At 40.7% G+C, this 283,002-nt stretch overlaps 3 protein-coding genes, 2 non-coding genes and 2 pseudogenes across 22 annotated transcripts; 3 read left to right on the forward strand and 4 right to left on the reverse strand.

Annotated features, from left to right (window-relative positions):
- Positions 1–3,531: 3,531 nt before the first annotated feature.
- On the reverse strand, positions 3,532–46,379 carry FHDC1 (FH2 domain containing 1). 3 transcript variants are annotated; one of them, XM_043567293.1, is made up of 12 exons: positions 46,251–46,379; positions 38,959–39,581; positions 29,037–29,098; positions 28,280–28,382; positions 22,679–22,764; positions 22,491–22,591; positions 18,540–18,610; positions 18,332–18,439; positions 16,248–16,318; positions 14,066–14,183; positions 10,081–10,245; positions 3,532–7,849 (listed from the first exon to the last, which is right to left on the reverse strand). In XM_043567293.1, the coding sequence occupies exons 2-12, from the start codon at positions 39,442–39,444 to the stop codon at positions 5,828–5,830; spliced, it is 3,393 nt and encodes a 1,130-aa protein (XP_043423228.1). In that variant the 5' UTR covers positions 39,445–39,581; positions 46,251–46,379; the 3' UTR covers positions 3,532–5,827. The 3 variants fall into 3 exon arrangements, with proteins under 3 accessions (XP_043423228.1, XP_043423220.1, XP_043423211.1); XM_043567285.1 differs by lacking the exon at positions 46,251–46,379 and adding an exon at positions 45,519–45,725; XM_043567276.1 differs by lacking the exon at positions 46,251–46,379 and adding an exon at positions 44,021–44,622.
- Positions 46,380–62,083: 15,704 nt separating this feature from the next.
- ARFIP1 (ADP ribosylation factor interacting protein 1) lies at positions 62,084–196,786 on the reverse strand. 15 transcript variants are annotated; one of them, XM_043567337.1, is made up of 10 exons: positions 196,441–196,702; positions 181,905–181,984; positions 140,645–140,746; positions 122,704–122,812; positions 116,588–116,683; positions 114,900–115,012; positions 105,736–105,957; positions 97,604–97,761; positions 91,452–91,626; positions 62,084–63,988 (listed from the first exon to the last, which is right to left on the reverse strand). In XM_043567337.1, the coding sequence occupies exons 2-10, from the start codon at positions 181,980–181,982 to the stop codon at positions 63,833–63,835; spliced, it is 1,209 nt and encodes a 402-aa protein (XP_043423272.1). In that variant the 5' UTR covers positions 181,983–181,984; positions 196,441–196,702; the 3' UTR covers positions 62,084–63,832. The 15 variants fall into 15 exon arrangements, with proteins under 15 accessions (XP_043423272.1, XP_043423280.1, XP_043423330.1 ...); XM_043567345.1 differs by having other exon boundaries at positions 196,576–196,699; XM_043567404.1 differs by lacking the exon at positions 62,084–63,988 and adding an exon at positions 78,913–79,052 and having other exon boundaries at positions 196,441–196,680.
- On the forward strand, positions 99,383–99,529 carry LOC122479178. Its single transcript, XR_006296247.1, has one exon. It is a non-coding gene; the product is annotated as a U4 spliceosomal RNA (small nuclear RNA).
- On the reverse strand, positions 109,750–109,855 carry LOC122479218. The gene has a single exon (XR_006296284.1). It is a non-coding gene; the product is annotated as a U6 spliceosomal RNA (small nuclear RNA).
- On the reverse strand, positions 151,780–152,765 carry LOC122467331 (annotated as a pseudogene).
- On the forward strand, positions 152,977–154,287 carry LOC122467338 (annotated as a pseudogene).
- Positions 196,766–207,479, forward strand: TIGD4 (tigger transposable element derived 4). 2 transcript variants are annotated; one of them, XM_043567313.1, is made up of 2 exons: positions 196,766–197,200; positions 204,330–207,479. In XM_043567313.1, the coding sequence occupies exon 2, from the start codon at positions 204,870–204,872 to the stop codon at positions 206,403–206,405; it is 1,536 nt and encodes a 511-aa protein (XP_043423248.1). In that variant the 5' UTR covers positions 196,766–197,200; positions 204,330–204,869; the 3' UTR covers positions 206,406–207,479. The 2 variants fall into 2 exon arrangements, with proteins under 2 accessions (XP_043423248.1, XP_043423239.1); XM_043567304.1 differs by lacking the exon at positions 196,766–197,200 and adding an exon at positions 198,501–199,385 and having other exon boundaries at positions 204,330–207,139.
- Positions 207,480–283,002: the final 75,523 nt, after the last annotated feature.

Genomic DNA, 283,002 nt, shown 5'->3' on the forward strand with positions numbered 1-283,002 from the left:
AGCAAATTGCTTTACAGACACTGAATTATAATCTTCCTAAAGAGCAGCCATTGCAAGACTTGAGTGAGGTATCACTTCCCATGTTCCTCTGGAGCCACAGTTCCAGAAGCTCTGACGTTGCGTCACTGAGAGCTCCAGACTCAAAGGAGTGGCCGAGCGTATGCTCGAAGGTGCCTCTGTCTTAAGATCCAAATTAGAACAAACCCTCAGGATCCTATGACAAGGCAGCTCTCCTCCTAACCGGGCGCTGAGCTCAGAATACATTTTCTGCATCACTTGCCCAGGAGAAAAGCACCTGCCCTGCCTGACAGAGTCCGGGAGAGGGGCCCGGCCCAGAGAACAACTCATCAGCCTCTAACCAGGACCCCCAGTCTCTGGCCTCTGTCCAGCCCACTGGTTCTCAACAGCAGGGTGAAACATGGATCGCTGGGGAGTTAAAATGCAACTTTGGGGGCCCCACCAGAGAGATTCTGACTTGGTATAGGTCTGGGGTGGGACCGGGAATCACCCACCAGCCCCAGGTGATTCTGTTGCACCTGGGACTCCATACTGTGGAACAGCGTGTGTCAGTGGCCACTCTGATATTGTCAGCGGGGCTCACCACCTGCAGCAGACATCCGGCCCTCACTGAAATGATTCACTTGCCCAGTTGACCCACTGTCCTTGGCCACACAGGCAGCCTCCCCACAACCTCTGCCATCTTCTCATTGGTTACCAGGAGGCAAGGGAGCAGGACTGAACTCAGCCTCCCTTCCGGGAAACTGAAAAAGCAGAAGGTGAACACGTTTCTGATGGGCCGGTGCTCTCGGAAGAACAAACGAAAGGTAGTCTCTGACACAGAAATGGCACATATTTACCGGAGTTGGCCTGGGGGATGGGAGCCTCTGTGTCTGACCTCCAGAGCGGAGAGGACTTTTTTTCTGCAACAGTGGAGAGTGAACGTTACTGGTGCCCTCACGTTCCTGTGCCTTAACCTCTGCTTGCTGCCATGAAGTTGGAGAGGGATGTTTCTGGCACCCTGGCATTTTCCTGTAGGAACTCTGCGACAAGTGAGGTCTCCTGTATAGAGATGTCAATGCCCTGGTCCACCCATGGATGAGTTCAGTAGGTTTTTCATGGGCTGGCCTAGAAACCTGCCTATAATGCATGACACAGCTGCTCTGGGAAAGTGCATTCTCAACTCCTCATCTAATTGCAAGCAGACGCGGGGAACAACATTGGCCTATGACTCAGCCCTTGAATGTTTCCAGGGAGGCTGGGGGCAAACTCCAGGCGTGATTCCAAAGGCCTGGCATGAATGCATCAATAGGGACCTCAAGCAGATCTTCTTTGAAGGACCAGGCACCTTTGTCCCACAGGCCGACGGTCAGGCTGTGCCAGGCTCCTGGTGGGCCCTGGGTCAAGGGCCAATGAATGACTAGACTTTGAGGGCTGCCCATGGCTTTGATCTCTCCTGTAGTGGGGTCCTACCTACCAACCAGGAAGCCAAAAGCTTCACTGCAGAGCTGTGGCCCGGAAGACAGAAAAGCCATTTTCTTCACCTACAAGAATGTTACTTTTGTCTTCACCGAGGTGATCCAATGAGCCCTAGGACACTTTACTGGAAGATATTTGCAGATGAAAAGATTCCCAGGTAGAGCCTGCTCTGGGTTATTTTCAACCCTGCCACAGATTCAGTCCAAGCTATGCATGGTTACCCCATAGATGCTGAGTAGAAAGTGACTCTGCTGACCCACCGTCCTCCGTGTTTTTGTGTGTTTGTGACCCAAATAAATTTTTTTAAGAAATTCACTATTTTATTTTATATTTTTAGACAGAGAGAGACAGAGAGCGAGCAGGGGTGGAACAGGGACAGAAAGGGAGAGAAAGAATCCCAAGCAGGCTCTGTCAGCACAGAGTCCGATGAGGGGCTTGACCCTACAAACCTTGAGGTCATGACCTGAGCCAAAATCAAAAGTCAGACGTCGGTGCCTGGGTGGCTCAGTGGATTAAGCTTCTGATTTCGGCTTAGGTCATAATCTCATGGTTCGTGAGTTCGCACCCTGCATCCGGTTCTCTGCGGTCAGCAGAGCCTACTTCAGATTCTCTCTCTCCCTCTCTCTTTGCTCCCCACCTGTGTTTTTCTCTCAGAAATAAATAAACATAAAAACATAAAAAGAGTCAGACACTCGACCGACTGAGTCAGCCATGTGCCCCATGGCCCAAATAATTTTCGAGAGCACTTAATGAGTTATGAGATGCAATGTTTCTTAATCTAATTTGGTTTATACATTGATGCTTATTTGTGTTTGAGGACACATACCAAAAAACCCAACCAACCAAACAAAAAACTGCTTTTTTGTTGTTGTTGGGGGGCAGGACTGGAGCATGAATCAAAAGTATAAGAATTGAGGGCTGTCTAGCTGGCTCAGTCAGTAGAGCATGTGACTCTTGATCTAGAGGTTGCAAGTTTGAGTCCCATGTTGGGCGTAAAGCTTACATCATTGCCAGATGGGAGCAGGTAGGCTATTCCACCCTTAGAGGCAGAAGTTGGTGAATTTGTTCACCTTGCAGGGATGAATTAATAGTTCCACCAAACTATTCTGGAGTGCCCCACCATAATACACAAATAAGCAGAATCTTGAATGAACAATTAGGAACTGTGGCCCCATTAAACTCAACATGTATCTTCAGGAGGCCTGGAACACAGGTTCCTTTTGAAAGTCATAAAATAAAAGGGTTAAAACTACTTGAGACCCACTGTGCAAATGAAGTCTTTTTTGATGTCAGTAACCCCTGGTACAATAGGTTGAAGGTACAGGAAGGGGTCCAGTGGCCCAACCAGCTTGTAACAGGCAGAACCAGGCTCTCAGAGTTCATGGGGCAGACAGCAACTCACAAGGACATCGTCTACTCATCCATCTCTCAGTGCCTGACCCAGGGATCATCCTGTAAACCGTTTCAGATAAAGCGCAAGAGTAGCCAGGACTAAAACTTGACATGGACCTCTGAGGTATGAGGTGCACCTTCTGAACAATTCCCCTCTTCTCAAAGCACCAGCACTGCATTTCAAATAAAGCCATACCTCCCTCCCTCTCTGCTCATTCCTAAGGCAGCCGCAGAAGTGAGCTGTGATTTCCCAATAGTGTCCTGAGCCAAAATGCATGAGGACACATAGGAGCAGATCCAGACTTGCTGGCCCCACAGAGATTACACAAAGCTTGGCCCAAAACATGGAACAATGTGAGCATGTATGAGGTGCTGAACATTCCATCGACGGCCTGCGTGTCAGATGCAATGCTTGCATTCCCACGGGTCTGGCACAAGGCCTGCTTTCTAGGCCTTCAGGTAAACACAGACTCTGCTCCCGAGAAGACACACACTAACAGCCTAATTTGGCTTTGGAGCCTTTTGAGGACAAGACTGCTGTATCTCAAAGCTGTTGCACCTCCTATATCGGGGCTTTTCTGTGTGCAGGAAATTATATACTCTTCCCCCAGGATCACACACATACATACCCATCAGCAGAGCAAGTTGAGGATAAAACACAACTCCCATAAACAGGAACTTTATTAAACTACATGTTACATAAAAGAACATATAAATGAGCCTTTAAATACATTCAGTTCATCTTAAACAAATTTATATAGAAATTTATTTACATTTCTGCATTAGATACTTAAATTATTTTTCAAAGCTTACTACCAATAAAAGGTAATAGAATGATCACCTGCTCACACAGATGCATACACATAGGGTCCACAGGGCTAACTAAAATGCCGCTTCTCAAGGAACTCAGCTTATTAGATTTCAAAGCAACAACACATTCTGAAGGTGCTTTATTTTAAGCAGGCCTTTGACGTTGAGGCCTCTGCTATGGAGGTGCTGGGGGTTGGTTTGGAGAAGCTGGTCCTGGGGCAGGTGGGTCCTTGGTTGATAACAATAGCTCCCTCTGAGCTAAGGGACCTTTAGAAGCCATCACTGAAGCCGTCCCCCGACTTCCGTAGACTGGGAAACAGAGGCTTAGGGAGAGGGAGTGATTTGCCAAAGTCACATAGCATCAGTGACCAAGCAGGGACTGGGACCCTGGTTCCCAGGATCCTACCTGGAGGTCCTGACCCCATCGCTATCCACAAACTTTTGAGCTCTTTCGTCCTTTTCCACCCAACCATGGGCCCTGTGCCTTGAATGTTGTTATCTGCACGGTTAAATATATGATTTCTTAGGCTTTTTGAGATGGTGAAAAACACTATAGGATTCCCATAACCATTTTGTGGGGCCCGTGAAATACGTATTCAAGGCTATTTTTATAAGAGATTTTGCGGTCAGGTGCCTTACTTCTTCAATCGTAAAATTTACCTTTTCAATTTGGCTGACTTAGGGAAGCTCAGTTTCCAATTAATTTGGATGAAAGGCAACATTCTACAGGAGGAAGATTGTAACATCAACCATGTGGATTTGCTGAAATCCATTTACCACTGTTGGATCTACACCAAGGTGTCACTACAATTTCAATAAATGACCAAAAGTGAAAAAGAGTGGGGGGTGACTTTAAAATAACAAGAAAGTTTCCAGAATTGCTTCATTTCCTAATTAGCCTCAAAAGGAAGTAGTGAAATGGGCAGTGAGTAGAAACAGTACACGTTTTCTCCCTTTTGAACAAAGCCTTTTTTTCCCAAAAATTTCCTGATGATATAAATTCTCCTGAAAGTAGTTTCTTTTTTTTTCTTTTTTGTTTTTAGTTTTTTTTTTTGTTTTGTTTTTTGTTTTTGGTTTAAAAAAATTTTGTTTTTTCTCAGGACTTAAAAACCATTGTACCACAAAGAACAGACATCGACATTAAGAAGCATCATCAGTGGCATAAATAACACGCACAGACCCTCCCGGCTTTGTGTTGCATTCGCAAGAGAAGGAAGGGCTGGCTGCAGGCAGAGAGAAAAGGGAGGGACAAGACTGGGAGACAGAAGGGTTTGTTTTTCCCTGTAACTAGAGCGATCCCAGGTCATAGCAGCCTTCACTCAGTTTTATAACAGATACACAAATGGGAAAACACAGAAGGGGCAGGTGTGCTCAGCCAAACAGCCCCTCAATGCCTTTCCATTAAAATATGGCACTTCTAAGTTCCGGAAGATCCAGCATTTCTCCCAGGGGCTGCTCCCCATCTGCAGGGAAGGCGCTGCCCATGGTGCCTGTCCTGAGCACATGGGAGCATCTGATTTCCACGCACCAGTCTCACTTTCCCTCCTGCTCACAAGCAAACCCTCACCCGAAGTCACACACAGAAAGATGAGCAACACAGAGAGCCTTCGAGGAGACGGTGCCAATCACAGAGCACCCAGGGCCTGCAGAGAAGTCCAGTTGCCAGCAATGGACGGTGTGTGGGCAGGTGGAACCCTGAGGCCAGGGAACACAGGAAAATGAAAATGTCTTCATATTAAGGGTTTTGTCTTTTTTCCTAGGAGGCATTTCATTCTGCAAAAGGAACTAAAATATGCAGTTTTTGTAATATTCAAAAATAAGTTTGGAATAGAAAAACTGGCCAAAATTCTTTTACTCCGTACAGAAGAATGTCATCTCAGACATCTATGTTTTTCATGCGGTGTCTGCTTGGGGAGGAGTATGTGAGGTGCCGGCCGTCATGGTGCACATCCAGACGGGGGACTTTACAGCAGGAGGGGTCACAGTGGGTGGCAGTCCACCAGCCTCCCGGACCACACCTTCGGTGACATGAGCGTTAGTGGCTGGCACCAGGGGGTGACTTTATGTGAACAGAGACATCCGGTGCTGGACTGTCACAGGAGTCAGTCCTCACCACCTGAGCCCCCAGCAACGAGAGGACAGACACCTATCACTTCCGTAAGGGATCGAGGATTTTCCCCAGTGTGGTCGGATCTGAGTTTTTCAGTCTGAGGGAGGCCCTTTCCCCAGCTCCTCGGCCCTTTGGAGGCGTCTCTGTGTTGGCACTGGGACCCCCAGCAGACTCCGGACACTTTTTGGGGGCCCGGGCGCTACTGGCCCGCCGCAGGGTGCTGCTGTCCTTGGGGATGGCATCCTCGGGGCTACCCTTCGGCCTCGGCTGACGCTGGGAAACAGTCCGAGTGATGCCAGGAGCCTTGGCCACGGGAGGAGAATCTGTTCTCATGGACCGAGATGAGGACGCAACTGTGTTCCGGGCAAAGCTCGGCACGGGAGGTGGGACACGGGGGACGCTGGGGGGCGGCGGGGCCTTGGGCTCCTCTTCGGGGCTCTCAGAGTTGGAGCGGCAGATCTTATTTTCCTCGGGCTTCTGTCTGGGGACGTTCCTGAGGGGCTTGGCGCTGGGCTTCTTGAACGAGCCCCTGGGCTGCAGGGGGTGCTCCTTCCCGGGCCGGACGCTGCCAGAGCTGCTGCTCCCCCTCGCCAGCTTCGGCTCCTCCAGCACGGTCACAGCCCCTGTAGAGGGCCTCCTGGGCGACACGTCCGAGGTCCCCCGCACGGAGCTCCGGCGCGACCACTGCTGCTGTGCTGGGCTGCTGGGGGTGTCCCCAGGAGGCCGCTTCCAGCCCACCGAGCTGCGGCTTGACCTGGAGATGGGCACGACTTTACGCATGCTCTCGTTCTCGGAGGCTGTCAAGGTCCGCACAGGCTTGGGCGCCGCCCCTTGGCTCCGCCTGGCACTCACTGCCTTGGAGGTCCCTTGGGACGCCTCTCTGAGGGAGCTTCTCTTTGGTGTTGTCGCATCCTTCCCTTTGGCAGGTCTGTCCCTGGGAAGGGCGTCCTTGCAGCTGGGCTCACTCTTCCCGGAGAGGGGAGCAGAAGCCTCCCCGGGGGGGCTGGAAGGAGGGTGAGAGGAGACCTGGCTGCCTGTCTCTCCAGCCCCAGAGGACAGGGAGCCATCCCCACCGCCCCCCTCCCCTGGCTCCGAGCAGTCCAGGGTCAGCGAGCAGTCGGTGGCATCCGAGATGTAGAACAAAGGGCCGGGGTCTTTGCTCTCAGGGTCGCTGCTGCCTACAGATACCAGAGCCTCACCACTAGGTTGGTCGGGGGCAGATCCGTCATCCCCCTGCAGGGCTGGGCTGAGACCCCCTGGGGCACTTGAGCTCACAGGCAGCAGGCCACTGTGGCTGGCAGCGAGGGACTGCATGCTCCCATCCCCCAGAGACACGGGCTCCATGGAGCTGAGGTCATTCAGGGTCAGCCGGGGCACCTCCTCTGGGCCCTTGGGTCCCTGGAGGTCGAACTGAGCCAGTCCTGTCACCAGCTCATGCTCCTTAATCCCCAGAGCCAATGGTGAGAGCGGAGGGGACCGGGCGGGAGCCAGGCCCATGGGCTCGCTGTTCCTCTTTTGGAGGATGCCCACCCCACTGCGCCGAGCTCGAGGGAAGAGGGGCGCAGGGTCCTCGGGTCGGGGGACTGGGAGCTGGCTCTGCCAAGATGAGGGTGGCTCAGGGGCCTCCTCCTGGCTCTGTGAGGCCTGAGGTCTGCGTGCGTGGCTGGGGTCCTGGGCCCTCGGGCCCCCAGGCTCCATCCAGGCCAGTGTGGGCCGGGCTTGCCGGGGGCTGCTCCGGGGCAGGCTGTTAAACTTGCTGGGCTCCTCGGGGCTGCCGGTGGAACTCTCCAGGAAGGTCAGCAGCTCCCGGTCAGCAAAGGCGCCCAGGGAAAGGCGAGAGCGGCGGGCGTTAGGAGGTCGGTAGGAAGGGCTGACGGGCCTGGGCTGCAGGAAGGGGGGCAGGTCCTCTGTGCCCTTCTTGGTCAGCAGCTCCACATCATTCTCACTGCTGCTCCGGCAGAAGCCCCCGAGCTCCCCAGCTGCCCAGGAGCGACGCTTCTGCTCCCGCTCCTTCAGCCGCTGCAGCTGTCTCAGCTCCTGCACCGCCCGGTCCTGGTTGTCCTGAACGAGGGGTGGAGAGAAGCCCCAAGACGCATGAGACGTGTGGAACGTGTGTGCAACTCCAGAGCCACCTGCCCTAAGACTCCAGTGAGATATACACGCAGGGAGGAGAGCCCAGCGTAAGCTTCACCAAGAGAGATACTGGTGTTTGCACCTGTGTGGGTGTGGACAGGGCTAGTTCTCCCAAAGCTGCGTGGGGCTGGCCCCACCAATCTAAGCTTATCGTCCCTGGGCCCAACTTGCAGCTTTCCAGTCAAGGCACTGTCCTCTAAATGTAGGCTGTGATTCCACACATGCCTGCCACCTCATTTCCAAGGGAACCCAACTTGGCTTCTAAGCAGGGCAAGATGGAAAGGACTTCCAGGGAAGGGGGAGTTAAGCGATGGCGGAGAGGAAAAAAAGGAGTCAGAGATCAAACCTCCCTGGGGCATCTGTGTTGACTGCATCTACACACACACGAGCAGCACATTCTACTTAACGCTTTGGATGCATAAATGTATACGCTAGATATTAAGAGATGCCTTTCAAATCTCTGTTCCCTGAATGCTCTTCAGTAAAGAACACCAGAGAGGTCATGTTGGCTCTGTCCCTCATGCTCCACCCCCTTCCACAATCAGAGAAGATGATTTGCTTTATAAATCCTTCGATTACCCTTCACCCAGCTCCAAGTACCCAGGCCTCACCCCAGCAAAACTGAACCAGAACAAATGCATATGCTAAAGCACATTTTACCACCTGGCTGTGCACTTTAAATATATTTGTATCACCTAAATACATCTGAATCGTTGCAGCCCGGTCCTCTCCGCTCTTGCCATTGGCTCTGGGGATTAAGGAGCATGAGCTGGTGACAGGACTGGCTCAGTTCGACCTCCAGGGACCCAAGGGCCCAGAGGAGGTGCCCTGGCTGACCCTGGATGGCCTCAGCTCTGTGGAGCCTGTGTCTCTGGGGAATGGGAGCATGCACTCCCTCGGTGCCAAGTCCCTCGGATCTCACAAGCCACGCCTGTTATCGGTAGTACTTTTTACTTGAAGATCAATTTCCTCAAATGGTGGACTTCCCCTCCAAGTTTCCTCGAAACTCTGGCTCTGGCTGGGGAGGCATGGCCCTTCCTGCAGCTCTGGTCCAGCCTCTCCAGTGTCCCAGGTCCCCCAGGCCCTCTCCCCCAAAGCTGCCTGCGGTGGGAGTGGGGCCAGGTCCTGGCGCTCAGAACAGCTGGGCGGAGAGAATCGCACAGGTGGCCTCTTGGGCCTGCAGAATTCTGACAGGGAGTGAGGGCCTCAGAAAGAGCCAATTTGGCCTCTACCACCCACCACCGCCCCCCTCTGCTGAGCTCACTGCTTGGACAAGGGAGAGGAAACGTGGCCACAGGCTCAGCCTCCTTCTCTTAGCTGGAGAGAGGAAGGAGGGGTTGAGGACTCAAGTCACTCTGGCCTACTCAGGACTGGAGGGAAATGTGACCAGTCCCGCAAAGGAATTCAGCTATGGACAAACCTGCATTTAAATACGGGGGAGGGATAACGCGCACAAGTATTTGGTTCCTCACCACCACCTGAAGTAAAGGGATGTCGTTTTGTCTTTAACGGACAGATGCGAAGCTGTATTTGCAAAGCCAAGGAACCCAGAGTTTTCTGGCTCCTACACTGAACCCAGAGATGACTGGAATTGGAGGCTAAAGGGCAAGAAACGCGGCGGTATTGCTCAGACGGCAGCAGACCCCTAAGCACTTGAGGATTTCTAAGCCTGCTCTGGCTGAGGAAGACACGGTTTCTGCGGTGCCCACTGCCTGGCAATAGCCGTGGTGCCCGAAACAGGTGAGAGAACACCTTCCAATCATCCCACCGCAACAAAGGGGAAATTCTCTCCTGGGGAGGTGGGGGAGGGAGACACTCAGGATCTTCAAAGAAACTTGTTAATATCACGGCTGCCATCATAGATGAACTTTACTAACATAACGCTTTCAGGGCATCAAAGCAGGTGTTGGTGTGAGCAGCACCGTAGCGGAGGAAGCCAACGCTGGGCTCCCGGCGACCGGGAGGTGCTCGGGGCCAGGATGGCACAGATACTTCCCGGTAACCCCAACTGAGAGCGTGGCAATGCTGCCTGGGCCAGACTTCCCTGAAAGCGTGGAAATGCTGACCCATCTTTCTGCCAGGGACAGAGGGCTGGGTGCGGAAAGCGAAAAACAAAAATCCAAACAACTCAGAAAACAGGGAGATGCCATCGGCCATACCTTAACCGCTTTGTTGAATTTGACACAAAAATCTCTAAAGATCTGAAGGCACTCGTCCAGTTTCATGGTTTCTTTGTCTTCACAGAAAAAGTCTATAAGGGTGTGGGCCTCGTCCTGGAGCTCTTGCTTCCAGCGCTCCAGTTCTGTCAGCTTTTCCACAGCAAACTGCGGGAAAACAAACAAGCACACGCTCAAGTCAACAGCAGTGAGGAGACTCTCTGTGCGCCGTCTAGTGCCCGGGGAAGCCGTGCTCCTGGGCTCCATTTCAAGTCGAGAAGGGAAGGTGGATTGCAAACCCAATGCACTCAGAGCCAAAAGGAAAATAATTCAACCCAAACAAAGCCCTGGGGAAGCAAGGTGAACTCCTGTGTAAAGGCCTGGAAGCAACAAATGAGCCTAAAGAGCTTTAATCTACAGAATGCCTCTGACAAAATGGTGGCCTTTAAGGCTACTGAAAAATGACATAGGTGTAACGTTGGTTTTATTAAGGAAAACTCATTCTGTATCTGTTCTTCCTTCTAAGTGAGTCTTGGGGCACCCAGGTGGCTCAGATGGTTGAGTGTCGTTGGACTTTGGCTCAGGTCATCATCTCATTGTTTGTGAGTTCGAGACCCACCACTGGGCTCGCTGTTGTCAGCACAGAGCCCACCTCGGATCCTCTGTCCCCTTTCTCTCTCTCTCTCTCAAAAATACATAAACATTAAAAAAAAAAAAAAGGTCTGATATTGGCCAAGGGTTCACTTCAGGATGCCAAAAGTAACTCGTACTGATGAGTTATCCTGTGGAGGAGGAGTTTAAGCCTCACCTCAAGTGGCCTGTATCAGGGTCAGTGTCATCCCATAGGACTGGAAGCCCCTGTGCCTAGACAAATGCCCCAGCCAAGACTTCCTAACCATGGTGCTTATCCAAGTCAGCTCAGAAGCTGTGTCGACAGTACATGCTCATACCCCACCCATGCGATTCAGTACGTCTGAGGTGTAACTGCCACTGGTGTTTTATTAAAACTGCAGGAGACCCCGATGAGCCCCCATGGACAGGAATTACTGCCCTACACAAATCCATCCTCTTCACTCCTTCACCTCCTCCTCATTCTTCCAGGACAAAGTCTCCAGTGCCCCTATAGATTCAGGTGCCGAACACAACAAAGAAACAGAAACGAAAGAGGTTTGCTCTCCTCCAGTGAGCTCTCAGCCCTTTCAGGATGGGGACCTATCAGGCGCACGAGCACACTTCCCTGACACGTTGGGGACACTTCATGTTGAGCTGAAATGAGGAAGCAGCAGGTTAGAGGAGCCACAGCCGCATGGGGACCAAATTGCTTGGGATCACACTCAAGTCAACCTTCTTTTTCACCAGGGAGCAAGGCTTACGTGAAGAAGGAATGCGTGAAGTACGTGACTTTGTAAATCACACAGATCTCGTTCTTAAAAAGGCTTCTATTTGAGACACTTCCTTTGAGTGGAAGGACCGGCCTAGGAAATGTGAAGCGATGGACTGCCCACCCTCATGGAGTGGGATCGCTGCTGAAACATGCTTGGAGAAGGAAGAGAAGTTCTGAGGAGACACGTCACCTCTCACCCACTCCCACACACTCTCCCCCATAAGAGTCCTTTCCTTACACCAAACACACTCAAGAGGTAGCAGGAAACCAAAACTATTCAGGAAACCAGATACCAGAGAAAGTAACCATCTGAGTCAGTAGCCCGAGGCAGTGTGCGCATTCGTGCTGCATTATTCTTTATGGAGAGAAGGGTATTCATGAAAAGATAAATCTTGGCCTGTCATTCTTCCACAGGGGGAAAGGTGGATTCCAGCCAAGAAAAACTCAACAGCAGAAAAATAGGACTCTTGACAAGAATCTATCTACATGGGATAGACTAGCTTAGCTCCTCCTCCCATGTCTCATCACTAGATCCTGTGGGGATCGAGAGAAAACCAGGAAGGAAAAACTTAACATGCACTGTGGTCACCCTTAGGACTTGGGAAAGTGAAACATTCCGAATATGGGTGTGAAAAATCACCCGGCTCAGTCTTTTGCCAAGACTTAATTTTTGCCGTCAGGACCACAAATGGCCGTCCAGAGCCACTGGCCAAGTATACACTGGCCAAGTATAATGGACAAGGTATCAGTAGCCATGCCAGGAGACTCCACTTTCCGTGTCTCACTTGTTTGCTCCAGACTAAAGTTCCAAACCAATGTATTCGTTATTTCTTGCCCAGAGGGTCAAAATACTGAAAGAGATTTGCAAGACTGTGTTCTTGTCTTTTCTCTGCTCAAAAAACTTCAATGTTTCCCCATGGCTAAGAGCACAAAGTCCAATGTTTTCCCTTCATGGCCTGACCCTACCTTACCTTATAAAATTAATACCTGCCCCCCCCCATGCCATTTAAAAAGAAATTGAATATAAAAAAGAAAAATAGCTGTATGAGAACATTTTATTTACAAAGATAAAAATGATTACGAGAAAGAAGCATTTGGAGACAAACAAGGTTGCCTTTAAAGAGCAGCCTAGGGGCACGGCTAAGACAGAGCTGCTTTTCATCATAAACCTTTCTGTGCTGCTATGTAGCATAAAATATTAATATTTAATGTAAGATCCAGGGAATGAGAGATCCAGGATTCTCATCTCACTGTGGGATGGGCCTTCCCCCGCCCCCCCCCCCCTGTATTTCTGGATTTCTCTCATTTGTCTGCATGTGCTTACTGCTAAGAGCTTTCCTACCTGTTAGACCGTAATTTTTTTTTAATGTATGTTTATTTTTGAGAGAGAGAGAGAGAGTGAGTGGGGGAGGGGCAGAGAGAAAGAGGGAGACACAGAATCCGAAGCAGGCTCCAGGCTCCGAGCTGTCAGCACAGAGCCTGACGCGGGGCTCGAATCCCTAGACTGTGAGATCATGACCTGAGCCGAAGTTGGACGCTTAACCAACTGAGTCACCCAGGTACCCCAGCTTTCCTACCTGTTAGGTATTTTATGGTGGTGTTTGCATTGTGGAGAAAAATCTGTGCACTTTAAACAGAGTATTTGTTTGGTTATATCTGAAAGAAAATACGTATTTAGTCACAACAATAAACGTGCAGCAGAACCAAACAAAGTGTTCGCTGATGGGAGCTGCAACTTCCAATATTTGATGCAGCTTAATTCCCAGGAAACGAGTGAAAGCTGAGGTTGGCAGGACCTTCGGAGCACGCCGTTCCCGGCACCAAGGGTGGCCGTGCCGCACATGTGCCGCCTCGAAAGGCGCAAAGCACGGATACTGACGGTAGCATACCACTTCCCTGGAGACCAAAAGCATGCAAAGCTGCCCCTTTTTTTTAAATAAGGAAGATACGAGAAGTATGTCAGACTATGTGATTAGTGAGTCACAGTGAGCTGTCACAAACACGTCCACTCGGCTGTTTTTTGTTGATGTTATTCAGAGCAGCTCCCGACACACCCTGTGCGGCTGATGTGTTTGGGGTGTTGATAATCACGGCTATCGTGTGTGCTCCCGCTCTCATTATAAAAACATGCCAAAACCTGGCTTGTTTCTTGAATAAAAACAAGTGAAGGAACAACAGCCCAAGTTCTCAGGTGTCTATGATTTCCGTGGAACTCCCTTCTGTTGTCCAAAAGTTGGATTAGGAGGCAAGAACTCGTACGCTGCGGTTTCGAAGCAAAACCTGAGTTGCCACGCATATGCCGTCAAGGGTCAGCACCACATGCCGATACCAGTTGGCTACAGCGCGGGGCAATGATGGACGGGGAGCAGGGGTAAAGGGAGGCCAGCCCTACACAAACACCTTACGTGCAGACCTCATTCGACAACGCCTGCCAGAAAACCAATGCGGCAAGGAATGGGCATTGAAATACAAAGTTCCTTCTACTGAGCTGGGGAAAAAATATATGAACCGGAACCCGCTGCTTCCACAAACGCGTGCAGATTTAACCAGCCCTGCCGGGTGCCTGGAGCCAAAGCGAGAGACGGACTCAAATCACCCACAAACCTGAAGGAAATCTTCCACCTGCTGACAAAGTTCACCATCCCGCTGAATGTTTTCCCTCAGAGATCTCGTCCTGATAAAGAGCGAGCGCAGTTCTGCCTCCGTGTTATCCAAAGATAATCTGAAAGAAGAAAGGGGAGAGAGTGGGCAGTTGGCACAGGGAAGCCATGTGCCACGCAGGCACGTCAAACGAGACTGGCCGTTGGTCAAACCTAGAAACAGAAGGGCAGAATTACCGCGATGACATTTACCACCCCTGTACTTAGACTCGGATACTTAGACTTTCCTCTGGAACCAATGCAAAAGCTCTAACTCACGGAAAGCAAGGCAGTGTAGACATTAAGGGCAATAAGGAGATACTAAGCAGACTTCACGCGGCCACGGACAGCCAGAGTAAGCACTCGGTATTTCAGAGAGAACTAACCATGCAGCTAACAATTCTGCAAAGAAATGACAGAACTGATCACAAGGCCTTTGTTACATACGTCACATCAAGATTGGTAGTGCACGGAGTGATATTTCTGTCACCAGGTAAAGCGAATAGGTGATACCTAAAACCCAGTGCAATTCACTTAGCAAATTCATAAACTAGAATGCTTTCCTGCTTCTATCGCAAATTCTAACTTTTCGTCGCGCAATCACATTTTCCACCTTCACTGGTCGTCAGCATCCATTTATGATCTGTCTGTACTTCACCAGGATACCTCATCTTCTATTTCAAAGCCACAAACTTTACTGACTAGGTTTTTTTCTAAGACAGCATCTAGCTAAACTTTCCCATCTAACCAGAAATGTCAGAACAAAAATGTAATGATTATTTGTATGTACACCTCTTAGTAACATTTCTATACTAGTCAGAGGAAAAAATATTCTCACACAAGTTTCTTTCAGAAATTCAAAACCGAAACAGTTTATATCTTTTAAGATGCTCGTTCTTTGGGGGAATAATCTGAAAATCTATAAACATGAACTATTCACAACTTTGGACCAAAAATTTCCCTTTGGGAAAGACATGTAATCTGTGGTTAGATGTTCACAGTTAATAATACTGAGCCACTGGCCAATGACAGGGCTTAGCTTGAAAAGCTGCGGCTTGTGTATTTATGCATATGGTTCATGGCTCCCCTAACTAGAAACAGTCACACAGATAACAAGCAGGTAACACGAAGGGTGCCGGAGCCAGCTTGCAAGAGGCCACTGTGGGTGTTGGCATCCCCTCCCACCTCCTCAATCAGTAAGGCCACACGGGTAGCTTGAAATCTGCCACCGTAGCAGTATTTACACTATGGAAATCAGCAGGTGCTACAAATTAGGGCTTCTTTCTGGGAAAGCTGGTTATTGAACATTTACCACTGGATACATACATATGTGCTGTAAATTTAAAAACACGGAACTCTGGGGATCCTGGGTGGCTCAGCTGGCTGAGGGTCCGACTCTTGATTTTGGGTCAGGTTGTGATCTCACAGTTCATGAGTTCGAGCCCCACATCAGGCTCTGCACTGACATGACAATGCGGAGCCTGCCTGGGATTCCCTCTCTCCCCCTCTCTCCCCCCCTCCCGTGCTCTCTCTCAAAATAAATAAACTTATAAAAAATAAAAACACGGAACTCAACATAGTACTTATACACAGATTATAGCTACATTAAAGCACACATTTACACTGGGATAAGAAGCAAATTAAAGTGATGTAAACACAGCTTTATGTTCGGTAGCTACTTTCTCTGTTGAGTGACGAATTTAAATACAATCCTTTCACAACCCTTGGTATGGTTCCAACTTCTTCTAATGCAATAGAAAATCAATGTACCATGTTAGATTCTACAGGGAAACGGCCCTGGACGTTTGACTGATATATGCCAACACCCGAGGTAATAGGCTGTGTTGTTTGAGCTCTACCTGTTGGGTGTGGAGGGATTTGAAGTTCTCAAGCCATACTGTTTTTACACTGATGATATTCATTAGGAAAGACTGAAATGGGGTTTTTAGCTTAAAAATAAAAGATTAAGTTTTCAAAACCCCCAATTTCCAAAGATGCACACACACCTCTGTAAGCAAATAAAAGGAAGTTCTGAAAATTCAACAAGACAAAACTTTTTAAAGTTATAATACCTTCACCAGTTTTCATTAAAAAATAGCTTCAAAAAATGTGAATCTTACAATTCACTTTCAGTCTTCCTTGCTTACCTAGCAGCCTCCTGAACGTGATGCAATTTTTCAGAAAAGTTTAGAAGAATGGCATCTTTCTTTTGGGCTTCCTAGAATAAAAACAGAATTTTCTCTCACTGTATGTATAAAACTGGAAGGAAACAATTTTCCCAAGGCTTAAAGGAACCTTAAAGTTCTTGTTTTTATGCTTGGTATATTCAAAGCAATTCACTGAAACATGAACTCTGATATTCTTAACAAGATTTACCAGAACTCCCCTACTCTCAAGATATATGTAACTTCCCAGAGCAACCGATCCTGACGTGAAATACAATTCATGTGCATGCAGAGTCAATGGAAGTGGGTGGTAGCTTAGCAGGGCCCATTGTTTCTAAGAGAATCCAATAAATCCTGCTTAAATATCACCCATACCTATGAGTGTGCCTGTATATGACCAAGATACCTTCAGCTGTTAAACCAGTTTGCAAAATGACTTTAATCAGAAGGTGCACAAGCCATGGAGGTATTTGCATTCTTCATCTGTTCAGAGGATACAAGGAAGGTAGGTATGAAGGAAGCAATCACCAACTCCGGAAACATCCCCACATGGGTAGGGACCAAGTTACAGAGAGCACCTGGATACGTGGATCTAAAAGGACTGCCAGGGGAGCACCGGGTGGCTCATTTGGTTAAGCGTCTGACTCTTCATTTTGGCCTAGGTCAGGATCTTACAGTTCGTGAGACCGAGCCCCATGCTGGGCTCTGAGCTGACAGCACAGAGCCTGCTTGGAATTCTCTCCCTCTCTTTGCCCCTCCCCCCACTCACATGCTTTTCTCTCAAAAAAACAAAACCAAAACCAAAACCAAACCAAAACAACAACAAAAACCTTTTAAATAAATAAATAAAAGAACTGCCAGAAGGCTACCTTCAAGGCACATAGGGTAAGGAAGACATTTTCTGGTTTTAATGCCGTGAAAATTAACTTTTAAATTAGCCCTGAGTTCAACATGTCCTTTGTCTTCTGAAGAATGTCATAATAATTGTGTGTATTATTTACGGAGCACTTACTCTGTGCCAAACACGAGTCTGGCACTTTATGGAATGATCCCCTTCAACCCTGTTGGTTACCTGTTTTGCAGTATCACTAGCCCCATGATTAGATGGAGAAATTGAAGGTCTTAATGTTTCAGTAACTTGTCTGAGGAAGTACAGCTAATAGAGGACAAGTCAAATTCCATCCTGTTCTGAAGCTCACACTAGAAACAAGCCCAGCTTCCTCCCCAGCTTAAACCTACATCTGTGTGATTGCTGTCAAAACAACAAAGGTGATCTAGTGAAGGAAAAACAAATCGATGTAATTCGTAATTTGAGATAATTTAACAACAAAGAGGCAACTGTCTTTGGCTGACTTTCCACTTTGTAATTGGTTGTTTCGGTATCACAAAGACCCAGTCAGAAATGGAGGTGATGGACAAGGGGAAGATACCAAACCCTGTGCTCGTGGCAAGGAGAGCTAACCTATAGTTCACAGAGGGACACCGGTGGAGGTGATCTTTTTCATTGCTCTGACCCCTTCACTCTACACTTACAGATCTAGTCAACCCAACAGTGGGAATGTCTCACACCCAGGCCTCTGCTCTCCATCCGCGTGGCTAGGACTCTGATTCTCAGCTCTTGCCAAGCGATCAGAGCCAACTTCTGCCAAGAGGTGCCCTATTTCTAGTTCTCTCTCCACTGCAGCCCATTCTCCATATTGCCTTATTTTCCTAAAAACAAAGCCAACCTGCTCATGCCATTATGCCGTGCATGAACTTCTGTTGGCTCCAAAACGCTACAGCATGAATCCAAATTCCCCAGCATTTAGGATGTGAAGCCTTCATGATCAGCTTTTGCCAACCCTGTCCCCTGCCTCCCCCACCCCCTCCTCTTTCCTACTGTCCTACAACCCTAGGCACAGTTCAGCTCAGGAATCTGCAGAGTGCTTCTGCAAACAGAACCTTCTTAGAACCCACCACACCCTTTCCTATTTCCGTGTGATGCCCCCTTACACCTGGGAAAAACCTCCCCACCTCCGGGGACGATTCACACTCATTCTCTCTCTGAAGTCACCATTTCCACATACCTGTGCAACAAAGTGCAGAAGATTCATCCCAGGCTTGTTTGCTTTTGTGTCTGCCAATTTGAGCAAAGAAGACAGTTTAAATCCTACTGCATTGCCAGCATACCCTCCCTAAAGAAGACAAATCAAAAGAAAAAATATATACATATACCTCTGCACAGACAAATAAAGTGAGAAACGCAACATTTTAATGCTTTTGAATTTTACTTACTGCATTCATGATGTTCCCCGCCTGCAGCACCAAGTGTAATATTGAATGTAGCTCCTCACACAGCATCAGCTCTGTCAAAAAAGAACACACCACAGTCCCTTCAGCTTAAATGCACACGACAGCGACCACATCCAAGTTCAGGAGAATCTGAAGCAAACTCTGACCCTACACTGCATGCAAAAACTGGAGGAAACAAATAAAGCAGCACATGCTGTGGTAGATCTAATGCACCATTTGCTGCCGGTAATCCACGTCCTAGTGTTTACCTGGGAATCGAATAGGTATGATAGTTAAGTTTCACAAAATACTTCCATAATGAAAAGTTTCAAGTAGTGGAAAATGCAAAGGCCTTATGAAAAGCAGCATACTGTTACAGGAATAACCTTTTTCTCAGCAATTGTTTATTTTTTCCCTTTATATCCATTAGCCTTTGAGACTACATTTATAGAACCTGCAAACAGAGAGCAACATTCTGCTTAGTCGAGGAGCTACAAGGAGATAAAAAATAAACAGGTTGGGATGGCATGTAAATAACTTGCAAAGCACTAACCCTCAGGGGCCAAGCACCCAGAGAATCTGTTTATTTTATTCAAAACTATACATTTCATTTGGATTGGCTTAAAGGTTAAAAAGGAGCTTCTCACTGTAATATGTTTTTAAATTAGCTCTTTATTTTTATTTATTTATTTTTTTAATGTTCATTTTAGAGAGAGGGGGGGAAAGTGAGCAGGGGAGGGGCAGAGAGAGGGGGCAGAAAATCTGAAATGGGCTTCAAGGTGTCAGCACAGAGCCCAGTGTAGGGCTCGAACCCTTGAACCATGAGATCATGACCTGGGCCAAAGTCAGACACTTAACCGACTGAGCCACTCAAGTGCCCATTTAAATTAGTTCTTTAACAAACACAGAGGCTTTTGTACACACATCTGTGCAAATAAACAGTATTAAAAATTGTTAATGTATTTAAGAAGCTAAAAAAAAGCTTATTAAAATTACACGATATATAGAAAATAAAATGTCACCTATGATTTTTTTAAGTTCATGTTCTCCAATAAGTGTGGTATTACTTACAAAAACTTACATTTGGACCATTGCCTGTATTATGTTATCTAAGAAGGCCAGTATTTCAAGGTTAACCAGATAAGAAACGTTTCCACCGTGCCCACAAATTTGCCTTGCTCATTATGAAAACTATTCCTCCAACTCGATTTGAAGAGGAAGAACAACTCTTCCAACATTGCTGCGATAGCCTTGGTGTACAGGAAAAGATTAAAAAAAAATTTTTTTTAATGTTTATTTATTTTTGAAGGAGAGAGAGAGAGAGGCAGAGTGCAAGTGGGGGAGGGGCAAAGAGAGAGGGAAACACAGAGTATGATATGTGCTCCAGGCTCTGATCTGTCAGCACAGAGTCCAAAGCAGGGCTCAAACCCACGAACGGCAAAGATCATGACCTGCACCGAGTTGGATGCTTAACTGACTGAGCTACCCCAGGCGCCTCCAGGAAAAAATTCTAAAAGGCCTCTCTACCGAAAGAAGAAAAATCGTCCTTAATTCTTAGCCTCCTCTCTAAAATGAATACGATGGACTGAAGAGAAACATTTTATCTCAACACAGACCAGAGCAACTAAACAGGAAAATCAAATAAGAATCAACAGTTCTACTCTAAACTGATAACTAGAAATCTAGAAAACAACCAAGAGGAAATCAGGCTGGCCCTGAAAACCCTGGAACATGTGAGGGGTAGGGAGCATCAGGGATTCCGCCTTGGAGATGAGGAGTGCCCACACACATGCGAGGCCTGCCTGCTCAGCGCCAGAAATGCCAGAAGGTCAAACCTCATCACTGTGGAGTGAGACAGCAGAGCAACTCTCAGGAGTCTATCCAAGCTGCGTAAGCAAGCTATTCAAAGAAACAGACATAACCCATTGGCTGCTCTCAAATGTAAATAGCCCACCAGGTGTTAGAGTCTTGAGGGGAAGCAGGTGGGAGAGGAAACAGGGGGCAGAACTATCAGGAACCTGCAGAAGAGTCATGCTGGAGATGCCCAGGAGGAGTCAGGAGGCCAGGAGGTATGCTTCCGGCAAAGCAGGTCCTGGACACCAGGGGCCAGAGGGTGGGAGGAAAAATGCAGCTGGCCTAGGCGCCCAGGCTTTGAGCAGGAGCCAGCACCCACATGCAGACACTACACACTGCGTAGTCACAGAGAGCTGACCTGGGAGAGGAACAGGAGCAAGCTGCAAGCAGCAAGGCTTACTCTGAAGCTTGGGATGAAAGAAACCTTCTTCTACAGGAGGATAATATGCTCACTGATGGATTAATTGGCTAATTGACTAATTAATCAATTAATCACTTAGGGAGGAAAGTAAATGGAAATAAACTTTAATTGTCATCCCAGGTAATATCTCATTTCCCTTTTTGGAGTGTAGCAGATCTAGGCGCTTGCACTTCTAATTTCAATTGAATAGTTTTTATTTATTTTTTTTTAATTTTTATTTATTTATTTTTTACCGTTTTATTTATTTTTGAGACAGAGAGAGACAGAGCATGAACGGGGGAGGGGCAGAGAGAGAGGGAGACACAGAATCGGAAGCAGGCTCCAGGCTCTGAGCCATCAGCCCAGAGCCCGACGCGGGGCTCGAACTCACGGACCGTGAGATCGTGACCTGAGCTGAAGTCGGACGCTTAACCGACTGAGCCACCCAGGCGCCCCAGCAATTGAATAGTTTTTAAAAATAAGCTTATACCGGGGCTCCTGGGTGGGTCAGTTGGTTAAGCGTCTGACTTCCACTCAGGTCACGATCCCGCACTTCATGGGTTTGAGCCCTGTGTCAGTCTCTGTGCTGACAGCTCAGAGCCTGGAGCCTGCTTCAGATTCTGTGACTCCCTCTCTCTCTGCCTCCCCTCTCCGCCCTACCCCGCTTGCACTCTGTCTCCCAAAAAGAAATAAACATTAAAAAAAATTTTTTAAGAATTATTTAAAAAAAAAAAAAAGCTAATACCAAGCTGGTACAGCCACTGTGGGAAACAGTACGAGGTTCCTCAAAAACTCAAAAACAGAATTACCATATGATCTGGTAATTCCACTACTGGGTATTTACCCCAAATATATGGAAACACTAATTCAAAGGGATACATGTACCCCTATGTTTATAGCAGCATTATTTACCATAGCCAAGATATGCAAGCAACCCAAGTGTCCACTGACTGATGAATGGATAAAGAAAACATCGTGTATATACATATATACAATGGAACATTAGTCAACTATAAAAAACAATGAAATCTTGTCATTGGCAACAATATGCATGGATCTAGAGGATATAATGCTAAGTGAAATAAGTCAGAGAAAGACAAATACCACATGATTTCACTCGTATGTGGAATGGAAGAAACAAAAACAGAGAAAAAGAGACAAACAAGAAAACAGACTTAATTATAGAGAACAAACTGGTGTTTACCAGAGGGGAGGTAGGTGGGGGGATGGGAGGAAGAGGTGATAGGGATTACGGAGTGCACTTGTCATGATGAACACCGAGTGATGTATAGAATTGTTGAACACTACATTGCACACCTGAAACTAAGATAATACTGTACATTAAGCACACTGGACTTAAAAAAGAAAATGAATTTGTAAAAATTAAGAGAAGAATGCTTACTAAAAAGAATAAATATTTGGGGTGCCTGGGTGGCTCAATCGGTTAAGCATCCGACTTCAGCTCAGGTCATGATCTCACGGTTCGTGAGTTCGAGCCCTGCATTGGACTCTGTGCTGGCAGCTCAGAGCCTGGAGCCTGCTTCGATTCTGTCTCCCTCTATCTCTGCCCCTCCCCCACTTGCACTCTGTCCTCCTCAGTCTCGCAAAAACGAGTAAGAAAAGAATAAGTATTAAAATAAAATAAGCTGCTACCAAAATTAATAAAAACAAATTACACGAAGCATCACGTATTCACTTACCTTTTGTAGCAGTTCTTAGAATTGTTATGTCTGTGTATAGAGAAGAACAAGAAGGTAAAAATTCCTTCTTTAGCACCATGGCTTCAATCCGAAGTGAATAGCTGAAAAATAAAAAGTAAGACTGTAGAATCTTATGTCATTAATTTTAAAACCTTACTCTGAAAAGAAGAGTGAGGGATTATCCTTACTTTGGCACCTGAATCAAGTAGTGCAGAAAGGAATCTGCCAGCGACAGCTTGGACACATCTCCACTAAATGTTTTTAATTTCTTTATCTAAAAGACAAATGGAAAAGAAGGCAGACAAAAAAATAACTTATGATTAAAAGGTAACATTATTTTAAATTTCATCTTAAAATTCCTTTCAGAAAATGAGACGTCAGTGCTCAATTCAAATCAAAAATGTAGGCCCAAGAAAAGACAGAAAAGGAAATCACCACATCTACTATGTTGTTTTTTGAAAGAAGATAAACCAAGCAAATCAGAAAGAGAAGAGTTGTGTCACGTTTGTGGGTATAAACAATCCCAATCAAACCACAGAACCGGAGCCACGGGAATCCTCAGGGAGGTTACTAAAGGGTCAGATCTAAGGATGAAAATTTTCTGTAAAGTTATAATCTGGAAGGGAGATCACTGGGAGAAGACAGGAAAGACTGGGTTATCATTATAACATGGTCCCCTAAGTTTTTAATGAAAAAATCTTAATATTTTGGGTATTCTGGATATAAAATATTCTGACTGGGTAAGTGCTAACCGATCTTGCTGTGGCCCAAGTCCCCCTCCACAAGAATAACTTTATAGGAAGGGGATACTGTGTGCTGAGGCTACTACACGCTGGCTCTCCAGAAGGAAGGTAAAAAGGAAAATGGCTTAAGCAGCTGAGGTCAAGGTCAAGACTTCCCCCTATGAAAAAAATCAAGTAATAAAACAATATATACAGTCAGATCCCATTTCTTTACATTTTTTAAAAAGCGTCCACTATGCCCCCCCACCCTCCATGTACACACCTTATACACAGGCAAAAGACTAAAAAGGGCCACTTACACAGGTGATAGGATTAAGGCGACTATTGTTTTCTTCTGCTGCTCATTTTTATTTTCTCACGTCTACAATGAACATGCATTACTCTTGTAAAACATTAAACTCAACTAAAAGTTATTCCTTCAACCATAGCAAAGAAAAACAAAAGAGTTCTGACATGGGAACATAGCCAAACAGCTAGCAGGTGGGGACGGAAGCAAAGAGAGAGTTCTCAAACTGCATCAGAGCAAGTCAATGCCTTCCTCCCATAGAAAACGGGACCCACTCAGTGGAAGAAACTCTTTTACGTCCCCTGTAGTAGTATAGCATCTTCCAACAAAAATACTTTACGGTAAGTAGAACCTTGGGGCTACTTTTAAGTAGACGGCCTATCTCTGCAGCTAACTGTTGCCAATAAACACCTACCATCTTTCAGGACTCTTTATAAAGCTTACTACTCTCTTCCATCCCCTGGGTTATGGGGGGGGGTCCCATAAAAATAACATGATGTCTCTGTCTCTTGGAAAACAGGAAACGACAATTCCAAAACACAGGGGAGGGAAAATCTGCAAAGATCCACAAGCTGAAGTAGCTACATCAACTACCTGAAAATTCAAAACGTAATAGTGCAGACTCACTGGTGGTTAAGACCGCGGTTTTTTTGGTTTTTGGTTTTTTTTCCCCAACGGGCAGAAAATAGCCATTTATCAAACTGCATTATTTCCCCTACCTTTAGGGCCCCAAAGTGAATTTACCATTTTTAGGCATACTCAGTTTAAGGGCAGACGGAATTTCTGGTTTAGCTAAACCCAAACCAGTGCCTGGCTGAACTGAGAAAGCCACAGGATGAATCCTGATCCCTTGTGAACTAGAGTTTGGCGGTTCACTATATATGGGCAGGGGCAGATTGAGGTTGTACCTTTTGTAAGACCATCTACGCAGCATGTGCAAAGCTTCTGAAAACAGCACAATTTTCTGTCTAAAACATAGGAATAGGTCATGCTAAATCAACTTGGTAGATATTTCTATTAAACATGTGCTCAACTCTAACTGAACAATGATTAATCTCCTTCACTTGTATAAAGAGCTAAAAAAATGTTTATGGATTTCAAGAGAATGGTGATGGAAAGATAGTCCTGAATTTAAGTGCCATGTATACAGTTCTTAGTTCCATTTCAAAATGAGCCTTATGTTCATTAAGAGGGATTATCGTACCTTCGCAGTGGTAGGGAGGTAAAAGAGAGGTGAACAAACCCTATAATTATTGTGCATTCTCGTCATCATCAAACAGCATTTATCAAACATTGTTAGGCATAATTTTGTTGGCTGAGCCAAGTGACTCTCATTATGACCTGGCTGTGCCCGGTTTCTGTCCTAATAGCAAACAGCATGCTCCTTAAGACTCACACATTCCAAAGGGCAGACCTCCTTCATCCCATCTAATTCCACTCACATGGCCTTGAAATAGCAAGATTTCCCACCAACAAACTCACCCAACAGAAGACCTTGGGGCTTCCCCCCTGTCATTCCCCTCCCAGGGGCAGAGTCAGCAAAGAAGGTAGGGATGAAGTGATGAAAATGCAAAGGACGCAACCAACCTGATGCCAGAGAGAACAGAAAATCTCTACCACCTTCCTGCCCTCTATCCTTGACAGTGATGCAGGGATGGGGCACCAGCCCGGACACAGGGAAGGGCTTGCAGGCTGGGTCAGGGCTCCCTTCCACCGTCCTCCTGCTCCTACACAAGCCTCTTCCCTGTCCCCTCTCTGGGCACAGGAATACTTTTCAGGACAAAGAACCCACTCCCACTGCTTTTATTTCTGGGTCTACCCTCTTCCTCTGCAAGTTTCAACTACGAGTTGAAGGCGAGATGAACAAACAACGCCAGATAAAAGATTTGTGGTGAAGGGCAGAGAGATCCTGAAAACAAATTAACCTGCTGGCTTGTCAGCTGAGAATGCGGGACAGAAAAGGGCTGTTTCCGCTCGTATTTTCAACATGCTGATAAGATTACGGTATCATTCAAGTGACACTCACGCTGCTCCTCTGTGAAAGTAGGGGCGATGAAAAGGCTGGGAAGCCGGTGAGGTGCAAGGCGGGGTCTTGAGAACCTTTGCCCTTCCTTCCTCAAAGGGAGGCAGTGGAGCGCAGCAGAAGGAACTGTTGTGGGCTCAAATCACGCGCAAATCCACCTTCCTCAACGGCTTATCAACTATGTGCCACTAGATGGGCTCTGGCTAACTTGTGTGAGCCTCAGTTTCCCCTCTGTAAAATGAGGAGTATCTTACAATGTTGCCAGGAGAATTAAATGAAAGAGACACACTGAATAATCCCAGCTATGGTTTAGTGACTTTCTATGTGCGAGGCACTGGGCTACGTACGCACTTGAGCACATTATCTCGCTCGACTGGATTTTGCCCTGCCCAGTGCCTGGAACATGGGGACACTCAATAAATGTTTAGTCCCTTCTTGTGCAAAAAACGAGCACAGAACGTTACACCACAGACTTAGCAACATGCAGTTACGCAGACACTTGTGCATTTATTAACATATTTCTGCCACATTCCTAAACCTCTCTCACTTGGCACTGACTCCCTCTTGGCCTCATCCCCATCCTCCACCCTCCACCAAGACTCTGGGGTCAGCCCTGGTCCGGGTGGTGCCAGAGGCCATGCAGCACTCACAACAAGGCCTTGCAGGGGGCACTGGTCATGAGGTGGCTTCGGCTTTCCCCAAGACTCCCCTGGCCAGGCCAGTGCACAGCCCCAGAGTGGGTTAGGGAGGGGCGCCAAGATGCCCCGGGGGACTGTCAGGGTGTTCCTGCTGAAGGAAGCTCCCAGTTGAGTGTGGAGGGTGTGGTGAACTGAAGCCAAGAGTCAGTAATGTAAACAAGAAAGAGTGTGACCAAGCTTGTCGGATATTCAGACTGAGAACGACCCTGCAGAGGAGGGAGAAGCAGCTGCAGCCTGGCTCAGTGGCTGGAACGCCTGTCGGGATCCCAGGGCGGTGTTTCATCCCAGCAGGACACTGTCTCCGGGGTCAGCTAATTGTCTGGGGGTGAGTGAAAGCCTCAGGACTCAGGGCAGCGCCTGGGTGGGTTTTAGTCATCTAGCCCTTAACATCCCCCCCACCACACATTTGAATTATATCCCACACACAACTCAAAAAGCAGGGTTCTTTTAAACACGAGAGGTTTGACAGCTATGCTGCTTCTCTGAAAAATCCCAGAGTCTTCCACAGCCTTTGCATTCTCTAATCACCTCTGAATTTAAAATTAGAAATGAAGACATTAAGAAAACTGTACTTAATCTGCCAGCTCTTCATGGCACAAAGCTGGCAGTCTCCCCCATGCCTAACCTCCATTTAGTTAGAAACTCAGAGCTTTTTAGAGCATATTCACATGTACTATCAAATCTGATCCTCACTTAAATAAACGATGAGGTCAGTTAGGAGTGGGAACCAGAACAGCCCTAAGGAGGAGGTATGAAAAAAGCCCAAGCAGGAGTAAGATTTTGAGACCAACGCAATCCTTTTAAAATTCAAATTAACTAAATCCTATCCATCCTCATTAAAGGTTTTTGGGACTCTCATTCTTTACATTAAAAAAAAAAAGAAAAAGAAAAAGAAAAAGACTAAGGACTGTTTAGCAGATAAGATCCAGGGTAAATTATGACTTAATGTACCTTCCCTTCAGGACTTTAAGACCCTCCACTAACATTAATAAGTGCTGTTAATTAATCTTAGCTTAGATAAATTACACTTAATTTGCAAACAGAAAACCTGACATAGAAAGAGAGGTTCAGGTTACCAAATACACCTAGAATATCCAGTTACCTCATAAGACCCTCAAGTTGGCATTGTGAGTTTATCACTGATCGATATAAAAGAAAAAGCACAGATATATACTTCTCTTGTTATCAATGGCACTAAAGTCGAATTCCATAAATTATGTCTGGGAAGAAGAGAGGGATGCGGGAGGAGGAAGCAGTGGTATGTGTAGAAAGGATAACTTACACTTTTTACTTTAAGATTCTGTATTATTCAAATGTTTACAAGCACATGTATTCATGTGATTTCTTACTTTAGTTTTTCAGGGTCCCCTTCTTCCAAAATAATCGGCAACATGACAATGTTATAAACTGTTTTTTTCTATCAAGCTCCTAACCATTCAACAGTTCAGTTAATTCAGTCCAAAAAAAAGATCAATAACTTTATATTGTAGTACTATATTGCTATCACAGCAATTTTCACCTTTTAGTCAATTAGACATTTATTAACAGTTTACCTACCTCTCCAAAATTTTAGAGCATATCCATCCCAAAGCGGTTTTGTTTTACTTTTTTGTTTAAAAAGTGTATGTATTTATAAAATAACCTGGGTACAGTCTAGGCAAAAACCATCACTGGAAGATGGAAAAGGAAACCAAAGTTCATTTTCAGGTCCCACGTGCCGAGTACCACATCCAGCGCATAGCTAGGCTTTCAGCATCCTGACAATCCAGCGAGGCAAGCACCATCATCCTCTCTGCATAGGTGTGGAAACTGAGTTCACTGCAGTTAGGAAACTTGCAAGGGTACAGCTTCAGTTTAAACCTAGATTCCCTAACTCCACAACTTACACTCCCTCTCTTAGGTGACTTTTTACTTTTAGGTGAGAAAACGCTGGCTCCGAGTAGCAGAGTCCCCTTCCCATGTGAGTTTTGACACTCTGAAAAATGTTAAGGTTTTATCATCACTCCTAACATCTAAAATTCATGTGCCAAATTCCTTACCTCCTCTGACTCTGGCAAAAGCTTAAGAAATTCTCGCAGCGTCTCCGATCCATAATGTTCACTCTTTCCTTGATGAATATCTTCTACGATGGACTGAGGAGACCTTGAAAAGACAATTAATCAGATTCCATTTCACATTTGCTGAAGTGCCAAAGAAACACAAGCCAGTGGAAATTAAAACAAATCACCTCCACCCTCCTACCATCCCGCCTTCTTCCCAGTCTGAGGGACATGCTGCGTCAGTGATAACAAGAGCCCCACCGCCAGGGAAAGCAGGGATGTTGACACGCTCTTCACCCAGAAGCCTATCCTTGGGCATCCCAGAAAGGCAGCAACCACTGGGGGTCTTCTCTGGGTGAAAAAAAGCAATCCCCTTTGGTCACATGGAAACCTGGCGAGCCTTTCCTCTCCACTTTAGAACACTGGCATTTAACCACTGTTGACTCACCAGTCCAACTTCCACTCGAGGGGCAACACTACAGATGAATTTATAAATTCCCTGACATGACAGGCTTGAACAGACACCCCTAGGCAACTCTCCCTGTACTTCAAGCCACTAGGTTCTGTTTTCATGCAGGAAAACAGCAGAGAATGACAGACACTTGGGTACTCATCACACCGCGTATCTAACAAGGATATACAAGTATGAGGAATGACTTTTGCTTTTATTAGAAGCTGAATTTCAGCTCAGCCACACCCAGACTGATGCTGACAGTGTGGATGAGACTAAAGTTGCAAATATGTGCAAAAACCTTACTTCTTAAATTGCTTAAGAAATATCCCAATGTTCATGCTCCGTTTTGCATCCAAGATAGTAATCTGGAAAAAAATAGACACACGTAAGACTAGTAAAGTACAAATAAAAAGAGTTGGAGGAAAGGAGAGAATTAAAACCTATCAAAATACGACATTAATTTATAAGAGAATAACTTCCAGTATGTAAATCTGGTGATTAATCGATATACCTAATGCAGTTTTGCAAACATTAAAATATTATCATCTCTCCAAATTTTCTGCAATGATATATTTCCTTGACTATAATAACTATACATACCTATTTTATTTTTTTTTTTTAATTTTTTTTTTCAACGTTTATTTATTTTTGGGACAGAGAGAGACAGAGCATGAACGGGGGAGGGGCAGAGAGAGAGGGAGACACAGAATCGGAAACAGGCTCCAGGCTCTGAGCCATCAGCCCAGAGCCCGACGCGGGGCTCGAACTCCCAGACCGCGAGATCGTGACCTGGCTGAAGTCGGACGCTTAACCGACTGCGCCACCCAGGCGCCCCATACCTATTTTATTTTTAATTTTTTTAATGTTTATTTATTTTTGATAGAACACAAGGTGGGGAGAAGAGAGAGAGGGAGACAGAATCTGAAGCAGGCTCCAGGCTCTGAGCTGTCAGCACAGAGCCTGACGTGGGGCTCCAACCCAAAGACCATGAGATCATGACCTGAGCTGAAGTTGGTCGCCCAACCAACTGAGCCACCCCAGGCGCCCTGTACATATCTATTTTAATCTTATATAACTTTTTTTAAGGTTTTAAAATGTTTACTTATTTTTGAGAGAGAGAGAGAGAGAGAGAGATGGGGAGAGAGAAAGGGAGATACAGAATATGAAGCAGGCTCCAGGCTCCGAGCTGTCAGCCCAGAGCCCAACACGGGGCTCGAACCCACAAGTAGTGATATCATGATCTGAGCTGAATTCAGATGCTCAATCGACTAAACCACCCAGGTGTCCCTCTTACATGACTTTTAATGAATAATGTGTATTAAAATTTGTTTAATTTAGCAATTTCCTCTTAGAATAACAGCCTGCATTTAAAAGCCCAAATTTGACAAGAGCACACTGTATACATTGTATGTTAGCTAACTTGACAATCAATTATATATATATTTTTTTAATTTTTATTTTTCCAACGTTTATTTATTTTTTGGGGGACAGAGAGAGACAGACCATGAACGGGGGAGGGGCAGAGAGAGAGGGAGACACAGAATCGGAAACAGGCTCCAGGCTCTGAGCCATCAGCCCAGAGCCTGACGCGGGGCTCGAACTCACGGACCGCGAGATCATGACCTGGCTGAAGTCGGACGCTTAACCGACTGCGCCACCCAGGCGCCCCGACAATAAATTTTATTTTAAAAAAAAGAAAGAAATAAAAAAGAAAGAAAAAAAAATAATAAAAGCCCAAATTTGAAAAACAGGTGTCTTAGCATAGCAAGATCATATGAAATTTAAACTAAGAAAGTAAAAAATAACTGAAGATATTGCAGAGTCCCAACCCTGATTTAGGGATATAGAAGGACCAATACTGTTATTTTCAGAAATGTAATAAAATTAATTTTTTTCAAAAAGAAAAATTTCTTTTCATTGAAAAAGAATATATATGTCCAATAGCCCTTTCAGGAGGAGGTAAGAAAGTCTTCTAAATTTTATTTACTCAAAATTTATCAAGGAAAATTCTTGTGCTGTCTTTCACCAAGTCTAAGATGCATGTTAACATCTCTGAAATCAGGAGGTATCTTACAATGTATGGCGTCTTTGAGTTAATGAAATGCGGTGCTATTCTAATGTACTGTCAAAACCCAGATTTTGGCTGCAATAGGTTTTAGCTATCCAAAATCAATAATTGGGCAGGGTTTTATCAGACTAGAATTAGACAGAACCTTTTTTGGACAGTGGGGTGGATGTTGTTATTATAAACAGAAGTTTTTCTTTCTCTGGCAGCAAATATACAAGAGGCGTGGAGGCAAGATAGCCTTAAAACTGCTGCAATTTTTTTCATCTGGTTTTTGGTAAAGGGAGACTAGCTAAAACAGGAATGTTGTTATAATTGTCTTCCTTTCCAAATGTATGTGATTCATTGTGAACAAAAGAGAATCAGGTTTCAGATTAAATTCCTGGTCTCTGGGCCTGCTTCTAAGTTTATAAGCAGCAGCAAGACCTGTTAACCCAATTTAATGGCACTTCCTGGCTATAAGGTTAAATTTTTACAAGAGTATGGCTGCCTCCTTTTGAAGACTAATCTTAAACAATCACATTATTTACTATCCTAGGGGTTTACTTTATGTTCACGCAATCACCTGCCAGCCATAAAATAAACTCCCAAGCAATCAGGACAGGCTCCTTATGGGACTCCTACCCAAGGACTACAGTTCAAGTTCAGTGTGAAGGTAGGGGAGAAGAGGGGGGAAGAGGGGGAGAGAATAAAACCTGTCAAACTTAACACGCTTTAATGAGGAAAGCCCACACCAGACAGAGGAATCTAAATTCAGTAAGACAGAAAACTATGTCTTATTATAATTCATAAATTAAAAAGCCACAAGTAAGAACACGTATACTGATACAGTGACAGACATTTCCAAAGAACTTCCTCAGCACACACTTCTTGCCCCCAACTCCAATCTCCACCCTTAACCCTCTGATGCTCTGTGCCCTTGACGGATTCACAGCTACCGCTGCAGGAAGTGACAGAGAAATTACTCTTATTGTTCCTATCTGACAAATAAGGAAACCGAGCCTCAGAGATGTCATTTTTTATACTTTCCCCAAAGCAACACGAGAACTGAAATGCTAGCCTGGGTCTCTCTGGTTCCTTTTCTCTCTAGTTCCTGTGAGTTTTAACACTGCTGAGGATACAGGAATATTAGAGAAGTGGCAATGTTCCCCCACAGCCTCGGGCGGGTATCCACATTGGGATGTTCCTCCAGGAATGGGGGCAGATCTATAGAAAGCCATCCACAGGGCCTGGCCAGGTTCCCTGGAGACTCCAGAGCTGTCTGTGTGGGATGATGGAGAGAAATCGTGTTCTCACAGCTGACACAGCCTCCAGGAGCTGCTGTCATACTTGACACAGAGCAGCCACAGCCTGGGGCAGCGACTGTCTCCACCGCTTGAGGCAAACCTTCTGAAACTGGTCGCTAATTTAAGACAATTCAGCAACAGTCCTAAGAAAAACCTAGGCTGGCCATCACAGAGCACCTTCCAGGGAACATGACAGGAAAATGAGACAACTGGCTGCCTTCCAGGGACAGTCCCATTCTCTCCTGGCATCCTCAGATTTGCCTAGTGCACAATCTGGCTCTCTCTCACAGGTTATCATATCCGATCCTTCTAAAGGAGTGTTATAAAAGTGTCTGTTAAAGTGCTTTAAAGTGCTTTAAAGCAGGTTATCATTTCACCTGTAAATTAGCTTATCTTACTTCCCAAAGGCTTGCCGCCTCAGAGCTGGGCAATTCAGGAACCCCATGCGTGTGGGACTGGGTGGTGTTTTGGAAGCATCCAGAGCAGTGGACTTGCTGGCTGCACAGGCTGAGACAGACAGCCTCAGGAACAAGGATTCCCTCCCTGCCTACCAGTTCCAGTTGAAGGTAATCTACTTTTCTGAACACTGCAGGACACGGAGGCAGGACCCGGACAGAAGTCAGGGCCTGTCTTAGCAGGTGCAGCCAGCGTACTGTAGAGCTCAGGGGCTTTCCCATGAAAGGCGCACTCAAGAGTTAAGCCAGCCCTGGTGAACAAGGGGCTCACCTTGTGCCACCCCTGGATGGGAGGACTTCCCACCAGGATGTGAAGTGGCCCTGCTAGGGGAACAGGCTCCCCACAGACTGCCAGGGTGGCCCGGGGGGCTCCGCTACCCTGAGGCACTGAGACTGCATGCAGCACTGAGTAAAGAGTGTGATTGGCTGTACCGCTCCTCTCTCGTGCAAACCTCCAGATAAGTGCTCCTACCTCCTCCCACAATTCTTGTTTTGTTTATTTAGAGGGAGAGACAGAGAGAGAGAGAGAGGGAGAGAGAGAGGGAGAGAGAGAGAGAGAGAGAGAGAGAGAGAGAGAGAGAGAGATCCCATGCACAGGGGAGGGGCAAAGACAGACGGAGACAAAGAGAATCCCAAGCAGGCTCAGTGCTGTCCGCGCAGAGCCCAACATGGGGCTCGAACTCACGAACCGTGAGATCATGACCTGAGGCCAAATCAAGTGTCAGGATGCTTAATCAAGGTGCCCCCTACCCCTCTACAATTCTTGTACTTTTATCTACTACCAACCACTACAAAATCTGCCTCCCCTGTTCTTTAAAGAGAAGAAATAGCTTTTCGTTTTTAGTTGTGGTAAAATACACGTAACATTTACCATCTTAACCATTTTTTTTTTCAAGTAATCTCTATACCCAACATGGGGCTAAAACTCACAACCCCGAGATTAAGAGTTGCAGTCTCTACTGAATGAACCAGCCTGGAGGCCCCCATCTTAACCATTTTTAAACAGTCAGTATCATCAACTGCCTTCACGCTGTTGTGCACCCATCACCACCACATCCACAGAACTCTTCCCATCTTGCAAAATTGCAACTCTGTACCCATTAAATCGTAACTCCCCATTTCCTCCTTCCTTCAGCCTCTGGCAACCACCTTTCTACTTGCTGTCTCTATAAATTGGACCATTCTGGGTACTTTACATTAAGTAGAATCATACAGCATTTGTCCTTTTGTGAATGGTTTATTTCACTTAACATAGTATCTTCAAGGTGGAAGAAGAAATTTTTAAGCCACTTTTGTTTCAATATGTCCAAGAGGGCTTCCTTGACTACTTTAAGTACCACTAAATGGTGTTTATTTCAATGCCATGTCAAATTCTGAAAAGCAAAATTTTAAAAATCTTCCTGTATCCTCTACAGATGTAGCTTTTGGTTTCTGAGGTTTTTTATGTGTACTTTTCCAGCCCAGGTTTGGGGAAAAATATAAAAACCTAGGTGTTTTGTTTTGTTTTTTTCTTCTTCTTTCAAATGTATTTCAAATACTCATCTAGTTCTATAGTTCTGGATTGAGCATGTCCCAGAATTCTAGAACTTACTGGGATCATAACAAAAATTGAGAAATAACTGATAACCTGAACGAGTGTGAGAGAATAAGATATTTCTTCTCAGAAACTTAGAAAAAGCAATCTTCCTTTCATCCTCTCTTCCTCTTTCTCTTTTTCTAGTAAGTGATTTCAGTTATTTCTTACATAGTATTATTAATTAATGTTAATTGTAAAGATTAATTCAGGGGCACCTGGGTGAATCGGTCAGGTTAAGCGTCCGACTTCAGCTCAACTCATGATCTCACGGTTCATGAGTTCAAGCCCCGCATCGGGCTCTGTGCTGACAGCTCAGAGCCTGGAGCCTGCTTCGGATTCTGTGTCTCCCTCTTTCTCTGTCCCTCCCTCCCTCCCTCCCTCCCTCCCTCCCTCTCTCTTAAAAATAAACATAAAAAAATTTTTTTAATGTAAATATTACTACAGACATCATATTGTGTTCCAACATTTGTATCTTCTTTTTTTGGTTTCACTTTATTGACGTATACTTGACAAAGAAAATTGTAAGATATTTAAAGTGTGCATCATGCTTATAATGATATATGTAAACATGGTAGAAGGACTCCCCCATCTATCACCTCCCATATTTATCTCTTTTTTCTCTTCTTTGGAGAAAGGCATTTAAGTTCCGCTCTCTTAGCAAATTTCAGTTATACGACACAATGTTATCAACTGTAGTCACTGTATTACATCCTCGGGCTTCATTCATCTTGTGTTTTCTTTGTCAGTCCCAATTCTGATGTATCATATGGACAAACACTCCACTCCCTTTGCATCCTTGGTTCAGTTCTGCCAGCTCAGTTACCTTTAATTTCCTTTGGAAGATACCACTTGGCCAAGACGGTCCCTTCCCTTAAGAGCATTTCATATTCTAGAGGGAGGCAGGTACAGACTCAACTAACCAGTGTGAGTGAGACTCTGAGGGGGCTGGGGAGCCACAGTAACAGATGGACAGGGAACACCTCAGGGAAGAGGTCAGTGAACTCCAAAAAGAAGGTGGAGCTTGAGCTGACTCTTGTTATTATTATCTCCAGTAATATATTTTTGTTATTTCTAATTACTTTATTATAGTTTAATTATTACTCTAACATTTGTAGCTTCCTGAAGTTAATTTATAGGTAACAGAGATATAAGGATAGCAATATTTCATAACCTCCTCCTCCACGTACTAAATGTTTTCATTTACTATTTTGAGTGTTGTTCTTCCTAAATTCAGCCATTCCTGAACCCAGCTCTTCCTTATCTTCTAGCAACTTCTTTCTTTGGAGTATAATGGAACTTATTTGTAATGCTTTATGCGCCCTTTGAAGTAGCAGTCAACCACATAATGGCAGGCCATTTCCGTAGGAGGTTATTTCACATATTTCAAGGGGACATTATCTGATCTCTGGCATGTCTGAACCTCCAGAATTATGGCCTGTGTAGTGGCGGGTTGGGATGCCATGTTTCCAGGCTCAGGATGGGTCCCTCTGCCAAGCCTGCTGTTCAGGGTATTGTCCATTCCACACAGACAGGTGGTGACAACTATTACGTTTAACCCTGGGCTCCACTTACTACCAAGTAAATCGGAAGACTTATTATCGGGCCTTGTAGAAACTATAACTCTGCTGAGTTGTAATTTCTTTAGAAGAAAATCTAATGGGGGAAGAAAATAGCATGTACTGTAGTCTTTTACTGAAAATTTTAAAAAGTATATATACTTCTAGCCATGTTGGAGATAGCATGAAAAATTGAAAATAATTCTGGATAACCCTCTGTTATATGACAGTATTACCTGATACACTTAAATCCTTCTACCTAACTACTTATCCTATCTGCGTACTAAAGAGTTGGAGAGTTATATCATCTTATGACTACACAGTCATGGTGATTTAATTTTTCTTTCTTGCGACTCTCAGCTTAGGACCTACAAGTATTAAAAGTAAAAATACTTGCACACCCATGTTCATAGCAGCACATTCACAAGAGCCAAAAGGTGGAGCAACCCAAATAGCCATCGATGGATGCCCAGATAAACAAAACGTGGTATCTACGTACAATGGAATATCATTCAGCCTTAAAATTCTGACATATACTGGAACATGGAGAAGCCTTAAGGACATTATGCAAAGTAAACTGTTACCAAAAGACAAATACCACATGATTCCATTTAAAAACGGTTAAGATGGGGGCGCCTGGGTACCTCAGTCGGTTAAGCGTCCGACTTCAGCTCAGGTCATCATCTCACGGTTCATGGGTTCAAGACCCGCGTCGGGCTCTGTGCTGACAGCTCAGAGCCTGGAGCCTGCTTCGGATTCTGTGTCTGCCTCTCTCTCTGCCCCTCCCCTGCTTGTACTCTCTCTCTCTCTCTCAAAAATAAATAAAACACTAAAAAAATTTTTTAAATGGTTAAGATGGTAAATGTAATATGTATTTTATCACAATTCAAAATAATTTTAACAATAATCATTATTTAATTTTAGTTATTTTTAAAATTCTTTTTTTTCAACTTTTTTTAAATTTATTTTTGGGACAGAGAGAGACAGAGCATGAACGGGGGAGGGGCAGAGAGAGAGGGAGACACAGAATCAGAAACAGGCTCCAGGCTCCGAGCCATCAGCCCAGAGCCCGACGCGGGGCTCGAACTCCCGGACCGCGAGATCGTGACCTGGCTGAAGTTGGACGCTTAACCGACTGCGCCACCCAGGCGCCCCTATTTTAGTTATTTTTTAAGTGAAAGCAAAAAAAAACGTAAAAATGCATCTAGGGTGAGGGGGTGGAGGGGGATGAGGGGAAAGACTTTTTATTCCTGAATTTTAGATGCGGCCTAGAGATTGACATTTCTGCTCCTGCTGTAGTTCAGAAAAGATGCCATATTCCCTGCTGTTTCCCTCCCTAAGTGGTTCTTAACCCCTCTTGAGTTTGCAGACACAAAGCTGCAAGTTCCTCGAAGCCCCTCAAACCATCGTTTGGCAAAATAAAGGTCTCCAATTTATAAAGGATGCCACCCATTCCAACCTGGGAGGTGCCTTCCCAGGAACCTGGTGAGCTAGACCCCCTTCCGTCTGTTAGAGGTGGTATCCTGAGACATGTGCTCCACTTCCACATGTGCCCACCCACTCCTTCACAGTCACTGGCATTCAGTAAAGAGCACTAGGAAACAATGGTGAGAAATGCCCCACTGTACAATAAGAAGTCTCTGCTGGACGCTGGGGCAAAGGCCAGGGTACTAAGGAAGTGACTTCTTGCTCTTTCCAATACTGAAAGGATACGCTAAGAAATAAAAGGGCTTCACATAAAGGGAAGAAGCAGGGAAAGTCTATGCTCAGCAGGGGAGGGCGCTAGGGACAGTCCTGAAGACTTCCTGTCAAATTTACTTTACACACTCAATTCCAATCCCAGCATTTCCACATTTTATGATTAATCGACTCTTGGCTATTTCAACAGAGGACCATACCACCAAGTTCAAGGACCCCCAAGTGAATTCGTGGAGAGAAGAAATTCATACGCTCCTGAGACACACAGAGAAAAGAGGTCAAGACTGTCAACTCAGGAATTCAATCATGCAGAGAGATGCGACTCCATCCCAGAGCCCTGCCTACTCTCTTACCTGATCCACTCCATCTTTGACCTATTTCTTCTGTTCCTGTAGAACAGATTTTAAAAATCATACATTTGGGGGCACCTGGGGGGCTCAGTCAGTTAAGTGTCCGACTTCGGCTCGGGTCATGATCTCATGGCTGGCTTATGGATTCAAACCCCACATCGGGCTTTGTGCCGAGCGCTCAGGTCCTAGGCCTGGAGCCTGCTTCCGAATCCGTGTCTCCCTCCTTCTCTGTCCCTCCCCTTCTCACACTCTGTCTCTCTCAAAAGCAAACAAACATTAAACAAACAAACAAACAAACAAACAAATAAATAAATAAATAAAACAAATAAAAATAATATATTTGTTGCCCCCCCCCCCTTTTTCTTTTCGGTGGGCAACAGTCTTTCCTTCCGATCTCTGGTTTCCTCATGACTCCTGCTAGCAAGTGGAGGAGGTTTCTCAATTTACTTTGTTTCTAAACAATACTTTCAAATGCAATTTTAAATTCAGTTTCTATAATGTATATGTATGGTAATCAATAGTTCTGAAGCCGTGCTTTCGGTGAACTTCTTATAACCTGCTAGCTTTATTCTCAGTGTAAGACATTTATTGTTCACTGGAAATATGCTTCCTAGAAAATCCATCTAAAAACTAGCTTTATGCACTGAGCTTTCTGGAAATTTCTATTCCACAGTGGCCATAGTTTAATTCAGAGCCATAGTTTAATTCAAGACTAACTCACAACACTTAGGGAAGGAAAACTAGAGGCATCGTTTTTATTGCAATAGGGGTAAAATCTTAAGGATGTAGAATAGTTAACGGTGTATTTAACAAAAGGCATTTTGTCTCAGAAAGTTCCTGTTAATCTTAGTTAACTGAGTTCAGGAACTCCGGTTTTTGTTCCGACAGAGACTACTAATATGGACTTGAGCAGAACTGCCCCACCAGGGGAAACCACAGCAGATGTGTTGGAGACAGGGCAGTGCTGAGAGGCCAAAGGACGATGGCCCCAGATAGCATGTTCTCAGCGTGAGGTCATACTCCACCGGGATGTCTGGGAGGATGTGGCATGCATGCTTCTTACACTTTTTTGCTAGTCAGCTCAAGCTCATCGCATAAAGCCCTTTCTACGTTTCCAGAGCACATTCGCTTGCATTATCGTATTTGCGAGTGATTCAGCAAGTTCTGAAATGTACACAGCGTTCCAAACACAAAACAATGCAGCATGCGGAGGATCATCCCTCCCAGATCCGTTCTTACCTCTTCCTTAGGGTCTCTGAAGGATGAGTTTAAAGTTCCTCCTCTCCTAGAAAGGGAAGGTTTGGTGGTGTCTTCTTGCTGCCCAAAGAGCTCCTCGATGGTCTTTGTATCGATCTGGTAGTGATGCTGCTGCCTGGCCGCCAAAGTCCAGATGTTGGTTTTGCCACGAACTTGCTCCTCCGGAATGGTTTTCCAAAAAAAGTTTCTCATCCGCTTTTTCTTACCCAGGTGGCTGTAGCCGTTCATGTGAGACGGTGGGGGTAGTCCTGGAGGGGGAGGTGGGACTGGAGGCACCCCGGGGAGTGGAGGAGGGGGTGGAGGAGGGGGAGAGGGCAGAAAACCCTCCCCTGAGTATGGACATGGTGGAGGTGGAGGGGGTGGAGGTGGTGGGGGTGGGGGGGTTTGCCCGATCATGAATCCAGCTGCCGAGGCGACATTCCCATTTTCTTTATCGCTGACCAAGGAGACACAATTCATAACATGCATAGTACTGTTGCCTTCTAAGGAGATAATTTCTTGACCTTGGGGAAGCAGACACAAACATCAAACTTGTGTCATACTTTTTCACCCGCTAGTCTGCTGCCAGAGAAAAAGGCAACTGTGTTGTGTGTCATCTTCCAAACCTACAAAGATAAAACAACTTTAAATCAGTACAGGAAAACCTGTGAATACCAGCTCTTCCCTCCGGAGCCTAGTGCCAGTCCTCGTCGAGTGGCTGGGTATTACAATCATCCAAAAGAGCATTAAAAGAGACTAATACTTTTCTAAATGTGAACCAAACAAATTTTACCTCCTGGAAATGCTGCCAAAGCAGAAGCAACAAATCAACTTGGAAACCTTCCGCTAATCAATCAAAGACATATTTATTGGGAACCTGCTCACTATAGGTTCAGCAAGTACTGGTCACTTTATGAATAAACTACTTGTTCACTAACTGGCTCATTTTCTTTGGGCAATGGATACCCAACCCCTAGGGAAATTACCCAAATGGCTGAAGCATTAGGTATTAGTGTATGATCCTGCCTTTCACCAGTATGGACATATCCCCTACCAATCACTTGGTCAAAGGGCATACTCTGCCTTGCATGTAATAGGCAGGGCATCTGGAGATGATAAAATAGTGACCAAACTCATTCCCCCGGAGTCAGGGGCCACCAAGTCCCTGCTCCACTTGGTGATGGGGCTTCCCCACAAATAGAGGAAAAAAACACTAAATGTAAAGATTAAAGGTTGTGGCTCTAAATCAAGCAGCACTGCTTACATTTTAGACAAATCACTTCGCCTCACTAGACTTCAGTTTTGTCATTTGTAAAATTAGGAGGTTGGGATCCATTACATGACCTCTCCCATTGCTTCCAATGTTCTCATTTCAGATTCTAATGAAGCCACTCTTAGGAAACAATCAGAACTTCTTGCCAACCTCTTCTGCTTCTTCTGTGACATTACTAGCAAAGAAAACATATACACACGAGGATATGCTGTCCGTATCATACCTGCCATGTCTACCCCTTATCCACAGTCACTGACTAATTTTAGTAGCTTGTGTTTTTGTTGACCTTTACATGTTTGTTTTTGGTATTGAGTTGTTATGGACCTGATATGAAAACAGAGGTCAAAACAACTACATTTCTTCAGAGATGAGGACTGGTTCACTGAGGATGTAGGGACCCTTATGAAGTGAGCACCCCAACTATGTGGGCATGTAAAAAGGACCGTTTCCTCCAGGTCATAAAGGGCCACAGGGAAAGGCTTTTTTAGACTGGCCTTCTGAGTGTAATTATCCTTTTACAACATCATTGTCAGAGCTCACACTTACAGACACACATTGGTCAAACAACACTGGATTACGTAGGAGTGATCTGTCTGATAGCACTAATTCAAATATTTCAGATACTTTACACAGAACCATGTACAAGAGGCAGCATTGCCTTGGGAATAAGAGTGGAGAGTTCAGAATAGATTTTTCCCCCTCAGATCTCAGTTCTGCTATTTGTTTGACTGAGCAACCCAAGGTTATTTGATCTACATCTCAGTATCCTCGTCTATAATATAAAGATACACTGTTTCATCGGTTTGCATAAGAATAAATGAGCTACTACATGTACCAAGATGCCTGGGTACCATAGTTAGCTAGTATTAACAATAACCAGTATCATATGTCCATATGATTTGTCTTTAGTTTCACACATTTTCTTCAAAATATGTATTGGGTTTAATAGATAAAATGCTAAGTTACTTCTGGCTGCTAGAAAAATACCTTTAGTAGTCCCATTCTTTGCTTTCTAAGTTACTAGGTTTGTCCTTTTTCAATACTCAGTGATTATATAACATCTCTAAATTACAAGAACAAATGTTTTTATAAAACATTTGAATACTTAACTTTTGAAAACTGTATATGGGTAAAAGATGGCACCGCCAGCTACTAATTGGATTTTTTAAATGCCGTTTTAACCATTTATAAGTGTACATCAGTGACATTAAGCACTTTCAAAGCGTTGTGTAGCCATCATCACTAGATAATTTTTTAGAAAGTAAAACTGAAATTATTTACCCAAGCCAACTTACAGCTCACTTGAGATGCAACTGGCTTTTAAAAGGAGTTTTCATAATTATCATTAGGGGCATAACTAGGCTGTTTTCATAGTTGGCACCCCTTAAGCAAATGACTCATTGTCAATTACAGTTTATAGTTATATTTGAACTCTTCTGTTTTCAAGACTGTACAGGTAATCTTGGCAGTTTATCCTTACATATTTTCAAATACTTCTGTACATAAAATATCTCATGTATTGAAGAGCTGCTAATCCTCCAATTCACCTCCAACTGCAGATATGCTGACTCGATTATAGATTACTCAAGAATAGGTGATCACCTTAAAAAGTCTCCATCCTAGAAAGCAATAACTCACTCAGTGCTGCGTAAGTATATATACAGATATACCGTTAAACCTCACACAGCAAATACAGAGATACTAAGAGTGAGAAAGACCATACACTTGGTCCTGCACCAGCACTGCTTGCTAACACTAAAGCTCTGAAGGATGCAAGTCTTTCTGAGTCTTGCGCATTGCACAGAAGTACCAGATAAAAGCTTATCAAAGTAAAAAGTGACAGGTGTTAGTCATGCATTGGCATAATTCTAACCACTGCCCCATCTTGAGAAAGAATGCTATTTTCAAAAGTTAAAAGAACAAAATAAAATTTACAACACTGTTGCCGGTATGCTGTCTGGCTAATTTTTTCCCAGGGTAACAAATAAGGATCCTAGGCCCCCAACAGCTTCTGATGAATAAATTCTCCAGCAATGATTAGCTTAGATGCTAATGCTTTTACTACTGGCTTCAATAGGGCTTTGATAGGGCTTTTCCTTTGGCTGGGATTTCCAATGTCAAAGAGACATTGGAAAAAGAGTACAGACAGACATTCTAACCCTTTCCACAGTCTCATCAGGCAGTAAAACAGAGGATACACAAAGAACATTTGATTTACTAGGGTACTGTCCAGAGTAAAGATGCAAACACATGCTCTCCAAATATGCTAGAACACAGGTATTGCGGGAGCCTTAAACCCACTGCTGTTTCTCACAGCTGCCAATTGCCAACAGGGACAATGGAATTAGCCTTGGCTCTGTCTGGAAAGTGTCAAGTGTCCCATCGATCTCTCCAGGGCAGATAGAGACAGGTTTGTATTTAACATGTCACCTACAGGTTGGGGACCTCAGCAGCAGGGAGGGCAGCTGCTAAGGCTGACAAATGCCCAGCCCTGAGTAAAATGTAGGGCTGTCACTGTAAGGCTCTGAAGATAACTCTTCAAGTCCCCTGAGTGCTAATCATGACCCATCAGGGGTGTGCCTGAGTGATGGACCCTCAAGGGAGGCGGTAGCTCCGTGGAGCATCTTTTAACCATGTGAATTTTCAATAGGGGGATTCTGGGACCATGTCTTTAGCTGATCAGAAAGCAAAACGTCTTAGAATGTGAATGTTCATAAGGGTCTTCAAAGAAGCCCTCTGGCCCAACAGCAAGCATTGCTTTGCTCTTGGTGTTCTCTTAAAGGGAGTGAGTGGGAGGGAAGAAGAGAGAAAATGTACATTTCATTTCACAGCATATTTAGGAGGAAAACATGTTCCTGAAAGTCAGTTCAGAGCTCAGGGTTCTCCTCAAAGAGGGTTAGTGGGGCCCTATTGCTCAGCACCTCACTCACCCTCTAGGTCAACAATAATCAAAAGTAAACCAGCCAAGGAAAACCCTCCAGGAAACCTTTCCCCTTCATTCCTGACTTGTGTCACAGATGAGGTGGGAGCAGGAAGGGCTGGCCCACACCCTTCTGATGACAAACGGGGCAGAGTAGGCCAGGTTTGGAGAGAAGACGAACACTCAGCCCTATTTAATCTGGGGAAGAAGAAAGAGTAGGGAGAGTACGAGCGATTCTAAAATACGGAATTTTTGCTCTCACTCCACTAATTCATTGGGAAAGGCTCCTCCCCGACCACCTATCTTTCAAAACCTTTCTTGATTATTAAACACAGAATGTCAACCACGCAGTCAAATCAGAGCTGGCAACATCCAACCCTTCACCTTGGCACTCCAGCCTGCAGTGAAAGAACCCAAGACTGTTTGCAGTCAGCGTGTTTAATCTGCAGCACAACATAAACACTTCACAGATGCCCCTGAGCGCAACACCCGGAGAGCAGAGAAAGAACGCTTGTTGTTCGAATGTGCTTTTTCAATTTCTCTCAACGTCCCAAAACCAAGAAAAAAAGCAAACGAGCGCCAAAGATGCTCATGAGAGAGGGAGGGAAGGAAGCGCTCGCCACTCATTCCAGGAAGACAACTATGGGTCAGTAGAGGGGGGTCACAGACGGCCGAACAGTAGGGGCAATTTCTGTGCAAACAGATGTTTGAACACTGCCGGGTCCTGAAGACATTCGGCGTGGGGGACACAGGGGCACGATTTCTTTCGCGAGGTCTAGACACACAGTTTTCCAGCTCTCTGCACCGCCGAGCGGTCCACCGAGTCCTTCCGCCCCCAGCCCCAAGTCCTGCGTCCCGCCCCAGCCACTCACCAAAACGGCCCCGGCTCGGCCGCACAGAAGGCTCGGGGGCGCCGCGTCCGCCGAATCCCTGGGGAGCGCGCTGAGGCGCCAGCGGCCGCAGGAGGGACGCGGGAGGGAGGTCCCGCGGCCGCGCACGAGCTCCGGGCGGCGTCTTTATCTGGACCGCTGCAGGAGCGGCGGTGGGGGAGCGGGCGCCGGTGCGCCGCGGAGATAGACTCCCACACGGCCGCGCAAGCTCGCCGACGACCCCTGCGGCGGGGCGAGGGCGCGCTCCAGGGAGACGCAAGTGCCGGCCGTGTGGGAACCAGCGGGGCCGAAAGGGCCGATGCCGGGGAAGGGCTGGACCCTCCTCCTCCCGGGAGCGCCGAGCATTCGCCGGTCTTCGGGCAGAAGCGACTGGAAGCGCCGCCGCACCAGCTCGCCGCTCCCGCGGCCCCAGAGGCCGGCTGGCCGGGGCGTGCAAGGGGGAGGGGGGGGGGTCTCTCGGCCCCGCCCCCTCGCCTGGAGGGCCCGGGCTTTAGGGTCCGCCCTCCGGCCCCGCGCCGATCCCAGGGTACCCGCCCCTCCACCCGGCAGCTGCACAAAGCTCCAGAAAGCCGGGAGGGGTGGGGAGGCTAACTAGGGGAGGTGTCTCAGTGTTTGAAGCAAAGCCGGCGGCGGGGGTCGGGGGGGGGGGGGTGTCTCCTGGTTGGCAAACGCGAGCTCCACCCAGTCCTCGAACCTTTGCGGTGACACCTCCCCCACGTCCGGGGTCCGGATCCCGGGCGCAGGGTAGAAAGCCCTGGCGGCCGCACTGCAAATCACCAGATGGGAGCCGGGAAGAGACGACGGAAAAAATGTAGAGGAGAGACTCCTGGTGTTTGGTCAGAGGATTAAACCGAGAGCCCGCGGTCCTCGAGCTAGGGGCACCGCAGCGGCTGGAGCTGACTCACCAGCCCACCCGCTTCCTCCCCAAACTTCAAAGCTCAGGGCGCAATTTGTAACCTGAACTTCGCACGGCCAGGACAAGTGTGCAAGTGCAAGAGCCGTCTTGTCCTCAGTCCGCATCACCCGGACGCGGTCCTCGCCAACCCCGCACCCACTGTCCGGAGGGCCAAGTCGTGGCTCCCCGCTGGCCGGTTGCGCGCTCTAGGACCGGGCGGGGATCAAGCGGGGGGCACAGTTTATACAAAAGTCTTAGCAGCTAAAACTAAATTAGCCAGGTCCAACCCGGAGGCGGCCCGTGACCTAGCTCGTTCTCTAGACGCGGGTCCAGGCCAGCCCGTCTTATCCTCAAGAGGCCGATCGCTGTCCTCTAGCGCAAGCACCAAAGTCACTCGGGTGGGTGTGGAGGAAGCGCAAACCTCCCCAGCCTTCCCACTGAGGCTCGAAGGCAGCCGAGACTTGGCGCCGCAGCCCCGGGTCCTGGCTGATCCTCCACCTTGGCCCTACAGAATCGGGAAGTGTCTGGGACCCGATGCCCCCGAGCAGCGGTCACCCCTGCCTCGGCCGTCCGGCTCCCACTCACCGGCGGCCGGCTCTCCGCGCGCGCGCTCCTCGCTCCCCACCGCTGTCTCCAGCACCAACGCTTCTTCCCGGGTCTCTGCAGCCGGGGCGGCCCGGGACCGCGAGGGGGCAGGGCGGCGCGGGGCGGGGCTCAGGCGCTGCCTCAGGTAACAATGCCGCAGTCCGGGCTGCTCCCAGCGCCAGCCGCAAAGCGCAACACGCCCTTTCCTGCTCGGCCCCTTCCCTCCTCCCACCCTCTGAGAGCCACCGTCGGCGCTGCGGTGCTCACCTTCACCTACGCGGGGCCCTGGGGGCCTGGAAGCCGCCACCCCGCACGCTGCTCCCCGCACCCGAAAGCCCCCGAGGGAAGTAGGGGCGGCGAGAAACCGACAAGTACGGACTGTGAAGAAGGGTCGGGTGTCCTCGAGTAACCAGCAAGGGGAGGTGCCAAGCCGCTTCTGAGCCCGCAAGTGCTTTCCACAAAGCAGCCTCTGCCGCAACCTCCCCGGCACCCCCTGCGCACACGCACTCTCCTGCACGCACACACTCCACGCGCGCGCGCACACACACACACACACACACAGACACACGCGCGCGCGCGCTCCAGTCCACCCTCTGCCCCCGTGCTTGTTTCTCCCTGGAGCACAAGACAGCATTTGGGTGAACTGTCGCAGCCCTTAAAACCGAATCCCGGTTGAGCCGGAGCTACCCAAAGGTCAGCTCTTCCGTAGAGTCTGTAGGTTTGGTTTGTTACCTTTTTATATCTATATAATCTCCTCAGTGATGATGGTAACAGGAATCTTTCAGCTATACTTAAGCAAAGCAAAGTCCAGTGCAAGCCAGATCGCCTGAACGGACGCTGTCTGAGAAAGACTCCTCACAGGAAGAAACCCGGGACAGTTTAATCGCTTTTTTTTTTTTTTTTCAAAGTAACTTGTGACTCCAGCCAGTGAGAAACATAGTCAAAAGATCCTGGGCAAGTCCGGCCCATCGGAAATCAGGTGGGGAGGTGCCCTGTGTGAGGATGAAGTCATCCTTACCTCTGACTTTGTGATCCCAGATAACAGACCGCACAGCCTTGCCAGCCTCTGGTGCCTCATGACTTCTGACTCTCCACCCTGGTCTTCAACCCCTGAACTCCCACGACAGAATTCCCGACCTCCGTATGGATGGAAAAAGTGAAGCTATTAGGGCAAAAACAAAGCAAAACAAAAAACAAATTCCATGCCAGGCAAGAGCCCATATATCAGTCATTGAACAGGCCTATACTACACGTGAGGGGTAGGTCCAACCAAGCCCACAGAAAATCTCAAGGAGTGGGAATGTAATAAAAGGGAAAGCCCCATGCTCAGGACGGTAATATTAATCCCAAAGGAACAGCGGCTGCACAGGCAAAAACTGAATTATAGAGTATCAAAATCGAGGAGCCGAATGGTATCTTCTCCTTTTCTTTTATGTGGGCCTGGCCAGATGAGGGGTCTACACCCACTGAACACTTCCCACTCTTCAAGCACCCCCCCACCCCCCCAACCCCCCAACCTGGGCTTTACCCACACTGTACTAAGTGTGCACTTTAAAATCAGCCACTTTTTTGAAGGGTCAAACCCAGTGACCCATCCTTAACCTCGTGTCTTTTTGATCTCCCTGCAGCATCCTGACCTACCGGCCTTCCCTTTGCCTCTCTGGCCTCCTCTGCTGACCCTTTTTGTCCTTTGAGGACAGTAACTAGATTCTTCCAACTCTTTATCTCTCATTCCCCCACGGGTGCTACCTTCTGACTTGAACCTGGAAGGTCCAGATTTTATGGGGCCTGAAGTTCGTACAACTCTTGAGGGAGCTTTTTAAAGAGAAATGATAACAACCTGCAGACACAACACTAGGTATGTGTCCTTGGTAGTGTCCGGGAAAGTAAGGGGCAGCAAAACTTGAGCTCCAAGGCAAATCCACTTCTGATTCCACCTCCGTGTCACAGACTCTTAAATCTTAAATTGTCTCTGTAATATCTCAGGTCCAAATTAAGTGTCCAAGGGTCAATTCTTCTTTCTCTTAAAACTAGGACTCTTCCTGCCTGCACCTCTTTTTTTTTTTTTTTTTCAACGTTTATTTATTTTTGGGACAGAGAGAGACAGAGCATGAACGGGGGAGGGGCAGAGAGAGAGGGAGACACAGAATCGGAAACAGGCTCCAGGCTCTGAGCCATCAGCCCAGAGCCTGACGCGGGGCTCGAACTCACGGACCGCGAGATCGTGACCTGGCTGAAGTCGGACGCTTAACCGACTGCGCCACCCAGGCGCCCCCTTGCCTGCACCTCTTAAGACCTGATTTTTAAAATTTACAATCAAGGGGTGCCTGGGTGGTTCAGTCAGTTGAGCATCTGATTTTTGATTTCAGCTCAGGTTGTGATCTCATAGTTCCTAAGATTGAACCCTGTGTCAGGTTGGGATTCTCTCTCTCCTCTCTCTGTCTCCCTCCCTTCCCCCTACCCCCCCTCTCAAAATAAAATAGGGGCACCTGGGTGGCTCATTGGGTTAAGAATCTGACTTTGGCTCAGGTCATGATCTCACAGTTCATGAATTTGAGCCCCAATTTGGGCTCTGTGCTAGCAGCCAGGAGCCTTCTTGGGATTCTCTCTTTCTGTCTCTCTCTCTCTCTCTCCCCCCCTCCCTCCTCAAAATAAATAAACTTTAAAAAATAAAGTAAAATAAAACTCACAATCCCAGCTTTCCTCTGGTTCTTTTTCTCTTCTAAATTCCTTAGATCTAAGTATTTGCCAAATTTGCTCTTTCCACAAGTCATGTCTCCTATATCTGTACTTTGTATGCACATCCATTAACCCCAGTTAGAGGAAGGAGGAGCTGATACTTGCTGTTGGCCATGTGTCAGGCATCTTGAGTCTCGCCACAATTCTAGAAACTCTCCATTCTGCATTTTCTAGCTTAGAGAAGTTAAATTGGGACTCCAGAGTCCACTCCTTGGCATCAGTACACGAAGAAAGCAGAGCTCTTCAGTCTGATGCTGGCTGCTTCCTACCTCCCCCTCCTGCAGTCTGAAGTGTTCTATTGTGCCCAAACAGCATTGTGTGCTGGCCCTGAATGTGTCAGCCTTAATTTTTGGCTCTTATTTATGTTTTTTAAAGTTTATTTATTTTGAGAGAGAGAGAGAGAGAGAGAGAGAATGTGTCGCAAGTGAGTGGAGAAGGGGCAGAGAAAGAGAGAGAGCGCTCGCTTGAGCCAGTTGGGGAGGGACAGATAGAGGGGAGAGAATCCCAAGCAGGCTCAGTGCTGTCAGTGTGGAGCCCAGAGCCCAACGCAGGGCTCAATCCCAGGACGGGGAGATCACAACCTGAGCCAATATCAAGAGTCAGAATCTCAACTGACTGAGCCACCCAGCACCCAATTTTTGGCTCTTTTTATATGGTGTGCAAATGAGGTGGCCAAAAAGTAGTTGAGTAGCACAGAGTCCAAGTCTGAAATAGAGTCAGCGTCCCCACGGATTTGAATCAAAGGCTGCAAATCTGATGGGCAGTTTGTTCTTCATCTGTTTATATGCAGATTTTTAACCAAGCCTTCATCTCACCTAAGTTTGTGCTTGGGAGTTAGGGTCTGCTGTTTGTCTTCTGTACCCCAGAAACGCCAGCAGTCCTCTCTGGGAGGAAGGCTGGAAAGACTCCTGAAGCCAAGTGTGCTCCAAGTCAGCCCAGGCCCTGGAATTTGTGGCTTGGAGGAAACTGCTGTTTGACCGCAGGGACATCTGAGCAGCAGGGAGTGTGGCCAGCACGCACTCTTCCAAGCAAGCTGACCTCTCTGGAGCGTGTTCTAGCTTAGTGTGGCCCAGGCCACGAGCCTCACAGGTGCCAGCTCCAACCCTGCAGAAGAACTTCTCTGTCTGCGGTTTGCTTTTCCCTCTCCCCAGACTTTCCTTTCCAGATGGCAGATGGCTCCTTTTCCTTTGCCCAGTTCATTTTTTCTCTTCTGGCTTCACTTCTTCAGCCCTGAGAAGCTTTCGGTTTCTCCTACATCAAGCATTTTGTATTTGAATCTGTCATTAGGAGCCACTAAACAAAACCTTCAAACTAAAATGAATCAAATTTCAGAATCCATCCTTTAAAAAAAAAAAAAAACTTTCAGTTCTAAAACAGGCGTGTTTGCTTAAGGAGTTAAGTCTAACGCATGAGCTGACTTACTGGGCCCTCTAAGGAACCACAATGGACGCAATGAAATAAGTCCCCTCTGGCATAGGATTGAGGCATCAAACTGATTTTTTAAAATCTCTTTCTCTGATGCAGACTGAGATTTACTTAATCTTTGTTCTTAAAACATAGCTGATGAGATCAGTTGTTCAGTATTTAGATTATAGGCTCTTAAAATTGGACACTGCAGAAGAAACTAATTCTACCAACTCTAGATTTAAACAGACTTGCAGACAAATGCAAAGACTCACCAACCCTTCTAGTAAGAGCCATGTCTAAGAGAAATCACTAGGCCTTGTTCCATTCAAAGGTTGAAAAGTGTAAAATAAATAAATTCAACAGAATTGTTGCTGTCACCATGAATGTGAATTTGCATCGCATACCTTATTGCCAAAATGCAGACACTGGGTTGCTATAGTTTTCTAGACAACTTTGAACTGAGAAGATGATGTTTTCTTGTTGCAGGCTAAGAAATGTAGACAGTAAATTGCTTTTAAGTGTAGTAAATAATGACTGGGCTCTGATTATGAAGAGGGAGAAAACTTTTTTTCTGGGTGCTAACAAGTGATTTCTGAAAAGTTTTAAATAGAAAATGCTTTCACATGTGATGTTGATATCCATGGTAACATCAACAGGCATTTCTCTTGCCAGAAGTAAACACAGGTACTTGGTCAACAACAATGCCTGATTTGTTTGAGGATAAGAGAGATTACAGACAATCCCTACCAACATGTAAGAATGAGGTAATTAGGCATCTGATGACCTTTTTCTCCTGCTGTCTATGTTTCCTTAGAGCACATTGTTCATTTGCTTTTTAAGGTGTATGTGTGTGTGCGTGTGTGTGCATTTTGGAGACCAGGATGGAAGCGGAGACTAAGGTAAGAGAAATAGGGTACACATTACTGAGGCTCTCCCTCATCCAGAAAACCCTCAGCTAGGCCTTTTCTTAGCTTACAGTTGATACAGTGCTTAGAAAACCGCTCAGTACTGTTTGAAAATGTAGGTACTGGCTGTTACAACATTCAAATTTTCAGGAGAAACATACCTTTAAAATACAACATGAAAGTGTATTACTTCTTTCCACTCACCATCATCAAAAAACAAGTATGTGAGTCTCAGTGAGAGGAATTAAGTTAACGAGGATGTCAGATGCCAATTTCTTTTGCTACTGGTTTTAACTGTTTCAAATTGTTTATCCTTTGAAGAAGTTAGAAGAACAAAGAGTAATTTGAAACCATAACACTCACAGTTACAGGCAGTCAGCAAACAGAAACTCAATGAATCAACGATATTGGTATGTGGTGGTGGTGATGGTGTGTGTGTGTGTGTGTGTGTGTGTGTGTGCGCTTCCCTGGGGAAATAGTATGTGCAATCTTGTACAAGATGTATGGCATATAAAGGTGGGCAAAAGGACATGGTGGTGACTTAGCAATTTTGTAAAGCCCTTTTTATTTCCCTTGCAAATTGAGTTTGTACTTAGTTTAGGGACCAATTATGCACAATACTTTGGCGCTAAGCTTCTATTTCTAATAAGATGGTAAATACTTTGGGTATGATAGGAAATAATAAAACCAGCCCATAACAATTAGCATCTTAGTATTACTTAAGCCAGATACCTAGAAAGAATTCAAATGGACCCTTTTTTGAGAACGACAGTAAGCCTTTTGGTGGCAATACCATTCATTATTCACGTTTTGACAGGCCTTGGCAGCAAGGAAGATCCCCACCAAAACATGCAGCATCACAATTAGCTCATATTTGCATCTCTTTGTGGGCCTGACCAGGCCAAACCTGAACAGGGCTGTGTTGGGGTTAAACCTGGACTTCTCTGTTCATCTTCACTCCTAACTCCTGGCCCCCTCCTGAAGAAGGAGGCTCTTATATTTAATCTAACTCAGAGAGGTGATATTAAACATCCAGCCATTTGTAGTTTACAATAAATGAAAGACATTCCCCTCACATTTCTAAGTTTCTTTTATCTGGTGTTTTTTGTGCACATGATCAACTTTTCTGTGTTAAACTGTATATTGAGCTATAAAATGGTGGTGATTTCTCAGGACGAGGCTACAGAAAAGAGCAAATAATTTTACTTTTAATTTTTCTCGAAATGTTGCTGATATCTGAAATTAAACCTAGGCTCTTTCCCCACTGCACCTCTTTGCTGAAGGCACGGGTACGTGAATTTCCGAATATTTGCATTTTGAGTTGTGTCGTGTTTCCTGTGGGGTGATTACTAGGCACTGGCTCTCCCGGTGTCCTTTTTACACAGGAGCAGAGGGGATGTGGGCAAACACACAACTGAACACAGGACTTTAACTTACACTATGCAATGGAATCATCTTTATGTTGGAAATTGTGCCCCCACCCATCCCCAAAAAGGACAATTTCTCTTCCCAGGGAAATTAAATACCATCTCACTGTAGATTCTTATTCTCCCCAAGTTTGGGGTCACAAAGACACATCACATTTGTAATTTCAAGAGGAATATAGATAAAGGAAAGCAGAGAAAATGCTAGCTGTTCATACGTCTTCATTTCCCCTCTACCTTCCGGCCCCCTTATCAAAGATTTGAACATATTTTCTAGCTTTGCATTCTTTCCGTTATAAGCATGCCCTTTTCAGACTTGGTCTCAATAAGGAGACTAATTTCCGAAGGCGCCTATTTGCCTGCTGGGCACAATCAGGTTAAACCTTGTCTACTGGAGGGGAGGGCAGAGGAAGGAATTCTGCCCTGGCAGCGTCCTGCACAGGAGCTCATAAAAAAGGGGGCCCCTTGTGATCCTCAGGCTCATGGTACAGAGTCTACAGAAATCAAGTTGATGGCTCAGAGACCTTTGTCCTATGTGACAGGCTAGGTAGAGCCACCATAAAGAAATCAGAGGGGCTAATTCAGAAGGCTGAAGCAGGGATGGGGGATATAGGGGGCAACGGGGAACAATGAAGATTATGACTCACTCCCAAATTTTTATTGGCATCTAGATTAAAAAAATGTTTTTCTAATGTTTATTTTTGAAAGAGAGAGAGAGAAAAAGAGAGAGCATGAGCAGGGGAGGGGCAGAGAGAGGGAGACACAGAATCTGAAGCAGGCTCCAGTCTTTGAGCTGTCAGCACAGAGCTTGAACTCTGGGCTTGAACTCACGAAATGCGAGATCACGACCTGAGCTGAAGTTGGCGCTTAACCGACTGAGCCACCAGGGCCCCTGGCGTCCAGATTTTTAATAGTTGATAAAAATTAATCAATTTTTTAAGTAATCTCTACACCTAGTGTGGGGCTCGAACTCACAACCCCAAGATCAATAGGTGCATGCTTCACCAACTGAGCCAGCCAGGTGCCATGGCATCCAGGTTTTTAACAAAAGTTACATATTCTGCTTTAGCCAAAGCTCTAACGAGATTACCACCAAAGACATCTTCTGTATGCATTTGTCTTCCATGTCAAAATAAGCTGATTTCTTCTTCATCAGGCTGCAATGATCAAAACTGCAATAAAGGACTTTACCAGGATTGTGTTCAAATTCTCATGACCATGAAACACTCATGCACCCCACTGCTTGGGTGCCTACTTATAACCCACACATTTGAGTGTTAGGTAAATGGTTATTAATTTATTAGTTCTTTTCTTTCTCAAAAATGGGAGCACTCAGGTTGGCCTCCAGATGTTCATATCTCCTTAAGGTCATATACTAAACTGCTAAACCTTCTGACCAACAATTTTCTCCCGAGAATTGAATAACCTAGAAGCTATAGACAAATTCTGCCTCTTTGTCCAAATTCACACTAGTCCTAGTTGGTAAAAAGGAATCGAGCATTCTGTTGAATGACCTGTAGGGGAAAGGAGTGTTAAGATTCAGAGCCTACAAGGAAATAATACTGTATTCATATTTAAGATGTGATTTATGTGAGGTTTAGTTTGACAACATGGATTTGGCCATTTCCACCGACCCGGCTGTGGTGGCAGGGTGGTAAAATATACTCTTCTGTACCCAACACACATAGACACATGCACAAGACATTCCAATTTGGAGCTGAAGGCTGGCCCCTTGAACACTCAACTGCAATAGCATGTTCGGCATACTGGTCCCTCTCCTTGTCCCACACCATTCAGTCCCAGGATTTGCATAGACTTTCTCCCCATTAAATCAAAAAGTTTGAGGGGCACCTGGGTGGCTCAGTCGGTTAAGTGTCCGGCTTTGGCTCAGGTCATGATCTCACCGTTCATGAGTTCAAGCCCCTCATCGGGCTCTGTGCTGACAGCTTGGAGCCTAGAGCCTGCTTCAGATTCTGTGTCTCCTTCTCTCTCTGCCCCTCCCCCTCTTGTGCTCTGTCTCTCTGTCAAAAATAAATAAACATAAAAATTTTTTTTAAAAATGTTTGAGAGCAGGGCTGTTTTATTAATCTTTTTATCCCATGGCACATACTGTCAAAACTCTGACAATGGTTGGTCGCAGTGTCTGTCAACTACACTTGGGCCTCATCACCAGTAAATGACACGAGTGGGCCTCATCCTTCAAAGTGAGAGGCTCCACCAATGATAATCGCCATTACTGACAAAACTGAATGCTTTTTGTACACAAGGCACAGGGAGAGCCACACAAACATTCTGTCCTCAAGAGGCTTCCCTAATCCAGAAAGGAATCCACCAGATCAAGTTCTTTGAAGCAGGATGTAAGAGCTCACAGAGAGAACGGCCAGCTATGGTAACATTTTATGGGGAACCAAAGACATGGAGACACGCATGGGCCAGTCACGCGAAACCTCTCCAAAGACATGTTGACGATCCACAGAAAGCCATGTGGCTGGGGCCCGAATGAAAAACACTTCCAGCTCTGACATGGTTTGTGGAGAAGACTGATTGGGATTGAGTTCTGGCTTCTGAAATCAGATACAGAGGACTGGGAATCAAAGCATGAAGCTTGGATCCTCTCCTTCTCTCAGGAGAACCACTGAGCTGTGGATTCCGGATTTCACTCTTAGAGAAGAGACTAAGCATGCCCAGGTAAGCCAGCTGTCTGGCTCTGTCACTGCCTGGGTAAACTGCTTCCATAGGCTGTGTGTACAGGATTTCAAAGAGGCTACTGTAAGGAAAAGAGATACTCAAACAATGAAAAGTCAGCACACTAGTAATTTAATTAATCATGAAGTTTTTCTTAATTAATTGGGTGATCTCAGCTCATTATGAGTGAACAGAAATCCACATAAAAATGAGCTAAAAGGACTAAACAGAAAGAGTTCTTCCTAGAATAAGTAAGTCAAGGTCAGTGTTAAGGTCACTGGCAAGGAAGTCTGGAGTGGCTTGAACTGAGGCTACTTGTGTCTTGGGGAAAAAAAGACTCGTTTTCATTGCTGTAGTCATGAGCACAAAATAGTGACTCCAAAAGCTTGAAAAGCAAAGACGGCACAATGACTCTTATTATGTCACTGTAATTTTTTAAAAGGACAAAGAGGCAAGTTAAGACTAGAGTCTGCTATGAAGCTTTTATACTTTCTCTTCCATTGGCAGTTTAGGCAAGTTATCAATCTCTCTCTCTCTCTAAACATATATATGTGTGTATATGTGTATATGTATGTGGGTATATTTATGATATGTGTGTATCTATCTATCATCTATAGTTGGACTTGTAGCTATTCATTTGCAATTTCTTACCAATTTCTTTTAGTTTTTGGCTGGCTTAATTGAAGGAAAATGTTAACCAAACTTTACAAAGAAAATATAGGGAGGCTTTTAGATAAATACATTTTAGAGAATATAAAAATATATTTTTTTAAAATCTATACGAAATCTAAATGATAAACTAAAGGTCTGGCCTTGTCTGATGGTCAACATCAGTGCAAGAAGAAATTGTTAGACCCACTTCAAGGACCATCTGGACCTCTGGAGGGTATTAGTGGAATCAGGTGAGGAAAAGTCAACATGGGTAAGCAGACTGGTCCTTCAGCAAATACTCATGACTGTTTAAACTTACACTTAAACTTACTTAAACTTTTTTTCGACTCACTTGATTGTACCAGTGATTATTATAGTAACCATTGCCATGGTAAAACTCAGTTCTCAAAACATCATCTGGGCTTTTTGCTGCTCCTATTATTGAGGTAAACTAGTTAGAAAATTTCAATCCGCAACATTTTCTGCGTTTTGACCTAAGGGAGGGGAGGGGTGAGGGAACAGGAAACGGAGGATTTGAGAACAATGTAAACATCCATTATTTATTTGGGGAATTCTTTAAAGATTTAAGCTATTTTATTAATTTAAGAGGTGTGCATTAGGAAAAAGTTGGCCAGCTCATAAAATAGCTTTATAGATTGAAAATAACTTATTAGAAATTATCAATGTACAAGTATAATTTATTTTAAGCAGTCTAAGTTGTTACAATAAATGAACTATATAATCAGCTACGTTTTAAGAAATCCAGAGTAGCAGTATGGAATAGTAGTATATACTTATTTATGAGAAGGGGGGGGCGGGGAAATTGAGACAGTAGAAAACATTGGTTTTAAGCTAAAATAAAAGTGTTTTGTTTGGGGGGTACCTGGGTGGCTCAAGTCGGTCAAGCCATCCAACTCTTGATCTCAGCCCAGGTCTTGATCTCAGGGTTGTGAGTTTAAGCCCCACACTGGGCTCCACATTGGGCATGAAGCCTACTTAAAAAAAGAAAAAAAAAAAAGTGTTTTATTTTGGGGCTTCACTTCTCTTAGTTTCAAATAGCTATTTAGAAAGCTGAGAAAAAGGAGAGAAAAGAACCTAGTTTAGTGAAATGCAGATTTTCCTACATGATTTCTTTTTCTAACTAGCCTCATATCCTAAACTAGTTATGCTTCTTCAGTTGCCCTTTTTCTTACTTACTTACTTACTTCAGTTGCCCTAATTCTTACTAATAGAAACTTGTTCGACTTTACACTTTCTTGCATTTCTGTGTTTCCACATACAAACCAGTTTCTTTCACACGCTAGGGAAGGGATTTGGTTATTTGCAGGAGTGAAGCCAGTGTTATCATAGGCTTTACCAAAATAAGCCCTTGATTGCCACCCTGGTGCAAGAGGGAAAACTTGGCAGAATCCTACCTGCATTTCTAGACAAAATATCCTAATAATTTTTTTTTTCATTATGAAAAATTTGTAACGGGAAGAGTTAAAAGACTGGTACAACAAACCCCCCCACATCCATCTATTTCAATTGTTAACATACTGGCATATTTACTTTAAAGCGTCTTTCTCTTCTTCCTTTTCTCTTTCTCTCCAGCTTTCTTTCCACATACATAAGTACATATGAATGTATATATTGTTCCTGAGCCATTTAAAAGTAAATTGTAAGCATCATGCCACTTCTCTTTAAATGCTTTAGGCATGGATCTCCTGTAAGGCTATTCACCTACAGATATAACATACCTAAAAAAACAGAAGGTCCCTACTAGCATCAAACATACATTCGAATTGTTCTTGTTCCCCAAACGTCTTCTGTAGTTATTTTCTGAACTGTGATCTAAAGTATTTTATTTAAAACTTTTTTTTAATGTTTATTTATTTTTGAGAGAGTGAGAGCAGGGGAGGTGCAGAGAGAGAGGGAGACACAGAATCCGAAGCAGGCTCCAGGCTTTCAGCTGTCAGCAGAGCCCAATGAGGGGCTCGAACTCACGAATCGCGAGATCATGACCTGAGCAGAAGTCGGATGCTTAACGGACTGAGCCACCCAGGTGCCCCATAAAGTCTTTTATTTTATAACAGTATTTCTAAAATATTTTTTCTTTTGTGGCTCACGTTTTGGAGAGACCAAGTTAATTATCTTGTAGAATGTTCCAGATTCTGGATTTGTCCAATTGATTCCTCATGGTGTAATTTACACTTGTATTTTAATCCCCTCTATTTTCTATACACTGGAAGTAAGGGCAAAGGCTTGAGTAGGCTTAGGTTAAACACTTTCAACAGGAATATCTCATGAGTGATGTTGCATAATTATATTGCCTTATATCTGGAGGCACATGATTATCAGGTTATTAGTGATGCTAACTTGATCACTTGAGTTGGATGGTAAGCACAAATCTTTTATTTTTTAAGAGATTTTATTTTTAAGTAACCTCTACACCCAATGTGGGGCTCGAATTTACAACCTCGAGATCAAGGGTCACGTGCTCTACTGACCTGAGGTAGCCAGGTGCCCCAACACAAATCTCGTATTAATGGTACTTTTTCCTTTGCAAATTGAGTAGTATGTAAGGTCATACTTTGGTGTTATGACATAATCTGTTTTCCTTCAATCTGATGGTTTTAGCATCAATTGGTGATTGCTGTGTGAATCAGTATTAAGTGGGGGCTGCAAAATGGTGATTTTTCTAATTCTGCCAATCTTTCTACATTTAAAAAAAAAGTTCATACTTGAGAGACAGCACACACGCATGTGCAAGTGGGGGAGGGGCAGAGAAAGAGGGAGACAGGATCCAAAGCAAAGCAGGCTCTGCACTGATAGAGAGCCTGATGCAGGCTCGAACTCATGAACTATGAGATCACGACCTGAGCCGAAAGTCAGATGCTTAACTGACTGAGCCACCCAGGTGCCCCTCTTTCTACATTTTTTAACAGGCCATTCTTCTGTAAACATCCTAGTATCTGATGTAACATCCTAACATTTTAGAGTAAGTTATACATATACTGCCTTTGTTAACTCCTACCAATGAAATGGCAGTGCAACCACCAAATGCTTTCCTGCATTGAATTCTGTATCAAAAAACTGAACAAATTTTTATTACATGGCTCCTTAGAAAGAATTATGCATGGAGTTGGGAACACAGGGTAAATAAGAAAACATACACCGTGTCTTCCTTAAGAGCTTAGAGTCTAGCCATAATAAGTATATGCTCCTCAAAGGAAAGAACTGTAATTATCTGCCTAAAACTTTAGCTAGGTTTTCATAAAGAGCTTCCTAATATAGAATTAGAAATCATTTAGGGGGAAGACAAAAATAAAGTTACATTATATAAATAATTTGGGTATGTTGTTATTCTAAAAATTTCATCATTTCGAAAAATTTTTTTAAATATTTATTTTGAGAGAGAGAGTGTGTACATCCAGGGGAGAAGCAGAGGGAGAGACAGAATCCCAAGCAGGCTCCACGCTGTTAGCTTGGAGGGGGTGGGGGGACTCGATCTCATCAACTATGAGATTATGACCTGAGCTGAAACCAAGAGTTGGACGCTTAACCAACTGAGTCACCCACGTGCCCCTCATCCCTAAAGTATTTATATAAACACATACACCTTTGCTTTACAAAAGCAAAGCGATATGGAAGTCTAAGTCATGGAAAGTTACTTTTGTCTGAGATCAACAAAATGGTATCTTGTCCCTTTCATCATCCTTATGAATCAACAATTAATGATCAACCATGGTTGCAGAAAGCTCACATTCCTTTACAGAGGATATTCATGACAAACCCTAGATTTGGTCCAAACAAACAAACAAAAAAGTGTTTGGCTTTTTTTATGTTTAAGTTTTTTTTTAAGTTTATTTATTTTGACAGAGACAGAGACTGCGTGGTCAGGGGAGGTGCAGAGAGATTGGGCAAGACAGAATCCCAAGCAGCCTCCTCACTGTCAGCACAGAGCCCGAAGTGGGCCCGAGAGTCAGATGCTTAACTGACTGGCTGCCCAGGGGCCCCAGTGGTTTTGTTTTTTTATGGAAGTTTCATTTGTAAAAATGTCACTGAAATTCCTAGCTCTGATATTAATCTAATTAACTGCACAGAAATAGAGTCCCAGTTCTTGGACTGGGTCTAATTTCCCTTCCTTGTATCCATAGTCTTCTCTTCCCATATCAGAGTTACCACCAGAATACCAAATAGTTCTCACTTCATTTATATAAACTACTAAGAGTTAACTTTCATTTTGCAAAACAAAGCTGAACTGCAGTTTTCTGTACATTTAGGAAAACCACTTGGCAATTTATTATAAAGGCCCATTTCTGCCAGAAACCTGTTGAGCAGGAAACCTTCAATGGGAACATGGAGTATGAATTCATCTTTTTTCCTAAGTTTATTTATTTGGGGGGGGGGGTGGGGAGAACGCACGTGCACAGAAGTGGGGGAGGAGCAGAGAGAGAGGGAGAGTATCCCAAGCAGGTTCTGTGCTGTCAGTGCAGAGCCCATTGTGGGGCTCTATCCCATGAACTGTGAGATCATGACCTGAGCCAAAACCAAGAGTTGGCTGCATAACTGAGCCACCCAGGTGCCCCTTTGGAATAGAATTTAATAAAAGTCTTCAAAAAGAAGGAAGTTGTTTGTGTTGTCTACTTTCATGTCTTGCTATATTGTAACAATAGTAAAGAACCTGTGGCCCTTGGAAGAGCTTTGAGCCAATGCAAAATATAACTTGCCTTTTGATTAGAAAGTAGCTTATTCACAACTGGGTAGTCTGAGCCAATATAAAAATCTGCAGTCTTACAGGTGGAAGATGTTTTAAATGGCTAAATATGGTTAGAATTGAGTGGTGAAGGATCTTACATGGTCTCAAGTCTCCTAGGCAACTGGAAGTTTCAAGGAAAGAGCTATCTGGCAAAAGATATTTAGGAATATTATTACAAAATACAGGCATTCTTAATACTTCACAAAAATTAGTACAAATTATATACAAATGTTACACTGAACTATTAGATCATTTGCTTTTATTTTTCACATCTACAGTCATCTCCAGTGAAGCAATAAGGAGACTGGGCACATTTTGAGGTAGATACATTATTCTTCAAATTAACAATTCCATGATTGAAAGACACTTCCATGTAGCCTTTCCAATATGCTAATTTTACTTTATATAGCACTTATCAGGTTCACATGATTTCTTTTTCATAACAGTTTTAAGATCAGTAGATTGGAATATATTGTAGATATATGAAATACACCTAATATGAATCTATTTTAGGGTGAATGGATTATTTTTTGAACCAAAAAGACCTTTAATACACATTGTACTTGAGGAGAAGAAATGCCATTTTTGACACATTGATTTCATTATGTAGTTGAAATGGCAGGATTTAAAGGGAAATTCATATATTTAGTTGCAAATAACTTACCTGGCCTTACACTTGGAAATGGGGGTTGTCTAAGCCAGTTTAATGTATCTTTGGGCCTTCATATCTTCACCTATAAAAATAAAGACCTTAAACAGATCATCTCTAAGGAAGCATCTAGTTTCACACTCTGATGGGACAAGCTTGGCTAACATTATTAGTGCAGTGCACTTTGAATATGGAAAAGATGGTTCTTAAAGTCTAGCAGATTTCAGATAAATTGCTTCTACAAGCCCTGGTCCTTCCTGGGCCCTACAATTTGGAAGCTTTGGGGCTATTTAATTAAACAAGGAGGCCATTAGATTGAGGTGGCTTTAAAGACTTAGTAGCCTACATAAGCAACCCAAAACCTAAGCCTGAAACACCTCAAGGTTAAATCAAAATCTAAGGATAATGACAAATAGTCAACAAGTCCTTCCTAAATAAGGCAACGCTTCAGCTATAGCCAATCAAATCATTTCCTTGCTTTTTTTCCACTCTTCTAAAATGTCTTTTCCCTAGTTCCTGTTGGTGGAGGGATCCTAACCATTTCTAATTTGATCTTGCCTGATTTGAGTCCATTTTTATCCAAGTAAACTCTTAATTTTTTCTTTTTCGTACACTCCACGCCCAGTGTGGAGCTTGAACTCATACCCTGAGATCAAGAGTCTCATGCTCTACTGACCGAGCCAGCCAGGCGCTCCTGGTAAAATCTTCCTTGAAAGCCACCAGCACTACTTAAAAGTCTTAAAAGTGAATTTATACTTTGAGGGCTCATCTTCACTTCTAAGAATTGAACTCAAGGAAATAACTATGTAAGAGGACAAAAATGGATGCATGCAGGTTAAAGAATATTCAAACTAGACCTTATAATATAAATAACTGGGAACTAAAGAGTCTCTAACTTCAGGGGAGTTAGGTGGTCCCATGCAGTACTTACGGACTTGGGAAGTTATTTTATCTTCAATTTTTTAAAGTTATCTTCTATTTTTTTCTACAATGAATATAAATTACTTTCCTGACCAAGTTAATATACCACTGGCTAATATGTTAACTCTTTCTTTTGCACATTTACTCACTGCTCAGAATCACTGACATTTTTAGTTTAGTCTAAAAAATCATCAGTCCCTGAAACTGCTTAATTCCGGAGCTACTAAAATTGTTTCCAAAATGTGGTAAGACTGGACATGTTCTGCCCCCCAGAGGGGCTCCAACTGAGGAAAAAGAATAACTTACTGAGAAAAAAGCAATTATAAGTGACAGATCAACCAATTATTTGTTGTTTTTTCTTAAAGCCAGGAAAAGACAAAACATATGTCCTCAGAATTTCCAAAGAGTTGCTTCTTAAATCATGAAGAGCCAGAGAAACAAGGTACTGCAGCAAACACTTTTAATAGAATACAAAATTCACACCAGAGGCACATTCTGGGGAATGTAAAGGAACTATCACAAGTATTAATTCTGCTGGAAGAATAAAATAAGGCTCTCTCAGAGTACAAATATACAGGAAGGAATGATTTAAAATAGGCTTATGATTTACAATCACATTACATTGTACATATTAAGCACTGAAACAGGCATATTAATTAAAAAGCCAGCTAAAAGGCATTTGAACATATATAACAAATCTTACAGTCCACAAAGTTCATGTATAACAGTAATTTTAAGTACTTCATTTCAACACAAAAGAAATGAAGATATATTAATTTATGTTTATGACAAAAATCAAGGGAACTTATATTTAAAAGGCTTACATTACTGATAGAACCACACGGCAGACAGGTCAACCACATGACATGAAACCAACCAACAGTGCTGAGCAACTAAAACAGTACTGGCCTTTCCAATCCCCTTTCTTGTTACCACCGCACTGTCCCGTATTACCTTTTCATTGCTCAAATGAAAAATATTTCTCCATCTTCTCATTCCACGAAAGGAATGAAGAAACACCAAACAGCAAATTCAAAAGTTGATTTTACCATAAACCTTAAACACGGTTTAACGAATACAAAGAAACCCAACACTGATACACGGTGTTCCTTTCCAAGGAAGGAACAGACACGTCAAACATTATCTGAAAGGGGTTTCTTTATGGATTATGTACATTGGTTGAATGAGAATTATTGTATCTGAGAAGGCACATATCTGTGATTTAAGGCTTAACCGGTATTGTTACATATGGAAGTCCATGAAAGCTGTCTAGGAATTCACTTCTGTCAAAATGGAATTTACCCCAAAACTAGCATTCTAAGCACAGATTTCTACTCTAGAAACCATCAAGAGTTTCTATTCCAAGTCCACCTGCCAAAAAAAAAAAAAAAAAAAAAATCTCTTAAGCAGGTTTCATTGTGAATCAAAAGAAGTTGCTAACATAACTGCCCAATGACTTTGGGTGATGCAAACTCTTAAGCTCTAAAGCCTCACAGAAATGACAGTGTGATTCCTGCGTCTTAAAAAAAAAAAACCAAACAAACAAAAAAAAAAACAAAAAAAAACCCCTCTAAACAAAAATACAATAGTACAGATTCATTTTTAAAAAGGTATTTGCCACAACTCCACAAGCCAATCAGTCATTCATCAGAGCTGCTGCCTCTGTGTGGATGCTGCAGGAACACCATATAATTTTACTCTGCAAAATAGTTTCTTTTTTCTTTAAGACAATACATGAAAATGAATCTCTCAAAGATGTTGAATATATTCATATATAAAATATCTGATGTTGATACAAATCATGTAAACCTCCCTTTGGAAAAGTTACAACTGGCCCTCATTGCCAGGACCAAAAACCTTGAATTTTTATCTTGTCAGTGCAAATCTATATTAGATGTTTTCAAACTACAGAAATAGCCATCAACCCTCACAATACAAAAGGATTTCTCAAAAAGGAAAATTACTGTGTTCAGATTATAGAAATTATGTTTACATTAAAATCACCCACCTTCCCATCAAATTTAACAGTTCAGTTGTTAAAGTATGAAAAAGGGAAAAATTAAAGCTGTTTGTGCAAGAATCACTACAATGGTTGTGGTCACCCCTTCCCTAATCTTAACCTAACTCTGCTTAATTCTTATTAGGTTTGTTTAGAAATATAACAACGTGACTTTTTTTTTCCAGGTATGCTTTTACTGTTCTTCAAGCCAAGATGGGGCATCCACTCCAGGGGTTTTCAATTTGATATGGAACTGTTTAAGCGTCTGCTCAAGCTGCTTCTGATTCCCAGCAAAGTAAGCGGCAATGGCATTGTGGAAAAGGACCAGCTGATTGTGCAATACCTTAACCTGTGAACAGGGCAGAGTTACAAGACCGAGCATTAACACCAATGGCAATGAAATTTAAGGTGACTTATTACATGTCCTAACTAAATAGTGTATCTCTCATCAGGAAAAGCTGCTTTAATAGCGACAAAGTATTTCACACACACACCAACTGTATGCTGCTTTGCAGGGTCACTAAGGCTTTGATGACTTCTTAATTTCTCTAAAGGGAATAGGTCATTTTAAGAAGCTGAACCATACTCAGACATTATTGAGGGCATTAATTAAAAATATTATTAAATATTATTAAATCCCCCCTCAAAATAAGTATATTCAAAATTAACTACTGAAGAGGGAAAATTACACAGTTACTCTACAGTATATGTTATATACCAAGTACGGACATCATTAAGGCTAAATCTTCTATAAAACTGAGTAGGTCAGATACTTTGAAATACTGCAGTTCCCTGCAAAGAATCAAGCCAAGTGGCAGCAAGTGTTGCCCAAAAGCCAATTTACTTGAAGTTCGTATGACTCTCCAATGTTTTCAAATACTTAGCGTTTCTAACGATAACAAGAGTATGTTTTAACCAAGTAATGCTACTTGTGTAAATCTTTATTAAAGAAATCAGTAAAGGATTGCAAAGATTTATGAATAAAGGTGTTTCTTTAGCTCTCATTTATAACTGTAAGTGCTCGACAATAAAGTATAAAATACACTCTGACTTACCCAGCTAATGCAATATTTATTAAGATTGAACTTTAATAGTTTTTTTTTTAATTTTTTTAACGTTTATTTATTTTTGAGACAGAGAGAGACAGAGCATGAACGGGGGAGGGGCAGAGAGAGAGGGAGACACAGAATCGGAAGCAGGCTCCAGGCTCTGAGCCATCAGCCCAGAGCTCGACGCGGGGCTCGAACTCGCGAACCGCGAGATCGTGACCTGAGCCGTAGTCGGACGCTCAACCGACTGAGCCACCCAGGCGCCCCAGAACTTTAATAATTTTAATGATGTAAAAACATCTGATATAAATGCTAAGAAGAAATAGGATATGGCATTTTATATGTGGTATGACATTTACATTCACTTTATTATACACAGACGCATGGTCTCTCTAGCTATTTCTTCATCCATTTACCTTTAATAAAGGACACAATGCAAACATTTACATTGGATATTTTTGATTTGTAAAGCCTTGATTTAAAAAGTAAAATATTATAAAAACAACACACTCAAGATTATAAAGTAAAACCTTCTGATCCATACTTTTGGCACTTATCCCCTCCCCTGCCACCCAAAAATCACTATTAACATTTTATTGTGTTTCCTTTGAGAATTTTTCTAGGCATATACATAATATTTAAAAACACAAAGAGACTGCACCATGCACACTTTCAGTACTGCTGTTTACTCAAAATATCTTAGTTTTTTTATTCTAGTCTATTTATTCACCTAATATTAAAAAAAATTTTTTTAATGTTTATTTATTTTTCAGAGAGAAGGAGAGACAGAGCCCAAGTGGGGGAGGGGCAGAGAGAGAGGGAGACACAGAATCCAAGGCAGGCTGTAGGTTCCAAGCTGTCAGCACAGAGCCCGAGGCAGACTTGAACTCAACCAGCCGTGGGATCATGACCTGAGCCGAAGTCTGATGCTTAATGGACTAAGCCACCCAGATGCGTCTCAACTATTATTACTTAACTACCTTCTATGTACCACACACTGTTTTAGGTGTTAGGGAAATAGGAAAAAATCCCCTCCCTTATGAGCTTATAACCTTAGGGGGTGGGGAAAGAGAGGAGGGAAGTAAGAAACAAAAATAAGGATTGACATCCCAGGAAATTAGTATCTCAAGCCTTGAGAAGAGGTTGGGCTAACTCTCAGACCCGGAGGGCATCTGGCATTGCCGATTTATCTAAAAGTTATTTAAAACAAAAGAAATTTCTTCTTTCCTTCTGATAAAGATTAGAAAAATTTCTAGCAAGGATATAGTTTAAGAGAACCAGATAGCATGAACCAATGAAAACTAAAAAATGTCTGTACAAACTAAAAGAGGTACATCTTGCATTTACCTGGTCAGACCTTTAAGGCCTGCACCCTTTGTAAATAAAAACCTTTGGTACCGGGTACAACAAGGACAACAATGAAACATTTAACACCATGTGTCAGGCACTGTACTAGGGATACAAGAATACAAGAATAGTAAGACACAGGCAGTAGAAAATGCCAGTATGATAAATGGGCAGTACAAATACCCTGGGTTAACTTTTTTTTTTTTAAAAAAAGGGCACTCCTGGGAGAATAGGGTTTTTTCCAGAAAGGCTGGAGGAGAACCCTGGAACAGAACACTAATTCCTCTGCCCTCTGGTTTTGAGATATGAGGGCTATTTCAAAAGATGATGAGCCTCAACCTAAGAGCAACTATTAAGGAAACAGGATAATCATACGGAAAGCAGGTTTCTAAAAGGCAATTTAGTAAGCAAGCAAAGTATTTGATTATATTGGATTGTTACCATGATGGCCCCAAAGAATTACTCCTCTCCGCATCCACACCCTTGGAGAGCCTTCTGCAGTGAAAATGAGCCTGGCCATGTAATACTAGAAAATGAGGCCTGATAAGCAAGTGCTTGCCCTCCTGGACTGCCTCCACCTTGAGAGGAAGCGCAGTCTAGCCTTTCTCCATGAAGCTCACAAGGAGGACCTGTCATTTCTGCTATGCCCAGTGCCCCAGCAGGCCTACCAGCTGAAAGTGAAGCCAGAAGAACCCATCTACCCAGCCCACATAATTGTGGTAAATAATAAATCATCGCCGTTCTAGTCTACTAAGTTTTGGGTATTTTGTTATGCAATAAGAGATAAGTGGTACATCTATGAAAAAGGTTAAGAATGCAGCTTCCTCACAATGAATAAGGGGGAGAACAGGCTTAGAAAGAGGAAAGGCTAAGCTGGGTGATAAATAAAGGAACTGAAGAAAGGCCTGTACTTGGGGAGGTTAGGAGTTGGGAGATGAGAGAAATGGGAGACAAAGCAGCTAGGAAACAGATTCAAACAAGAGAGGCATACTGCTACTAACCAGTCCCAAGATCTAATTGCACTTTTGGAGTAAATGTAATATAGGTATCTTTGAAAACTTTTACTTCCAATTTTCTAGGAAGACCTAGCAATTGCATTAGGCATAGTTTGATACTGGTCACAGCTTCCCCAAATTTGTATTTGTTATTCATAAATTTTTTTTTAATGTTTATTTATTTATTTTTGAGACAGAGAGAGACAGAGCAGGGAGGGGCAGAGAGGGGGGAGACAGAGAATCTGAAACAGGCTCCAGGCTCTGAGCTGTCAGCACAGAGCCTGTCGCGGGGCTCAAACTCATGGAATGTGAGATCATGACCTGAGCTGAAGCTGGATGCTTAACTGACTGAGCCACCCAGGCGCCCCTATTTATTCTTTATTTGAGAGAGAGCAAGTGAGTGAGTGGGGGAGAGGGGCAGAGGGATAGAGAGAGAGAGAAAGAAAGAGAGAGAGAGAGAGAGAGAGAGAGAGAGAGAATCTTAAGCAGGCTCCATGCTCAGTGAGGAGCCTGATTTGGGGCTCCATCCAATGACCCTGGGATCATGACCTGAGCCAAAATCAGGGGTCAGACACTCAACCAACTGAACCACCCGGTTGCTCTTGTTACTCATTTAGATTATTAAGTACAACATCCCCATTATTGGTATTGTTCCTTTACAGGAATTACCCTAAAGAGCTTTGGAATCAGAAAGCATATATGGCGATCTTAGTTGTACTACTTTCCAGTTTTCTTTGTGATACCAGGTACAGGTCACTTCCAATTTCACTGCCCAAGGTCTTTATCCGTTTATCAGGGATGCCATTACCAAACTGAATTTGCAGGGCTATTGTAAAGGGTTAAGTGAAATGAGATACTACCTAGCACAGTGTCTGACACAGAATAAGTACTCATTCAATTTCAGTGGAATCTAAGTTTACCTAGTAGACAGTCAAATCCTCAAACGACATGGACTTTTCCTGGTAAAATTTCACTTATTTAGAACCCACTGATTTGGAACTTGCAAGAAGTAAGACTGTAATATTGTGATTTAACATTAAGAAACACATACTTGGTCTTAGTCCTCATTTCTGGCACAAAGCTCCTAAAACCCTTGTAATTTCCAAAGTGGTAAGAGTGAAGGGAGCAACTTTTGTTCTAATATTTAGTGTGTGTCCTGTTCCTGAAATAGCCCCAGAGCTATACAGGTGGGAGGAATGACTTTTGTTTGGAACAATCACTTTCTAATCATACCTGACTTTGTGTTAATGAGATTTCTGGAAAGCCCCTAGAAAACCAGAGGTAAGAGCTGGTTGTCAGGGGAACTAAATTGTGATTACAGGGTGGGAATTTCAGCTCCACTCCCTAACCTCTGGGGAGGAGATAGAGGTTACAGGTTGAATAATTCACCAATGGCCAATGATTTCATCAATGATTCCTATGTAATGAAGAGTCCTTAAAAATCTCTGAAGTATGAGGTTTGGAGAGGTTCTGGGTTGGTGAATATAGCCACATGTTAAGAAAGTGGGGCACCCCCAACTCTATGGGCACATAGGCTCTTGTGCTCAGGAACTTTACAGACCTTGACCCCTATGTACTTCTTTATCTGGCTCTTCATATGTATCCTTCAATATTTCCTTGTAATAAACTGGTAATCTAGTAAGTAAACTGTTTTCCTGAGTTCTGTGACCCAAATTGAGCACATGACCCAAATTGAGAGGTTGTGGAAACCTTCAATGTACGGTCAGAAGCACAGGTGGCAACCTGACTTGCAACCGGTGTCTGAGGGTGGAGGGGATGGGGGCAGTGTCAGAACCGAACCAAACTGGAGGATACCCAGCTGGTGTCCAGGATCGAGCATCAGTTGGTGTAGGAGAAACCCCACACATCTGGTGTCAGGAGTGTTTGAAAAGTGCTATGAGTGTAAAAGAAGACAGAGTTTTCTCCTTTCCAAAGGAAGAAACGGATGTGAAGTTTATCCTAGCATGATGAAAAAAAAAAAAAAAAGGTGTGTGCTAAGCAAATAAATTTTGTTAAAAAGGTGCAGGGGCACAGCTGGCTTATCAACGCTGATTGCCTTGACATGGCCTTCCATCCAAGGGCAGAAAACAGCCAGGGATGCTGCAGAAGGAATTCCTCTGCTTGACAGATCACTCAGAAGAACTATTTTTTTTTAAATGTTTATTTATTCATTTTTGAGCGAGAGAACAAGCAGGAGAGGGACAGAGAGAGAGGGAGACACAGAATCTGAAATGGGCTCCAGACTCTGAGTTGTTGGCGCAGAGCCTGATGCGGGGCTTTAGCTCACAAAGTATGAGATCATGACCTGAGCCAAAGTCGGATATTTAACCGACTGAGCCACCCAGGTGCCCAAGAATTTTTTTTTTTTTTTAAGATTTTATTTTTAAGTAATCTCTACAAACATGGGGCTCCAACTTACAACCCCAAGATCAAGAGTTGCATGCTCTACTGACTGAGTGAGCAAGGCACCACAACTCAGAAGTTTAAAGGGTCAATTTACAACCCCACAATTCTGTGCTTCTAACATGAACATATTTTTCAAGCACCACAGAGGCACTTCTTCCAAATTATTCATCAGTAAGCACCATTTGAGTTAACAGTATTACATATAAAATTTGTTTAAAACATTCTTAATACAGACTTCTACTAAATTCATATTGACCTTTCTCCATGTCTAGACAGAAAAGTTTTACATTGCAATCGCTTTTAAAACAAGCTTTAAAATGATACACTGATTTGCATAAGTACCAAGAAAAAGTCAGATTATTCTAATTAAAGTTATAACCAGGGTTCACCTTACATGGGTAGAGTTTAATTTCAGGACCAAATCTCTTTCTTTTTTTTTTTTTTAAGTTTTATTTATTTAAGTAATCTCTACACTCAACATGAAGCTTGAACTTACAACCCCGAGATGAAGACTCACATGGCCTTCTGACTAAGCTAGCCAGGCGCCCCCCAAATCTCTTTCTTGTAAGACATTGGTCAATTAAAATTATAGCTAGCAAAAAATAAGCAAAATAAGGCACTGCAGCTTAGCTCTCATTTGATTCCTATTTACATAAAAATGTTTTTACAAACTGAGCTCTTCTCAGTCACCTGTTCTTCTGGAGAACAGGTTATGAAGGAGTGGTCAAAAGAGGGCTCCAAGAGCAGTATGTTTTAACGGAGGGTGGAAGAGTCCCCACATGACCTTAGATAGGGAAGAACTTTTTTGTTTTTAATGTTTTTTTTTTTTTAATTTATTTTGAGAAAGACACACACATACAGAGAGAGAGAGAGACAGAGAGACAGAGACAGAGACAGAGAGAGAGAGAGAGAGACGTTTACAGTGCAAGTGGGACAGGGGCAGAGAGAGAGAGAGGAAGAAAGAGAATCCCAAGTAGGCTCCATGCTTTTGGCAGAGCCCTATGTGGAACTCGAACTCACTAACTGCGAGATCAGATCATGACCTGAGCCAAGATCAAGAGTCTGATGCTTAACCTGAGCCACCCAGGCGCCCCGGAAGGAACTTTTCAAAACTAAAAACTCATAAAGAAAGGATTGAGAAATTAAATTCATTAAAATTCAGAGTTTCTATTCATCCAAAGACAGTGAAAAGACAAGTTACAAACTGAGAAAATATATCTGCATTACATGTACTGACAAAGGTTATGTATCTAGAAAATGTAAAGAACTCGACAAACCAAAAGCAACCCAAACCAAAAGAACAAATAACGTGGATGGGTATTTCACAGAGGAGGAAACAGCGACAGCCAATTAAATCTGAAAATATATCCAGCCTCAGTAGAAAACAGGAAAGTTCAAATTAAAACTAACTTGATGAAAGAGGACTTCAACTATCTCCATTTTGACCTCAAAATCTCTAATTGACGAAGTTCTTTCCAGCTTATCTCTTAAGTCAGGCACAATACCCTGCGGGCAAGGCATCCAGTGAGGAACAAGAACTATCGCCTCAAGCAACAAGGACTGCCGAGAGCCCGCAAGACCCCACGAGCCTCATCCCGAGACAGTGATTGACTTGACCTTTACTGCCTACCTGTACAAACCCATCGCCCTTTGTCCCACATTTTCCTTACAGAAACGGAGAAGTATTTCTAGCACTTTGGAGGACGGTCTTTGAGACATTGTCTTCCCAGTACTGGCCTCACTGAAATAAATTCTTTTTCTGTTTCACCACCGCTGGTCTCTCTTGCCTTTGGGTTCTGTCAGCAGTGAGTGGCCAAACCTGGTCTGTTTGGGACCCTCGGAACCAGGCTCTCTGGCACCCCTGCGCCCAGCGACACTGGGATGCCATTTTATAGCCTCTACATTAAGAAAACTTAAAACAGTTAAAACTCTTGCCCACTGTTGATTGTTGTATAAATTCGTACAACTACATTTGAAAACGACTTGGCATTAATCCGTAACATGAAGGATGCATATACCCCACCGAACGGCGTTTTAACTTGTAAGAATACACCCTAGAGAAATCTGCACCTGTGTTTTATGAGACAGGGACAATTATGCTCACAGCAGCACTGTTTTTAGCATTAAAGAACAAGGAAACACACTAAAGCTTGTATTTACAGGAGAATGGATAAACAAACTGCAGTCTCTTCACGCAGTGGGGATACTAAATAGGAGTGAAAATAAATGCACTGCAGCCACGTGCATCCATGTGGATGAATCTTGGGAACATCAGACAGAGCAAAACAACGAGCTGCAGAAGAACACCCATAGGAGGATTCCATTTATACGGAGTTCAGAAATACACGTGTGACTGAATGACACATTCACAGGTGGCAAAACTGTAAAGAAAACCAACAGGAACAAAAAAATAGGGGTTCGGAATAGGGGTTCTGGAGGGAGGAGAAGGAGAAGGATGAAGTAAGAGGAAGCATGGAGGAGGCTTCATTTCTTAACCTGGGTGGTGGGTGGATGGCTGTTTTGTTGCTGTTATTCTTCATATTTTGCCTATATGTTAAACATTCTTTGGAATGTACTTAACATCTTTACAGTATTAAAAAAGGGAAAGGTTACGAAAGATAAAGTCTGTCTGTATATCATAACTTTGCTGAGCATCTGCACTATTCAGTGCTCTAATGAACTAGTCATCCCCCTTTTATATTCAGAGAGAAAAAACACCACACCTAAAATGTTACTTACGCTCATTCTCATTCATTCAATAAATATTACTAAGGGTCTGTTGTTGTCAGGCACTAGTCTAGGGTCTGGAATGCAAGCAATCAACAAAAAGACAATTCTGCTCTCAAGAAGCTTATATTCTATCGAGAAGAAAGAGAAACAAGGTAAGTAAAATATACAGTATGTTAGATGATGGCATGTGTTACGCAGAAAAATTAAGCAATGGGGAATATGAGATACATATATGGCAGAGTGCAGCAATGTAAACAGAACGCTAGAAAAGGTCTGAGGTGACATTTGAATAAAGACCTAAAGGAAGTGAGAGAGTGAGCTTTAAGATACTTTAAGTTTTCTTGTTTTCTTTTTTTTTTGAGAGAGGGCGCCAGTGAGGGGCAAGGGAGAGAGAGAGTTCACAAGGTGGGGGAGGGGGGAGGGAGGAGGGAGGGGGAGGAGGGAGAAGCGGGACTCACCCAAAGTGGGGCTCGTGCTCACTTGAAGGACTCGAATTCATCATGACCTGAGCTGAAGTCAGATGCTTAACCGAATGAGCCACCCAGGCACCCCGATACTTTATGTTTTCTAATGAGGCTAGAAGAATAAATAATACTCTGGATAGAGGAAATAACAAGTACTCTAGTCCTAAGGTGGATGGTGTGCTTGGTATGTTTGAGAAACAGCAAGGAGGCCAGTGTGGCTGGTCATTGTATTAAGGGTGTGGTAGGAGATGTGGTCAGGTAAGTAATGGGGGGGCTAGATAATGTGGGACCTTAGATGTCATCATAGAGACTGTGGCTACTTTTCTGAGTGAGATGAGAAGGCACTGGAAGATTCTGAGCAGAGACATGACAATATCTGATTTACTTTAATAAACATGCAAAGGTAGAAGCAGAGAGACCTGTTAGAATACTACAGCAATAACCCAGGTGAGATAATGGTGGCCTGGACAAAGGTGGTAACAGAGGAAGCAGTGAGAAGAGGTGGGATTCTCAATATACTGTGAAGATAAAGCCAACAGATGAGGCTGTGGGAGAGATCAAGGACAAAGAAGGTGCCAAGAGTTTTGCCCTGAACAACCAACTGAAAGCATAAAGCTACCGCACACTGATATATGGCAAAGGCTACGAGAAGGGCAAGTGTGGAGGAGGGGGAAATGTGGCTATCAAGAACTCAGTTTGGGACAAGTGAGAGATGGTTTTTCAGGCAGACACATGGCAATGCTGATTAAGTAACTATTTTTGAGAGTGGATAGAGTTCAGGATAGCAGTACAGTGAAGAAACAGATTAAGATAATTGTTACGGTTCCTTTCTACTAAAATTTTGAGAAAACTGCTTTCTAAATAGAGGTGTGTGTGTGTGTGTGTGTGTGTGTGTGTGTGTGTGTGTGTGTGTTTGGAATAAAATATATATATTTGGAAACTCAAATGGCTCCCCCAAAGCCTTTCAGTTGAAAGGCTCTCTCTTTCAACAGAAAAACATTATTTTAAGGACAAAAACTAGCTTTTCTTTCAGAGATTTTTAAAATTCAATTGAAAGTTTATGAACCAGCCCATTAATTAAACACTCTTCCCTATTTAAAGGTATTCTTAGCTTTCACACTAGTAACCTACCTGGGTCACAAAGTAATTTTACAACTTGCCTTACTAGGATGATCTGGCCTTTCTTGTTTTTTTGTTTTCTTTGGATGATCCTTGGCTCCTGGAGTTATAGAGCAACTGAGGGGTTTCTGTATTTTTAGTGTGAGATTCTAACTTTTAGAAATAGATTCTAGACAATTACTTTATGGCTTTTTGGGTCACGAAAATTTTTGACTTGAATGTTAATTCCCAGTGTTTTAGAATGAAAGGAGACAATAAGCATGGAGTGCGGGATTTGATTCCTGTGGTGTACCTGGAGAGAGCTGTTACAACAGTCTGAAAGTTACTGTCAGAAAGCGGGAAGGGCGTCAGACAATTTTCTAGCTAACTCTACGAGTGTCAATCAACACAGATGTCCACTGAGAAGTCAGTTTCTGTACCCCCTTGAGGTGGCTGACAAACCCAACACAAAGACACAGCAACAAAGCCTCAAACCAGGTGTATTACCTGTATGCAAAATGTTCCCCAACTCCACTGAAACTTAACCCGTGGGAAATCAAGGAAAGAGGGTGCTTTTTAAGACTGACTTCTAGTTTTCACAACAAAATGACACAATACCCATTTTCACCAAAACATTCTCCCAGTAATTGTGAGAAGGTTGATGTGTAAGCCTCTTAAAGTATATCCACACTTCAGAACAGTTCCCTGGTATAGAGACAGCCTGTAGGGATTCACAGCTTTTCAATTGTAATCATGGAAATAAAGTATAAAACTTCATTGTTACTTTAATCTCAGAAGCCTTTTTATACCAAAACAGGTTAACTTACCTCATTTTTCCATTAGCACCGATTATGTAAGTGTTATCCTAGTACACTATTTAGTTTTGGTAGTAGGTCTTAAAAATCAGATGGACATTTAAATAGGAATGGTAAACTGACTCTTACCCACTCAAACCATTACTAGCCCAAATATAAATGGGAACTAAAATAAATTAATAAATCAATTATCAATATGAATATACTTACTTTCTACATAAACAAATTAAAAGCTTTGGGCTTTTCTGCCTCTATTTTTGCTTCATTTTCTCTAAATTTTTGATAAACTAATTTTCACTACAGTATGTATTCATATGATGTCTTCATATAATGACTGTATTATTTATAGAATATCAATGCAGCTCTGACCGATGCCACAAAGAATCCTCAGGACGTTTAAGAACAATTAAGTAATACAGAAAAAGAGCTGCAAATACAATTTTAAAGAGAACTAATTTTTGCAATCTTTATAATGACTGTGCAGTTGTCACTATGTATAAGTAGTTTTAATGAGACTTAAAAGTGTTAGTCTAAGTTACTTGGCTTGTTTATCAGGTTTACTTTAGTAGACTATTTGGCCTTGTGAAAGTCAGTGTAGGATAGATACCAGTTTCTCAAACAGAACTGGGAGGAAGATAGATGAAGAAAGTAAGGTGGAGGAAAGGTCAGAATGTACTTTTAGGAGAAGGTGCAAAAAGCCAAAAATGCTTGAGGAAGTATTTTAGGGTCATTACACTTTTGCAATTTACATTTGTATTTATATTATCGGATCACGAGAAGTGATGAGCACACAGAATAAAAAAAAACGCCAAGTATTTTTGTCAGTATTTGCAAGTATTTGATATGGTGGGTGACACTTTTGTGAAGCGTTTTCTTTGTGACAGGTAATATGTTACCCTTACATCTACTCTGTACAGGCTTCTCTTCTCTCCATGTTACAGTTAAAAAAACACTCAGAAAGTTAAGTAACTTGCTTAAGGTTAGATAGTTAGCAGATGAGCTGGGAGTGGAAGGTCTTATCCCACGACAGGTCCATGTTTTTTTTTTACCTATGCTAACCTGACTCTATTCATAAGGCAACAGACATTTTGGAAAGCTTTTAAACAAAGCTTGAAACAAATAAACAAAAGGTATGGCAGGGCACTCAAAGGAAAGGTAGCAATGTACAGAAGGTATGTTTTAACCTCCTTCTTCATTTTGTCACTGGCTCTGATGTGGCATTTAAACATCCTCAAGACAGGATCTAACACAAGGTTTGGAGCACATGAAAGAAATAAAAGTTAATTCTTTTTAAATTATGAAGAGTAATGCAATATTAAACTTTTGTACACTCTTTCCATACTTACACAGCAGGAACTATTTATTTATGTATGTCCTAACTTAGAAAAGATTTAAAGAGGCTATAAGGATGAGTGAAATACAAGAGAGAAGCAGAGACTTAAAAAAGGAGCAAAAGAAGATAGAGGTAACAGTTCCAGGCAGAAATGGGATGATGACAAATTTGACAAATTTTCAAAACCTAACAGCAGAAACAATTACAGTAATTTAGAAATACACTAAATCATTGTGAACTCAATTACAAAGAACTTTCATAAAGATCTGCCAAACAATGAGCAACCCGGATCAGACATAAGCAAAACCACGATAGCAACATCTGGTGAATGACCTAAAATATGCCATACAATACTTCGATTGTTAAAGGGCAAAACAAACTTCAACACTGACTACTAAGGCAGAGACAAGCTGAGGTTTTAAATAGAAACTGGGTAAGAGAAATTTAAGAGCAGGTCTGAGAGCTGATGCCAAGTGGATTATACAGAAAACTTTCTCCTGCTTACACAGCATATATCAATAGAAGATAAATACCATTTACAAAGTTTACCAACCGAAAAATTTAAAGTATTACTGCACAGGCATCAAAACCATAAAAAGGTACTTTATTTCTACCAAATGAACTTTTTTTCCAAATCAAATTTAGATTAATTACCTACTTTCTTATCAGAGATACTTTAAAAAAGAGGCACTTTTTAAAAAAAATTTTTAAATGTTTATTTTTTTGAGAGACAGAGAGACAGAGCATGAGCAGGGGAGGGGCAGAGAGAGAGCGAGACACAGAATCCGAAGCAGGCTCCAGGCTCTGAGTTGTCAGCATAGAGCCCAATGCAGGGCTCAAACCCATGAACTGTGAGATCATGACCTGAGTTGAAGTCAGATGCTTAACCTACTGAGCCACCCAGGCGCCCCCAAAAGAGGCAACTTCTAATTCAAATAAAAGTAACTTGTTTTAATATATTCATAATTGTTCAAAGCATTGACTCTCCCAATAACTCTATAAAATAAGGGTTTATATGAAGTGAACAACAATACCGAGGTTAGGTTAAACATGTGAGGAAAAGTTGAAATAAAATCATTTTTTTTTAAGATTTTATTTTTAAGTATCTCTACACAACGGGGGGCCTGAACTTACTACCCCGAGTTCAAGTCACATGCTCCACCAACTGAGCCAGCCAGGCACCCCTAAAATTATTCTTTAGTAAGAAGTCTCTAAATCACTAACATGTAAAGAATTAACTCCTTTCTTTGCCTCTAATTATTTAAACAGGGAAGTATACCTGTCTTGGCCTTTTATTAGGTTTGTGAAGTGTAATTTTATTACTTTGTAATAGCTTTGGAAATGCCTGTCATGTCAAAGCAACAGCTGAGAAAAAAGTACGATAAAAAATATGGGTGTGGACACTGGGAAGGGAGTTAAGAGAAGGAAAGACAAATATGAACCACAAGTGGAGGTGGAAGAATAGATTTTATTTTTTGACTCATTGGGATAGGTTTCAACAAATCTTGGACAAGTATGTTTCAAAAAAAAAAAAAAGCATCCTAGGAGGGAAAAAAAAGGGCAGTCCTATTTCGAAAAGCAGATAACCGATGACACACAATTCCAGTAATGATAGGTCACAGAATGTGCTGAGGCCTCATAATTCTGTATCCAAGGGTAGGTTAAAATTCTCAATGCACAGGTTTTCTCCCACTTTAACAAAAATGTCTATCGCCCTTTCATTCTATGGTTTACAGTGTTAGCTCCCTCCCCTTCTCCCTTCCATCTAAGAGCTCCAGTTTTGGATATGACCCACATGGCTTCTGTTTTTCAAGGTTATCTCCCATCTTCTTCCTCTGCTATGTTAAGAACCTACTTGGAGGGGCGCCTGGGTGGCGCAGTCGGTTAAGCATCCGACTTCAGCCAGGTCACGATCTCGCGGTCCGGGAGTTCGAGCCCCACGTCAGGCTCTGGGCTGATGGCTCGGAGCCTGGAGCCTGTTTCCGATTCTGTGTCTCCTTCTCTCTCTGCCCCTCCCCCGTTCATGCTCTGTCTCTCTCTGTCCCCAAAATAAATAAAAACGCTGGGGAAAAGAAAAATTAAAAAAAAAAAAAAAAAAAAAGAACCTACTTGGAGCAGCATTATAGCACATTAATTAAAAGCAGGGTTGTGGAGTCAAACAGATCTAGATGTGAATCCTGGTCTGGTTGTGAGACTTTGGGCAAATTATTTAACCTCTGAACCTCATTATCATCATCTGTACACTGGTATATGATCATCTAGATTACAGTAGATAGATACACACATAGATATTAAACAAAATACTTATAGAGCATTTCCTCCATATACAGATTACTCAAAGATCAGTGTGCATCAATTCACTTGCTGGAGAAGGGGAATGCTCTATAGATGCAGCCATGGAGCTTACCTCTAAGGAAAGAAACAGACTAACAGACATTCACAGCACAGTATGGTATGTGCTTTAATTGGAGAAAGCCCTGGGTAGCAGGGTAGTACACAGGGGAAGAAAGAAACTTTCAAGTTGCTAGAGGAAATATTAAGTACCAAAAATCATTCAAGATAGCACCTGAGCTCCTAGATAAATATGAATTTAGGTATAGAAGAGTAGTTAAGGAGCTGAGTATTTCCTTCAACCAATAAGGTGACCTTGTTCTCCCTGGCCTTTGGACATTGGGCAACAAGAACTTCCAGCTAAACCAATGGCCCATTCACACCCATCGTTATATTCATAAAATAGTTTTCCATTGTAAGTGTGGTTCTGTATTATATCTCGGAAAACTTTTTTTTTTTTTAAAGATTAAGAACCCAATCTCTTATACGACTTACAAAAATTCTGATCGTATGTACCTAACAACTGTTTATAAGCTTAATAAAAAAGCTTTACCAAAATTTGTTATGATAAAACCACTATTTTTCTTTAAAAAAAAATCCACAAGCAGTTATACTACACTCTACTTTAAGAACAGAAAATTTAACAAAAGTTTACAGATAACTTAAAACATATGCTCCAGAGTTTCTTCAAGAATTTTTTTTCCCTAACCTTTTCCACTAATGTTCATGTTACTCATTCTTGTGTGGTTCTGTTCAAGTCATGCCACCTAGCCTAGCAGGTACTTCTAAGAGCCCACACTGTCCACACTAATATTCTTCATCAAATTCTGTAGTTCTTCTTTCTCCTGCATAAATCAACATTTTGTATATAGTAGGTTTTACTAAATGTCCTTCATTAGACTGTATATTGCTTGTCAGCAAGAAGTCTGTCATAATACCTTTATACAATACTTCCTTAGGATAAGACATTATAATAGCCCCAAACAAGCACCTTAAAAATTTTACTGAAAGTCTGTGAAAAGTGCATTTTTTGAAAATTTAATGGAAGAAATACAGATAGAAAACCAGAATATTGTAAGGTGTAACATTATAGGTGGAAGGCATATGGTCAAAACCAAAGTGTTGAGTCATTACTGAGAGGACTTCAAGTAAAGGTTAAAAAGAACAATGCTAAGTCAAATTATTTATTTTTTTTAAAAGTTTATTTATTTTGAGAGAGAGAGAGAGAGAGAGAGAGAGAGAGAATATCCCAAGCAGGCTCCCCGCTGTCAGTGCAGAGCCCTCCATGTAGGTCTTGATCATGTCCTGAGCTGAAATCGACAGTTGGACACTTAACCAACTGGGCCACCCAGGCGCTCCTCAAATTCTTAAACACTGCTAGTGTCTTCTGCAGTTTTACTCAGAGATGCCAATTAAAGGTTTTATTTTGAAGTAAATCAAAAGACTGTAACTAAGGAGAAAAGTACAGTACTGCCACTGCCACCAAAACTAACGCAGATTACTAGTGATCTGTTCATATCTTAAATTGATCACTTGAAAACTCACCTTAATCACAAAACCTGGCAATCTGACTTGGGTGATACATAAGGTTGGCAAAGTAAGCGAAATGTGGATCTGAGCAGTACACAGGTATCAAACATTTTATAGGACAGATAACACTACAGAAGTAATAATTAAGAAGTAAATTTTTTAAAATGTTTGAGAGAGGGAGAGAGAGAGAGAGAGAGCGCAAGGAGGGGAGGGGCAGAGAGAGGGAGACACAGAATTCGAGCTGTCTGCACAGAGCATGACTCGGGGCTCGACCTGAGATCATGACCTGAGCCAAAGTCAGACACTTAACTGACTGAGCTGAGCCACCCAGGTGCCCCAAGAAGTAAATTTTTATAAGTGCACCCTATTCACACAAAGTGAAAGCAAGCAATCCATTCTCCTCTAACATATACAGAAGGAAAATGAAACTCAAACTCTATCCTCCAAATGAACTGATCACTTCTGACCAAAAAGGGTCAGAAAACATAAGTACCTTATAATTGCCAGAGAGAGAGAGAGAGAGAGAGAGAGAGAGAGAGAGAGAAGACTAAGTCAAATCTATAAAAGTCAGAGAAGACCAAGTGAAATCTATAAAAACAACAGTTGATGACTATAAAGCTATCCCTTCTGGGGGCTTTTAAGTCTTGTGTATAAAATACTTCTTCATGGGGCGCCTGGTGGCTCAGTCGGTTGAGCGCCTGACTTCGGCTCCGGTCATGATCTCAAGGTCCATGAGTTCGAGCCCCGCGTCAGCTCTGTGCTGACAGTTCAGAGCCTGGAGCCTGCTTCGGATTCTGTGTCTCCCTCTCTCTCTCTGACCCTTCCCCGTTCATGCTCTGTCTCTCTGTCTCAAAAATAAATGAACATTAAAAAAAATTTTTAAATACTTCTTCACAAAAATCTGGAAATCTCAGCACAACTGACGAATTGGTTAGCTAGTTGTACTCTCTCTCTCATTCACCAGTTGACGATTACAAATTTCATACTGATTCCAGACAGGTATGCCTTAGATACTAATTTCAAAAGCAACCCTCAACTCCCAATTCTTTTTGGCTGCATGGTTTATATAAAGATAGTTAATTTCTGTCTCTTTTCCGAAGAAAGAGAGGAGGCAGTGCAAACCCCAGACAACTTTTTCCTCCTTCACGTGGGTCTAGCAAAATGTTTAAAGAGGCATGGAAGCCAAACCACTAGCAATAGCAAACATGGTACTATACATGAAAACATTTTCTTTTCTTTTCAAATTTGTATTTAGGAAATATTTTCTGATATAAATAAAAGGTACTATATCACACCATTTCTACATTTCTAATCTGTCACTTAAGAATAATGCAGGGAACTCATGTCCTGGCAAGTTAACTGTTTTTCTATTCTCTCCAACACAAAATTGATCATCTGATTTTAAGCCTAAAGAAAAAGTATAGGCTATATAAATACATGTATCAGATCATGTCTGAAAAATAGAAATCTAGTTGGGTCTCATTTTGAAAAAAAGATAAGGTGTACACTACTTAAAAAACAAATATTTTCTAGCTATACTTACTTGCATTTATTTTAAAAATTTAGTCTTATCATTTCAATAAGTAGGATCAAAACTGAAAGAATATAAAAAGTATATAATGAGAAGTCTCACTTTCACTCCTGTCTCTGACCAGTGTCCCCTTATAGGTAACTGATTTTAGTTAATTCTTCCAGGTTTTCTTATGCAAGCACAAATCTTTATGTAAAATTATACATTTTTATTTCCTTCCTTTCTTACACAAAAGATATTCTACCATATACACTGCTTTGCACCTTACTCTTCAATTAACAGTATGTCCTAAGGATCCTTCTATCTCTTTTTTTCTTTAATAGCTACAAAATATTCCATTCTGTAAATGAACCACAGTTTATTTAACTTGTCCCCTACTGGTGAACTGCTGCGTTGTTTCTCTTCCTTTGATATTACAAGCGATGCCGTAATGAATAACCCTGTACCTATGTCACTTCATCGTTATGTAGGCCCTATATACCTGTCTGGTTTCATCCAGAGCTATGCTTCCCCCATCCTCATTATGCTCTGGCCTCACTGACCTTCAATTGGCTTTTGCATATTCTATTCCTTTTATTTAAAATCCCTTTCCTCCACACACCTTAAGTCAGCTCCTTTGTAGCCCTCTGGAATTCAGCCTCAATGTCACTTCCTCTAGCCTTCCACAATACCCCACACCAAGCCAAGTCCCCTTTGTATACTCACATGACTCCTCTATTTTCCCTTTACAACACTTATCATAGTTTGTATTTATATAGTTATTTGGTTAATGCCGATTTCTCTTATTTGACCATAAGCTCTACAAGGGCAAGCCCATTTATATTTCTACTATTTATCCCTGGCTCATAAAAAAGCAACCAATAAATATTTGATGAATAAAAGAATAAAATGTTAAAGGTGCCAATTACGTATCGATCTGCTCTTAGTATTTTATATGTTTTTTTGTTTTACCTTTTAAGTATCTCTTGACATCCTCAGTTCATTCCATATCCACTACCACCCCCCTAAACAAGTTCTCATCATCTCTTGTCTAAACTACTATATTCACTCTCAGGTTCTAACTAAGATCTATGCTCCATATTTTAGACTTCTCATTGGCCAAGAATTCTTTCAATGGCTCCCCACAGATACTAAAACAAACTTTTCCTTAATGTAGTCTATAAGACCTGCATGGATGGTCTGGCCTTTGCTTGCCTCCCGGTCAGTCCTATACTCTAGTCACATTGGCTCCTATCATATTTACTCTTTGAACATACCACACCCTCTCCTGCCACAGGGCTGTTACATATGTGGTTCTTTCTAGTTGGAATACTCTTTGCTTCTCATTTTACCTAGTTGATGCTCAACATCACTTTCTCATGGAAGCCTGCCCTGACCACTTAATGAACTATGTACCTCTCCTCGAGACCACCGCTACAGCGAAAATTTTATATACATGTTTCAGTGTGATTTGATCAATGTTGTTTCTTTTATTAGACGATAAGCTCTTTGAGGGTAGAATTTGTTTTTGTTTGCTCACTGGGTATCAACAATATCCAGAACACTTCCTGGCACGCAGTACGTATCTAATAATTGTTTGTTAAATGAATGAAAAAAAGAACAATAACAACACGATATTATGATACCAAATTATATGATGAAATATACTCAGGAATTAAGTCTGGAAGTAAAGTTGCATGAGTAAGGGAATGTTCCACAGAATCCAAATGTAGGTAATCATATTTGGCACAGTGTTGAGGTTGCTTATTATACATACTTACATATTTCAATCTATAAATGCTTATTTTTTTATTTAGAACCAGTAGGGTTCTTTTACTGTGGAACTTAATTTCATTTGACCTATGAGCAAATGCCAAGAGGTAATCCCATTTATACCTCCAGTTGTAGAAATAAAGATGATGGTAAGTCATTGGCATGAATATTTAAAAATTATCAAGAGTAAGAAGTTAGGGTCCTTTTCTTTTGACAGTGAAGAAAAAGATTTCAAGAATATCTACTTGTACATATTAAGTAATGATTAACATGCTTCTTAATATTTGGCAAGAAATAGCCAGTTTTAACATTTAGACGTTTATTTTTTTTCCTCTCAAAGACAAGTTTTAGTAAATAAGAATACCTTTGCCTTCCAAGCTCTTCCAAACATTTATAGCCTATTTTTACAAAGATGTACTAGGTTTTAAATATCTCCTATTACCGTATGTATTTGCATAGTCACCGAAGCATCACAACTACATATATAGCTGGATATTACATGAATATGTTTACTTTGTTCTAGGTGTTCTATTCTCTGTGTATTCTCTCTTTCTCCTGCGTCCCATTTTAGTTCATGGATTTTCTGAAAAGCCAAATTCATAATAAGATACATATGAAATAAATCTGTAATATATTAGAAAAAATAGTGTATTAAATAATATATTAGAAAAGAAATCCTAATATTCAAGAATATTATTGTATTATGATTATATATGAAACATGGCATCAAGTGAAAACAACAGTTTTTTCATCAATCTAAGATTCAGAATGACTATGATTTTTTTAAAAAAGGTTTTTAAATTAAGTTAGTGCATTAATCAAATATGTGTCCAGGATACATCCCCAAGTCTGGTTCATCTTTTTTAGTCCCCCTTGTCATCCTCAAGTCACTGAAATATAACAGAGGGAAAAACCCTGCATTTAATGGGTATTGCTAATTAATTGACATTACCTTAAAGTAGGAGTATATTTCATCTTTCTTAAAATAATAACATAATAAAATCAATAAGATCCTTACTTTTTATTTATACTCTAAGCTGCTTTGTTGACTCTTTTGATATATTCAAGTTTTCCTCCCCTAATACATTAGGAGCTCTGAAAAGAGATTTACCACTCCCAAATTATAGTTCTGTTAAAGGAAATATTAATCTTAAATGACTTTTCATGTTTTATGTGATTCCAAGCCATGTAAAAAGTTGTTTTAAAATAATAAACATGAGGGGTGCCTGGGTGGCTCAGTCGGTTGAGCGCCTGACTTCGGCTCAGGTCATGATCTCAGTCTGTGGGTTTAAGCCCTGCGTCGGGCTCTGTGCTGACAGCTCAGAGCCTGGAGCCTGCTTTGGATTCTGTGTCTCCCTCTCTCTCTGCCTCTTCCCTGATCACACTTTGTCTTGCTCTCTCCCAAAAATAAATAAAAACATTAAAAAAATTTTTTAAAAAACCATGGATTGCTCACTACGATGTGCATATTTTTTCTGTAAATTTTTTGCCTTCTCTTCACAAGCAACAGTACACACTGCAGACGATAGAGGCATTTTTGAGAGTATGCTTTGCCCTCACTAAAGCAAAGAATGAAGTAATCAGGATTTGCCCTTTTGTCCTGTTATGGTGGACTCTCATTTTCTTCCATCTCTTTCTCTTCCCTGCAGTATACCTCAATTCTGGAAAGACACACAAACTCACGTTTGCTAAAATAACTATTATATATTTAAACACCATTGCTAGGCATCATGAGGCTGTAAAAGGAGGCATGGTACCTTTCTCACAAAGTCTACAAAATTCCAGGAATGTCTATTCTCTTCTCGTTACTAAAGTAGCCTATGTTTTGTTTTGAACCATGAAAGGAACAATGAAAGGTAAATAAACTGCCTTAAGTCACAAAACAGCTCATGTTACATTACTGAAAAGACAGGAAAAAAAGAAATAATGATAAAACAGAAACATTAGAAAAGCCTAATTAACTCTGTTGTTACTGCTATGCAACTCAATGTTGTTTAGTAAAACAGGAAGAGAATATCAGAGATTAATAAGGATTGTTTAGGTTAAAGGTAAACATAATATATCTTGGGGGTGGGTGGATAAAGAGCACAGATTGTACATAATAGAATTCAAATTTCTCCATTAAAAGTAAATGACAAGAGAGATGTGCACATATCACTCAGCATGAATGCACACACAGGAATGTGTATTTTACACATCTATTTTCTTTGTTTTCCCAGAAAGAAGGAAGGCTAGACTAACTACATATAAACGCTTCAATTTTCTAAAATATAGAGAAGAATCCACCTTTCAATCCTTCTCAAAAAATTTTTTTTTAAGTTGTAAGAATGAAACAAAAACATTCTCACAATGTTTGGCTACTAAAATATATTACAACAGTCACAGGAATGGTTCTTAGTCCTTTACTCAGTGACTGTTTGCTTTTACTTTATGCATCATTTTAACTGTCAGGTTATCTGGCCTCTCATTTTAGAACAGAAGTGTTGCTATGGGAAGACACTTGAAAAGCCATGAAATGAGAGATGTCAAAGAAAGCCTCCTCCCCCAAAAGCTGCAAAAAACAGCTGTAAAGACAAGCATTAACCTTTAGGATATTATCAAATTACAAACTAACACACTACATGATGTTTAAAATAACCTATGTTTTAAAAAATTCAATATACAATATTTAAGAAATAGGAAGAGTATATTTTGTTAAAATTCAAGTGCTACGTGGATTACCTGACACTTTGTATAAAGGAGATATTAAGGTACAAATTCAGCTTATTTTAACAAAAGAAGAAAAAACACAAGATTTCAGGCATTTCACACTGCCAAGAAAGCAAACAGGGATGATAAGACAGTTTGTAAGCCTAAAGGCTTGCTTTTTCCTCCTTTTGTTAGAGTTATTAAAAATAAAAGGGTAAAAGTTGCTCAACAATAAAAAAGTTTTCTCATGAATCTAAGTCTTCATCCAAATTACAGTTATTGATTGCTTAACATAAAACAGAGATCAATATTATCTCTTTATAGTTTTTAAGAGTTAAATAAGAGAAAAAGATCAGAGTTTCTTTATAGATTTTATTTTAGTTGATTTTTAGCTGATTAAGGAGTTCAAATTGAAACTTAGGTTAATGACAACTGTGGAAAGCTGAAAACAAAGACTATCTCTAGGACTCTCTAAGAACATAAATCCTTGAGAGTAAAGGCAAATTAAAAAAAATTTTATAGTAAGGTCAAAAGAAGATGTGACAACAATGTTATTCTCAAAGGCAATGACTTCCAAACCTTTATCTCTGAAGCCTTGACCCTGCTCATTCCAACTCCAAACTCACATCATTAACATCCTACCAACTGTTTCTATGTGAATATTTTGTCATCACCTCAAACTGAGCACTGGGTTAAACGGAATAAATACCCATTCCTCATCCCTTACAACCTTCAAGCCAAATTGGCTTCCTCTCTTGATTTCCCAACCCCTGTCATGCAGACTTGAAATCACTGTATTCTTTCCTTTATGCTGCTATTGGAATTTACCCTATGTCAGGCTCTTTATCACTTCATTTGGCTATAAAAGATTCCTCACTGGTCTGCGTGCTTCTACTTTCTTTCTTCCTTTAAACTGTAGTGTTTTTAAGTCATGTATTTTTTTTTACTCCTAACTTTACAAATTCTTCAATGCCAACAAGATAGAGTTGGATTTTAAGAGCCATCTTGACAGACATTTAAACTTCACAGAGATGACCTGGCTGGTCCCTCATTACTCAGTATGCATCCTTTTTGAGGCCACAATTCAATCTTTATGTGAACAAGGCTCTATACAATGTGGCTTCTAATTACCTTTCTGATTCTCTCTTCCTTTAAAGCATGTGAAGGTTATGTTCCATCATGGTAGTCTATTTCTCTACTAAATGTGAGTATTCCTCTATTCTTACATGCAGGCCACTGCCCTTGCCAAGAAGATTCTCCTCCCAATTCTTTGAGGCCTGTCCTCCTGACCTTTCAAGGCTAGGCTGAAGTCCCTATCTCTTCTGTGGATCTTTAAGATTTCCCTGAACAGTCAATGCATTATCTTCACTTACCACTGAGAAAGTATTGCTTATGTAATGCCAAATTATATAAATTTAGTATTTCAAATTAATATGTTTGTTGAAATAAATATAGTTCATGTCTCCTGTCACACCTTTTCTAATGTCAATTTCTGCTCGTATCCGCAAAAGAGACACAAGGGAGGCAGGATATAGGTTAAGTTCAAAAACCACCAGGGGAAGGTGTGAAGGTGATGACTTCTAGAAAACAAACCCATCCTATGTTTTTGTAACTCCCTAAGATCATAAACTTTATTTTCCTTCTCCTTCATCCCTTCACCTAGCCAAGTGCCTGGCATACAGCAGGAATTCTATAAATACTGGTGAACAGTACTTTACCCCTTATAGACAGTGTGTTTTTTTTCACTTGCTTAACACAAGGCATGATTTACCCTCATTTTTCCAGAGGAAAATACAGAAGCTTGGAGAGACTTGTCCAAGATCATAATGTTAGCAGGTGGCAGAAATGGGTCTGGAACCCAGGTTTTCATGTTCTTACTCTGGAATTTTTTGCAAAAGATACAGTCCAACTTGCCTATTCATTAGCCTATGCTGCTCAACTCTAGAGCAGAGCAGAGGACAGCAAAAAACAAGTGAGGCAAAGCAAGGACAGAGGAGAAAATATACAATTTCTTTTCTACCTGCCACCTCTGTACCTCCTTCGTATTTCTCACATTAGCAACCCAGGGCTACTTCAGCCAGTCATGACACTAGATTTAGGCCCCAAATCATTTCTTCAGTCTATCTTCCACAGCTCAAATATTGATTTTGGTGTTCCCAGATCTAGAACATTTCCTGGACACATGAAAAGGAAGAGCCTAGGTTATGTCATACAACTCTTCCTCATAAGTGAGGAGCAACTTTGCAGTGGGCAGATCAGAGAGAGGTTCAAAAGATCAGAAGTGAAGGGGATACATGATCACAGAAGATTACGTGAGATGAATTCACTCATCTGGGAAATACAGATGATGAGAGTATATGACTAATCAGAAAGTAAGCTTCAAAAGGACAGAGTTTTGTCTTTTTTTTCACTGACCTATTCCCCGTATAGAAAGTATCCAATACTTTTTACTGAAAGAATGAAAGTATGAAGATTGTCATGAGGATTGAGAGAATACATGTAAAATGCATAGTAACTGACAAGTAAGAAGTGCCTTCACTAATTCAAGTCTACATCTGGGATCTCCTAAGATCCAAAAATAGTTCTATTAAGACACGTAGCAGTCACGTGGCCACTGCTTATCTTTGTGTGGTTTGTCTATTTTTATTTACTCTGGCAAGAACCATATAAGCAGAGCTGCTTTGGGATACTGATTCTTTCAACATTACTTTCTCTTTTTTAGAAAGGCAACACGATCATCTAAAATATAGAAAAATATATAGAAAACAAAAATTACCCATGATCTCACCATCCAGAGGATAGCACACAATACCATTACATTCCGATGGAACAGTTACCATTTTATAGATTTCCTAAAGTCATTTTCCCTGTTTGCAGAGGTCCTGTACCCGTAAATTAGGTGAATTCCTTTCCCTTCAAATTAGCTTTGGATAGAGCCTCTAAAATGTTAGCTGGCACATACCTCATGTAGCACTATACAGTATACAGTGCTGAACTGTTACAGTGGGAGTATATAAAAAATATTTTTGTATTTAAAACATATATCTAAGTATTAATATATTCCTATCCATTAAAATATTAGGCAGTGTAACTGATCTATCTCTCTGTACATATGTACCTACAGAGAGATACATCTACAGAGATATATACGAATGACTAAAAAGAATGACATGTGAATGACATGCTGAAAGGCTGTACTGCATTCTTGCTGGAATGATGCGGGAAATCTGTCTGATAACTCTGCTCAGGTTTCCTTTGCTGACACTGTAATGGCTTCTGGTGAATACTTTTCACCCACTGCCGCTAAAAAAAACAGTGAGTGATGGTGCAGGACTTGGTCGATCCTAAGGAAATGTATTATTCTGCAGCTCTTATGGTAGCCAAAAGAGGTTCTAAAAAAATGTTAAGGAAAAACAAGAAGATATCAACAGACAATTAAAACTGAAGAATAATTTTGAGAGGCACGGTACCTAAAGAAAGCAGATTTGAAGACCTACTGTGCCTTCAGAGGATGCGAAAAGCACGAGCGGACCACTAACATGCAGTGGGAAGACCCCATCGCCACAAGAGTGAGCCACTCCGCCTGCTCTGTGCTGCGTCCACTACTGGCTCCTCTTTCCAGAACTGCAATCCCCCTCACAAAACTGAGTATGCAGACATGTTAAACAAAGGAACCTGTCCTGTACATAAACCAAAACTCGGGAGCTTGTTACTATGTGAATCCATCTCCACATGAAGCCTACAGCAGGCCCATCTCAGCTCTCACCATTCTCGCCTTTGGATGGGTTCATGTTATACCGAAGTAATGTGGAAAACTGATTTCTTGGCTTACTTCTTCTAGGTTATGCTAATGAGCCTTTTAGTCATTCCTCATTTATCAATTACTAGGAAGAATGTTCTTCTCTTCCTAAAATCTGTACCTATCATTAATAAAAAAGTTTCAAAATATTCAAAGCAGAATCTCTCATTATTTAATTTTTTATTTTATTATTTACTTATTTATTTGTTCTTATTTTAAGATTTTGGTTTTTTTACGTAATCTCTACGCCCAGTGGGGGGCTCGAACTAGTAACCCCGAGAACAAGAGTTGCACACTCCCCCAACTGACCCAGCTGGGTGCCCCAATTATGTAACTTTTTAAAGCATCTGTCCATCAACACCAATCTGAACATCAATAGTTGAACATCAAATATTTTTTTGCAACTCCATGTGAAAGACTGGGACAGTAGGGTTGATGATGACTTTTATGACAGAAAGATAAATATATTTTTTGTTCTTCTAAAAACTCAAACACTGGTTACAGCTGAAATTCCACTTTGCAACTGTAATGAAAGGGAGTTAACAGAAACAAAAAACTTTCTATTTATCTCTCTTTAGGGTGACATTTTATTTTATTTATTTACTTTTTAAATGTTTATTTATTTTGGGAAGCCTGGGTGGCCCAGTCGGTTAAGTGCCTGACTTCAGCTCAGGTCATGATCACACAGTTTGTGAGTTGGGCCCCGCATCAGGCTCTGTGCTGACAGCTCACAGCCTAGAGCCTGCTTCGGATTCTGTGTCTCCCTCTCTCTCTGCCCCTCCTCTGCTTTCTGTCTCAAAAGTACATAAACATTAAAAAAATTAGAAAATCATTTTTAATTTTTTTAAAATTTATTTTTGATATAGAGAGAGAGAGAGAGAAAGAGAGAGAATGAGAGACAGAACATGAGCGGGGAGGGGCAGAGAGAGAGAGAGAGACAGAGACACAGACAGACACACACACACACACACACACACACACGGAATCCAAAGCAGGCTCCAGGCTCTGAGCTGTCAGCACAGAGCAGGATGAGGGGCTCTAACTCACAAACTGGGAGATCATGACCTAAGCTGAAGTCGGACGCTTAACTGACTGAGCTACCCAGGTGCCCCAGAAAATCATTTAAAAAAAAATGTTTATTTATTTTGAGAGCGAGCGAGCGAGCTTGTGTGCATGCCCGTGGGGGAGGGGCAGAAAGAGAAAGAGATTGAGAGAGAATCCCAAGCAGGCTCCACACTCAGCACAGAGCCAACATGGGGCTTCATCTCACGACCATGAGATCATGATCTGAGTAGGAACCAAGACCCAGAGGCTTAACCAACTGAGCTGTAGGGTGACATCATTTTAATGTCCATAAACACATGCACCCCAGTGTTTATAGCAGCACTATCAACAATAGCCAGATTATGGAAAAAGCCTAATGTCCACTGACTGATGAACGGATAAAGAAGGCGTGGTATACATACATAATGGAATATTACTCGGTGATCATAAAGGATGAAATCAAAAGGCCATTTGCAACGTGGATGGAACTAGAGTGTATTATGCTAAGCGAAATTAAGTCAATCAGAGAAAGAAAAATATCATATGATATCACTCACATGTGTAATTTAAGAAACAAAACAGATGAACATAGGGGAAGGGAAGCAAAAACAAGATAAAAACGGAGAAGGAGACAAACCATAAGAGACTCTTAAATGCAGAGAACAAACTTAGGGCTGCTGGAGGAGTGTTGGGTAGGGGTAAGGGGTAAATGGGTGAGGGCGAGTAAGGAGGGCACCTGTTGGGATGAGCACTGGGTGTCATATGTAAGTGATGAATCACTGAATTCTACTCTCGAAATCATTATTACACTGTATGTTAACTAACTTGGATTTAAATTAAGTTAAAATAAATAAATAAAGTCCGTGAAAGTTTATCTCAGAAGGTAAAGACTGAATTTACCTTATTTTCTTCTAGAAATTTCAACTTGATAGAAACATCATTGCGCATCTTATCGTATTTTTCCTTATGTGCTTGAAACAGATGCTGTGACTGCTCAATCTTTGGCAGGGTGTTTGCATCCCGTGGTCCAAGATTCAGTTCTTCCAAATCAGTGCGATAGGCATCATATTCGATCCTGGAAAGAACAGAGTAAGTGAAGCATATTACAAAAACAGAGTGAAATAAATTCAGGAGGTGAGCTGGAAATACATGACAGTCTCATATATGAATAAATAATAATTCTCGTATATATTATACCTTATGCTTTTAAAGTCATATGTTTCTTTAATACAAAGAGCTGTTAGTACAAGCATGAAGGGGGAGCTGCTTATTAATCTAATTAACTATTCCTTCCAAAGTACAATATTAACTGACGTGCAGAATTTCCAAAATTGAAAAACCAGTTTAAAAAACAGCTGTCAAAACCTAACGCTAACAAGATCAAGTGATCTATCTCCTATGGGAATTGGTTAATACCAACAAAACAAAGCATATTGAGATGGCAGACTTGAGGATGACATACTTTAAGTGGGAAAAGGAAGTTATATTGAGGGTCGGCATCCTTAAAGTATAATCTAGCCAGCAAGGCACAACAGAAATAAAATGCAAGCCACATATGTAACGTAAAATTTTCTAGCATTCGTGTTAAAAGAATAAAAATTAATTTCACCTTTTAAACAAAAGATTTTATTTTACCCAATGTATCTATAATATTATCATTGTAACATGTAATCAATGTAAAAAAAACCCTGTTACTGAACTATTTTACTTTTGGGGGTGGGCTAGTAGTGAATCTTTGAAATCCATTGTCTATATTTCACTTCTATCACATCTCAATGTAGGCTAACCACATTTCAAGTGCTAAACAGACATATGTGGCTAATGGCTACCATATGGGACAGAGCAACTCTGAATGGATTTCTGAAACATTAGTATTTACAACGTGACAGTGCCATCTATTATACAGCACTTAACACCTTGTGCTCCTTAAAACACCTACTCCCTAATATTCTCCTACCACTAACTGAAATACTACCCACCACCATCACTCCATGATCACACAGCACCTCACGATGCTTCTGTCACAGTACTTGTGTAAATAGTACTACCTTGCTTCTTAAACAGAGACTTATCTAGCAGTCTCTACTGAAGAACAATGTGACCTCTGATTTAGTCAAAATCAGCATTACAAAGCTTATGCCGTAGAACTAAAGCTCTTTATTCAAGTATCCAGAGTACAATCTATATCTCCTATTCTGGCAATTAAGAATATTTTAAACAACATAAACTATATCACATATGTGACTTGAGAAAGAACACATCGGTCCCTTGTACTGAGTCTAATTTATTTTTATCTTATACTGAATTTAACAAACTTGAACTTTCAGGGCCAAGAGAATCATTCATTCATTCACTGGCACATTCAACAAATATTAAGTGAGCACCTTCTATGTTCCTGGCACTGTACTAGAAACCAGAGCTCTAAAGATGAATAGATAAAAGTTTATCTTCAAGAAGCTTGCAGTTTAGAAGGAGAGAAGCTCTTAAACAGCTATAACAAAATGAGACAACGGTAACTGCCATGAGGGAGGGAGAATAAGGCAGGGTGGAAATCAAGAGGAAGAGTTGCCTAATTAGGTATCTCAGAACAGAATTAAAACACCACAATTAAATTTTAAAGGATGGTAAAAGCTTCCAAGGTGGACTGGGGCAGGGAAATAGAGCAATCCAGGAAGAGAACAGTACGTACAAAAGCAAAGAATTGTAAGATACCATGATACATTTGGGAAGTAATTCACTATGTTAGAACCTGAAGTTGGAACATGATAATGGAAGGAATTAAAGTCAGACAGGTAGGCAGGACTGCCATTATGCAGGGCCTATAGACAATGTCAAACGGAATCAGATTTAATCCAGTAGGTCAAGTAGTGATGGGAAGCCACTTAGAACTCTGATCTAGAAAGTAACATGTTCTATCTATTCAGAATAGAAGGATGGCTCTAGTGGTAAAAAATGGAGGATGGACTGGAGGAGATTAAGAAACAGAAAGAAGAAACCAAATAGAAGACCATGGGCAAAAGACAAATGAGTCACTGAATCAGGACAATGGCAGTGGGGCTAAAAAGGGGAGACAGATATTAAAAATTTAGGAAGCAAGACTGACTTAGTAATGATAACAAATTAAATTCCATGGGTTTCTAGCCAAACTGAAACCACTCTGATCTTTGCTGGCTCTAATGTCTTGAACTAGATGTTTTTACCTTTCTGCTCTAGTTTTTCATCTATAAAGGAGAATAACAATCTCCACAAAATAATCATATAAAGTACTTAGGATACCTGGTAATAACTAATATCTTTAGAGTGCTTATTATTATGGCCAAATTAGGAGGGAGCTAGCCAGAAGCAAATATACTAAAAACAATAAAAAATGAAAGAAAAAAACAATGAAAGAACAAAAATAGTGATACATGGTGATTTAATGTGAAGACAAATATCCTTCATTAGTCTTAGAGAACATTTCTAAACAATAAGATTAATTTCAACATATTCAAGGTTACAATATTGACCTTATATCCCTTAATTTTTACATCCAGAGTTTGTAGATGGTATCAAAGTAAAACTTTCCGTAAGAGCTTCTCTAACAGTGCTCATTACCAATAAGAGAAGCACACTAAATTTTCAAAATGCAACTCTTCACTTCAAGGGTGCCAGTCTGAACTGAATCCATATCAATATAGTTAGTGATAGTTGGTTACTCTATGGCTTATGTAAAACTTCTAGAGAACAGGTGTTGACATCTGAAAAGTCCTGACCACAAATGACTCCCTTGTTGGTGCTGCTATGGAGAAGTGCTGAATGGGCTGTTATAAGATTTTCTATACACGAAGCACCAGAGGGCTAGGAAATACTTGTACACAATGCATAATAGGGAGCATTAAAAGGCCACCCGGACATTTGCCTAAATTGCCACTTTTTGTGCTGATCAAATAGCTGACCCTTGCCCTAAAAGTCAGTAAATTCTGGTTTTGACAGAGAAGAAAATTCAGCTACTGAGAAACTTTTAATCTGGGATTCTTTTTTAATGTTATCCCTCTGTAGGCAGAGGTTGTCTAAAGGTTTCCTGATAAGTACATATAACCTGATTTATAACTCTGTTCAAAAGTTTCAAATAAACCTATATAATGGAGAGATTGAGATCTTTTATCACATTGTACTTTAAACATCAGATATCTCAATATAAGTTGTGAAAATTATTATTATTTTTAAAGATTTTATTTTTAAGTAATCTCTACAGCCAACATGGGGCTCAAACTCACAACCCTGAGATCCAGAGCTGCACGCTCCACCAACTGAGCCAGCCAGGCGCCTTATATTTTTTTAAAATAGATATGAAAATGTGAGATAAATCCAGTTCAAATTTGAGGCTGAATGATCAAAAGTAAAAGGTAGAAAGCTAATGAATGGGCTCTCATTTTGGCTTTGAAATTGGCTCCAAATGAGCAAACCTTTTATTCTCCAGAGGCTTTTCTCCTCTACAAATTAAACAAAAAATGATCTGTGTGCTGTTCAGTGCCTTATCTAATGAATTTGTCTTTCTCTAATACAGGTAAATATTAAGAAAAAAAAATTTTTTAAGTAAGCTATATGTCCAAGGTGAGGCTTGAACTCATGATCCCAAGATCAAGAGTTGCATGCTCTACCAACTGAGTCAGCCAGGCACCCCATTATATGGGTTAATTAATTTATATTTAAAATTTTATTTTATTTTAGTGAGAGAGAGAGTGCAAGCGTGCAGGAGTTGTGGAGAGGGGTAGAGGGAGGGAGGGAGGGAGGGAGGGAGGGAGGGGAGAGAGAGAGAGAGAGAGAGAGAGAGAGAGAGAGAGAGAGAATCTCAAGCAGGCTCCACACTCAGCATGGAGCAATGTGGGGTTCGATCCCATAACCCTGGGATCATGACCCGAGCCGAAATCAAGAGTTGGACACTCAACCAACTGAGCCACCCAGGCACTCCTATTTTTCTGTTAAGGTTTATTTATTTTGAGAAAGAGAGAGAGAGAGCACACACATGGATGTAGAGAGAGAGGGAGAGAGAGAATACCGAGCAGGGTCCTGTCTGTCAGCACAGAGCCTAACGCGGGGCTCCATCTCACAAACTGCAAGATCATGACCTGAGCCCAAATCGAGTCAGATGCTTAACTGACTGAGCCACACAGGCTCCCCTGGGTTAGTATTTTTAAAAGCATCTTAGAAATAAAGGCTGAAGAGAAAGATTTTACATGCTTAAAGTAAAACACATTTTAAAACATACTAAACAAAAATATATTTTAGGCACTAAAAACGTATTTCAGGATAGGTGGACAATTACAAAGTACAGAAACAGAAACTAGATTCCTGTAGTTCTTTACTGGGAGCTGATAGTGGGTAATTTTGGAATAAGAGAATTTTTATCTTCAAAACCCACAAATATTAAAACAATCTGAAACAACAGAAAATAAGAATGCTTAAAATAATTAAACAGATAAAAGGAAGATTCACTATAAACAAATTAGGGCATTATTCCAAGGAACAGATTTGGAAAAGAACCAAATAAAATTTATAAAAATAAAATAATATACATAATATTCCTTTGAAAAATATAGACAATGTCCACAAAAAGATTTAAATAGAGACTGGAGAACCAATTACTAAGAGTGTTATTGAAGGGATTCCTATTGAAGGGTATCTTACTGAGAAATTCCTTCAGTGTTACTGATAGACTCCTTCAGTTTATTTTTTTCCACCTTCTGATTTTAATACTGTGTTAATAAATAGTTCAAACGATAAGGAAAAGTAGAAAACCAAGTCTAAAACCTAAATAAGGCACACAACCCCATCTCTACCCTTCTATCAAACACCCACAGCTATTTATCTTGACCTTCATTTCCAAGTCATTAAGAGTCACGTTAATACTAAACCTAAAATTACAAACACAGAATAAGACAGAAGCATCTATTCTTGTGAAAAGATTAAAAGTTAACTTCCCAAGGGTTTTGGATTTTTACTTATGTAAGGCATAAGGAAACATATACTTCAGAATAAGCACTCAAAGACTAGAGAGATGACTTTAGTTTTCATGGCCATTTGTCATGTCATCTTAGGGCAAGGGGCCAAATACTTCTAAAAGGTATAGTTTGCACTTATTTTCAACGATGCTATAAAAAGTTTAACAGAAAATAAGGATTTCAAGTATTTAGAGGAAAAAAAAACTCAAAGGAAATCAGAATGAGTGGGAGAAAAACTGGGCTGGAAATCAAAAGTTAAAAAATGCTATCACCGATCTGCTACTTTTTAGATTTTTGTAAGTATTTATTAAAATGTACTTAGGTTACCTAACAGGGAGTTATGAGATAGAGGAATAATGAGTGTATGTGTGTGTGTATAAAATGTATGAAAACACTGCATTCAAACAGCTCTGAAAATAAGTAAAAGGTAAAATACGAAAGAGTTTGAAGCTGGTCATAGCCTAGATAAACGGAAGACCAGGCAGTTGGTATCCAAAACACAAACAAAATCACGAAAGCAGGTATGAGCTTGTACACTGAAGAGAAAGTGAAACTACGTCTGCTGTTGCACTGCTCCTACTGGGAAGCAGCAGTAAGAAGGCTGAAAAGATAGGCTTAGGCCAGACTGTGGAGAGCATCTAGTATCTACCTGGTAGAACACAAGGCCCTTGTCCTCTTCTAAGGAAGCTGGAGCTGGGAGATCCTCCACCTCCCTATTCTCTAGCAGGCAGGGTTGGGCACATGACCAAGGTTCAATCAGACACTCTCTAGACAATGAAGCAAAGTATTCAGGGGCCTTTTGGAAATGACGTATGGTAGCGGTAGCAACATCAAGTACCAGAGGTACCTAGCATCGAGGTCCTAATTAGATTCTTCTGAGGCATTACCTTGACTTTGGTTCCTGCTTGTTTCTAGAATCTGTTCTCCTGCCTTTCTATTAGTTCTATGAGCTATCCTATAACCTTCTACTGCATTCTTTTTCTGGGTTGACTTCTATCACATGCAATCTAAGACCTTAAATGAATTATGTACCATCTGCAAACAGAGAATATAATGAAAATTTACACCTACCTCGCACTTTCATATTGTTTCACAGTCATTAATGTATCTTCAATTGTTTTATTCACCAAAGTGTTCACACTGGCAATAAAAAAATTAATGGCTCCAAGAAGAGTCTCTCCATTTTTTGCCAGTAGCTTCTGGGTATCTGCATTATAGCCAAATTCTTCCTAAAACAAAAAAGTCACCTTAACTTATCCACTAATAAGTTAGTGAATGTGACAAAAAAAATCTCAAACATATCACTAATGGGAAAATATTTGATTTAAAATACTTAGCTATAGAAATTTTTTCTTTTATTTTTTTAATGTTTATTTATTTATGTATTTTGAGGAGGGGGGTGGGGTACAAAGAGAGAGAGAGACAGAGACAGAGAGAGAGAGAGAGAGAGAGAGAGAGAGAGAGAGAATCCCAAGCAGGCTCTGCACTGACACTGCAGACATAGGGCTTAATTACATGAACTGTGAGATCATGACCTGAGCCGAAATCAAGAGTCAGATGTTTGACTGACTGAAGCCCACCCAGGCGCCCCAGAAGTTTCTTCATTTAATGTTTAAATAAACAGAAATCTAAATCACAGCTAGCTAGCTATATAGTTACCAAAAAAGTTTAATAAACCAAAATTGCCATCAGCTCAGATGTATAGCTAAAATTAAATGACTTTGAAAGTTAAACTACTTGAAATAGAAAGAATATTTTCATTTCCATGTTTTGTTTCCACTATACTATAAGCACAGCTGTTAAAAAGAAAAATATAGCAGATTATTAATCAAAGAAAACTATAACTTTCACAACCAAATTAGGTTAACAATTGACTAAAACTTTCAGCCATAAGACAGATTGCAATTTTTGTGTTTTGACATAATCTCCTCAGTCTATAAATATTAACAATGTACGTTTCTTTGTAAACTCAGTGACTAGTTGACTCCCAAGCTCAGGTCTACGTAGGTGCACGGCTGGGGAAGGATCACTCAACACCAGTTTGAGCACATTCTCTCTGAATAAACTGAGTCTTGGCTTAGAAAATATTACATATAACTCCTTCAGATATGGCAAGTTGTAACTCTAATTTTCAAACTTGGACTGGAAAACCAATTAATTAACCTATTATGAGGACACATCTGACCAAATAAAAACTTTGGTCATATCTTCAGAGTTCTGAAGTTATGAAACACTTTTTAATTTCAGCTGAAAAAACATATAACATTAAATTAAATATTAGAAAATGCAAGTTTAATGTTAGTGCTACAGATATAATTCAATCTCTAGGTGATAAAATATTCAATACTAATAAATAGCAAGAAAGTAAGATTATCTTTAGTGTGCTAAAAGCATTTTCCATTTAAGAGACATCCATGTAACTGTTTACTCTGGAATCAGTCTTCAAGATTTTGTAAACCTTGATTTGTAAATATTGGCAGATACAGGATTACATAAAGGGAGTATCAATTAATGTACATAAAAACAAAAATGAAAGGCAGGACAGCTGAAGCTTTTTGGCATCAAGTATTTACAAGCTAAGTTATATACTGAAGACTATATGTTACTGGAAGTATGAGCGCCTGGGTGGCTCAGTCAGTTAAGCGTCTGACTCTCGATTTCACATCAGGCCATGATCTCGTGGTCATGAGATCAAGCATGAGCCCCACATCAGGCTGGGTGTGAAGCCTGCTTAAGATTCTATCTCTCCTCTCCATCTGCCCTTCCCCTGCTCACTCTCTTGCTCTCTCTGTCCAAAACAAACAAGCAAACAAAAATGCTACTAGAAGTAGAATAATACAAGGGAAAACAAGCTTTGTGCAGTGGCAGTATTGTAGCCAATGAGGTTTATCCGAGGAGCTATTGTTGCTAACACAAGAGAAAACATTTTTACAACTTTTAGAAAAAGTTCACATAACATACTACAAGTACTTATTATCTTTGGCATTCATTAAGAGACACAGGGTAAAATTAAAAATTCTATAAATAAGAGGAAGAAAAATACGAAGTTAAACTGGTATTAATACCATGGCTCATAAAAAATAAGAAAGCCTTTTCTACTCACTGTATAACAAAGTATATATGATTAAAACATACCCCTGTAACACTGTTCATATCTAAAACTTCTCAACATCCACAATTTCACATTATTAACACTGAAAATGCCACAAGTCCTAACTTAACCAGAGAGATCTATACAACCTAGAAGACTACTCTTTTACTAAAAACAAACAAATAAAAAAACCCCAGAGTGTACTAAGGCGAAACAGCAGCAGAGTGAAAAGTTGTAAAGCAGAATTTGGAATACTGTATTTATAATAACAAAACGGGCCTAAATTCAAAGCAGATAGGAAGAGTAAACTGCCACTGTTCTGTTTCGCAAATATAAATCCCACCTGTAATTCTGTGAATATAAAACTTAAGGTTTTAATGTGTAATTTGAACACTAGCTAGAATAAAAGGGCTTTTTTTATAGTAAGGTACAAGAGACATAGTAATAAAAAGATACACAACTGGGATGCCAGAAAGAAATGAATATATTATGTATATGCATCATAAAGAAACACATAAATTAAGTATGCTCTTTTATAATTAAGTATGCTTTTTTGGCACTGAAAATAAGTAAAACACGATTTGATTCATAAACTTCCTTTAGTTGATAAGTTGTCTCAGTACTTCTGGTTGGGCAGGGACATTTTATACATTGTACACTGCCTTCACAATTACAAATAAACTACACATAAAGTAATCAAAGGGTGTATGCATTAAGAACAGGGCCCTGGTTCTAATCTGCTACTGAACAGCGAAGGCCAATACAATTCCTTAATCTCAATATTTGTTTGCTTTATACAGAGAAAGAATAAAATTTCAAAACATTTCAATTTTTTTTCTCTTTAGCAGCTCCTACATCATTTACAACATTTACCAGATGTAAATGACCACTATTTCCCATTAAACTTATACATTAGGACCAAATAATAGAAATGGCCACTGGATCTAAAACCTCCAATTTTAGTACTATAAATTATTACCTAATTAATAACAAGTGGGTTAATTTAAACCATGCAAAGCAATAAAAAATTAGTCTCACAGGTACTAACTGATAATTGACAATATTATGGACTGTGTGAAATCCCCTAATCTTGAAGTGTATGTTACTTTCTAAACTGAGAAAAAACAACTTAATGAGGTGCCATGGTGGAACACAACTGGGAGTCAGAGGCACATAAATGGTAAAAATCGAGTCTGGGAATTCAGTCTGGGATTTCCTACCCTGATTCTGCTGACTGGATTTGTCTCTTTTATGAATAACTCAAATTCTTTTTGTGTCAATTTCTTAGTAATAAAATGAAGATAATTCCCTTACAAGTTTGATAGGAAGCGTAATAAGAGAACCTTCATAAAGTTTCTGACAGATGACAGGCATTCAACAAAGTTCCATCTCCTGTCCCCCTCAGATCTGTTTTCTCTACTGCTGGATACTGGTTGTTTCTCCAGAAAATGAAAGAACTGAACTGATCTTTAAAATCTTCCTTCCCAAATGCCACAATCCCCAAACAGCCATCATAACCATCATACTTTCTTCCGTGCCACTACGTGCGATGCCTGTGCTAAGTATTGTCAATGAATCTCCTGTCCTAAGGCAGAAGGAAGTGAACACCAGCTCTTCATCACTGAACTCTATAAACTGTTTTTCAAGAACAATCCATTGGCAAAGAAGAGAGTTATTTTGCTGCCTTGCATAATTGATCCTGATTACCAAAAGAAAGAAAACTGGATTGATAAGGAAGAGGTTGCCTGGAATATAGGCAACCTCTTAGGGCATCTCTTAGCACTACCAGGCCCTGTGACTAATGTCAATGGAAACTACAACAACCCATTTCAGTCAGGACTACCAATGACCTGGACCCTTCAGGAATGAAGGTCTGGGTCATCCCACCAGGCAAAGAACCATGAAAGGCTGAGGTGCTAGAGCCAATGTAATATGGAATGGGTAGTGGAAGAAGCTAAGACCTTGTAACAATTTCTACAACTGAGGACTATAACTGTTCTATTTTGTTGTTAATATGTGTGTGTATATAAAGCAAATAACTTTGTTTTCTTCCCTCTCTTATCCCCTTAGCATACAACATAAGATATACTATTAATTTTACATCGTAGAACTTAACTTACAGGACATCAAGGAAAAAAGTGAATGTCACTCAAGAACTTTGCATCCTCTTCTGGGGAATAGGTTACTGAGTCTTTGAATAGTATGCAGGATAGTCATCACGTTAGGTGAAAGTAAGACTTTGTTACTGTCTTTATTTGGAGATTAAGTATGGCTTAATGATGATGGTTAATTTTATGTGTCAACTTGATTAAAGTGTCCGGTTATTTGGTCAAATACCAGTCTAGATGTTGCTATGAAGATACAGATTTTGGGGGTGCCTGGCTGGCTCAGTTGGAACAGTGTACAACTCTGATCTTGAGATTGTGAGTTCAAGCCCCATGTTGGGTGTAGAGATTACTTAAAGATAAAATCTTAAAATAACAAGATACAGATTTTGTTGATGTGATTAACATTTACAATAATAAACATTCCAGATAAGATTTAAAGTTGACTTTCAAGAGATTATTCTCCATAATATGAATGGATTTCATTTAATCAGTTCTTCCAAGCAAAAAGGTTGAGGCTTCCTGGAGAATTCTGCCTTAAGATTGTGACATTAGAAATCTGGCCTGAGTTTCTACACTACTGACCTACCTTTAGGATTTCAGACTTGCCAAGTCCCACAACTGGGTGAGCCAATGCCTTAAAATAAATGTGTGTGTGCTGGTGTGTGTGTGTGTACAGTGTGTGTTATGTACACATCTCCTATTGGTTTTCTCTGGAAAATCCCGATACAAAAATATCCACCCTGTAAATACTGACTCCAAATTTCATAGTCTCTAATAGGTTCTAGTTTACCATTATTTTTATATTTATAAACACCAGTTAGAATGTTCAATCCAATAAATTTTCTATTTCTTACATTATTTCCTTCAAATCACTTCTGCAAACACATTGGACTTTAGCATTTGTTCACTAACAAATCATATCAAGTATGTTTTGGAGTATAAGCATCATAAAAGAAGAATATAGTATGTCTTTTTAGCAAAATAGGATAGTCCAAATTCTTGTTTAAAAATGCTGCATGATGGTGTCATGCCTATTAAACTACTAACTAGATAAAACTACCTGTGATGATTAATTTTACATGTCAACTTGGCTGGGCTATGATGTCCAGATGTTTGGTCAAGTACTATTCTGGATGTTTCAGTGAAGGTGTTTTTTGAATGAGAGTAATATTTAAATTGGTGGAGTGCAAAAGCAGTAAAGCAGACTGTCCTCTGCAGTGTGGGTGGGTCTCATCCAATCACCTGACCTCCCTAGAGGAAAAAGGAATTCTGCTAACAGACTGCCTTCGGACTCAAACTGCAACTCACATTCCTTGAGTCTCCAGTCTGCCAGCCTACCCTACAGGTTTTAGATGTACCAATGCTCCATAGTGCTGTGAACCAATCTCTTAAAATACATCTTTCTACATATCTACATATCCTATTGGTTCTGTTTGTGTAGAGAACTGGACTAATATAGTACCACATTTCCTTTTTGTCCTTAAAAACTCATTGGCTCTTGAATTTAAGAAAACTCATCTAGTATCTCATCATCAGAAGACTCATAAACTGAGATTTCACTTGTTATTATCTATTTTGTCATCACCGTTGAGTATCTTTGCTGCTGTCTCTTTGCAGTCATCTTCTGATTTGTCTAGTAATTGTGAAATATCTTCCTCTGGTAGTATCTTCTCTTTGCCATTATGGGAAAAAAGGAAAAATTCTACATTTTCAACTATGTTGCATAAACATTAAAAAAAAAACTGCAGAAACAGTTTCTTCAGATTTCATTTTGGAAACACAAACACTTATCTCTCTATTTCACTTTTTCTAGGCAATGCTATCATTCTTTTATTTTCTTATCATCTTGGTAATTTTTAACATGGTTGGAAATAACTGATGAGTAATGATGAAATAATTCCTAAGATGATGAAATAGCAAAATGTTTTAAGTAGCAAAATATGATCATTAAGATCCCATTCTGTGTCTTTGATTTCCAATGGACCCATATGGTAGTTGTAAGATAAAAAGTTGTATTCTGTTAAAAAAAAAAAAAGGAATAAGTACATTTTCTCACTGGACTAAAACTCATAAAATATCAATCCCTGCAAAGGGTTAGAAATGTTCAAATAAGAAATTCAAAAATTAGAGGCACCTCAGTGGCTTAACTGAGTTAAGCATCCGATTCTTGATCTCAGCTCAGGGCTTGATCTCAGGGTCAAGTTCAGGCCCCTCACCGGGCTCTGCACTGGGCATGAAGCCTACTTAAAAAAAAAACCAAGAAACTCGGGGCGCCTGGGTGGCTCAGTCAGTTGAGCGTTCGACTTTGGCTCAGGTCATCATCTTGCAGTTCCTGAGTTCGAGTCCCGCGTCAGGCTCTGTGTTGACAGCTCAGAGTCTGGAGCCTGCTTCTGATTCTGAGCCTGCCCTCTCTCTCTCTGCCCCTCTCCTGCTCACGCTGTCTCTGTCTCTCAAAGATGAATAAACGTTAAAAAAAAAAAACTCAAAAATTCAAACTGGGTCCAATGGACGTGAATACTGAGGATTAACCTCTCAGTTCTATAAAAACAACAAAAACAAAAGGATCTGACATCTAGAAAAGATATCAAAGGTACCTACTTCCAGCTAAGACAGAGCATTAAATGAGCTAATACATAGATAAACCACTTAGAACAGTATTCGGCACATAGTAAACTCCTAATCTGTGTTAACTACTATAATTAACAGGGTCTACTGAATGTAGCATTACTGAGAACACTGAGAACACTGTTGCAGCACTTCTGCAGATCCTGTACCCTGGCTACCTCCTTCCACACTGTGGGGCTTTTTCTCTAGATCACAGACCCTCTAAATATTCTACTTACAAGGGATAGCCAAAAGGCCACTGAGAAACACAGACAGGCCTGGTAGCTCCTTCCTGTGCACATGCATAGGTGAGCCCCACCCAGAGGTGCCCCCTCCTGGCCTCACTGCCTGTACATGACCTTGGCTACTAAACAAAACAAAATAAATACGTGTGTGTCCGTATGTATAAAATACAAATAAATTCTATAGATAAAATACAATTTTCAGCTCTACCTCTTATTTGTTTTGTGATCTTATAAAAATTACCTAACCTCTCTTGGCTTCAGTTTCCTCATCTATAAAATGGGGATAACATTTCTTGCAGTCTTGCTACATAAATTATATGATATAACGGCTATAAAGCACCCAGATCATTACAGTGAAATTGTGGACACCCAATAATTGCAGCTGTTATGATTAATCAGCTTCCCAAATATTAGATTAGCTCTTTTTGTCTATCTAATGACTCAGAACTGAATCTCAGTATTCTTCGCTATTATGATATATATTGCCATGTCTAGCCAAACTTTCTTTTCCAAGACTGTAGATATTATCAAATACCTTAATGCCCTAAATTATCTAACTCTTCAAGTTAGATGTCTGTAGGAAAGGGATTTTGCACCTTTTGGCTCCAGGTGAGGAAAAAAAAAAGACATCAAAGAAAACACTTCATATATCTTAAGAAATTCTTAGGAATTCTTTGCTGAATGCTTATAGGGATATATACAGAAAAATGATTTCATAATTATTCTAAAATTCTTAATTTCTAAAATTCACAATTCCTATTAACGAGTCAGTAAAAGTATATTATGAATCCAGTCAAGCACGTTACTATTTGTTCAAGATACTTGGACAACTGGTAAGAGATTTTCAATAGGTACCTGAATTTACTTTTTATCCATGCTCACATACACAGAGCTCTGATTCTTTCTAGATTCAAGCAGGTTGACTACTTTCCTTTTCCTTTGCTCTAACCAAGTTCCCTTCCCCTGAAACCTCCAGCTGACATCTCCGGTCACTTGGGCCTTATTAAAAATCATATAAAATATCTTGAAAGAACACCTCAAGATTCCAGTTTTATTAAGAGTTAAGCAAGTCAGAAACATAACAAATTATATCTTGGAATACTATTGCCGTTCTCCTCCTCCACACTCTCCAATAGTTATTTAAAATAATCTTACATGGAGTTCTAGGGACTTCAAACTCAGGTCAGCAAATGCATCTCCAAGTTGCCTTTGGGTATGCACCATCTGGAAAAGCTGGGTCGACAGTGTCTGAGCCAGTCTTAAAATGTTTTCATATTTTTTCTTGTTATCTCTTAATATATCAATCTGAGCTTCAAGTTCAAGGTCCACAGTTCTTGATCCACGGCCTAGCTTCTCAGAGATAATTTGTCGAGTACACTAAAAGTGGAAAGATGCACTTTGTTTAGGAAGAAAAAAAAAAAAAAAGAACAAAAGAGAAAAGAGTAATATAGGATCCAAAGTACTAATGCTAGAGCATTTGGCATATAGCATTTTTGGCTTCAAACAAGCTACCCTTAAAAAAACTGAAAACTATCAGTCCACTTAGAAGTTCACTCAGACTCAAATAAACTTACCAGTAATATCTACTATTACTAATCAGAGCAAGTTTTTTTTTTAATGTTTTTAAAATTTATTTTTGAGAGACAGAGCACGAGCAGGGAAAAAGAGAGGGAGACACAGAAGCCGAAGCAGGCTCCAGGCTCCGAGCTGTCAGCACAGAGCCCGACACGGAGCTCAAACCCACAAACTGTGAGATCATGACCTGAGCCGAAGTCGGACGCTTAACCAACTGAGCCACCCAGGCGTCCCACTAATCAGAAGAAGTTTTAAGACTTAGAGAGCTAATTTATATACTGCTAGATAAACTCTCTCACATAATCCTATTTCAGGCTTAGTGTACTTGGGTAGATTATTTACAACAACTGAGATCCTTGGCAGTGACTTAAGAATATTAGTGGCTTGTTAATAGAGGAATAATAAGCATACCAAACTTCTACTCTCCTGTTTGTTTCAAATGCTTTTCTTCCTTCAATCTTCCTCTTAAACTAGCTATGTGTATGTGTGTGAATAGGAGGAATGAAGGGAAGACAGGAAGGAGAAAGAATAAAGAGGTGGAGGTGGGAAAGAATGAGGAGAGAGAAAGGGGTAGAAAGAGAGAGAAACAGGGGTTGGGGAAGGGAAGGAGGAAGAGAAAGAGGTAGAGATTAGAGATTCCTGGATTCTTTTACTTTATTCAGAAAGAATAGTATTAAATTATGATATTATTGTGTCCTAACCCAGAAATAATAATACAGGAAATTTTTGTTAGCAATAAAAAAATTATAAACAACTTCACTACTCAATAATATAAGAGTAACCGTATAGGGCACTAATAAGCTTTTCATCATTTAAAGTTAACAAAAATATTCTAAAAAAGTAATAAATAAATATTGTCATTTTGAAACTTTACAAATTTGCTCTTTTATCATGTCTTTCAAAGTTTTGGTTATAGAACTAATATCTACTCCAAAAATTAACATAATGAATGAAATATAAGTTGAATTTTCTCTTCCTTGAATCCCCCTAAATAACAGAAAACTGCTATTTACATAGTCTAAACTCTTCTGTAAACCTCTATACTCACATATATGATATGTGTCAAGTAAGCATGAGACCAGGCTACGCTATACATAATATCCTCAATATTTTTCCTATGAACAAGTATCTTGAGACTTTTCCTTGTCAATACATACAAATCTACATTTATCCTTCTAATGTCAGTATATTATGTACTACTCATACTTTTCTATTTAAAATTGAAATGAATTCCCTGACAGATTCTCTGTTCTCATCAACTGAGGATCTTTTTTTTTTTTTTTTAAAGTTTATTCATTTATTTTGAGAGAGAGAGAGAACACGAGCAGAGGAGGGGCAGAGAGAGACAGAGAGAGAGACAGAGAGAGAGAGAGAAAGAGAGAGAGACAGGGAGAGAGAGGATCCGAAGCAGGCTCTGCTGTCAGTGCAGAGCCCAATGTGAGACTTGATCTCACAAACCATGAAATCATGATCTAGGCCAAAATCAAGAGTTGGATGCTTAACCAACTGAGCCACCCTCGCACCCCAATTAAGGATCTTTGTGAATAAACCTTTAAAAATAAAGGAGTTCTTTTTTTTTTTTTTTTTAAGGTAGAGAAATTAACTATACGGAAAGTGATAGGAAAGGTGAGAGGTCGAACCCACAGAAGAGAGATAAGACTATTTCTAAGGAAAACATACCAACACACACTCAGGAGATTAAAATCATATCCAGAGAAAAGCTTAACTGCAGACTTGTCATTTTTATGAGGGAAACATCAGCAAGAAATACTACCTGAAATGGTAACGAGATAAAGGAGATATACCATTGCATTCACCCACACAAAACAGATGTACTTCCCTGTGCAATATCACCACACACATTTACTCCATTTGAAAGCCAAAGCATGTGGTGCCTTCCACAGCAACCCAGATAAAACAGTCTGTTCAAAGTCAAGAAGCCAGAATTCATTGAAGAAGCTTGGTAGACTGGACAAAATGAAAGAAATGTCTACTGTTGTCTGAGTGGCCATTTTTCCTCACAAATAACAGCTATAAGCAGACAGCAGGGTCAAAGGTTTAATGAGGGAATGTTTTTTGTTTCCAGGAAGCCAGGGCAGTAAGAAGCATAAGGTGACAGTGATTATGAAGCATGTTAAATCTTGACACTGGAAACAAGCGTTGAAATGGAACTTTCCAACCTTGTATTCTAATATGGATAAGGTACAACCTTAAGGACAATCTAAGTAACCTGGAAGTGACAGTACTTCAGATAGCCTACATTCCTGAAAATGCAGATGAATTACAGTGAGCTGGCAGTCCCATTCAGTTTTCCATACTTATAAATTAAGAATCCATTAAGATAATAAGACAAATGGAGAAAGATTAAAGGGACGGAAAGAAGCAAAAGTAAATTACTGCTCTATGTAGATCTCCTACTTGGGGGAGGGTGAATATAATAAAGTGATAAACAGTATACAAAATACTGTGAATCACTGTCATAAGGTCATGAATTTACAAGATAGTCACTGTGTACTCTGAGTATTTAAATAGCACCAAGAACTTTTTCTGTAAAACCAAAAAGTGAATAAAAACACTTAAATACTATCAAAAGAATAATTTCATGGTATAAGCTGACAGACACTAAAAGAGTTATTAACGGTGAAGGATAGGGAAGTAGGGACCATAAAAGAAAATACTAGAAACTGAACAGGGGAAATAGGTTAACCAGTAAACGAATAAGGCAATATGACAAGAAAAACAGGAATGAAAGTTTAAAAGATACTGGCTTAAAGGCAACAAAGATTAATTTGAGGTGTGAATACTGATGGCAAATTCTTAAACATTTAAAAAAAGTATTTATTAATGTTTGTGAAACATGCCAAACAGCTCTGAATGCTGAAACCGAGATTATTCTTAAATAAATAAAAATAATAATAAGATGGACTTCTAAAAGTACTCTATTCTTTTTTTTTTTTAAGATTTTTTAATTTTTAAGTAAAAAAATCTCTACACCCAACATAGGGCTCAAACTTACAACCCTGAGATTAAGAACTGCATGCTGGCTCATCCACTGACTGAGCCAGGCAGGTGCCCCTAGTCTATTCTTTAAAAAAAATTTTTTTTACCTTTATTTTATCTTGGGGGGGCATCTGGCTCCTTTGGTAGAATGTGCAACTCTTGATCTCAGGGCTGTGAGTTTGAGCCCCACATTAGGTGTAGAGATTAGTTAACAATAAAATCTTAAAAAAAATAATAGTAAGTTAAAATTTATTTTTTAATTCTTTTTTTTTTTAAGTTTATTTCTTTATTTGGCAGGGGGAGGGGCAGAGAGAGACTCCCAAGCAGGCTCCACGCTGTCAGCCCGATGTAGGGCTTGATCCCATAAACTGTGAGGTCATGACCTGCGCCAAAATCAAGAGTCAGACTTTTAACCAACGGAGTCACCCAGGCGCCCCTAAAGTAAGATTTATTTTATTTTAATTCTAATACAGTTAACATACGGTGTTACGTTAGTTTCAGGTGTACAATACAGTGATTCAACACTTCCATATTACTCAGTGCTCATCAAGATAAGTGTACTCTTAATCCCCTTCACCTATTTCACCCATCCCCAGAAATATGGAATGCTTCACACATCTGTGTGTCATCCTTGCACAGGGGCCATGCTAATCTCTGCATCGTTCCAATTTTTTATTATATGTGCTGCTGAAGCAAGCACTAAAAATACTCTATTCTATACTAGGAAAATACAAAAACAAAAGGGATAAACCAGAGTTCACTATTCACTACTATTCCTGCAGATGAGAATAAATAAGAACATAAATAAACTTTGGATTCAAATTTTATGAATAAAATCAGGTAGATTAAAATAATACTTAAGAATACTTATATTCAGGGCCTAAACTTACATTTGTTCCCATTATAGATTTGGTTTAAACCACCAGCCTGGTCTTAGAGCCCAAATTAACAACCAATAAAGGAAGTGCTAAATATTCTTGTTGACGGAAAGCCTTTCGGTGATTAATGTATTACAAATAGCTCAAGCCCCAAATCCACTTAGTACCTTCAAATCTTAACAGGGCCAAGACAGTAGAATTTAAAGAAGAGTCAAGTGGATGAAAGCTCTAGCTGCTCAACTTAGAGCACTGGCCATAACACTCTATCTGTGAACTGTTTGTGGCTATAGTGGTTTGCAAATCAGGAATAGTCTGTGTTTTTATACAGAGCACACTTCTCTTATGTGTCTTCTCAAGAGTAACACAGAAGTGAATTTATTCTTTCAGTTAATACTTTTAAAATACGGTCTGAAATCTTTTACAGAGGCACCTGGGTGGCTCAGTTGGTTGAGCGTCCAACTTTTGATTTCAGCTCAGGTCATGATCCCCGGGTCGTGGGATCGAGCCCCGTGTCAGGCGCTGTGCTGAGCATGGAGCCTACTTGGGATTCTCTCTCTCCCTTTGCCCCTCTCTGCTCGTGCTCTCTTTCTCTAAAAATAAAAAAATACAAAACTAAAATCTTCTTTGTCATTAAGTAGATTCTGCCTCCTTAAAACTGTTGGACTTTATCCCCTTTTCTCCGTTCCAGTCTTCACAGCCATAGTCCATGTCTTAATTACTCTCTCACATTACTGTAACAGCTTCTTTTTTAAAATTAAAGTTTATTTAGGGGTGCCTGGGTGGCTCAGTCGGTTAAGCGTCTGACTTTGGCTCAGGTCATGATCTCACAGTTCGTGAGTTCGAGCCCTGCATTGGACTCTGTGATGATGGTGCTGAGCCCACTTCGGATCCTCAGTCTCCCTCTCTCTCTCTGCCCCTCCCCTGGCTCACATTCTCTCTCAAAAATCAACAAACACTAAAAAAAAATTAAAGTTTATCTATTTTGAGGGGGGAGGGGCACAGAGAGAGAGGGAGAGAGAGTACCAAGCAGGCTTTGCTCTGTCGGCGCAGAGTCTGACGTGGGGCTCGAACTCACAAACTGTGAGATCATGACCAGAGCTGACACCAAGAGCGGACACATAACTGACTGAGCCACCCAGGCGCCCCTACTCTAATAGCTTCTTGACAAAATCTCTTACACTGCATATTCTACTCTGCTTGATGTGTAATATGGTTCCCTCTTGCTTAAAATTGCTCAGTTGATCCCCACTGTCTTTAGAATGGCATGAATCAGACCCATCTGCCTTCCCAAGTTTATCTCCTACTGCTCTTCTCTCCCACTCAAGGATCCAGTGATACCAGTTATCCAGAGATTTCCCAAACCATGCTTTCTCACATGTCTACAACTTTGTTCATGAGGCTATATTTGCCCGCTGCTTGGAATTCCTCTTTTTGCTCCCTTTCATTTAACTTATTCATCTTTCATACCAGACTGGGTTTCATTTATTTATTAAACTTATTTATTCAGCCATTCCTTTGTTCATTTATTCATGAAATTTGCCTCTAAATAGGAACATTCTATATTCACACATTTTGAAACCTACAGAATACAGGCCTTAGCGGTGCCTGGCTGGCTCAGTTGGTAGAGAATGAACTCTTCATCTTGGTATCATGAGCTCAAGCCCCACGTTGGCTGTAGAGGTTACTTAAAAAAATTAAATTAAAACACTACAAGCTTAAAAAAAAAAATACAGGTCCTATTTCTGAACGAAGTTCTAGTAGTTACAAATTACAAAATTTAAGATTTTTGGGGCGCCTGGGTGGCGCAGTCGGTTAAGCGTCCGACTTCAGCCAGGTCACGATCTTGCGGTCCGTGAGTTCGAGCCCCACGTCGGGCTCTGGGCTGATGGCTCGGAGCCTGGAGCCTGTTTCCGATTCTGTGTCTCCCTCTCTCTCTGCCCCTCCCCCGTTCATGCTCTCTCTCTGTCCCAAAAATAAATAAACGTTGAAAAAAAAAATTATAAAAAAAAAAAAAAAAAGATTTTTGTTCATTTGAGCCTTCCTCTCTTGCGTCCTTTAGTTCACGTTTCCCTTGCTCTTTATCTTGTTTTCCTAAATGTTTATTATCTGTCCCCCTTGTTTTGTCTTTTACTTCTACACTAATCTGAGTTGAATCATTAAGACTCCATATTTACCTCGTATATTGACATACCACATTCAGCCTTTTTAAAAGTTTATGTTAATGAAACTGACCAGCCTTTAAAATGTTGCACACATAGCATAATACTAAATGAAGGGGTTTTTAACTGAAAACTGAAAAAACTGAAAAGATTTTCAGTTTTTAAGTGAATTTTTTTCATCAAAGCTTAATCGGGAGGGGTACCTGGGTGACTCAGTCAGTTAAGCACCTGACTTTTGGTTTTGGCTCAGGTCATGATCTCACGGTTTGTGGGTTTGACTCCTAGGTTGGGCTCTGTACTGACAGTGCAGAGTCTGCTTGGGATTCTCTCTCTGCCTCTCCTTCTGCCTCTCCCCCGCTCCACTACATGCATGCTCTCTCTTTCTCAAAATACATAAAAAACATTAAAAAAAAAAAAAAAAGCTTAGTTGGGATATTGCAGCGTCAATCAGAAGAGAGGGGTGCCTGGCTGGCTTAGTCAGTAGAGCATGAGACTCTTGATCTTGGGGTCTTGAGTTCAAGCCCCATGTCGGGCCTACAGCTTACTTTAAAAAACAATTGAGGAACCTGAGTGGCTTAGTCAGTAAAGCGTCCGACTTCGGCTCAGGTCATGATCTCATGGTCTGTTGAGTTTGAGCCCCGCACTGTTCTCTGTGCTGACAGCTCAGAGCCTGGAGCCTGTTTCGGGTTCTGTGTCTCCCTCTCTGCTCTTCCCCCACTTGTGCTCTCTCTCTCTCTCAAAAATAAATGGAAGTGGGGCGCCTGGGTGGCGCAGTCGGTTAAGCGTCCGACTTCAGCCAGGTCACGATCTCGTGGTCCGTGAGTTCGAGCCCCGCGTCGGGCTCTGGGCTGATGGCTCGGAGCCTGGAGCCTGTTTCCGATTCTGTGTCTCCCTCTCTCTCTGCCCCTCCCCCATTCATGCTCTGTCTCTCTCTGTCCCAAAAATAAAATAAAACGTTGAAAAAAAAAAATTTAAAAAAAATAAATAAATAAATGGAAGAGAAAAAGAAAGTTCTAACTTATACGATTATTCTTTTTATTTAAATTTTTTTTTAAGTGTATTTAAACTTAAATAAACTGTCAGCGCAGAGCCCAATACAGAGTTCAATCTCTTGAACCGTGGGATCGTGACCTGAGCAGAAATCAAGAGTGGGACGTTCAACCGACTGAGCCACCCAGGTGCCCCTAAGTCATGTGAGTTTAATGGGATTTATAGCCCAGTGTGTCTGGGCTGGCATATGCCTCTCAACTAAAAGAACCTCAGAGTGTAATGACCATATTGGGTCTCTTTGACTCTGTTCTTGTGGCTTTTTTACCTTTTCATTCCAAATTGTGAGCTATACTGGGCATGCACTGTCATTTCAATAATCCTTCAAGAATAAGATTTTGATTTGGTTGATTTAGGACTGTGCTTGCTATCCATTTTACTTTTGAGTAACTTGATTCTAGCCATGACTTTGATCTTCTCTTTCTTGGACTTCAGTTCCTGCATGATTTCTGCCTTTAATTTCTGTCTATTTCTGTTCTCTAACAAACACTAAATAATTTTTAGAAAGATTCATGAGCATGTTTCAGGGCACTTTTATCATCTTAAGAGAACCTGTACTTTTGTAGATGATTTCAGATCATATTTTAAAAGTATTAACCACGAAGGGCACCTGGGTGGTGCAGTCGGTTGAGTGTCCAGCTTCGGTTCAGGTCATGATCTCGCAGTTAGTGAGTTTGAGCCCCGCTTCAGGCTCTGTGCTAATAGCTCAGAGCCTGGTGCCTGCCTGGGATTCTGTCTCCCTCTTTCTCTGCCCCTCTCCCTTGTATGCACGCTCTCTCTCTTTCTCAAAAATAAACAAAACATTTTTAAAAATTTTTAAAAAGTATTAACTGAAAGAATAAACTCACTTCCGTGTTACTCTTGAGAAGACACATAAGAGACATGTGCTCTGTATAAAAATATAACAGACAATCCTTGATTTGCAAACCACTATACCCACAAACAATTCACAAACATAGGGTTTTATGGCCAGTGCTCTAACTTGAACAGCTAGGGCTTTCATTCACTTAACTGTTCTTTAAATTCTGTCTTGTCGCTGTTAAGATTCAAAGGTACTAAAGTGGATTTGGGGTTTGAGCTCTTTGTAATACATCAAAAATTCTATAGATTAAATAATCTGCTTATTGTTTCACAGAGGTCATAAGAAAAAGAGTCACCAATTACTCTGAAGCAATGCAACTAATAACATCAATAAACTTTTGAAGTCCAACTCACTTGCAAACTGATGCTACATGTACAGTTAATGCTCAGTTATTATAATAAGATCAGTGAATTCCAACTCTGGATAATGAATGTATCTCTTTTGCAATTCAGTTCCATAAAGTATCAAAAAGAGGAGGTAGGGACAGACATATCTACAGCAGTTCTACAGGTAAATGTGTTCTAAGGCAATATATTTCTTCTTCAATTATGTATCAATTAATAAGCATTTTGGTAACTTTACTCTTTTGCTACTATTTAAACTACAACTATGCAAACAAAGATTAATAAAACAAAATGCTTCATCTTCTAACTGTATTTTTATGTTTAGATGGCATCATTCTCTCCTATATATTCATACATTTGCAAAACAGTAATTTGAATAACATACAAATGAAAATTCTTAGAGCCAGTTAGGGTGGAAACATTAACAAACAAACAAACAAACAAACAAACAAACCTTGTAGGTGTTCAGACTCCATTTTCTAACAAGCTCTAACTTTTCCATTGCAGGATTTTTTATTTCATCTGCTAGAATAACTGGTCCACCTTTGGTCTGTGTTCTCTGGCCACCTGCATGATCATAACAAAAGACAAAACACAAACCAGATAAAGACAAGTAAGTAAAAAACCAAACCACTGATGCTTATTCAAGTTAAACTAGTTATGCATTTAAAAATAAAAAGGTTTTGACAAAGTGAAGAACTCAAATTTCCTGGAATCATTGAGAATAATTTCCAAACACTTAAAAAACATTTCTGTCCATTAAATGCAAATGTTATATGGCTTGACTGTCTTAAAAAAAAAAATGTTGTAACCAAACTTCTTTTCTAAGTAAGCTCTTTACTTCTAGAAAATAAAATTTTGACAATTACTGTTATAAGCCTCATGACCCTAAAAAAACTGTGCCAGTAAAAATCTGGAAGGCTATGAACTCTTCACAGTGATCTCCTTTCATCATACTATGAAGAACAGAGCAACAACAGAATGTTACTATAATTTTGGAGGATTTAAAAATATAATCCAAATTTCAAATAGTCATTAAAAATATCTTACCACCAGTATGAAAGGCTAGGCTAAAACAAGGTCTACATTGTACCTCCTTTTTTTCTCAAGAGACCACCCACCCTCCTGCAAAAAGCCATAATTAATACAGTATAAAGCCCTGACAATGTATTGCTACAACAGCTAAGAAATTATGACATAAAAGCAACTCTGCACCTAAATAGTTCCTATAATAAAATGTTTTTCATAGAAAAAAAATAGTTAAATGCTTAAGATACTAATGACTTAGAATAAAAATTTTCATAATTTAAAGAGAACAATGAAATAAGGAAAAGAGAAAAAGTTCTTAAAAATGGTTTTAAACTCAGAGTCAACAAAAATTTCTTTTCTGACTTACTCTTATAGTCAGACCAGCCTCTGCCACAACTTTACCACAACCTCAGATCAAGAACGGTATACAAAATCAAATACATGTAAGATGTACAAAATCCTCATGGAAATAAAATACAGAATGTTAAAGTGTCATATGTTAAAAGAAATATGTACTTCAACTTTTTCCTGTTTGTACAATTGAGCATATTAAAGTATAGAACAAATTCAATGCAAAGAAATGCATTTTTCCCAAGTATTTTTCACTGGCCGTAACTGGTAAATTACATATTCTTTTGTTGCAATCTGCAAGCTATTTGTAAGCTGTGGTTGAAAATAGGAAGACACAACATTTTCCACTTGACCCATTCCAAATAATGAACAACCCAATTGTTGAAGGCTCCTTTTTTGTCGAACTGAAAACAGAGTAGAGCTGCAAAGCAGAGAGGATCAAATAAGTGAATCTACATTTTATAGAGCAAAGAAAACACGATTTAAAATGAATCAAATTTTACCATGTTTTTAAATCAAAGGGAATTAAATTTCAGGTTTAAGATAGTTAATAACTTTGAAAAGCCAGAAAGATAGGGATGGCTAGAAAAGATTATTTACATTATTGTTAAAAAAAGAAAAAAAAAAAAAAAGCAGCCACCACAAAAGCCAGAATTACACACACCTAAGAATATAAAGCAAGGGATTATGAAACTGAGTGAATTAGTTTAGTTTCAGAAGTAGCAAGAAGGGCTTTATCCAATCAGTGAGTGCAGAGAATACCTGCAGGAACAATTAAATCACTTCCTTGTTGAGCCAGGCGACTAGCTGCCACCCTGCTAGGAGACATAACAGATGGCAATGGTGGTGCCGGGGAACCTGAAAAGGGTAGACATTTAACTGTGAAAACTCTTTTCCTCCTCCACATGTTGTACACTTTGAATATAGGTTTAATGACATTTCCGTTAAAATACTCAAAAACGAGGATTAAAAATTGGAATTAATATAGTTTGCTTTCTTGCAAGAATGGACTAACAATAAATGGGTGCTACCAGGCTGTGTTCTTGTAGAAACTTTTCATGCAACTGTCTGAAACCAAACAATACACAGAGCTATAGGAAGAAACTTGGCAAGACCTCGATAATCAGGACTTTACCTGGGTTCTGCTATTTCCAAATCACTTAACAGAATGTGGTTAAAGTTCCATAGCTGAACGATTTAAAGCTTAAGGAAATATTTTGTACATTGTTACTCCTACATTCGAAGGAAAGCTCTTTAAGTAAAAATCCAAAGGTATGTAAAAATGTATCAAAATTATAATTAAAATTCACAAAAATGTGAATGAAATCACAGCCTTCACAGGAATTATAGCCTAAAATTTTACATCATAAATCCAATAGCACATAGTGTAGATCACTGCTATTCATACTATGGATGCAAGGGACCTATATCAATTATTTCACCTGAAAGGTCATTGAAAATGCAAAAACTCAGGTCCTGCCCTAGACCTACTGAACTAGAATCTGCATTTTCATAAGATCCTTACATGATTTGTATGCATTCTGATGCTTGAGAAGTGCTGATATAGAGTGCTATTCTAACTAATCATAAGAATGGAGCTTTTAAAGCATAGCTACGACACTCCATCGCATCTACTGGTCATCAGTGGGCATCTGTAAGGTTTTTGTTTTTTGTTTTTTGGTTTTTTTTGACAGTATTAATTTTTTCATTTAATGGTTTTTATTTATTAAACAAATAAAATTTATATATATATTTAAGGTGCACAGTGTGATGCTTTGATATATGTGTACGCTGTGAAACGATTACCACAAACCAATACACCTATCACTTCTTTTGGTTTCTCTTGTGTGGTGAGAACATTTGAGATCTATTCTATTAGCAAATTTCAAGTTTACAGTACAGTATTATTAACTATAGTCACCATGTTGTGCATTAGGCATCTTAGTTTTTTAAAAGCCACTCAGATTATTCTCTAACTCAACCAAGTTTGAGAACTGAAGGGAAAAAAAGAGTATTTTAATCAAACACAACTGAATTTTAAATTCTTAACTCTGTGTTTGAAATTCTGGCTCTACTTACCACATAGTATCAGGAATATGTTAGCAAATTAGTTAATATCTCTGAGCCTTAGTTATCTACAAAGTGAGAAAACAGACTATCCAACATTGTTGATAATGTCCAGTATTAAACCAAAGAGAACTTATAACTTCAACTGCTTTCTTTATTTTAAAGTCTGAAGGTTGTACATCTTTAAGGGAATGATAATTGAAAGCTGAAAAATTATTAATGTCCTTCCATATTCAGTTGAAAATATTTTAACATCCATAAGCTTCTTTTATTTCAGCTATACTCTCTCCCAGTTCTCTAGAAATGAATCAAATTTATAATTAAAATTTTCTAATAGGACAGAAATCAAGATGAAATTTCTTTACTTAGAGGTAGTAATAACTGGTTATATTCCAGATATACTAAGATCTGATGGAGAAATAGTCACCACTTTTAATAATAAGAAAACCTTAAAATGAACTAGATCTAACATTAAAAGCCAAACAATAGACCGAAATAGACTAGCATTACCTTTCAAAGTGAGAGATATTTATCTCTTTAAATCTGCCGAACCATAAAATTTAAAACTAGAAGGAATGACAGAAATCAACTAACTCTGACATTAAACCACAGAAGAAAACCCAGAGGGGTTAAAACAGCTTATCAGAGACTCAGATGTTCTGAATTCACACCATAAAATCTCCATTATTAAATTCAATACAGGAAACACTAATCCATAAGTTACTTGTTGAGTTAGAAGGCATTTAAATAGGTTATCCAATCCAATCACCATTTTAAACAAAGACTATCTCTACTCTCCAAGGCACAAAGGTTTCTATTATAGAAGCAAGCGTTAAATAAAAGACAACTACTGTAGTTCCATTTCTTGATGATCCCTGAACAGAGCTCCGTTGTTCTGGTTATTACTGTTTATTAACCTTGCATAAGAAATAATCCCATGACACAAAAGGAGATGTGTATAATATATGCAACAAATGATACAGAACTTTGCAAACTAAGATAGCAAAAGCTATGTATGGTGCCCTGGTAACTGGGTACTTCAGCCTTCTCATTTTACTTTCAAGGGTAAGTATCACTTCTCTGTATCTTCAATATTCTCTATCTTCAAATTATCATTTCTGTGTAACTTCAACCCTTTAAACCACTAATTTAGATGAAGTTAGCTACTAAAATCATTCACTATCCAATAAAAAATAATTCTTAAAAAGCAAAAATCTTGCTAATTGACTAAATTTCGGGAATTAGCTCCATTTCAGTTCAACAACAGAACTCTAGGAATACGAATATATGTATGTAATGATCGATACCCCATTAAAACAAAACTCAGGTACCAAGTATACTTCACTCTCATGAGCTTTGATTTATTTATAATTTCCTTGTTATTAATTTTGCAATGTATTTGTTAGGTAGATTTCAATAATTGTTGTTAGGCTAAACTTAAGTATCATTTCTCCTAAATTTGCTCTAGAGATGGAAAACTAAATGGTTAATACTTTTCTTGGAGCAACTATTCAAGTAATAAAGTCATTGTTATCATTCAGTCATTTTTCCAGAGAGCTAAAAAAACAGCCCCAACTCCTTTAATGTTTTTTTCATAAGATCTATTTCATAAGTTTTAATCATGTTGCTTTTTCTCATTCCAATTTATCTGTAAATACCTTAAAACAAGTACACTTAGGGGAGCGAGGGTGGCTTGGTAGGGGTTGATTAAGCGTGTGACTTCGGCTCAGGTCCTATCTCATGGTTTGTGGGTTCGAGCCCCATGTCGGGCTCTGTGCTGACAGCTCAGAGCCTGGGGCTTGTTTCGGATTCTGTGTCCCCCCCCCATCCCTCCTGTGCTCGCTCGCTCGCTCTCTCTCTCTCTCTCAAAAATAAACATTAACAAAACAAAACAAAAACAAAAACACAAACAAGGGACTTAAAACAACTACAACTTGAGGTGCCTGGGTGATTCAGTGGGTTAAGTGTCCGACTTAGGCTCAGGTCAGTGATCTCACAGTTCATGGGTTTGAGCCACGTCGGGCTCTGTGCTGACAGCTCAGAGTCTGTAGCCTGCTTCAGATTCTGTGTCTCCCTCTCTCTGCCCCTATCTCACTAACACTGTCTCTCTCTGTCGCTATCTCTCGAAAAAAACAAAAACTACAACTTTTTTTTTTAAGTTTATTTATTTATTTTGAGAGAGACAGAGCACTGGAGAGAGCAGGGGAGGGGCAGAGAGGTGAGGGAGGGAGCGAGAATCCCAAGCAGGCTCCCCACTATCAGCGCAGAGCCAGATCTTACAAACTGAACCATGAGATCATGACCCGCACTGATATTAAAAGTCAGACACTTAACCGATTGAGCCACCCAGGCGCCCCAAACTACAACTTTCTTTAAAAAAAAAAACCAAAAAACAAAAACTACAACTTTCTCATAAGTACTTAATTAATCTGCATATGGTAGAATGATTATCTTTTTAATATACACATCAACAATGTAATTTATTTTAAAAAATGTTTTAATAAAGTCAATTCAAAGAGACATACATTATTGCCATTATCAGGAAACATATTTTTTATTCCAATCTGAAAGACTAGTATGTATCAATAAGAAAGTGAAACTGATCAGCATTTCCATGCTTACACTCAACAGTTTATAATGGTCAATTTCAATCACTGTATAATATTTTTCTACTTAAGGGAAAAAAGATTAACCCAAACGTCAGTTAAATTATTTCACTGAGAATACTTAAAACACCTTAATAGTAAAAGTATTTTGGGGGGTGCCTGAGTGGCTCAGGTCATGATCTCACAGTTTGTGACTTCAAGCCCGCGTCCGGCTTTACGTTGACAGCGTGGAGCCTGCTTGGGATTCTCCCTCTCTTCTCTCTTTGGCCCTCCCCTTGCTCTCTCTCAAAATAAATAAATGAACATTAAAAAATTTTTTGGGGGGGGGACGCCTGGGTGGCTCAGTTGGTTAAGCGTCTGACTTCGGCTCAGGTCATGATCTCGCGGTTTGTGAGTTTGAGCCCCGTGTTGGGCTCTGTGCTGATAGCTCAGAGCCTGGAACCTGTTTCAAATTCTGTGTCTCCCTCTCTCTCTGCCCCTCTCCTGCTCACGCTCTGTCTCTCTCTGTCTCAAATAAATAAATAAATAAATAAAGTTATTTATAAAGTATTTTTTAATTCTCTATTGACATTTAAATTTCAAAATTGGTGACTGGTCCCAAACTGGTCACATGACATAAAATAAGCCTTTTATCTTTAAGTACTCATAATTTTAGGCAGTCAACCCTTTCAAAATCAAAGTTATCCCCTAGATAAGAATGCCAGAATGCTACATAATGACCACGGAGATATGGACACATATGCTCCCTTTCTATGGTTTTATATCTCTGAATATAAGGATGAAAAAGGAAAAAAAAAATCACTTAGATAGTCCATTCACTTTACAGCCTAGAGTAGAGGTTGTTATTCTGGATTCTTCTGAATGCTTATTTTCAGGACCCACTTAGGAAAGAATATATTTCAAAACAGAAGTTGTTTTCCAATAAAGCACTGGCTATTAGTATAATAAAAATATAGAATACTATCATCTACAAGAGGGCTAAGGATTACAAAGATGCCGAGAATTTTTTCATTTTATGAAATTATAATGAAGTATTAAAATATACTTCACTGAACATCAAATATAGCTACTATTTTTAACTATAGCTCTGTCAAGAAAACAATCCATTTTTTACATCCAAATGTTTACATGGTTTTACTTTCACTCATGTGAAAATGAAAAAAACACTTGAAAAAGGTTATCATAGGGAAGAGTATTAAAAGCACATAACTTTTTCCATTATATACATGAAACGGGTGCAGAAAACAGTTAACATGGCAGGTCTGTTTATCCTTAAAAAGACCAGCTTACAAGATTGGCCCTTGGTTGGCATTCGGAAACTTTTTTTGAGGCGGGGGTACAATTCCCTCCATTCCTCGAATGGTTAAGACTGGCTCACTCTGCCTAAACTATTTACACAAACAATGTGGTTTATGCTAAACGCCTGTTTTTCTTCTAGGAGTCTGGAATCTTGGTACATGCTAGGCACAGGGTGCCTATGCAAGCAATCTCCAATAAAAACCCTGAGCACTCAGTCTTTCCTGAGCTTCCCTGGTTAGCAACGTTTCGTACACGTTGTTACAATCTGCTAGGGGAATTAAGCATAATCAATGACTGCCGACTCATGTCCTGAGTGACTGCACTGGGAGAAGACCCTTGCAAGTTTATGCCCAGTTTCGCCAGACTCTGCCTCAGGCATCCTTTGCCTTTGCTACTTGTGCTTGGTATACTTTCCCTGTAATAATCATAGTCATGACTATGTACGGAGTCCTGTGAGTACTCTTAGCAAATTACTGACTCTGAGGGTGGTTTTGGAGACCTCTTATATGGAATATATAATAGGAAAAATAAAAGTTATTTTTCTAATTGCTTTGAAATAGGAAATACGTACTTATACAAAACACTGACTTATTGCTATAAATTTTGTAGTTAAAAGCTAAAATAGTTTAAATCTGCATTTTGGATATAACTTTTTGAGTATTTTAATATTCTAAAACCAATCCTTTAATAATCAGTGAAATTATGCATATTGATTTATTTATATAAAGAAGACTACTAAGACAATTCCTAGATTGTTTAAATTGAAGAGAAACAGATTATGCTTATAAAATCAGTGTTTTGTCACAGAATTAAATGACTTTACTATGGCTTATGAATGAAGGTTGCTTTTGATGCACTTCTCCCATCCTCCACCCCAGCCATCTTTAAAAATACATGGGCTCTTACCTTGAAATGCTCCTGCTTCAATAACCCCCTCTTTGGTACTGTCAAAGCCATGAGATGTAATTTGGGTTTCTGAGAGACCAAGTCCAGCTGGTAATGAACGCTTCAGATCCTTGGCAACATTTGAATAAAAGAGAAAATCTTCATAAAAAATCTCACACCATGTAGCAGTTCAGCATAATGGTGCCCTTTTAATCACATCTTCAACTACCTTTTTCTCTATATCTGGTATTCTCTCATGCTGTCGTAGCATTCTATAATGATGTATAACCAGCAGCAAATTCAGCAAGATTTGCTATTAAGAGGTATAGTGAATGTCAAATACAAAATATTTGTTATTCTAGAATTAAGCAACAGGCAGATATCAAAATTCAATTTTCAAATTTCTAAGCTACTGATACATCAGAAAAATCATTTTAAAGGACAGAATTAAGACGACTAAAAAGTCACTATTATGTAAAAACTAACTGATGTCTAATACAATCATGAGCCTGGTCAATATAAACAAATCATTCACTTGCAATATTAATTTTCCTTTGATTTCAAGGTTAGCTAGGTAATAAGCAAGACTTCTTGGATTTCAATCAGGGTGGGGAAAAAGAAATCTTCTGCTATTCATTTTATGTTAAATACTGACATTAGTCAATCCAACTGCAGACTGGCTTATAATTGGAACCTAGCTGTAACAAATACAATATTCCACATTCAGTCTTACAGTTTAAAAAAAAAAAAAGAGAGAGAGAGAGAAAGCCAAGAAATACAGATGTCCAAAATTTCTTTATTTCGTCTGGCTTAGATATGAGGAATTACCCAATTTTCATAATCAGTCTATGAATGGATTCCACTGGTTTCCCACGATAATGACAAATGATGCACTAAAACATAAATGTCTTTGAAATCTTTAATACAGTACCATATCACATATAATGTAGTTATAATTTGAAAACTGAGAACTAATGTTTTGAATTTTCTAATTGGCAAAGTCAAAATTTAACAGATACAATCTCTCATAACTGGCATGTTGTTGAGAGGGATTTTCTTGAGAAGCTCATTAATTTTGTCTAGGCAATTATTTGATTGGTGTGATGGGCCATGAATTAATAAATAATGAGGTCGATTCTCATCTCATCAAACATTTGATTGATCAAATTTATCATTTACCATTTATCAAACAGGTAATTTGACACAAGTAACTGTCCTCTCCTGTGGTACTTTCAACATCTCAGCTAGCTTCAGATACTCCTGATTTTCCTCATACAACATCTGTTATGTTCTATTGTCTCCTTTGCGGATTCCTCCTCATCTCCAAATTCTGGAGCGTCCCAGGGTTCAGTCAGAGGACTTCTTCTCCTATAGTCTCTTCTTGGGTGACTGTATTGATTCTTCTGGCTTTGAAAACCATCTATACATTGACAACTCCCAAATTTAGGTGTCTTACCTGGGCCTCCCTCTTTAACTCCTATATATCTGATCACATACTTTTATTTCAACTTGGATATTAAGTAGGCATTTCAAACTTGATATGTCTCAAACTGACTGATTCCACCCACAGTAAATCCCCAACAGACAAAACAAAATAATGGCATCTTTATTTTCCCTCCTTTCAGTTAAACAGCATCTCTACCACCAAAATCTTAGGAGTTATCTTCGACTCTTTCTCTCAAGTCCGTATCCAAACCATTAAGCAGATTCTATCCGTCTACTCTCAAAATACATTCAGGATGAAAGCAATTCTCACCACCTCCACTGCCACAACTCTGGTCTAAGCTAGAATCATATTTCGCCTGGATACTCTAAGAGCCTCTCAACTGGTTTCCCTGCTTCTATCCAAGACACACACCTCTAACTGCACACATCAACCAAAATTAGCCCCTATACAAAAACTCTCCAATAGCCTCCTATCTCACCTAATGTAAAACCCAGACTATTAAATGTTCTCAAGGGATTACAGGATTTGACTTCCATCTCCTACCAGCCTCAGTCTTACAGCCACACAGTTCCTTCAAAAACAATAAACCTATCTTTGTTTCAGGGCCCTGTACTTCTGTTTTTTCTTCCTGAATGCTTTCTTGTACCTGACATCTACAGGGCTTGCTCCTTTAGGTAGAGAGGCTTTCCCCCTTGAGCAACTCTCACAACCTCACACTGGAACTCCCTATTCTGCTTCCTCTATTTTATCCTCCTCAGAGCAGTTATCACTCAGTAACACATTACGTGTATTTGTGTTTATTTTTACCTCCTCTTTCTATATGCTGTAAGTTTCACTAGAACAGGGATGTTGCCTAGTTTGTTTACTGCTGTATTTTTAGCACCTGAAATAGCGCCTGGGATGTAGGAGATGTTTAATAAATATTGTCAAATGAATAAATGAATTTGTTGAATGAACTAAAGGACTTGCGACTCAACACCATATAGATTAAGAAGCTGCTACAGCAACAGGTTTACTTTAAAATTTAATTTAATGAGCATCTGCTTCCTCTTGCTGTATGTTAGACTTTCTGGACAAAGAAAAAGGTAAGGTACAGCCCTTGCCTCATTGGAGAGACAAGATATACAAATATTAATGTAAAAGTTGAACTTGTCGCCAAAGTAAAGACAACAGGTATCAGAGGAATTAAGAAGAGGGACTCAATCCATGAGAACCAAATAGGAAAAGAGAAAAGTTCTGCATGAGCTCTGTAACATAAAGGATTTATTTATTCATTGTCACAACATTTACTGAACACCAATGACAGTCACTGCTCTCGACACTACAGATGGAGCGGTGTAGGAAACAGTCTCTGTCCAAATCTGACTCTCATGGGGGGAGGAAGGAAGACTAGCCCGATAGTAAACAAATAAATGCATGCCGTGTAAGGAGTGCTGTTAAGTAACAAGTAGTAAATCAGTATGTTTCTTTTCAAGGCAGGATAAAAGGGATACAGAGTGACAGGGAAAAGGGTGCTACTTTGGGTTGGGTATTGAGGGAAGGTCTCTCGGGGGTAGTAAAATGTGGGCAGATTCCTCAAAGAAGCGTGAGCGAGTGACCCATGTGAGTTTTAAGACACAATTCCCTTATCAGATATATGATTTGTAAGTATTTTTTCCCATTCTGTGGGCTGCCTTTTTAGTTTTTTCATGGTGTTCTTTGAAGCATAAAAGTTTTACATTTTTATTAAGTCCAGTTTATTTTTTTCTTTTGTTGCTTGTGCTTTTGGCGTCCTACCTAAGAAACTAAAGTACCTAATCCAAAGTCAGAGAGTTATACCTGTTTTTTCTTCTAAGAGTTTTATAGTTTCAGCTCTTATATTTAAATCTTCGATCAATTTTGAGGTTCCTTTTTTTTAAAAGATTTTATGTTTAAGCAATCTCTACAGACCCAACATGGGGCTCAAACTCACAACCCCAAGATCAAGAGTCACACGCTCCACTGAGCCAGGCAGGCGCCCCTGGAGTTAATTTTTGAGCATGGCGTGAGGTCCATGTCCAGTTTCATTCTCTGCATATGGATATCCAGTTGTCCTAGCACCATTTGTTGAACACTATCCTCTCCTCACTGAAAATTCCTGGCACCCTTGCTGAAACTCAACTGACTATGAATGTAGAGATCTGTTTCTGTACTCTCAGTTCTGCTCCACTCACCTATGTCTCCTTATGCCAGTCCCAACCTGTTTTGATTATTGTAGCTTTGTAGTAAATTTTAAAACCAGTGAGTCCTAAAAGTCTGTTCACCGTTTTCAAGACCCTTTTAGCTATTCTGGATCCCTTGCATTTACATAGGATCAGTTTGCCAGTTTCTGCCCCAACCCCCCCCCCCCCCCCCCCCCAAATCAAACTAAACCAAACTAAACCAAACCAAGATTCATTAGCAAGACCAAAAGAAACTGTTCGGTAATCCAATGAAAGTGACAGGTCTACCCCCAAATAGAAAACTAATTAACATCAGTTTTACCAGGGACATCTCTTTGAATTGGCCTTAAAAAAAGGTGCCTACTCCAATAATTTGTTATCCAAGCAAAACTAGAACAATTTTTTTTAATTTTAAAAATCTTATTTGTAATCGTTATGGGAACAAAAAATAATAAACATTAAAAAAACAGCACAATAACACAATAATAAATACAAGCAAGCCACAAAGATTTAACCTTGCTTTCTCCACCCTAATTAGAATCCCTCATGGAATTATCTTTTGAATTTTGTACAGCATATTTTAAAGATGTTTATCAAGAGCAAAGACCCTTAAATTACTTTTTAAAGACTGTCACAGTCTCATCAAGAACCAACTATTACTAGAAACATGAAAGACCTGGAAAGATAATTCAGACAGACCAGCTTTCCTATTAAGGGGCTATATGACCCTGGGCAAGTGCTTAAAAACTTTGTTAGTCCCTGTTTGCTCAGCCGTAAAAAGAAGCTAAAAATTACCTCAGAGTTCTATGAAAACTTATGTGAGACAATTAATATAAGCAAAGCACCTCATACATATTTTTAGGCACTCAGCTAATGTTAGCCATCCCTCTCCCCTACTACAATCATCTTTATAACTAATTAATGCTATTGCTAATAATTAGAGTGAAAAACATTTCGTGAACACTTCCTATGTGCTAGGAATTGTTCTAATCACTTTAACGTACAGGCAGTCCTCTCTCCACATGACAGTGCAGGACCGTAAAAATGATCAAGCAATTGGTACTATTACTACTATCCCTCAGATGAAAAAACTGGGACACAAAAATGTGTCATTTAGTTACTAACTAGCAATATAGTTAGGGCTAGGCTTCCAGAAACAATATTAACTGTAATGTAGAGTAAATGTAAAGAGCTACAAGCAATTTGTTAGAGACTTAGAATTCATTAGCTCCTATTGTTTTCAAAAAGATGTAAAGAAACACCTTTTAAAAATCACAATTTCAGAATTTGAAGTTTAAACACTAATGCAAATACATTTTCAACCTGTAATTTCCTAATAGCACAAAAGAAATGAGTTCTTTCGTTCCTTTTCCCTTTTCCTAATGCCACTTAAAACCTCGTCACAGGACAATATTCTTTTCATCTGAATATTGTTTTGAAGAGTACTTAGAATTAAAAAGAAAAATAATTACACTCAGTTTTATCTACTTCCCATTTTTAAACCAAATCTGAGTCTGTCCATTTCATGGAATAAATTATCTTTCCAGTTTATTTTTTAATATACTAAATCAGTAATTTCTAGGTTTTAAAAAAAAAGTTTATTTATTTATTTTTGAGAGAAAGCAGGCACATGTGAGTGGGGGAGGGGCAGAAAGAGAGAATCCCAGGCAGGCAGGCAGGCACTGTCAGCACAAGCCGATGCAGGGCTTTAAGTCACAAACCATAAGATCATAACCTGAAGCCGAAATTGTGCACTTAGCAGACTGAACCACCCAGGTGCCCCCAGTGGTTTCTAATATTTTTAAATATTAATGATCCTTTTATTAATATTTACATTAAAACCAGACGATCTTTTCTCTCTGAAAGACAAATCTATCACTTACAAAATAAATAGTGCCAAACTACCAAGACATTTTTTAAACTTTGCAAGTTTGGTCATTAAGCTCAACTATTTTTGGAATGGTTTCCTTGAATGTTGCCTTGCTCAAAGTCTTGAGAGCTTTTAGCTCTCGCTAAGAAAATAAGTATCGAAGACATCCCTCAAAATATGAGGAATAAAAAAATGCATGCAAACAAAATAAAAATGGCATACAGTAGGTACAGGACAACTGTGTTTGCTATATTCTTGGAACTTATCTGAAAGAACATTACTCATTTTAATCGTATGTCCTGTCCCAAAGTATTGTGTAAATTCCCAGTAGAGAGATACAGTGTAGTAGTAGTTGGTAAGAGGTTAAACAGTAAACATGATGGATATCTCAGATTACCTAAATTTTCAAGAAGGTACAGGGATGTCTCCCATCTTGTCAGGCATGGCCTCTAGAAGAAACTCCTGGTTGTCTGAAGATATTACATCTCACTCAGACCCCTCCCAATGATCTCCCAGGGGTCCTTTACTCAACAAACAAAAATTCTTCCAGAAAAAAAACCTTTATGTAAAACAGCTGTAAAATCTGAAAAGCACTAAGGTCTTCCTAAGCCTAAACTGTCGCTAACAAAAGGAGCCTAACCAAAAGTGGTACAAATGGGTCCGTTCAGAATTATCATTTTGATAGTTGTCCAGCAGCTGAATGCAACACAAAATAATATGGGTTATGTGAGGGGAATGTATGACTTGTAAGATAACACACGTAAGTATTTTATGTGTTTGTTGACTTGTTTTTGTTTTTTATAAAATACACACTCTCTAGGTAATATAGTTTAGCCTCATAATTCACAAAAACTTAAAATGTGCCTTTACATGATCTTTAATTCTTTTTAAAAGTGTCTTACATAGCTTAGTAACTATTCAAATGTCTGCTACTGCATTTACCCCTATGGTTTCCAGAATGTATCTCAGAGACAATGAGCCCACTATAACCAACAACATAAAATCCCTAATTTGCATTTTTATGTCACTGACATTCAATTCAAAGTTTAGGACTTAGCAGAGTCATGCTTAACAAGTACACAATAAAATGGAATAAACCCAAAGTTAACTTTCTGTTCAAGCACTAGGATAATACTCAGCATTTAATACTTTTTAAAAATAAATTTTCAAACAATTAAGCTGAAACAAAATAGAATGCTTTTGGCAAAAACGTTTCATGTATGTTTCAAGTCCTTCTGAGAGGATACAAAATAGTATCTGTAGTAACAGCTTCCATAAAGCTGTGAAGGGATGCTAATTTTCCTCCAAAATAACTTGCCTTCATTTTGCATATTTTCACAGAGGTAAGAACAGGAATGAGATTAAAAACATAACTTTAGAATTTATAATTTAGTTTGGTGATCTAATTTTGAACTGAAGTTAGTGCAAAACCAATATATAAAGAACACAAAATGTTTAGCAAACTTGCTTTAAAACACACATCGTTAATAAGATGCACAACACTACAACAGATAAGCAGAACTAGAGACTAATTAATCCTCCTCTCTTCTCAAGAAGGGGAAATCTTGAATAAAGGAGTGATTCTCCAAAGTGTGTACTGTAACCACCAACAATCTGTAAGGATTCTCCAAGTAGTCTATAAATTACATGAACTCTCTTCTCCCTTAGTTTCCTTACACTACATTCTCCCAATTTTCCTCCATCTACTTCTGTAAAAATGGCTTGGTTTTCCTTACTGCTTCTAGCTTCTCCACAAGAGAAAAGTCTTACATCTAACTTCTCTACTTCCCTTGGCGACCTAACCGATCCATCTCCTGTGTCTCTAGTCTTGGCACCCCTGAAATTCATTCTTCAAACTGTAGGCAGAGATAGCTTTCTAAAATGTGACTCTGTGGGCACCTGGGTGACCCAGTCGGCTAAGTGTCTGACTTCGGCTCAGACACGATCTCGTGGTCTCTGAGTTTGAACCCTGCATCGGGCTCTGTACTGACAGGGCAGCGCCTGGAGCCTGCTTCGGATTCTGTGTCTCCCTCTCTCTCTGCCCCTCCCCCGCTCACCTGTCTGTTTCTGTCCGTCTCTTTCTCTCTCAAAAATAAAAATAAACATTAAAAAAATTTTTTAAAAATGTGAATCTGATTGAGATACTTCCATTTTTATGTCCTTTAGTGCCCCTCCCCCCATTGCCTTTTAGGTAAAACCCCAAACTCCTCAACATGATTTTAAGGTGTTGCAGGATCTGGTCTCTACTTAACTCTCTAGGCTCATTTCTCACACATCTGGCCCCACAGTCTCCACTTCAACAACAGCAAATTTTCAATTCTGCAGTTTCACACACTTTTCAGCTCATTCTAGTTGCCTCTGACGGGAACACCCTTCACTTTTCATTTGGCCAGCTCATCCTTCAGATTCAGCTTGCCTAGCAATTCCTCAGGTAATATTTCCATACTCTTCCTATCAGTTCTCAGACCATGCTATACTTGGACTAGTATATTACTTTTCACATGATATTAAAATTAATTTGTGGGGGTGCCTGGGTGGCTCAACTGGTTGAGCACCTGACTCTTGATTTTGGCTCAGGTCACAATGTCATGGTTTGTGGGATGAAGTCCATGTTGGGCTCTGCCCTGACAGTGCAAAGCCTGCTTGGGATTCTCTCTCCCTCTCTCTGCCCCTCCCCATCTCGCATGACCGCATACGTGCGCGCTCTCTTTCTCAAAATAAACATTAAAGGAATAAAGTTAATTTGTAAATTAATTAATTTCTATATTCTCTCTTCCTGCAGACTGTAAAAGCTTTCTAAAGATCAGGATGCTTATCTATCTTGTTCCCCTTTAGTATTCATTCCTAGCGGCTAGTAGATATAACACCAATATATTCATTTACTAGCAATTTTCTCAATTTATGCATCTTATCTCACCCCTCAAAATGTATAAAACCTTCCAAAACATTTACATACTTTTTAAAGAAACAAATTGAAAAATTTCTGTGAAATGTTCTATGAATTTTGGTAATTTAAAATCCCCTTTGTTGTTTTTAACAGCTGCCTATAAAGAGTATCCACCAGAAGCAAAGCTATTATTCGAACAGATCTCCACATCCCAATCCTACTATAAACATATTTCAACATCCTTAACATCTTCATAGTGGCCTCTCTGCCTCTCCACAATTACTTCAAGTCAAAGCTGATTATTCTCCAACATGCTATTTATCAAGTGAGTAAAAGGCAGGGTTAGCATTTTCTCAGCTTTCTGCTGGTACTTCTAAACTACCAGTTCTCAAACTTTAGTTTGCGTAAGAACCATGTGAGACCGTATTAAAATTCAGATTCTTCTCAGCTGTCCACTGTGATCTCATGAAGTTGGAGTGCGAAGTCCAGGCGCCAGAATTTCAAACAAATAAGCCACGTGATTCTGATGCAGGTAATTCTTTGTCTACATTTTGAGGAACTCTGTTACGGAGAACAGTTTTTCCATACTTGTGTAATACACGGATTCCCATCCCGCATTTCCCCGTGGGCCACACTACCTCATTGCCCTCTTCTCCACCTTAACATTGTCATCTATCTTCTTTCTAGTTAATCCCAAATATTTATTGAGGGCCTTCTGCTCTATCCTTAATTCTCACCATTATTCTCGGTGTTCCCAACCTTTTGCATGCCATTGGGCAGTTTCAGAAAATGAAATGATTCCTTGTTCGGTCTGCAATTCTTTCCAAACTGAAATATAAGGTCCAAGCTGAGTTTTCATAGCTCATCAAAAAAACAATGTATAAAGTCACGGTATGTAGTCTGTTGCTTAACTCTTTTTAATACAAAGTATCAGTGACTTAAAATGAAATAAAATCTATTGCATGAGCTTGCCTACCTATGTTGATACAGAATAATGGATTGTAGTATTAACAATCTGTCAAAGTGTATGATTTTTTTTTCCCTTAGTATACTTGCAGGAAGCCTAAAGTTGGTAGTTTGATACAGGTTTGGTAATCTGTAGGGGACAAAGGGCCAAAAAAAGTGTGAGGACAAATAAAAGATATACTAGACTAACATAGTAACTCCAACCTACTCTTCTGTCTCAGATTGCAGCAACCTCTACATCTCTAATGCCTTTCATCCTTCATGCCCCATTTTACTTCAGCCACCAGAACTCCCACGGCCACTCTTGGGAACTTGCCATCACTCAGGAAGCAACACTTCTGGAATTTTAAGTCTAATAACTCTCTTTGTGGTCACAAGCTCCTGTATCTGTTATTCCACTTGATCAAGTTAGCAAATATGACTCATCCATTTTCTCCATTTTACGCACACATATACAATTCTCAGTCTCCTCTCTCTCTCTCCTCTCTCATTCATTCCGCAAACATTTAACAAGAACTTACAGAATTACTATCTTTTGATGGTTTACTGCCTACCTCCTTGACCTCATCCCCATCCCCAAGTCCCCTTAGTCTAGATTCCAAGTAGTAATGACGTCTGGTAAGAATGAAATCACATACCAGCTTGCACCAAGGGAATGCTGAATTCATTCAAAGGCTTATCACCGTGGGAATAGTTATACGTACCTACATTCAAAACAATTCCTTCTAGAAATAAAAAAAAAAATATGACAGCATTTGCTTATAAACAGAGGCAGAATCTATCTTCTAGGCGCAATATGTCATAATTAAGAAAGATAGGCTTCAGCCTCTCATTAAAAATTATATTTATTCATATTTTTTCAATAGAAATCCCAATCTAGAGTTAATTTAATAGACTTCTATATAATGCACATACTTTAAAACTTAATTTGTGGCAATAGTACTAAGAATATATTCAATGCTTTAATATTTTGAAGTAAATATTAAAATGAATCTAGGGGCGCCTGGGTGGCTCAGTCAGTTAAGCGTCTGACTTGGGCTCAGGTCATGATCTCACCGTTTGTGGGTTTGAGCCCCATGCCGGGCTCTGTGCTGACAGCTCAGAGCCTGGAGCCTGCTTTGGATTCTGTGTCTCCCTCTCTCTCTGCCCCTCCCTGCTCATGCTCTGTCTCTCTCTCTTTCTCTCTCTCAAAAAATAATAAAAAGCATTAAAAAAATTAAAAAAAATGAATCTAGATTTGCATGGGTTAAACGATCCTTGAAAAATATTTGCCATACTTCTAAAAGGGTCCAAGCTATACATTTGGTAAAAATTGGTCTTTGGAGAAAGTCTCCATCGAATCAATGTTGCCACTGACAGAACTCCTAAATTTTTCAGATGTGAGTAATGCAGAAATGTTATACTGAATAGTATATAGCACGGAGACAAATGGTCATCATATGCTATTCAAACTCTAGTGTAGGATGGCTGAAGTAGAAAACATGTTAAATTTTAAGTCTTTACACTGGAATCACTTCCTTTATTGAGCAACTACTGTGAATCATAAACTGTGCTGTGTGCACACAAGCTGCCCTAAAGGTGATTTCAATCTCTTAGGAAAAACAGATAAGTAAATGAACAGTTACAACACTGAGGGGAGGGGAGGAAATCTATCCAAAACAGTGTTCTGACAATTCCTATTCTTATATTCCTTTCCAAATCTTCTCCAGACTGCTAGAGTTCACTGTCCAGACTGATATGTACAGGGGAATGGAAAAACTACTTGGTTCAATAAAAGCATTAAAGAGTGAAACAACAATAACAACAAAGACCACATACACAAAACTTCAACAACAACAACAACAACAACAACAACAACAACAGCGATGATGCATGTTGGGAAATTAAGGACACAAGATGGATAGATCAAGTCCAAAAGCAGTACATCTTCCACAAAAGTCTAGAAACATGTTTCTAGTCCTGGCTTTAACATGTGTTTATTCATTTACTCATTTATTCACCAAACATTTAAATGAAAGCCTCAATTATCTATTATGTGGCAGCACTGTAGATAAGGTAATGAATGGAAACATTTTTGCCCTCACTTTCCTTACAATCAAATCACACAAGCCTTTGGTACAGCCAGTTAATCTGGGTAATTCCATCACAACCTCAAGGGCCCTTTTCCTCAACTGTAAAATCAAGTAGTGGAATTCAGGGATCTCTAAACTAAAATCCTGTGATTTAACTCAAAACTTATAGACCGGGGGTTTTTAAGACCCAGGAAACTAAGGATCCATAGGCAGGCTTCAGTTTAGGGAGTCCTAAACTCCCTAGAACTAAATGAAAAATTTGGTAGTTTTGTATATATGTACATTTTTCTTGAGGAAAAGGTCCATAGGTGGAAAAACTGAAATTATGGATTTTAGTTTTGGGCCAACCACAGAAAATATTTTGTTTCAGTGATATATACTAAGGTAGTTTCCCTATCTGCCAAGTATAACTTAATTAACAAGAAATTTCAACTACACGGAACTGATATTTGCTTCTTCTCTTTAATTCATGGCATGAATTTCACGATTTTAATATTTTGACCAGCACTTTAACAGATTTATAAATAATATGCAGTTTACAACTCAAAGAATAATTTGTATTCTTCAGAGATTAAACTTTACTAATCTTTAAAAAGGAATTTTTATTTAGAAAAAAATATTTTTGCTGTAAAAAACTGTGATGATACTAAGATTCTTATTCTATCCTCTCTAAATCATTGTTGCTCCTTGTCTTAAGAAAAAGAGTAATAAACCTCAAAATATTAACATATGTCAAGTTGCTACCAGGGGATTTCTAGGACCAGTTCTTTCATTATAACCTCTATTAGAATGTGAATGCTAAGTTAGAGTCTAACCAGGGCCTCTTGTAGGACTAAGGGGGGAAACCAAATGAAAAATGAAATCTCTGCAATGAGACACAAAAGCCAGGACAGAAACATTTAGTTTCACTGCCTGTGCCACAGTGACACCAACTGGTCAGCCAGGATACAACAACTTAAACTACCATCTTAATTTTATACAAGACTATATTTTTTAGAGTACATGATGCAGTTAAGTTTTAAATAAAAACTAGTATTTGGGGCACCTGGGTGGCTCAGTCGGTTAAGCATCCGACTTCAGCTCAGGTCATGATCTCATGGTTTGTGGGTTCGAGCCCCATGTCAGGCTCTGTGCTGACACCTCACAGCCTGGATCCTGCTTCTGATTCTGTGTCTCCCTCTCTCTTTGCCCCCTCTCCTGCTCACGCTCTGTCTCTCTCTGTCTCTCAAAAATAAATAAACGTAAATAAAAACCAGTATATGATTTTAAACAACAAACAGGTGTAAAAGGAAGATGTATATAAGTAAAATACTTGAGCAAACTCTGGTTATTATCTAGTTTAACATGAGACCTCTTTACTAGTCTATAAAATACAGTCTAACGCTAAACAATACATTTTAACACTTATTTTCCATATGAATTTTCATCAGTAATAAAATATAAACATGAATTTCAGGCTAAATGCAATTTCCCTTTTATTTCTCAGGAAAACAAAGGAGTATGCTAAAACTGAAGTAAACATATGCCTAAAAGATCTTGAGTATAATTTATTCAAAATGGTCAAAAGTTGCTCTTGAAACATTATTTTCACTCGTGGTGAAAGGAATCACACAGCCAATTTTATTTTAATTCAACGTATCAAATAAGAGACTCTTGTGATACATATATTTTTAATAAGAGCAGATACAGAAATTTTATCATGTTGAATTTCTTTAGGGAGGTGAAGTGGGGTATACTACTTGAAGTAGATATTGTTTATTTCTAAATTATTTATTTTTAAATATTTATTTATTTTTGAGAGAGGAAGAGATAGAGCAGAGAGGGACAGAGGATCTGAAGCAGGCTCTGTGCTGACAAGCACAGAGCCCGATGCGGGGTTCGAACCCATGAACCGGGAGATCATGACCTGAGCTGAAGTCGGACACATAACCAACTGAGCACTTTTATTTTTTATTTTTAGATAGAGAAAGACTGCATGTGAGTGGGGAAGAGGGGGAGGGAAGGGAGGGAGGGAGGGAGAGAGAGAGAGAGAATGAATCTCAAGCAGGCTCTATACTCAATGTGGAGCCCAATGCAGGGCTCGATCTCCCAACCCTGGGATCACGACCTAAGCCGAAGTCAAGAGTTGGACACTCAACTGACTGAGCCACCTGGGTGCTCCAGGTTAACTGCTTCTTAAGGAGCCTTTCCCAGGTAAAGTTCACATCCAATAAAAGGAGGCCTCCAGGAGAACATCTTTTTTTCTTCTTTTACCACCCAAGAGAAGTGAAATAACACTGCAGGAAAATGTCCAAAAAGAATCTGACATTAACCAATGAGTAAACTTACAAAGCAGCAAGTTAACTGGCTTTGACTGCATAAGCAAAGAGCTTATACAGATATTTGAAGGTTTAAATCACTTCACTCTAGTAAGACTCTATTTTTTTTTCAGTGCTACTCAAAGGCAAATAAGGTTAAGTGAAGAGTCATGAATAAGTTTAAGGCAACCCAGAAAAAGAACAGAGCTGGAGGAATTACCCACCAGGTATTAAGGTTAAAGATAGTATTGGTTCCAGACTTAATTAGTGTAGTAATTAAGTAACATAGTGTGGTATTATTGTAAAGAAAGACAAAAAGACAAAGAAATAAAACAGAGTCCAGAGACAGTCCCGCACATATATGACCACCTGATTGACAGCAAAAGCTCCCAGTGGAGAAAGGACAGTCTTTTCAATAAACAGCGAATAGCAGTAAGATACTCATGAGGAAAAAAAAATGAACCTTGGCACCTGCATCACACTACACAAAAATTTAATTCAAGATGAATCACAGAGCTAAGTGTGAGAAGCAAAACAAAAAAACTTTCAGGAGCGTCTGGGTGGCTCAGTTGGTTAAGCATCTGACTCTTGATCTCAGCTAAGATCATGGTCTCACGGTTTGTGAGTTTGAGCCCTGCGTAGGGTTCTGTGCTGACAGCTAAGAGCCTGCTTGGGATTCTTTCTCTCTCTATCTCTTTGTTTCTCCCCCACTTGCACCCTCTCTCTCTCAAAATAAATAAATAAACTTAAAAAAAAAACCTTTTAGAAGAAAACAGTATCTTCATGATACTGGGATAGGCCAAGATTTCTCAAAAGGGGCACAAAAATCACTAAAATGACACAGATAAATTTGACTTCATTAAAATTAGCAACTTTTGTTCATCAAAAGATACCATTAATAGAATATAAAAGCAAGCTACTGACTAGAACAAAATATGTGAAATACACATATCCAAACAAATGACTTATATCCAGAATAAAGAACTCCTGTAAAAAAATTAGAAAAAGGCACACGCCCAATAGAAAAATGGGCAAAAGGCTTGAAAAAGGACTTCATACAAGATAATATCCAAACGATCAGTAAGAATATAAAAATACGCTTAACATCATTAGTCATTAGAGAGATGAATATTACGCTTCCACCAGAATCGCTAAAATTAAAAGGCATGACAATACTAAGAATTGGTAAGGATGTGTAATAACTAGAACTCTTACCTGCTGCTGGAACCACTTTGGAAAATTAGTTGACAATATCTACCAAAGCCAAACATCATGTATCTAGCAATTCCACACTAGGGTATGTACCCAATAGAAATAGGTGATTACGTACACCAAAAGACTTGCACCAGAATGGTCACAACAGCTTTATTCATAATAGCCACAGACTGGAAACCTAAGTATCCATCAACTGAAGAATGGATATACAAAATTGTGACATATTAACAGAATGGAAAACTACAGCACAGTGAAAAAGAATGAAATACTGCCACAAACAGTACTGAATAAACTTCACAGGAATAACACTGAGTGAAGCCAGTCAAAAAAGAGTACATACTGTAAGATTCCATTTATTTGTAGTTCAGGAATAGTCCAAAGCAATCTGTGATGATAAAGTCAGAGTAGCAGTGATTATTCTGGGAGACAGGGCAGTGTACTGCCTTGAAGGGGGCAAGACGGAGCCAGTTAAAGTCCTGGAAATGTTCTACATCTTGATGTGTGTGGTGCTTCCATTGAGCTGTATACTTAACATCTGTGTTTTACTGTGCGTAAGTGGTAGCTCAAAAGAGAACAAAACCAACAGAAAAGAAAAAGAAACAGGCTTAAGGTGGCAGGTGAATATCCAAAACAATGCAGCATTTGTATGTACTGCATTTTCTTGGACTAAAGTCATTAGACTGTCTATTAGAACATCAACTCCCTGATGGCAGTATTTTTGTCATTTTTATTCACTACCATATCCACAGTGTGATACACAGCAGATACTCGATACACAGCAGATACTCGATAACTATCTGCAGAATAAGTTTGCAAAAGGACTGTTACCAAAAATAAAATGAAACTCATTAACTAAAATCTTGGTATAATGAGTTATTTGAATTAACAGAAGTTTATAAAGCAATTGCTAGAGTCTAATGGTGGTAACGTGATTAGCTTATTATGCAGGTGTGTCTTAGTACTTTCCAACACAAGAAAGACTAAAACCTGAAGTGAAAATTTCCTTTGTGTGCCCAGAATTTAAAGAGTCTCTATTCTGTGAGTTCCTCTATTTTAAGGCCACAGGTACATAGACACCAAATTAAAGCACTCACAATTAAAATAACCCTCAAGTTTGGGGCGCCTGGGTGGCTCAGTTGGTTAAGCGGCCAACTTCGGCTCAGTTCATGGTCTCACGGTCCGTGAGTTCGAGCCCCGCGTCGGGTTCTGTGCTGACAGCTCAGAGCCTGGAGCCTGTTTCAGATTCTGTGTCTCCCTCTCTCTGACCCTCCCCCGTTCATGCTCTGTCTCTCTCTGTCTCAAAAATAAATAAACGTTAAAAAAAAAAAAGTTAAAAAAAAAATAACCCTCAAGTTTGAAGACACATTCATTCCTTCCAAAAAAACTGTGAAGGCAAAAATAAGTGAAATTCAGTGGAATTTACTAAAATCAATTAAAACAATCTAAACCAGTGGTTCTCAACCAGAGGTGAGTTTCTCCTCACACCAGGGGTCATTTGGCAATGTCTGGAGACATTTTTGCTTGTCACAACAGGAGGAAGAGGCCAGGGATGCCGCTAACCATCCTACATGCAGAGGCCAATCCTCTACAACAAGGAATTTATCTGACCCAAAATGTCAAATTATGTTAAAATAAAGGATTTTATTCTTCAGCATATGAAAGAGTCCTATTTAAACTATAAAATAATTTGGGGCGCCTGGGTGGCTCGGTAGGTTGAGTGTGACTTCGGCTCAGGTCATGATCTTGCAGTCTGGGGGTTCGAGCCCCACATCGGGCTCTGTGCTGACAGCTCAGAGCCCAGAGCCTGCTTCGGATTCTGTTGTCTCCCTCTCTCTCTGTCTCTCTCCCAGCTCATGCTCAGTCTCTCTCTCTCTCTCTCTCTCTCTCTCAAAAATAAGTAAACATTAAAGAAATTTATTTTAAAAAATTAAATTAGGGGCGCCTGGGTGGCGCAGTCGGTTAGGCGTCCGACTTCAGCCAGGTCACGATCTCGCGGTCCGTGAGTTCGAGCCCCGCGTCGGGCTCTGGGTTGATGGCTCAGAGCCTGGAGCCTGTTTCCGATTCTGTGTCTCCCTCTCTCTCTGCCCCTCCCCCGTTCATGCTCTGTCTCTCTCTGTCCCAAAAATAAATAAACGTTGAAAAAAAAAAAATTTTTTTAAAAATAAAAAAAAAAAAAATTAAATTAAAAAAACCTATAAAATAATCCATTTCTTTCAACTATTCCTTTTTCAAAAATATGAACATTATATTTTTAAAGTTGTACATGTACCAAATGTCATAAAAAGGGGTATTTATTGTAAATATATCCAGAAATAATAACCATCACTACCATTTCTAGGACTATCCTAGGCATATTATTTATTTTATCTCATTTAATATCAATATCCCCATGAAAGTAAGATTCTCATTTATAGAGATCATAAAACAAAAACTAGAAGAGATTAAACACCTGCCCAAGGTTACACTGCTAGAAATGACATAGCTAAAATGTGCACCCAAGTTATCTTCAAACCCATGGTGTTTCCATTAAAATGCATTAAATTTCAATTTCAAATGAGAGGCAGATCAAAATTGAAAGCACTGCAACTTTCATTTTCCACCAAGTCAAGTATGCCACTTTAGAAAGTAAATGGCAAAGTCAGGAGAAGCCTACTTAGGAAATATGTACTAAAGACACACAGAAAAGAGATTACTGCCAATTTTTGAAAGGGTAATCTATAGTTAGTATTTTTTCTTATCACAAATATTAAATAGTTTCATAAAGTCATATACCAAAATCATCAGATATACTTTGTTCCAGTCATGTAACAGAACTACTGATGATAACATCAAGGCATGAATGCTTATTGGCTAGGAGCTTAACCTTGACAAATCACGAACATAACCCACCTAGTCATCCCTACGTGGTAACATTAGGTTCCTAACACTTTGGCCAATCTAAGAAAATATTCCTAAATTAAATTCTATTACTTTCATCTGATAGGCTTATCGTGGTCCTCTGTATCAACAGAAAGGAAAATATTCTTACCCTATTAAAGCCATGTTCATGAGAGTCATCAACTTCTCCATTACTAGTCACTGGAATTTCTGCTGCTGAATTTTTGGGAGATTCTTGAGCCATGCTAGACTCCTAAAACAAAACAAAACAAAACAAAACAAAACAAAACAAAACAAGAAACAGCTGTAAATAGCACCAAATCATAAGAGGCAAATATTCAAAAGATTGTTAATATTTATAGCACTTAAAAGCCATCATTATAGCATTAAAAAAAATAATTACAACCTAACTAACACATAATAAATATGATATTAATGTAATAAAAATGTATCCGGCTTTTAAAACTGGAGTCAACTTAAACTTCTTATTTAAGAACAAGTTACTTGCAGATCCCAGGGGGCAATAATAAATTGCCTCATAAATAGTATTATGATAAGGCTACCAGTAACAACTGAAAAAAATATCACAGAAAGCCACACTTCATTATTAATTCAACTACAGCAACTCTACTTTTCCTGTTGTACATAATGGGCTTCTCAGCCAGCTTTTGTTTAAAGAGTTTCCCTGATACAACAAAATGTTTAAATCTGTACACTAGGAGAATTAAAATTTTACATTCTGGCTTTACTGTTCTAACAGTCAAATAATGTTTAAAAATACATTCCTTAATTTTATAAGCACATTTTCTATAAAATATAAATTTCTTTCAGGAACTTAAATATAGTTAATCGGTAACAGAAAGTCAATTCTGGTTAATAAAAACTTTTTTTGCTCCAATCCTATGTGATTTAAGAAACATGCGTGGCTACAAGATAAAATGAGAATTTTATACCTGTAAAGGGTCTTAAAAATGATCTAGTTTCCCTCACTTTAAAAACTTCAGAGTAAATAACTAAACCATTGATTCCACTTTTCACAGAGAAGAGGTATCCCTCATCCCTCTCTTCTCCTTGCCTCCCTTCCCTTTTAAACCAGTAATGGCTTTAAAAGCATTACATGCACATGCACTCACACTTATAACAACAGTGCCCACTAGAATAAAATACATGTTAGGTACACAATTGATACCTAACATTGTATGTTCTAACACTCAGACCTGAATCCTGCTATCCCTGATTCTGCACTGCACAGAATTACCAAAACCAAACCAAATAACTAAAATGTGTGTGCGTGTTTAATTTACAGAACTGAATCTTACTGCCAAGAGCATAAGCGGTTCTTTGATTTTCTCTGAAGGAATTGTTTTTAAGATTAAAATAACTAAGAGAGTATTGTCATATCTAGCTCGTGCATTACTAATTTTTAAGGGGTTAAGGAAAGGTTCAAGGCCAGAAAACTTTATTTAAGGAAAAAAAAAAAAACTTTTATTTTTTTTTTAAGTAGGCTTCACACCCAGCGCAGAGCCCAACACAGGGATTGAACTTACGACCCCAAGATCAAGACCTGATCCGAGATCAAGAGTCAGACGCTTAACTGACTGAGCTACCCAGGCACACCAAGGCCAGAAAACTTAAAAAAAAATTGCACTGAACTTTTATAATTAGGTAAGTTATACTACTAAAAGCAAGTACGAATGCAAATTGGTTTGTGGTCTAGTCTCTACTTCCATGAAATATAAAAAGGCCTAATTAAAATACTGAATGACACCCAACGATACTTTTCATATAGTGTGTATATCATTAAGTATGTGAGACAAAAGATACTGTCAAATATATAAGGTAGGACTTAAACGAATCTATTGATAACACTATACAGATCAGCAATTCTCAAACTTTTTGGGCTCAAGACACCTTTACATTCTTCTTCTTTTTATTTTAATGTTTATTTTTGAGAGAGAGAGAGAGAGAGCAAGCAGGGGAGGGGCAGAGAGAGAGAGAGAGAGAGAGAGAGAGAGAGAGAGAAAGGGAGACAGAATCTGACGCAGGTTCCAGGCTCTGAGCTGTCAGCACAGCCTCTGACTTAAGGAGCTTGAACCCTTAATATGTGAGATCATGACCTGAGCCAAAGTCGGATACTCAACTGACTGAACCACCCAGGCACCCCTAGACCCATTTACATTCTTTAAAATCATTAAGTATCCCCAAAAGCTTTTATTTATATGGGTTATATCCATCAATGTTTACTGTATTAGAAAGTAATGCTGTAAATTAAAAAAGCTAATTATTAATCCATTTTAAAGTAATAATACAGGGGTGCCTGGATGGCTCAGTTGGTTGAGCATCCAAATCCTGATTTCAGCTCAGGTCATGATCCTGGCGTTGTGGGACTGAGCCCTGCATTAGGCTCTGTGCTAAGATGGAGCCTGCTTAGAATTCTCTCTCCCTCTCTCTTTCTCTCCCTCTACCCCTCTCCCCAGCTTGCACTCTTTCTCTCTCACTAAAAAAAAAAAAAAAAAAAAAAAAAAAGTAATAATTATATACACATGTTAACATAAATTCTTAATATGAAAATAATTATACTTAAAGCAACAAAAACTTAGAACAGTAGCACTGTTACATGGTTTTGCAAATTTCTGAATTCTTCTGGCTTTATGAGAAGACAGCTGGACTCTTCTATCTATTCCCACATTCAATCTGTTGCAATATGTTGTTTTGGTAGAAGTATATGAAGAAAATATGGCTTATGTGGCTACTGTCTTTTCAAATAATTGTGGATATACTTTTTTGATACTATATCAAAACTTGACAAGTGGTCAATTTTTAAAAAAAAATTTTTATTATGTTTATTTATTTTGAGAGAGAAGGAGAGAAAAAGAGAGACAAAGTGAGAGCAGGGGAGGGGCAGAGACAGAGGGAGACACAGAATCCAAAATAGGCTCCAGGCTCCGAGCTATCAGCACAGAGCCCAATGCGGGGCTCCAATACACAAGCCGTGAGATCATGACCTGAGCCAAGGTCAGACGCTTAACCGACTGAGCCACCCAGGCGCCCCAGCAAGTGGTCCTGTCTTAAAAGTTAACTACAACATTTAAGACAGCAGGGTGGAGGTTTTGGAGGGAAGATGGCGGCGTAGGAGGACGCTGGGCTCACCGCGCGTCCTGCTGATCACTTAGATTCCACTTACACCTGCCTAAATAACCCAGAAAACCGCCAGAGGATTAGCAGAACGGAGTCGCTGGAGCCAAGCGCAGACGAGAGGCCCACGGAAGAGGGGCCCCTCCTGAAGTGGATCACCTAAGGAGAAGCGAGCTAAGCCTGCCCCTCCTGCCCCTGTGCACCTTGCCTACCCACCCCAGCTAATACGCCAGATCCCCAGCATCACAAGCCTGACAGGGTGCAAGTAGCCCAGATGAGCCACACCACCCCACAGTGAAACCCGCCCCTAGGAGAGGGGAAGAGAAGGCACACACCAGTCTGACTGTGGCCCCAGCGGTGGGCTGGGGGCAGACATCAGGTCGGACTGTGGCCCCGCCACCAACTCCAGTTATACACCACAGCACAGGGGAAGTGCCCTGCAGGCCCTCACCACGCCAGGGACTATCCAAAATGACCAAGCAGAAGAATTCCCCTCAGAAGAATCTCGAGGAAATAACAACAGCTAATGAGCTGATCAAAAAGGATTTAAATAATATAACAGAAAGTGAATTTAGAATAATAGTCATAAAATTAATCACTGGGCTTGAAAACAGTATAGAGGACAGCAGAGAATCTCTTGTTACAGAGATCAAGGGACTAAGGAACAGTCACGAGGAGCTGAAAAACGCTTTAAATGAAATGCAAAACAAAATGGAAACCACCACGGCTCGGATTGAAGAGGCAGAGAAGAGAATAGGTGAACTAGAAGATAAAGTTACGGAAAAAGAGGAAGCTGAGAAAAAGAGAGAGAAAAAAAATCCAGGAGTATGAGGGGAAAATTAGAGAACTAAGTGATACACTAAAAAGAAATAATCTACGCATAATTGGTATTCCAGAGGAAGAGAGAGGGAAAGGTGCTGAAGGGGTACTTGAAGAAATCATAGCTGAGAACTTCCCTGAACTGGGGAAGGAAAAAGGCATTGAAATCCAAGAGGCACAGAGAACTCCCTTCAGACGGAACTTGAATCGTTCTTCTGCACGACATATCATACTGAAACTGGCAAAATACAAGGATAAAGAGAAAATTCTGAAAGCAGCAAGGGGTAAACGTGCCCTCACCTATAAAGGGAGACCTATAAGACTCGTGACTGATCTCTCTTTTGAAACTTGGCAGGCCAGAAAGAATTGGCACGAGATTTTCAGGGTGCTAGACAGAAAAAATATGCAGCCAAGAATCCTTTATCCAGCAAGTCTGTCATTTAGAATAGAAGGAGAGATAAAGGTCTTCCCAAACAAACAAAAACTGAAGGAATTTGTCACCACTAAACCAGCCCTACAAGAGATCCTAAGGGGGACCCTGTGAGACAAAGTACCAGAGACATCACTACAAGCATAAAACGTACAGACATCACAATGACTCTAAACCCGTATCTTTCTATAATAACACTGAATGTAAATGGATTAAATGTGCCAACCAAAAGACATAGGGTATCAGAATGGATAAAAAAACAAGACCCATCTATTTGCTGTCTACAAGAGCCTCATTTTAGACCTGAGGACACCTTTAGATTGAGAGTGAGGGGATGGAGAACTATTTATCATGCTACTGGAAGCCAAAAGAAAGCTGGAGTAGCCATACTTATTTCAGACAAACTAGACTTTAAATTAAAGGCTGTAACAAGAGATGAAGAAGGACATTATATAATAGTTACAGGGTCTATCCATCAGGAAGAGCTAACAATTATAAATGTCTATGCGCCGAATACCGGAGCCCCCAAATATATAAAACAATTACTCATAAACATAAGCAACCTTATTAAGAAGAATGTGGTAATTGCAGGGGACTTTAACACCCCACTTACAGAAATGGATAGATCATCTAGACACACGGTCAATAAAGAAACAAGGGCCCTGAATGAGACATTGGATCAGATGGACTTGACAGATATATTTAGAACTCTGCATCCCAAAGCAACAGAATATACTTTCTTCTCGAGTGCACATGGAAGATTCTCCAAGATAGATCATATACTGGGTCACAAAACAGCCCTTCATAAGTTTACAAGAATTGAAATTATACCATGCATACTTTCAGACCACAATGCTATGAAGCTTGAAATCAACCACAGAAAAAAGTCTGGAAAACCTCCAAAAGTATGGAGGTTAAAGAACACCCTACTAACGAATCAGTGGGTCAACCAGGCAATTAGAGAAGAAATTAAAAAATATATGGAAACAAACGAAAATGAAAATACAACAATCCAAACGCTTTGGGACGCAGTGAAGGCAGTCCTGAGAGGAAAATACATTGCAATCCAGGCCTATCTCAAGAAACAAGAAAAATCCCAAATACAAAATCTAACAGCACACCTAAAGGAACTAGAAGCAGAACAGCAAAGGCAGCCTAAACCCAGCAGAAGAAGAGAAATAATAAAGATCAGAGCAGAAATAAACAATATAGAATCTAAAAAAACTGTAGAGCAGATCAACGAAACCAAGAGTTGGTTTTTTGAAAAAATAAACAAAATTGACAAACCTCTAGCCAGGCTTCTCAAAAAGAAAAGGGAGATGACCCAAATAGATAAAATCATGAATGAAAATGGAATTATTACAACCAATCCCTCAGAGATACAAACAATTATCAGGGAATACTATGAAAAATTATATGCCAACAAACTGGACAACCTGGAAGAAATGGACAAATTCCTGAACACCCACACTCTTCCAAAACTCAATCAGGAGGAAATAGAAAGCTTGAACAGACCCATAACCAGAGAAGAAATTGAATCGGTTATCAAAAATCTCCCAACAAATAAGAGTCCAGGACCAGATGGCTTCCCAGGGGAGTTCTACCAGACGTTTAAAGCAGAGATAATACCTATCCTTCTCAAGCTATTCCAAGAAATAGAAAGGGAAGGAAAACTTCCAGACTCATTCTATGAAGCCAGTATGACTTTGATTCCTAAACCAGACAGAGACCCAGTAAAAAAAGAGAACTACAGGCCAATATCCCTGATGAATATGGATGCAAAAATTCTCAATAAGATACTAGCAAATCGAATTCAACGGCATATAAAAAGAATTATTCACCATGATCAAGTGGGATTCATTCCTGGGATGCAGGGCTGGTTCAACATTCGCAAATCAATCAACGTGATACATCACATTAACAAAAAAAAAGAGAAGAACCATATGATCCTGTCAATCGATGCAGAAAAGGCCTTTGACAAAATTCTGCAATCTTTCTTAATAAAAACCCTTGAGAAAGTCGGGATAGAAGGAACATACTTAAAGATCATAAAAGCCATTTATGAAAAGCCCACAGCTAACATCATCCTCAACGGGGAAAAACTGAGAGCTTTTTCCCTGAGATCAGGAACACGACAGGGATGCCCACTCTCACCGCTGTTGTTTAACATAGTGCTGGAAGTTCTAGCATCAGCAATCAGACAACAAAAGGAAATCAAAGGCATCAAAATTGGCAAAGATGAAGTCAAGCTTTCGCTTTTTGCAGATGACATGATATTATACATGGAAAATCCGACAGACTCCACCAAAAGTCTGCTAGAACTGATACAGGAATTCAGCAAAGTTGCAGGATACAAAATCAATGTACAGAAATCAGTTGCATTCTTATACACTAACAATGAAGCAACAGAAAGACAAATAAAGAAACTGATCCCATTCACAATTGCACCAAGAAGCATAAAATACCTAGGAATAAATCTAACCAAAGATGTAAAGGATCTGTATGCTGAAAACTATAGAAAGCTTATGAAGGTAATTGAAGAAGATTTAAAGAAATGGAAAGACATTCCCTGCTCATGGATTGGAAGAATAAATATTGTCAAAATGTCAATACTACCCAAAGCTATCTACACATTCAATGCAATCCCAATCAAAATTGCACCAGCATTCTTCTCGAAACTAGAACAAGCAATCCTAAAATTCATATGGAACCACAAAAGGCCCCGAATAGCCAAAGGAATTTTGAAGAAGAAGACCAAAGCAGGAGGCATCACAATCCCAGACTTTAGCCTCTACTACAAAGCTGTCATCATCAAGACAGCATGGTATTGGCACAAAAACAGACACACAGACCAATGGAATAGAATAGAAACCCCAGAACTAGACCCACAAACGTATGGCCAACTCATCTTTGACAAAGCAGGAAAGAACATCCAATGGAAAAAAGACAGTCTCTTTAACAAATGGTGCTGGGAGAACTGGACAGCAACATGCAGAAGGTTGAAACTAGACCACTTTCTCACACCATTCACAAAAATAAACTCAAAATGGATAAAGGACCTAAATGTGAGACAGGAAACCATCAAAACCCTAGAGGAGAAAGCAGGAAAAGACCTCTCTGACCTCAGCCGTAGCAATCTCTTACTCGACACATCCCCAAAGGCAAGGGAATTAAAAACAAAAGTGAATTACTGGGACCTTATGAAGATAAAAAGCTTCTGCACAGCAAAGGAAACAACCAATAAAACTAAAAGGCAACCAACGGAATGGGAAAAGATATTTGCAAATGACATATCGGACAAAGGGCTAGTATCTAAAATCTATAAAGAGCTCACCAAACTCCACACCCGAAAAACAAATAACCCAGTGAAGAAATGGGCAGAAAACATGAATAGACACTTCTCTAAAGAAGCCATCCGGATGGCCAACAGGCACATGAAAAGATGTTCAGCGTCGCTCCTTATCAGGGAAATACAAATCAAAACCACACTCAGGTATCACCTCACGCCAGTCAGAGTGGCCAAAATGAACAAATCAGGAGACTATAGATGCTGGAGAGGATGTGGAGAAACGGGAACCCTCTTGCACTGTTGGTGGGAATGCAAACTGGTGCAGCCGCTCTGGAAAGCAGTGTGGAGGTTCCTCAGAAAATTAAAAATAGACCTACCCTATGACCCAGCAATAGCACTGCTAGGAATTTATCCAAGGGATACAGGAGTACTGATGCATAGGGGCACTTGTACCCCAATGTTCATAGCAGCACTCTCAACAATAGCCAAATTATGGAAAGAGCCGAAATGTCCATCAACTGATGAATGGATAAAGAAATTGTGGTTCTGGGGCGCCTGGGTGGCGCAGTCGGTTAAGCGTCCAACTTCAGCCAGGTCACGATCTCGTGGTCCGGGAGTTCGAGCCCCGTGTCAGGCTCTGGGCTGATGGCTCAGAGCCTGGAGCCTGTTTCTGATTCTGTGTCTCCCTCTCTCTCTGCCCCTCCCCCGTTCATGCTCTGTCTCTCTCTGTCCCAAAAATAAATAAACGTTGAAAAAAATTTTTAAAAAGAAATTGTGGTTTATATACACAATGGAATACTACGTGGCAATGAGAAAAAATGAAATATGGCCTTTTGTAGCAACGTGGATGGAACTGGAGAGTGTGATGCTAAGTGAAATAAGCCATACAGAGAAAGACAGAGACCATATGGTTTCACTCTTATGTGGATCCTGAGAAACTTAACGGGAACCCATGGGGGAGGGGAAGGGAAAAAAAAAAAAAAGGGAGGTTAGAGTGGGAGAGAGCCAAAGCATAAGAGACTGTTAAAAACTGAGAGCAAACTGAGGGTTGATGGGGGGTGGGAGGGAGGGGAGGGTGGGTGATGGGTATTGAGGAGGGCACCTTTTGGGATGAGCACTGGGTGTTGTATGGAAACCAATTTGTCAATAAATTTCATATATTAAAAAAAAAAGTTAACTACAATGTGGAATATAAAAGCATGATACCATAATGATGAACATCTTTCATAATCTATAGCATTAAAATCCCTCGGTCTACCCTGTACTTTGAATGTGTCTTTCACATATGCATGATTTGGTACCATCATGCATTGGTCATTTAGAAAACATTGGTTTGGGGGGCGCCTGGGTGGCGCAGTCGGTTAAGCGTCCGACTTCAGCCAGGTCACGATCTCGCGGTCCGGGAGTTCGAGCCCCGCGTCAGGCTCTGGGCTGATGGCTCGGAGCCTGGAGCCTGTTTCCGATTCCGTGTCTCCCTCTCTCTCTGCCCCCTCCCCCGTTCATGCTCTGTCTCTCTCTGTCCCAAAAATAAATAAATGTTGAAAAAAAAAATTAAAAAAAAAAAAAAAAAAGAAAAAGAAAACATTGGTTTGATGACTTACACATATCATCTAAATATTGACACAGTTCCTTATATAATAAAAAGTCTTACTTTTATATCTGATTTTTATCAAAAACAGTCTTTGGATTCAAATTTTCCAAAATTCTAATTTTTGCTGGAAAACTTGAATTTGACCGCTGGCAAAAAATAATGTCCATTATTTTACTTACAGTAACAGGTTTTCCAAAAGTATGTCTCCTAAATAACCAAGTCTGAATATAGCCACAGTTTGCTTCTGCAGTTAGTTCAGCTACCCTTGTCATGCAGCAAGAGTGCTTTATACATACTTCCCATTTTGTCCCACAGAATGTTAAAAAGGCTTAATAAGATTGAAAACTTTTACTGCTTCACTGAAAACATTCTTAAGTGAAGTTGGTAATTAAAAAAAAATTTTTTTAATGTTTATTTATTTTTGAGAGACAGAGTGTCAGTAGGGGAGGGGCAGAGAGACACAGAGAGAAACACAGAATCTGAAGATGCTCCAGGCTCTGAGCTGTCAGCACAGAGCCCGACATGGGGCTCGAACTCACAAGCCGTGAGATCATGACCTGCACCGACGTCGGACGCTTAACTGACTGAGCCACCTAGGTGCCCTGGTAATTTTTTTTCAATGCAAGTACATAATGGTCTAGAATATGACTACTCCTACAGCTTGGGACAACCACCTTGATTCCTGCTAAGACACCAGCAGTGTTATTTACCTATTCTTGTGCACCATCAGTGCAAACGACACAACAATGAAAAATGCAAACAATTCAAATGTCTTCTCAGTAACGTTTCAAAGTTTTACCTTGTAGACTCCCTGGAATATTCCTGGGGACCTCTAGGGCCTCCAAGCCACACTTTGAAAAACACTGGTGTAGACAAATTTACCCAACATTTAGTGAAGGCTTGTTATGTGTGAGGCATTCTTACTAAATTCTAGAGAATATAAAAAACAAATAAGGTAGTCACTGCTCTGGGGAAAAGCACCACTGATTTAGTTTGGGAGCCCAACTAGACTCTTTAATAAATACCTAGAACAGCAAGTGTGTGCTCCTCTTTCTTTAGGACCCTCTAATACCAAACCTACCGGAATAGTTACGGATAACATAAATCCTAGGGTCATTCTAGGCCAAATCTCTATTTCTTGGCAGCTCCAGAAATGTTCTGCTTCCCGTAGATCCTCATTTATGTTACATTCTACTCGTTATACAAACCTTTTTATCACGATAAATCTTATACCTAATAATGTTTATACTATCTGGCACAAAAATGGACTATCTCTACATCCTTGTATCCCTGTTTGTATTCCTAGGGCAAAAGAACAAAGATCTGAGTGAATAAAGTAAGGTCCTTGAGGATGGAGACACTCTTAGCCATATCTGTGTGCTCAGAGATTAGCCCAGGATTTGGCAAGCAAAAGGTTCTCAATAAATGTTTACTGAACGGCAAGGAGTGCCATGAATTACACCAAAAGTCAGATTTGTAGTTGGGAAGGTGTTAAAATAATCATTATGCATTTGTGCTCCACATCCACTCTCTCCTTTGTCCCACCCAAGGAGTACAGAATAACACATTTGTTACTTCTTGTGGATATCACTGTAGTAAAACAAACCAGGGGGAAACGTGTGGAACAGAAAAAAAAGTTAATTATCAATATTTCAAAATTAGTGCACTTTAATTATTTTGAGACAGTTATAATGAAAGACTAAAATGTCAAACTGAAATACTATTTGGTTAGGCCAATGAAAAAAGAACTTTCAAAATAATGCAAAATCCTTACACATTTAAACATTAATCATTTAATTAAACATTAAAACATTTACCAAAAAACTTATTTCCTTGCATTCCTAAATATATTATAAAAACTACTGATTTTTAAATTTATTTTTAATTATTTTATTTTAGAGAGAGAGACAAAATCCCAAGCGGATCCATGCTCTGCACGGAGCCCAACATGGGGCTCAATCCCATGACCCTGGCATCATGACCTGAGCCAAAATCAAGAGAGGCTCAACTGACTGTGCCACCTTAGGTGCCCCCCCCAAATACTGATTTTTTTAAAAAGTCTTATTTCAGAGTTCATCTTATCACAGACTTCAAACAAGTGAGGAATCAGTAAAACTAAATCTTACTTAAGGCTTGCAAGTAAAGGAAAAAATAAATTAGAGAAGATTCCAAAAGTTTAAAAAGGGAAAACAAAACTCTTCCACTTTAGAGGGGATTCCAAGGGAAAGAGTCTCTGAAATAGATGTGAAAGAGAAGTTTGCATTCAGACAGGTACTGGAGAGATCTCCAGTAAAGTACTTCAGTAGAGGCCAGTAAGACTGGATAGAACAGCAATGCTATTGTAACATTATATGTGTTGGCCAATACCACAGGGAGTGCTGAAGCTGAGATGGCTCTTTACAGTTGTCCAAATTAAGGCAAGGCGGCCAGGCCCTTGTACCCCCACATCTCTACCACTAGGTGCAGGCTATCCTCTAGGGGTATAACCATGGACAAGGCAACTGTCATTGGCAGAGGCAATTCCTGGGAAGACTCAGCTATGAGCCCTCAGCAAGCAATACTCTTGGAATGAGGGCTTTAGTTCCAAAGGGAGTAAATGGGCTACGCACCACAGCATCCACTATATCCTCCTTATTACTATTCTATTTTTTTTTTTTTCAATCGAAAGGTCTCACATATTTATAACTGAACCAACCTATGGTATAGAAGCATAGTAACAGAGAAAAATCATTTCTCTGATAAAACATCTGCTGTTCAGGTAGTAGGGAGGTTTACAGAAGGATGGGACAGAACACATGACCTTCAGGCAGCATAAATATGTGTGCCATCTCACGTGCGATCCCTTATAGACCCAGCTTGGTTCTCCTCCAATGCCACCGTTTGGAGTTGTACCTGATTTTATTACCAGTTTTCATCTGAATCCACAGGCAGATGGGACAATTCTGCTTTTATTTCTTGGCAAGGAATTGTCTGTTCCTGAAAGTCTTGTGAGAAGACCTGGTGAGGAATGGTCAGCTGCACCATAATGGTGGAGAAAAGGAGAGAGCTCCTTATTACTAAGGTAGTACCTATTCTATTTTTTTTTTAAGTATTTTATTTATTTTTGAGACAGACAGAGAGCGTGAGCAGGGTGGAGGGCAGAGAGAAAGGGGAACAGAGGATCTGAAGTGGGATCTGTGCTGACAGCAGACAGCCCAATGCAGAGCTGGAACTCACAAACTGCAAGATCATGACCTAAGCTGAAGTCAGACTTGCTTCACAGATTGAGCCACCCAGGTGCCCGAAAATAGTATCTATTTTAAAAGAGCTTGAAATGTCTTGTTTAGGGGATATCTGGCTACTTTATGCATAAATTTACAGAAATTCACTGGTCTCTACTAAGAGAAACTGTTTCTTTCATAGTCCCCAATTAAGGGGTGCCCAGTAATTGAAACAAAGAAGAGCCCCTGACACAGGCTGGCTGATCCACAGGTCACAAGCTAAGAGAAGGGCCGGTTAGAAAAGTATTGCCCAATAGAGGAAAGAGAAATGTCCTGAGCTAATCAGACTCTTTCTGAAGGGTAAATAAGGGATGCTTAGAGAATTAGTCAATGGGGGTATTGGAAGACAAATGAGTGGAAAAGAAAAGCAAAGAGGAGAATTATGCAGATGACAGGTCACAGCTTAAACATTCCCAAACGCTAGCTCACAAGTGTTAATCAAGCTTGTCAAAGTTTATTGACAATGTTATGTGTCCAGTTCTTCCTTTCTGAAGTATGACCTTATGAAAATCTTCTGTTCTTAGATTCTTTTTTTAAAATTGTGGTGGATTCTGTGCAGGAGGGAGCATGAGAGTAGCGTGGTCAAGCCTCCAGTGTCCGAGTCAGCTAGGTGTGAGCATGGCTGAGCAGGAACCCATAGCTCAGTGGCTAGCACAGACTGCGGCTGAAAATGAGGAGGATGAACACGTGGTCAACCATAAGCCCCCCCCCACCCAGAAGGGGATCCAAGAGATCCAGGAGCTGGACAAGGATGACGAGAGTCTGCGCAAGTACAAGGAGGCCCTGTTGGGCCACGTAGCTGTGTCTGCTGACCCCAAAATCCCCAGTGTTGCTGTGACCCGCCTGATCCTGGTGTGCAGTTACAGCCCTGGGTCTTCTGGAGCTGGACCTGATAAGTGATCTGGAGAGCTTCAAGAAGCAGTCCTTTGTGCCGAAGGAGGGGATGGAATACCAGATGTGAACTGGGAGACTGTGTCTGGCATGAAATACATCCAGCACACGTACAGGAAAGGCGTCAAGATTGACAACATCGACCACCTGGTACCTGATGGAAAGCTATGGTCCCCAGGCAGAGGAGTATGAGCTTCTGGCCTCCATGGAGGAGGCGCCCAAGGGTATGCTGACTCATGACAGCTACAACATCAAGTCTCGCTTCACAGACGACGATAAGACTGACCACCTGTCTTGGGAGTGGAAACTTACCATCAAAAAGGAATGGAAGTCTCCTTGGTGGTCTCGCCTTGCTGCTTCTGCCTGTGCTGGGGGGTAGAGGAGAGAGGGAGCCTCCAGCCCAGGTCTCCACCTTCCCTTCCATACCTTCAGGTTCCCCTACCTGTCCTAGCCTGATCTGAGGTCCCGGCTTTTCCAAGGGAATCTCATGGGGTGCTCAGATCCTTGTGGGCCTTTGCAGTTGCCCTGAATCCTGTTCTTTCTCTTCTTCCAGGGTGGGAATGGGGTGGGGTGCATAACTGGAGGCTTCCTGGGGGCCAGCCACCTTCCAGCTTTCACCTGTGTCCAGTCAATTAATCCAACACTGTTAGTAACCATCTAACCATGATGCCTTAACATGTAGAACATGTGCTGTGGGGGCCGTCACTAACCTCTAACCTCCCACGTCCCCATGAGCACATGATCTCCCCCGTCCCAGCCCCATCGGCAATTCCTGAGGCCCTGGGGAGGTGTGTGGGACGTGCTGCTGTTGCTCTCCTGCCTGCCGGGGATTAGCCAGCCCCCCTCCCTGAGCCAGGGCTGTGGGGACAGCTCCAGGGGCTTGGGGAAAGCCAAACTGCCAAAACTGAAGTAGTCTCCATTCTAACCTAGGAGGCCAGGTGTCCTGACGCCCCTGCTTTCTCTGTCCCAGCGGGCAGTGCCGGAGCCCATGGTCCCAGCAGACAGCCCCCTCTGGACAAGGTCAGTGGCCGAGCCTTACTTATCCCACCTGGGCCTGCCAGCCTGGAGTCGTGTGCCTGGCCTGTCAGTGTCTCCATATGTGCCATCCTCTGGGCCCCCTGGCCTGCCACCTCTGCCCCCAGGCTTGGTGCCACCGTCCCTGACATGCCCTCTCCGGATCCAGCCAGGACAACTGTGGGACCAAGTGGACACAGTGGGAGCCCACCCCTGTGCCTCCCCCTCCCCTTACCTCCCCTGTCAAGCCTGAGCCTAGAATGCCCAAGAACCTGACCCTGCTCCTTTTCTAACCGGGAAATAAACTCCCCCAAAGGAAAATAAATAAATACACACATACATACATATATAAATAGATACATAGATAGACAGAATTGTGATAAAAACACATACCATAAAATTTACCATCTTAACCATTTCTAAGTGTATAGTTCAGTACTATTAAATGTATTCACACTGTTGAACAACCAATCTCCAGAACTTCTTCATCTTACAAAACTGAAACTCTACACACATTAAACAACAACTCTCCATTCCCCTCTCCCCCAAGCCCTTGGCAAGTATCATCCTACTTTCTGTTTCTGTGAATGTGACTACTCTGGATACCTTGTATCAATGAAATCATATAGTATTTGACTTTGTGACTGGCCTATTTCATTTAGCACAATGTCAAGATTCATCTAGATTGTAACATGCACCAGAATTTCTCCTTTTTAAAGATGAATATCCCATTGTATGTATACACCACATTTTATTTATCCATTCATTCAACAATGGATGCTTAGGTTGCTTCTACCTCTTGGCTATTGTGAATAATGAGTCTATAAACACGGGTATGTAGGTATCTCTTCAAGGTTCTGTTTCCAATTCTTTGGGAAATATACCCAGAAGTGGGATTACTAGATCATATGGTAATTCTATGTTTAAATTCTGGAAGAAACAGCATACTGTTTTCCATAATAGTTGTGTCATTTTATATTCCCGCCAACAGTACACAAAAGTTCCAATTACTTCATATATTCACCAGCACTATTTACCAGTTTTTTGGTTGTAACTATCCTAATAACTAAGAGGCAACACCTCATTGTGGTTTTGACTTACATTTCTCTGATTAGTGCTATCAAGCACCTTTTCAGATGCTTGTTGGCCATGTGCATATCATGTTTGGAGAAATGTCTATTTAAGTCCTTTGCTCAGTTTTTTAATCGGGGTGTGTTTTTATTTTGAGTTACAGGAGTTCTTTCTATATTCTGGTATTAACTACATCAGATATATGGTTTGCCAATATTTTCTCCCATTCCATAGGCTGCCTTTCCACTCTGATCATTGTATCCTTTGATGCATAGAAATTTCCAGTTTTGATGTAGTCAATTTGTCTATTTTTACTTTTGTTTCCAGTGCTTCTGGTACCATATTCAGGAAAAATTTGCCAAATCCAATGTCATGAAGGTTTTCTTTTTAAGAGTTATATGGTTTTAGGTCTTACATTTAGATCTTTGATCCATTTTGAGCTACTCTGTGTATAAGTGTCCAACTTCATTCTTTTGCATGTGGATAATCCAGTTTTCCCAGCATCATCTCTTGAAAAGACATTCCTTTTTCCACTAGCATCCTGAATGTTCTTGTCATCTTGGATTCTTTTGAGATTCCTATTTTCCTCACTACTACTACATTCTTACAATACACCTGGATTATTCGTGGCTGCTGGAGTTAAGTGTCTGCTTCTTGCAAATAAGAGACACTAGGTTCTTTGGTTTCTAATCCAATCTTCATGACTAAGATTAGCTATCTAAACAGTCATCACTTTTTCAAGCTGTAAGAAAGTTCTTACTCCTCTTCCTCCTAGAAACAGCTGGTGATTCAACAAGTATTTACTATCTTCTAGGCAATGTGCAAGGGATAAAATAAAAATAGAAATAAGGTCTTGGGCTTACAGAAATTTAAAGTGTATTGTATATTTAGGAAATAATTATAATACAATGTGGTGAATACCAGAAGGAAGCACTTAACAATGTGGTGAACACCAAGAGGGAATCAGAAGTGGTATCTAAGCTGGATCTTGTGGGGTAACAGAGGGGGACACAGTAAAGAAAAGATTCTAAATAGACGGAATAATAGGAGCATAGTGGAAAAGAAGTTGGTATAGTCTAGAAACTGCAAGTAAAGCAAATTGGTTAGAATGGTGATTACTCATTCATATACTCACGGGTTCAACTAACTTACTGAGCTCTCTAATGTGCCAGGTACAATTTCAAACAGGACACGGGACACAGGACAGAAATGGTGAACAAAACAGACAAGACTCTCCACCCTCATAAACCTTACATTCTAGTTGGGGGAAAAAACAAATAAATATATATGTCATACAGTTGTAAGTGCTAATGGGCATGTATATGTGCACATATATCAGGGAAAACTTCAGAAGTTTTAATATTTTTGTTAAGACCTGAATAAAGTGAGGAAGAAAGCCATACAATTATTTTGGAGTAAAGCATTCCAGACAGAGGGAGTAGTAAATACAAAGACGAGACAGTGAGAAGCAGCTCAGCTTTTCAAGCAAAGACAAGAAGGCCGGGTGGCTTGAGGGAGGGCAAGGGAAGAAGAGCAGGAAATGTCAAGAGGCAGCCAGTGGCAAGAACATGTGTGGCTTTAGAGACCATCATAAGAGCTTTGGATTTTATTTTCAGTGAAACAAGAAGCCACTTTAGGGTTCTGAACATAAGAATGAAATGATCTGACTTGTGTTTTAAAAGGATCACGCTTTTCCTGCTGTGTTGAATTAAACCAAAAGTGAGCAAAGGCAGAAGCAAAGAGAACAATCAGGAGGCTAACAGAATAATCTAAGCAAGAGACGATGGTGACCTACAAAGTCAATGCAGCTTTATTAATACCTGACTAAAACAGATATGAAGAAAGCCTTCTCTTCATTACCAGAGCTAAGAGGGACATCTCATAATGATACAAGGATCAGTTCATCAGGGATATATAACAATCAGAAATGTGTACGTTGGTCCCAATAACAGAGCTTCAAAATAAATGAAATAAACACTGACAGAATTAAAGGGAGAGACACACAAGTCCATAATCACAATTAGAGATTTTACCACTACTCTCATAGCAATTAAAAGAACTAGACAAAGAAAATTTGCATAGACACAGCAGATCTGAACACTATCAGCCACCTTGTCTACTATTTATAGTAGACTCAGTAATGGCAGGATATACATTTTCACATGAACATGACATGTTTAGCAAAACAGATCACATTTAGGGGCATAAACAAGCCTCAATAAATTAAATTTTAAAATACTAAAACCATACAGAGTATGTACTCTGAACACAGGGGAATTAATTTACAATCAATCATAGTAAGATATCCATGAACTGCCCCCTCGCCAAAATTCGGAAATTAAATAACACATCTAAGTAATTAATGGGACAAAGAAAAAATTATGAAAGAAAATATGTTGAACTGAAATGATAAGAAAAACAACAATGTTCGTGTGATGCTCCTAAATCAATGCTTAGAGAGCAATTATAGCTTTACATGCTTACATTTGAATAGAAGATCTTAAACCAACGATCTAAGGTTGTACCTTAAGAAAATAAAAAAAGGAGCGAATTAAATTCAAAGCAAGCAATAGGAAGGAAATAATAATAAACATCAAAAATCAAGGAGGGGCGCCTGGGTGGCTCAGTCGGTTGAGCATAGGACTTCGGCTCAGGTCATGATCTCACAATTTGTGGGTTCAAGCCCCACTCTGGGTTTTGCACGGTCAGCAGGGAGCCTGCTTCAGATCTTCTGTCTCCCTCTTTCTCTGTGCCCCTCCCCCACTCATGCTCACTTTCTCTCTCAAAAATAAACATTAAAAAATTTTTTAAGAAAATCAAGGAAATAGTACAAAAACTGTCCTGTACATTTAAAAAGCTTAAGCTCATAAGAAACAAAAATAGATGAATGTTGTACATAAGAAGAGTCTTAAATGACAGCTAAGTATGATGTACAATATGGATTGGTTCACAAACAAGGGAAAAAACAGCTGTAGAGCATGTTATCAGAACAACTGTGGATTAAACAATAGCACAGTATCTATTTTTTAATTACATTTTCTAATTTTGATAAATATATTGAGGTTATATAAGAGAAAGTTGTTCTTAGGAAGAAAGGCACATGACGTCTGCAAATCACTCTCAAATGGTTCAAAAAAGAAGTTGTATATACCAAGAGAAAAAATGTTAAATTAAATGGGACAAAACAATAGTTAGTGAATCTGGGTAAAGAGTTTAAGTTTTCAGTACGAAATCTTATCAAAATTAGAATTTTTTTAGTGTTTACTTATTTAGTTTGAGAGACAGATTGATAGTGCATGTGTGCACATGAGTTGGAGAGGGGCAGAAAGAAGAGAGAATCTACACTGATAGTGTGAAGTCTGACATGGGGCTCGATCTTACAAGAGCCATGAGATCACAAGATGATGAGATCATGACCTGAGTCAAAATTAAGAATCAGACACTTAAAAGACTGAGCCACCCAGCACACCAAAATTAGAAGTTTTTAAAATAATAATAATAATGAGGCTAGAAAAGTATGCAGCAGCCTCTCATGATGGGCTTCATAATGCCAGACAGCTTGGACTTCATCTTGAAAGGGATAAGGAAAAAGTAGCAGGAGAACCTGATCAATTATTGTTGATCTAGTGGGAGGTTAGACTGAAGGGAAAGTAGGAAAGACCGCACACAGAAAACTATTTAAGACACTATTTCACAGTTCTACTAAGAAATAATAATGATCTAAATTAAGGTTATGGGAATGGAAAAAAGTAGATTCAAGAGTTATTTAAAAGTCAGAAGAGACTTACAGAGTGATGAGATTGCTGAAAATAAGAAAGGAAGAAACATCTAGGATGACCTATGCCTCCTCCTGACCCATGCCCAATTTGGGGCTTGGACAGTTAGAAAGACCACCATGTCACTCAACAAAGTGGGAAAAGTGGAGGTTTATTTGCCTTTGGGAAGGTCAGAAAATGAGTTCTGTTGTAGATGTTCTGAATTTAAGATGTTTGTGGGGTATCCAAGTCCACTAGTACATTAGAAATTTCAAAATCAGGTCTAGAGTCTCAGAATGAAGACATAAATCTGGGAGTTATCAATCCAGGGATGTAGATGTAGATGGCATGAATTGATAAGAGTGACAAGAGAAACTGAAGAGGAACATCCAATGGAACATTAAAAGGCAAAGAACACTGCAAAAGAGACGGGGGAGGAGAGACAAATAGTTAATGATACAGACACAGCAGATAAAATTATAGCAGTAAAACCATGTGTTGTTTTAGTTTATAACAAATGTTCTGAAAATGAAAAGTATGATAAACTAATACCACTTTATGCCATAAATGAGGTTAATAGGAATAGTCATTTGCCAAAAAAATATATAAATATTCCATCTATTATCTATTCACTTATCCACAAAGAATGACCTACTTTTAGAAACATCATTTACAAAACATTAATTATAGAAGTGAAAATTAATAGCCAATACATAAATTGGCAGGGGCTCAACACCAAAAACTCCATGCCATCTTCCAGGACAAAATCCGTTCACGGTACTTCACTCATGCTTTCTTTTTTTTTTCTTTTTTTTTTTTTTTTTAACGTTTATTTATTTTGAGACAGAGAGAGACAGAGCGTGAACAGGGGAGGGGCAGAGAGAGAGGGAGACACAGAATCGGAAACAGGCTCCAGGCTCTGAGCTGTCAGCACAGAGCCCGACGCAGGGCTCGAACTCACAGACCGTGAGATCATGACCTAAGAAGAAGCCGGACGCTCAACCGACTGAGCCACCCAGGCGCCCCACTTCACTCATGCTTTAAACTGAAACTGAATTTGAATTTAAATTTAAATTTAATTTGAATTTGAATTTAAATTAAATACTCAAAATAATTATACAAAAGGCTTTGAGGATTATGTCCTTTAGAAATAAAGTTAGAATCTCTTCTAAGATCCATGTCATTTAAGGTTTGCAAAGGTCTGAGTGTTTGTATCCACCACTTCCCAAATTCACATGTTAAAATCCTATTACCCAATGTGATATTAGGAGGTGAGTCCTTTAGAAGGTCCTTTGAAAGGATGGATGGAATTAGTGTTCTTAGAGGCCCAAGAGAGCTCCCTAGAAGAGGGCTTTCACCAGAACTGAACTTTGCTGGCACCTGATCTTGAACTTCCAATCTCCAGAATTGTGAAAAATAAATTTCTGTTGTTTAAAATCCACCTAATCTGTTCTGTTATAGCAGCCAGAATGGACTAAGACAAGGTCCTCCACAATAGGGTCCAATCAATTTTCAGGCTTTATTTCTCTTAACTTTTACCCTTCTAAAGAGCTTCTACCAATAAATCTACCTGCCATTTCTGGAATGAAATCTGCAAACATTTGCTCACATGGTTTCCAATGTTTAAAATGTTCTTTCATCTTCAAATCTAGTAAAATCCTGCCCATAATTTAAGGCTCAGCTCAAATGTTACCTCTTTAAAAACATATTCCAAAGCATCAGAAAAACAGCATGATATAATGAGAAGGGTAAGGACTTTGAAATGAGAGACTTAAGTTAAAACACCATATCGACAATATAGTTGTTTTGTGATCTTTGTTAATCTTATATTTCTCATGTATAAAATTAAGAAAATATATACATCTTAAATAATACTTAAGGGAAGATATATTCAAACAACTGATAAAGAGTACCTACCCCACAGTAGGCATTAACTGAATAAAAGAAAGATGCTTCCAATACTGTGCCTTGTGAATGTTTAACAACCAGTTCTCCAAATTAAAAATAATAATTTTTTAAAAGCCCTAATTTGTGATGTTTGTCCATTTCCATGATGTTACCTTAAAAATAAAAGATCCAGTTACTTTACCAGCAAAATGAATTTATTCAGGAATAGCAGAGGACTGCAATTCAGAACATGTAAGCTACAAGCAAAAACATAGCTAAAATATGGGCAAGTCCAGAGAACAAAGAAGAGGAACATTCTTTTATTGAAAAAGGGGGGGGGGGAGTTAGGAGGGGCTGTTATATACAAAAAGTCTACTGAAATAAACTGGGGGTCTTAGTGGCTTTTCATTGGCTGAGTTGTGACAGTCTCTCATTGGCTGGGCTGTTGCTGGGCAACAAGAAAAATCTTTCCGCTGGGGTAGTGAAGCATAGGTTGTTCTTATCAGGAAGGTACTCTCTCCCTGTTGGGGTCTACAATTGATGATGAGTGGTAGGGCATGAGAGCCCCCCCTTCTGGCCTCTACCTCCATTTTATTGAGGCTTCTCTGCATTAATTTTCAGGGTGTCAATGCTCTCACTATGGCCAATTTCAAGCTTCCAACATGACCTCACTGATTCCAGAGATGGGATGAGATGTGCAGTAGCATATCATTATATAGTATTTCTACCAGAGAAATACCACAGACACAAATAACCTCAAGAGTACAGTTAATAGTAAAATATTTAGGAACTGACAAGTTTTAAGTATTTACTGTTTTTAATATATATATTTTAAGTTTATAAATCTTAATTTTTATATAATGTCTGTATTTAACAGCTGGCTTATAAAATTCTTGGAAATTTAACAAACAGCTCTTACAGGTCAGTACAAACCTGCTCCAGCCAGCACCAAATTATTTCCAAGTCAGAAAATAAGTATGGACACACACATTATATAGTTCAATCTTTAGAAACAATGCTGATATGTGGAATTTGAGAAACTTAACAGAAGACCATGGGGGAAGGGAAGGGGAAAAAATAGTTTCAAACAAAGGAGGCAAACCATAAGAGACTCTTAAATACACAGAACAAACTGAGGGTTGACAGGGGCGGGGGGGGGGGGGGGAGGGGGGAAAGGGGAGAGGGGGAAACTGGAAGGTGGGCATTGAGGAGTGCACCTGTTGGGATGAGCACTGCGTGTTTTATGTAAGTGATGAATCACAGGAATCTATCCAGGAAGCAAGAGCACACTGTATATACTATATGTTAGCTAACTTGACAATAAATTATTAAAAAAAAAAAAAAGAAAGAAAGAATGTGGAGATATAAATTTAAAAAAATTTTTTTAAATCCAATATATGTATATCACACCCCCAATTATGTTATTTCTTTGGAGACGATCAAAAATCATCCTCATGCAAAAGAACTACATATCTACAGGAGGTTAGGTTTATTACTATATTTGTGAACAAAAAGGTGAACACATTTTATTCACTTTTTATTTGATAAAGCAACCACAAAGTCATGCTCCTTTTCTTTCCTTCCTTGGTAATTCCAAATACATTGTAAATTCATACTCCTATTTTAGGAGACGATCAAAGCTGAGCATTTAATACTACATGTGATTGTGATAGTGCTGTACATACTAACAGTAAAAGTGCATCTATTATTTTTTTAAGTCTATTTATTTATTTTGAGAAAGAGACAGAGACAGTAAGTGTTCTAGTGGAGGAGGAACAAAGAAAGAGAGAGAGAAAGAATACCAAGCAGGCTCCACACTGTCAGTCCAGAGCCCGATGTAGGGCTTGATCTCACAAACCTTGAGATCATGACCTGAGCCGAAATTGAGTCAGATGCTTAACTAACTGAGCCACCCAGGCACCCCAAAGTGCATTTATTTTATAGTAAGTGATTGTCTTGATCCATTATGTGCTAGAATGCACCCGAAAAGCAGAATTAGCCTTGTAACATGAAGAGAAATGCAAAACCAAAACAAGGAGGCTAGAACTGACCTGGAGAGTTAATATATTCTACGACCAAAAAAGTGCAAGCTCAGTACTAGTTTCTTAAACCCTTTCAGTGGGTCGAATTGGAGATAAATTAACATAAAAGTACCTAATAAAGGTTTTATTGTTGGTGTTTCATTTCTAAAGAGTATACAGCAAAGCCCTGAGAAGCACGGAATGTTTCATTCACATATGCCAATGATTCTCAACCTTCTCTGCATCTTAGAACTAGGGAGCTTTTGAAAAAAAATATCCCACAGACGAGAAAGGCTTGGGAAACTGGTGGAGTAAGAGGACTCTAGGATCATCCTGTCCCACATTTACAACTAGATATCACTCACATCCTAGTAAATAAACCAGAGACTGATCTGAAGACTCAGAACAAAGTCCACAACTACATGTAGAAAAGCCACATTGGAGAGGTTAAGAAAGGCAGAAACGGGTCTGGAGCTGCCCACAGGAGGGAGGGAGCTGCTGCCACAGAGAGGGGCAAAATGCCAGGCAGCCCGTAAGGGGAAAATGAATTCCTGTAACATCTTGCCTTGAAAACCAGAGGGGCTTAATTCTGTGAGTTTGGACAGCCAGCAGGACTTGGAAGGCTAGAGCTTTAAAAGTCAGCTGGGCCAGCTGGAAGGGAGTGTGTTGGGGGGACTTCTCTAGGAACAAAAGAGCTACCCGGTGCCATTTCCCTCCTCTGCCACCAGCATAAACAGAGCCACCTCCAGGAAGGGATGCTGCATGGATACTTGATACCTAACCTGCTAGCAGTATGTCTCCACAAGTTCTCCAGAGACTCGTCCATTCCAAGCCTGATGGCCTTGATCCTGCACTAAGCACAATTTTTGCTAATGCTGTGGCCCTGCTCCCTGAGCCCTTCTGTGGCCAGGTCCCCCAGAGCCAGCCTGCCTGGGTCTTACTAACATCACAGACAGCAAGCACAGCCCTCAACAGGCAGAGAGTCAGCGCAAATATCTGAACTGAAAGGAAAAGTGACTCAGAGACACTTAAATGCCAGGTTCTGGTGAACAGGGGACACTGCACTCCAGGGCACCTCAGAACCTCTTCATAAAGCCCCTACTCTCAAGAGCAGAAGAGGTAGCTGATTTTCTAACACAGAGAAACAGACATAGAGAGGTAGACAAAGTGAGGAGAAAGAGAAATATATCCCAAATGAAAGAACAGAACAAAATTACAGCAGGAGATCTAAGCGAAACAGAAATGAGTAATATACCTGATACGGAATTTAAAGTCATGATCATAAAGATACTCACTGGACTTTAGAAAAGGGTAGAGGACATCAGAAACCCTTGACAAAGAAATAAAAACTAACACATCAGAGATGAAGAACTCAATAAGTGAAATTAAAAATATACTAGATGGAATAAGCAGGCTACAAGACGCAGAGAAATATTATCAGTGACCTGGATAACAGAGTAATGGAAAGCAATCAAGGTGAACAGGTGAGAGACAAACAACACTGAATAATGACAACAGACTTAGACAACTCAGTGACTCCATCAAGCGTACTAATATTTGCATTATACAGATCCCAGAAGGGAAGGGAGAGAAAGGGAGGCAGAAAATGTATTTGAAGAAGTGACAGCTGAAAACTTCCTGAATATGGGGAGGGAAACAGATATCCATATTCAGGAGGCACAGAGCTCGCCTGACAAATTCAACCAAAGGAGGTCCACACCAAGTGGATATAGTAATTAAAATAGCAAAAAATAGTGATAAAAATTTTTTAAGGTTGCAAAAGAAAAGAAGATAGCTACGTATGTACAAAAAAAAACCCCATAAGGCTATCAACTAATTTTTCAGCAGAAACTTTTCAGGCTAGGAGGAAATGGCATGATGTATTCAAAGTGCTCAAAGGGAAAAATCTGCAGCCAAGAATCCTTTATCCAGCAAGGCTATCATTCAGAATAGAAGGAGAAATAAAGAGTTTCCCAGACAGACAAAAGTTAAAAGAATTCATGACCACTAAACCAGCCCTATAGGAAACGTTATGGAGGACTCTGAGCGAAAAACGAAACCCATAAGTAAGAAAGAGTAAGAAAAACAGAAAGCACAAAAGAAAAAGGAAATTAAGCATATCTGTAAAAAATCAGTCAAGAGAAGCACAAGATAAAACAATGTAAAATATGATACGAAATATCTGAAACATGGAGGGTAGATGAGCAAAGAATGAGTTCAAAATTAAGAGACCATCAAGGGTGCCTGGGTGGCTCAGTCGGTTAAGCGTCTGACCTCACCTCAGGTCATGATCTTGTGGTTTGTGGGTTTGAGCCCTGCAGCGGGCTCTGTGCTGACAGCTCAGAGCCTGGAGCCTGCTTCAGGTTCTGTGTCTCCCTCTTCCTCTCTGCCCCTCCCCCATTCACGTTCTCTCTCTGTCTCTCAAAAATAAATAAACATTTTTTAAAAAATTAAAAAAAAATAGATTAAGACCAAATGTGAGACCTGAAACCATAAAAATCCTAGAAGAGAGCATGATGTCTCTGACATAGGCTGTAGCTACACTGTTCTAGATATGTCTCTGGAGGCAAGGGAAATAAAAGTAAGAATAAACTACTGGGACTACATCAAAATAAAAAGCTTCTGCACAGTGAAGGAAATAATCAATGAAACTAAAAGGCAACCCACAGAATGGGAGAAGATATGTGCAAATGACATATCCGATAAAGGATTAGTATCCAAAATACATAAAAACTTACACAAATCAACACCCCAAAAACCAAATAATCCAATTAAAAAATGGGCAGAAGACATGAACAGAGACTTCTCCAAAGATGTCCAGACAGCCACCAGACAGATGAACTGATGCTCAAAATCACTCATCATCAGGGAAGTACAAATCAAATCAAAACTACAATGAGATACCACCTGACACATGTCAGAATGGCTAAAACCAAAACACAAGAAACAAGTGTTGGTAAGGATGTGAAGAAAAAGAAACCCTCATGTGCAGCTGACAGGAATGCAAACTGGTGCAGCCACTGTGGAAAACAGTATGGAGGTTCCTCAAAAAGTTAAAAATAGAACTACCCTACGATTCAGTAATCGCACTACAGGGTGTTTACCCCCAAAATATGAGAATACTAATTCAAAGGGATACATGCACCCCTATGCTTATAGCAGCATTATCTGCAATAGCCAAATTATGGAAGCAGCCCAAATGTCTAATGATAGATGAATGGATAAAGATGTGGTATATATACATACAATGGATGCAATAAAAAAAGAATGAAATTGAGATTTATAACAACATGAATAGATCTAGAAAGTATGATCCTAAGCAAAATAAATCAGTCACAGAAAGGCAACTACTACATGATTTCACTCAAATGTGTAATGTAAGAAACAAAACAAACGAGCAAAAGAAAAAAAAAAAGACAAACCAAGTAACAGGCTCTCAACTATAGAGAACTGATGGTTACCAGAAGGAGACAGGTGGAGGGATGGGTGAAATAGGTGATGGGGATTAAGGAGTGTACTTGTTGTGATGAGCTCTGGGTGATACATGGATTGTTGAATCATTATATTGTACACAAACATAACACTGTGTGTTAACTATGTTGGATTAAAAGAAAAAAAGAAAACAATTGAAATACCACCATATATCAATGATTTAATGATGGGTCCCAGTAAGTCCCATATGAATAGCCAATAAGTTTTATTTATTTATTTACTTTTTTATGGCACACGTTAGAATCACCTGGTGAGCTTTTAAACATATTTTTTAAAAGTACTGGCCAGGCCACCTGGCTGGCTCAGTTGGAGGATCATGCAACTCTTGATCTTGGGGTTGTGAGTTTGAGCCAAGATTACTTAAATAAAACTTAAAAAAAAAAAAAAATCACCTGCCATAAAAAACCTCACTGATTTGATCATGCTCTAGACTCTAAACAAACATATATGCAAAAAAACTTTAGTAATGGGATAGATCTACAAATCCTTCATTTCTACTTATCATGCAGATTAAAATTACAAGTCAGACACTATTGTATACCTGTTAAAATGGCCAAAATTAGAAAGACTGACAAAATCAAGTGTTGGCAAGTATGTGGGGCAACCAGACTCTTCTGCATTGTTGGTGCAAGTAAAAATCAGTAAAATCACTTTGGAAAACTATTTGGCAGTGCTGTTAGAGTTAAACATATGCCTATCCTATGACTCGGCAATTCCACTCCCAGGAAATATAACCAAGAAATAAAAGTGCATATGTCCATCAAAAAATAGCTGAAAGAATATTCATAGCACCTTTATTCAGAAGAGCTAAAACCTGGAAACAACAAGCTGCCCATCAACAGTAAAACAGATAATAATATAGGCATACAATGGAATACTATACAGCAATGAAATAGAACTACTACTATAAAAAACAGAAAAATAGCTCACAGACATAATGTTGAACAAATAAAGACAGACCTAAAGAGTATACACTACAGGATTAAATTCAAATAAAAATAAATTCAAATAACCAGTAAGTTATGATGATTATAGGCAGAATAGTGGTCACCTTGTGGGCGGAGATGGGATAGGAGTACTAAGACATGACCTTGAAGGTGGGACTTCCAGTTTCTATTTCTGCGTGTAAGGAGCTTGGAAATCACCACGCCATCCTAACAGGTAAAAAGCTGAAGAGACTGAAAAATCAACAACTCTGCTTGGATTTTTAAGAGCGAGGAAGACTGCTGGAGAAGGTCACTGAACAGACATGATGACAGCCAGCTGACCCATGAACTGGACCCAGGCTGTTGGAGGCTCCTCACCCTCTTCTCTGTCCTTGGAATGTGGGTTCCACTTGCCTTTTATGCTACAGAGGCTCCTCCAAGGACATAGCCTTGAGACAGTAAAGTGGTGTTTAAAACAGCTGCACGGTGTACATGTGACAGAACCCAGTTAAGGCCTCTGCATAAACTTAAGATTTGGCAGGTGGGTACAGGGATCCATTCATCTTGTTGCCACTCAAGACAAGCGTCTCGTACCTAAGTTCCCTTAGCTTATTAAAACTGACACCTACTGACCTGGAGTGGCCTGCCTCTTTCTTCAGTTTCTCCCTGCCCTCCAGGTATTTGGGGGGCAGGGGGAGAATTCCAGACTACACCAGGGAAGCTTCTGAGAGGGATGCAAACCAGCAAAGACACAGGGCAAAGTGCTGCCTCCAAAACTGGAGAGACAGATAGGTGAATACAGAGAGTCAAGGCTTAGCAGAGCAAAAACTCACTAGTAGAAATCATCTTGGGAACCAGTGCTGGGGTAGGAAAAGCTGAACTGTAATCAACAAATGACTGGAAGCTCACTGTGGAAAACTCTGAAAGTTAAAACTGCAGGGGTACTCTGTCATAAGGAGGGCCCCACAGTATTCTGAGTTTTACCTCCAAAAGCTGGACGAGGTTACCACAGTAAATATGGGAGAAAAATCCCCTCATCCTTTCGGTAGAGAAAGGAGATATGAACCATTTTGAAATACATCAGACCACTCTGCTCTTCTTAAAAAGGCCTACCCTCAGGGGAAACCAGAACCTAACCTGCTTGGGTATAATCAGCCCCTAAGTGACCTCAGGAAGAGAAATAAACAAATCCAGCACACTCTAGCTATCATGTCTCACCCAGGCAGGGGAGAGAAAAACTGAGAAACACTTAGGAAGTTTACCGTCTGGAGGCACAGGCTCACTAAAAAAACTGAGACCTAATCATAAGACTATATAATGCTTCCTTTCTCCCATATCCTACCACCACATTGCTCAAGGCCTGTTTATAGCAGTTCCTTTTACATCATGTCTGGTTATCAAGAAAAAAATTGTTAAGGCCTACCAAAAGGCAAAATCACAACTTGAAGAAACAGAGCAAGCATCACAACCAGATATGGCAAGGATGTTGGAAATATCAGACTGGGTATTTAAAACAACTATGACTGGGGCGCCTGGGTGGCGCAGTCGGTTAAGTGTCCGACTTCAGCCAGGTCACTATCTCGCGGTCCGGGAGTTCGAGCCCCGCGTCGGGCTCTGGGCTGATGGCTCAGAGCCTGGAGCCTGTTTCCGATTCTGTGTCTCCCTCTCTCTCTGCCCCTCCCCCGTTCATGCTCTGTCTCTCTCTGTCCCAAAAATAAATAAACGTTGAAAAAAAAATTTAAAACAACTATGATTAATATGCTAAGGGCTATAATGGATGAAGTAGCACGCATGAACAGATGGGCAATGTAAGCAGATAAAGAAGTCGTAGGAAAGAACCAAAAAGAAATGCTAGAGATCAAAATCATTGTAATGGAAATGAAGAGCCAGAAACGGGCTTATTTTACTATCTAATGACCTTGGAGTAGGCAAATATTTCTTAGGACACTAAAACCATAAAAAATAAAAAAGAAACACTGATAACCTGGACTTCATCAAAATTAAAAATTTGTCTTCAGTATCCAAATTCTACAAAGAACTTATCCAACTCAACGCCCAAAAAACAAATAATCCAGTGAAGGAATGGGCAAAAGACATGAATAGACACTTCTCCAAAGAAGACATCTAGATGGGCAACCGACATATGAAAAAAATGCTCAACATCACTCATCATCAGGGAAATACAAATCAAAACCACAATGAGATACCACCTTACACCTGTCAGAATGGCTAACATTAACTCAGGCAACAACACGTGTTGGCGAGGATGCGGAGAAAGAAGATCTCTTTTGCATTGTTGGTGGCAATGCAAGCTGGTACAGCCACTCTGGAAAACAGTATGGAGGTTTCTCAAAAAACTAAAAATAGAACTACCCTATGACCCAGTAATTGCACTACTAGGCATTTATCCAAGGGATACAGGTGTGCTGTTTCGAAGGGACACATGCACCCCCATGTTTATAGCAGCACTTATCAACAATAGCCAAAGTATGGAAAGAGCCCAAATGTCCCTCGATGGATGAATGGATAAAGAAGATGTGGTGTGTGTGTGTGTATCTATCTATCTATCTATCTATCTATCTATCTATCTATCTATCTATCTATATACACAACGGAGTATTACTCGGCAATCAAAAAGAATGAAATCTTGCCATTTGCAACTACGTAGATGGAACTGGAGGGTATTATGCTAAGTGAAATTAGTCAGAGAAAGACAAAAATCATATGACTTCACTCATATGAGGACTTTAAGAGACAAAACAGATGAACATAAGGGAAGGGAAACAATATAAAAATGGGGAGGGGGACAAAACAAAAGTGACTCATAAATATGGAGAACAAACAGAGGGTTACTGGAGGGGTTGTGGGAGGGGGGATGGGCCAACTGGGTAAGGGGCATTAAGGAATCCACTGAAATCATTGCTTCACTATATATTAACTAATTTGTATGTAAATTCTAAAAAATAAAAAATAAAGTTAAAAAAAATTTGTCTTCAAAAGAAAACATTAAAAAAATGAAAAGGCAAGCCACGGACGGGATGAGAACAGACATAATTTATGTATCTGACAAATGCCTAGTATTCAAAATATGTAAAAAAAAAAAATATATATATATATATATATATATAAATGAGTCTTACAATTTAGTAATACGAAGACCAATAGCTCAAAATATGGCCAAACTTCTAACAGGCACTTCACAAAAGAAAATATATGAAACATCACTAATCATCAAGGAAATGCAATTTAAAACTACAATAAGGGGCGACTAGGTGGCTTAGTTGGTTGGGTGTCCGACTCTTGATTTTGGCTCAGGTCTTGACCCCAGGGTCAGGGTCACGGGATAGAGCCCTGCATCAGGCTCCTCGCTTAGTGTGGAGTCTGCTTGGGATTCTCTCTCTCTCTCTGCCCCTCCTCCACTCGCTCTCACATACACACGTGCATACACGCTCTCTCTCCCTTTCTCTCTCTCTAAAAAACAAATAAACCAATAAAACTATAATAAGATACTACTAAATACCTACTATTATGGGCTGAAGTTTAAGAAGACTGACAGGTGTTGGTAGAGTAGCTGTAATCTGTATACAATGCTGGAGGGAATGTAAAAAAGTACTTCACTTGGAGAAATGTTTAACAAATTCGTATAAAAGTAAAAACACACTTGACCATATGACTCTAATCATTCACCACAGAAATTAAACATCCAGAAGAGACTTTTATGAGCATATTCATAAGGGCCCCAAACTAGAAAAAAATGTCCATCAACAGGTTACAGATAAACAAATTGTGGTATATACATATAATGGTATATTCCTCAGCAATAAAAAGGAATGAATTCCTGATGTATGCAGTAACTGTTGATTAATCTCAAAACATTATGCTGAGCCAAAAAAAGCCAGACACAAAAGAATAAATACCAAATGATTCCATTTATATAGGAGTTAAGAACATACTAATCTATAATGACAGATCAGCTGTTGCCTTGGGAGAAGGGTAGGAGAGGGGAGGACTGACTTCAAAGGGACATGGAAACTTGAGGATGATGGAAACATTCTGTATCTTGATTACAATTATGGTTTCCCAAGTTTATACATTCATCAAAACTCATCAGACTCATCAGACTGCATATTTACAATGGGTGCATTTTATTATACAGAAATTTTATCTCAATAAACTGTTGATTTTCTTTTTCAAAGAAAGAGTAAAATTCCATTCTATCATGCCTAATGGTAGAGGATCCATTTCTCCTGTTAGCCCCAAATCCACCCAGAGAGCCCAAGCTGGTGGGGAGGTTTGTGGCCTTATCATAGTACCCACTTATAAGGACTGACTCACAGCTCTACAACCTAATAGCAAATAAGTTTGTCATTTTCCAAAATATGTCTCCATGACAAAAATGTATTAGACCAATACCCTCTCACTATAAAAATCACTCCCGAGTCCTAAGTGTCATTTACGGATTTATGGTCCCGTTTTAAGCCAGTCTGAACATCGTAAGCACTTGCTTTCTAAGAGAATATCTAATAAATGGCAGAAGATTAAAAAAAAAATCCCTCTGTTTCTCAGATCTAGTGTCCCTCCTTCTAGATCTTTTAAATCAGCAATAGGGGCAATAACCAGTTTGCCAAATCAGACTTTAGTCAAGTATTGTATATATCTCATTCATTTGGCTGCCCAGCCACAGCCTGCTTCCAATGTTGGGGAAAGCCTCCACGTGATAAGGCTGGTGAAAGGGAGAGCCTGTGTCTTCTTATATAAAAACTCAAAATACCAGACAATCAAGCAAATATCTGGATCCAGATTACTTGGGTTCAATCCCTGGCTCCTCCACATACTAGCTATGTAACCTTAAGCAAATTTCTGAAGTTCTCCTTCCTCATTTGTAAAATGATAATAGTACCTACTTTGTAGCACTGCTGTGAGAATAAAATGAAATAAATATAAAGTACTTAGAAGAGTGCCTGGCATACAAGAAGTGCCATAGAAGTTATTATTTATTTCCCAAGCTCTGCTGGCACTGCCATAAACCTAGGTTCTGTCAAATCGAAGGCAAATGACCCAGACCTGGAATCAGAAACCAGTAATAAAAAGAAAGAGGGACAACAGGAACTCACTCTGGAGCAGCCGTAACTTGCAAGATCAAACTCTGGGTCAGCAGAGGCCAAAGCACTCGTGGCAGCATCCAGGCACCATAGCTAGAGGTACTGGCAGTGCAAGCTGCTGTCTGTTGCTAGGCAATGGCAGAGCACTGGTACCCTCACTAAAACAGTGCTGGACCATGATTTTGGGCATAGTCCTAGGCACAAAGCCTGGAGTCTGATTTGTCAATCTTTCTGACAATTCTGTAAGCTACCTCATGTCCTCTTAGTAAATGTCTTTTCCATCTAAGTGAGTTGGAGTTGGTTTCATTGCTCGCAACGTAAGACCCTGACATCAGACCTGCATAAGTGAATAATGGAAAATGGTCTTAGAATATCTTTGTGAATGTTTCTGAGTATCAAGTGAAAACTATGAAATGGTCTAGAAAGTTTTCAGAATGTTACAATGCTATGAAACTTGTTTGATAGCCATGGCTCCCTAATCTAATACAACAATAGTAACTGAAAACCTGATCTTTATTGACTACTTTCTATGTGCCAGGTACTGTGCTAAGCACCTCACATTAATTATTTCATTTAACCTTCACAGGTGCCCTGGGAGGTAGAGGAGACTTTCCCAATTTTACAGATGAGGAAACTGAGGACTAGGAAACTTAAGGAATTTAAATAACGTATCCTCTTGTGTACAGAGCCCACAAGAATATTAAGAGCTAACATTTAATGAGCACTTACCATGTGTCAGGCATTATTGTGTTTTTGTTATATTATGTGTGTTGTGTGTGTTATATTATTATATTAACTGATTTAGTTCTAATTGTTCTATGTGCATTATCTCATTCAACCCCACAACTCTCTAATATAGGTTCCATTATTATTCCTGTTTTACAGGTAAGAAAACAGAAAGATTAAGAAATTTGGTTCGTAACATGCAGCTAGCAAGTGATGAACTGGGATTCAAATCTGGCTTTAAGAACTTCATTTTCAACCTCTACATTACACTACCTTTCCAAAGGTGACTGAAATACATCATTGGGCCATGCCAACCAATGTATATGCATTCAGGTTTTTATGTGGGTCAAACCTACTGCTTTCTTAATGTTGACAACTTGTACTGTTGTTTCTTCTATTTCCGTATCATCATGCACAGCTAAAGAGTAGCACTGTCTTTACCTGACCCTCATTTCCAACAACTGAAGAATGAATGAAGCATCAGCCTCCAATTACATCATTAGCACTGTCTTTTGCTAACACCAGAGCCCTAGAGACAGCTGTACCCCGGAACTTCCTACTCCTCACTGTGGGCAAATGCAGAATTACGCTAGGACATCTGTGAATCAAGAGGTTCAGGATACCAAGTCTGTTACTGCAAATGGCGTCAACTGCCAGAAAATACGTATGTGTTATCAATGATCCTGATAACTCAATGGTTCTCAACCAGGCTGAATTGCACACCCCCTCCCCAAATATTTAGCAATGTCTGGAGACATTTCTGGTTCTTATAGTGAGGATAGTGTGCTACTGGCATCCTGAAGGGACAGGACAGGGATGTTGCTAGACATCCTACAATGCACAGGATAATCCCCCACAATAAAAAATCATCCAGCCAAATATGTCACAGTGTCAAGGATGAAAGACTCTATAAACAGCTTGATGCTATAAACTGCTTCATACACTAGTCTTAATACTTACTCACTTTAATGTCATAGAAATAACCCATTCCAAAGCATGAGACCAACTGCACTGGGGGGAGAATTACTCCCCCCATGCCCTCCTTTGCTGAACCACTTAACACTGTCCATCATTCCAGCAAACGTTTTCAACACCATAAGAGCTATAACATGACTCATAAAACTGCTTACTGTCTGACCCCTACCTATTCCTCCAGCTGCTTCTCATACCATTCTCTCCTCTATCTCCAACTTGGCCAATTAGGCAACCAAATAACTTCATCTTCACACTCAGGATGCACAACAACTCTTCTCCCTGTCAATTCAACTTTCAGTCTATGACCTCTTCTGTGGTTACCGAAAACCTAGACTAAAAGAAAAAAAGCTCCTCATGTAATTTTTTCTGGTACAACTTATGTTTTTCAAATTCTAAAAATATACCTTGACACTAACATTTAAAAAGGCCTTACAAATGATAGTCAACATTTATAGGTGAAAACCCTATGGAAAATAAAAGATACAACATAAACCAAAATTCACCCAGACTAAAAATCTAGCTTAAGTTTTTTTTTTAATGTTTATTATTTTTAAAAGAAATAAACAGCATGAGTGGGGGAGGGGCAGAGATAGAGGGAGACACAAAATCCGAAGCAGGCTCCAGGCTCTGAGCTGTCAGCACAGAGCCCGACACGGGGCTTGATCCCATGAACTCCAAGATCATGACCTGTGCTGAAGTATGACGCTTAGCTGACTGAGCCACTCAGGCACCCCGAAAATCTACCTTTTAATAAGGAAAGAGAAGGCATACTGGAAATACAATAAATTGTTGTTATCAATTTATTACCTTATTAATGGTAAAGCCTAATTTCTACAATGCTTAGAAACAAGGTAGAAACTTTCTAAAAAAGATGTAAAAGAACTTGTCTTAGCCTTAGCTTCTGGAACTATACAAGGCACTGTATCTTCTAAAACACACACATTTAACATTGGTTTTTATTCCAATTGACCACTGAACAAGCAAAAATAAAGTGATATAGTAATAAGCGTAAAGCTTTTCCAATTCTTTATTAAATCTATTATTTAAAAAAGTTATTCGTGGGGCGCCTGGGTGGCGCAGTCGGTTAAGCGTCCGACTTCAGCCAGGTCACAATCTCGCGGTCCGTGAGTTCGAGCCCCGCGTCGGGCTCTGGGCTGATGGCTCAGAGCCTGGAGCCTGTTTCCGATTCTGTGTCTCCCTCTCTCTCTGCCCCTCCCCCGTTCATGCTCTGTCTCTCTCTGTCCCAAAAATAAATAAAAAACGTTGAAAAAAAAATTAAAAAAAAAAAAAAGTTATTCGAAAATTCATTAAAAAGTACTGTGAAATATTTTCAGTGCTCAGATCACTGGATGCATATATTTAGTAGACATGTTGTTCAATCACGTAGCTATAGTTTCTTCTAATTTAAAAGACTAACTTCTTAATTTCAATCAATTTGAGACAAAAGAGCAATGAAAAAAGTAAACAGTGTGAAAGAAGAAAAAGTAGCCATAAATATTTAACTCTAATTGTTCTAGTTATGGCTTCAGACAATGAAGGTCGCAGTGTTTACTGGGGTAATTATGCATGTCAAGAGAGACCATACTTTGTTCCAGTACCAAAAAGCACAAATGCCTTCTGTGTTAGATGAAATTATTTACATTTTTGTTTGCCTACAAAAAGAGAAAGCAATTATATTAAACTCATAATTCAAAGTCTTTGAAATTTCCTTCTGTATTAGTAAAAATATGACCTTCTTTTAAAAATGATTAATGTATTTATTATAAAGTGTTAACATAGTTCAAAAATATTAGGTGAATAAATCTCCTGCATGAAGTTTCACGAGAACTACCCAACATATCAGGAAACGTGGACATAAGGACCAGCTTTGCCCCTTTTTATAAGTTTATAAATATTCCTAAGTTTCAATTTCCTCCTCATAAAATGAGATTATTAACCTCACCTATGTACCATAAGAATCAAATATGAAATTGCTTTGAAAACTGAAAATGCTATTTTATATAAAGATGTCATAATTATAGCACATTGGTTTCAGCTCGGCTCCAACAAGATGAATACCGGAATAGGTCCATCAACACTAATACCTGCCAGCACATCTCCCCTTGCTAACTACACTTTTCTAAACAGACCAATATCAAGACAGTTGAAATGGAATCCAGATGTTAATGTTTGTAACCTTTTTCTTTTTTATTTTGTTCTATCTCAGAGATTTCATGGTTTTTCAACGTTTATTTATTTTTGGGACAGAGAGAGACAGAGCATGAACGGGGGAGGGGCAGAGAGAGAGGGAGACACAGAATCGGAAACAGGCTCCAGGCTCTGAGCCATCAGCCCAGAGCCCGACGCGGGGCTCGAACTCACGGACCGCGAGATTGTGACCTGGCTGAAGTCGGACGCTTAACCAACTGCGCCACCCAGGCGCCCCGAGATTTCATGGTTTTAGAGGGAATATGACCCTCAAACCTATGATAAAAGGATGGATAAAGCAAATGTGGTAAAATCCAGATAATTACTGAATCTGGATGATGAATATAAGGGAATTCATTTACTATTTAACCTTTACTTCATATGTTGCAAGTTTTCCTTAAAAAAAATGCTTTTATATATTAGTATCAATACCTAATTTGTCTTATATTTTCAACCAGGTGCTACCTGAACACTGCATTTCAAACCTTCCCCCAACTTTCTCATCTCCTGTCATTCTCTTTTCTACATCAAGCCAATCTCAGCTGCCAGCCACCACTTGAACCACATTTCCTCCCACTCTTTCCCCACTGACACTCAGTTTCAGCCACAAAGCCCTCACCACTGTCCCTCAAACACATCAATCTTATTTTTGCCCTTCTTTCCTCTCTCTGGAAAGTTCATACTTCCAGATTTTCACGCGATTCTCCTTCACCTCATTCAGGTTTCTGCTTAAACATCATCTAAGAAAGGCCTTCCCTGACCAACTAATGCAAATTCAGTTTTCATCACTCATTAGCCCTTTAGCCTGCTTTATAGCAGTAAAGACTATATTAAATTATAAAATTATTTATGCGTATGTTTAACACGCCTGTCTCCCTCCCCATTATGTTTACAACATAAAAGCTGTCCTCTTGACACTCAAGATCCTTCCATGACCTGGACCATCTTTTTTCCACCAATTATGTTTACCCTATTAAATCAAACTTAATTATTCACACTTCCACATACATGTCTCTCAATCTCCTTTCTCTATGCCTTTGCTCAAGCAGTGATCATCATCACTCATATGCTCAAATTTTACCCACACTATAAAACTAAAACTCAGTTCAAAATGCCACTTGTGTTGATATTCCTGGCTGATACTCCTCTGAACTGCCAAAATTCTTTATTTGTACCACTCTACAGGCATTATTATTCTACATTTTATTTATTTTAAATTTCCTCTATTAATCAACATGTACCTAGAATGCAGGATCTCTATTTCCTTTTTAGACCTCCGAGTTACTTATGTAAAAGAAAAATGCAATTATTTGTGTATGTTTTCTGGGTATTAGAAACTGGTATATGTATTAGTGTTACTATATTGAAGGGCAGACAGAAAAAGAGTAATTCTGGCAATAATCCTAGAACACACTAATAAATACCTAACAGAACTATTTTTCTTTTCTTTCCTTTTTTGTTGTTAAAAATACATCTTATTTGCTTGTTTTCCTAATATCCTTGCTTCTACCTTTAAGTAATTTTCCCCTTATTTAGTTTCTTAAATTTACTTCTATTTTTCACTTTAATTAACTTGAGTTCAAATCACAGCTCTGTTCCTCATTAGCTGTATAAGCCTTTTCAGGTCTTTGTTGCCTAAATCTGTAAAATGAGGGAGAAAACCTCAACTGCAAACAGGGTTATTATGGTATTAAATGAAATCATAAATACGTAAAACGCCGTACGGTATCTGGCACCACCAGACTCTCAGTGAATGGTGCCTACAGATAGAGAAGCAGCAGTTTAAACACATTTCCAGGTATAAAGTTTAAATATTAAAAACGCAAAGAACGAAATCCACTTTCATCTGCTCTAATCAAGACTGGACTAGGGTACAAAGCAAGCCAACCCCATGTTTTCTTCTCCTTTTTTAACTAAAAAAGAAAAAAGCTAATGTCACTTAAAAAAAAATCACATGTAGAAGAAGAAAGCATTTTTATGATCACTGATGAGCATCCTGGATTCCTCGGTGAGCGAGCCTGAGCAAGGCGATTCACCTTACAGAACCTAAATGAACTTTATGTCTCTTCTTGTCCAGGGTTGACAATGCTTTTGGCTCAGTTCAAAAAGCTGGAGTTTTTCCCTTGTTTTTTTGTTTTGCCTTTGAAGAAATAAAAACTATCACCCATGTCATCATATTCTATTCCTAAGAAACAAGTATTAATGTATCATTTATAGCAGTGGAGTAAAAATTAATTCATTCACCAAACTGACCACCAGTGATGTGCTAAGCTTGAAGATTAGTCTGAATTACTGAAAAGTCTGATACATAGAACATTTAAGAAGTTCACAGCCATAATACACATAGCAATATATTAAAAGAAAACTTTTAAAAAAAATGTTTATTTTGAAAGAGAGAGAAAGATCGAACAGAGTGGAGAAAGAGGGAGAGAGAGAATCCCAAGCAGGCTCCATGCTCAGCATGGATCTCACAACCATGAGATCATGACCTGAGCCAAAATCTGGATGCTTTAACAACTGAGCCACCCCACAAGAAAAATTCTTGTAAGCAAATCTGACCCCTGAAAATGTTTTCATCATGGACTTTGGAAAAAAAAAAGGTTCAAGTCAGTATTATACTAATAAAGGAGGAATTAAAAATATTTATTTATTTTGAGAAAGAGAGGGAATTTGCAAGTGGAGAGGGACAGAGAGAGAGGAGGAAGATAATCCCACTGACAGTGCGGAGCCTGCCGCTTAACCGACTGAGCCACCCAGGCGCCCCTAAAAGGGGAATTTTAAACCCCAAATAAACCCCTAAATCCTACACTGGTGAACTCTAAACTCAGTACTTTTAAATTAAATTTGGACATAAATTCAGACTATACTCACACACCTGATCTTTTTAAAAAAAATTACAACATTCCCTGTGAAGAGTGCACAATGGGTATGGCTAAAAATGCAGGGAATGCTTAACATGGATTTTAATGTTAATATATACTAAATTTTCAGAACAATTACATGGCAGTGGTTTCCTTCAGATCACTGTCATCCAGGATTAACTCTCTATTAGGCAAGAAATTTCTAGCTTAGCATCTATGTGAGTGACATTCACATAGACGAAATTCACAGTGGTAAACCACAAACACAACACTTTCATTTTTTATGAATCCTGTTATTGGCTGGGCTGCCAATCCTTCCTGTAGTTCACATGCATGAAACCTCCTCTGATCATCTCTCAACAGTATAGATTCTGAGATCTGATCATAAAAATCAAATCCATGAGTTAAGATAAATACAGTATACATAATTTCCTAGTTTCTCTGAACTAAACGCAATTAAAACATTGCTTTCACAAATAGTAAATAGCCAAACTATTTTAAATCACAAAGAATCTTGAATCCTCCCCTAGATAACACATATTTTGCCAACCAGAACTCATCTTTGACTTTTGGACTAAAAGTAAAGTATCTAGTTCTAAATCCTACATTAAAGCTTTCACACAGACTCACAGTATCTTGGCTTGGTTGAAGACATACTACATCTAGCATTGTGCACATATACTGATGGCAAATTGGTTCAGACTCCATGAAGTGTTCCGGGCTTGCCAATTCCTCTGAGTCAGTCACTATCTCTTTGAAAGTTAAGTATGTTTAACAAATAAATAGGGAAAACAATAGTTCTTTTTTTTTTTTTTTTTAATTTTTTTTTTTCAACGTTTATTTATTTTTGGGACAGAGAGAGACAGAGCATGAACGGGGGAGGGGCAGAGAGAGAGAGGGAGACACAGAATTGGAAACAGGCTCCAGGCTCTGAGCCATCAGCCCAGAGCCTGACACGGGGCTCGAACTCCCGGACCGCGAGATCGTGACCTGCCTGAAGTCGGACGCTTAACCGACTGCGCCACCCAGGCGCCCCGACAATACTTGTTCTAATACCTAACTGAATGATACCAAATTGTTCTAACGTTCAAAATGGGACAATATAAAAGTGCTACTCTGTAAATCATCAAACACTATAAACCTGAAGGTTTTACTAGTATTAGGTATTCAAAAAACATCTGATAACTTGAATTCAATATAAAACTAACTTTTTCATATCTCTTTCCTTAATCTAATGAGCTAGTGGTTCACTGAACCATCAAAGTGGTTAGAATCATTTGTAGAACTTCCAAAAAGAAACAAAAACAAAAAAATCCCACATGCCGGTTGTCTTATCACTATAGATTCACATTCAGTGAGTCAAAAGTTAAGTCCAGAACTCAGGTTTTTGGTTTTTTTTAACTCTACACTTGGATTCTAATGCGTACCTAACTAAAGAGAGTATACAGGAGTAGACAAGCTCAAATATGAACCTATTACTGTATTATTTCAACAGAAATCTCATTTCATATTTATAGTAAAAGCTATAGTTTGGGGCGCTTGGGTGGCTCAGTTCGTTGAGCATCCAACTCCCAATTTCAGCTTAAGTCATGATCCCAGGGTCGTGGGTTTGAAACCCCGTGTCAGGCTCCGTGCTGAGCGTGAACTCTCTCTCTCTCCCCCTCCGCCCCTCTCCCACTCATGTGCTCACTCTAAAAAAATTAAAAAAATAAAAAATAAACAACTATAGTTTGACCCCAACTTTTACATTCATCTTTATGTAACAAATATACTCTAGAATTTTAGATGCCAAAGGCAAATAATTATTTCCCATTATGAAGGAATCTCTCTCTTCCCACTCCTTACTGTGTCTGTGTCTATGTGTGTAAAAGAGTTTATTCAGAAAGGCCCATGTTTAGACCAACTGAGTCAATCTGGACAGTGTAAAACTGACTGAGATGGGCTGATTTCAAAAATCTATAGAAATACCATCCAATCACCTCGGAATTAGACTTGACTTCTTCTGTGCCTGGTTTAGATGCACCATGAGTTGTAGTATCATTGTTGCAGTCAGACATACCTAAAAGTAAAATGTGTTAAGCACACATTAAATAATTTAGTTTAAAAAGCTGTACAATCTCAGTGATATTCTTATAAATATTCTGTAACATAATTTATTTGCGGTCAGAATGTGCTCTGCAAAATTACAATCACATGAGTATCTATTGATTATAACAGGTAAACAATTCTAACAACAAAATTTGAGAAAAAGTATTTATGCAGAATGTGAAAACATGTACCTCGATGATTAAAAAATAATTTCATAAAACATTTTAGATATGAAACAAAATTTAAAAGACCAGAACATCAACTTGATGTGACAGATGAAAAACTCATATACAAGATATCTGAAGCAAAAATATTATTCATGGCCTACATAAAACCAAAGTTTTAGACTAGAACTCAGACCTCTTCTACCTCCCTGGCCAGTGCTCTTTCATATTGATAACACAGACATGACTATTCATTCTCGAAGTGAAACACTATACCCAGATTTCATTAAATAAAAAGTTTGAGCTATTTCTGCTTCTAAGTTATGCGACAACATTTATAGAATGCCAACTATACACGAAGAACTCTTCTAGGCACTAAGGAGAAAGAAGAGTAAAATCGAATTCACGGTCTGCAAGTACTCTGAATCTAATCAAGGAGACAGAGATAAATAATTACAAGGTACCACGTTAGGTATTATAAGGCAAAGAAACAAATTTTTACTTTTGAAATACACTGGAGGGAACAATTTTACAATTTCAGTTTGTAAACCGAACCCAATACCACATTAAGAAAATAATACAACATGAACAATTGGGATTTATCCCAGGAATACAAAACTACCTCAATTAGGAAATCTATTACTATATACTGTATTCCTAAACCTAAGGGAAAAAACACAGTTTTCTTCACATATGTTGAGAGATCTTTTGACAAAATGCAACATCCATTCAAAATTCAGTACTCAAGGAAAAGGGAACTAAGGGAGACTTTCTCAACATGATTTCCAATCACGACCTTGGGTAACTGAAATCGGAGAAAGTAAAATTGCAGCTAAAGGGAGACTACTGTACATATTAGGGATATTAGTCTGTTGTGTTTCAGTTCCCTACAGTCAACTATGGTCGATTAGCACATTATCCTCCTCTTGATACGTTGTCAAAAAATTAACAGCAGCTTCACACTGCATCACAGTGTCTACATCATTCACTTCAACTTCATCTCATCGCATGGCCATTTTATCATCTCACATTACCATAGGAAGAAGGGTGAGTACAGTATAATATATTTTGAGAGAAAGAAAAAGACCACATTCACAAAACTTTTATTACCATATAGTGTTATAACTCTTCTATTTTATTATTGTTGTTGTTAACCTCTTAACGTGCCTAGTTTATAAATTAAACTTTATCATAGGTATGTATGTGTAGGAAAAAACACAGTATATAAAGGGTTCAGTACAATCCCCAGTTTCAGGCATCCACTGGCAGTTTTGGAATGTATCCCCCACAGATAAAGGGAGACTACTGTAAAGAACTCTTAAAAACAAAAAGAAAAAACTCAAAAACCAGATTGAAAGCAGGAAAAAGACATGAACAGAAAATTCACACACACACAGAAAGACATTAAAACGGCCCTCCAAAATATAAAAATGTTCAAATTCACTCATAATTAGAGAAATGCAAGTTAAAACAACACCGAGATAACCATTTCTTACCTACCAGACTGGCAAAAAAATTTTCAATATAACAAAACTTTCTGTTCGTGAGGAAGTACGGAAAAACAGGACTCTCATACAGTGCTAATGGGAATACAAATTGGCACAGCCATTCTGGAGGCAACTTTAGTGATGCCTAAGATCATCATCACATATGCATTTACTGCTATACCCAGCAATCTCATTTCTAGGAATCCATCCTAGGAATATACCTCCAGCAATACAAAAATACATAGACATTGCAGTATTCTTCATAAATGTAAAATATTGGAAACAGCCTAAATGTCTATACATAGGAAAGTGACTGAATAAACCATGGCACAGCCAAAGAATAGAGTACTATGCAACTATTAAAAAAATGAGGAAGATCTCTATGATATGGAGTGATTTCCAGGACATACTGTTAAGTGAAAAAAACACAAAGCCCAAAAATACTTATAGGTATACTACCTTCATGTAAGAACAAAGGGAATATAAGAAAATACATGTTTCTGTTCATTAGAGCAAAAAGAAATACAAGAACAGACAGACACACACACACACACACACACACACACACACACACACACAGAGTCCAAAGCAGGCTCCAGGCTCTGAGCTGTCTGCAGAGAGCCCAGCATGGGGCTCAAACCCATGAACTGTGATATTATGACCTCAGCCAAAATCGGAGGCTTAACCGACTGAGCCACTCAGGTGCCCCTCTAAATACCATTCTTCAGTAAGGAACTGTAACTTTTAGAAGAATTGGTTGATTCTAAGGCTGGAGCAGGGAAAATACAAGATGAGTCTGGAACATTTTCTGGTGTCAGAAAGGAAGGAGAAGTTTAAAAAAAAAAAAAAAGATGAGAACCTGTTGAAAGAATACAGGAGCCAACCTGAAGGAACCCTTAAAGGCCAATGCTAGAACAAACTGAGCAACAAAATAACTTATGATAATACTGTATTTAGACCCATAGATTAAGACAAGTGAGTCCATACTGATATAAATAGCCAAATAAATAAGTAAATGGGGGTAAAGATGCAATACTTCCATATGACAAAGTCTCAATTAATAAACATAGAAAAGAGGGAAACAGAATCACCATCTGGCAAATACCACAGTAATAAATGTTGCAGACAAGATCCACTGATAGATGCTAAAATTAGAAGGCAAAAGTTAGAGAGGAGAAACAGGGTTTACATAATTTCCAAGTATCTCCCACAAGGTACTTACAAACTGAAAAGGGAAAGACAGTAAAGGAAATAATGGTTCGTAGTGAAGAAACTCAACAGATATAACTTAACCAAGTGATCAAGTAATTACCAGTAGTAAGATATAACATCATAATCCCCTTGAAACACTGCACTGAGAAGGACACATCATTTCTGTGATATTCTTGCCAAAAATGCATAAGCTCAGGCCTATCATGAGAAAATACTGGACTAACGCAAACTAAGGGATGCTCCACAAAATAACTGATCAATACTCTTTAAAAGTGTCATGTTTCCTAGATAGGATCCTGGAACAGAAAAAAAGACAACTGATAATTTAGTGAAATTCTAATAAGGTCTGTAGTTTAGTTAATAATATGATACCAATGTTAGTTTCCTATTCTTGATAACTATAGCTATGTAAGCTGTTAGCATTCAGGGAAGTGGGGTGAAGAATCTAAGGAAACTGCACTATTTTTGCAAGTCTAAAATTAGATCAAAATTAGTTTTTTAAAAACAGAAAGAAATTCTGAACAAAGGTTGAGGAATTACCCTTAGATAAAAGTAGGAAACCTCTTCCACTGAGGGAAGAATGAAAAGGAGGAAGGAAAGGAAGGAACCCCTGGAGATAGCAAAGAGTGGAATAGAAAACAGAAGAAAGTTAAGGCAATTCACTTTCGCTGTCTTCTACTTTCTTATGAAATAGAAGTTAGCATCTGTTTCTCTGTATTAATCAGTAGCATTAATTAGGAAAATATATCATTATCATCCAACTGAAGAAAAGGTCAAATAACCCTGGACATAGAGAGAAACAGGAAATCAAATTTCTGAGAATTACAGAGATAGGTACTAAATAATCTGTGTTTTATTGACATTCTTTAAATGCTCTGACCTACTTCACATTTATTTTTTAGAAGTTTGTTCATAAAGTTTGATAACTAATATACATGGGGAACAAAAAGATTTAAAAAGTTAATGACTTCTAGTTTGTACTGTTTAAGATACATGGTTTTTGATCTTTACACATATTCAGTTATCTTTAAAAACTGTTTTCAAAATAGAATGATAAGCTACTCTTTCAAAACTACCATTAATGCTCAAGCCTCTTAAGCAAATTTAGACTGCAGGCCAAAAATGCTTCAGGTCATCTCTGGGGCTCTGATTCTATAAATCAGCCAGAGGTACTCATTAACTAAGGAGTGTTAAGAACAAATGACCTTTGGCGTGAATTATTAATGAGCACTAGAAAAAGTGCTTAAATAATATCACCCGAAGTTTATAATTCATCCAACTGTCTGGGATTATTTTTTATTTTATTATTAAAATCATATTTTAATTTCTATAAACTGAATAAACTAGATTTATCCAAGGGGAATTTATATAAGAACTTTAACCAGAATTCAATGAGGGAGAATTCTATACCCTATAATACTTAATTGCGTTTAGGTTCTTCCTAAGGACCCAAGAAAGAGAGGCCAGAAGGTACCAAATTTGCCAGGATACTGGAAGAGGAAATAGAAGATTCTATGGATGCCAGAAAAGAAAAAACTACATTTACAGTCTCCGTGTTGCCAATGAGTTAAAGACTAGAAGTTAGAAGTCTAACACTAAAGGATGTATGTATGGGATGATATCGTTAAACAGAAACCATGAATTTTTCAAATTAAGGTACTCACATACCACACAGAGTCTGAAATGGTGTGCTCAAGGCACAGGAAGGCAAATAGAAACAGGGCAGAGGTAAACAGGATAAATATGGCACATCATATTGGAATGAGAATTTACATTCTTTTTATTAAAATAAGTACTATAATATTATGGGATCTAAAACAAAATTCACTTGAATAAAACAATATACATAAGTCTTCCAAGAAATTTCTTGAAGTTTTGTAAAAAAATATGTGTCTCTAAAGAAACATCGGGGGGGGGGGGGGGAAGAAAGAAACATCTGAAGAGGGATACTTCCTTCTAGAGGTACTTTAGTAAAAACGTTGGAGAAATACTATAAATAATTATTAATATATGTGACCAAGGAGTTCTACCTGGTGAGATAAGGACAATGCTAAGGAGGTAAATACAGCAAATTGAAAGCAAAAAGTAGCAAAACTTGGGCTTGCTTTAATTTAAATTTGCTTAGTTTCTTTAGACTATTGTATTGCTGATATTCCAGAGACTGGTTACCAGGCTAAATATTAAAGAAAGTTATTCTATTTCTTTCATTCTTGATGGAATTTATTAGAATATGTCTAGTTTTTCTCGCTTATGAATAAACAGAATGGAAAGACTTGTTTTAATTTCATAATTTAATACTAATTTTAAAGTTGAACTAACTTACAATAAAAAAACTTAGTTAAAACATATAGTGACATTAAGTAACTACATGTGTTCAGAGTTGAAAAATAACATCTAAAATACAGAAGCTTTCTGCTGTAGTCAAAACAATTTAATTTTCTTTTTTATGACAGTAGTCTTAACATAAGGAAAAAATCCTTTCCCCTACTATCTAATGCAAATGATACTGAACTAAAAATGGTTTACAACACAATATGTTCAAAGTACAATTACATTCCCTTTCATAAGTATAATAACTAAATAAAAGGAAATATAATAACAAATCATTTACATTATGCTGCTGCCTTATGTCAACAATTATCTCATATCTGTAAAAGCTATTTTACCATACACCTACAAGTCCTTTTGGTGATAAGTTAAGATTACATTGCTCATCAGTCTAGACAATTCAAAAGTAGAAAGCTTTGACAAAATATAGTTAATTCCCCATTACAGGTTATAATGGGAAACAATTTAAAAATCAATATTCAGGGGTGATTGGCTGGCTCAGCTGGAAAAGCATCCAACTCTTGATCTTGGGGTCATGAGTCTGAGCCCCATGCTGGGTGTATAGATTACTAAAAACAAACAAACAAACTTAAAAAATAATAATAAATAAAAATCAATATTCAACTATTCCCATCTCCGCCATCATTACTAACTTTCAACCAAGTAATAAAATTAACTGGGAAAGTCTTATTTTCCCCATTTAGATTGTGTTTCAGAGAAACTAATGAGAAGTAAAATGATAAGAGTCTCAAAACTAAAGTACTTCCTGAATTCTTCATAGATAACTAGTTGCGTTCCAGAATATTAGCAGTGAGGCCAACCAAGAACCGAAAGAACTGGGGAGTTACTTTAATTCTGTAACTAAATTCCCAAAACTATATAAAGTAAACTCCTCAATATTTTTTTCAGTGGAAAAAAGCTTCAGAATAAATAAAGTAAGAATACGGCTTAAACACAGACACAGATAGTAACATATAGAAAAATTTATAGATACGCGTATTTACATGAGTTGGTGTATATTTCTTAGAAGCAACTGCAGCCAGAATGAGCACACATAGTGCCCAGATATTGGTTTCTAATACCATTCTCCAGTAAAGGGAACCAGCACTTCTTGGAGAAATAGCTGAGTCTAGGCCTGGGGCAGGAAATATACAAGATGAGCCTGAACATCTTGTAGTGCCAGAAAGTAAAGATGTGCTAAAAAAAAATCCCAACAACAAACCAAACAACAAAATCCTCACAACGATAGGGATATGTCAAAGGAATATAAAAACGAACCGAAAGAGCTCCCAATAGCCAAAGCTGGAGTAATCTAAGCAACAAAATAAAGTACTACTGGATTATATAACTCAAAGTATAAAATAAATATCCACGAGTCAATATTCATATAAATAAATGACTAAATAACAAATGAGGACAAGGAGACAAATTTCCCTTGCAAAAGAATTCCAAAAAATTTATGTACATACTGCACTGTTAAGAAGGTGGAATATAACTCCCTACTTCTTAAGCATGTACTTCACATAGTGACTTTTTTCTAAGAAGTACAATATGCAAAGGTTGGGGAAGGAGTAACTTTACAGAGGACAAATCTAATAAACCCAATCTCAAGCCAGGGGACTAAGTCAACAACAACCACTGATAACCACTGATAAACATACTTTTTATATAATGAGAATGTCACTTTATTCCTGTGGGTCTTCCTCCCAAAAACATATTATCCAGTCTAATCCTAAGAACAGCACCAGACAAACCTCAATTGAGGGACAGTCTACATAATACTTGACCAGTAACTCTCAAAACTATCAACTTATAATCAAAATCAAGGAGTCTGAGAACTGGTCAAAACCAAAAGGGCACATGACAACTAAATGTAATGTGGTATTCTGGAACAGAAAATGGACATTAGGAGAAAACTGAAGCAATCTGAACAAACATTAGTACATATAAATACTGGTTTATGAATTGTGACAGATGTACCACACTAATGCAGTATGTTAATAACAGGGGAAGCTGGGCATGGGGTATACAGGAATTTCTACACTATCTGCAATAATTCTAAAAATCTAAAATTTTTCTAAAATAAGAGCTTATTATAAAATAATCTAAGAATACTGTGTTATATGTTATAGTTTTTAATAATTAATATAAACTTATATTATTAAAATTTTTCATATACTTAAGAAACAGTGTAACTCAATTTAACTACTATTTTAACTACTATATTAAAAATAGGGGCGCCTGGGTGGCACAGTCGGTTTAAAGCGTCCGACTTCAGCCAGGTCACGATCTCGCGGTCCGTGAGTTCGAGCCCCGCGTCAGGCTCTGGGCTGATGGCTCGGAGCCTGGAGCCTGTTTCCGATTCTGTGTCTCCCTCTCTCTCTGCCCCTCCCACGTTCATGCTCTGTCTCTCTCTGTCCCAAAAATAAATAAAAAACGTTGAAAAAAAAATTTAAAAAAAATAGTTATATTCAAAATCCTGTAGTCTAAAACTTCATGAACTGAAATCTTTAATACTATATACTTGGAAATTCAAGCAATATTTAGGCATGAGGTACTGAGCTAGAAGATAGGGATTTAAGAACAAGCCAAAAAAGAATGTAAGATTTGGTCCCTATCTTCATGGAGTTTGGAGGCATATAATCACACACAAAATGTAAACTGTAACTGTGGTAAATGTATGATCTGGGTGGTTAGAGTATTCCCTAAGGAAACAAAACTTCTGTTGAAGTGTGAAGGATAGTTAGGAGCTAATAAGGAGCCTTGTAATGGCAAGGAGCAAGACAAGTACAAAGGACTAAAAGGTGGCCAGCATGGTTGAAGTGGAGAGTTAAGCAGAACATGGTAAATGATGAGGCTGGAGGACGACGATGAGTTAAGCACTGTTAAGGAGTTTTATTTTTATCCTAGAAGCAATGGGAAGTCATAGAAAGATTGGGGAGGAGAGAGAAGGGACAATCAGATGCGTGTTTCAAAATAAGCCACTATGCCTCCAAGATGGATAATGGATTAGAGAGGGGCCAAAATAGAAGTGAGCAGAGACGAATGGAGGCTACTATAGAAATGTCAGGCAAGATGATGGTAAAAACTAAAGTGGTAGCAGTGGAAATGGAAAGACGTAAACAGATTCAAGAGGTATTCAAAAAGCAAGAGTAATAAAACTTGTTGACGGTAACTGGGAAAGGGAGTTATTAAGGATCACTCCTAATTTTCTGTTTTGCACAACTGGAAAGATAATAGAGTCACTCACTGAAATAAGGAGCAAAGAAAAATGAACATTTGTTTTGTTTTGTTTTGTGTGGGAGTGAGGGGGGAAATCAATTTAGTTGTAAACATATTGTATTTGAGAGAACTTTAATATATTCAACAGAGGGTGCCAACAAGGAAGCAAGATATACAGGCCTAGAGCACAGAGGAGAACGAAAACACACCCTTAGAAAAGCTGTCGTCTTTAGCCTAGAAAAGCAGCTAACTATAATCCCCAAATATCCAAGAAAAACATTAGACTTTGACCATCTGGATTTAATTAAAACAAAAGCTGAGAGAGAACATGGCAATAATATTTCATCAGCTAAAACGAAAACTGCTAGGCACCACGGGAAATAGAGAGTTTTTTAAAATCTTGGTTCAATAGTACAGTAATTATGTCACTAATCATGCGGTATTTTAAGGTTTTAGCATGGCTGGCGAACATTGTTGGGAATGTTTTATACCTGTGCTGTCCAATAAAGTAGCCGCTTAGCTTCATGTGGCCGCTGAGCACCTGAAATATGACTGGTGTGACTGAGGAACTGAATTTTTAATCCTAGTTTATTTTAACCAATTTAAATACCCACACGTGGCTAGTGGCTACAGTATTAGAGCTGGTTTAGAACTTCTTCATCTATTTCATCTAATCCCCAACAACTACCCTGCAAATTAACTGTGAGTAGTTGTGGGTGATAGAGGGATTAGAGCACTAGAAACTTTCATTCCATCTGCCCACTACATTATTCGAATTTTAGTTTCAAGAATATATATTACTTGTATAATTAAACATATTTTTAATTTTAAAAGTAATTAATATGCCACATAGAAAAATTAGGAAATACAGAAAGAACAAAATAAAAATAATCTGTACATCTATCTTTAAGAAATAATCTGCAATTAACATTTACTCGTATCTGAAGAGGATCTGTATTTTTAACACTTTTGCTAGAAGTACTTGTAGCACAATGGCCCAAGTTATTCTCTGAGTTTTATCACATTACTCTTCTCTCCCACCCCCATCTCCAAACACCTCGGAAATCCTTTTAGACAGCCACTATCTCCAGAACTCAACCTTGAACCTGCCAAAAATAAACACAGTCCACTCGCCTGTCTCCCTTTATTACCATCACCCTTTGCCACTAATGTCACACACTTTAACTGGAACCCAATCTGTACCCCACAATGTCATGAAATCATTTAGTCACTATCATGAAAAGAGTACAAGCTTTGGAGTAGAGCAACTGCGATTGTGAGTCTGTGGTTCTCCTTTTACAGCGCCGGTGACCTTGGACTACTTACTTCTGCTGGTTTGTGTACCTGTTTCTTCATTTGTTAATAGAAAATAAGAATACTTAATATACAGTATCTATAAAGCATAATGCCTAGCCAAAGTAGCACTTAATAAACGACAACTATTATGGACTTAGGACTGCTCTACATGCCCTGAAGGTAGTAGCACTCAAACAAAACAGATAGGGGGCTGGCCATCCTGGAGGCTACATGCCACTGATTTAACCCCTAGGGACTCTTTCCACCTGGGATTTGAACTCCTGATCCATCCCTTATTAGGTGTCTGACCTTATACAAAGCACTTTAGCTAAAATCTCCATTTCTTCATTTCTAACATGGTAATATTATCATATCCACTTGATATGGCTAAAATAAAACTATGTATATGAAAACTGAGTATATGAAAGTATAGAAAACTGAGTATATCAAAGTGCTTTGTAAATTATTAGAGGCTAAATAAACAGAAGGTATTAAACAAAGAGTAACATATTCCTCTTGTCCCAGACAAAGCTTTCCAACGAGTATGCCGAGAATGAATTACAGATGTGCTGAAATACTGACTGCCCCCTCAGCCTTCAGGGAACCAGAGAGAGCCTGAATATAGTCTGCCCTACAAATACATTCATTTTCTATGTGTGCCATGATGGAGAACAATTTGGAAGCCTTGCTCTAAAATACTATCGCATGCTAGCAGAAACTGGAGTTGGCTAACTGACTCTCTCCTCTGTATGACTTAGGCTTCATCACAAGTTCCACTGTTCTTACGATCCTGCTTCAAAAACAGTGCCTCGCAGTTCCCTAAAGGGCTAAAGAAGATCAAGGAGCTGTTTAGTCCAATGCTATCAGAGATATACAAAAATGAAACAAAATAAAAAACTCTTAGATGAGAATATGGCAAAGATATTGCCATATTTTCACAAAAGATTAGAGCAATTTCCAGTAACACCTATCTATGACCACCGCAAGACAAAGGTTTAGAAGTCATGGAGAAGAGAATCAGAGATAGGTGAAAGACAAAAGGAATAAAGGAAAAAGAAAACATATACTTTTGTAGAAAACAGCTGAGAATCTGCAAGACTCTGAGAATTCAGTGGCTTCCATGTTTGCCTAAAGGTAGTAGGCCAAAGATGACAAGATTATTTTCAGATTCTTTCGTTTTATAGTCTTTTTCATACATCCTAGAACTAATGCTGCTGCATAGTTTTAGACTGTCATGGTCCCTAAATCATCATCTTTCATTATGTAGAACTACTCTTTCCAGTGTGTACATACATTGTTAGTTTTTTCATACATGGCCATATTATCTTAAATTCCCTGTTGAATTTATTCTTTCCTTCATCCTGAGTTTATTCCTTTCTCCATCCCAAATTGATCATTCTCAAATGTATTTATACCTCCAGAATCTCACAAAGCCAAGTTTATTACTTAAAACCTTTTTCTTATTTACCACTCTTCATGTCATAAATGCACATACACTCCATATACACACAGATTTATATCCATCCTGATGGGAAAACTCTACCAAATAACACTCCATAAGCTTTCTCCAAGTTCATTTCTTTTGGTCATACTTTTAGATAGGACATTCAACAAGGTGTTCATCTACTGATGATTATTAAGGGAAAACATATTCTTTTCTTAACAGCTGATAGAGAAATCAGGTGAGATATCCTGAAGTCATGCCAAAAACAATGTAACGGAAACACAGCAGAAGCAGTCTAGACTAGACTAGTCTACTACTAGGTTCAATCCTGGCTCCATCAGTGTAATTTTGAGCAGATTCCTTTGGCCTCAGTTAATTGTTTAGTTTCAGTTTCTTCATCTATAAAAATGGGGATTTTAGCCACCCTGTAAAAGTTGCTGTGAGGATTAGATGAGATAATCACATAAAGCAATTAGCATAGGGCCCGGCACATAGTAAGCAAACAAATGTTAACTGTTGGTATGGTGTCAGATATAACCTATCTTCTGACTCTGTCATTACCTTTTTAGAAAGAAGCTAATTTAGCATAATCCTCTCTTTATGAAATTATGTTTTCTTCTCCCCCAAGTGAGGATGCTAGACAGCAGGAAGTTCTCTTACTTTGTGAGAAGAATCTAGTTGCTCTGCATGAGCTTATGACAAGCTGTATAGGTTTCTGCAAATGTCAAACATTTTACAACTTCAACCCTCGACCAATAAACACTTGGCAACCAAATCGGTAAGTTCAAGTACACACTCTAAACTCGTACTGCATTTGGAGGGATACTAACTTTTTTACATGAAAGAACAATCATTAAAATACCTGATATAGACTAGAGGGAAAGGGGATGACTAGATAAGCAGCAACATACCAAAAGTTATGAACCACACTACTAAACCATCTTATTTGCCATTCCTGGCAAAGCCAAAGTCTAAAATAATGCCTCAAGTAAAAAACAAGAAAATGAAAGCATAGGATAACCAAAATGTAATTTTTAAATTCTGAACTGTACCAAGTAGGATGGTGATATTTAATACGTATTAAATAATAATAAACACATTAACTTATAAACCCATTGGATCTCCGCAGCATTGGCCACAAACAGCTATCCCTAAAAAGAAACCTCAAAACCACAAATCAGGAACTAAGTAAGTAGGCAGTCTTACTTCCTTCTCTAGGTCTAGGAAGGAATTTAGAAACGCAGATGTTTTGAAGTAGTTAAGAGATTTCAGTTTAAAGCCTAGAATCTCTGCATTCTACTCTCCCAATACAAGCTATTTACAGTTTGAAAAAATAAAAAGCTCCACAAAAAAAAGTTGTCATTAACTTAAACAAGACACTAAGGAATAGTTTTTAACCTATCTGGAGGTTATGCACTTCTTAAGAATTTGGTTTTTTTAAAATGGACAATCCCCCCTACCTCCCTCCAAAATGCATTCAAACAAAACTGCACATACTTTAAAAGGTGGGGATGAGGAAGACCCGTGAAAGTTACAGACTTCTAGACCATGGACCCCACGCATAACTCATGAGTAAGGCAAACTAATTTATCAATTTGAAAAGGAATGAAAGTAACTGAGGCAGAGACTTTCATACAAAAAAGAAAATCAGAAATATTTTCTATTTTCTCAGGTAATGAGCATTAGATGTGGTGGTTGGGAGAGGGTGTTGGTCATGTTGAGCAAGGAAAACAAAAAACCATGGGACAAACAAGAAAAGTAGAGTTAAAGCAGTATTAACACACAGTCCATTGTAGTCACTCTGAGACAGCAGCAATGAAATGGCCTGCAGCCTTAACACAGGACTGTTTTTTTTTTTTTTAATTTTTTTTTTCAACGTTTATTTATTTTTGGGACAGAGAGAGACAGAGCATGAACGGGGGAGGGGCAGAGAGAGGGGGAGACACAGAATCGGAAACAGCCTCCAGGCTCTGAGCCATCAGCCCAGAGCCTGACGCGGGGCTCAAACTCACGGACTGCGAGATCGTGACCTGGCTGAAGTCAGACGCCTAACCGACTGCGCCACCCAGGCGCCCCAACACAGGACTGTTTTAACAAAACCAATTCTGGTGCACATTTCCATGCCAATGAAGTTAATTAAATGGCTAATGTTAGCACACCCCTGTAGGTCAAAGCACAAGTTTATGAAAAGTCCTGTAAATATTCCATGTTTCCTTATCAGATAAGAGCTGAGTTAGATGGAGTGCTCAGTCACTTAAGCATCCAACTCTTGGTGTGACCCAGTTCATGATCTCGCCCTGGTCGGACAGAGCCCAGAGTCCAGGTCTGAGCACGGAGCCTATTTGAGATACTCTCCCTCCCTCTCTGCACCTCCCCCACTCATGCTCAAGCACGCGCTCTCTCTCTTAAGGTAAATAAATAAACCTTAAAACAAAAAAAGAACCAAGTAAGAGAAATCATGTACTTTAATCTAGGAGAAAACAAAGGGAGGGTACAGAAATCCTAACAGGGGGTGGCTTAAGGATCTGTAGGAAGTATCAACTACAAACTTTTTGAGATCAATGGGTGCAAGAGGGAGATGAAAGCAAAACAAAGGAAGTAATAAAGTAAAAGGGAAAGCGTCTAGAAGCTGTTCTTTGAAACAAAACAGAACAAAAACCTCTTTCCTCTTCCTAGACACGTAAACAGTAACTTGGCAAAAAGGAACGGATGAGAAGACGACAGCACGACTTCCTTCCCAAACTCCAGCATTCGTTGGCCGTCCTCACAAGCAGTCAGACTTGGGACATTTCTTAGGCAAGGCTCCTCCCTGCACCACTGCCCAGTGAACTTCTTGGAGGGACTACCAACTATCTCCATTCCTCTCACTGCGGGAGAGAGGAAGTGGGGGATGCAGTGAGCGGAGGAGAAAAATAAAGACTGGACACCAAACCTGAAGGTGGCCCACTTCGAGACTGAGCCGAGAAAGACCTGGATCCTGCCACCCCTTTTCCCACCCAATGCATGCAAAGATGAGAGGGCGCAGCCCTACAAGGGCCAGTCTTCCCTTTCCACCCGCTGTTTCCGGGACACCGGGGGTCGGGGGCAGAAACCAAATGCCGAATGCTTGGGCAGATATGTCACAGACGAGGGGCAGAAGTGTCTAGTGAAAAGTCTGGAATGGCAAGCTCCACAAGCAATGTGTCCACCCCCGCCAACTACCTCGGACCAGCCTTCCTCCTCCCACCCCCACCCCCCTCCCACTTCTTTCCCGGCGAGCCAGCACCGCCCTCACCTGTCTGCGGGGAACCCGGCAGCTCTCACGTCGAGGATTATCTTTGCCGCTGCTCTCCGGAATAGCCTCAAACCTGGCAAGAAGTGAGCGGAAACGCGACCTAGGCCTTTTCCTTCTTCCCCTCCCCCCACGCACCTCGGATCCTCGGGGGCGGGGAGCAACTGCAGCTGTCACCGCCTCACACTGACCAACCGCCGAGGACACACAGACCGGCTGCCTCTCAACCCGGCCTGCAGCACCAGCACAGAGAGCAGCGGAGCCGGAAGTGAGGAGACCGGAAGTAGCGTTGTCCTTGGCCCTGGACGGCCTCTCTCTCCCTCAATCTGGCCCGGCCCAGCCACATCTCGGTGGTGCCAGCGCGCTTCCCTTGAGGCCTCCTCCGCCCCACTCCTGGAGGCTGGCCCCGCCCCTCCCGTTGCGGCCCTAGCAACCACATCCGGGGCTCCGCCGGCGCGGTTGCCCGGGTAATTTTCTGGCTCCGGCCGGATCACAGAGGGGTGTGCGCGCGGGTCCCGATGCATCTGCCAGAGCTGGGAGCTTGCGGAAGGGCGCGCGCGGGCCTGGTCTTGAGTGGTCGGAGGTCTCCAGAAGCCCTCAGCATCCCTTCTTTCTTACTTATACACCCCAGCCTCACGCGTTAGGCGTTCCCCCTGCAGATGGTGAGCCGGCGGCGGGAAGGTGGAGGTGGACGTAGCTCGCTGCCACGCGTACCACAGGAGAGCCAAAGCTTCTTTCTCAGCTGCTGGAGAGCACTTAGAAGGTTGTTTCAGTCCTGCGGCGGGTGGGAGGGTGGAGGGAATGCGGGGTTAAGGGAACAGACGGGATGCGGGCGCCCCACAATCGCTTCCCCAGTGCCTGGAGCGCCCCACTCCGGCTGCGTCGCTCACGTCCACCCACTTCAGGAAGACCAGACCCCCAAGCCTGGCATCCCTGAGTTCTTGTCACTTGCTGTCTTTGTGATCACTTTCTGCACTGCTCTCTCGCTAACGGTGGATCCCGGATACTTTTCTTTCCTGCTCCTCTTTCTTTATCCGTATGACTGATTTCTGCTTTATTTGCCCGTCCCATTTCTTCTTAAGCAGATCACTGCCCTCTCTACGGAAACCGCCGAACAATCCTTTTTCTCAGAGCCCTTTGTAGTTCACTAAGTTGAGACCCCAACCTGTACTTTGGACACTCTCCCCATCCCCGGAACGGAATGGAGGGAATGTATGACTGTGCAATGGTGCTAGACATACCTGAAGCTCGTTTGCCTTCAGTACACACAGTTGATCCATCCACATTCATCCCCCTTCAAGGCTCCGGATTGCATTTCCTTTGACAGCCTTGGGTGCTCGCTCATTTTTACCACTTCACTTGTAGAAATGCGAAGGGTAACAGTGCATTCCGTAGAATTTACCATTCATTTACGGTCTAAAGACCGTACTTCTTACCTCCTTTATTTGTCATATTAGTTGATGATACATTTTTAGTGGCTAGGTGCCCGAAGGCAGAATTCTGCCTTTACAAATTCTAGGGAGTTTCAGCATAGTGAATCGTATATCCCTGTACAAATATCTTCCCCATAGCCATAAATGGTTAATACCCACGACAACGCAAATGTGTCAGAAGTGAATAACAATATTTATCAGCTGAGATCTCCAGGAGACTTCCTCTGACAAAAACAGTACTCAAGTCCCAAAATGTAAATCTATGTATAAAGGACCCTTATCTTAAGTGGCTCTGTCCCTAACAAAAGAGAAGACCAAATATATATGCTAGTTCACTTAAACTGTATCTTCAGTTCTATAGCCCACTGTGACGTTTTCTGTTTAGAGCCATCCTGTTAGTCTTTTCAATTGGTTTTTTTTTTTTAGATTTTTTTTTTCAACGTTTATTTATTTTTGGGACAGAGACAGAGCATGAACCGGGGAGGGGCAGAGAGAGAGGGAGACACAGAATCGGAAACAGGCTCCAGGCTCCGAGCCATCAGCCCAGAGCCCGACGCGGGGCTCGAACTCGCGGATCGCGAGATCGTGACCTGGCCGAAGTCGGACGCCTAACCGTCGTTTCAATTGTAAGAAAAGGATCCCAATCTAGAATAATTACTGCCGTTCTTGTATAGGAACAGAATGGAGCATAGTAGCAAAGTGCAAGTATTCTTAGAGTTCTGGAAGGGTGACTAGGAAGAGGTGCATGGCTGAGCTCAGTCGTGCTTGAATGACCTGTACGTGACTGAGTTGGCTGGTGTTTTAACGATTCATGCCAGGTGTCTCTTGAGTTCAGGAATGCTTAACTTCATTAGAATCCGTCTAGTTATTAAATTGTTAGGATCAGAGGTGTTTCTTACATTGGAAGGGTGGACACTTGCTTTAATTATTTGTCCTTAGCTGGATAGTTTCCTTGGCAGCTGCTGGCGGTTTTGCTAGAGATTCTGATGGACTTGGAACCACTTGGAACTCATCCTAATTTCTGTTTAGTGAAGGTGCTGTTAATCATGTTAGGTACTTTGGTCAGTGCATTTCTGGTACTGTGCATGATTAGTCCTCATGCATAGTACAGGGCGACACACAGGATTAATCTTCCCATGACTTCTGCTGCTCCGAGGGAAATTAGAATGTAGGTTGGCTCAAAGAAAACACTGGAAGCTACTTCAGCTGGTGATGGAACACAGTGAAATACTATGAACTTTATTTTGGAAAAAGAAAGCAGAAGCTGGTATTTTTTGATTGGGGGAAATTTTTGATTCTAACAGAAAGTTCTTATTTTAAATCTAACTCTGCTTAGATGGAGACCTACCTTCCTTCCTTTCTCTCTCTCTCTTTCTTTTCTCTCTTTTTTTTTTTTCTCTCTCTCTCTCTCTCTTTTTCTTTGCCCTAGAGTTTGGGGAATTCTGCCTGCCCATTCTCTTTAGGAAGAATAGAAGATTACTACTTTTCTCTAAATTGACATCTGTGTTTGGAGAGGTAAGAAAAAAGGTAATAGTTGTCTGCCATATATGTTTATGATATGGGGATTATCTACTCATTTACCTTTGTACTGCTATTGGCTATTATTCAGCTTTTGCAAAATCAGGTGCCACTTTTTCACTTGGCTTATGGGGAACTCTGACGGTCTATATTTCATTTATTGACCAAGAAGGAAAGAGGGCAACAGGTTAAAGAATATTATTCCTTTCTGAATGAATTAAATGTGCATTCAACTTTTTTTCTTTGCTTTAGATGTTAAATACTTTATATTGTTTACAAATAATACTTTCTCAAGAGAAAGTAAGAGGTGCTACCTTCAAATCTTTTCTAGGGGGATTCTGGTAATGTCACAATAATTTTATCACTCTCTATCATCAGCTCCCTTTTCATGGAGACATGTTGTGTTAATGATTGCACAATGTAATTCTCTGGAAACAAACCCTGTGTTGGAGGGTACTGATAAATGGAACATTTAAGAAGCCTGTGAATAGTAGTATGATTAGAACATAAGAGTAGAAATTGTTTTAACTACAAAGAGAAAAAAACTGAAGTTATCCATAATTCCATTATCTAGAATTAACACTGAACATTTTTGTCAATGTCTTTTTTCTATAAATATATATTTTTCTATATTTATTTAACAAATTGTGATTTAGAACCTACTGTTTGCTGAGTACTAAACACGGTAGGAATAGCCATGAGCCCCTGTCCTCATGTAACTTTCAGTGTATGTTGGTTTTGTTGGCATCCGGTTTTGTATTTTGCTTTTTTCACTGAATATATTATGGAATTTTCTTCCAATCATTAAATACTCTCCTTCAGTGGCTCAGTAGTATTTTAGCATATATATTTCTTAATTTATTTACCTAATCCTTTTTGCTACACATTTAGGTTCTTTCCCATTTTGTCTGTAATTAAAACAACAGTGGGAGGAATATTGTTGTATGGTAAAATTCTATGATTTCCAGTGATTCTCACTTTGTATAATTCCCTCTCATTTGAACATGATAGGATATCATTCTCATTATAATGTTTTCTTACATGTACAAGGGATTTTGCAGAAGCAACCAGTTGACTTTAAGTTCATCAACAGGGAGATAATCTGGATGGGCCTAAACTGATTGCATGAGCCTTTTAAGAGCAGAGAGTTTTCTCCTGCTGGTTGCACCAGAGAAGGCAGAGAGATTCGAAGCATGAGAGAGATTTGACAGGAGAAAGGTTCTCTGTTGCTGAAATGAAAAGGGCCACAGTCGAGGACCTGAAGGAGGCCTCCAGGAGCTGAGAGCAGTCTCTGCTAACAGCCATCAAAAACTCAGGGACCTCAGTCCTACAACCACAGAAGTTGAATTCTGCAAATAACCTGAATGAACTTACAAGCAGATTCTTCCCTAGAACCTCCAGATAAAAGTCCATTTGACTAACATCTTGATTCTGCCTTGTGAGATCCTAAGCAGAGGACCCAGTTGAGCTCACCTGGACTTCTGACCTGCAGGACTGTGAGATAGTAAGAGGGTATTGTTTTAAGCTACTTAATGCAGAAATAGGAAATGAATACATTTGTAAGCTAGATGATTTTTGCATCTCAAATTATTATCTGGGGATAAAATCCTAGGCATGGACTTGCTGGATAAAAGTGATGCACATTTTTTAGATTTTTGTATCATGTTACTAATTTGCCCTTTGTAAGCTTTGTACCCGTTTATATACCGCCTCACAACCTATGTTATATTCTGGCAAACACTAGATACTGCCATTCTGGTAGGCAAAAACAAAAAACAAAAAGGGCATCTCCTGGTTTGAAAGAAGATTTACATTTCTCTTATTACCAGTAGAATTGATTATTGTTTCCTTTACTTGGAGTTCACTTGGTAAGTCTTTTTTAGTGACTTGCCAATTCTTTTTCTTTAGGTAGCTTTACCATTGACACGGAGAAAATAGTATCTAATGTGTACGGTATTTTTCTGCTGTAATATTTTCATGGAGTAGAATGATTCATGAGCATAATTGAGAGAATGGGTACTTCTGAGAAATATTAGCTACCGCCATTACTCCCTGCAAGAAATATCCCAGACATTATACTGTGCGAGAATGGAAAATGTTGTCTTCATTGGTTAAGCAGTATTGGTGCCTTGTTCTTTTCTAGGGAAAAGAAGTCTGGCTTGTCTGGCTCAGCATCAGAAATGTGGTTGTTTCGGGTATAAACATATATTGTATATTACCATGGAAAATTATAGGTTTCACTCTTGTTTTAGAAGGAAATATATACTGTTAACTCTCAGAAAACAACTAAGATCTTCCTAAATGAACATCATTATTTTCAGTTTGATCAAGATAATCACTAATCTCTGTGTATATTATATTGCTTTATTTAAGAGGGAGTGAAGGAGGAAATTCAAGTTATTTTTTCTCTAATCCTTGTTATTTGAGATGAGAGGGTTTATTTCTAACAAATGAAATAAGGCAGAAGGAAAAAAGGAAGGAAGGAAGAAAAGAAGAATAAGGAAAGAACAGAAGAAAGAAGGAAGGGAGAAGTTGGGAGAGTCCCTTTTTCTCTTGGAGAGTAGTTCTGTGTGGTTTTGTCTTAAAAAATTGTTTCTTGCTACCTCAATTTCTAAAGGTTGGTATCTTCCTAATAAGAGCAAGATATTTAAAAATGTTTATTTTGAGGGGTACCTGGTTTGCTCAATCTGTTGAGCATCTGACTCTTGATTTTGGCTCAGGGTCACGGGATCGAACCCCTATGTCAGACTCCACACTGAACGTGGAGCCTGCTTAAGATTCTCTCCCTCCCCCCCCCAGGTCCCCCCCCCCCCCGCCCCTCACTCCCACTTGCATGCTCTCTCTCTAAATTTTTTAAAATTAAAAAAAAAATTTAAAAATGTTTATTTTGAAGTAATTGTAGATTTACAGGGAATTGCAGAAATATGTATAGGGAGGTCCCATATATGAGCAAATTTGTTTTGTTTGTTTGTTTTAGTTGAATGCTCAAAGCTTATTTACTTAGAAAGGTCAGCCCACCCCAACGTTGGGATATGGTTGCTATTTGTGTTCACAGAATTCATAAAGGCCTATTCTTCTGTAGAGGTTTGATGTTGCTTTGTTGTTGTTGTTGTTGTTGGGTTTTGGATAGGCATTGCAAATGCTGTCTTGGTTGGGTGCTGGGGACACAGAGTGTACAACTATTATCAAAGGAGGCCACACCTTTGTGATCCAAAGGCACTGTAATATAGTGAAGAGAATGGTAGATCCAAAGTGTGTGATCCAAAGGCACTGTAATATAGTGAAGAGAATGGTAGATTTTATATTAGTGCCCTCAACCACGTTATAACTACATGAGCTTTGAAATTCAGTTTTATCTTCCTCCTGAGTTGTTTGAAATACAGGAAGTAAAGGTGTTTGGAAAATAAAGCCCTGGGCTATCATAATTATCGTTAAGGTCTTTTTACAACAACAACAACGAAAATCCTTTACTGGTTGTAATTCCTATGATAAAAATTACTTTTTTTAGACAACAAAGGCAGAGGAATTTTGACAAAAAGTTTTGTCAAAAAATTTTGTGCAAAAAATGCATATGACATCTTGAAACCTGGGAGAAGAGAAAAACTAGAGGAATGGAGTGCCCACACTATATCACACAGCAGTAACACCTGCTCATCAAATTAGCTTGTTACCTTGGCCTGCAGTAGGCCCGAAGCCTGTAGATTCTGGTATAGTAGGTGCTACCTGGGAAGGTAGGGGCAAGCTTATCTGGTCCATGTGACTGTTCTCACAGTACTGTTTGATTTAAGAAGATCTCTGCTTTCAGTATATGTTTAAGGTGGGATTCTTGCTTCAGTTTGCAAGTAGGATTTTGTAAAATCTTTGAATTGTGTAGATTGACACAGCCAAAGGGACATTAGAGAGAAAATAATGATAACGAGATTATGACCAGGCATTCACTGAACACTTTGCAAGGTGCTAAATACTGGGCTGAGCACTTCACTCTCTCTCGTTGAATCTCATTGAATGTGCAATGAGCCTGTTTGGTAGGGGCTGTAGTTACACCTATTTTACAAACAAGGAAGCTGAAGCTTCAAATGGTTAAGTAATCTACCCAGGATTCCGTAAGTACTAAATGGCAGAATCACTTGTCAACTCAGGTGTGGCTGGCACCAAAGCCCATATCCTTACACTATAATAAGCTCTATTTTACAGATAAGGAAGTGGAGGTCCTGAGACATTAAGTAAGACCCATGGTCACTCTCCTTCTTACTCTTAGTCTAGGTCTTTTTCTGCTTTATACCCTTGTAAGAATTTGCTTATTCCTATGCATTTTGTCAACTATTTCTGGCCTCTGCACGTCTGGCTGGTGTGTCAAGTTGATGGAAAAGTTACTAGGTTTGTAAGCATTTAGATAAAATAAGACTTGGATTTCTAAAATTTGTAATCGAATCACTTGTTTTGATTTTTAGTGAAGCCTTTTCTACCAGACTCCTATAAAGGAGACACTGTCTCCCATGTGCTATTAAAAGTTGAACCTTGTGACTACTGTCTGACTATGTTTTTCTTTTAGAGGAGTCAGAGGGGGCAGGCTATGACTTCATGTGAAAAATAGCCACCAAAGAGCTATCCAGCATAATTTTTAGTTTTTTAATTTTGGTAAGTGCCCATTTTTAAAACAGATTAAGTTTGTCTGAATTATTTTGAAAGTATATATTACAAAACATTCAAAAGCAAGTGAGAATTCAAACGCATAGAGCAAAGCTACAGGGCTTTTTACCGAGGCCGTTGAGGAGGTAAGCCTTTCTCCTGGAAGCTTTGGTTATTATATTTTCAGAAACATGGTCCCATTCTTTTCTTTATTATTAAAAGCATCACTAATTAGTATAAATATTCTTTTTGATATTCGATTGACACATAATTGCTAAAATAAGTTGTTGTGTTTTTTTTTACATTTTCAAGAGGCAGAAGATATACCATCAGGTCCTAGAAGGAGTCTACCACTTTCTTCTCTACCCTGAAGAGACTTGGAAATTAATGGGTAACATTTTGCATGAAAATTACTGAATATATTCCTTCTTATCTCTGAGGCCTTCTGTGGAGAATTAATAGGAGGTTGAGTGTGCATGGATAAAATGGATCATCTTAAAGGATTGAAGTTCCAAAAATATATCAGCAGGACTGGACAGGTTTGACATAATGAGATTTCTATTTTAGCTTGACTTCTGGAACTCTGAATAAACTATAAACTGAGCTGCACAGGTCCTGGGAAGGAAGTTTCTCTTCTAAAATATTCTAGTTGCATATAACATTTTCCTTATTCAGAACCTTTGAAAAAATATATTTACATCTCAATTTCCTGAGAATTAAGACTAATAGACACTTGCCAACTTTTAATATATGAAGCGGGATAGAAAGCAGCAATTTGTATCATTTTGGAAAAGAAACTTAAAGAAACAGACACCAGGAAGACGAGAAATCTCTACATAAGCACCGGTTGAGATGGCAGAAGCTTCTGTGGATGCCTCGACTCTGCCCGTAACAGTGAAGAAAAAGAAAAGTTTATCCATTGAAGAAAAGATCGACATTATAAACGCGGTAGAAAGTGGCAAGAAAAAGGCAGAAATTGCAGCTGAATATGGAATAAAGAAAAATTCACTGTCTTCTATTATGAAGAATAAAGACAAAGTTCTAGAAGCCTTTGAATCTCTGAGATTTGATCCAAAGAGAAAAAGACTGAGAACTGCTTTTTACACAGATCTGGAAGAGGCATTAATGAGGTGGTATCGAATTGCTCAGTGTCTAAATGTACCAGTTAATGGTCCAATGCTACGTCTAAAAGCTAATGATTTTGCACAGAAACTGGGACATAATGATTTTAAGTGCAGTAACGGTTGGCTGGATCGCTTTAAATCCAGGTACGGTTTAGTATTCAGAGCTCAACCTGTGGAAGCTACAGGTGTTTCAGTAGACCCTTCAACTGTCTGGCACCAAAATGTACTTCCTTATTATTTAAATGATTATCATCCTAAAAATGTTTTTAATATAAAAGAGACCGGGCTGCTTTATCGAATGTTACCTACAAATACATTTGCATTTAAAGGAGAAACCTGCTCGATTGGAAAGTTATGCAAAGACAGAATAACTCTAGTGGTTGGGACAAACATGGATGGCTCAGAGAAACTTCCTTTGCTCATCATTGGAAAACACAGAAATCCACATTGTTTCAAAGGTATAAAATCATTGCCTGTGTGTTATGAAGCTAACAGGATGGCATGGATGACGTCAGATGTATTTGAACAATGGATGCGGAAGCTCGATGAGAAATTTCAAGCCCAGCAACGAAGAGTGGTGATCTTTGTTGATTCTTTTCCTTCACATCCAGAGGTAAAGAACCTAAAGTCCATTGAGTTAGCATTCTTTCCGTCATGTGTATCTTCCAAATTTATAGCTATGAAACAAGGTGTTATTAAAAGCCTTAAAATCAAATATCGACATTGTCTTATCAAAAAATTTTTAAGTTCTGTTGAAGGCAGCAAAGAATTTACATTTTCCCTACTAGACGCAGTTGATACTTTGCACCTTTGCTGGAGGGCTGTAACCCCCGAGACTATTGTTAAGAGCTATGAAGAGGCAGGATTCAAATCTCAAAAGGGAGAAAGTGACAAGACAAATGCAGAGACAGACACTGGTCTTGATTTGGTTGCCCATGCTCAGGCAGCAGGTGTGGAATTTCCTGAAGGTTTATCTCTAGAAGAGTATGCTGCCCTCGATGATGATTTGGAGACCTGCGAAGCGGCACCAAAAGGTGATTCTGTATGGACCGAAGAGAGTAAATCAGATGAAACTGGGCTTTATACTTCTGATGAAGAGGATGATGGTGGATCTCTAGGAACTGAGCTCCCTTTACCATCAAAAAATGAGGCCATAACTGCTTTAGATACTCTTAAAAGTTTTCTTAGAAGTCAAGATATGAATGAGGAGCTTCATAATTCTTTAGCAGACCTTGAAATTTTTATTAACTCATCATCTAAATAATTATTTGTGGTATAACATCTTTTCCTAATGTATTTTACTGGATAAGGTATATAAAGGGAAACTACCACTTAAACACAAAAAATTTAAAAACTAGCAATCTTTAGGTTAATTGCACATGTCTTTGACCTGAATAGCAAAGTTGCCCTAGGTAGATTAAATAAAGAGTAAATAAATGAAAAATATGAATTTCAACTTACCAAGGTTTTGGGGAGTAGAAACTGTATTACAGAGGCCTTGTACTTGAAATATATGGTACATATGTCAAAAATAGAAAACTCTCCAGCTATTTGATTCATACAGGTTGAATTGGTGATTGCTATTTTTCTCTTTTTTTTTTAAAGCACAGATCATGTTCTAGAATATTTTAATTTATCTACCTCGTCTAAGAAATAAAATATCTATTACTTAGATATTTATTTTTATAAAGACATATATTCTAGCCTCATATCAAGTATTAATTTTAAATTACTTTATTTTTCTTGTAACTAGCTTATCTTGCTAACAGGAAATTATGAATAAGCACTGAAAATAAAACCTGACCCAATTATATACCAAAATGATTAAAAATATATGTCTCGCTACTTTCCAGTTATTTCTATATAAGGTCAAATGAAAGACTATGACCTTATCAGATTCTTTCTGTCATCTATAACCAGAAGATGATATAGTTTCTTCCTAAATATTTATATGTATGTGTGTACATTTAATAGAAAAATACATTACTGAAACATTTGTTAAATTCTTATGATATATTTTAATAAGATTACTCTTGAAAAGTATATATGAAGATATATATGCAGTTACTAAAACAGAAAATATCTTATGTGGTTCTTATGTTTCTAATTTTAACAGCTGAAACTTTTAATCTATAATATTTAATTATTTCTTGATTTTACTGAATTTTATTTTCAGGAAAAACTGAGTGTTTTCAGCATATTTTGATATATTTAATCTTTTTTTCTTTCAAATTGTATTAAATTTCTGTTTGAGGAAGTTTTGTCTATAGAATATTTGAAAATACTGTATGAAATTATTTACTCTCCATCCATAAAATCGTCTTTAAAACTAGAAAAATGCCATGTGTCAGACTTTTCTGTTGTTACATTTTAAAAGTCATGCTTATTTAATGTATTACATATAAGTTAGGGTACCCTTTGAAAAATATTTTGGAAAAGTGTAAAATGTTATACAGATTATTTTTATTATGAATTATTAGTCTGCCAACATAAGACACATTTGGAAGGAAATATTTATAGAAAGTATTTTTATTTTCCACTGTTGATTTACTCTGCTTTTGAGATTTAGTAATAGTAAGCCTTAAAAATATATTAAGCTGAAGGAAATTTCTCATAGAGTGAAATATAGATTACTTAAGCTTAATTGAAAACATTTTAATTAATGATTTGATTTAAAATTTTAGCGTGATTGGAATTGTGTACCTAAATCATGGACCTTAATCTCTCTTAAGAGCCCTGGCTGTAATTAGAGTACCTGGCATATATCCAGCCTTCAGTAATTCTTTTCTCTCTCTTTCTCCACTTCATTCATACCATCTTACTATCAAATGTTCTTATTTAACCATTCCAGATATTCTGTGACATAAGAATTATTACCTCCATTTTTGGTAAGGTGAGGACATTGAAACCTGAAAAGATAATTTGGTTAAAATCTCAGAACCAAACCCAAAATGCAGTAGTTCCCTATCACCTAGACCTGTGTTCCTCTAACTATACACCCCTCTGCTTCTTTTCTCTATTCTGTAAAAGAAAATTCTGTTGTTTTTTTCCCTTGAGTTTAGGGACCCGAGGGTGAAATATTTCAGAGAATATGCTGGATCTATGCTGTTAGTTCTGTTCCCGAGATCTCTCCTGAGAACACCGAGATAATGAAACACTGGGACCTTGTGAGTGGGTAATCCTGTACCACTCTAACACAGAGGCTCTAGGGGAGTTCAAACAAAAATACTTGAAACAACTTTAATGTCCAAATGCTGAAAGTACCTACTGTTTTTTCTCCTATATGACATTCCTTTTTTTTATTTCTGGGGCATAATAAATCTAAAGGTGATAAAGGAAGATAAGGCTCCTATAGAGAATTAGAAAAAGATGCCTGCATATTTAAATTTAAAGATAAACTTTAAGTTGTTAATGTTGTATACTCTTCTGTGTAGTTTACAAGCTGTATACGTTTAAACTATTTTCAGAACAATTTTTTAAAATGTTTATTTATTTGGAGAGAGAAAGAGTGCAGACGATCAGGAGAGGGGCAGAGAGAGGGGGAGAGACAAAATCCCAAGCAGGCTCTGCACTGTCAGCACAGAGTCCGACTAAGGGCTGAAATTCACAAACTGTGAGATCCTGACCTGAGCTGAACTAAAGAGTCAAACGCTTAACTGACTGAACCACGCAAGTGCCCCCAGAACAAAAATTTTTTTAATTTACTTTTCCCAGGACAATCCCTGCATACCTCACTCCTGATTTATTTTCTCCATACATAATCAGCACAAAGTTGGGACTAAATGTCACTTGTCTTTTCAGAAAATAACTTCATTTAGCAATTCACCTGCTTTTCAGTTAAATATAGTGTTTTTATTGTTCTTGCTATATAAATTTTTACTGTTACAACAATGTTTTTCCCTTTTGTCTGCTTCATCAAGCAACAAATCTTATGTTGAATTTAGGACACTGTTTCATTTCACTAGTGAAAGGTTTGGTTCAGGATAAAGTAGGACAATGAGTAAACCAAGGCCTATGGGTTTTATGTTTCCTGCCTGGCTTCTTATCTGGACCTAAGATCAAGTGTAAAACCTCCCATTTACTGTATACAAAGCAGAATAATTGGCAGGGGGGTGGGGAATAGGGGAGGGAGAATTGAAGGAGAGCTTCTTAAGCAAACACCTCCAATGTGAAGGGAGGTCCTTTTTCAATCATTGGCTCAGTAGGGACTCCATAGAGACTGGCAGAGAGAGGTTTGTCCCTTAGGGGAGGCAGCACACACATCTGCCAACAGGTTCAGAGTCCGGTGGTGGGCTGGATCTTTGGGGTCACCTAGAGCTACCTAGCCAAGTACAGCATGGCATAAGTCAGCCAAGAAGCTACCAGTAGCTGGGAGGAATTCCTACCATTGGAGGAAAGACAGGCCTAGGTTGGGGGACCATAATGTACATCACTAAGTTCTCAGAAAAAAAAATTCTTCAATGGAATAAATTAAATCTAGTCCAGTTCAATGCTACCTTGCAAAAGACATTTCATTTCTCCAAATAGCAGTTTGTACCACCCATAAAATGAGACTGACACTTCATTTGAATTTATCGAGGATGAAAGAAAATTATGCAGATGAATACACTTAGCAAACTCTAAAGTGTTCCCTAACTATAAGGTATGACTAGAAAGGCACCTCTGTGCTACTACTTCCAGATATGCTCAGATATTAGCCTTGTGGTCACTAAATACCAATGACAATTTTCCCATTGACATTCTTCGATGCAATAAAATAGGGAATTCAACATTTCTAGGAATACGCAATTTATCTGTAGAACTGAAACATTTTCACTTTGAATGAGGGAATAAGGTAACTTAGAAACTTTCAAGTTTTCCTGAATTGCTCCTTATGCAAAGCATTTCAGCAAAATATTGTAGGCAGTCAATTGCTCACCATATGCTCACATGACCTCTTTGTGCCAGCATGGGGGCGGGGGATGAGATCTCTTTTGTCTCTTCTTACAAGAGCACTGATTCCATCATGAGGCACCCATCTTCGTGATCTCATCTAACCCTAATTACCTCCCCCAAACCCCATCTCCAAGTACCATCACACTGGGGGTTAGGGCTTCAGTGTATGAATTTTGAGGGTGACAAACATTTCAGTCCATAGCTATTACCTAGTACCAATAAAGGCATTCACATGTTAATTAATATGGACTTGCTGTATCAGTTTCCAACTTGCTATAAACTAAAAGGGTATGTATATTACAGAACCTATAGCTATTAGCAAGTTCCTTAAAGTTTATAAAACTTTAAGAAGAAATGAGGACATTTTTCATGGCCTTCAATAAATGGACAGACCCAAAATTGAAATACATATGTTTGTTTCTTCTAAGTTAATCCCAATCAAAATCCCAATGCAGGTTTGTTGAAAATTTTGCAAAATAATTCAGATTTTTCCAAAAGAATAAGTATGTATTGATATCTAAGAAAATTTTGGAAAATAAAAATAGGGAGTATTTGACCTATAGCAGAATTTTAAACAATATGGTATGGGCAACAGAATTAATCGGTCAATCAAAAGAATAATATATGATGTCTAGAAAAAGAAAAATAATATGATAAAAGTGGCTTAAATTTTTTTTAATGTTTATTTTTGAGAGAGGGAGAGAGGCAGAGTGTGAATGGAATAGGGTAGAGAGAGAGAGAGAGAGACACAGAATCTGAAGCAGGCTCCAGGCTCTGAGCTGTCAGCACAGAGCCCAACGTGGGGCTGGAAATCATGAACCATGATATCATGACCTGAGCCAAAGTCGGATGCTTACCTGACTGAGCCACCCAGGCACCCCCAAAGATGGCTTTTAATCATTGGTGAAATTGATGGATTATTCAGTAACTGATATTAGGGCAACTTGGCTAAAGACACAGGATTTTTTTTAAAAAGTCCTACATCTAAATGAATCCCAAAAGGATTAAAAAAACTCTAAAAGAAATGGAGGAAGGAAAGAAAGAAAAAAATGAAGAAAGAGGGAGGAAAGGAAGAAAGAAAGAAAAGGAATGTGGAGAAAGAAAAGAAACTTATAAATACTAGGAAAGTAAAGGTAAATGTAAATGTTTAATAATATCTTAATAGGAAAAATATTTTAAAAGGTATCACGCTCAAGAATAGTTGAGTGTAAAAATACTAATAAAGTATGAAAATATTGTTAACATCACTCAAAGAAATGCAAGCAAACAGTGGGACGTCTTTGGGGGGAGGGGCCATCACATTAGACAAGATTATAAAAATGACAATACCGGGGCGCCTGGGTGGCGCAGTCGGTTAAGCGTCCGACTTCAGCCAGGTCACGATCTCGCGGTCCGTGAGTTCGAGCCCCGCGTCAGGCTCTGGTCTGATGTCTCAGAGCCTGGAGCCTGCTTCCGATTCTGTGTCTCCCTCTCTCTCTGTCCCTCCCCCATTCATGCTCTGTCTCTCTCTGTCTTAAAAATAAATAAACGTTAGGGTCGGTTAAGCGTCCGACTTCAGCCAGGTCACGATCTCGCGGTCCGTGAGTTCGAGCCCCGCGTCAGGCTCTGGTCTGATGTCTCAGAGCCTGGAGCCTGTTTCCGATTCTGTGTCTCCCTCTCTCTCTGTCCCTCCCCCGTTCATGCTCTGTCTCTCTCTGTCCCAAAAATAAAATAAAACGTTGAAAAAAAAAAATTAAAAATGACAATACCAAATGTAGGCAAGAGCATAGAGAAACGGGTGCACTGGTGTTGGAAGTATAAATTGGCACATTTAGTTATTAGAGTTGGTATGTGTTAAGTGTTTACTAATTACCAGATTGTTCTAAGTGTTTTGCTGTGTTACTTAATACTCAGAATAACTCCCAACAGTTATCATCCCCATTTTACTGCTGAGAAAATTTAAGTATAGCTATAGCTAATAAGTAACAGAACTAGAATTCAAACCCAGAAAATCTGACTTAAAAATATGCTGTACAGGGGCGCCTGGGTGGCGCAGTCGGTTAAGCGTCCGACTTCAGCCAGGTCACGATCTCGCGGTCCGTGAGTTCGAGCCCCACGTCGGGCTCTGGGCTGATGGCTCGGAGCCTGGAGCCTGTTTCCGATTCTTGTCTCCCTCTCTCTCTGCCCCTCCCCTGTTCATGCTCTGTCTCTCTCTGTCCCAAAAATAAATAAATGTTGAAAAAAAAATTTAAAAAAAAAATATGCTGTACATGGAATAAATTTATCCTAACCAAATAAAAACATTGAGGACATTTGTTGCAGTGTATACAAGTCCATAATTCTTTATCCAAAACCCTGGGGACACATATGTTTCAGAATTCAGAATTTATCAGATTTGCAAAAGATAATATATGCATATACTTCATGTTATATAATATCCCCAGGAGATTCTAGGGCAACATCCCATAATCAAACATTAATAATTTTGTAGTGAAATGCATTCATGTGAAGTCAGATATGTAAAGGTAATAAGTAACTTAATAGCTTCATAGTTTTTATTGTCGAATAAGTTCATGGTAGGTCGGTTTTTACTATCAAATGGGTTACAAAAAGGCCTTCAGATCCTGTAGTAACTTAAAACAAAAAAATAGACTGAAAACTGTATGAATGTTTGTTTGAGAGAAAGAGAGAGCACACATAAGCAGGGGAGAGGGGCAGAGGGAGAGAGAGAACCTTAAGCAGGCTCCACTCGGCACAGAGCCTACCCTGGGGCTCTATCCCACGACCCCGGAATCATGACTTGAGCTGGAATCAAGAGTTGGACTCTAAAAGACTGAACCACCCAGGCACCCCAAATGTTTTCAATAGAGAATTGGTTAAATGCACGTGTTATATTGAGTGAAATGTCAAGGCCCAAACTTTTTTTTAACTTCTTTTACTTTCGTGTATATGAAAATTTGCTTGCCTGAACTGGATATTTCCTAAATTTGACTTGCAAATTCTGGAACTGAATCTCCTATTCCTCTGATTCTCCTTGCTGAACATCTTCCCATCTCTGCCAGGCTAGAAATCTTTTTGCCAAGTGAAACAGGATCTATAGCATAGTATTGAATTGGTGAAAAACCAGACTTGCTGGTTTAATGTACCATCGATTACACGTTCATCTTCATGCATTAGCCCAATTTAAATTCAAAGAAATCAACTTCCTAGGTCAGAGAACTCATAGACGGTGTATCAGGCGAAACAATTGAAAGGGTAGGGGCCCCACTTCACTCACTTCTACTTATTTTTTTCTTATTCATCAAATCCAGCAAGATGATTTTTTTTAAGGTGGGGCTGTTGTATAATCCCTTTATATCTATCTCCCCAACAGTACCTATTAAATACAAACAAGCTATTGATATATTAAATATTTGCTCAGTTGGAGGACTAAATGCAAAGTTACAGATAGTCTTGTTTCCTGAATTCGTAATTAAGATGGGGTTTTTGTTTTGTTTTCTCCTAACTTCCTCTTTGTGTGCCACTGAACTCTTTGTTAATGCAAAGTCACTGCCTGTGTTATTGGCTGATACCACGCCTTATTTTCTATGTTGCAAAATAGGTAACCCAGCATAGAGATAAGAGCCACTTTCCTGTCACTATCTGCCCAGTTGAGGAACCATTCCCCCAAAAGATCCAGAATCTATCTCTTAACTCTTGCAGAGATAACTGCCCCGCTCTAAAGTAAATATCTAAGAGAATTTCATATTGTTATTGTAATGAACAGTTAATTACCAAATTGAATTAAACCAAACAGTTACCAAAAAAGGAGACAAAAGAAACGAAATAATAACAAGACTCAGACTTACCCAAGGCGCCTCCCTTAATTTCTTCCAATTATTGTAAAGTCAGCCAACAGTAAACTTGGAAAAAAAACCTCATGTATAATGCACGCATGCACGCATACTCTAATCTTAAATTTTTAAAGTACAGGAAAGTATATGCAATACAAATCTCTATCTGCCAATTTACATAATTACTATTATGTTTACTTCAGATTACCATATATATCCTTTATTTTCTTAATTTATTCCTACGTATTTTATAGTTTAGTTGCTACTGCAAATGCAATATTTTCCTTTTAATTTTCAGATGACTACTAGTATAGAAAAAGTGAGTGGTTTTTGACTGTTTTGTATCTAGTAACATTACCAAAGTTTCTTATTAATTCCAGTATGTTTTTCAAATCAGATCATTCCATTATCATTTATTAATAAAGATCATTTAATTAATTTATTTTTTATTTTTTTTTAACATTTATTCATTTTTGAGAGACAGAGAGAGACAGTGTGAGCAGGAGAGGGGCAGAGGGAGGGAGACACAATTCGAAGGAGGCTTCAGGTTCTGACCTGTCAGCACAGAACCTGATGTGGGGCTTGAACTCACGAATCATGAGATCATGACCTGAGCTGAAGTGGGACACTTAACTGACTGAGCCCCCAAATCACTTAATTTCTTTATACTAATTATTTTTCTTATTCCTACCTGGAGACCAGGAAATAGTCCTCTGTATTTTCTTTTTCATATTTAAATTTTTGTCTTCATATTTAAATTTATTTTGTGGGTAGGATCTAACTTTATTTTTCCTAAAGGGAACCCCGCCCCCCCATATATTGACTAATTTACCCTTTTGTAATAACTTTGCTATTCATAACAACTTCCTGCACCTGTACTGAGAGGTCATTCTGGGGAAGAGTTTAAATCTTTCCATGTCTGAATAAATTCTAAGGAAAAATTAAGTCTTTTTTTTCCTTTTAATATTTATTTATTTGTTAGGAAAGCACAAGCTCGGGAGGAGCGGAGAGAGGGGGACAGAGGATCTGAAGCGGGCTCTGTGCTGCAGGCTGACATCAGCAAGCCCGATGTGGGGACCATGAGATTATGACCTGAGCCAAAACCAGACACGCTCAAAGGACTGCGCCACCCAAGTGCCCAAAGTAATTAAGTCTTAAACCAAAAGACAGTTATATGCACGTGAAAAGATTAAGTTTGTTGGGTTTTTGCTACTGAACGGAAATGGCGACTTGTGGGCAAGTAAAGCTTATTTTTTTTTAATTTTTTTTTAACGTTTATTTATTTTTGGGACAGAGAGAGACAGAGCATGAACGGGGGAGGGGCAGAGAGAGAGGGAGACAGAATCAGAAGCAGGCTCCAGGCTCTGAGCCATCAGCCCAGAGCCCGACGCCGGGCTCGAACTCACAGACCGCGAGATCGTGATCTGAGCTGAAGTCGGACACTTAACTGACTGAGCCACCCAGGTGCCCCAAGTAAAGCTTATTTTTAAAAAATAGTTTGGGGCACCTGGGTGGCTCAGTTGGTTAAGCGTCCGACTCAGTTTCGGCTGCGGGTCATGATCTCACGATTCATGAATTCAAGCCCTGCTTCAGGCACTGTGCTGATAGCATGGTGCCTGCTTAGGATTCTCTTTCTTCCTCTATCTCTGCTCCTCCCCTGCTCTCTCTCTCTCAAAATAAATAAACTTAAGGTTGTTTTTTTTTTTTTTTTTAAGTTTATTTTGAGTCACCTGGGTGGCTCAGTTGGTTGAGCATCTGACTCTTGATTTCAGCTCAGGTCATGATCTCAGGGTTGGTGAGTTTGAGCCCAGCATTGGCTCTGCACTGACAGTGGGGAGCCTGCTTGGGATTCTTTCTCCCTTTCTCTCTGTCCCTCCTCCATGCACGCGCGTGTGCGCGCGCGCGCGCACACACACACACACACACATTCTCTCTCTCTCTCTCTCTTTCTCAAAATGAATAAACTTAAAACAACAACAACAACAACAACAACAACAACTTTAGGGCTGGGTAAGCGATAGGAAAAAATATAGAAGGAAAAGAAGTCTTCCCATCTTTGTCTTCCAAAGCCCGGGCCCTAGCAGAGTAATGGGACTTGGAACATACTCAAAATGTTAGCGAGAATATGGAGTTTGAAGGAAGTGGAAGTCTCCTCTCAAGATGAACAAGAGTCCCTGCTGCCATGGAGAGAAAAGAGATAAAGGCCTGAGAGCAGAGCCATCAATGTAGCCATACAACAATAAGGAAGATGAAAGCCAAGGTCACTGAGAGGGACATTATTTGAAGGTCAAGAACTATGGGAGCTCAGTTGGCTCTGCAGATGGCCCAGACCCCACTGGTGTGAGCACCAGGATGAGCTGAGGTGAGGCCAGCCATCCTCCCTCCTCACACCTGCTCAGGGAAATCTTCCTCTGACAGCAGCAGCCAGTACTTTGCTTGGTAATCACCTTGCAGAAAGGATGCCAGTCCTAGCCTCCAAATCTTGGCAGATCTTACCTACTTCCTCATGTGAGCAACCCACTGTTAATGGTCCAAGAGAAGGGCAGATGAGCCCTGGACATCTCAAGAGAGGGTGAAAGAGTAAAACCATTTCCTTAAGGCTAATAATAATGTAAATTACAACCTAGAAGGAAAGAATAGACACACGGAACAAATAGGTAAGGTCACACTATAAGACATACATTTTTACAAAAACAAAATAGATTTCAACACTTTCCTACAACATTCTTGATTCCCTTTCTGCCACTTCTCTATAAATATGTATGACTGTAGTGTGTACTAAGGAAGCACAGGTAGAATAATAACCAGGGTTCTCCTAATTCTCTGCTTTGAGGTGTGATTTTTCATGGGGCAGCTTGAGTTAGGTTAGGCCAATGCACTCAAATGTCTTCACTGGGAATTAACATCTTACTTAGAATAACACATCTTCAATGCTATTAAGAAAGAAACAATCCACCTAAAAGGTATGTATTTTAAAGTTTGAGCCTCAAAAGGAGGATCTGACAACGTGTAAGGAGGAAAAAATATGACAAAAGGCAAAATAAATTTTTATTTAAGAAAAAATGATTCTCTAATAAATGAGTCTCTCCCCTTCCCCATTTTTTTGTATCTAATGTAGTAACAAGATATGTTTAGACTGGGGCTTAGGGGTCAAAGAGGAAGAGTAAAAGTATGTTTTAGCACAGGTAAAGCCCAACAGGCAAGGTTCTTTCCTCTAATTTTTTATTTTGAGTATTTTCTTTGGTATTTTAATCATATTCTTCAGCGATCCTCAGCATAAAAGATAGAAAAATATATTTTTTAAAGAACTCTTTGCTGTCCTCTCCAAATTCTGTTGTCACTGAAGTGACTGCTCTTCTTAGCTGGAGTGTCATTCTCTGCTTTATGATGAGCACACTGGCAGGAGCAGGAGTCTTTAAAATCACCTCCACTAAAAACCTATTTTTCTGGGGCGCCTGGGTGGCTCAGTCAGTTGAGCATCTGACTTCAGCTCAGGTCATGATCTCATGGTTTGTGAGTTTGAGCCCCACATCAGTCTCTGTGCTGACAGCTCGGAGCCTGGAGTCTGCTCCGGATTCTGTGTCTCCCTCTCTCTCTGCCCCTCCCTCGCTCATGCTCTGTCTCTCTCTCTCTGTCAAAAATAAACATTAGAAAAACAACAACCTATTTTTCTCACTCTGCTCCACCTCCAATGTATTTAATTAACAAGAAACCAGACTTCTTAAAAACTCGCTGTATTTCTCACAACACCCCTGGTTGGAAAATGGTTCTTTTGATTTTTATTTTCTGTAAGAACCTTTCCTATAAGTTCAGGCAATTTTTGGGGGCACCTGGGTGGCGCAGTCAGTTAAGCGTCCGACTTCAGCCAGGTCACGATCTCGCGGTCCGTGAGTTCGAGCCCCGCGTCAGGCTCTGGGCTGATGGCTCAGAGCCTGGAGCCTGTTTCCGATTCTGTGTCTCCCTCTGTCTCTGCCCCTCCCCCGTTCACGCTCTGTCTCTCTCTTTTTTTTTTTTTCTTTTTTTTTTTTACTTTCAGGAATGTGTGTAATAGACACGTTGTGCTGAGCAGTTTGAAACATTCTTTGAGTCTAGGAAAGGCACAGTTCCTAATTAACTGCCCAGAGAACGGTTACACTGTGTTGGAATCTGTTAAGTACTTCTAGTCATTTTTGTGGCACCTGGGGGAGATGACACTATCTTTTTAATCAGGCCAACTAAAAAGCTAACACTTTTTAATGATCTAGCAGTCCCACTCTTATGAGGACTCCAGATGTTCAAAGCTCTCAAGAGCAACTCCAGAAATCCTTGTCAAGCTCCATAGGCCCATGGGATCATTACATACATTTAGCCTTTGAACAACTACCACCTGTGGATTTCCTCTTTAATTTTGAGTCTGTTAAAGGTAAAGGTTTTTCAAAACTTACTTTGAAATTGGTGAGAAATGCATTGAAACTTCACACGTACTTGGAATAAAGGTAATTTGGAAGTGTCTTCAGCCCGCCTGTTAAACTCAGAGTCGTGAGTAGGAAGAACACCCATGTTTTCAGATCTCTTCTGATCTATAGCCCTCTTTGAGAATCCAGATAAAACTTTAGATTGTCTCCAGAAAAAGAACATGAATGTACAACTTGCTTAACATTTCGGAAGATTCACCACTAAGAAATCCTGCTTCATCTTCCCACCATTTATACTCTTCATCATTAAAAACTATACAAAGATGTTTACAAAGAAGAAAAAACTCAGTCTCTGAGGAGTTGAGCTAACAGCCCACATCTGATTCATCTTTTTTAAACACGTGTTTCCAATAAATACCTGAAGAAATTTTGATAGAATTCTTTTTCTTTTTTTTTTCTTTTTTTTTTAATGTTTATTTTTGAGAGAGAGAGTGAAACAGAGTGTGAGTGGGGGAGGGTCAGAGAGAGGGAGACACAGAATCTGAAGCAGGGTCCAGGCTCTGAGCTGTCAGCACAGAGCCCGACACGGGGCTCGAACTCATGGACCACAAGATCATGACCTGAGCTGAAGTCAGATGCCCAACCGACTGACCCACCCAGGCGCCCCGAATTATTTTTCTAAGTTTGCATGTGAGCGAAGCAATTTGCTCTTCCGTTGCATATTATTTTTAGCTTTCTTCTTTGAATGTTATTTTTAATAAGTTGCTTGTATATTTTTACAAGGAATTTTTGCCAAATCCAATTAATAAATAGAACTGTCTGAGGCCTTGTGCTCTCTAGACGCTGAACACAGAGTCCAGAATGAGTACCAGGCTGAATCTCTATAACCGGGACTTGCTCATTGCTACACTCTCTGACAATATCATCTAGTGAAGCCTCAGAAACACAAGGTTTAAACACTTAGAGTTACTGACTCCAAGCTAACATCCCAGGAATGCCATGTGTTCTATTTTTAGAGCAAAGAAAATAATGATTCAGTCATACAAATATTATTAGCCAAGCTATTTCAGAACCGGGAGGAGGACTGTCATATATGGGGTAAAATATTATTTTGAGAGCCTTCTCTGCAGTGTATTGTGTTAGGTGGTGAGGAGGGACACAGAGGAGTTAAAGACCTGGCCTCTACCTTGGATTGTGCTTTCCAGTTGGGAAGACAGAATAAACACACTGGGTGATACAAGCCGCTGTGTGTTAAGTTTCAAATCAACTGCAGCAACAGAATTCCCAGAGTGCAGAGAAGAGTGTGGTGTGAGGTGCCATGATCAGTAAGGCTTCAGTCCTGGACAGGTGAAGTGCAGGGTAATAAATCCAGGTTGGAAGAATTACTGAAGGGTTTTAGTCTGATATTTTCTGTGTCATATATAAAGAAGAGTGTCCATGGCACAAAAACAGACACATAGACCAATGGAATAGAATAGAAACAGAACTAGACCCACAAACGTATGGCCAACTCATCTTTGACAAAGCAGGAAAGAATATCCAATGGAAAAAAGACAGTCTCTTTAACAAATGGTGCTGGGAGAACTGGACAGCAACATGCAGAAGGTTGAAACTAGACCACTTTCTCACACCATTCACAAAAATAAACTCAAAATGGATAAAGGACCTGAATGTGAGACAGGAAACCATCAAAACCCTAGAGGAGAAAGCAGGAAAAGACCTCTCTGACCTCAGCCGTAGCAATTTCTTACTTGACACATCCCCAAAGGCAAGGGAATTAAAAGCAAAAATGAACTACTGGGACCTTATGAAGATAAAAAGCTTCTGCACAGCAAAGGAAACAACCAACAAAACTAAAAGGCAACCAACGGAATGGGAAAAGATATTTGCAAATGACATTGGACAAAGGGCTAGTATCCAAAATCTATAAAGAGCTCACCAAACTCCACACCCGAAAAACAAATAACCCAGTGAAGAAATGGGCAGAAAACATGAATAGACACTTCTCCAAAGAAGACATCCGGATGGCCAACAGGCACATGAAAAGATGCTCAACGTCGCTCCTCATCAGGGAAATACAAATCAAAACCACAGTCAGATATCACCTCACGCCAGTCAGAGTGGCCAAAATGAACAAATCAGGAGACTATAGATGCTGGAGAGGATGTGGAGAAACGGGAACCCTCTTGCACTGGAAAAGTGTGGAGTTTCCTCAAAAAATTAAAAATAGACCTACCCTATGACCCAGTAATAGCACTGCTAGGAATTTACCCAAGGGATACAGGAGTACTGATGCGTAGGGGCACTTGTACCCCAATGTTTATAGCAGCACTCTCAACAATAGCCAAATTATGGAAAGAGCCTAAATGTCCATCAACTGATGAATGGATAAAAAAATTGTAGTTTATACACACAATGGAGTACTACGTGGCAATGAGAAAGAATGAAATATGGCCCTTTGTAGCAACATGGATGGAACTGGAGAGTGTGATGCTAAGTGAAATAAGCCATACAGAGAAAGACAGATACCATATGGTTTCACTCTTATGTGGATCCTGAGAAACTTAACAGAAACCCATGGGGGAGGGGAAGAAAAAAAAAAAAGAGGTTAGAGTGGAAGAGAGCCAAAGCATAAGAGACTCTTAAAAATTGAGAACAAACTGAGGGTTGATGGGGGGTGGGAGGGAGGGGAGGGTGGGTGATGGGTATTGAGGAGGGCACCTTTTGGGATGAGCACTGGGTGTTGTATGGAAACCAACAAATTTGAGAATAAATTTCATGTATATTGAAAAAAAAAGAAATAACAACTGTTTATACCACTTCAGATATTAGCCAGGAAAGGAAAAATTACACTTAGTTTTAAGAAAAAAAAATAAAAATAAAAATAAATAAATAAATAAATAAATAAAGAAGAGTGTCTATTTACAACGCTTCCAAATGTAGATTGTAGAAGCTGAGTCCTTTGATTTACCACCTAGGGCTTGTGCAGCTTGTAGATGAAGCCAGCAAGCTCCACCCTTGATCGCATATAGCCCCAAAGAGAAAATGCCCTTCCGTGCTACTTGTGCATGTAACCTTCACAGACAAACTTTTACAAATCATTAAAGTATCAATTCCTGCCGTAGACGTGAAAGAAAAAGTCAGACAGACCTAAGCTCATGCTTTTGAATGTAAGCTCTCTGGGGTAGGCTAGCATGAGAGGATCAAGTAGGGAACACCAAGCGTCCAAGAGAGCACTGAGGTCAGGAAAATTATTTTGGGAGCCAGAAGTTTATATCAAGCCTGTGAAGGAGTGGCTGGAAAGTGATCTGGCTCGTGTTACTCCTTGCTGCCTGCCCCAGCAGCACAAGGTGACTTCAAAGAAGTCTGCGGGAAAGGGTGTGCGGAAAGGACAAAACACCTCTCCACTAAACTTACTATTTAGTTTACTTTCCAGTAATTTCAGTTTCTCAGTGACTTTAACCAATTTAAGTATAACATTTACCCTAAGTGGTATGCTCAAAATCACTTCCCAATCCCCATGCCCCAAATCCAAACCGTTAAAACTTGAGGCTCCACTTAAACCAGGTTTGTGCTATAATAAGGTTTTACGTAGGTCAAAAATCACTACGTTAGGGGCGCCTGGGTGGCGCAGTCGGTTAAGCGTCCGACTTCAGCCAGGTCACGATCTCGCGGTCCGTGAGTTCGAGCCCCGCGTCAGGCTCTGGGCTGATGGCTCGGAGCCTGGAGCCTGTTTCCGATTCTGTGTCTCCCTCTCTCTCTGCCCCTCCCCCGCTCATGCTCTGTCTCTCTCTGTCCCAAAAATAAATAAACGGTGAAAAAAAAAAACAAAAAAACAAAAATCACTACGTTAATGATATATTCTGAGGAACCAGGGCTCGCTGATTTCTTGGATAGAATCAGCTACTTTTCTCACTGTCTCATAAACGTCAGTTTCTGCCCATCTATTTCTTCTATGATGATGATAGCTACCTTATATTGGATGCTTATGGTGTGCGTGGCACTATGTTAAAAATTTTATGTTCGTTATTTCATATCACAGTTGAATAGCAATTACCCTGGGCAGGCATTATCCTGATTTACAGGTGGGGAAACTAGTAAGTGTTGAAGCTGGAATTTAAGCATAACTTTAGAGGATAACTCTAACTGCATCCCTAGCTACGTATCTTTTCCCTCCAGGAATGCCCTTCCCCCTTCCCTCTGCCCAAGAAAATTCAGTGAAGGCCCAGCTTAAATTGTGTGGGCTCTGATAAGCGCTCCTAGTGCCTATATCGATCTCATCACAGAACTCGTAAAACCTTTATTTCTTGAACTCAGAGGAAGAGCGCATTAGTAAAACATGGAGTATTTGAGATTTCACAACTGATCACAGTTAAAGCACATTGAGGGCTTACTGTGTACAAGGAATTGTTCTAAGAATTATAGACGATTAACTGATTTCATGATCACAACAAAGCTGTGAGGTCAGAACTGTTATTATTTCCACTTTACAGATGTGTAAACTGAGGCAGAAGTTAAATGTCTTTCCTAAGGGCACAGATTTAATATGCATGAACACGTAGAGTAGTACCCAGTACACATTCTCTGTCTTTATCGTCGATTCATCTTCCCAGAAAGAAGATAAGGCCTCTTCCCTGAAACAGATGTTGAGCTAGAAAGTATCGGAATTGTTACTTCATTTAATTCACTCAACAAATATTTATCGAGAACCTACCATATGCCAGATACTGTTCTAGGCATCAGGAATACAGCATTGAAAACAAGGGCCTTGTCATAACAATCCTGTAAAGGCAATTTATCAGCTCCATTATTACCAATGATAAAACAGGTTCATACAGTTAGCCAGCGAAGGCTTAAGGTTTAAATAGAACCCTTGCAAATTTAAAAGTTCCAGGTCTTTCCCTTGCAGGAAATAAGGTTAACCTCTGCCTGTGATCCACCTAATATTACCTATTCTCCCCCGTGGGACATAATGCACTTGGAAATTAGAAACTACTGTTTCTCTTTCTTACATTTAGGTTACAATTTCCCAATAACATCACCGCCATCCGCAGATAGTATTTATGTAATGCATGCATGCTGTATTACTGGTGAGGCTGCTCCCTTCCTCTGCATGGGAAAGCCTTCAAGCAAATGTACTGTTTGTTCAGGGACTACCCTTGTTGGGGGCATGGGGTAGGGTAGGATGGATGGGTCTTAAGCCCCAGTTTCTTTGCCTTTTCCTAGAGTCCCTAAAGTGACCCCTAACAACCCCCAAAGAACTCTACTACACAGGACACAAGAGAAACCATTGTGATCAAGAGAAAAAGCTGTTTTGGGAGTCAGAAAGCCTATTCTATTACCGTTTTTCATTTCTTACTTAACTCATACCTGTGTATCAGGTACTATGATCCAGACACCGTCCAAAGCATTTTACAAATACTAACCCCTCTTCGATTCTTGATTTGAGTCCCGATTTTCCACTCACAAGTTGTGTGATTATGGTCAAGTCAGTTAACTTTTCTGAGCCTCCGTTTCTTTATCTGTTAAATGAGGATAATAAATTGCAAGAGTCCAATGAAATGAGTCACATGCCAGTTTAGAAACCATTGCAAGTGTGAGTTCTTGGCATTTTGCTAACCATCACTCTATAGGCGTTAGATGTTTTTTCCCCCCAGGAGCTCCTGGTCTGTGATGCCAGGAGTGGATGTGGACAAGCCTAAGCTTGTAGGGACTGGGTAATAGAACCGGCAACTACATCTCAGGTTACAGAAGAGCATGAAATACAGTAAGATGTCCGTGATACTTAGAGTGCCGTGAGTGTGTGTGTGTGTGTGTGTGTGTGTATGTAAATGATTACTACAATAAACCTAGTCAATGTTTAATCCACAGGAGAGTTTATCATGGTCCCCTCACTATCCCCTTTTCGAAATCCTACTCACCCTTCAGGTCTCAGCTCAGTTATTGCTTCCTCCAGGAAGTTCTCCTAATTCCCCAGACCCACATAGGGGCTTTGTCTGTGTGTTCCCCCAGCATTCTGTGCTTCCCAACCCCTTTCCTTAATAGTTTTCTCCATCCAGCTTCTCAACCAGACCACAAGCTGTATGAAGCGCAAAAGCAATTGCGCTAAAGAAACATCAGCCAGACCACCAGCCACACCTACTTTCTCGGCACTGTATTCTCAGCATTTAACAGATATCCTGGCACTTAGTAGGACCTCAATAAATATTTGTGTGAAAAAGTGATCCTGTTTCTGGACTGAAGGGATATAGGGAGAACTGAGAACCACAGTATGTTTATAGAGGACCTCCAGAAAGCTACTGTGCTGGGAATAATGATCTCTTCTTATTACAATAAAGAACATAGCAATCATGTGCTCCTAAGGGGGATCTGAGACCAGTCCAACATCCAAAGTCACACTGCAAATGCGTAGGAAATCTCTGTTGATTTTTCATTCCTAGAAGACCTTTGCTCACTAGCCCGTTAAGCACCTTCATGTGACTGCAAATCCTTGAAGGTGGGTGTCTATAATGAAGGATTAAGTCCAGTTTTGAAAGTGAAGCTCAGGTCGGACAGGTGATCTTTTTTAAGAACTTGGTCTCCGAACTATAGACTAGCTTGGAAGAAACTGGAAGGGAAGCCAAACAGTGTTGTATTAGGAACTTATTTGGAGTGTACAAGTATCCTTGTCAGTTTCGGCAGGGTCAGCGAGTATCCTGTTCACTCAAGAATTTCATACATTGCAAGGAGATGAAATAGTATTGAGAATGAAATGAAATGTCATCCACAATGAAATGCAATGTCTGGGAAAGGGAAAAGAAGACAGGCAAGGATGATAGGGCTGACAGTCACGGGCAGACAGCCGTTTAGCATAAGTTAATTTACTGGCCAGCTCGATCCAAAAGGATGCTTCTATCTGGCTTGCAGTATGATATATTAGACTCTGACATGATGGGAGAAGGGGAGAGGGGAAGAAGGACGTTTCCAAGGACGTAATATATTTTATGTATGAATTGCAGAAGCACAAGAAAGACCCAGAAGAAACTGATAAGTGTTTTCATCTTTTTAGACTATGCTGTCCTTGTGTCTGTGCCAGCTCCTTCTCTGGAATTGCCCGGCTCAAGCAATTTGATGCATGATGTTAAACTATGCATCTCCATGGAGGCAAACAAAAAGTGTCATTGGGACTCACCCAGGGACTCATATACCCATATGTATACGTGCACGGTGAACTTTCCATGAGAGTCAACTAGAAAGTAAGTCAGTCCTGTTACCTGCATATTTCTTATACTATGACTTTATACTGGATATTGGTAAACAAGGCCTCTGGTTGTAATTCAGAAACATGTTAAATGTGATGACCTCGGTTTCTGAAAGCTCAAAATGTTCACAAAGATTGGAAGACAACTTGACATAGTGCTTTTATAAGTGGCTGACAAAACCAGCTCCTAGTAAGGCATCTGAAACTTTTGCCTTTTCCCCCTGAATGTACAGGGAGGGAAGCACAGAAGCAGTTGCACAAGAGAAACATCAAGGAGGTAATGAAGACAAAACATGATTAGACTTCAGCCACCCTCCTGGAGCACTTTGGACGGAGGATGGGGGTACTCAATACTTCCTTTAAATAACAGGGGTGATGGGGCGCCTGGGTGGCTCAGTCGGTTAAGCGGCTGACTTCGGCTCAGGTCATGATCTTGCGGTCCGTGAGTTCGAGCCCCGCATCAGGCTCTGTGCTGACAGCTCAGAGCGTAGAGCCTGTTTCAGATTCTGTGTCTCCCTCTCTCTGACCCTCCCCTGTTCATGCTCTGTCTCTCCCTGTCTCAAAAAGAAATAAACGTTTAAAAAAAATAAATAAATAAATAAATAAATAAATAAATAACAGGGGTGAGAGTTTCCATCTGAAGGAAGACAGGTCTTCTGACAATTGAAAGCTATTGTAATAACGATCTAATGACTCTGCCATTGCTATCATTTTTTGTCACATGATTGTCAATGAGAGTAAGGCCCAGGAAAAAGAAAAGCCATTGTCCTGGGCAGAATGACCGGGCTATGGCTCCAACCTTTGCAGTCATTTTACATGCCTGATCTGAAAGTGTTCGTGGGGGCAGGGAGGAGCGCCCAGGTGGCTCAGTTGGTTAAGCGTTGGACTCTTGATTTCCACTCAGAACATGATTTCACGGTTCATGAGTTTGAGCCCCGCGTCAGGCTCCCCACTGACTGTGCGGAGTCTGCTTGGGGTTCTCTCTCTCCTTCTCTCTCTGCCCCTCCCTTTCTCTCTCCCAAAATAAATAAATAAACTTAAAAAAAAAAGTGCCCGTGGAATACCTTGCCTACTGACAGCTGCCTCTGGAAAAAAAACAGGAGGTATAATTTGATTTGCAAAGTGTCCATACACTTGAAATTTTGGTTTTAAGTATAAAATGAAATCGTATTATAAATGCACTTTAGGAGTTTATTGTATAAAGGGTATCCATGGTGTACCCTCTCAAATGCAAACTCTTAAACACATTACAGATAATAATATTGTAACAAACGTATCCTTTGAGTTTGACTTTTAAATGGCAGATTTTCTTATACTGAAATACCTTTCTATTCTGGAACCTATTTCTGTAATCATTCTTTGTTTCAAAGCAATGCACTAATAAATCACTGAAATATTAAATATGTTCAGTAAATGTTTTCTTAAAGTATGGAACCAACACAAAGTTTCCCCCCTTTATATTTCCTGAGGTAGATATCTATTTTAACTATTATTTCATAAAAGAAATAAGAATTTGGCATCCAAAAAGTAAAAAGGACATGGCATAAAGGACAGTTGATAGTCTGACAACGAACACAGATGAAATATACTTGTATGAACATACACATTTTTGAGTTTAGAAGAATTGCAACCTGAAATTTTATTTTACAGTATGACATTGTATATAATTGTTAGTTTGATGATAAATGTTCAGTTTATTTTCATGTTTTACCTTTATCATTCTCTATTAAACTCTGTTTCTCACAGATTTGTTAACAAAATTGGAATGACATTCTTTTTTTTTTTTTTTTTTTTTGTGAGAGAGAGAGAGAAAATACCAAGTTGGGCTCTAAGCTGACAGCATGGGCTTGAACTCATGAACTGTGAGATCATGACCTGAGCTGAAACTGAGAGTCCAACCAACTGAGCTACCCAAGCACCCCCCTCAAAGACCCTATTTCTAAATAAATCCACATTCTACAGTTTTCATTGAACACGAGTTTGGGGGAGACATTATCTAACCCAGTACAATGTGTGGCCCATTGCAGAAAATGGACAAAGGGGGCGGTTATCCATTTATAAGATGGAAAATTTATTTATTATTAACTTGTTTTTCTTACTACAGCTAACTATGTAATGATTGTTGACAATCAAAAACAAATTTGACCTTTACCTTATCCTCAAGGACAATGGCTCCCACGTGCTGTACCATGGAACAGCACATGTCCAGGGGATTTTCACAGCAAGGCATCTTTCCCCATAAACTCTGCAGGCTCTAAGGTGAGGCCCCCAGGGCCAGCCTCAGCTAAGAGTCACTGACTAGGAGCTTCTTTTAGGCACATGGATTCACAGTTCATGATCTCACGATTCGTGAGTTCAAGCCCCATGTCAGGCTCTGTGCTGACAGCTCAGAGCCTGGAGCCTGCTTCAGGTTCTGTGTCTCCCTCTCTCTCTCTGCCCCTCCCTGCTCGCTCTCTGTCTCTCTCTCAAAAATAAATAAAAACATTTATAAAAAAGTATTTAAAAAAAACAAGAGAAATAGGGTCTTTGCAGGGGTGCCTGGGTGGCTTAGTTGGCTGTGTCCAATTTCAGCTCAGGTCATGATCTCACAGTTCATGAGTTTGAGCCCCTCATCTGGCTTTGTGCTGACAACTCAGAGCCTAGAGCCTGCTTCAAATTCTGTTTCCCCCTCTTTCTCTGCTCCTCCCCCACTCACACTCCGTCTCTCTCTCTCTCTCAAAAAGAAATAAACATAAAAAAAAAGAGGGTCTTTGCAGACATAATTAGATGTAATTTGTTAAGGATCTTGAGATGAAATCCTCCTGGATTTAGGGCAGCCCTAAATCCAATGATTAGTCTTCTAATAAAAAGAAGAAGGGACACAGACACAGAGCAAAGGAGGCCGTGTGAAGACAGGCAAAGATTGGAGTTAATGCAGCCACAAGCCAAGGAATGCCAGGAATGGCCAGAAGCTGGAAGAAACAAAAGCATCCTCCCTTACAGCCTTCAGAGGACACAGGGCCCTGCCAGCCCTTTGATTTTGGATTTCCAGCCTCCAGGACTGTGAGAGAATAAAGTTTTGTTGTTTTAAGTCACAGAGTGCTGACAGAGCTGGGAAAGTAACGTAAACATCTTTTCCTTTTTATGACTCTTTTCTCTTTCTTCCAGAGCCTGCAGCAGCAAGGCTACTATGTTCCACAGGAGCTTCTGTGTGGAACCTCTTTCTGGACCACGTGACACATCTTCACAAACTCCTCACTGGCTCTCAGGCTTCACGTGTCGGTCATCGTTCACCATCTTGACTTCTAACCCTGTGCCATTTCTCCTGTATTTGCTTCCTTGTGCCCTGAATGTGTTTGTGCAGGCAGCTGGGTGCTTTGTCTGCTGCCCTTTTCCCCCACGTGAGGCCCAAGGAGGCTCAGAACCAACCCAGTGGATTTACTTCTGGAAGAATCAGTTATGTCCAGGTCTTTTCTAAGACAGTCCTGTTCTTACTATTCATCTTCTTGCCTCAGCATTCAGGCATTTGCCACCAGTATTTATAATTACTGGCCCATTTCAGAGTCTCTCTCTCTCTCTTTTTAACCAAAACAATGTCTCCGGATTTGGTGATCCTCCCTGGCCCCCGTATGTCTGCTCTGGGGCTATAATAATCCCCTACTAAATTCAAGGCTAAAAGCAGACCCTCACTGCTCTCTTTAAGACAGCCAACATCATACCTTAATCAACCAAGAAAGTACACAAATATTTACCGAGCACCAGGTTAAGGGCCCAGCACTGCATTGGAGGGTTTCATGAGTACATATCACCACGTATCCACCAACAGAAAGGAGGGAAATCCCTTAGTCTTCCTTTCCAGCCCTCTGGCTCTCCCCAAATGCTGGCCCTCTAAATTCCTCAGGGCACCCCCACACTGCAGACAAGATCTGTTTCCCTGCTCAGATACTTGGAGTTTCTCCAGCTAATGTAGAAACAGAGGCGAAAATAATTCCCTGCCTTTCCTGCACCCTATTTTTGTCTTCTGGGTAATAATCAGAGGGAAATGAAACCAGCTATGCAGCAGACATACCTTAAAGCCCCCTGTCCTGGGTTGTCCTCTCTGGCCCCTTGCCCAGCCTCTGCTTGTTCCCAAAGGCAGCCTGCTGAGGCTGAGCAAAGCTACCTCTGGTGCAGGGGCTCCCTGGAGTTGCCAGGTTACAGGGAGTTCTGGAGGGCTTGCAGGAGAGGGGCGAGAGCAGCAGGGGTGATGGGGATTCTCAGGGAGCTCGGGCAGTAGCCATTGCCAACTTGTATAGAAAAATTTATCATTTTAACAACCAAAATGGCCACACTGATGGGTGCCCAAGGATATGAGCCTTGCCTCGCGGTGCCACCAATACTGAACAATTTAACTCTCTGAGATCTAAATTCTTCATGCATCAAAGGAAGCATATTTGTCCTGCCTACCTACAGTATTATTATGGGTCATAGTCTGTAATGAATACTCACTGCTGAATTGCAGAATTTAGATGACTTAAAAAATTTTTTTAGGTTTATTTTTGAGAGACAGAGACAGAGAGAGAGAGAGAGCACAAGCCAGGGAGGGGCAGAGAGAGAGGGAGACACAGAATCTGAAGCAGGCTCCAGGCTCTGAGTTGCAGCCTGATGTGAGGCTCGAACCAACGGACCTCAAGATCATGACTGGACTCTTAACTGACTGAGCTACCCATGCGCCCTAGATGACTTTTTTTGGTTGTTGTTAATGTTTATTTATTTATTTTGAGAGAGAGAGAGAGACAGAGAGAGGCAGAAAGAAAGGAGAGAATCCCAAGCAAGCTTCGCGCTGTCAGCCCAGAGCCCCATGAATCGAACCGCGAGATCATGACCCGAGTCAAAATCAAGAGTTGGACACTTAAACCAACTGAGCCACCCAGGCGCCCCAGAATTCAGATGAGTTTTACTTAAATGTTACCTTTCTATTCATCAGGACTAGCTGTATGACCTTGCGCAAATTATTTAATTTTTCTGTGCTTGTTTTCTCATCTGTAAAACAAGAGGTAAAAATAGTCCCTAACTCATAGGTTCGTCGTGAAGATTACATGAGTTGATACACATAGGATGACTGACACCATAATAATAATTAGGTGGCACTGAGCTGCCAGCTACTGAAGTCCTAGAAGTTGAAGGAGAGGTGTGGGCTCCAGTTATAAAATGAAAGCCCCGAAGAAGACCAGAAAGGGAGGTTGTACTTTTGTTCTGTTTAGTTTGGTGGATATTTGTATTACTAGATGCTGATAGCTACTAAAATGAACAGAAAAGGCAGAGAGGATTATTTTTCAGCCCTCACAAGCCTTCTAAAAAGTTGTCTCTAACTTCCTGAGTCATCAAATACTATGCGCTGTCTTTTCTTGACAACCTTGTTATTTTTTCCACTATTCCCTGAGGGGACGTTGGGCAAATCATGTCACTTTCCAGAGCCTCACTTGCAGTTCTGTCAAACAAGGACAAACAAGTGAGAATCAAGCAAAATAAGGTATATGGGAGTCCTTTGAAAATGAGAAACATTGTATGAATGTTATGGAGGAAGACACGTTATGGAGGAGAGAAGGCACAAACATCTCTTTAAGGTTGGAAATGCTCCCATAGGAGGCATTAAAGCCTCGAGAGAGACAAGACCTATGGAGACAGTCAAAAGGATGAAGACTATGTATCGTGAAGGCAGGTAGACCAGAAGGCTGGAGAGTGACTTAACAACAGTGCTTACCTACAGAAAAGGTTAGACAGGATTATGGTCAACTCTTTCCATCTTCACTGATGACAGAATACAAGAAAATGGGCATCAACAAGAGGGATTTAGATTAGCCATAAAGACTTTTTCTGCTGGTGAGGATTTTCAAAGATTGAATGCCTGGCTCGATCTGCTTGGGGTTTCTTCCCCGAAGGTCCATAGATTTGATATGCAGTAAGGACATGAGAATCAGCACTCAGGGGGCAGATCAGAGGTTTTCTAGGACTGAGGAGCTCCGCGTGGGAAAGGAAAGGGAACCAACCTCCCATCCCGAAAAGATCCCCTATGTTCCCAAACTGCCATGTCCACATCCACACTTTTCTTGAACAAACTTAAATTTTGAGCTTTTGTCAATTTACTGATTCATGGCCATCCTCTATCTAAATTAGCATTCTCGCTTATTAAAGGATTGTTGCATTTACAGGTTAGGGGCACAGACATGGAAGTGGAAAATTCTATGTTCCCATCCTGATTTTGCCCCCTTCCAGTTGTGCTGCGCTGGTTAATTAGTTGATTGCTTTACATTGATTTCCTTATCTGTAAAATGGAGATAATAAAGGTTCTTACCTTAACGGGACTGTCAGCATACTTGGCACAGAGCAAATGCCCCAAAGGGGTGGCCAATATTATGCTAAAGCGACCTTGACATAGTTTCAAAGAGGTGCCTCTTAGATCTTGCACTTGGAGATTTGTTTGTTCTATTAGCTCAGCGTTTTAGACTCATCCACTTTCTAGTCTGCAGTGTCTTCTTTTTTATCTAAAAAAAAAACGTATTCTCACTAGAAAATACATCTCTTTCCCTGTTTACTCTAGTTGCAATTCTCTGAACTTTCTCAAACTCCATTACATCTGCCTTGAAGGGAAGTGACCTGGAATTGTCCAAGCGATGTCCTCCCCAAAGGCAGAAGGATGGATTGAATAATTTATTAAGGTACCTTCTGGCAAAATGAATCTATGCAATGATGCTTAGGTTAAGGAATTTTTGTTTGCAGCCCGCCTCATCGGTTAGCAGAGATCTCATTGTAACACTAGAGGTCACTGTTAAAGCAATATTTCAAAAGCATAAGCCTTACATCAGCAATAAAATTGAGAAAAAATCCTTCAGAACACGGCAAGGGAAAAGATATTATACGGATAGTTTGAGGGCAGCAGCTGGGATTTTGTCAAGTTCCTAAATTGAAATCTGCTTCTAATCTCTTCTTGTTTCTCACCCCTAGAAAACAATTCCGCTTTCCCTGTGGTAGTAAGACCTCTACCTGGGAAGACCTAGGACTGAGAAATCTGCTCTGCCTGGCCTGCTGACTTCCAAATCAACCTCTCCTGCCCAGACACATGAGCCAAGACTACTTCTGTATTTCTGAGCATCTTCAGCTCCCTTCCATTTATCAATCTTCCCTGTCTGCACCTGCCACTCAAAGCCTGCTAAATGGGAATTGGAGAATCTGCTTCCCAGACCCTTCACCTCCTCCAATTTCACATCCAAATAGACTCCCTTCTTAACTTCCCCACTGGTAATTAAGACCAGATTCAACCTGCAAATTAAGGCCCTCCATTCACCAAGTCCTGTTGATTTTATATCCTACCTGCCTTCTGTGCAATTGGAATAATAGCCATACTCCCTCCCTTCCCTGTGTTGTGGAGATCAGATAAGGCTACCGTTAGGCAGCAGCCAGAAGAGGGCCCAGGGTTAGGCCACCCCTGTGCCAGAATCACGCCTCTCCCAGCAGCCATCCAGGGGGATCCCAGAACATGTGTAGCTCCTGTCAAGATCCCTCGGTCCCTCCCAATCTCTCATGTGAACATCAGGGCTGACCTCACCATGTCCCCTATCCTCACTGATGTCTCTCCCCATGAGACCCCCAGGTGACCTCTCATCCCTGGGAGTCTAATGCCCACCCTATTTCCTGACCTCATCTGGCATTCCTCCCCATCTCCAGCCCTCTGGAACTTGGGTCAGTCATCGGCAGAATCTTCCTTTCACTCTATCTCCTCAGAGTGTTCCTTTCACCTCCCTAACTGAAACTTGGCTCTGTCCCCTAGGGGACACTGCTTCCCCTGCAGCCTCTGCAGTGGTGTTGGATCTCTTCCATGGGGCTGGAGGTGGGATGGAGCTCTTTTTGCTCCTTGTTGCTACCTCTAGACCAGGCTCCAGTCACTGATACCACATTTTGATTATTTTGATATCTGTCTCACCTTCACTTTCCCCAGAATCATCCCGTCTTGAGTCTTAGCCATCTCAAAGGACACACAGATCAGCTTTCCAACGCGCTGATTTCTCCTCCAATGACCCTGTCCTCCACCTACCGGACCTCAATTGCTCACGCCCACGGCCTTACCTTAGACAAGCACTGGCCAAAGGAACTTCGGGAGCTCATGATGGAAATATTTAATCTACTCTGTCCGGATGGCATAGCCTTAGTCACAAGTGGTTGGTTGCTACACACCTGAAATGTGACTAGTGCAACAGAAGGAGACAGGTTATAAATTTTATTTAATGTTTAACTAATTTAAATGTGAAGCATCTATCTATGCTTGTATTCTCCTTGTGCTGTCCTGCTTCTATAGCTGAACTTAGCTCTATGCCAAGATCAGCTCACTTCCAGCGTCTTAGAGCCCGCCCCTCTCACTACTAAATTCTCCCCCCTTTCTTCATCAGTTTCTCCGTCTCCACAAGGTCATTTCCATCAGCCTACACACATGCTGTTGTCTCTCCCGTCTTAAGAAAAATCTTCCCCATCTCCCCATCTTGGGACCCCAACTCCCCATCTTGCACTGCTGTATTCCCCTCATTCTCTAGAGCAAAACTCCCAGAGAGAATGGTCTACACTCACAGACATCAACTTCTCTCCTCCTATTATTGCTTGAATCTCCACTCAGAAACTGCTCTTGACATAGTACCCATGGCCCCGTATTGATAAATCTAGTAATTATTTCCCAACCCTTATCTAACTTGATCTATCAGCAGCATTGTACGGATTCTTGACTCTCTTCTCCTTGCAACACTTTCTTCACTTGGCTTTCAGGACAGCACGCTTGCCTGGTCTTTCTCCCGCCTTTCTGGCTGCTCCATCTTTCTGTCCTGTAATAGCTTCTTCTTCAGTTCTACAACCTCTGAATGTCAGCAGGCCCAGGGGTTAGTCCTGGGACCCTTTCGTTTTTCTACCTATTCGCTCCTTAGCCGATCTCACCCAGTCTCATGGCTTTAAACATCACCCACATGCTGATCATTCCTGAATTTTCATATCTCCAATGCAGGCCACTCCTCTGAAGTCCAGCCCAAAGTATCCAGCTGCCAACTTGACATCCCTAATCTAACAGGTCCCAAACTGAACTCCCAATGTCTACCTCCCTGCAAAAATAGCTTGCTCCTCCTACAGTCTTCTCCATGTCAGTTAAGGCCAATTCCATTTTTTTCCAGCCGCTCAGCCAAAACCATTAGAAATACCCTTGGTGTCTCTCTCTCGATCGTGTACACACACACACACACACACACACACACACATACGCACACACTATATCTGATCCATTAGCAAATTTTATAGACTTTGTGTATCTTCAACTGTAACCGGAAACTGATCACTTCTCATCACCTGCATTGCAACCACTGTGTTCGGAGCCACCATCGTCTCTCTCCTGGATTACAGCACTAGTGGTTTCTCTGATCCTGCCCTTGTTTCTGCAATCTAGTCTCAAAAATCAGAAAACATTCAAGTTACATCATGTCACTCTTCTGCTCAGCATGTTCCAGTGACAGTCACTCGGAGTAAAAACCAAAGTTCTTATCATGACTTTCAAGGTCCCATGAGACTGGGACCCTATTATTGCTTTTACCACTTTCATAATTTCTCTTCCCCTCCTTCACCTGAGACTGGCCAAACCAACCTTCCCACTGCTACTGGAACTTATCACGTATGCTCCTGCCTCCGGGACATTGCACCTGCTATTCTCTCTGCATGGAAGACTCTTCCCCAGATATCTTTGTGGCTAGGTCCCTCATTCCTTTAGGTCTATTCAAATCTCACCTTTTATTGAGGTCTTTATGGACTCTGCTATCTAAGATTTTTACACCCCTCCTCAACACTGCATTTTCCCTTTTCCTGCATTATTTTTTCCCTTTAGCTCTTAGCACTATCTAACTAACTAAATTTTTTAATTTAGCTTTTTTATTGTCTGTCTCCCCAAGTAGAATATAAGCTCTATGAGGGCAAGAATTTTTGTTGGTTTTATTCACTGCTATCTCTGGATCTGTGTCTGTGATATAGCAGAAACTCAGCTATTTATTGAACGAATTAATAAAATAATTCCCATCGCATCTTTAGAACAGTGCCTAGCATATAGTAATTGTTTTATGAATCTCAGTTGGTATTTTTTTTTATTTCTTTTACTATCATCTTCTCCACCACTACTCGATTGGGGCCTCCTTCCATCCCTGCAGCAGTTTGCAAGCCTCAGACTCTCACCCTTTCCAGCCTTGACTATCTCTCTGGTCTCAAAAGTTGTCTTCTAGCCGCTGGTCTTGCCTCCTGGAGACCTACCCACTGCTTCCATAGTTTGCTTCTCGAAAACAAATTTGATTCTTTCATTCCTCCTATGGTCTCTGAAAGCTCAGTTCTCACTGTTTCCATGAAGCCTTGCTGTCCACTCCAACAAACACCGGGTCCCCTTCTCAACTCCAATGGCACTCACTGTTGATGCCAAGCAAATTCGACACTTGTCAGTATACTGAGCTACCATTTCAATTCAATCTGCTGGGCTATAATATAGTGCACTGTTATTTAGTATTTTCATGAGGATTCATTGTTTCTCCTCAATTCATTTCTACTCCCCAGAACAATCTAATACTGCTTTTGTATAGTGCTTTAGCAACAAAGAATTGGGCTAGAAAGAGTACTGTATGAGCTCTTATGTCTCCATCCACAGCATGGAAGGGCCTAATAAAGACTAGGTTCATCCTGTTACACGCTAGCTGAATTTTCAGTACTTACAGCCCACATGACAGACAGCACAGAGGCTTCAGGGCCAGACTAGTTCTGTCACTTTATGACCCAAATGAGAGACTTGTTTATGGAGCCTATTGCTTCACTTGCACAAATAGAGAAAATACCTAAAACACATGGTTATGTGAGCATTAAAAGTACTCATAAGTAGGGGCACCTCGCTGGCTCCGTTGGTAAACCATTGAACTCTTGATCTCAGGGTTGTGAGTTCAAATCCCACGTTGGGTGTAGAAATTACTTAAAAATAAAATCTTTTTTTTTTTAAAGTACTCATAAATAAAGCCCAAAGTACTCAACATGATTTGACGTTCTCCTCTCTTGCCACCATCCCTCATCTAAGATGGTTTTCAAGAGACATCCGGGAATTATTTTCTTCTGAACAAAATCAGGTAAAACAGGATTCCTCAACCATGACATTATGTCGCTCTGAGCCCGACAGTTGTTGTGGGGATCTGTTTTGTGCATTGCAGCATCCCTGGCCCTGCCCCCTATCTACCACGTGCCAGCAGCATGCCCCTACCCTCCAGTCCCGAAAACCAAAGCTGTCTCCCCTGGAGGACGAAGTCACATTGGTTAAGGACCACTGAGATGATGCTTATGAAGTCATTCTGTAGGACCTGCAGTTTATAAAAATGGCATACTATTTAACAGTTTATATACAAATCCTTTACAACTGAGAATGACCTACTTACAGCTTAGGTAATTAGACAAAACTTGGGGATCAGGTAAGGGAAACAGAATGGAGAAAGAGGTCTTTGCTTCTCCCTGAAGAAGGAGATTCCTTCTGACCTTTTGCCTAAACTGCCCCTCCCTCCTGTGGGGGGACCAATTAGGGCAGGGAATGGGAGGCTGGATCAAACATACCCAGTTCCTATATCCAGGAGGGTCCGAGCAGATAAAGTGCCTTAAAGATCTGAGATACTTTCCTCTCCCCATTTGAAGTCAAGATATTAAGAAAGTAGAAAGAGAGCTTTTCTCCTATATGCAAAATGATACAAAAGTCTGCTCTAGTATCTTGGTAAACGTTGGAAAACCCCTGACTTGATGAGTTATAATCAATATTTAAAATAATTCATAGAGTACCTGATAAGATTCTCAAGGTGAGTATTTTGAAGAAAAAGGCAGCCTATATATAATATGATTGCTCTTACTTGGAATTTAAAGAACATTTTCAATATTTCTTTTTTTTTTTTTTAATTTTTTTTTCAACGTTTATTTATTTTTGGGACAGAGAGAGACAGAGCATGAACGGGGGAAGGGCAGAGAGAGAGGGAGACACAGAATCGGAAACAGGCTCCAGGCTCTGAGCCATCAGCCCAGAGCCTGACGCGGGGCTCGAACTCACGGACCGCAAGATCGTGACCTGGCTGAAGTCGGATGCTTAACCGACTGCGCCACCCAGGCGCCCCGAATATTTCTGAATCCAGCTTAAAAATTTTATTAAGAAAAACCATTAATGTATAGTGAAGGTTTAACTATTCCTATGTATAGCTATAGTCATCCATTTTATGAAACAACAATTTTTCTCTTGCTTCCTTTTCCATTGCAGAGGATTATGGAATTTCAAAACTGAAAAACGCTTCTGAGTTTTTTAAGTTTTTAATCTTCTTGTGTCATGGGTCCTTTTGGCATTCTTGTAAAGCTTGTTGACCTCTTCCAGAATAATTTTTTTCGGGTTAATTAATTTTTTAATTCACATCCAAGTTAGTTAGCACATGGTGCAACAGTGATTTCAGGAGTAGATTCCTTGATGTCCCTTACCCATTGAGCCCATCCCCGTTCCCACTACCCCTCCAGCAACCCTCTGTTTGTTCTGTGTAGTTTTTAAAAAAATTTTTTAACATTTACTTATTATCGAGAAGCAGAGAAGGAGCATGAGAGGGGCAGAGAGAGGGGGAGACACAGAATCTGAAGCAGGCTCCAGGATCCAGCTGTCAGCACAGAGCCTGACATGGGGCTTGAACTCACGAACTGAGAGATCATGACCTGAGCCGAAGCCAGATGCCTAACTGACTCAACCACCCAGGCACCCCGTTTGTTGGCTATATTTAAGAGTCTTTTATGTTTTGTCCCCTCCCTGTTTTCTATTATTTTTGCTTCCCTTCCCTTACAGAATAATATTTTTAAATGCATAAAATAAAATGCCTAAGATTCCATAAATGTCAATCATGTTGAGATAAAGTTATCAATATATATTATTGATATTTATCAATATATATTATTGATATATTATTGTTTATTTTTATGTTTTTCATTCTGATAAAATACACATAACTTAAAACTTGCCATCTTAACCATTTTTATTTTTTTTTAACACTTATTTATTTTTGAGACAGAGAGAGAGCATGAACAGGGGAGGGTCAGAGAAAGAGGGAGACACAGAATCTGAAACAGGCTCCAGGCTCTGAGCTGTCAGCACAGAGCCCGACGCGGGGCTCGAACCCACTAACCGCAAGATCATGACCTGAGCGGAAGTCGGACGCTCAACCGACTGAGCCACCCAGGCGCCCCTTAACCATTTTTAACTATACCGGTTGAGTGACATTAAGTCCATTCGCTCTGTTATGCAACCATCACCACCATCCATCTCCAGAACAATTTTCATCTTGCAAAACAAACTCTGTACCCATTAACCAATAAGTCCCCATTCTTCCCAGTCCCCCAAGCCCCTGGCCACCACTATTCTACTTTCTGTCCATAGGAATTTGACTACTCTTATTACCTCACACAAATGGAATCATGCAGCATTTGCCCTTTTGTGACTGGCTTATTTTACTTTGCATAATGTCCTCAGCATTCATCCATGTTGTAGCCTGAGTCGGAACTTCCTTCCTTTTAATGCCTGAATAGTATTCCAGTTTGCTTAGCCATTCATTTGTCGATGAACATTTGGGTTATTTCTACTTTTTGGCTATTGTGAATATCGCTGCTGTGAACGTGGGCATACAAATGTCTGTCTGAGTCCCTGTTTTTGATTCTTTTGGGCATACCCCCAAAACTAGAGTTGCTGGATCATACAGCTATTCTATTTTTAATTTTTTGAGGACCCACCATACTGTTTTCCACAGTAGCTTCATATTTTACATTCCTACCAACAGTGCACGAAGGCGCCAATTTCTCCACATCCCCGCCAACACTTGTTATTTTCTGATTTTTTAGTAGTAGCCATCGTAATGGGTATGAGGTAGAATTTTCAGTGTTTTTTTTAAAAACCAATTTGTAACATGGTAATATATATATGCTCTTTATTAACATATTAATTTTAAAAACTCTAAGAAGTTCTAATCCTTATCATCATTTCAAAGTAACAGTGAGCCCGAGCAATATTTCAAGATATCTGCAACAATTGTCATATAATATGAAGATGCCTATGGTTTCTATTGGTAACAAAACCCAGCTAATATACGGCAAATAATGCTGTAGCTTGTTGACGACATTCACGATGGGAGAAAATGCCCATTTTTGGTTAAAGGTTACTGGAAACAAAATGCAATATTTTCTCCCATACAAGTTTATAGACCCCCGGATATTATCTTTGAACATCTTGGGGGGCGAGGACCCCAGGTTAAGAATTGCTGATCTAGTTTCTTTCTCATTTGATAGGTGAAGAGAGTGAGGCCTCCAGGCGTTAAGTGATTTGCCAAGAGTCGCAGTCACATAGCTGGTGACAGAGCTGGGACTAGAACTCAATTTCTCGGTTCCCAGTCCCATGTGTTCCTTATCCTAGACATCTCATGCAAAATGATCCCCACGTGAGTCCCCTCTCTGTGCACCACAGCCTTTTGTGTACTCCTTTGCACACAGTAGGCTCAGTAAAAAGACAGGATGAATGGTGTATATTAGAAACAAGAGAAACCAAATGCATTATGCGATCAGCGCCCTTTGCTGAGAGTCTTAGTGTGGGGCTATTTTTTTCTAGCCAGTGGCAACAATGAGATAGACATTACTATTTAATTTGTATGAATTTAAGAAAAGGAGATTAAAACTTACAGGTGTTGTTTGCTTCCAACATACGTATGTAACAAACATTTTCCCCCCAGTGAATTAGTGAAAGGCTGATCTTTTAAAGTCATCTGACTAATATTTAGACATAGGTCTTAGAGATCAGTTTCAAGTTTCCAACTATTTTAAAAAATACTGTTATCGCATAAGTTGGGTGTTGTAGAAAACAGCTCAACAGCACATGTTACCACATCTGTTCTTACCTGTTTGGTTTAATAAAGGGCTTGCCCAGCCTGAAAGCAAAAGAAACAGAAGTAAAGCCTCAAAGAAAAAGAACACAACGAACTCAACCTTTGCTTACATTGCCCAGGTCATCTCCAGACCCTTGCTTACACCTGAAGGAATCTGCTTAATCTTGCTAGTAGTTTTACGTTTGTTCTTAGAACTTACGATGGCTTCTGATGAAAGCTAGATGACAATTCTTCTAAAGCATGTGTCTATTATTAGATGTATTTAGATTGGTTACATTAGTCACCTGTATGAATGACATGAGCTCTGCTGCAATGGATGATTTAATGCCCATGTTCCTAGTCGGTAGTGGGCTGGTTAATAGGACCAGCTTTCTGCATCTTTGGTTCTGAGAGAAGTGACAGAAACTTCCAAGCATCTGTTTGCTTCAGTTTTATCTGTCTGCCAACAGGACACTTACCTATTCATTTGCCAAATAACTAGACTGGTATTTGTTCCTGGAAGGGAATCACCTCCATTGCTGATATGTCTGTGCACTTGGCGTGTCTAGCTTTCACCTGAGGCAAAGGGCCAAGTCTCTTAAGAAGTTTTACCTGTGTCAAGGCCAAGGGACTGTTGCTCTTTTTGTCTAAACAGATCGACTGTTCCCTAAGAAGATTTTATATTCACTAGCAGAGAGAAACATCGGAATACTTTGGCGTAATATTTATTTTGTTTTCTTGGCTTTGGGGAATGATATCAAAACCGTGTTAGACTTTCAGGCTTCTCGAGCTAGTTCCCGAGATACTTCCAGTGTTTGCTCTCTGACATACAGACCACATTTGACTCACAAATCTTATTTCTATGACACGGCATGTCCTATTTTTACTTTAAATATTTGACAATCTCAACGTGTTTAAAGATGAATAAATGCACACGTTTCCAAGGCCGGGAAGCAGCCTCTCAGGTTTCCCAGTACCACATGCGGTGCTATGCTTAAGAAACCTGCTGTTCTTAAAACATGTTTGACAAGAGAGTTCGGCCCTGTGGCATGTATCCAACTCTGGTTTTTAAGGTCCAGAACTATCATTTTATTCGATCTCCCAGGCAATTATTTTCTTTCCCTTTTTATCTAGGCACCAGAATAGGCTAAAAGTGATGAAAAAGTGTGGCCCTGGATCCTCTGTAATTTGCCAGATCATCAATATTCTGAGCAAAGTAATGTAAATCGCCATTTATTTATAAGTTTTGTGTGTGTGTGTGTGTGTGTGTGTGTGTGTATTTAATGTTTATTTATGTTTGAGAGAGAGAGAGAGAGGGAAAGAGAGAGAATCCTATGCAGGCTCCTCACTGTCAGCTTGGAGCCCAAAGTGGGACTCCAAACTCACTGGAAGCAGGGGCTAGAGCTTGCCCCATCCGGAGCCCAACTCAGGAACTGTGAGATCATAACCTGAACCAAAATCAGGTGCTTAACCGACTGAGCCACCCAGGCGCCCCTAAATCTCCCTTTAAATCCAGATTGCTACTGTGTGTTTCCAAAGTGAAAAATTATAATAATAAAATCAGTCAGTGGGTTATGGCTAAAATTTAAGAGATCAATTCTAACACTGAAGCCCACTGGGGAGCTTGGCGAGGGGTCTTAGTGGCATTTGAACCCTTGCATCTTTGAATTCCTGTTTCTGGTGAGAGTTGCTGAGCAAAGAAGAAGTAACACTGGTAGCAACTGAGCACCCCACACCCCCACACACGCGTTTAGGAGAGCCCACCCAGGGAAAGGGACCATGGGGTCCAAACTCTGTTCATACAGAACAGAGCTTCTCTGTGCAACTGACATTACTGATTGGCCCTCAGGCCAGCAGCATGCAGAACCAGGGGACAATGAGCTCTTGACGTTCTTGGGGTAAACGATCATTTTGACTATTTATTCATGCGTTGTCACTGAGGCAGCAAACAGTGAGTTTCTACTCTTGTAGCACTATTCTAGGTGCTGGGATACAGGGATATGGGGTGAATAAGGAAATAGGTCCCCTCTCTACTGAGCTTATATTCTAGTTGGGAGAGAAACAAACTACAGGACAGGGTAAGTTCATATAGTGATAAATTACACTATGATAGGATACAGTGGGATCTATAAGGGATACCTGTTTGGTTTTGAAACCCAAAATGTAGGCTTTTAGCTCTGCCACATTGTCTGTCAGGCTAGGGCACTCTGGTTCATGGCTTTGCTCCTGTGGTTCCCTGTTCTGGAATGTTCTTTGTCCACATTTCCACAGTGCACAGTTAGGCTGTCCCTTACCACGACATACATATTAATATATTGTACACATGGGGCGCCTGGGTGGCGCAGTCGGTTAAGCCTCCGACTTCAGCCAGGTCACGATCTCGCGGTCCGTGAGTTCGAGCCCCGCGTCGGGCTCTGGGCTGATGGCTCGGAGCCTGGAGCCTGTTTCCGATTCTGTGTCTCCCTCTCTCTCTGCCCCTCCCCCGTTCATGCTCTGTCTCTCTCTGTCCCAAAAATAAATAAAAACGTTGCAATATATTGTACACACACACACACACACACAACACACCCCTGAAGCATCTGAAAATCAGTTGCAGGCATTCTGATGCCCTACCCGCAAATACTTAAGCCTGTATCTCTTTCTTTTTAATTTTTTTAATGTTTATTTTTGAGAGAGACACAGAACCAGAGCGTGAATGGGAGGTGGGGCACAGAGAGAGGGAGACACAGAATCTGAAGAAGGCTCCAGGCTCTGTCAGCACAGAGCCCGATGTGGGACTCAAACTCACAAACCCTGAAATCATGACCTGAGTGCCACTGCTCACCTGACTGAGCCACCCAGGTGTCCCATGCATGTGTCTCTTAAGAACAAGATGCTTTTCCCACATAACCACAATAATGGAGATGAGATCTTAGAATCTGAACTTCTCTGGTGCAGTGTTACCCCCGTGCAATGTAACAAACCATGAAGCAGTTCTAAAGTACCCTGGATGCACAGTCAGGACCTCCGCAGTGTTGCCGCTGGGTGTCCATGAGTCAGAGAAGCAGAGATTTGTCGTGGAGAGATGTAAGTGTCAATGTCCCATGGGGGTCCAGAAAGCACTCAGTGATTTCTGGGGTTGGAATTGCTCTGTTCTGTAGAGGTGCCTTTCCTTCGAGTGTGTGATGGGTGAAGATAATGAGTATTCATCTCCCCATTTCAACTGTTAAGGAGCATGGCCGGCAGGACCAGCTTCCTGGGCCCTGCAGTCCACAGGCTCCAATGTTTAGAGGGGCCCAATGCTGGGCTTAATGCTCGGCTGTTGCCATCTTGAAATTCTTAAATATTTTGAGCAAGAACCCTACATCTGCATACTTGGGCTTCATACCTGTTATGTAGCTGGTTCTAATCACAGGTCACAGGAATCCTAACAGTTCAGAAAATTATCAACTTCTATCTGCTTATAGAGAACCTTAACAACATGTGAAAGTTAGTAGAAACAGGAGATGTAGATCTACGCAGACTTCTTTGAATCTGATTTCTGTGGGGATTCTGTTTTCAGAGCATGCTAAGTGAGGATGATGTTATTTTTCAGTGTCTGGCAAGCATTCTTCGGGCTGCTTCAGACAAGGATGAGGATCTGAAGGCCTACCGCACTTACCCACCTCAAGGCAACACTGGTCTAAGGCTTGAACATGGCTTCACCCAGGCCAACTTCTGTATCCTTGGTCACACTAACAGGTATGGATCACTTCTGTTCCATCATTCACTGACCACTGATGTATGCTTTTCAACCGCTAATGATTCTGGATCCAATTACCAATTTAAAGGAATGACAGAGGCCAGAGGAATACTGGACTACCACGAATGCCATCAGCAAAATCCAGACTGGAAAACTCTCAGGATATACAACTGATTCTTTCATAAATAAATTGCAAGTCTCGAAAGAGAGAGAGAGAGAGGTTGAGGGAGAGAGAGAGAAAGGGGCAATTTAAAGATTAAAAACAACAACAGCAACAACAACAAGATTTAAAGAACACATTGACCAATCACAATATAAGGATCTTATCTGGATGCTGATTTAAAAGAAAAACTGTAGGGGCGCCTGGGTGACTCAGTCGGTTAAGTGTCCGACTTCAGCTCAGGTCATGATCAGTTCGAGAGTTTGAGCCCTGTGTTGGGCTCTGTGCTGACAGCTCAGAACCTGGAGCTTACTTTGGATTCTCTGTCTCCCTTTCTCTCTGCCCCACCCCCACTTGTGCTCGTTCTCCCTCTCTCTCTGAAAAATAAATAAAAGCATTAATTTTTTTTAATTTAAAAGAAAAACTATATGATTATGAAACAATTCAAAATTTGAATATTGACTATTTGCTCTATAGAATTTATTGTTAATTGTTTTACCTGTGGTCATTGTGTTATGGTTATTTTTTTAAAAAACCCTTGTCTTTTACACATGCACCCCAGTGTTTATAGCAGCACTATCAACAGTAGCCAAAGTATGGAAAGAGCCCAAATGTCCCTCGATGGATGAATGGATAAAGAACATGTAGTGTATAGATACAATGGAGTATTACTCGGCAATCAAAAAGAATGAAATCTTGCCATTTGCAACTATGTGGATGGAACTGGAGGGTATTATGCTAAACGAAGTTAATCAGAGAAAGACAAATATCATATGACTTCACTCATATGAGGACTTTAAGAGAAAACAGATGAACATAAGGGAAGGGAAACAAAAATAATATAAAAACAGGGAGGGGGACAAAACATAAGGGACTCATAAATATGGAGAACAAACAGAGGGTTACCGGAGGGGTTGTGGGAGGGGGGATGGGCTAAATGGGTAAGGGGCATTAGGAATCTACTCTTGATATCATTGTTGCACTATATGCTAACTAATTTGGATGTAAATTAAAAAAAATAAAATTAAAAAAAATCCTTGTCTTTTAGAGTTACATACAGAAATATTTTGGGATGGACTGATATGATGCTTGGAGGGCGGAATTGCCCTTGGCTTACCGGTGATTGGGGCTGGGTGACTGAAATACGAGGGCTTATTATACTATTTTGTTTATTTTTGTATGTATTCAAAATTCTTCATTACGAAAAAATTTTTTAAATGCTTATTGGTTAAAGTAGTATTGGATAATAACCTGAAGTAGAAAATAAATGTCCACAAATCAATAGTAATATAAATAAGTATATTTATATTGAGTGAATAAATAAATGGGGAAGAAGAGACAAATGGAAAAGAACTCCAGTAACGAACGTAGATACTTTCCCCTCAAGGAGAGTAACTCCTCACTCCCTGAGCGTGGCCTGGGCCTGGGTCTTGCTGAGAGTGCCGTGGGAGGCGGGGAGACAAAGGGGAACTTTGCAGTGGAGAAACCTGACGAACACTACCTCAAGCGGGGTGATCAAGGCTCATCACATCAGCAGTCAGGCATATCGATACTATTGTCCTTCATACAATGTAATGAGAATGGCTCTTGGCCTCTGTGGTCTTCCTCCTAAAAACACATTAACCCAGTCTAATCAGGCAAACCAAACTGAGGGCCATTCCACAAAACACCTGACCAGTATTCCTCAAAACTCTCAAGGCCATCAAAAACAAGGAAAGTCTGAGAAACTGTCATGGCCCAGAGGAACCTAAGGAGACATGACAAATGTCATGTGGTATCCTGGTCAGGATCCTGGAACGGGATCCATACATTTTGCCAATGGATATTAAGCAAAAACTAAGACAATATAAATGATGTATGGACTTTAGGTTAATAATGACGTATTAGTATTGATTCTTTAATTGTAACAAGTGTACCATACTACTGTAAGATGTTAATGATAGGGGAAACGGGGTATTTGGGAACTCTTTGTGCTGTCTTTACAATAGATCTATAAATCTAAACTGTCCTAAAATAGAAAGTGTATTGTTGGTGTAAGGTGATTATTAAGTAGCGTGTGGTACAATGGACTGAACTTCTCACTATTTCTCATTTCTTTTATTTCTCTTTTCTTTTTTGAGCGAGAGAGCGAGTGAGCAGAGGAGGGGCAGAGAGAGAGGGAGACACAGAATCTGAAGCAGGCTCCAGGCTCTGAGTTGTCAGTACAGAGCCTGACCAGGGCTCAAACCCATAAACCCGAGATGGTGACCTGAGCCGAACTTGGAAGCTTAACTGGCTGAGCCACTCATGTACCCTGAGAGAGAGAGAACCTTAAGCAGACTCCACACGAACCGTGAAATCATGGCCGTGAGATCATGACTGTGAGATCACAACTGTGAGATCATGACCTGAGCCAAAATCAAGAGTCAGAAGTTCAACTGACTGAGCCACCCAGGAGCCCCTAATTTCTCATCTCTACTTTTAATTTTCTTTTGCCCCCCACAAACCTGCATTCCTTAGCCAAAGACTGTGTTAAGTATGTCTATGAGAGAAGACATTGAAAGTGACTAAAAGGTGCTATTTCCTAGGCACCCTCTTATCCTCCTGTTCCTCCAGGAGAGGCAGGTTGGTGCTCACTTCACACTTGGTACCAGATCCTACCTCAGGGCTGCAGATACATTGGCATGCCTGCTTCTTCTGCAGGAATGGGGAGTGGAGGTGTGAAAGGAAGAAAACTGTGATTAACACAATAATGTTTTCTAAGAATTCAGGTGAATTGGGCCTGTCCCCCCTCCGCCATCTCAGCAGAAGCATCTCTCATTTACATCTTTATCATTACAGGGAGAAAACGCTTCTCTTGGAGAGCTCTCTTGAAAGACTTTGGTGGTAATTGTAATATGGGGAGGGAGAAATCTGGTGAGGTTGCGGGATAAAGAATGAATCATGCAGAGAAAATATTTTTCTTTATTTTTACTTACACCAGGGAGGGAGAAATATTCTAAGCAGAGTATATTCACAGGCATTTGTCTCACAAATGGGTCCACTTGCTTGGCTGCCAGCTTCTTGTTCAAACATCTAGGATGTATCTCATTTACTCTGCACTTGGTAGAGTTTGTCTAGCAAGAGAGCCTATGCCAGCAGTGTGGGACTCTCCTGTACTTAAATTATCTTTCTCTTACTTCCAGTGACGGCTGAGAAGATGCAGTTCAATACTCTGAGTCTTCCTATCACTCAGCAAGAATGCCCGGTGGGGCTTGGAAAACAACCTTATTGCTCGGATCACAGCCAGGTAGAGGGTGGTCTCCTGGGTGGAACCATTCCTGCAGGGACAAGGTTTATCAAGCATCTACAAAGACAATTCTCTCTCTCTCTTTTTCTTTTCTTTTCTTTTTTTAAGAAAGGAAATGTTGGAGTCCTTGGATCAATTTTTCAATGTCTTTGGAAGCTTTAGGTGTTTGTTTTTCCTAAGTATATTCTTTGGAAAGCCTGGAGAGGAAAGAAAAGTGGTCCAACTGCACACAGATGGTAAACCCACAGCTCCCATCAACAGCAGCAAAGAAATAATCTTGACTCAAGCAGGCAAACTCTGAAATAGGAAATAAAGCCTTGTGAGAATGAGGAATGAAAGTCCCCGAGTCAGAATGATAGGCTGCTCCCGGGAGACCCACAAAATGGCACGGAGTCCTGTCCTTCCCCAAGAGAGGCATTTTAAAAATGGCAGCAAAGTAGATATTGAGCTGGGCAATCAATCAAGTCACTGGATACGTTGTTCAGATTTTCTGCAGTTTTCCTCACTGGACCATAAAGTCATGAAAGGACATTGCAAAGAACTACAAGAGACTATAAGTGAATATTCATCTTCTCTTGAGATAGGGGAATCCTTTCTAAATATGCCATTAAAATAGAACATAAGGAAAAAGATCAGTGAATATGATAGTGTAAACTAAAAATGTCTGTATATATATTTTAAAACACTGTAAAAAAACATTGAAAGGCAAATGGAAACTTTGAATAATGTTTCCAACACACCTTGCAGACATGAGATTTAAAATCTTAATATATATGGCACAAAAACAGACACTCAGATCAATGGAACAGAATAGAGAACCCAGCAATGGACCCACAAACGTATGGCCAACTAATCTTTGACAAAGCAGGAAAGAATATCCAGTGGAATAAAGACAGTCTCTTCAGAAAGTGGTATTGGGAAAACTGGACAGCAACGTGCAGAAAAATGAACCTGGACCACTTTCTTACACCATACACAAAAATAAACTCAAAATGGATGAAAGACCTGAATGTAAGACCATCAAAGAAACCATCAAAGAAAGCAGGCCAAAACCTCTTTGACCTCGGCCACAGCAACTTCTTACTCAACACGTCTCCAGAAGCAAGGGAAACAAAAGCAAAAATGAACTATTGGGACCTCATCAAAATAAAAAGCTTCTGCACAGCAGTGGACACAATCAGCAAAACTAAAAGGCAACCGACAGAATGGGAGAAGATATTTGCAAATGACATATCAGATAAAGGGTTAGTATCCAAAATCTATAAAGAACGTATCAAACTCAACACCCAAAAAACAAATAATCCAGTGAAGAAATGGGCAAAAGACATGAATAGACACTTCTCCAAGGAAGACATCCAGATGGCCAACCGACACATGAAAAAATGTCCAACATCACTCATCTTCAGGGAAATACAAATCAAAACCACAATGAGATACCACCTTACACCTGTGAGAATGGCTAACATTAACAACTCAGACAACAACAGATGTTGGTGAGGATGCAGAGAGAGAGGATCTCTTTTGCACCGCTGGTGAGAATGCAAACTGGTGCAGCCACTCTGGAAAACAGTATAGAGGTTCCTCAAAAAATTGACAATAGAACTACCCTATGATCCAGCAATTGCACTACTAAGTATTTATCCAAGGTGTGCTGTTTCGAAGGGGCACATGCACCCCAATGTTGCATCACTATCAACAGTAGCCAAAGTATAGAAATGTCCATTGATGGATGAATGGATAAAGAAGATGTGGCATATATATATATATATATATATACACAATGGTGTATTACTTGGCAATCAAAAAGAATGAAATCTTGCCATTTGCAACTACGTGGATGGAACTAGAAGGTTTTAGGCTAAGCGAAATTAGTCAGAGAAAGACAAATATCATATGACTTCACTCATATGAGGGCTTTAAGACACAGAACAGATGAACACAAGGGAAGGGAAGTGAAAATAATATAAAAACAGGGAGGGGGACAAAACATAAGAAACTCTTAAATATGGAGAACAAACAGAGGGTTGCTAGAGGGATTGTGGGAGGGGGGATGGGCTAAATGGGTAAGGAGCATTAAGGAATCTACTCCTGAAACCATTGTTGAAATCATTATATGCTAACTAACTTGGATGTAAATTAAAAAAAATCTTACTGTATAAATAAAATAAAAGAGAAGGCCCTAATAGAAAAAAGTATGTAAATAAACAAACTGGCTATTTATAAAAGAAAAATTCAAATGGCCAATAATTTTATGAAAAGAATTGTCTAGGAAACAAGTAAACAAGGAAATGCACATTAAAACAATTACGAGGAAACATTTCCACCAAATAAATCACAAAGAAAAAATAACTAGCATTGGTAGACATTCATAAAAAATAGTACTTTCTTTTTTTTTATGTTTATTTATTTTTGAGAGACAGAGAGAGACAGATCATGAGCAGGGGAGGAACAGAGCGAGAGGGAGACACAGAATCGGAAGCAGGCTCCAGGCTCTGAGCTGTCAGCAGAGAGCCCAGTGCAGAGATGCAACTCACAAACTGTGAGATCGTGACCTGAGTTCAAGTCTGACGCTTAACCAACTGAGCCATCCAGGCTCCCCCAAAATAGTACTTTCATATATGCAGAATATAATTTGGTATGTTCCTAAAATTTGGCAATATGCCTCAAAAGCCTTAAAAGTAAGTTTTTCTTTGGCCTAGGAATTATCATTAAGAAATAATTGAGCATGTTTATAAAAGTGTTCAAGGATGTTTATAAAAGTGTTCAAAAGGATGTTCAGCTCAGTATTGCTGATGATAGCAAAAAAGCCTCTGAGTTGGGTTGATATCCATCAGCTGGGAAAAGGTTCGGTAACTTACACTGTGGCGTAAGTGGTTAAGAGCATGTACACTTGACAATGCCTGGGGTTCAGATCCTGGCTCTTCACTTAGTAGCTGGGTGGTTCTCTGTGTTTCAGCTTCCCTGCTTATAAAATGAGGATAATTTTATAGCATCTGCCTCATTAAGTCACTGTGAGCATTAAATGGGTTACTGTGTGTAAAGTGCCTGCTATACTCGATGTGCTAACTGCTGTTACTATTATTATTCTTTCTGTGGATCCAACATGGCCATTAAATATGTTGTAGAACATCTAAAAATACAGAGAAATGGATATGATACACGAAGGGGGGAAAAAAGCAGATTGCAGAAGAGTATCCATAATATCGATAACAACTTTGTAAATACATGATTTATGCATACATAGGCAAAGAAAATATATGTCTGTATAGGCAACAGATCATATGTTAGCAGTGTTTATTTCTGGGGGACCTTTATTTCTTCTTAATCCTTTTCAGTATTTTATGAATTTCCATCACAACAATATATTAAGCTTTTAATCAGAGATGTAAAAAAAATACAAATCCGGGGCGCCTGGGTGGCTCAGTCGGTTAAGCATCTGACTTCAGCTCAGGTCATGATCTTGCCATCCGTGAGTTCGAGCCCCGTGTCAGGCTCTGTGCTGATGGTTCAGTGCCTGGAGCCTGTTTCAGATTCTGTGTGTCTTCCTCTCTCTCTGACCGTCCCCCATTTATGCTCTGTCTCTCTCTGTCTCAAAAATAAATAAACGTTAAAAAAAATTAAAAAAAAATACAAATCCATTTTTAAACAAGCTTTATTTATTTATTTATATTTATTTAAAGTTTATTTATTTTGAGAGAGAAAGAGACAGAGTGGAGGAAGGAGCAGAGAGAGAGGGAGAGAGAGAGAATCCCAAGCAGGCTCTGCATTGTCAGTGCAGAGCCCAATGCGAGGCTCGAGAACATGAACCCCACGAACCATGAGCTCATGACCTGAACTGAAATCAAGAGTTGGACGCTCCACTGACTGAGCCACCCAGGCACCCCTACATGAAGATTATTTAGATGTAGTCCTGTTGCACATTCCCTTATCTGACAGGGGCAGGGTGAGGTGGAACATCCTTCCTGCTCCTTTGTTAAAGTCTTGAATTTCACTCCACCTTGTAGTCGGTAGCGCTTCCGTTTCCTTTCCCTGGCTCAAGGCTGGGCTCCATCCTGGTCCTCGAGGAGCTGGCAGGATTCTGGGTCCCATGAGTCCTATGAAGGAAGGAAGTGGAGCAGGAAGCAGGTATCTCCAGGGTAGGACTGGGATGAGTGGGGACCACTGCTGGTTTCTCTGTGGTAAGCAGCGGAAATTTGAGAAGACCGTATTGGGGCTTCTGCTGGAGCGGAGCCTGGTGTTAGAGTTGAATTTCAAATGTGGAAAACACTCGTTTTCCTGTTGCCTTGATGAACAGCAAGAAGTATTAGACAGGTAGCGTTCATCCCCACCTCTTGCTTTGGCTATCAGGGCAAGGTCTTTAAATGACTCGGCCTCCTGTGCTTGTCTTATTTATTTCCCAGAATTGCAAAACGATGGCTTTGCTCGCGCCTCCCCGGGGAGAATGGAGGGTGAGAGAGGCCTGAGATCCTAATTGGCTAAGGAAGGCCACAGTACTGAGATGTGCGAATAAAACAGGTTTTTCCCTTTCTCCTTGGCTGAAAGCAAGAGAGAATTTGGGCGAGTCTAGGTCTCTGAGTCACTGATGGGCTAGTTTCAGTCTTTCCTGAGGCTTCTTGGTGTTTCTGTCTCTTGTTTCTGGAAGCTGGCATACAGTGGGTGCTTTACAAAACTTGCTGACTGGTAAACAGATAAAAGAGCAGTTGAGAGGATGAATAAATGAGTAGATAGGCTGGTTGGCTGGAGAACACGGAGCTGGAGGCTGACCTGCCTGAACGTCTTAATCTTCCCCCTCCTTTAAACTTCCAGGGAGTAAAGAGTGCAGTTCACTCACAATTTCTCCTGCTTTCAACACCAAAGCTGAGGCATTAGTGGGCTAAGCTAACTGGAGACAGCCAAATCCTGATGATTTGGTGCAAATCAGGCAGGTTATTAATAGCTGTGGGTTAGAAAGGTGTTTTCCACGTGAAGTCTCATGGGAGGACAACTAGCAAAATTTCCAAACCAAGTTCCAAATCCTGGGTGTTGATATAAATAAAGCTGGCGTGCATGGAGATCTAGGCAGACAGGTGGTCGGGAGCTCTCTGTCATTGGATATCAGGGGAATCTGGTGCTCAGAACTAGGACAACCAGTTTCTTCAGATCTTTGCAACGGGTCGAGTTTATTTACAGGTGAGAATGCAGAAATAAGGGCACTAGAGCAATGGGCTTCAAGCCACCCATTCACTCTCAGGGAATTGGAGCACAAGGGAGAAACCACGGATCACGGCAGAGTGGTTCCAGAAGGACTCAGGATCCAACCAGAGTTCTTCTGCCTGGGGCCCCTAGTCTCCCCACCAAGGGCTGCCACCAGAGGTGAAGGCTAGGTGATTCCACAGGGAGAGCAGAGTCCCCAGAGGCCCAGGAGCTGAAGAGGCCTGTACATTCTCCTGCTGGGATCTAGGTCATTATTATCTCCCCCTTCTTGAACACTCCCTCTCCGCTGGTTCCTTCTTCCTCTGGAAACCAACATGCCCTGGGTGTTCTTATCTTAAAAAAAAAAGAAAAAAATCCTAAACTGCTCCCATCTTGAACTACCAGCACTCATTTCCCCTTTTATTATCAACCTTCTCAAAAAAGAGGCCCACACCCAGTGTTCCTCCACTTCTTGGTAACTCGTGTATTCCTTACTCTTTTAGAATAGAACTTCCCGATGCTTCTTAACTGAAATTGGAACCCAACGTCACCATGCCTGCTGAGTCCCTAGATCAGTCGTCTCTGCCCAGTTCTTAGCCTTCTTGACTTTTTGGTAGCATCTTCTGACACTGATGACCCCTGGTATCACTTGAAACTCTTCTGTTTGACTTCAGAGGCATTTCAGTATCTGGATTTCCCCTCCATGTCCTGCAACTTCTCTCCTCCGCTTGCAGAGTGCAGACAGTGCTTAGTGGGACAGTATGGCCCAGTGGTCACAGGCCCATACTCTGTGGTGCATAGAACAGTGCCTGGAGCATTGTAAGCACTCAAAATATGTAGCCCACAGGAAAAGAGCCTTCCCTCCATGGCCCTGCTTCCTCAGACCTCTTGCCCACTCCAGGGGTCTCCCCATGGGCAGTTGTGCCCCCGCAACACCCCAAATGCCCCTCCACTGGAGCACTTCCTCCAGCCCAGGCACCGGAATCTGTTACTGCAGGAAGGACCTGTTTCCTCTACAGATCTGAGAACTGCACAAGGAAAAGACCCTGTCTTTTTCACTTTTTCAGACCCAGTGAGTCGCACTGTGTGGAGTTCCAGAGATTCTCATGTTTTTGTCTGCTTGTTTCTAGAAGGAACTTAGTGTAACCAAATGTGTGTCTTCAGGAGGCCCTTGCTTTCAAAGCTACAGATTTATGTTACTAACTCCCTGCTGGACATTTCCCATACATGTCTCAGTTTAACTGGACCCAAACTCATGGTTCAGAACCGTCATTCTTCCAGAAAGACTCAAAATCACAGCATGCTCACTGCCTTCTCTCTATCATCCCTGACATACAGACCTCCAATTCTGGGGTATTGTATCTCCCCGCTCCTTCATCCAACCCATCTTTTCTTTTCCCAGAGCCCCATGCTGGCCAAGGCCCTTCCACCCAGACTGATACAGTGGCCTCCTAACTGTACCCCTTACCTCTCCACTCACCTCGCTTTGATCCATCAGACCACATTGGGGCCAAGTCAACCTTAAAGCTCCATTTTGGTTCTGTCACTTCTGTATCCTCAATTAACCACTAACAGGGTGTAGATAGTAATAGAGTCTGGGCGGGCCTCTAGTCCCCCTTCCCAACTTCCTGTGCCATTCCTTCCAACACAAACACTGGATGACTTCCTTTCCCTAAAGACAGCAGGCATTCTCACCTTTGTGCCCTTCACTTGGAATATCCCTTCCCTAACTTTCCACCTAACAAGTTCCTAGTAATCACCCAGGTACATGCCACCTGCCGTGGACTGCCTTCTCCCAGTTTACCATGGCTAGAAATGACACTTCTCTTCTCTGATCTCCTCAAACATTTAATTCGTACCTCCCAATACGAATGAAGGTAGATATATCTGTTTCTGTCTCATCCTCCCTTGAGGGAAGGGACATTATCCCTAGTGCTTTGCACATTTTAGGGGATAAATATTCATTTGCGTGATTGAATGAATGAATTGCTTTATCAAAACTTTGTACTCAGGAGATCTATGATCTCCAGTTACCATCACGAGCTCATTTCGACTCTAGTTAAGTCTGTGATAGCTGGCCCCTACGGAAAAAAGATTCCATTAGAGTTAGGCTCTGGGGAAGTATATACAGCCTAAAAATGAGCCAAAGTAATGAATGAGCCATTCCTCAAATGTAGGAGTTATTGAGCGCCAATGAAAGTAAGGGTAGGGGCATTTCATTGAAACAGTGGACCAGATGAGGCCCATTTGGAAAGTTTTTCCTGGAGATCTAAGCTTGGAACTTACAGCATGTCTCAGATTCACCATTCAGTCCTTGGGTCCCTGGCTGGGTCAGCCTGGGGATCGTAATTAGGAATTCCTCCTCCCTTTCCTGTTCATACATTTGTTTCTTTTCTCTCTTTTAGTCTCTGCTTATCCCATAACCCATTTCTGTAGAATCTTAGTTCCAGAACTTAGTATTTCCCGGGAACTAAGGGATAAGGCAGAAAACAGGAGGAGCAGTCGATATTTTGCCAGCAAGAGGTGCCGTTTGTGACCCTCTAAAATCTGACACCATCCAGGGGCGCCTGGGTGGTTCAGTCGGTTGGGCGGCCGACTTCGGCTCAGGTCATGGTCTCGCGGTCTGTGAGTTCGAGCCCCACGTCGGGCTCTGGGCTGACCTGCTCAGAGCCTGGAGCCTGTTTCAGATTCTGTGTTTCCCTCTCTCTCTGACCCTCCCCCGTTCATGCTCTGTCTCTCTCTGTCTCAAAAATAAATAAATAAATGTTAAAAATAAATAAATAAATAAATAAAATCTGACACCATCCAGCTCAAAAGTCAGTCCTAGTTTCCACAGAGCACTACAGACATTCAGTAGGAGGCCTGACCAATTCAGAATAGCCGCAGGGATCTCCAGGAGATAGGAAGACAGGAATTAGCCTGTATTTAGTGGCGTTTTATAGGTAGTGATTAGACACTTGTTAAAAAGCAATTATTGAATGATTAAACACCTGTGACCGACCCCTTCCAAGAGCGTGGTCTGAAAAGCAACATCTTTACATCATCCAGGATCTTGTTTGGAAATCTAGAATCTGAGGTCCCCATTCAAGCCTACTGAATCAGAATCTGCATTTTAGCATGATCCTATACTGATCTGGGTCCACATCCAAGTTTAAGAAGCACTGCCACAGCTATTTTATATTGGTCTCTAAAAAACATGTTCCAAGAGCCAGTATCATAAAATCTGTCTGTGACCTGCTCCACTGCAGAGACTCGCCTTCTTCTGAAAGGGCAAATGGTGGGAGGTATCACCGTGGAAGATGTCATTAGCAAACCGTCCATTCCTCCCAGTGCTCATATGGTCACCTCCCTTCCTGGCTCAGATCAAGGGGCTGTTGTGACTTAAGAGGCTGTTGGAATGGAGGCAGTGGGGAAGAAGGGGAGAAGTGGAAGGGTGTATGGAGATACCAGTTCTCCACGGCTGTTCCCATACTCTGCACACTGACTCCTGCCACTCCCACTGTGGCAGATCAGGAGGGGTCAGAGCAAGAAGCCTTGGAAGTCTGAATGTTTCCTAAAGAACTACCAGCCCTGCTGGTTTAAGAGAAAGGCAGCCCCAAACCTGGAAATAATCAAAATATCCACCAGCAAATGAATGGCATAGCAAACAAATTATGGTATAGTCATATGATAGGATACTACTTAGCAATAAAAAGGAATAAATTATTATTTTTTAAGTGTTTATTTATTTTTGAGAGAGAGATAGAGACAGAGACAGAGCATGAACAGGGAGGGGAAGAGAGAGGGAGACACAGAATCTGAAGCAGGCTCCAGGCTCTGAGCTGTCAGCACAGAGCCCAATGTGGGGGTCAAACTCATCAACTGCGAGATCATGACCTGAGCTGAAGTTGGATGCTTAATGGACTGGGCCACCCAGGCATCCCAGGAATGAATTATTGATAAATGCAGCAACATGGACAAATCTCAAAATAATTCTTCGGAAAGCAGCCAGACCAGAGAGAGACAGAGAGAGACAGAGAGAGAGAGAGAGAGATAAAGAGAAAGAGAGAGAGAAAAATACTTGTATGATTGCATTTTTATAAAACTTTTAAAAATTGTGAACTAATCTATGGTGACAGCAGATCAGTGGATCTTGAGAATGAGGGACAAGCAAAGGCAGGAGACAGGGATTACAAAGTGGGCATGAGGAAATTTATAGGGGTGACAGACACATTCTCTGTCTTGATTCTGGTGATGGTTTCCTGGATGTATGCACATGTTAAAATTTATCAAAGTATATGCTTTAGAATGTGCAGCTTATCATCTGCCCATCATTGTCCATAAAACTGAGAATGAGACAGAGAAGGGTCAGAGTGACCAAGAGCCAGGAAAGAACAATGAGGAGAAAAGAATAATAGAAGCGTGGAGCCAGGGTGAGGTAGGAACCAGAGTTAAGGCCAATCCTGGCACCTTCTGACCTCCACACTGGGAAGGCAGCCTGCCTTGTTGGGTCCCATCCTGGACATGCCAGACTAGAAATGAACTTAGCGGGGGGAGCCATCAAGGCTCCCAGTTCATCTTTGGTCCAAAGGATTCTTTTCAGAACCAATGGCAGGCTGACTCCCAGGAACATAGGCTTTCTGCGATGGAGAACCCATCCTACCAAACTGGTCCTGAAACAGACCTCACTTATCAGAGAAACAAAAGACAATGGGTGGGGAGGGACTGTCCATTCTGAGCCATACCTGGTTCTCTGTTTTCTAAGCCAAAGTCAGATGGCTTTCTGGTGGGAGAGTGAGGCATGGCTCACCAGGACAGTGGCCCCGTGGCCTCGGTGTGGCAGAGGGGAGGCACAGAGGGTAACCTGGGGTTGGGGACCTCCTTGAACTTGGCACGTGCTTAGCACATGGTAGGCGGGGCTGTCTCCCCATCACTTTCACCCTGGAGGTTATCCTCGTGTTGAATGGCTTATGGTGACCGTGTTCAACCTCAGTGGCTACCACCTACTATATGACCACTAATGATATGACATTGTTTATAAAGGACAGCCCTGCCAGAGTCCCTTGCAGTTGGATTTAATCAGCCACACAAGCTTTCTTTTTAGTATCACCTCTGTCAACTAATCGGCAACAGCAATTTCCTCCAGAACTAGAAGCCTGTGAGGGAAGCTGTACTTATTTTCAGTGGCTCTGAGGTGACCTCTCTTCTATAGATGGGGAAGGAGGCAGTGACATGCCCCTTCAGGAAAGGCTGACTAGAGATACGGTGTCATGGCCATTGACACAGCCTTCTGGAAGACAGATTCCAACTCTGGCTTCACATTTTTAAAATTAAGGTATAATTTACATATGGTAAAATTCACCCTATGTGTATAGTTCAGGGAGTGATGATAAACACATAGATTTGTGCAGCTACCCCCATAATTAAGATATACAAGAGCTCCATCTTTTCCAGAATTCCCCCATACCCCTCTGTAGTCAACCCCACTGCCCAACCCCTCTCCCTGGTAACCACTGATTTGTTTTCTGTCCCTGTGGTTTCTCCTTTGCAAAAATATCACATAAATATCCCGGAAGTGGAAGCACATGGTATGTAGAATTTTGAGTCTGGCTCCTTTCACTTAGCCTGTTTTTGAGGTTCATTCATGCTTATAGCATGTCTCAGTGCTTCATTCCTTTTCATTGCTGGGTAATATTTTGTTGCACGGATGTAGCGTAGTTTATCCATTCCCGGTAGAAGGACATCAGGGTTGTTTCCAACTTTGGGCGATTTTGAATACAGCAGCCATAAACATTTGCATAAAGGTGGTTATGTGAACGCAGATGTTTATCTGAAGTCATTGCCCCATTTTATGTCCCCACCAGCAGTATACGAGAGTTCCGGTTGCTTCATAGCCTCACCAGTACTTGGTATTGCTAGCTAGGGTTTTTTTTTTTTTTTAAGTTTATTTATTTTGAGAGAGAGAGTGTGCGTGTGCAAGCAGAGGAGGGTCAGAGAGAGAGGGAGAGACAGGATCCCAAGCAGGCTTTGCGCTGAAACGGGGCTCAAACTCATGAAAGGTGAGATCATGACCCGAGCTGAAACCAAGAGTCAGGTGCTTAACCGACGGAGCCACCCAGGTGCCCCTGTTAGGTTGTTTTTTTAAGCCCTTCTAATGGGCATGTGTGGTGTTACCTGGCTGTGGTTTTAATGTGCATTTCTCTAATAACAGACAATACTGAGCATTCTTTCATGCGCTTGTTTGCCATCCGTGGAGCTTTTCAGGCGACCTGTTCAAACGTTTTGCTGCTGTTTTAGCAGCTGAGGTTGCCGCTTTCCACACGCCGGGCTGTTCCCCTGACACCTGCCTGCACAGGCTGCTTTCGAAACTGAGAGTAAAACAGGGCACCCTGAGAAATTGTGGGGAGGGGAAGAGCAGATAAAAAGATCAGTGTGATGCTGTCCAAAGAAAGGGTGTTTAGGTACAGTGTGGAAAACAGAGGGGGTGTTTTCTCAGATGGATCTATAAGGAGGAGGAAGACAGGAAGGGGGAAGGAAGCCCTGTGTCTCCTGCAGGAGGAGTAAAGGTATGCTACATTTGGCCTGGGGAGATGAGAAACACTGCTATTCTGGAAGACTACCCAGTGAGATATTGTTTCCTTGGGCCTTTCTGGAGAAGTAAGGGGCAAGTAATAATATGCAGAGGCTAGGAGTTACAAATACAAAAGGTGCAGCTGTATGAGACCATGGCTAGCAAACCACCTTGTGCCTCATTGTGTCTAGCTTGTTGTCAAAGTTCCTAAAGAGTCTCTCCCCCATGTGGATGTGAGGTGCGGGGTCAGCATCCCTGCTGAAGCAGAGGCGACCCGGCCACCGCTGTGCATTTACCTCTTAGATTGGTCACGGAATGTTCTCAGTGCTGCTTGTGCCCAGGGCTCGCTATGTGAGGTGCTGCCGGGTTGGTCATTTCCCTGCTGACCTGCCCTCCCGGTCTCTCTGGGGCCCCCTAGGGGTGCGCACCGGAAGAGAAAGTACGGCTCACGGACAAGCCGTGGCGCTGCTGATGGCGAGGACCCCAGCGTGGATGGGACTCACGGTAGGAAGGCAGGCTGGGGCAGGGAGCAGAAGCCTTCCACGCACATATGTTCCGAAAGATCACCTCGGAGAGGAAGTGAGCCTGGGATACAGTTATTTCAGCAACAGGGTCAACGCATAATTCGGGAGAAATCCCTTCCAGGGGCATCCGGTGGAAATGCGGCACCGTGGTGCCTCTTAGCCCTCAGGCATCCTGCCGCAGATAGTTACCATGCTCCCCGACATGCAGGGCAAGGGCTGTGAAGTCATTCTTTTTTGGTGGGTATTTTTTTTTTTTAAGTTTATTCATTTATTTTGGAAGAGAGGGCATGAGTGGAGGAGGGGCAGAGAGAGCGAGAAAGAGAGAGGGAGAGAGTGAATCCTAAGCAGGCTCCACACTGTCAGCACAGAGCTAGATGCAGGGCTTGAACTCAAGAACCATGAGATCGTGACCTGAGCCGAAACCAAGAGTTGGATGCTTAACTGATTGAGCCACCCAGGCGCCCCTAAACCTTTTCTAAATTTTTTTAAGTTTATTTATTCATTTTAAGAGAGACAGAAAGAGTGGGTGGGGGAGGGGCAGAGAGAGAGAGAGAGAGAGAGAGAGAGAGAGAGAGAGAATCCCAAGCAGACTCCACACTGTCAACGCAGAGCCTGATGCAGGGCTCAGTCTCACAAACTGTGAGATCATGATCTGAGCCAAAATCAAGAGTCAGTCGCTTAACCGACTGAGCCACCCAGTCACCCCTTTTTTTTGTATGCCCCACTCCCACACGATAGGGTCTAAGGGACGGTGATGGATAAGGCTTGGGAGAAGCAGCAAGGATGCCAGAGGCCGACTCTCCAGATAGAAAACATGAGATGCTTCTCTTACTTGCTCTCCCTGAGAGCTCTTTAGAAAACAATCATCCGTTTAAGCAACAGGCCTTCAGGCCAGGCCGAGTGGGCCTTGAAGAGGGGTGGACTCCTTTCTTTCCTTAGAAGGATTGTCTGGATGAAGCACTTCGGGCCAGAAACTGCTTTCACTCTCAGGATCCTACTCTGAAGGTTATAGACGTTTATTTGCAGGCTTGGAGATGTTCTGATTTCAAATATTTCTCTTTGCTCAGTACGTGGTTCCCCCGCCCTCCAGCCTTTCAGTGAACTCACCTGAAAGAAGCATTCCTTCCCTTTCTGGCTTGAATGGCATTAGAGGTCAAGGGTGGTTCTATTCCTGAGGATAGAAGATAGCCACCCACACTCCCTTTAAGTTGGTGGGTGGTTTGACCCAGGGCACTGTGTGTGACTAAGCGAGTTCATCAGAACCCAGGGCATCACGAGGTGGTTTCTGTTTCACTGCAGAAAGATCTAAAGAGGCCTGGTGCAGAGGCTTGCCCCTCAAAGGGCGCTCGCTTCGCACTGCACAACCTTCCTCCTCCAAACTTACACATCTCTGAGTCCTCACTGTCCTGGAGTCCCAAGCAGATTCCCTTGGGCAGAGAATTGCTAGAGAACATACTACTTATTCTATGGAAGGCTTCAAACTCCAGCTGTTAATTTTTGAATGTGGTCTAGGCACTGTGGCAACATAGGAGTTTTGTGCATCGATTTCCGTAAGTACTGATCACGGCACCTTTGCTCTTATAAATCATTTAGATTTATGAGGCGGTGTAGTCCACTCTTGTACCTGGCGGAGCCCAAGAACCTGAAGAAAGAATTATTATCGACGTGCCGTTCGTAGATGCCCTTGAATAGTGCTCTCACCGCACATATAAAATGTGAGCCCAGGGAGGTTTGGTGGCAGCCCTGTTTTCTCTTTGAGGTATACTGACAGGGGAGGCTGGGGGGGTTTCTTTCTGTTCCCAGAGAGCTCTTATTTTCTGGTATAGAGAGGAGGATCGAGCTAAATATTTAATTGGGCGAATAAACACCAGGAAAAAGTGAAGAACTTTAGTGTAAAGAGGGAGGTTTTAAGGATTGGCAAAGGTGGCCTTCCTACACGGAATAATACATACCCATGGAAGAAAAATGACAAGATTTAGAAAAGCAAATTGTAGACAACAAAAAAGTTGCCATAATCCCTCCCACCCGGGGTTCATCACCGTGGCCATGCTGATGCACGCTCTTCCTGAGCGTGTCAAAATGTGTGTGTGTGCACTTGCCTATGCGCATGTGTGTTTGCTTATGATTTTATTTTTACAGAAAAAAGGTACGCCTTGCATGTTTTCTAACTTGCATTTTATTTTATTTTTTAAGTGGTTTTAATTCCAGAAGTTAACATACGGTGTTACGTTAGTTTCAGGCGTACAATACAGTGATTCAACGCTTTCATATTACTCAGTGCTCATCAAGATAAGTGTACTCTTAATCCCCTTCACCCCTTTCACCCATCCCCCCACTCGCCTCCCCTCTGGTAACCATCAGTTTATTCTCCGTAATTAAGAGTCTGTTTCTTGGTTTGCCTTTTCATTTTTTCCCCTTTGCTCATTTGTTTTGTTTCTTCAATTCCACATATGAATGAAATCATATGGTATTTGCCTTTGTAACTTGCTTTTTAATTTTTTTTTTCCAACGTTTATTTTATTTTCGGGACAGAGAGAGACAGAGCATGAACGGGGGAGGGGCAGAGAGAGAGGGAGACACAGAATCGGAAACAGGCTCCAGGCTCCGAGCCATCAGCCCAGAGCCCGACGCCGGGCTCGAACTCACGGACCGCGAGATCGTGACCTGGCTGAAGTCGGACGCTTAACTGACGGAGCCACCCAGGCGCCCCTGTAACTTGCTTTTTAAAAAATTGCTTTTAGGGGCGCCTGGGTGGCTCCGTCGGTTAAGCACCTGGCTTCAGCTCAGGTCATGATCTCACCGCTCATGAGTTCGGGCCCCGCGTCGGGCTCTGTGCTGAAAGCTCAGAGCCTGGAGCCTGCTTCCAGTTCTGTCTTCCTCTCTCTCTGCCCCTCTCCCACTCATGCTCTGTCTCTTTCTCTCATAAATAGATAAACGTTAAAAAAAATTGCTTTTATGACAGTTTTTTTCATTTCAATATGTACTGAAACAGAATCATATGGATGTACCACAATGTACCCAGCTAGCTCCTTCTTAGGTAGGTCTTTTGCATCAAATGAATCAGTCAACTAACAAGTGCCAACTGATTTTGGCACCAAAGTCCAGAAAAGATCTTTCTGAATTAGGAAGAAAGTCAATATTATGCCACAGGCCGGGGAGAAAACGACTATGTAGAGTGGGGGAAAGAAACATAGTTTAATGTGCTGAAGCCCTAACAAAAATTAGGGTGAATATAATGGAAATCAGGTAATGGGTCTAAAGTAATTTATAGTTTTGCAGCCGGATATTCTAACTTTTTTCTTATCACATCGAGCCTCAGTTTCTTAATCTGTAAATGCAAATAATTGTTTCTATATCAAGGAGTAACTGCCAGCATTACATAGGGCATGTATAATACCTGGAAGAAAGCCTGCCACAGAAGAGCATATGTGCTCAATGTTTCTTAATTTTTTGCTCCGCTTCTGCCTGTTTGTGGATTGTGGTTGCGGGAAACTGGGAAGAATGAGACCTTTACTCTGTGAACAGATGCGTGTGCTGTTTGGATCTATTCTGCCAGTTGTTTGCAAAGGTGGTCAGAGTTAGGGAGTTCCATGGAGATGATTTTTCAAGTCAGATAAAACTTCTACAGGTCTGTCGCCTTCAGGAAAACATTTTTTTCTACGGTTAGTCTAGTCGGCCCGACAGGCGTGTTGTGATGCTTTGGTTCTCAGGGTGTGGTCCCCAGAGAGCTGCAGTAACATTGCCTGGGAACTTTTTAAGAAATGCAAGTTCTCAGGCCCCACCTCAGACTTACCGCATCAGAAACTCTGGGGGTGGGTCCAGCAATCTGTGTTTTAAGGAGTCCCGTAGGTGATTCTAATGTGTGCCAAAGGCTGAGAACAGCTAATGTGGCAAGAGTCCCGGAAACCAAGACTCCTAGGTCTAGAATATACTCCAGCTCTCCAATACACTGTGGGACCTTGGGCAAGTCACTTTACTTCTTTAATCCTACATTTTTCATCTGGAAAATGGGAAAATAATATCTCCTTGCCACCTCAAATGGTTGTTTCATAGATAATAAATTTAGGAAGAGGAAAGATATTCAGATAATGTGTCATCTAAGCGGAGGGAATACTTATCATCCCCGGTCCTCAGGGAGGGCACTGTATAAAACATCCCTATCTGACAAAAAATGGTTCCATTATTATTTTTTTAAAGTTTATGTCTTTATTTTGAGAGAAACAGAGACAGTGAGAGTGGGGGAGGGGCAGAGAGAGAGAGAGAGAGAGAGAGAGACAGAATCCCAAGCAGGCTCCCCACTGCCTGTGCAGAGCTCGACGTGGGGCTTGAGCTCATGAAACTGTGAGATCATGATCTGAGCCAAAACCAAGAGGAAATGGTTCTATTTTATTGACCATGAAGAGTCTGTGACCTCCATGGAAAATCGCGTTGGACGCTTTAACAGCCCTCACAGCATTTTCTCCTGGGTACATTTTTTTTTTTTCTTTAGAGAAATAAAGAGTGAGAGCAGGAGCAGGGGAGAGGAGTGGGGCAGGGCCGGTGGCGGGAGGGGGGCGGAGAGACAGAGAGAGAGAGAGAGAGAGAGAGAGAGAGAGAGAGAGAGAGAATCCTAAGCAGGCTCCACTTTCAGTGTGGAGCTGGATGTGGGGCTCGATCCCGCGACCCTGAGATCATAACCTGAGCCGAAATCAAGAGTCAGGTGCTCAAGTGACTGAGACAGCCAGGCACCCCTCTCCTGCATAAATCTAAATCACCTTGCACAAGCATCTTCAGTATCTCAAAGATGTTCTGAAAATGGTATCATCCAATGGGAATGAAAGGTGTTTGTTTGGCAAAGTAAAAAGCACGTATGAGAGGTAACATTTATTATTTGTTCTCTCTCTCTCTCTCTCTCTCTCTCTCTTTTTTTTTTTTTTTTTTTGGTCTTGGAGAAAATGAACATCACCCTGTGGGTGCTAACCCTTCATCTACATGAAGAGCGTTATTAAGATGTCCCTCCAACTTCCTGACTTTTCTGGCTGAATAGTTCTGCTTTCCTTTTGCCTTTGCTTGAAAGCCTTCCTCTTCTCATTAGTCATTTTTGCTTCTCTGAGCTCTTTCAGGTTCTATAGGGACAGTCTCTCGTGATGGTGCTGCCCAGACCTCTTGAGTTCGGGAGGGCAGAAATGCACACAGAACCCTGGTCACCATCAGAGAGAGTGCTGGGAGCATGGCTGCACAGTGCTAGCACCTGCCTCCACAAGCAAAGCGTTGTGCTGATGCCTCACAGCAAGGCTGTGGGGCTCTGGACACAGCTCAGATGCATTTCCCTTGGACTGTAGTTGCCCTAGTCATTCATGTTTTATTTTTCATTTCCCTTGGCGTGGCATCTATTTTATTTGTGCCTAATGATCTTTGCTCTTCTCCTGACACCTTTGATTACTCTAATAGAAAAAGAAACCTAACATATTCATATACATATCGAAATTTAGAATATATGTGGGTAAGAAATGCCAGAATCTTAAATACAGTTCTCTTTGGGAAGTGAGATTACAAGCAATTTCATTAATTTTCTTCTTGCTTCTCTGAGGATTTAAAATTTTCTATGATTGACGCATCAGTTTTTTAATTGTTTTTCAATAGTTTATTTTATTTTCTTAGTTTGTTTTGAGAGAGAGAAAGAGAGCACGAGTGGGGGAGGGGCAGAGAAAGAGGAAGAATCTCAAACAGACTCCACGAGCCCCATGTGGGGCTCGAACTCATGGAGATCATGATCTGAGCCAAAATCAAGTGTCAGATGCTTAACCGACTGAGTCACCCAGGCACCCCTCAATTGTTTAACTTTTTAAAAAGCAAAAAATGAAATTGGAAAAGCAATTCCCTGCATGCTCACAGGACACCAAACAGGAAATGCTTGTGTTAAGTAAGGTCTCACTGCTGCACCTGAGGTTCGATTCTGGAAGAATACAAAGCTTTGCTTGACCATAAGACCTGGTTTGTCCAACACTGTCCCGTTTTAGCACTGAAGCTTGGCAAACCAGGACAGTTGGTCACCCTACCGCCTGGCCCTCTCCATCTTCTTCTTTTTGCTTGATCCACCGTGGCCACCAACCAGTCTCTGCATGGCCCTTCTCTCATGTATCTGGCTCTGCCTTTGCTGGGGAGGTTCAGCTCAGTTGAGTCTTGAGGACAGGGAGGAGCCTCAGGAGCATCATTTGGATCTGTTGGCTCAAGGGAGGCTCAGCAGTAGAGGGCTAATGTGAAGAGGCAATTGATCTGAGCTCACTACCCAGGAGAGGGAGTGCAAGCAAAGCCTGTGGGACACGAAAAGATGAAGATTCATTAGAAGAGTCAGTGTTACGAAGGGAGCTGTTGATAGTGCTCCATGGTAGTGCTTCTCAAGAGGGTAAAGGGAAGGAGGGAATAACAGTCGAGGTCTTCTTCCTTTTGACATGAATTATTTGGGGACTTTGGTTAGCTGTATTTCTCCATTTTCGTTTAAATATGTTATATTTGCCTAATCTGGAAATCTTGGTTTACAAAGGGTTCATTCTCAATCAGTGGTTCTCAATCCTGGCTGCATAGGAAAATCACCTGAGAAGTTTCACGAAAATATATGTATTATATATATATATATATATATAATAAATATATATTATGTATAATAAATAAATATATAATTACATATAAGGAATTTACATATATTACATATAATATGAAAGTTTACATAAAGGAATTTTATATATTGTAATTACATACTGTGTAATAATATGTAATTAACATATATGATAAAATATTATATAAATTCCTTTATATATATAATTATATGATACATATATATAATTTCCTAAGGATATATTTAAAAGACTTCATATAGGGGCGCCTGGATGGCTTAGTCGGTTAAGCGTCCGACTTTGACTCAGGTCATGATCTCATGGTTTGTGCGTTTAAGTCCCGCATCGGGCTCTGTGCTGATGGCTCGGAGCCTGGAGCCTGCTTCAGCTTCTGTGTCTCCCTCTCTCTCTCTGCCACTTCCCCAGTTGTGCTCTGTCTCTTTCTCTCTCTCTCTCTCTCTCTCTCTCTCAAAAATAAAATGTAAAAAAAATTTTTTAAAGACTTCATATATATATAATTACATATGTAAATTGTAATACAATTGTACATATATATGTAATAATGTATATATTACATGTGTAACATGTAATAACATGCATATGACATATGATATACATATTGTATCTGCTATTTTATATATAAAATAAAATTATATATAATAAAATGTATTAGGAATTCACATATATGATATTATCATTACATAGGGTATATAAAGGAATTTACACATATGATAATGTTATATTTGTAATATATATAATTATTATATATGTAAATTCCTTTAGATATATGAACTTACATATTACATGTAATAATATATTAATATAGATTCATTTATACATTATATTTGTCGTTACATAAATTCCTTGGGTTCCTTACAACCTTCTTTGTTTCCTCTCTGCCCTTACCCTCGTGAGAAGCATTACTACAAAACACTATCTTTCTAATCTCAGGGAGTCTAGTCACAGTTGAGAATCATTGATTCAGACATTTAAGATAAGGAAATGAGTCAGCAGGTCCTATCCACACCGTGGATAAGGGCAGGTAGGCAGTAAGGCATGCAGAAGAGAAGGAATCTGTCTGTAGAGACATGTGAGTCAAGGAAATGGTTCAAGAAATGGTCCAGAGGCCTGGATTCTGGTCCTTTAATGTTCAGGACTCCAGAAATCTTTCTCCAAGTCAATAGGAAGTGGCTTACCTTGTAGGCACTGGTGATTCAATGAAGGGTCAGCGGTGTGGGCCATGAGCCCCTGGCATCCAGTGCATTAAACTAAGGGATTAAGCAAGCACAAATGTCAGAGAGGGGATGGAAATGAACCAGGAAGGGCACATGGCTAGGACACATGACCAAGATTGAGATAAAAGCGTTGCTCATTCTTGATGAGAACGCCAAGTACCCGACGAGCCTAGATAGGGTAACTTTTTGAGGGAGTGTTTGGCTGAGTTGTTGACCACCATGGTTTGCTTTTAATGGCCATATCCAGTCTCTGTGGGACCCACGCTGTGCCCTTCCAAAGCAGCTGCACTAATGGGTTGCTGGCTAGCTGGGGGACCAGCCCTGTCTGGAGGTGAGGACATTGTGTTCCCAGCAGGTGTTCAGAAAACATAAAAGACATCAGTCAAGGATTTCAGCATCAGCCTATGCTTTCCCAGCCTGGGTGGTCTTATTGGAGGGTCAGATTTGTATGGGTAGGACGGGTATATGCAGACCTGTTGGAGAAAAGAAATGAGCTACTTGCATATTTGCTTTATCTTTTCCTCAATGTTTTTCCCTAAATGTTCTTAGCTGTGCAAGATATAAGCAGCAAATGTGAGAAGGCAAAGAGCCACGGAGAGCAAGAGCCCTTTCTGACCCTCAGCTCTTAACCCTGAGGCTCTCAGCCAGTAGTTCAAAGTTATGGCTGTACAGTAGAATCACCTAAAGATTTCTTAAGAATGCAAATGCCAGGTCCCCACCCTCAAGGATTCCGGCTTAATGGGCTTGAGGTGGATCTGTGATACCACATTATATAAATATCCTCCAGGTTATTCTGAAGTGTAGCAGGGTGACAACCACTGACTTTGAAGGGGCAGCCAAGTAGGGGGTCAGTCGGGAGTGGTCAGAGGACCTGTTGGCCCAGCGCAAGGGCATTAACCCTGGAACTGGTCCAGTGTTGGTTTTTATTTTGCCCTTTTTGCCTATTGATCTTTTACATCTTACAAGGCTTGATGTTTTAAAATGTCTATTTTCCTTTTGGATCCTCAAATTTTATCTCCATCAGGATCACCAGGAAAACTTGTTAAAACGGAATTAAAAATAGACCTACCCTATGACCCAGCAATAGCACTGCTAGGAATTTACCCAAGGGATACAGGAGTGCTGACGCACAGGGGCACTTGTACCCCAATGTTTATAGCAGCACTTTCAACAATAGCCAAATTATGGAAAGAGCCAAAATGTCCATTAACTGGCGAATGGATAAAGAAATTGTGGTTTATATACACAATGGAATACTACATGGCAATGAGAAAGAATGAAATACGGCCTTTTGTAGCAACGTGGATGGAACTGGAGAGTGTTATGCTAAGTGAAATAAGTCATACAGAGAAAGACAGATACCATATGTTTTCACTCTTATGTGGATCCTGAGAAACTTGACAGAAGTCCATGGGGGAGGGGAAGAAAAAAAAAAAGAGGTTAGAGAGGGAGACAGCCAAAGCATAAGAGACTCTTAAAAACTGAGAACTGAGGGTTGATGGGGGGTGGGAGGGAGAGGAGGGTGGGTGATGGGTACTGAGGAGGGCACCTGTTGGGATGAGCACTGGGTGTTGTATGGAAACCAATTTGACAATAAATTTCATAGTTAAAAAAAAAAAACAGATTGCTGGGCCCCACTCCAGGAGTTTGTGATTCAGGCGCCCTGGGGAGGAGCCCAGTCATTTGCATTTCCAGCAAGTCCCCAGGTTACCCTGGTGCTGCCTCTCCAAGAACCACACTTTGAGAACTGCTGTCTTATTTTCTCCTTTCATCCTTTAAGTATTTTGGTTCTCTGGATTTAGTGTTTAGCTAGATCTTAATTTTCCTCAGCTTTTGTTTCCCTCTTCCCATTAAACTATGCTACACTTGATTTTTTCTTATATTTAGATTTTTCTTACTGCCTTTAACTTACACATCATTTTATCTATCTATCTATCTATCTATCTATGTATCTATCATCATCTATCTTTTTTTGTTTGTTTGTTTTTGCCCTTTTGGCCCACGTAACAGACTGTTAGTTGCCCACTCAAGGGTCGTTTTATATCCCCCTTTCCTGTTAGCGCTGCCCCAGTTTTGTTGAGGTGTTGAGTGGTCATCGGCCTCATGAGAGCCTCTAAAGTCTCAGGGGTGATCTTTTTTCCAGCTTCATTAAGGTGTAATTTATGGGGCACCTGGGTGGCTCAGTTGATTAAGCATCCAACTCTTGGTTTTGGCTCAGGTCGTGATCTCATAGTTTGTGAGTTTGAGCCCCGTGTTGGGCTCTACGCTGACAGCGTGGCGACTGTTTGGGGTTCTGTCTCTCCCTCTGTCTCTCTCTCTCCTCCTCCCCTGCTTGTGCTCTCTCTCTCTCTCTCTCAAGATAAATAAATAAACTCTAAAAAAAAGTGACTGGCAAATATATTAATTAAAAAAACTGTAATTGACAAATGATATTGTAAGATAAAGTGGACATCATGATGATTTGATGCACATATACACTATGAAAAGGTTTTTCCCATCTAGTTAATTAACACACCCATCACCTCACATGTTTATCTTTTATATGTGTATGTGTGGAGGACTTTTAAATTCTACCATCTTCGCAAATTTCATTTATGTAAGACAGTGTTATCAGGGGTGACTCTTAATTAGACCAACCCAAGAAAGGTAATTCTACTTCCTTTGCCAGTGACTAGTGTAAAAATGGCAATGTGAAGGGAAGTCAGCTGGGGGGCCCTGGGAAAGTTTTCCTTGTAAGAGGAACCAAGAACGTTCTTTGTGCCAGACTTCAGACTGTTGTGTGAAGGTTTGATCCTTAGAGAAGGAATAGCCATGTAGCGTCTGTGAGGGAACATGCCTCAAGACCAAAGTCAATCCCCTGAAGATAGCAGAGCGGAAAGGTGGAAGGAAACCAGGACCTTGATGATGTCCTTGAGCCCCTGAACTAACTCTGGACGCGCTTTGCTTCCAGACTTTTTGTCACGTGAGATTCTCCTTGTTTAAGCCATTTTAAATTAAATCGTCTTTTTCTTGAAGCCCAAAGCATCCTATGTGCTACATGTTATTTTAACCATCTTAAGATCACTCTATTTTTATTTGTTTGCAGATATTTGTGGGTACATCTTAAATTTCTTGAGATCAGGGATCACGTTATTTTTTTGTTTAAAAAAATGCTTCATTTTTTAAAGAGCAATTTTAGGTTCACAGCAAAATTAAGGTACAGAGATTAACCATATACCCCTTCCCCCCCATATATATAGCTTTCCCCATTAAAACATCTTCCACCAAAGTGGTGTATTTGTTAACAGTTGAGGAAGCTACGCTGACACTTTCCAAAAGTTTACATCAGAGTTCACCTTTGGTGTTGTTTGGACAAGCGTACAATGTAAATCCGCCATGACAGTGGATATCACACAAAGTTAATTTCACTGCCCTAAAAATCCTCGTACTCTGCCTGTTTATCCCTCCCTCACCCAACCCCTGGGAACTATTTATCTTTTTACTGTCTCCATAGTTTTGCCTTTTCCAGAATGGCACATCGGTTGGAATAATACAATATGTAGCCTTTTCAGATTGGTTTCTTTCACTTAGTAACATGCATTTATGTTTTCTCCCTGTCTTTTCATGGCACAATAGTTCATTTTTTTTAATATGGTTATTTATTTATTTATTTTGAGAGAGAGAGTGTGAGCAGGGGAGGGGCAGAAAGAGAGGGAGAGAGAGAGAATCCCAAGCAGGCTCCATGCTGTCAGAGAAGAGCCAAGCCATGGGGCTCCATCTCACGGACGGGGAGATCATGACCTGAGCCGAAACAAGAGCCAGGTGCTTAACTGACTGAGCCACCCAGGCGCCCCAATAGCTCATCTCTTTTTAGCACTGAATAATATTCCATTGTCTAGATGTACCACAGGTAATTTATCTACTCACTTACTGAAGGACATCTTGATTGCTCCCAAGTTTTGGCAATAATGAACAAAGATGTTTCAAACATTCATGTGTAGGAGGTTTTTGTGTGGACATAAATTTTCAACTCTTTTGGGTAAACACCAAAAAGCATGATTGCTAGATTGTATGGTAAGAGATTGTTTCGTTTTATAAGAAACTGCCAAACTGTCTTTGAAAGAGGCTGCACCATTTTGCATTCCCACCAGCAATAAGTAAAAATTTCTCTTGCTCCGTATCCCTCACCAGTGTTTGCTATTGTCAGCATTCCAGATTTGGGGCATTCTGATAAGATATGTTGTTTTAATTTACATTTCCCCTGATGACATATGATGTAGGGCATCTTTTCACATGTCTCATTTCCATCTGTATATCTTCTTTGGTGAAGGTCTGTCAAGGTCTTTGGCCCATTGTTCAATCAGGTTGTTTGCTTTTTTATTGCTGTTTTAGTGAGTTCTTTGTATATTTTGGATTATAGTCCTTTATCAGATGTGTCTTTTGCAAATATTTTCTCCCGGTCTTGGTCTTGTCTTCCAATTATCTTGATATTGTCTTTTGGCATCATGACATTTTACGCAGAGTTTTTCCAAGGTCTCTGATACAACTCTGAGAGAACAAATTAATTATTTCGTTTCCATAAATATTAAGACTTACTTTGTATCAAACTTACGCTAATCACTTGGAACTAAAATGAAAATAAGCATATATGGGTTTTGGTTGTTCAAAACAAAAACAGGACATCTGACCGCCTTTAAAGACAGAGGTTTTATTGTAAGGATGTGTGTGGATGGACCTCTCACATCTCATAGTTCTGGGCCTATCCTCTCCTTGCCTCCAGGTTATCTGACCCACGTAGTTCTCTCCTCTTATGTTTGTGAGTTCTACCCTTCTCCTTCCACTAACCAACTGCCAAAGGGCCAGAAATTCTTTCAGATTTCAGAGGGACATATTTATATTAGTTTATTATCACCTTTATAGGTAAAAGTCCTCAGGCCCACCACTCTGTGATCACTAGACAGCTTTGGGTCAAGTGCCACCTTCGGTCAGCCAATAAATACCGCAAGACAATAAAACACCCTGATATATCTTCCTTGAAACTCTAAGAAGTTAGGAATGAAAGGCACCATGACTAGCATGCTTAAAGGGTTTAAAAGGGTGATTTAGAACATAACTCCAGAACTTCTATCTTTATCCATTGTTGTAATACCTTCACTGTGTGACCCGTTTTCCATGTTTTAGAGAGATGTTAATGGCTTCTACCTTTTCAGATCAGAAGAATGAAGTAAAACAGAATCAAAGTCTTTCTTCCAAAATCATTAATGATTCTTGGGGCATCTGGGTGGCTCGGTCGGTTAAGTATACAACTCTTGATTTTGGCTCAGGTCATGATCTCATGGTTTGTGAGTTCAAGCCCTGCCTCGGGCTCTGTGCTGATAGTATACAGAGCCTGCTTGGGATTCTGTTCTCCCTCTCTCTCTGCTCTTCCCCTACTCATGCTGTCTGTCTCTCAAAATAAATAAACAAATAAAATAAAATCAGTAATGATTCATAACTTCTTTTGAGGAAAAGAAAAGGAAAGTACGTTATCAGGGTTAAAACCAAAATGTGCTCTATAAGAACAAACAATCAATCCCCAGTGTCAGAATTTCTAAAGGACTAACAATATTTAGAAATATTAAATTAACTAGTTAAGATAAAAACAATGTAAAGGCAATGTTGTCATTCCCCACCCCCCTTACAGTCAAATACTACTTACAGTATCATACTGGCATAAACTTCAAGAATAAAAAGAGTTACCTGGAAGATAGACTAGGTTCCTCTACTTAGTTAAATGGAAAATTTTTCAAGTTTTCATTTAAATTCCAATTAACATACTCTGTAATAACATTAGTTTCAGGTGTAGAATTTAGTGATTCATCACTTACATACAAAACCCAGTGCTCATCACAAGTGCCCTCCTTCACACCCATTACTCATTTAATCTATTCCCCCCGCCCCCACCACTCCACTTCCCTCCAGTAAATCTCAGTGTGTTCTCTATAGTTTACAGTCTGTTTCCTGGTTTCCTTTCTCCCGCCCTTGTATTCAACTGTTGTGTTTTTTAAATTCCACATATGAGTGAAATCATATGATATCTGTCTTTCTCTGACTGACGTATTTCACTTAGCATAATACTCTCTAGCCCCATCCACATTGTTGCAAATGGCAAGATTTCCTTCTTTTTGATGGCTGATTTTCCATTATATTCATATCACATCTTCTTTATCTATTCATCGGTCGATGGTCATGTGGGCTTCTTCTATACTTTGGCTATCATTGATAATGCTGCTATAAACATTGGGGTACATGTGTGCTTTGAATTAGTATTTTTGAGTAGTGCATTGCTGGATCGCAGGGTAGTTCTATTTTTAACTATACTGTTTTCCAGGAACATTTTTATTTTTACATGGGAAAACACAAGTGTGATTTCAGAATTATTCTTTGAAAAAATAATTTTTCTTTCTTTTCTTTTCTTGCCTTTTCTTATTCCTTAAAAAAAAAAAAACTCTGGAAAGAAAAAATGGGTGACGCTTTTATTTTCTGCCATCTACTGACCTGCATTTTCTCATGTTTCTACAGTGAGTGTATATACAGTGAGTGTATATGACTTTAAAATATTAAAGTGTTATATTAATATAAGACGGTAAGTAAGTATAAGGCAGAAATTTATTTGGTGTACGGCCCAGTGGGGTGCCATAAGTAAATAAGTGTTTTCTTTTCTTTTTTTTTTTTAATTTTTTTTAACGTTTATTTATTTATTTATTTATTTATTTCAACGTTTATTTATTTTTGCGACAGAGAGAGACAGAGCATGAACGGGGGAGGGGCAGAGAGAGAGGGAGACACAGAATCGGAAACAGGCTCCAGGCTCGGAGCCATCAGCCCAGAGCCTGACGCAGGGCTCGAACTCTTGGACCGCGAGATCGTGACCTGGCTGAAGTCGGACGCTTAACCGACTGCGCCACCCAGGCGCCCCTAACGTTTATTTATTTTTAAGACAGAGAGAGACAGAGCATGAATGGGGGAGGGACAGGGAGAGAGGGAGACACAGAATCGGAAACAGGCTCCAGGCTCTGAGCCATCAGCCCAGAGCCTGACGCGGGGCTCGAACTCACGGACCGCGAGATCGTGACCTGAGCTGAAGTCGGATGCTCAACCGACTGAGCCACCCAGGCGCCCCAAGTGTTTTCTTTTTTAATGCTTTTGAGGGTGATGATCTCTATTCCAGAGTTAGCAAATGTAAATGACACTAGATATCCTGGGGACACACTGTAGCCTATTTTGATTCATTGGAATTTAGAATTGTAGTAATAAACCTATTTGGGTAAGTGTCAGATGACGGCTACTTATACGAGTATTTGGGCTATGACTTCACTTGCCTTGTATTTAGATTGCACCCAAAAGGACAGCTGTGCAAGATCCTATTTTTATGTGCCTCCAATTCCTCAGTAACTTGTTTCATCCAAATTGTAGCAAGCCACCCAGTCCTCAGCGAAAACCCACCAACATCAATGCAATGCTTTTAAATGCAGATCCTTTTTTGCACATGGGCAGGGGAATGTTATTTAAAAGAAAATGTTTTTCATGGGGTGGACTTTCTGGACCACCCGTCAAACCATACCGCTATTTCATTGCCAAGGCATCCAGTTCCATTCCTCCAGGACTTTGTCCCTGCCTTCCTTTCCAACATTACACTCCACTTTCCAACCACACGAGATGGCCCTTCCCTGAGCAAGCCAAACGCCTTCAGATCAACCCAAACAAACCTCCAGATACAGCTTTCAGGTGTTCAAATACAAAACCGCAAACATGAAAACCTCTATTCTATTGTGTTTGATTTTTTTTTCCCAAAAAAGAGGCAATGTGTTTTGCGAAACAAAACAGAACAAAACACCACCCTGAGAATGGAGAACAGTTTTATGCAATGGGAAAAAATAACTACACCAGAGGAGGAAAATTTAGGCAGCGTGTGCACTGGGGAGTAAATATTCTCCCTTGTGAAGTTTCATGAATTTAAACTCCTGGCAGGGAGAAAGCGAGAATTATCTTGTTTCTGATTTAGTAACTTGTGACCATTTACAAAGGCATAAAAGAGATTTTTAAAATCCCATTTGAAAAAGGGCCGTTTTTAGATTCTTTAATTCCTCTGTTCATTCAGCATGTGTTAATTGGTTTTAGGCTCTCTTGTGGGACACAGTTTTGAGCTAGAGGAAGTCTTCAAGGTAACTCATACATGGTTCCTGCTTACCAGAAGCCAATGGTCACTTAGGGCAGAAAGAGATTGTCTAAATTATAAAATCTACATATGTTGTGATAAAGGTCATGGGTAGAGCTAAAAGGCTGCAGGTCCTATCAATATGCTTCCTCTCCTGGGGCGCCTGGGTGGCGCAGTCAGTTAAGCGTCCGACTTCAGCCAGGTCACAATCTCGCGGTCGGGGAGTTCCAGCCCCGCGTCAGGCTCTGGGCTGATGGCTCAGAGCCTGGAGCCTGTTTCCGATTCTGTCTCCCTCTCTCTCTGCCCCTCCCCCGTTCATGCTCTGTCTCTCTCTGTCCCAAAAATAAATAAACTTTGAAAAAAAAAATTAAAAAAAAAAATGCTTCCTCTCCAATAAGCACTGCCATGGACAACGTTTCGAGTACAGCTGTTCAGGGACTCAAGTCCAGAAATGCCATGAGTGGTCACACAGCATGACTCAGCCATATATATTTGCTGGCTCCGGACTGAGCAGTGGCCCTTGAAGGAGGAAGCAATAAGATGGCAGTGGCGAGTTGCGTGTGAACCGCCCTCGCTTTACCGGCTACACTGTGGTGTGATAGCCACGTTATGCAAAACTTCATGGCTTTGCCAAAAATAGCTCTTATTTTCTTCTGTGATTTTCTCCACTCAGGTTTGCAACTTGTGAAAGAAGAGTCTTAAGAGATCCACCGGTCAGCTATTGCTGCAATCCTAAATCTCCCCGTAGCTTATAATCATGGACATTCATGTTCATAGCCATGGGTCTGTAAGTCAGCTGAGGTTTGGTTGAGCAAGGCTGGATTCCAGGTTTCTGACCTTGTTGAGGTCTGCTTCACATTATGGGGCTTGTGATCTCAGATCACAGAAATGCAAGAAGGCAAGCCAGATTATGTGATGGCTCTTAAAGAACTTTGCTCACACCCGGCATACTCTCTCCCCCTCCCCCCATATTTCACTGGTCAGAGCAAGTGATACATGGCCCGACCCAACATCACTAAGGCAGGAAAACAAACGCTGCCTATTTGGGTGGAAGAACTGCCAAGTAACAAGGGCGTGGACATAATTTCTATAATTCAGAGAATTATGACATACATAGGTAAGTGACGTCTTCCCACGCAGTGGAGCTGCTGCTGACCTTTGGGCACTGGAACATGGTAACTGACAGCAGTGCCCGGTGCCCCTGTGTGTTTATAAGCTGATGTGATCATAACTGCAGACTTTGAAGACTCTTGTTCCTGTCTTTAAGTGAGCTTTGAGCCTGCTGCTTTCCCAAACAGTGAAGGACACACATCCTCTTTTGTTTTCGGTGCCCTTGCCTGCCTATTCCCTTCCTCCTGCCCCTGTTCCACAGCCGCCATGCTTGTCCAGCCCACCATGTTTATGGCTGCTCTGTTCCAGATTCTCAGCTGTCAGGCAGCTCTGGGAGTCCCCTGCCCTCCATTCTCATTCAGCCCGGTGCTGTCACGTTGCTGTAAATACATGCCTGCATTTCTGAAGCTCGGTGTTGAAGGAAAGTCTTGAGAACCTGGCTGGGCTGTATGTAAACAGGTCCTGTCTTTGGAAGCAGAGGGCCAGCTCTCTTCTGAAGATGTTTATGTGAGCTTGCCCCCAAAGAATCTCACAGCCTCATAGTAAGTATGTGGGTACTGGTGCTGTAGAGGCCATCTAGTCAACCCCGCTGTTTTATTTATTTATCTATTTTTTTTTAAGCTTATTTATTTATTTTGAGAGAGAGAGAGTGCGAGCCGGGAAGGGACGCAGAGAGAGAGAGAGGGAGAGAGGGAATCCCAAGCAGGCTCTGCACAGTTGTTTCTCCTTCTTTCTTATTCTGATTTGCAATTTTCCCCGAAACCTCTCTGCCTTTATATGTTCTAGTGTCATTGGTGCTGAGGATTCAATTGGGCCGGACACCATCAGCTGAATCTAGGAAGTCAGATGAAACACGAAAACCAGTAAAAGGCAAAGCATTTGTCGGGGCGCCTGGGTGGTGCAGTCGGTTAAGCGTCCGACTTCAGCCAGGTCACGATCTCGCGGTCCGTGAGTTCGAGCCCCGCGTCGGGCTCTGGGCTGATGGCTCAGAGCCTGGAGCCTGTTTCCGATTCTGTGTCTCCCTCTCTGTCTGCCCCTCCCCCGTTCATGCTCTGTCTCTCTCTGTCCCCAAAATAAATAAAAAACGTTGAAAAAAATTTAAAAGAAAAGGCAAAGCATTTGTCATTCTGAAGTGGGTGGTACAGATACTATGTATTTGCTAATGACATATGCCCGACTTAAAAATTCCTTGACGGAACTTAGAAAAAAAAAGTTATCGAGATATGATTGGATCAAAAATGAAGCAGCAGTGGAAGAAGCTGAGCTCCTTTTAACAGGTGTGGGAGGCCCCTGATGAGTAAGACTGGGGCAGTCATGTGGGGAGGACTTTCTCAGATCTTCTGGGTCTATTCTGACCAACACGGTGGGGCCGGGGACAGAGGAAGGGCCCTTAGCTGTGCGGGAGGCAGGAGAGAGACTTCTGGGAGGGCTCCCTAGTGGAGGTATCTCCCAAAGATGTCCTGAAAGATGAGTTGCATTAGCCAGGGAAATAAATGTTCCTAGAAGTGGTAAGGGAAGCCGGGCTAAGGAAAGTTACACAGTCAAGCTTTACTCTTAATTCCAGGCTTTCTGGCAAACAAGGCAAAAAGGGGAACAAAATATAAGTGCTATTTATTTCTTACTATGTGAGAATGGGGAAATATCTTTCCAGGAGCTAAAAACGAAACTCTAGAATAATGATTCTCGAGTTTTAGCATGTATAAACATCCCCTCAAACATCATTAAACATGCAGAGTTGTAGACCTGAGCTCCAGAGATTCTGACTCAGTAGTTCTGAGGTGGGGTCCAGGACTCTCAAATAAACAAGCCCACCCAAATAATTCCAATGTAGGTTCCTCTTTCCACCCACTTAAAAAAAATAGTGCTATAAAAGGAATTTTTTTAATCTACCTGCTCTTCATTTGTTCATTCAAAAAAAATATTAGGCACTGCCCTAAATGCTGGGGATAGACTGGAGAACAAGACAGAAAGGTCTTCTGCCCTCAGGGAGACTCTGGTCAGTTAGAGGATGGCCTCTGGGTCCCTGGACCGGTCAGCCTCTTCTCCTCAGGTGCTCCCCAAAGGGCCCTCCAGACCCGAGATCGGCACTGCGTCCCACATGCTAATCGCCTCTTCTGTTCCTAACCACAGTCTTTCTCAGTTTCATTTTTGGTGACAAGACCATCTGCCCAGACCCTGGAGACTCTGTCACAGAGCAGGGGCAAGCTGAGGCCTATGGTGGGAGGCCCTAGGATTCTCCAAATGTTGCAGCAGCTTCTCTGAGTGACCAGTTGAAGAGGGTGTTACCAGAGTCAGCAGCAGCCTGAATTCAGGGACAGAGACCACTGAGGGTTCTGACAAGTGCAGATGGGCACTCGGTCAGGATGGACCAGCTTCAAAAACAGTGTGCTACTGACTGAATATTTTTGTCTCCCCCAAATTCAGGTGTTGGAGCCCTCCCCTGCCAATATGATGGTATTTGGAGGTGGGGCCTTTGGGAGGTGCTAAGGTTTGATGGGGTCATGAGGGTGAGGCCCTCGTGATGAGATTAGTCTCTCATAAGGGACACCAGAGAGTTTTCAATGCCATGCGAGGGCACAGCAAGAAGGCAGTGTGATCTATAAACCAGGTAAAGGGTCTCCTGAGAACATGACCATGTGGGCATCCTGATCTTGGACTTTCAGTTTCCAGAACTATGAGAAAATACAGTTGACGCTTGAACAGCATGGGTTTGAACTGCATGGGGCTATTTATACACAGATTTTCTTTGATATGGTATAGCACTGTCAGTGTATTCTCTGCCTTATGATTCTCTTAATAACATTTTCTTTTCCCCAGCTTCCTTTAGTGTAAGAATTCAGTCTATAATACATACACAAAATTTGCGTGAATGGACTATTTACGTTATTCGTAAGGATTCTGGTCAACGGTAGCCTATGAGTAGTTAAGTTTTGGGGGAGTCAAAGTTATACTGGATTTTTGACTATGTGAAGGGTTGGTGCCCCTAACCCCTGTGTTTTTCAAAGGTCAACTGTAAATGTTGTTTGAGCCACCCGATCTATGGTATCTTGTATGGCAGTCCAAGCTCACCAAGATGCAACAGAATTGCCGTCAGCCCCTCTCCTCGCCGTAGTTTCTCTGCACACTCTGGGGCTCAGTTTAATCCTGCCCCAGCCCTGCTCTGCCCACTTATCTGCATGGGGGCTCCTGCATGAGCCCCCCTACTCTTCCTACTACCATGTCTGAGATCTGGCCTTCTTGTTAAGCAAGCACTGAAGAGTCATCAGCTACCACCATCTAGCATTTAGACAGAGAAAAAAGCTTCAGAAAGTGTGTGCATGTGTCTCAGTGTGGGTGGATGTTTTGTGTGAGTATGCATGTGGGTGTGTTGAGAGACAATATATAGATGGACAAAGGCCAGACCATATATGTAATAATAAGACCGTAACCCACTGTCTGGAGCAAACAACTCAGGAACCCAGACTGCTATAAATCAAATTTGTACAAGTCAGACCCTATCTCTAGTAACTGGTCCATAACAACAGGCCCTACCTTTATTCTTTTTCCTAGTTGGAAGAGCCAAATATGGACCCCTAACCAGACACCAGAGCCAGTAATTAGAACTCGATTCTAGTTCCTCAGGTCAACCTCCTCCTCTAAGGGCATACTCGAAGCCTTCTCTTTTCTGTCCACCATCAAGTTTTCCTACTCCTCTGACTGCCTTCGCGTCTTGGCCAAAATGCAAGTGATGGTGGTCGACTCCTTTGCTACAGCAAGTTCGGAATAAACAGTGTCTGCTTGTTCTCACTTGGATAAGTGTGCGGGAGTGTGTAAGCATGTGTATGTGAGCATGTGTGTGTGTGTGTGTGTGTGTGTGTGTGCATCTGTGTGTGTTGAGAATGGCAAGGTTGTGGAGGAAGGAGAATTATACAGGGGGAGCCTGCACTCACTGTGAGATCTTATCACTTTTTGGTTTGCTCCCTGGATGTCCCTCCTTTCAGGGCCAATGGGGAGGGAAGGGTGGGCAGGGAGGAGGCAGGAAGGGAGGGAGGAGGATTTGGATGACAGTCACTTCTGTAATACAGACACTTGATTATAACAGCCAAACTTTGGGGGGAAGTAATAGAGTCCCCAGAACCTGTAACCAGTTTCCTCCCCTGCCCTCCTGAGCATGACAAGGTTTCATTGCATTTCCCAGCCATCATCCTTCCTTCCTTCCCTTTCTCCTCTCATCGTTGAAAGCCAATGGCAGGCCCCAAGATGAGGTCGTGTGCCTGCCTATGGGCCTGCATTCCCTCTAGAGTCTTCCCCGCATCTTGTGGTTGTGACTGGGCCCCTGACTTCCTGTTACAAGCTTATCAGGATTTAATCTGAGGCCAGGCAGCCTCTTGCCCAAATTAGCGGTTAGTAAAATTAGAACAAACAGAGGTAAATAGCCCTTACCTAGCACACGGTATCCCTGTGATTTTAACTGCAGCACAGAGATTACTGAGGTGCTACAATTTTCTGATCGGTGATGGTAATTTTCCACCCTTAAGATAAGCTTAATCACGCTAAGGTTCTTAGAGAGCACAAGGGTCAAAAGAAAATGACATGGTTGTGCAGGCTTTCTCCAAGGCCTCAGTTTATTTTGCACATCATTCTAACTGATGTAGTGTTGCTCTGCTCAGGAGCAAAGCAGGGCACGCTGGGAAAACTTGCGAGGAGCTACCTGGCGGTGCTGCGGGGCTCCATAGAAAACTGCAGAGAAGAGTCTGTGGTCCAGCCACAGACACCTGACTCTGCAACCCCTCCCCTCTCCCCCTCCCCTCTCCTTCCCTCCCCTTGAGCCCTGGGCCTCCTCTCCTGCACGCTTGTCACAGATGGGGATGTGCTGCTAATACAGGAATATCTGCCAACCAGACTCAGCGCTAGTTGCGGGGGCGGGGGGAGGGGGTGCAGGGCATGCGCACTTGCTCAGGGAAGAGTCTGATTACCAGGTCTTTCCCTGTTGTTTTCCAATCAATCATCCAGTTTTGAACTTGCCTGTTTTCTTCAGCTGTTTGTCCTGTATTGTCACCTAAGCTGCAAAAGCATATTTTATCAGCTGACTTAAGCCAGTTTAAAACATTAAAATGAATACTGTAAATCCTTTATCAGACTGAACATTTCATGAATCACCAACGCATTTCTTGTGAATGAGAATGAAGGGCACTGAAAAGCAGCAACGCACTAACCCAATTCCGTTTACCGCGAGTGTTCACACCAACGGGATCACTGGAGAGGAAGCTGACTGGAAGGGGGTGACGCGTGGTACCTGCAGGCAGGGGTTAGACACAGGACGGGTGTCCAATGCCTCTCTCTCTCTGCCTGCCTTTCTTGGCATCTCCACAAACACGATTATGGAATTTCACTCTGTAGTGCTTAGGCCCTCAACCCAAACCAAGGGAAGGACTTCCATTAGAACACAAAAACCTAAAGCACTCTAATCTCCCCAGCTGGCTGGTCTAAACAGACACCCCCTTCCTGCATTGTTTCAACTGGGCAGGGTTTCCACCCCCTTTCTACTCCTCCAACTCAGTCCTAGTTTGTTGCTAACAACCTCTGAGAAATGTATTGTTATGTAAGGAGGAAGAAAAGTGGAATGCGGATTCCGGGCCCCCTTCCCCCACCAGAGCAAATTCTGCTTCAGAAAGGGGCCCTTTAAAAGATCACTTCTTTTTTTTTTTTTTTTTTTTTTACCATAGATCCAGCCATCAAGCTCTTTGGTATTTTCCCAAAGGGGTTAAAACTCATGTCTGTACAAGTGCTTGCACACGGACGTTGCCGGCAGCTTTATTCGTAATTGCCAAAACTTGGAAGCAGCCAAGACATCCTTCAGTAGGTGAATGAATTAAGAAGTGTGGTACGTTCAGACGATGTAGCGTTATTCAGCACCAAAAAGGAGTGAGCTTATCACGCCACGAAAAGTCACGGAGGAACCTTAAATGCCTATTACTAAGTGAAGGAAGCCAATCTGAAAAGGCTACATACCGTATGATTCCAACTATGTGCCATTTGGGGAAAGGCAAAACTACGGAGGCAGTAAAAAGATCAGT

Source organism: Prionailurus bengalensis, chromosome B1 (assembly GCF_016509475.1).
Source record: "Prionailurus bengalensis isolate Pbe53 chromosome B1, Fcat_Pben_1.1_paternal_pri, whole genome shotgun sequence".
Classification (NCBI taxonomy): Eukaryota; Metazoa; Chordata; class Mammalia; order Carnivora; family Felidae; genus Prionailurus; species Prionailurus bengalensis.

Excerpts from the sequence above, each read along its gene's own strand:
- FHDC1 (XM_043567293.1), bottom strand. The coding sequence starts at position 39,444 with ATGCATGTTATGAATTGTGTCTCCTTGGTCAGCGATAAAGAAAATGGG. Across the intron at positions 14,184-16,247 it reads CACGTTCAGGAGGCTGCTAG|ATTATCTTTGGATAACACGG; the intron begins GTAAGCAAGGAA and ends TTCTTCTTTCAG. Across the intron at positions 10,246-14,065 it reads AGGTGGAAGATTTCCTTCAG|TTTGCTGTGGAAAAGCTGAC; the intron begins GTTTGTGGGTGA and ends GTTTTCCCGCAG.
- ARFIP1 (XM_043567332.1), bottom strand. The coding sequence starts at position 181,982 with ATGTCTGACTGCAACAATGATACTACAACTCATGGTGCATCTAAACCA. Across the intron at positions 116,684-122,703 it reads TGAAGCAGGAGCATTTCAAG|GTTCCCCGGCACCACCATTG; the intron begins GTAAGAGCCCAT and ends TACCCTTTTCAG. Across the intron at positions 91,627-97,603 it reads AAACAATATGAAAGTGCGAG|GATCGAATATGATGCCTATC; the intron begins GTAGGTGTAAAT and ends TGTTCTTTCCAG.
- TIGD4 (XM_043567313.1), top strand. The coding sequence starts at position 204,870 with ATGGCAGAAGCTTCTGTGGATGCCTCGACTCTGCCCGTAACAGTGAAG.